Consider the following 288,358-nt stretch of genomic DNA (forward strand, 5'->3'; position numbering starts at 1 on the left):
TTGCCAATATAATCAACGCGATCTTTAGATTCCGATATTTCCGTTCCCCGTGAAAAACTGCTTATATAAAACTCATTCATAAACCGGGTAAACACCAACATCTACAACAAAATAACACTGGCCAACAAAAAAAAAATGTTTCTTCTGATTATGATCTGACACTTGTTTTTTACTAATTTGGGTGCGCTGATTTCAAATAACAAGCCCATTTTTCTTTATCGCGTCAGGTTTTTCCTCTATGGCATTTTCTTTTTGCTAATTTGTAAGTTTTTGATAGTTTTAAGGAGGCAGTACTATTTAGAGGATCAAAAAAATCGATTTTATAATATTATTTTATGAAAGTATGTTCTTTTAAAAATCTGTTCCTAACTTTTTATCAAGAAATTCGAAAAATTCCAGAAGATATAGCCTAATACATTTAGGTGATGAAAAGTAGGCGATAACAACTGCCTAAAACAAATGAATGCTATATGCGTCATAGCGGACAAAGAACGATCGAAATCAGTCAATCGTTAATCGTTCGTGAAAGTATGATGAGCGCTTATTACGTTTCAATAAAGTCTGTTTTTTTTTTTTGTCTTGTTAATTGCATGTTAGTCGGCAGGGAAGAAAATACGTCGTGTCTACTACGCGAAATTGTGTCAATAGTGTAGATTCCTTCTGCTACATTTGTGGCAGCTTTACTGTTCCCAGTCAAAGGACAAATATTACTGATTTCGTTAAGAAAGTGTACTTTGCATACTTTGACGTACAAATTGCAGATCTGGACAAGTCATGGGCTGCAAATAAAGTGTGTAAGTCGTTTAGAAAATTTACGACAGTGGAGCAAGGGAAAACGCCAAAAATTAGCTTTTGGCATTCCAATGATTTGGCGTGAACCGAAAAATCACGTAGATGATTGCTATTTTTGTTTAGTTCAGACTGCTGGTTATAATAAGAAGAATAAGAAAAAAATTGTGTATCCAAATCTCGACTCACCAATTCGGCCAGTTGCTTATTCCAATGAAATAGCCGTGCCAATTTATAAAGGACTTCCTTTACTTGAGAACGAGCATGATCGGGATATGCCAGATGTTCTCGAGGAGCAAGACCCGGATGTTGATTTAGACAATGAAAATTTAATTTCTAGTTCCGGACCGCAACGTTTTACTCAAGCGGAATTGGATGACTTAGTAAGAGATTTGGGCTTATCAAAGGAATCATCGGAATTGTTAGCTTCAAGATTAAATGAAAAAAAACTCACTGGAGCAAGATACGAAGATAACTTTTTATCGTAGCAGGGAAAGTCATCTTGTAGAATATTTTAAACACGAGTGTGGGTTAGCTTACTGTAACAATGTGTCAGGTTTACTAACTGAAATGAGTGTTGTACAATATCATCCAAATGAGTGGCGTTTATTTATCGACAGTTCAAGCAGAAGTCTCAAGTGTGTCTTACTACACAATGGGAATGTATATGGCTCAATTCCTATTGGCTATTCAGTCCACTTAAAGGAAACATATGAGGACATTAAAAAGGTTCTGAAGTTATTACAATATACAGACCATAACTGGATCATCTGTGTGGATCTTAAAATGGTGAACTTTTGGCTTTCAAAGAGGATATACAAAGTTTCCGTGTTTTCTATGCTTCTGGGATAGTCGAGCTAAAAACCAGCACTGGAGTCAGAAACGTTGGCCTCTTAGAATATCCTTAAATGTTGGATAACAGAATGTTATAAATCAACCTTAAATCGACAGAGAAAAAATCATTTTTCCACCTCTACACATCAAACTAGGTCTTATGAAGCAGTATGTTAAAGCTTTAGATTTACAAGGCGACTGTTTCCAATACATATGTGAAAAATTTCCACTACTTAGTTATGAAAAAATTAACGCCGATGTAATTGATGGACCGCAAATTAGCTTTAATGAGAAACCCAATTTCATCAACTGTATGAACGAAATTGAGAAAGAGGCCTGGACTTCATTTACGATGGTTGCGAATAATTTTCTTGGAAACAAAAAAACGTGCGATTACAAAGATCTAGTGGACACAATGCTTGAAAATTTCCAGCGCCTAGGTTGCAACATGAGCATAAAGCTTCATTTTCTATACAGTCATCTTGATAGATTTCCCGAGAATTTAGGTGCTGTAAGCGACACAATGCTTACAAAGTGGACACAATGCTCGAAAATTTCCAGCGCCTAGGTTGCAACATGAGCATAAAGCTTCATTTCCTATACAGTCATCTTGATAGATTTCCCGAGAATTTAGGTGCTGTAAGCGATGAACAAGGCGAAAAATTTCATCAAGACTTAAATGACTCTTCGAGCGAGGTCATACATCACCCACATCTGCTGATATATCTTAAACTAATTCACACTGGGTGCACTCACTTCATTAGGTAAACTGTTTCACCCACTCACTACAGTGCGAGAGAAAAATCCAGTCCTCTGTTTTCTTAACTGCACCAAGCATAACTTCACCATACTTCGACCACGCATGTATAACACTCTTTTAAACCTTTATGGACATCCACAATCATCTCACTTTCTCCTGTTTGTCAATGTTTACTCCCTACATATTCTCAGCCTGTCCTCATAATCTACATTCTTTAATCCCGATATATCAACTTTCTTTCTTTTCTACGTCTCCCCATAGTTTCTCCATTCCAAGTAAGTATAGGACACCAAATCCACACCAGGTATCGTATTATTAAAGCCTTGTAAGAAAGCAACATAATGTCCTAATCCTCATATGTCAATTTTCTTTTCAACATCGCTATTTTCCTCTGAGTGGTATATGCAATCTGGAACATGAACATCATATTCCTATCCTCGTATATCCATGATAGCTATTTTCATCAGTTTGTTATAGCATAATCACACCAAAGCGCACAGCGTTACATGCTAATACTGTATTCACAGCCATTATTATTTGTCCACTCTTTCAGCTTATTCGAATAATTCTCTAAGTGATGGATATCAGTTACATCTCTGGTTACTTTGCCTATCTTTCGAAAATCAGCTAACAGTTGGAAATTTGAGATGTTCTTCTTAGAATTTTCACTGTATAGTGGTCCAAAAACGGAACCTAGGATAACCCACCAATCACCTTTTATATGGCTTATTCGTAACCACTCCCCGTGTAACATTTTCTAATACTATTCATCAGCTAAACGCTTATCGATGTGAACAGTTTATATTCCAATCTCATATCTTCCAATTTTTTCAAGTCTATTATATGGCATCATTTGAAATGCCACAGCGAAGTCCAACAGTTACATAATCTAATCTTTATCCAACTCAGCTGTGGCATTATAAAATATAAGCAAATTGTTAAAGCATGATCTCCCTTTACTTGCCCATGCTGCTTTTTGCAAGCTTGATTGTCAACCCATTGCTGAAAGCGAGTTCTTACCACCTACTTTAAAATCTTCGATACTGATAGAGCGATAATAGACATATCAGTTTTTTCACCACCCGTGTTAGGTGGAACTATCATACACTCTTCCTATTTCTGTAATATAATTTCTGAGCTAAAACTTTACCTATATAAACACGTTTAGTGCCTAAACAATTCGAATGAACATTCATTTAGCATTCCTTATTCATGCCGATATTCCACCTGTCCCTATTGCCGAATTCCTATCTAGGTTGTGCAACAGCTATTCAATCTCATTCATATGCTCCTCTATTACGTCTTCCTATGTAGTGGTAGCAGCATGTATCATGTTACGCTCAGCTGTTTGAAAGATCTTATCAAAGCTACTGCTCATTAATTGAATAATCTCATTTTCTTTGACACAACAATATTGTCTGAATTCACTAAAGTTATCCTTTCACATTCATTTTTCCTATATTGAAACATGTCAATAATATCTTGAGCTGCCTTTATCTTGCACAGCCGATTTATATATATATAAAGCAGTGCAAGTATATGATGCTTTAATACAAAGCATCATACATCTCCTCTAGGAGATGGGCTTTGCATTAAGGATAAATATTAAGATTAGTGATCAGAGCTTATTCTATTTTACCATGAGTTGCCTTGGTCTTGCACTGCATGCGAGGTCAGCTAGACTTGCAACACTTGCAGGGGCGCAAACTTGACTTGTTTGTCTGTTTGCTTACTTGAGAAATGGAGTAAAACCAGGTTTAAAATAGCTTGGTATCTGTAACACACACACACACACACACACACACACACACACACACACACACACACACACACACACACACACACACACACACACACACACACACACACACACACACACACACACACACACACACACACACACACACACACACACACACACACACACACACACACACACACACGCATACACACTGATTTAGCTTTCTGTATAATAGTTGCAACTTCCTGGTCCTCCTGCTTTAATATATTTTTAAATCCACTCTCAGTAATCTCATAATATTCCTTCCATATTATTTTCTTAAGGATATCTGATTAATAAGTTTGTACATCCATTTCACTGCCAGTTTACTTTATCTCTGAACTCTATACTTGGCAAGATTGTAATTGACATTACATTAAGTTTTCCAACATTCTAAAGCTTAAATTTGAGAGTTTTATTATTAAACTTAATATTTTGATAGATTAATTATTAAGCTACATAAATGACGAGTTCATCATAAAGCATGATATGTTGTTTAATTTAAAATACTTGACAAAATTGTAGCAAACCATATTACTACTTGTTTATAGAAATGACTTCTGCCTGCCGTGATTTAACCTTGGTATTCTGCTAGGTTTGTCTTCCCACCAATGATTTTGCATTTTGGGATACTAAAGCATTGATGTCGACAGTCTCTGTATAAAATTAGAACAGTCATGGAGAAATTTCACATGCAAACTTTGTTTGCTTAAGGTTGTATAACGGATTAAAATAAAAATATAATTCCTTGTCAAGTAAAATATGTGTGATAATTCTACTCGTATACTGATGCTACATAAGCATAATTTCTTGCGTTTCTTTAATGGTAGTTCACTTTCCCATAACATTTGTCTCCCACTTACTAAGATAGTTCTCATTTTAGCCATTTTAATATTCATATACATTAGCAGTCTTTCACAACATTTAATTCACAAGTCATTCATACGGAATAAATTTTCCTGCTTAACCTTGTACAAACGTTGCTTGTTCACCTAATGCTAGACCATCAACAGAAATGCCGCTATATGTTTTATTTTAGTCCCTGAACTGAACAACTTTTGCTAGGCTTTTCTCCAGCCTGTTCCCAATTTAATTGATGTTTGGAGCAAGAAAAAAATAATTTTTCGGTAACTAGAATTTTTATTCACTCAACTTAAGAAAATCGACCTTATAACTCACACCATTTCAGACAAAAATACGAGAATTAAGGTTTAGGGTGTAGAGATGGCGGAACTTTTCAAAAGTAACCGTCCCCCTCCGTAGTTTCACAGTCATCGCTAACCCTGATTTCAACTATCGTTGATTGTTAAGGTGAGGTTCGACTGCCTCCCAAGGTTTAAAAAAAGTTTTTTAAGTTTTATGAGTTCAGCCTACCCCTTTTAGGGAAGAAAAAGGGGTTAGTGAGATTTTATTTTTTATTTTTTTTTATTCATAAAGAATTTCTACTTTTCTCGTTTTATGCACTGGTAAGAATGAGGTAGCATATATAAGTCGTTGTTTAATTCATATTCCAAATGAGAAGGAATGATGGAATGCAAATTGCGGCTCGCGTATTAGTTCAGTACGATAGTTTTAATGATAAATGATATATATAGAGGTAAGCGTTCTTCATTTACTGAAATTTCATATGATATTGATTTGTGCATTTAGCTAATCGCTCGATATTGCTGGCAATCCTTTTCATCTGCAATATCCTCTACAAAATTTCTGCTGGCAGGTCTCAAGACCTGCGGGATTTCTAATTGCGATCATAAGCAATTTTCCAATCACTACCTACTAGATATAACAACAAATAAAACAGACATGGATAATATTACTGATCTGCTAGAGCATCTAAATAAAGAACAAGCATTAAAATTGTTTAAATTACTGTTTAAAAAATTTGATACTGAATGGCCAGGTTTCCTAAACCTGTACACACAGCCGGAAGAATCCGATGATATGGACGGCGAAGTGGAAGAGATCAATGACACATCCATCTCCCGACCCGAGAGCCTCAGTCAGACGGTCTTCACAGGAGAACAGACGGGCAAGAGACGTAGAATCGAGGATGATCAGGTGGAAAACGAAACTCCCTCACAAACAGTCCCGGAAAAAAGGGAAAAGGTCTCCCCGGTAATTCTCCGTGAAAAGGAAAAATGGACCACAGTTGCAAGAAACCTAAGAGAACATCAAATTGGATACTCCTGGGCCAAAAACACCGACGAAGGTGTAAAAATTCAACCAACAACAGTGACAGATTATAGAGGAATAACAAAAATGATGGATAACAACAAACTACAGTACCACACCTTCGCACTAAGCAGCGAAAGAAATCTAAAGGTTGTACTGCGAGGTGTCACCGAAGGCATTACCTCCGAGGAGATCGCGGCTGACCTTACCCAGCAGGGCCTAACACCTATCAAAGTCAGCCGGATGTACAGATCCGATAAAAAACCAATGCCATTAGTATTGGTTGAGATACAGAACACTCAAAGACAAATTTATGACATAACTGCGGTCTGTGGACTTAAAATATCAACAGAGCCACTCAGGAAAAGGGCATCAGCAGGGCAATGCCATCGTTGCCAAAAGTTTGGCCATGCCCAAAGACTCTGTAAAGCCGAGTTCAGATGCCTGAAGTGTGGCGAGAAGCATCAAACCATTACATGCACAAAAGCAAGAACCACACCAGCCAAATGTGCCAACTGTGGAGGTCCCCACCCAGCAAACTACAAAAGATGCAGCCACCATCCCAGAAATCACGGAACTACAAGACCCGCCCAACCTCCCCCAATCTGGACCACCAATCAAAGCATCTCTGCTGCACAGTCATCAAACCATCAAAACCCAAGCCATAAAAGTCAGGAAAGGGCTCAACCTTCCACCAAGACCTATGCTGAAGCAGCCCGCCCAAAGGACACAATACAAAGCAATCAAATAGGCTCCAACATCACAGCAATACTGACTGCTTCGCTAGCCACTATGCTCCAGGAATTCAGCAGAACAAACCCAACTCCATCCTCCACAAAGAGATTCCTGCAAGGAACCCATTCCATACTCACAGCACTCAACTATGAATAAAACAAAAATAAAACCTAACTCGCTTCTAATTGCAGCCTGGAATGCCAATGGCCTCACCAACAAAACATTAGAACTACAGGAATTCGCACAAAGACACAACCCGGACATAATCCTGATCAACGAGACCCACCTAAGACCTGCCAACAACCCAAAAGTGAGAGGATACACAATATACCGAACGGATAGACTCAGCTCCAGAGGAGGAGGCACTGCCATCTACATCAAACCATACCTCCACCACAATGTCATATCCAACCCACAGACTACAAACCTGGAAACCACAGGAATACAAGTCCACACAAACAATGCTGGAAGCCTCAAGATATTTGCTGCCTACAACTCACCAAGCAATCCTCTACTGACAACAGACCTGGATGCAGTCCTCGGCACCACAGACCCCACCATCATAGTAGGTGACTTGAACGCCAAACACACAGCATGGTTCAGCACCACCAACAACAGAAGTGGTTGCATACTACACAACTATTCAACACTTAACTCAGTTGTGGTAGCAGGACCCACTGAGCACACTCATTACAGCCCTCATGGCAGATCAGATGTACTTGACATAGCTATCCTTAGAAACATCAGTTATCAATACAAACTAGAGACGCTCAATGAACTATCATCCGATCACAACCCAATCCTGATCAAACTTGGCACACAAGATCAACTGGCCCACCAGCACACCTTCATATTGTGGGATAGGCTAGCTAAAATCCTACCAGAATACATTGGTCCTGTACCAATCATCCACAAAAAAGAAGACACAGATGAAGCAATAAGCAATTTAACAAGCCAAATTAAAAAAGCACTAGAAGCAGTCACCAAAACCACAACCAACCACCCATCCGGTCGGCTCCCAGAAAACATAATGGACCTCATCAGAACAAAAAACAAAGCCAGGAAAAGATACCACAACACAAGAGCCCCACAGGACAAGAAAACTCTGAACAAGTTGAACAACCAAGTCAGAAAAGCACTTCAAATCCACAAAAATCAGGATTGGGACAATAAACTATCATCACTCAACCCAGAAGATCACACAATATGGAAATTTCTGAAGATTCTGAGCACTAAACACAATCCCCTACCGCCTATGCAAACTGCTCATGGAACGGCGCACACTGATAAAGAAAAAGCAGAAGCAATAGCAGAAAACCTAGAAAAACAATGCAGCCCGTCATATGATAATATAAACATCACCCACATATATAAAGTCCACCAGCAGGTCAAGCGTACCTTAAATCAGTCCGAAGACAAACCAACCAGCATCACCCCCACTACTCCAGTTGAAATAGCCAACATCATAAAGCATCTAAACAACAAAAAAGCTCCAGGGCCAGATGGAATTACTAACAGAATCATCAAATTACTTCCTAGAAAGGCTATTATGCACCTGGTTAACATAACCAATGCAATATTGAGGATACAACACTTCCCCTCTACATGGAAAACAGCAGACATCATACCAATAAAAAAGCCAGGAAACAATCCGCAACTCCCGCAAAGCTACCGTCCAATAAGCCTGCTCTCCAACCTGGGAAAGATTGCTGAAAAAATTATCCTTTCAAGACTACAAGAAAAATCAGACCAATTAGGAATAATTCCAAACGAACAAATCGGCTTCCGCCGTATGCACAGCACAGTGCAACAAATACACCGACTAGTGGAGCATATCACTCAAGGATACAACTGGAACCTTCACACAGCTGCAGTTTTTCTGGATATTGCCAAGGCCTTTGATAAGGTATGGCATCAAGGATTACTCTATAAACTCATTCAGGCCAACATTCCAACAAACCTTACCCGTCTAATAAAATCGTACCTCACTGACAGATCCATGCAGATAAAAATAAATGGCACCATCTCAACTAGGCGCAAAATCCTGGCAGGAGTACCTCAGGGATCTCTTTTGGCTCCTTTACTTTTCACAATCTACGTGGCTGACATTCCCCAGAACCTGAGGACTACCATCACAGCCCTATATGCTGACGATACAGCCATAATGACAAGATCTCTCCGCCCACACCTGGCGATCAGTCGTCTCCAGGATACTATCACAAAGCTAGAGAAATGGTTCTCCGTCTAGAGGATACAAGTAAACCCCGTCAAAAGCTCAGCTATACTGTTCATCAGACGCAAAGCCTTCATCCAAGATGATATTGAACTTCTCGGAAAAAAGATACCATGGCAGACAGAAGCCAAATACCTTGGAGTGCAGCTAGACAAAAAGCTAAATTTCAACAGCCATATCAAGCTCATAGGCACAAAGACATCCAGAACCATAGCCCAACTCTATCCCCTGATCAATCGCAACAGCAAATTGGATAAACGCAACAAGCTGTTATTATATAAGATGGTAATTCAACCAGTAATCACATATGCATCCCCGGCATGGAGTCACACATCCAAATCTAACATCCAGAAACTACAGAGGATACAAAACAAATGCCTGCGGATGATCTTAGACGCCCCATGTTTCGTGAGAAACACGCAGATCCACAGAGAAACCGGAACCCCTGACATCCGTTCTCTCCTTCATGACCATGCGGAAAAGTTCTTCAGCAAGGCACATTCTCATCCCAATCCACTAATCAGACAAGCTTCCAGTTATAGTGAACATGACTATCAAAAACACAAAAGACCCAAGGCAATCCTGCTTTCAGCAGAACAGAGCTAACTCCATAGCTCACAAAGTGCGAGCATAAGTCTCACAACCTCCCCCATCAAGCTTCTCCACACAGATAAAGGGGAAAATAAAAAGCATTTTATGCTTCACCCAGCAAGCCAGTAACGTTGTTGTTGTTATATTCCAAATGTATGACAGCTTTCACCAGTATGTAAAGTGCAAAGGATTGTTTCAACGGCTTGCGCATATCAAGCATGGCCAACTCCATCGACTTCTAGAGCAGTGTTTTTCAATGTGGGGAAATTTGAATATTTTTGGGGGCAATTAGAAAACGATCTTGCATTCGCCACCTCATCACTAATATACTCAAAACACTCACCATTGTCGGCGAGGGGGGGGACATCAAAGTCTTTGAGGCGTTGAGGTGGGGCATGATCCAAAAAACGTCGGGAAATTCTGCTCTAGAGGAACTTGAACGAATCGCAGATTACTCATGATCGTATTCACATTTTAACATACATGAAATAAAATATACATGAAAAAAGTTAAAAATAAGTATATTTGCAACTTGTTTTTTACAAAATGTAACTTCACGTGTTTTTACTATTAAAATAGAAAACTGTAACAGAAAATTTCCAGAAACGGATTATTTAATACTTGAATATAAAATTACCCATTGCAGGTAAAAAAAAAATAAATAAATAAACAACAAAAAAAAAAGCCCTGAAATATGTCATTTGTTAAAATAATTAAATAAAAACAGCAACAGAATAAATAATTTCATTCATCCTCACCTAGAGGAGCACGTGCAAATTTCCCATTTGTATGTTTACAAATGTATGAATTCTCGTGCTTCTTTTTGGTTTTATTATTATATTATTTTTTATTTTTTATTTCATTTTCTTGATATGTTAAAAAAATGAAGTTGGGTAAATGAATGTGGTCAAAAATAAGGAAATCTTTGTGCAAAACGATGTAATCGACTTTCTCTCTTCTCACATATTTATCCCGTTATGTATATGGTAAGAATAATATATGTATTATGAATACATTAAAAAATGAGACTTTTGTAATATATAAAAATAAAAAAATCTGAAGTATTTCATGCAGCGTGTATAGTTAGAGAAATGTGTGGCTGTCAGTTTATAGAGTAATGCCTTATGAATGTTTCTTGTGTTATATTTATGTAGGATGTCCGATCAGTCTCGAAACACAGGGAAAACTTATTGAGCATATTTGCAAATGTTAATTAATATAATATAGGACTAGCGTGCTTTATAAATGTATAGAATAACTCCCTGTGTTATTGTTGTAATTTATTATTTCCACCTTACTGTCTGCAGTATTATACAGCAAATATAATGTAAGTACCATTTGGGGAAAGTGATGTGATTACTCTTTCTCTTTGAAGTTGAAAGCTAATTTAAAATTATTTTTTATGTGTGAACTTGAACTGTGTCGATCTTGAAGTTTAAAAAAATATAGCATATTATCCACAGATAAATATTAAAGGCAACATCAGTCTTAATCAGTGATAGGAAAAGTACAAACAAAAACTTTTATTACTTTCGATGTTCGTTAATCTGTTTTACATTGTTGTGACCTGAATCATTTAAAAGTTATTACGATTATTTATGTGGCTGCAGTTATATTTCTCAGAAAAAATTATTTCATAAATTTTTATAATGCAAACTTGTTTTATCACAAATCATGTGAACAAAACTACATTGCCATGTTTTGTTGCCTATTATTATGTGACACCACCAAGGATTAATATTTTTGGGGTGCCCTCTACTCCACTCAACCCACCATCTGAACTACATATAATGGCAGCCATCACAGTATATTTTGTCTATTAACAGGTGATGTATTCTGCTGCATGTGCACTCTGGTTGATTTGCTTGTGTGCATCATGGAAAACCAAAGTTTCTGGAGTGGTGGTGGGGGGGAAACCTTGCTGCCTCCATATGAGATTGGTTAACTCACCTTCAGGTGAAAATTACATATGTAGATTCCTCTCATAACAACAGATCAAGTGCAGCTGTTTTTTTGTTTTGTTTTTTTAATTGCTACAGAAAGTACACATACTGACCACTGAATTAGAAACTTTTGTTTAATACTGTGTTGGACCTCCTTTAGCCTAAATTATAGTACATATGCTGTTTAGCATAGATTCCACACGATATGTTAGATTGCGTCTATGTATACAATATTTAGGCATTCACCAGACAGTCTTTTAACTGGCCCAGATTCGAAGGAAGAGGACTTTGCTCTCGGATTTATTTTTTTTCCGATGTATTCTCAATGGGGTTTCAGATCTGGGCTTTGTGGTGGCCAGGGAAGATAGTGGAAGTTGCTGTCATGTTAGCTGAACCAGTGCAGAACAATTTTTACACGATGGGCAGTAACATTGTCATCCTAGAAACAACCACCACTTGCTGGATAAAAAGTCAGCATTGCAAGACGGACTTGATCTGCAACACTCTTTAGATATATCTTGGAGGACACTTGACCATCCAACAATATCAGGGGACCTGTTCCATATGAACAGAACATGCCCTGCATCATGACACCACCTTCAGAACCATGAGTTGTATTTACAAGGCAAGCTCAGTTCATTGCTTCATGGAGCTCAAACTCTCTGCATACAGTGAGTACAGAACAAGGTGTATCATGACTTGTAGCACCATGACTTTTTTCCAGTCTTCAAGGGTCCAGTCATGTTCCTGACATCACTGTAGACAAGCTTTCCTGTTCTTTGCAGAAATTAGTGGTTTCTGTATGGGCTTGAGATTGTCATATCCTCTTCAGTTCCCTGCACATAGACAACGGCGGCGATCTCGTTCCTGACAGACTGTCATAGGACCACAGTTACACCTTTTAGACAAGTAAAATGGGTTATTTTTCCACTGATTAAACATCCAGGAAAGCTTGCCTTTTGAGAAACCAGTCACTTCAGTTGTTTTCAAAATTGTGGCATCAGCTAGACAGCACTGACAATAGGCCCTTTATCGAACTCCAAAGGATCCCTTGTTTTTCCCATTGGGATCTGCACTGTTGAGAAATACTGTTGCCTAGAATATCTGGTGACAGTATTTTTGCACATATGCTGTGTACATGACATTTACGTATATCTGCATAAAGGTTTCTAATTCGGGAGCTGGTATGTGGACTTCAGTACTTAAGCACTCCAGTATTTAAAAGTATTGGAGTGCTTCCCACCAACAACACTACAGCTAACAAACCTGAAGTATAAAGATTCTTCTCATTGTGATAAGAATTTAAGTGAGGTCTTTTCCAAACAAAACTAAATAATATAAAAATCATCTTCTTCAACCATATGTGTATATCTGACCATGTTATAGTTAGTAGCATTTTCAAGATAATATCAGCTGATTAATCAAATGAGATAACAGATGCAGAAAACATTTTTTTTTTTTTTAAATTGTAGCTGTTTCAAAAGCAGCTCTTGCCACATGCCCTATGAACTAAAGGATATTGTCCACCATCACTCTTCACAGAACTTGAATTTCATTTGCTTTGTGAAACAGAGTCCAGTTTTGAAAATGTTGTAAAATTAGCAATAAAGTCTTTATAGCAAAAGTTTGGTCTTTATTTGAACATGCCCTGTGTGTGTGTGTGTGTGTGTGTGTGTGTGTGTTCGTTTTGGATGAGTGTTACAGAAAATTATCAGGAAAAATTATTTTCCTGATAATTTCCACTTATGTTAAACAATTGTTTTAAAATATTCCGAAGGGAAAAAAATGCTATCAAACAAAATTTATTGAAAAGGTTTGAACATTACTTTTTATTTGCACTGTTACAATGTATGGAAACATACATGTCACGCTATTATGCTTACAGATTTAGATATACTGCTGCTGTTTGAGAACATATATGTTGATGAAATTATCTGAGACATTTCCTATATGAAATTTATTACAATTTTAGGTTTGATTTGAAGTATTCTAACCTACCCCATGCTGCCATGCCCACACATAGTAACTGAATTATAAATATCTACTTTCTTCTAATTTCATACTTTTTTACAGATGTACACTTCACATTTGATATGATTAAAGATTTTCATATTATTATTTATAAAGCAAGGTCATCAAAGCTTCAGGAAATTTGTGAAGTATTCTATGAAATTTGATTTTGAACAAAAATAAAAATAACATAATCTGAAACGTTGACAGCCTTTTTTTTTTTTTTTTTTCAAAATACATCAAATAATTATATTGAATTAAGTTCTTCGAGAACAAATAAAATGTATTGTCGACTAAGCGATTAGAGAAAATTAGCACAAAAAAATAACATCGGTTCTCCAAGTTAATGCAATATTCAAGTGAAGAAAGTGTAAGGATCTCTTAATTTATCCTGGCATTAAAAATTATACCATAAAAATAATTTCTATATTTTTTGTCTATTCAATATAACTAAAAGTCCAGTTACCCAGCATAGAACAAGGAACTGCGTTTCTTGTTATAGGCAGCTGAAACGCAGCTATGATCATGAGATAGTCTGGTTAAGTGTTCTCTTCAGTGTGAAGGATTATCACACCACATACGTACATAGTTCATGGCAAAAACATGATGTTAAATAGGAGAATCATGATGTTATTATATATTAACAGGATTGAAGAGTTTAAAATATTTTAAGTTAAATCGTACCTTGTAATGGACATGACAGCCAAATTGCGCTTCTTATCCATGTTCTTTCAACAGATAGCATGCATCGTATCCAGATTTTTCTGGATGTATATAGACGTTCTGGCCAGTTGGGATGAGGTTAATATATGTATTTTTTAAAGTACACAATTTTACATAAAAATTGTGTATTTTAAAGTTTAACTTTAAACCTTTAAATTTTAAGTACATTAACAAAAAAAGTAAGGGTACTCAACTTAAAATTGCATCGTGGTGCCAGGACCCCTAGAGCCAGCACTGTGAGGTTATCTATAAGGATAGAAAAACCAGAACTCCTGGGTGGCCTCAGGAAATTAAAGAGGTAGTGAAGAAAAAGAAGAAACATATTCAAAAGTTCTTGGCAAGTAAGTCAGCTTGTGGTTTTAGAGAATACCGAGAAAAATGTAAGAAAGTGAAGCACTGTGCAAAACTAGCTAAACAAAAGTAATGGGAAGACTTTGATAAGAACATAGAAAATAAATATCAGGAAGGAGGCAAAATATTTTGGAGGCTATTAAAAAAGCTTACAAATGGAGTTAAAAACTACTGTAAAAGGAATCAAAGATGATAAAGATTACATGAAAACCAAAGATAAAGATATTCTGGGTGTCTGAAGTAATTACTTTTGAAAGACTGCTAAATGAAGCAAGCCGAGTCAGCATGATAGTAGAAAACTCCCAACAGGAATGCAGTCAGGAATACATGTCCATACTTGAAATTAAAGATGTCAAGAAATTACATTCTTGGTTTAATTCTTTATCCAAGTGTAAGCAAACAAAGTTTGCACGTGAAGTAAACTTCACAACATTAGCCTTTTATGTAGAGGCTAATGACTTCGAATCACTTGTCTTAGTATCCCATAATGCAAAGCACATATCCTTATGGACATGCATAATGCTATGCATTATGGGAAGTGCATAAAGGATCCACTAGTCAAAACACTAAATTAGCTCTACAAGACTGTGTTAAAATGCTTTTAACTTATTGATCTGAGAGCTAGGTTAGAAATAAAACACTTGATCAAAGACTGGAGATCTCTGATATGAGAGTTCTGAGAAAAATTAGTGGAGTGAACAGATGGCATCAATGGCAGTATCACATTAAAAATGAGGATATTAGGAAAGAACTTGCTATTGTTAATATTCAGGAATGTGTTAGTCTTAGGTGGTATGGTCACTTAAACAAAATGAAAGTGGAAAGATTTGTAAAACAAGTGCTTTTTTGTCTGGATGGCAGGGGAAAAGACCCAAAGGAAGACCAAGATGCACATATAGATTGATACAATAAAAAGAGCCTTAAAAGACAGAAATATAAAATCTGATAATATTGGAATCTTTACAGATTAATTTGGAGGAAAATTGTTGATCAGAAGTTAGCAATGGTGTAATTTTTCATATAGCACTATCATAATTATCCTGAACAACCACTGAGAGTACATACCAGGAATTTGATGATGATGATTTATGACTTAAATATAGACAATGTATTTCCCTGTATAATGTTCTAGTTATCCCATATAGCTCTAGTGTTTTGAAAAGCTTTTCCCTGGGCACCTTTTCATATGCCTTTTCCAGATCTATAAAACTTAACTACAGATCATTATTGTATTCCCATGATTTCTCAACTCTTTGTTGTAAAGTGAAAATCTGATCCTGACAACCTCTCTTTGTCCTTAATCCAGCTTCTTCTTCTCTCAGTTCTCTTCCTCAGTTTTTCTCAGCCTAATTGTTGCCTTTTTTTATACATGGGAACTATGAGAACCCTACTCCAATTATCTGGAATTTGAAATTCTCTCAGATCCTCTGAATTATGCAGTGTGGCAACTACAAAACTTTTATACCTCCATATTCGAGCATTTCTGGTTGAATATCATCTACTCCAAGTGCCTTTCCACACTTCAAGTTTTTGATGGCTTTTTCTACATTAAGTACTGGCTATTGAGTATTACTGATTACATTTCTGTGTAGTGTTTTCCACCACCATGCTGTCTCTGCGTATTTCATTTAGCAAATTTTCAAAGTAATTACTCCAGACATCTAGGATATCCTTATCTTCAGTTTTCACGTCACCTTTATCATGTTTAATTCCTTTTACGATACTCTTTTGTCCTAAGTTTTTTCATTGGCCTTCAGAACATTTTGCCACTTCCTGTTATTTAACTTCTATATTCTTACCCACGACTTCTGTTTATCTACTTTCATGTATAGTTAGCTCTCTTAGATTTTTCTCAGTAATCTTTTAGACATTTTCTGACTTATTTGCTAGGAACTTTCGGTATGCTTGCTTCTCTTCCAGGACTGCTTTTTTAACTTCTTGCATCCACCATGGCATTCTTATTTTTCTCTTCTTGCAGACAACTTCAACACATGCCTTCATAGCTAAATCATCAGTATTTTCTTCAGGGTTTGACACTGAGACATCGAGGTTTGGTTATTGTTTTCACCTGTTTCATTCTTTCTTCAGTAATCTTTCTATAGTTTAGTTTGCAGTTTACCTGTAAAAGCTGCTTAGCTGTAATTATTTTTAAAACTTTCTTACATACTGTTCATTTGAATGTGATATTCGTTTTTATCCTACTTAGAACTAAATGATTCTCACTTCCAATTTCAAATGTTCTGCACACCATTCTATCCTGAACCAACATGAAGATATCTCTATTAACGATAACGCAGTCAGTGATATTTGTTATCTTCTCTTCACATGAACTTGTGCACATCTTTATGTTGAAACATGGTGTTAGTAATGACCAGTCCATATTCTGAGCAGAAATCTTTCGGATACCATTATTATTTTCCCAAAAATGGAAAATTCATTTCCTACTCAGCTCTTTGGATCTCTATAGTCTGACCATATAAGCGAGAGCTCTTGTTGGCAGACTGCCAAGAAGAGTCAATTCATGAAGGGGAGAAAGAAATAAGGCGATGAAAGAATTGGTCATCAACACGCGAAATCACATGCTTTATAGGTAAAATTTTCCAACTGTTATACAAGCAAAATAGTTACCACTTTAAAAACTACAATGAGAAGAAGTTAATTTTCCGACATGTAATAATAAGCAACTCGTCCCACAATACGGATCGATTACCCTATTATCGGAATGGATTCTAGTTCTGTTGACATGCGCAGAAGTGTCGAAGGGTCTTGTATCTGTGGGCGTACTATAACGAGGACCACTTTTTCCATTTTCTTTATGTCAGCTGCCTGCTCTAACATGAAAAATTTCCCCACTTTTTTTTTAGGAGAACCTTCTCTAGTATCATTGTTCAAATAAATTTCATTGTCCGTTTCCCCATTTCTCTGACAAAAACAGGAGTCTTGTTTAACCAGGTGATGTCCCAGCCATCATGAAATCTCATCATGTTGCATCATCATCATCATATTATTATTATTATGGGACACCTCCAGGGACTCCAAAGACTCATCGAGGGAGAGTGTGCCAACAGCATCGAACAATTGATTCTCATCCAACTACTAACAGCACTCAAACTTGTTTAACTTTTTTCGTGCGCCATTAGTAGCAGAGGCGCTACTAATCGACCAGCCTTTGTTGGCATTATATTATTTATTATTTTATCATATATATTTTCATTTCATTTCATCTTCCTTATACCCTCTTTTACCTTGCGGTGTCGAGGGTCCATTGATCATCGGACCTCACTACGTTTACAGGATAAGGTGGTCAACCTTATGCCCCGGTGTATCCTATGGCCTGTAGTGGTGAGTTCTCAAGGCCAGTTTGCCTGCTTTGTGGGATGAAAAACCCCAGAATAAACTGGGGAAAAAACCCTGCTGTCCACGCCCAAGACTGGCTAACTTGGCTATGGCTGAGGAAGATCCTTCAGCTCCTCACGTCACCGACGGGAATCAAACCTAGGACACTCCTTCCCCAGGCATATGGTTGCGAAGCGCACAGCCACTAGACTAACTGCACGGACTCCAGAAAGAGATTCTAGCTAGAAATCCAATCCATACTGACATCTGTTGTATGTCAGTATGGATTGGATCAATATATATTGGTCAATATATATCATATATATATATATAAATATATATATATACACACACATATTATTTATGGTTTAATCCAATAGAGAGTACAATTTTGGCTAAGTCCCAAATTTCCAGCCCATCCTCTTTCGTTCAGTACCCAGTACCTACTAATGCAGCGCACTATGTAAAGGTGAGAATTGGACATGAGATCAGAACCTACAGTTGATTCCTCATTCCTTAGGGGCGATGTGGTGGTCTCCTACCAGTTATTTGGCTTTGACCCTTAAGCAACCTGTAAAGCATTCCTTAAGCATTAATAACAAATAATGGTGAATATGACAAACTATAGTTTATTACTGAATGTTACATACATAATTACAATATATAATGTTTCCGTTCTGTATAAATACATCTTCTGAGGTTGATATTAATTTCTTAACAAGAAAATGTCATTCAAGTATATTTGCATTATCTCATAATGTATTCAATTATACTATCTCTGTTTACCTTTAGAGAATAGAATGGAAATTCTAGTCTCTGCACATCATGCAGAGACTAGAATTATGGAATAAACTACTGTGTTAGAGTAAAACTTTAGTTTAATATAAACCAAAATAAACACTCTACGTTTGGACTTTCACATTAAGGTCATCATCTGGAGTATATATATATATATATATATATATATATATACACACAAAGAAACAAGTTGCATTACAATCTATATGGCATGCTAAAGTTACTGACCAACGTTATAACTATTAGACCTGACCTCTGGTGAAAAAAAAAAAAAACCTTACTACATCAAAGCTAGAGTCCTATTATCCATTAGGTTACAAAATTAAATAAAGCTAGAGAGTAACATGTTTACAAAAAGGAAAACATTAATAAATAATATATAAGTAATAATTATTTTTATTTAAGTATACATATAAATTACAGCCAGTTGGTGTGGATCTAACAGATAAGCTTAGGTGATGATGTTTATTCATGACTTATTTTTCACGGTATTAACACCACCACACACTTTTATCACAAAGATGTTTTATTAACGCTTATATCTTGCTGATTTTTAACTCGGCATCATCAGAGCACAACACATTTGCACACATGACACTGAGTGAGTGAAGCAATATAATTGCAAAAGACAAAAGAACTAGATCTAAAGTCCTATTTTTGATGCCCTCTAATGGGGGAAAAAAAAAAAAAAAAACAGCTATGCAGGAGTTTTTCTTAGGATAACCGTCTCCCAAATTTTTGGCAAATTAATGCAACCATATTTGTTAAGGTTGGGAGAATTCTTCAAAGCCATTGCTGATCAAAAAAGAATCTTTCAGATCTATAACGACTCCTAAATAGCACATTTGTTTTCCTCCATCTAATCCTGTATGAAGGAGTGTCCAAAGCGTGGTCTGCCAGTCCCGACTTGCCATAGTAATAGTAGCGAATGTATCTTTCATGTTCTTCCAGGCGGATGTTCATTGATCTTCCTGTTTGCCCATAATAGGCCACGTCAGAGTCACAAGGAACTTCATACACTCCTGGGTGTGCTAAAGGGTGAAGTTATCCTTAGGCGAGCGGATCAGAGTTTCCAGCTTGACATGAAGTTTGGAAGTGGTGTGAAGGCCATGTTTCAACAATACTTTGGCTATCTTTTCTGATGTACCTCTGATATAGGAAATAGAAATGGTCATGTTGTATTCTTGTGTATTAGCGGAGGGCATTAGAGTAATGGGCCTATGTAGTATTTTATCTATTTTGTAGGGATTGTAGCCGTTGGCTAAGAACGTATGGTGCAGATATTGGAGTTCTGTGATCAGAGCTGTATCGTTAGAGCAAATGGCTCTGGCTCTGTGTGTAAGTGTTTTTAAAATGCCGTACTGTTGGACTGAATGATGATGTGATTGTTTATGTAGGTATCTTTCTGTGTGTGTGTGTGTATGTAGGCTTTCTGTAAATAGAAAAAAATAGTGATCCATCTGAAAGGCGGGTGACTAATGTGTCAAGAAATGATAAACTTATTTAATTCTTTTTCTACTGCGAAGTGGATTTTGGGGTGCTGGTTGTTTAGGTAGGTGACAAAAGCATCCAAAGTGTCTTGTCCATGGGGCCAGATGGCAAACATAGTTTCCAGATCTACATAGCGTATATCTGCCCCCATGGACAAGACACTTTGAATGCTTATGTCACCTACCTAAACAACCAGCACCCCAAAATCCACTTCGCAGTAGAAAAAGAATTAAATAAGTTTATCATTTCTTGACACATTAGTCACCCGCCTTTCAGATGGATCACTATTTTTTTCTATTTACAGAAAGCCTACACACACACAAAAAGATACCTACATAAACAATCACATCATCATTCAGTCCAACAGTACGGCATTTTAAAAACACTTACACGCAGAGCCAGAGCCATTTTGTTCTAACGCTATACAGCTCTGACCACAGAACTCCAATATCTGCACCATACGGTCTTAGCCAACGGCTACAATCCTTACAAAATAGATAAAATACTACATAGGCCCATTACTCTAATGCCCTCCGCTAATACACAAGAATACAACATGACCATTTCTATTCCCTATATCAGAGGTACATCGGAAAAGATAGCCAAAGTATTGTTGAAACATGGCCTTCGCACCACTTTCAAACCTCATGTCAAGCTGGCAACTCTGATCCGCTCGCCTAAGGATAACTTCACCCTTTAGCACACCCAGGAGTGTATGAAGTTCCTTGTGACTCTGACTTGGCCTATTATGGGCAAACAGGAAGATCAGTGAACATCTGCCTGGAAGAACATGAAAGATACATTCGCTACTATTACTATGGCAAGTCGGGACTGGCAGACCACGCTTTGGACACTCCTTCACACAAGATTAGATGGAGGAAAACGAATGTGCTATTTAGGAGTCTTTATAGATCTGAAAGATTCTTTTTTGAGTCAGCAATGGTTTTGAAGAATTCTCCCAACCTTAACAAATATGGTTGCATTAATTTGCCAAAAATTTGGGAGATGGTTATCCTAAGAAAAACTCCTGCATATGTGTTTTTTTTTTTTTTTTTTTTTTCCCCGTTAGAGGATGTCAAAAATAGGACTTTAGATCTTTTTGTCTTTGGCAATTATATTGTTTCACTCACTCATTGTTGCGTGTGCGTGTTGTGCTCTGATGATGCTGAGTTGAAAATCAGCGAAATATAAGCGTTAATAAAACATTTTTGTGATAAAAGTGTATGGTGTTGTTAATACCGTGAAAAATAAGTCAAGAATTGGTATGGATAGTGGCCAATAAAAGCTGAAAAATTGCTTAAAGTCCTCAAGTCAGGGTTTACTGGAAACTTAGTGGGCCGAATGTGTGCCATCCAAATTCTTTGGATTTTTATGCTGCCATTATATTTAAGATTGGGGTGGTTAATCAAAATTTTTGTTCATATCAGGTTTTTGTATGATGTAATGAGCAAGTACTTTTCAAGTTACAGGTGCAATAGATGCAATAAACTCCAGGGTGTGCCAGTGGGGGGGGGGATCTTTAGAGGAGTTGAATATGTTTTTTTAATTTTAAAAGTGGTTTAAAAGGGGCATTAAGATTGTAACGGTGAAGGATTCTATTAATTTTTTTTCTGATAACTCTTTAATGCATGGGATGGCTATGGTTTTACTGTAATCTATATTACTTTTTGATGAAGTTTTATGAAGAACTTTATTAATAGTATTTTTGCTATAGCCATTATTTATAAATATATTGCTAATAATTTTTCATTCTTATTTAAGAATCGCCACATCCACTGAGCCTGTGTAGCTCAGTGGATGTGGTGTTTGCATACCACGGCGCTTGGCCACAAAAAGGAAGACTTGGTTTCAAGTCTAGTCGGCGACTAGAGGAAATTTTTCTAAGCCTTTTTTCGACCGGTTCCCGAGTTAGTCGATCTCTGGCATGGGCAAGCAGGTTTTTCGTCCTGTAAACTCAAGAAAATCGACTGTAGAACCCACATTATTTCAGACATTAAATATATTGTGTTAGGGTTAGGGACCACGAGATGGCGGAACATTTGAGCCGTCTCTCTTCACTGTGTACCGCTTAATTAGTGATAGCCTTGGACCATCTATCTCTGATTGGTAACAGTGGAGATTGAACTGCCCACTCAGTCTCCAAAAGTTAGATAGGGCTAAATGGCCTCACCTACTCCCCGTACGGGAATAAAAAAGCGTTAGCTGATTTTTTTTTTTTTTTTTTTTTTTAAAGAGCCTGTTCATTAGAGCAAATTGTTATAGCTCTGCTTGAGGGTGTTAATGACTCTAAATTTGTGTGAAGGGTGGTGATATGAGTTGGCATGTATATATTGGGCGGTATGTGTAGGCTTACGGTAAACAGTGAAGAATAGACAGCCTGAGGGAAGATGTGTGACTAGTGTATCCAGGAAAGGGAGCGAGTTCTGATTTTCAATTTCAATAGTAAATTGTATGCGCTTATGTTGTTTGTTCAGGTGGCTAAGGAATGTGTTTAAAGTTTGGTGACAAAGTGTTTATTTTGGTTTATATTAAACTAAAGTTTTACTCTAACATGGTAGTTGTTTCCATAATTTGCATGATGTATTGTGATCACTGTGTAAGCATGAAGGAAAGGATTCTAGTTTCTGTAGTTTAACATATGAAGAATGAGATATACAGGGCGATCAAAATTAAAGTATCCTTGTTTATGGGTTTTGTGGAGCACCATCCACTGATTCAAATGCTGCGAAACTTTGCAGGAATACATTCTATATCATTGTATATCATGCAGAAGCAGTATCAGAAGGAAAGAAAAGATAGTTCCAAAATTCACTATCATGGCATTGTAATTTGCCAGCAGGTGTCAGGAGGGTTTAGAAAGATGGACATGTGATTTTTTCCCCTTCATTGTGATTGTTAATACCATCTGCAGTGATGGGACTAACCTTGCCCCAACATGCTTTGCTTGTGAAGCTGTACTACCTAATCAGTTGCAATGCTTTTGCTGTACTCTGTGAATTCTTTCTTTTAAGGTTACATGGTGGTTAGCACTCATAGTGAAGAATTTATGCAGACAACACGTGTTAGAATAATTACTTTACAAGCAAGTAACAATCGACGCTTCGACCTCTGTATTGAGGTCACCATCAGGAAACAATATACAAGCTACATGCCATTGCACTATACAAAAGTAAAATGAATCTAAATGTTTGTTAATTGTTTATCCTAGCCTGACTTCTGGTGAGAAAAATACTATTCTTGTCTTAAAAAACATATTTCTGCCTGATATCACAGCTGCCCACGTACTCTGCTCTGGGTATATTTTGTGTGGCAAAATAATTTTTACTTACAAAAAGAAGGTATGGCCATGGGCTCACCACTTTACCCCCCCCCCCCCCCCCAATAGCTAACTTTTACATGGAAGACTTCGAGCAACGAGCTCTAGATATCTTCTTGTTGATGATATTTTCCCTATTTGGCCCCATGGCTGTGAAACATTAAATACATTCCTAAGCCACCTGAACAAACAATACAAATGTATCCAATTCACCATCGAAATTGAAAACAACAACTCTCTTCCTTTTCTAGACACACTCGTCGCAAGTCTTCCCTCAGGCTGCCTCTTCACTATCTACTGCAACTTTACACATACAGGCCAGTGCATACATAAAAATTCATACCACCATCCAACGCAAAAACTTGAAGTCATCAGCACCCTCAAACACAGAGCCCTAATAATTTGCTCCAATGAACAAGCTCAGAACCAAGAATTTGAAATCATTAACCAAATATTTGTAAAAAAATGGCTACAATAATAAAAAAAAAGTTCACAAGATCCTCCATAAAAATGCCATTAAATAAAAAAAGAAAGATTACAAGAATGCCATAGCTATACCCTGCATTATGGGAATTTCAGAACATCAAGACAACCTTCAAAACTAAGAAGTTTTCTTAGCTCCTCCAAAGATTCTCTTTCATACCTTGCCCACCCAGGAGTTTATAAATTCAGTATACTTGTAATCTCCCTTATATAGAGGAAACAGGATGCACCATCCCAATCAGAAAAGATGAACACAAACGGCACATTAAATACCTTCACTATGATAAAACAGGCCTGTCAGAACATGTACTAGAAATATGCCACAGAATTGACTGGAAATGCACCAAGTCCCTACATTGCACCAAAACCTTGTATGAAAGAAAATTCAAAGAAGCTTGTGAAATGCTAAAATATCCAAATCTGAACAAAAATAGATTAATTATTCCCGGAATGCTTCCAGAAATCTTCAACCCATATAGCAACCAGAACAACCCCATACAGAAGAAAATTTCAATACAAAAGGACTAAAGAAATTGTTTAGTGTAGTTCTTTTTTTTTATTTTCCTCACCAGAGGTCAGGCTAGGATAAATGATTAACAAACATTTAGATTCATTTTACTTTTGTAGCAACGGCATGTAGATTGTATATTGTACATATGTATGTTTCCTGATGATGACCTCAATACAGAGGGTGAAAACGGCAATTGTTACTTGCTTAATGTTGAGCAAGTAACAAATGTCAAAGAGGTCCGCTATCTCTGTATGCTTGGGGACGAATGATTAGTAGTTTTGAAGAAATGGGATTGTGAGTTAGACCTGCCAGAGGTCGTAAGCCGTTCAGTTCAGAACAAGTGAATGAAGTTGCTACTGCTGTTGTGGAGCAGGCTATGAATAACAGTGTGTCTTCCTGATTTGTGTCTTACACAAAATTTTATGGATGATTCTGCATTTCTCCCCATTCAAGATAACCTTGACACAGGAGTTGTGCCTGCAGGACTTTTAAAGTTGACTGGCATTCACTTTAACATTCCTTGTTCGAGTGGAGTTGGATCCTGCATGACTATTGATGATTTCATGGGGAGATGGGCTCACTTTCACCTGAACGGAGCTGGGAATACCCACAGTTGCCAGATATGGACTATGTGAAACCTGTATGCAATCCAACAAATTCTCTTACATTCACCCAAAGTTATTGTTTAGTGTGAGTTTACAGCTTTGTTTATCATTGGACCATTCCTCCTGACCCCCTGTGACTTCTGGCTCTGGGGATTTCTCAAAGACAGGGTTTATTGGGATCATTCTGATAACTTTCCAGCACCGAAAGCATAATGCAGCACATGTGCAACATTATTCCTGACCAGCCACATTCTGCTGTTGAACACACTGTGCAAAGGATACAGTTTGTGGCATACTGGGAAGGGCAGCACATCGAACAGTACAGCCCATAAATGTATAATGGAGGTGAATAAAAATGTGTTATTTATGCTTGTGTTGCTTTCTCCTTACACACACATACAGAAAAATTACTATATCTACATTTGGTATATCATCATACAGCACCCCCTGATGGTGAATTTTGGAACTACTTTTTTTTTCTCTAAGATATCACTTTTGCATGATGCACAATGTGTTCCTGCAGTTTCCCAGCATTTGGATCACTGGAAGGTTCTCCACAATGAATACTTTAATTTTGATCACCCATTGTTTAAATAAAGAAATTCATGTGCAGTTTCTAATATATTTATCTAATATTTTGCATGTTCATATATACAGACTACTTGCTTTTAAACTGTTTTATGCTATTTTCTCTAGTTAGCAGCATTATTTTATCTTTCCAGGTATAGTCAATATGGAACATGATTTTTCATGGGATGACTATTTGGAAGAAACAGAAAGCACTGCAGCTCCTCCTCAGGCTTTTGCACATGTAACTTTTTATTTATACCTTAATTTTTTTTTTTTTTCTGAAGTTTAGGTATTCTGTAAAATTGTGCAGTCACATATGAAGTTTGACAATAACAAGACCTTCTTTTCAGTATTAGTAAACCTGTTGTAACCGGACAAAAAACATTATATGCTGTTATCTTACTCTACTCCTGTTATAAGTTTCATATTGGAAGAGATTGTTTTGCTTATGTAGTAAAGAGATTGTTTTGCTTATGTAGAAGTAGTTCTTTTAAATGTAAGTTGTATAACTTCATTATAAAAATCATCATAATTATGGCAATGATAATTTGGGAAGGATAGATAGGAGAGGAGGGGTATGCTGCTCATGATATCAGATGAGTTGAATCAAGTTAGTATTGATGTATCCAACTATTGACCAATCAGTATATCAGGAGTGGAGGTGAAGATTTTGGAAAAGTTGGTTAGGGTTTGTATTCAGAAATGGGTTGACAGAGAATCTCTACTTTGTAATGAACAGATTGGGTTTACAAAGGGAAGGTCGTGTGTTTTAGCAACTTCATCAGCATCAACAACCATGGGTCTAATACCCGTAGGTGTCTGATGCCATCTCGATATGATTCTTCCATTGCATTCTGTTTTGTGCAAGATGACTCAGCTTATATATAGAGTTTCCACACCATTTGACAATGTCATCATCCTATTCTGTGTTTGGTCTTACTTTTTTTTGTTCTTTCCTTCAATCATCCCAAACAGCAGCATTTTTATTTTCCTCTCATCGTTCAGTCTACATATATGGCCAAAGAGATGTAGTTTCCCTTTGATTATTTTCCGGATCAGGTTTTCTTTTGGTTGTATTTGTCTGTAGATTTCCTCATTCTGGATCCAGCTTATTCTCAAGATTTTTCTTTAGTACTGCCTCTCAAATGCTAATATCCTCCTTTCAGATTCTCTCAGGAGTACCCAGGCTTCACATTCATAGAGCATGCTGCTGAAGATACAGGTTTCTACAATGCACAGTTTAGTTTGCATCTTTATAGCTTGGCTCTTCCATATTTTGTCCATGGCTTTTAAAATAGTTGTTGCTCTGGCTATTCTAATTTTCATCTCTTTTTTGGGGTCCAAGTCGTGTGTCATGTGGCATCCAAGATATGTGAAATGTTCCACATTTTCCAGTTGAAATCTGTCTATGATAACTCTGTTCAGTAACTCCTGTTGTCCAAATACCATTGTTTTAGTTTTTTCAAAGTTGACATTTAGTCCATATCTTTTTCCTTCTGTGTATAGTGTTTTGCAATGTCTGTTCCAGCCTTGCTGCATCTTCTTCAATCAGGACAATGTCATCTGCAAAGCAGAGGTAGTTTATGTCTCATGCCATTTATTGAAATGCCTCCACCTTCTTTTTTAATCTTATCTAGTGTTTTTCTCAGATGTGTGATGAAGATGATTGATGATATTGGGTCCCCTTATCTTGTGCCTTGACTAGTGGCAAACCAATCTCCAGTCACACCTGCTATCCTGATTTTTGCTTGTGCTTGGCTGTTTATATCTTTCAGCAGGCAGATCAATTTATTGTCCACACCATAGGATTCCAAGACAGCCCATGTTATATTTTAGTCAATATTATCAAATGCTTTTTGGAAGTCCATGAAGAAGCAGCATATCTTTTTGTTCTTTCTTCGAGCTTTCTCTGCTATTAGTCTTAGTGCGAGTATTTGTTGCACTGTACTTCGATTTTTTCAAAATCCTGCTTGCTCATCAGGAAGATGTGCCTCCATATGACCCTTCAGGCGTTCTGTTAATATTTTCATCAGCACTTTGCCAAGATGACTCATTAATGGAATAGTTCTGTAATTGGTGCATTCTGAAGCACTGCCTTTCTTATGAAGAACAACCTAGACTGATTTTTTCCACTCTTTGGAGGCATACCTTGATCTCCATATTTCATTATATAGCTTATGCATTTCTTTTACAGCTGATTCTCCCCCATATTTTAGCATCTCACCTATTATGTTGTCATCTCCAGGACTCTTGTTGTTCTTGAGATGTTTTAGCAACTTGCTCACATTATATAATAATGTTACCATTGAGTTAGACAAGGGAAATGGATACAACATGATACTTTTGGATTTCGCTAAGGCGTTTGACAGAATACAGCATGGAAGTCTGTTGCATAAATTGGAGAAAATGGGATAGTGTGGATAAGAGGATGGCTGACTGACAGATATCAGAAAGTGGTCTATGGGGATGTGAGTCTGCAGAATTTAAGGTAACCAGTGGTATACCACAAGGATCACTCCTTGTTCCACTGTTATTCAATCTGTACATTAATGACATTGGGAAGCATTTCACAAGTGACATACAGCTATTTGTTGATGATGCAAAGATAGGTATGGTAATCAGGAATGTGGCAGATATGCAGTACTTGCAGAATGATTTGAATAGGCTGCAATTGTGGGCATGGGAATATGGATTTCAGGCTAGAGATCTTGGAGTGTTAGTAGATAGGAAGTTGAGGTTCAAGGGCCATGTAGCAAAGATTTGCTAAAGATTGCAAATATAACTTAGAGGATAATTGCAATGCTGAAACAAACTTTGACATATAGTGATAAAGTTGTCGTTTGGCCTCTTTACAAAGCTTTGATAAGATCTCACTTGGACTCTTGTGTAGAGGTCTTGTTTTCGTGGTGGAGATAATATGGTGGAGAGAGTGCTAAAGAGTGTGTTAAAAATGATATCAGGATCGTGGAATACTAATTATGAAGATAGATTAAGAATTTGTAGACTGCAGACAGACACTAGGGAACGGGAGAAATCAATCTATAGGATTTCAGTAGATGGAATTTTTCATTTTATGGAGGGCAGGAAAGGATGGGAGGGCATCCTTGGAAGTTGAGAATGAATGCTGTCAAAAAGGATGTGAGAGCTATATTTTTCTCTCAGAGTGGTGCATAATTGGCATGGATTGCCATTGGTTGTTATGTGTGCAAGCAGTGTCAATGAATTCAAGAACAAGTGTGACAGCTGTTGCATATAGTATGTGGTCTCCCCTCGATGAGTTCCATACTCCCTGGAGCTCTCTCTAATAATAATAATGATACCAGATGACAGTTCATAGGCTTGTGAAAGAAGACTCTGGGTTCAGTTAAGATTTTTTAGCTAATTAATTATGAATTTTTGTTATGCATAAGGGTTGTTGTAGAAGTTGTACACTTGAAATGCATGGGCTTGTTTGTTGAGTTTGTTTCTAAAATCTTTAAATTTTTTAGAATGAGATCCTGACCTGCATTGAAAGCAAAATGACATCAGTTTTGCTTATGCATGAGTTCAATTTTGATTTTAGTTGTTTCATGAAATATGGAGTGTGCTAGCTACTCATTGGATTATGTTGATAATTTATCAATTTTTAAGGCAGATAGAATGAGAGTATGTGCAAAGTGTGACTTGAATGTGGATTTGACAGACATATCGCAGTGACCGATGGTGAGTAGTGAGAATACGAGAAAAATGAGAGCTCATCTGATAGCAAAGAGAGATGCCTTGAACGAGCAGTGAATGAGTAGTAAGAAACTTATGAAAAAGTGAACGAGTGATCTGTTGAACAAACAATCAGTGGTAGCATAAATGATGAAAGTGATACGAGCATAGCGAAAGTCAAGAATGGTAAATGTACAAATGCGGTGAATGATGTGGCAGAGTGTAGAAAATTGTCCAGAAAATTGCTGCTATAATGTGAAGAAACAGATGTATGGATAAGATATCACCATCTTATCCATACATCTGTTTCTTCACATTATAGCAGCAATTTTCTTGATAACCCTTTCAACTTTCGCATTGTTCCCTGGACTTCAGTTCTCTATCCACAAAGATCCACAGTGATAGTTCCACTGTATAAGTTAATTAGGCCTCATTTGGGATTTTCATCCACATATCTGGCTATGTTGTGATAAGGAAACATTGGAGAGAGACAAGTAAGACTGTCTCAGGACTCTGAAGTATTGAGTATAAGGACAGATTGAAGGAATGTGGTAGGAGGAGGGGTGATATGATTGAGACTGGAAGCTGGAGAGAGGAGGAGCAGCCTATCAGATAGATGTAGAATTATAGCATAGGTTAATTGGGAATGCAGGAATGAAAGGTCATCCCTAGAAATTGTACAAAGGTCGTGTGAATAAAGAACAGGTTGAGTTGAGGAATATGTTGCCAGAGTGGGTGGTGAGTACTCCATTGTTGAACATTGTTGAATGCATTCAAGGTATGATAGTTATTGTTATTTGTGAGCAATGAGTCTTTAGACTCCATGGAGGCTGAAAGTAAATATCTTGATTTTTACCATTGGGAGGGGGGGGGTGTTGTTGATTTACATTCATGCATAGAGGTTACAAAGGTTACATCATTACGAACTTCCTGTCAACACTTTTCCTCCAAATTAATCTGTTATTTGTCAAAAAAAAAAAAAAAAAACACTATTTTACTAACCTTTCTTTTCCATTCTCTTTAAGTAACCATTCTACCCGAGACTGACTTTGCTAACACATTCCAGAAACAATCTCAACAAGTTCTTTCTTAATATCCTTGTTTTTAATTTGATACTCATTGATGCTATCTGTTCACTCCCCTAATCTTTCTCAGAATACCAACTTTACTAATTCTGTTGTTTATTTCCATATTTAATTTGCCAATTTCACTAAAAATTGTGCCTAAATAGCTGAAATGTTTTATTGTATAGGTTCTATATAATTCTCAGTTCAGTTGATGTTTTCAAGTTTTCTCCTCATTTTCATTATCTTTGAATTTTTTTATTTTTATTTTATTTATTTATTTTTTATTGCTGATTTTCATTATTTTATAAATGTTGAACATCAGCAGTTATCCAATTTCATTAGGCAATCCTGTATGCTTGTACTGGATTCGTTTAGGAGTATAACATCATCTATATAAAAGTAAAGAGCTGAGATTAACATCTCCAATTTTGATATCATGTTTAATGCCATGTTCCTTTATAATATGATCCTTTGTCTCATAACTGATCTAAAGTCAAACTATGTTTATCCTTCAATTCTAACATTTCTTCCTTAGTAGAACTTAATAGCTCATTGTACAATTCTCCATTTTGATGTTTTCTCACATCACTGTGATATTGCCTGCCATTCAAGATGATTATCCTGTTTAATGTGGAATACTATAATTGTTTCTTCTTTTTCCTGATCATTGTTGCCTTAAATATAACATTTTATTTGTCTTCAGACGCTCTCTTTTTTTATAACACTTTAAAGTTGTGTAGTAATTTATCTAATTCTTTTTTGTTATATGCTGTCTCAAACATTTCATGTTTAACAGTCTGTTGTTTTTATTGTGCTTTTTTTTCCTTTTTTTTTTTTTTGTTTTTATGTGTCATATTTTTTGGTCCAGCTTTCATTTCCAGTATGTTGATCTGGTTTATGTTTCTCTGAGACTTGTGAGTAATAAATAAGTTTGATGAAAAAGAAGTGCTGTCTATGGCTTTCAGACCATGCATGTGTTCATCATTTTGTCTGACTGTTGGATTCGTTATTCCTCTGAGACTCAGAACTAATCTGAGATAGTATGTTACTTAAACAAAATGGGACAGCGAAAGCTAGAAAAATGCTAAGAAAAATGGTTTGATGCTGTGATGGCAGGAAAAAGACTTAGTAGGTGGCAAAGATCTAGGTAGATTGATGCTTTAGAAGATCAAAGTGTTAGATGTGTCCATATTGGAGAACCAACAAATAACTAATTAATTTGGAAGAAAATTGTTGATAAGGAAGGCAGTAATAATGCAAACTTAATCATATGGTACTATTCTTGTTTCCTGTACACTTTATGAGGATGCCAATTAGGTGTCTGATGATGATACTGTGTTCAAAGCACACATCAAACTATCAGCTCTCCTTCGTTCGCTAAAAAAATAGATTATCCTCCATTATATCCAGAAATGCATAAAGTGTCCCATATCTAACAGCCTAATATGGATAGACAGGAAAATCTCTTAATCTCTTCTTTGGAGAATACAAGAAATACATTTATTATTATTATTATTATTATTATTACATGACACCTCCAGGGAGTTCAGAGATTCATCGAGAGAGGGCATCTACTCTACAACTGTCTCCACCACTCATTCCACTAACTACAACTAACTGCAACTACACCAATGCTGATGACATTGATGTAGTTACCACTCGGCCAAACAGGCCGGCATTTGCTACTATTATTATGACAAATGAGGACTGAGAGAGAGAGTATGCTTTTGATATCACTTTATGCAGTACTAGATGGAAACAAACTACAGTACTTCAAAGGTTTTCAGTTAGAGAGATTGTTTTTGGACATCAGCAGTGAAATACTTTCCTGACTTTGACTTCATTAATGTTTCAAAAATTTGAGAAACAGTCATTTTAATACCAGCTCCAACCCAACAACTGCAAAATTCTTCTTTGTAAAGTTCTTTTGTCTCTTACAATTTGAATTTTTATTTATTTATTTTTTCCAACATTAGTACCTGAATATGTCAGTTTAAAATGCAACAAAATATTAGCAACTTAATAAATATCTTATTTCTTTCATGTGTCAAATGCAATAATTATTATGTACTTCCAACTATTCTTCCTTATTACTCTTTGATATCTCTTTATCCCTTTAATATCTCTTTATGGATTTCTTTATGCTATACTGCCTTCTGCACTTGCCTTCTTATTCTTTGGACACCAGAAAATTTATTTGATTAAAAGCTGCGCCACTGATGTCTGTTTTCTAGTAATGAGAAGTGTAAAATGCATCCAGTAGTTTTCCCATTACATTCAAATTATCCCAGAGTAATTAATATCTGCAGTCGTGGTCTACTCTCTATCCTTTACTATCCTTTCTCCTGGGTTCCCGCTAATAGGCTCTAATATTTTCGGAACAGTGCATCAAAGAATTAATTATCAGGCAACACTCTATTAACATTTAAACAACACATTTATTTACCACAAAACAATTTACACTATTATTGCAATTAAAGAAAAAATTTGCTTAGTTCAACAATTAGCTTAAAATGCCCTTTCAATTCATGAAAATTATGTCACAAAATTAACCACTCACTTCAAATACAAGTTACTACCCTAAGCAATGGTACCTATTAATAAACTGTTACTTCTTAACTGTTATGCACATAATAAATATCATTACACACAAAAGCTCTTTCCTTCCAATATTAAGGTAAATCTATAGGCAAAATGCACCATTCACAAACAGTTATCCTCTGACTGTTACACAAGATAATTTCTATTAATTATTAAACATCTAATTTTAAACCATTAACTCTGCTCAATTTCATCAGCCTCAACTTAACAGTCCACTAATAAAGTTCTCCTATAATTCATGAAAATTGAATAAACTGATCAACTCACATTATGGCTGCTACCCACTGTGTACTTGGCTTCGAACTGAAGTCCTGACCGTTTTTTCCCGAATCAGGTTTTTCTCTCCCCCTTTACACTGCCGATAGATTTACTGACGCTTCTAGGATGCTCTGTCCTGCCGACTTCGGGCAAAGATTATCGGCTTGTGGAATACTTGCATGCACGTTGGACTAACGGAGCAATTTCTTCCCTCAGACAACAGCTCCCAGTGAAGATTTGTCAATTCGTCATCAAATATCTGCTTTGCCTGGCAGATCAGCTCCCGTCATCTTTCTTTTAGATCACTGGCATGATTTCTCCTGAAGTCGCATCCTGGATGGCTTACATCTGATGGACAACCGCTGGCAACTTCTCGATAACGACCTCTCGACAACCGATGAGGAACTCTTGGAACCGATACTCGATCTTCGGGCCAACACCTTTTATTCGCCTTCTTTCGTATTCCTGCACAAAGATATGGGACCCCGAACATTTCAGCACAGTCCCTTGTTCTTCCACTGACGCTGATCCTTTCTTTGTTCTTCTCGTATACAGTTCTAATCCTATTTGATTCGGGCAGCGGACATTCGTCTGAAGTTTGTCGGTCCGTTTAACATTGACCTTGAGTAGTTACAGGTGCACTTCAACAAACAAATTTTATGTCCTTATAAGGAGATAAAATTATACATATACAGTTTTCTGGTGGCAAGGTATTGCCTTAGTTCAACACATTCTAGAATTTGTCTTAGGGCAGCAAGTGAGGACAATTCCCATAGGGATTATTTACATTAACAGTTTTAACTATACATAGACATACAGGTTACAATCTTACTGGGCTTGACTTCTGTAAAAATTGATATAAGGCTTTCTGGCATTATTAAGCTACATCAAATTTTTACAATTGGGCTAGCCACACATTATTCGGAGAATATTGTTCTCAGAATTCTGAAATCTGCTCTGACCTTTTCTGTTTTTTGAAGTCCAGATCTTTAAACTATGAGGTCATCTTTGGGGACTTTGTTCTTCACATTCAGACTGACTTAATCTTGCCAATTCCACAGATAATCCCCTCCAATTTTCTAACAGCTTTTTCTTCTCTTAACTCATTCTCCTTGTAATGTTACCTCTCCTGTTGGTGATTCAGACCATAACCTTCTTTGTTCAAGTTTCCTTTCCTTTTTTGCAAATTATTCTTGAACATCCTCACCTCAGTTGCATGTCCTTTAGTTCTATAGTAGTGTGAAATGGGATCCCATTGATTTTTACTTCACCTCCCCTTGGGTTTATTACTGTTTTTGCAATTGATGCTAACATCTGCTCCAACCAGTTGCTGAAATTTTATTCAAAACTCTAGACCCAATATCTGAACCTTGGTTTTCTAATATATGCAAAGACAATCCTAGAAAAAAATATTGCATATTTGAATAGTTATTCAAGTAAAATACATATTCCATTAATTATAATTGTTTTATTGTAATTCATATTTGTGTTGTAGAATATTGACACTATAAGAATGGCCAAGAGTGAATGTATATGTAAATAATTATGTAGAGTATATGTACTGTTATCACTTACCATTGTTGACATTGGAGCAGAGCAATTCTGAAACCAAAACTAGTTTTCTTCATTCTGCATGGAGGACTTTAATATGCATAGAGAAGAAAATACTGAAGAAAAGTATGAATAAATAATATTTCAGTAAAGATTTTAGACAATATTTACCTCTGGGCAAAAGCATATGTTGTTAACGATATTGGCAAGCAGAGAGAGAATGAGGAACTCAGATGTGACCTATGTGGTCTGCAAGATGTCATTCAGCTTTTCTCTGACTAGCAATGGAGAATGCGTAAATAATAACACTGAGAGGACTCAGAAGGAGAGCTTACCATAGAGAGAGAGAGAGGGACGTAAATTCGAAGTATGGAATAATTATGAATCCAGAATTTTAATAATTTTAAGAAATAAAATGAAGGTTTTATTTAAGAAGTTCATGGACATACAGCTTGTTAATGACATCTGATATATGCTGATATTTTAAAGCTACTTCTTGCAGAATCCCTTAAGTTGATGTAGGAAACGTTGATAATTCCTACAGTGATTGGAACAAGAAACTAATATAACATAAACCATTATGTTATATTGTATCTTTATCATTATATTGTATTATTATCTTGTATAACATAAACCATTATGTTATACAAACTTATATCCTTCATTTGGAATGGAATCAGTATTTGTTTGAATATTCTCTCAGCTGCTGGAAGGTAAGATTATTTTTGTTTCTTCAGTTAAACTTCCAGTCTCCTGTTGAAAATGGAATGGATGGCTACTAATAAACTGAACTAAGAATACAATATCATACAAGCATTTCATATAATTTATCTGCATTTTTTAGTTCACTCAGAGAACTAACTGTTGAAAGTGTTTACTTGGAGTTGTCTAGAATGCAGTTGATGGATTAGCATGATGCTATATCTGCCCATATATGTTTATAATTGAGTTTGTTAAATTTTAGTTAATATCAGAGCCTTTTTAGGCACAAGTTTTAATTCATGATAATGTTATATAACTTATAAAGTTGTTATATAACAACTGTAAATAATATTTGACTCATTCAATTTTTTATTCAATTAAATTTTAGTTAAGATCAGAGCCTTCTTTAATTGTTTGTGCAATTTAATTTGAGAGAAAGTGTGGGAGAGTGACATAATATTTTAATTCATGATAATGTTATATAACAATTTATATAACTTATAAAGTTATATAACAACTGTAAAAAATATTTGACTCATTCAATTTTTAAAAACTTGAAATAATCATGGACTTCAGCTATAATAGTAAATGATTAAAATTTTCTTTGAATTGAGTTAATACTTTAGTCTGATTTTGAAAGCACACATAAAAAGAAATTGCACCCAGTTATGTTTTGCAAAGTATCAAAAGGCATTACCATTTGTAGAAGAGTCAAGTTTTCTACATTTAATACTTTCAAAATCAGACTTAGTTTTATTAATTGTTTTTTGTTGATTGTTTTGCAGTTGTTGAAGACTTCATTGTAGATTGTGAATGAAGCTGGGGTTTTTGTCTCAAGCCTACATGCTGTTTTTTCTCATTGAAGAGCTTTTATGGACTATCTGGAAAGGTTGATATTGAGCAAAACATTTTCAGATATTCTGGTTATTTGATGAATAATTTACATTAGGTTGTTACTTAAAGCAAATAATTCAACCGCTATTCCTGAAGTGAAATTAGAAAAAGGCAGTCGTTTGGAATTGTGGATAGGTCACCAAGGAAGATGACTTTATTGTTGGGGTAGTTAGATTGCAGGAAATCTCAATGATAAGAAGTTACAGGAGTGAGAGTGATTTTCAGAATTGGGGAACAGTAGAGACACCAAATTGGGCAAGGAAATCTTATGCCACGGAAGGGTGAGGAAAGATTCAAGGTTTGGCATTTTTTGGAAGAGAATGCTAGAATACACAAAAGCACATGTATTACCTTTGTGGCAGAAGGAATAATACTGCAGATAGTTTGGTCAGCTAAGGTGGAATTTAGTTGTAGTAATTATATTGGGGTTCGGATGTCTGTAGGTGATGGTGCACATCATTCAAGTGGTTATACCTGAATGCTGGTGAAGTGGATATAGAATAGTTCTTATTTTTGTAAGGTTTTTGAGCTTTTTTTTTTTTTTTTAGCAATTTTTTGGTGGAGGTTTGTTTTTTGTTTAACTCCAGTAACATTGTATCTATTTTGAGTGTACTTTATGCTTAAAATCTCATGTTTCAAAAGTAAAAAGAAAAATAACAGGAAACATGCAGATAGGGAGGGGATACACTCTTAGACATGTTTTCCACACAAAGAGCATTCAGATTTTGTTGGAAGTTTTTTCACTTAGTTGAACTATAAATTAAAGATACCAAGAAATTATATACTTGGTGTAATCCTTTATCCAAGTGTAAGCAAACACGTTTGCACCTGAACTATTTTCAGGACTGGGGCAACTTTTATAAAGAAGATAAGATTTCCCGTCACTTGTCTTAGTATCCCATAATGCAAAACACATCTCCTTGCAGACATGTATAATGCTATGCATTATGGGAGGGGTCACTACCCAGACTGGTGTGGGTAGGATCCAAGGTATTTTGTGTAATGCCAGTATGGTGTTCAAGGCATTCCATAATACCAGGTTGACCTGGCAGTCCATTCTGAATGCAGTTATTGCTTGTTGGATAATAGGCATCCATATGTGACTCTGTTATGGATCTCCATAACAGAGTCATATACAGTATTATTATTGTTACATGGGAAGCTTTGTTGCTGAATCCTTCATTTCATATTTATTAGGGGCCCCTCACAAGTCCCCCAACCATATCTAGAAGCCCATTAAACATCACTTGATAGCAAAAGTTAAACATATGACATTGGGTACACTTTCTAATGTACTATCTTTATAATACATTGACCAGTTTTCTTGTAGACTCCATAGGTACCAGTGATGCCATTTGGTTCAAACTTGTCTTTTGGAATGATGTGTCAAAAAATTCCCTAAAATGTTGATGCTTTCCAGAGGAGGACAGTTTATTTCATGTATGTTACTACTGCCTCTGTCTCTCTCACAGCCTATTCCATTTGCTCTTCATAGGTATCTATAGGTATTTTCATGAGACCCACCAAACAGGCTACTATCATTCCTCCACTTTTTCCTTGAGCATTCAACAGCCATACATAGTTCAGCTTAACTTAAGATATCAATTTTTTATCATCTTCATTCATTCTGTCTACCTCTGTTGAACAGCCTTTCTCACACAATTTCACTAGGATTGTAATGCCCACATGTTAACAAACACATCAATATTTGTATTTTTCATCTTAAAACTTGTCAACACTTTTGTTTTGTCAGTTTTGTGAATTTCACATCTAGGGTTGGTATAGTATGTATATTAAAAATGAATGAATAGTTTTATAGTAGATCAGATTGATCCCACATGGTTTAGTCTGGGAAATCATATCACTACTATATGTCATTGAGTTTAATTAAAGGCCATGAAAATTGAGCCTAATGAAGACATATTTTTTTAATTTAGTTATTACCAATTTATATGTATATTCTCCTTACAGCTCAGACTCATTGTCCTGTCACAACCAGATTATTTGCCTTCATTTCCCATCTACAAATAAAAAATAAAATATTACTTGATAGCAAAGGGGCTTTTCCACATTCTAGATAAGATGTGACAATCTTGGACCAGTAGGCATTATCAGTAACAGCTTTGCTTAACTACTGAGGTTTTTCATTCAGTTACACACACACACACACACACACACACACACACACACACACACACACACACACACACACACACACACACACAGAGAGAGAGAGAGAATGCAGCATTTTTTTGTTGTGTATTTTTTACATTACTTGTTATCTTATAATAATTGCTATTTTAATGTTACAAATTTGGAGTATAATAATTTTAGTTGGATTGTTACTTATTATTTTTATATTATAAATAATGATTATAAACTTTTGTTTTAGGTGGAACACAGTTTGGAGACTGGTTTTAAAATGGGTATGAAGGTTGAAGTTCCAAATCGTGATAGACCCAACTGTTACTGGGTAGCATCAGTAATAATGACTTGTGGTCCTTTGTTATCTCTACGATATACTGGATATGGTGATGATCGATCCTCAGATTTTTGGTTTGACGTCAGCAATGGTGATGCACATCCTTTAGGGTGGTGTGTAGAAAATAACAAAGAACTTCATCCACCAGATGGTATGGTTAATTTTTTTTCTTTTTTAAATCCTGAGTTCTCTTTGAAATCATTGGTCTTCTGTTACATACGATATCAGTATTTCTGCATTTAGCAATAATGTTTTTCCTTATTATTACCAAGAGACTTTTAGGGAGTCAGAGACTCGTCAAGGGAAACCAATCTTTTATTGAATTTGGCTATGTCAGCTCTTTGCTTTATGCAGATGATGTTATACTTCTAAATAAATCCGCTACAAGTCTGCAAGATTCTCTGACTAAATTGAATAGCTGTTGTAATAGATATGGTATGAAAGTCAGCAATAAAAAGACAAAGACAATGAAAATAGGCAGAATCATTGAAAATGTTAACTGTGTTGTGAATGGAGAACCTGTGGAACAAGTAAAACATTTCAGCTACTTAGGCATGATTTTTACTGAAGATGGTAAATTAAATATAGAAATAGACAACAGAATCAGCAAAGCTGGTTTGGTGGGAAGTCAATTGAATAAATTCATTTGGAATAAGAGAGAAATTAGTCGGAACACTAAATTAGCTGTATACAAGACAGTGTTCAAACCAGTTTTAACTTATGGATCTGAGAGCTGCGTCAGAAGTAAAACACTTGACCAAAGACTAGAGACCGCAGATATGAGAGTCCTGAGAAAGATTATGGGCATGAACAGATGGCATCAATGGCAATATCATATTAAAAACGAGGATATTAGGAAAGAACTTGACATTGTCAGCATCCAGGAATGCGTTTTGTAGAGCTAATCTCAGGTGGTATGGTCACTTAAACAGAATGGGCGAGGAAAGATTAGCAAAACTCTGGGTCGTTTTGCTGCCAGGTTGGCAGCAAAACGACCCAGAGGAAGACCAAGATATAGGTGGATTGATATGGTACAAAGTGCCTTAGACGATAGAAATATAAGATCTGATAATGTTGGAGTCTTGACAAGTAACAGACTGATTTGGAGGAAAATTGTAGATAGGAAGTTAGTAATGATGTAATTTTTTTCATGTAGTACTATCATATCCTGTACACCTCTTGAGGGTACATGGCAGGAATTTGATGATGATGATGGCTATCTATACTCATGACATCTGAAAGCAATCTATTTCTATCACACATGGCTCTATGAAAGAAAAACAATCTAGCTCTCACCCCTTTCTTGACTGCATTCATTCTCAGTTTCCATGATGCTCTCTCTCATCCTCTCCTGACCCTCTATAAAATTAAAAATTCTATTTGCTAGTATACTGTATGACCTTGTCAGAAGTTTGTAGTTTTCTATCATATTATTCCTCTTTTTCCTTTCTTTGTTAGTGTCTGCAGTCCTGAAATTCTCAATCTGTCCACATAATCTCTATTCGTCAGTCCTGATGTTATCTTTATGCTTTACTCCACTTATCTTCATCACCTGAAACACCAGATCATATCTGTGCATCAGTGGTACAGGTGACATTGTATCCATACCCTGTAAAGAAACAAAATGATTTCCTTATTCTTAAATGTATTTATTTGTTTCAGCATTGCAATTATCCTCTTGGTATGGTTTGCAATGTTTGCTATCAAGGCCTTTAACTTCATCTTCCCATCTGCTAAACTCCAAGATCCTCACCTGATCAGTTTCTTATAGCATAATCTCACCATTCTAATATGCTATTGAATATCTCATCACAACAAAGTGTATAACTTTATGTTTACTAACATTGAACTGATATTACTACAATACCAGCTTATTTAGATCATTCTGCCATTCCTGCATGTAAGTTTTATTCCTGGTTACCCCGCCTGTGTCACATTCAACTACACTCTTATCCAAATAGTTTATAACCCAATCCCATATCCCCCAACTTATGCAACAACATTCCATGCTGAATCAAGTCAGAAGAGTTCTTGTAAATCCAAAAATATCATGGCATGTCAGTACCCTTGTCTAATTTAGTGGTAACATTATTATAAAATGTGAGCAAGTTACTCAAATGTGACTTTCCCTTAGTAAATCCATGTTCTGATCATTGTAAAGTATAGATTTCTCTGTCAACCCATTTTGGCATTCAAGCTTTGGTAATTTTCCAAAATTTTCACCACCACTCCAGAGATGCAGATAGGTAATTAATTGGACACATCAGTTTTTGCACCACTCATGTGCAATGGGATTATCATATATTCTTCCCACTCCTGTGGAATTTTCCCTGTTCTAAGGGCTCAGATTACACAGCCTGGTCAAAGGAACAGCCAGTTCAGCTGAACACTCTTTTAGCATCTGTGCCAATATTCCACTTTCTAATTCTTATTCAGTTTGTGCAGTAGTTCTAGTACCTCTTCCTCATATACCTGAGTTTCTTCATCCACTGAAGGTAACAGTGAGCTCAATGTTCTGCACACACACTGTTGTTAACTCTTAGCAAAATGGGCACTCGTTAGGTGAACAGTCTCTTTTTGCATATGCCACACACACATACCATCTGCATTCACTATAGTTATTCTGTGATGTTCATTCATTCTTTCTTTTACTTTCAGCATAACTATAGAATTCGTTTGGATTTTCTTCAGTTTGCAGAGCCAGTTTTTTTTCGTACTCAAATTTAGCAATCATTACAGTACTTGTAATTATTCCTCCTGCACCTTATAATTTTCATAAATGATATCATCTTTATGCTCACTATACTCCTTTCACATCATTTTTTTTGTTGTTAAGAATCTCTTTTTTTAATAATATTGCACATCCATTTCCCTCTTATTCTATTTATTTATTTTGAACTCTAATAACATTCTGATATTGCATTATTCCGTGATCCATTTAAATTACTCAAAGCCAGATCGCATTTCATTAAGCTATACTTTTTTTAATTAATGACAGATCAAATATACCTGTTATCAAGACCTTGTATATTGCAGTAATATTGTGTTCTGTTACTGATAAATTAATTAAATTTATTATTCAGATTACTATATTGCTTATTCTGACTTTGTTTCAAAAATGCTTATTACCAAAAAAAAAGAAATCATACATTGATCTTTTCAAACTTGTGTTTTGCCATTAACAGACTATAAACAGAAGGAAGCATCTGCAGATTTAAATTGTGATGATACGGGTTTGTGTGAGGGAAGCAAGCAATTGTAATATTAAAGGCAGCAAGCGAGAAATGCATATTAAACACATGGCATATTGAAAAGCATACACACTTAAGTCATCTTAACTCTCTCATCTTCCCATAAAAAAAAAGCTGAGAGTCTACTCTTGTGACATTTTCATTTGGTGAGGCTAATGTATCCAGGACCTTCTTAGGATTGCCTAAGTGTCAAAGCCAGATAACTTTCAGGAGGCTTCATTATCACCTTTAAGGAATGTAACAAATAGAGTGGAGGCTTGTGACTTAATGTCCAGTCCTCATCTTCAGGTGGTGTGCCCTCTTGTTAGGTATCCACAGGGTACTGAATGAACATGCATGGGCTGGCAATTTCAGACTTACCTGACCAAATTGTACTCTTATTGGTTTAAACCACAAATACATGTGATGGGACAACATGATGAGATTTCATTCTGGATGGGCTATCACTCAGTTAAACAAGCCCCCCCCCTTTAAAAGTAAAAGTCAGCTACTGGAACAAAGTCCAACTCATCTAAAAGAAGAAGAACAAACCCAGTGTTCAAAGAATTGAAGATATCAACCATCAATGTAAAAGGAAATTGAGCTTGCAGAAGTATACAGGAAAAGTACCACATCGACATCATTGGCATTACTGAAACAAAGAAGACAAAAACAGGTGAGATCTTACAACAGTATCTGCTGTATTTCTGTTCAGGATACAGGATATCACCATATTCCAACATAAAGATATACACAAGTTCATATGGTGAACAAGAAATAATAAGCCTCATTGTAATAAGATTGTCATTGTTGATAGTGATATATTTGCCATTTCAGGATGCATGTACAGATGATTTGAAGTTGGAAGTGACCATCATTTAGTTCTAAGTAAGATAAAAAATGAATATCACATTAAAAAGAACTGTAGGAAAGTTTTAAAAAGAAAAATGTTGAGCAGCTTTTACAGGTAAACTGTAGATTCAACTATACAAACAGTATTGGATAAAAAATGAAACAGTTTGAAAACAAGAACCAATTCTTAGAGTCTCACTGTCAAACCCTGAAGAAAACATTAATTGATTCAGTTAGGGAGGTATGTCGTGAAGTTGTGCAAGGATAGAAAAATAAGAACAGCATGGTGGAAATGAGATGTTAAAGATGCAGTCCTTCACAGGAAGAATCTATACCAATAGCAAATAAATCAGCAGATGCTCCAAAAGAATTCAGAGAAAATCTAAGAGAGCTAAACTATGTGTTAAAGTGGCTAAACAAAAACCATAGGAGAACTTTGTTAAGAATACAGAAAATAAATATCAGGAAAGTGACAAAATGTTCCGGAGGCTGTTAAAAAAGCTTAGAAATAGAGGAAAGAGTATTGTGAAAGGAATCAAAGATGATATAGGTGGCATGAAAAATGAAGATAAAGATATCCTAGATGTTTGTAGTAATTAGTTTGAAAGACTGTTAAATAAAACATGCAGCGACAGAATAGTAGTTGAAAATTTTCAAGAGGAATGCAAACAGGAGTACATATCAATACTTCAGGTAGAAAGAAAAAAAAGCTATCAAAAACTTGAAATGTGAAAATTCAGCTGGAGTAGATAATATTCGACCAGAAGTGCTTAAATATGGATAGTTGTGCAAGGATAGAAAAATAAGAACAACATGATGGAAATGAGATGTTAAAGATGCAGTCCTTCACAGGAAGAATGTATGCCAATAGCAAATAAATCAGCAGTATGAAAGCTTTGCAGTGGCTGCATGGCATAATTCAGAGGGTCTGGTCAGAAGATCGAATTCCAGATATTGTAAGCAGAACTCTTATACTTCCCATCTATACAAAAAGAAATAAAGCTGAATGTGAGGGTTACAGAGGGATTTCACTACTCAGTGTGTTCCAGATAAGATTTGTGCATGCATACCTTGAAAACTGGTTGAGAATAATTGGAAGAGAAACTTGGAGAAAAATAACCTGCATTCAGTTCAAATAGAGGTTTTCAAAATCACATTTCCCTTTACAACAGATAGTTAAGAAATCATGGGAATATGACAAGAATCTGTACTTTATTTGTAGATCTAGAAAAGACATGTGACATGGTTCTCAGAGAAATGCTTTTCAAAACACTACAGTTATATGGGGTAAATGGAGCATTTTCTATATATATAGAACATAGTCTATATTTAAGTTGTAATTCAAGAAGATAGTTTGATGTAAAATCAGGGATAAGACAAGGATGCACATTATCTCCACTCTTATATCTACAGGGTGTCCCTGAATTCATGGCCCAAACGTAAGGGGATGGTAGTACACACCGAAACCACCAATATTTGTCATAGAATATTGCCCGGTGTTATTGAATATTGAATATTGCCTGGTGTTAGGGCACCGGGCAAACACAGCCCGGTGCCAGTTGGGGTGCAGACGAGATGGAGCAGCTTATGAACGCAGAGAAAGCCGATATGCACCTGATGTACGGTGTAGCCGATGGCAATGGTAGAGTGGCACAGAGACTGTACCATGAGCGATATCTTATGCGGCGTGTGTCCGATCATAAAATGTTTGCTCAACTGCACCAACAGCTGTGTGAAGCAGGCACCTTCCATGTCAGTCGACATGATGCCGGATGAGCACGGACAGTCAGAACACCAGTTATGCGCGTGGACATCTTGTGTATGGTGACAGATAACCCAGGTACAAGCACATGATCTGCTGCCCGGAGCCTGGGTGTGCATCGGAACAGTGTCTGGTGAGTACTGCATGAAGAAGGGCTACACCCTATTACTTGCAGCAAGTGCAGGCATTGACAGCTTTTGATTATCCCCTGCGCATGGATTTCGCCCAGTGGTTCCTGCAGCAAAGTGTCGTACAGCCCGATTTCCACGCTTGTGCTCTTTACGGATGAATCAACTTTCTCACGGGAAGGCGTAGTCAATGTCCATAATGCGCATTTGTGGGTGGCCCAGAACCCCCATGGTACACGTACACAGTTGAACCAGCAACAGTGTTCACCGTCAATGTCTGGCGGGATTCGTGCATCGGGGATCGATGGGCAAACATACCATATTTTTCTGCAACAGGTTTTGCTGGAATTGCTTCAGGATGTTCAAGTCGCCATCCACTCCTGTATGTGGTTCCAGCATGATGGGGCACCTGCCCATTTCAGCATGGACGTGCATCAGCATCTTAATGCCACATTTGGGAACCAATGGATTGGGCATGGTGGTCCAATTCCATGGCCCCCCCCAGTCTGGGGAGGATCTGGTATCCTGACTGTCCGTCGCAACCAGCAATGTGCGCGACAAGCCTGGTGTTTATGAGCAGGTATGCCAATCACTACTCCACCATTGTACCAAGTGTATCAAAGTTGGTGGGCGGACATTTGAGCATTTGTTGTAATAATCTCCAATAAATGTCACTCTGGAAACCTGTGTCTGTCCATCCTTCATTTCTGACTCCTCACTACGTTTGCGGCCGCATTTCCTATGACGAATATTGGTGGTTTTGATGTTTACTACCATCCCCTCACGTTTGGGCCATGAATTCAGGGACACCCTGTATATGTATCGCATTATGAAAGAAAGTGGCATTAAAACTGATATTATAATTGGAGATATCAAACTTAGCTGTTTGCTTTATGCTGATGGCATTGTACTCCTAAAACACATCCAGTGCAGGTCTCCAGATTCTCTAACTAAATTGCATAACAACTGTAACAAATTTGACACGAAAATCTACAATAAAAATACCAGAATCATGAAAAGAAGCTGGAACATGGAAAGTTTCTACTGCCTTCTCAATGGATAACCTATAGAAGAAATAAAATATTTCAGTTGCAAAATTTTTAGTGAAGATGAGAAATTAAATTCGGAAATAGACAACAGAGTAAGCAAAGTTGGTATGCTGGAGAGCAATTTGAATAAATTTATATGGAATAAGAGAGAAATTAGCCACAACACTAAACTAGCAGTATACTATAAATTAAAGATGCTAAGAAATTATATTCTTAGTTTAATTCTTTATCCAAGTGTAAGCAAATAAAGTTTGTGCATGAAGTCACTTTACGACTAGGCTACTTGTATATGGAGGCTGATGACTTTACATCAATTACCTTAGTATCCCATAATGCATAGCATTATGGGAAGGGCCACTCCCCAGACTGGTTTTGACCTTTATTGAGGTGATAAAGTAAAGGGGGTGCTTTTCAGAGTAGTTAGCATAAGGGTGCAAGAGAGCCTGATAGTATGAAAGAGAAAAGGCCTCAGCTTCTTTTATATCATCATATAGCCAAAGGCTATCATTTTTCATTTTTCACCAAATGACCAAAAGACTAATTGAAACTAAAGCACAAAGATGACTGATACCCAGGTGGTTTGCCTCATTGGTAAATATAAGACCACATTGAATTAAGATGATGGAACTATTTAAAAAACCTCTCATAGCAAAAATAGACAGAATTTTATCTCCCTTGGTGAATATTGTAATGAGTGGTCTATACCACTTAGTCAAAAATTTCATGTCTCCTAGAATGCTTCTTTCTAAGTACAAAAATCGTCTGACTGAACAATAAAATTTCCATAATACAATATTATAAAGCATTTGGTTTCCAAATCCATGTTTCTTTTTAACTGTCCATAAACGGTATTTTAATTCGTTAATTATAAAAATCAAAATTCTCTTCCCATTGCTGACAGGTGGTGGGTACTGTAAAAAAAATAACCTGTTCTGTTGTAACTATGGAATGCCCAACACATTACGTAATATGTTCCAAATGTGCAGGGCAAGAGGGCAGCTGTAAAATGCATGTTCTACTGTTTCCAATTGGTAACAGATGTCACAGATTAGATCGCCAATGTTAAAGTACCTCCATTTGATGGTATTGACTGGAAGGTGGCTATATGCAATTCTCTAAGCAAAATCCCTCCTGTTAGGGTATCCATGGAACTACTTCAGTAAGTTATGAAACAAAGTGTTGTTGTCAGTTCCTAACTGTGGAAGTATGTGGCAAAAGAGATTAAAGGTTTCTTTATACCAAATTTTACTTTTTTTAATGGAAAGAATGTCACTGCCAGAGTGTTGTGGCAGTCTTAGAGTTAATCACAGAGTGTTGCAGAATTCAGGAACAATCTCAGCTTTTTCCTTTTTAATCATTTATTTCAAACAAGGGAAAACGAAAACCCAGTAGTACTGGAGAAGATCTGCACATGTCTGCAATATTTTATGGATTTCTGAAGTTATATTACATAAATAGTAGAATTTTAAGACTGGAAGCCCAAATCCTCCATGCTTCTTTGATAGTTGAAGAAATTCCTTTTTAACTTGATATCGGCTAGACCAAAAAAATTGCACGGGCTTACTATATAACTACTTTTCTTCAGCTTCTGTGATATCTGTAATATTTATTATATACAACTGAGCAGGAAATATTATGGTTTTGAGTATTATGCTTTAGAAGAAAAGGGAAGTGGCCCTATTTTCCAGTCTTCTAGGGTTTCAAGGTTCTTGTATATTTCTTGAACTGGTAATATTGGATAAGTGGAGAAGGGAATTCCAAGTATAATGAGGGGTTCTCTCTTTGTGGTTAGTCCAAAAGGAATGCCTCCCAAATCCCACTTCCCAAAAACTTTTAATTTTGTCTTCTCTGCATTACTAGTTAATCCACAGATCTTGCTAAACTTTTCCAAAATACCAAAAAAGATATTTATGAAATCATTATCCTTCAAAGTGCCCATTACATCATTAGCATATGCTATTACCTTATTTTCCTTCATAGTTGAAGGAACTGTTATTCCTTGCACAGCATGTTTATTGTCAACTTCCTGTAAGAAAGTTTCATGACCCAGTGCAAAGAGCAATGGACTAAGAGGGCAGCCTTGCTTGACTCCTTTTTGAATTTTAACCGGCTCTGACAGGAACCCATTAACTAGGATGCGGGTGGTTGAATTGGCATAGGCTCCTTTGATAATGGATAGCAGTTTTTTACCTACACCAATTTGCTGGAGGCTGTGGAATAGAAAGGGATGCCAGACATTATCAAATGCTTGAGTAAAGTCTACTGATAGCACTGCCATTGACTGCTTCTTTGTATTAACTAAGCGGAATAGGTCACGTAGCAGAAATAGAATAAATTCTACTGCTCAACCTGGAACTAAATATACCTGTGTGCTTTAATTATGTATCTCATTTCCACTTTGATCCTGTTATTGATAAAGTGGAAAAATGTTTTGTAGTGAGTATTAGATAGAGAAATAGGTTTCCAGCTGCTGATCAAGGTGTGATCTCTATTAGGTTTTGGAATGAGGATGGTATGGCTTGCTACAAATTCACTTGGTTTGTGTCCTGACAAGAGAAAAAATAGTATAACTAGAATAGGAAGAATAAAATCCCAAGCCTTGCAGTAAAGTTCTATCCTTAGACCATCAGGTCCTAGGGATTTTCTTGTCTGGCATTCTTTATAGGCTGTGGTAACTTCAGATGCTGTAATGGGTCTGTCAAGCCCATCTTGGAAAGTTATTAATGCTCCAAAAGTTATAATTTTCAACAGTACTATTGTCTTCAAACAGATTTTTGTAGTGTTTTTGAATGGAGTTAAGGATGTCTTGAGTGGTGAACATGTCTTCACCATCAATGTACATATGAGTGATAGTCCTTTCTTTGTGGAATTTAGTGAATTGTCTTGAAGACTGCACCTGAATGGTTATCTGGTAAGTGCTGCTGTATTCTTATTTTAAAATTTCTTTCTTCTACTTGTTTCTGTATTTCCAGTTCTATCTCTATGTTATGTTGCTACGTTCTATACCATTGCATTGGTTTGTTATGAACTAGCTTCTCTCTTTATACAGGTCTTTAAACTTTTTTTTTTTTTTTGAGGAAAGTCTGTTCCTTTTCCCTATTCCATCATATTCTGTTTTACTGTTTGTTTGTTTGTTTGAATTTTAACCACATATCCCAATTCCAGGTAAGATTATTCCAAGTTGAACATAGGGTTTGGAATTTAGTTGAAAAGATTAACAGAAAATTTGGGGGAATTCTCCATGATCCAGAACTGATCTTTACTTGTTCCATGCAGTGGAACTTAAGTAGAACTGAATTATGATCTGACATGTTGATGTCAAGATGTTTTGTCACAATTATTTTATTTATAAGGGAAGAAGAGGAGATATAAATTCAATCAAGACGGGTACCAATACCCTGATTCATGTACGTGTAAGCATGGAGATAAGGATTGTGAATCCTCCATATGTCTACTAGTTGAGCATTGTCAAGACATGTTTATAACAGTGCATATCCCACTTTTCCACTCCTGGGGTGTTCTCCTATTTTGTCTAATGTGGAGTTTTCGATACAATTCCAGTCTCCAGCTGCTATGATGTAGTGGGCATCGTATAAATATGGCTCCAATTCCTGGAAGAATTTTTGTCTAACTTTTCCATTGAAACATAAACCTTATTACACATCCACAGTATTTCCAGTCTATTGTCAAGATTCTGTCTTCTGCATCCTCTGCGTCCCTTTGGATATTACAGAATGACCCACGGAGGGGGGGGGGGGCAAGAATAAGAACTCCTACTCCAGCCCTGTTAAATCTTTCAAAGCTCCAATAAGAAAGAAGTGGATATCTATCTGTTAAACTTTTTATATCTTTTATCTGCAGAGTATGTTTCTTGGAGAAATAAAAACCTGATATTATGGCATAGCATAGGTTTTTTCCATATAGTTTTTTTTGTTTAATTTGCCTATGGAATCCTCATACATGTATGAGGCAATGCAGAATGGAGATGCTATGATTAGTGAAGTGTCAGTGATAAGTCTTTAACATCTAGATTTTTGATGAACCTGATGAGGTCTTCAATCTGTGAAGGAGCAATTATGTAGCCTGCTTCTTGTCAACTGTTTTCCAGTTTTTTACAGTTGTTTTCCATTATTTCAATTTCATGCCTATCATTCTTGATTTGGAAACTAGTTATTTTCTTTTCATGTAGATGATAATCATATTGAGAAAACTTTGAATCAGTAAACTTTATTATTTTTTTCTTTAATCGTATCTCCTGCTTTCCCTTTATTAGCATCAGATGGTTCTTCATAGTCCATAAACTCTTCCAAGCATGAAGAGTTTTCATTTGATGATCCACAACCTTCTCCATCTTTACATTTTTATTACTTCTTTTTCTTTTAGATGTAGTTCTTTTTTTAATTTTTTTTTTGTTTATCCTCAGTTTTTTTTATTAATTCATCTTTCCTTTTTGATGATCTTGTCTTCATGTCAAGTTCTTTCAGTTGTCTTGTTTTTCTGTTCTCCGGTTTCTCCTTGTAGAACAGCTTCATGATTTTGCATTTCATCTTGTATCTGTTCAGTTGTTATACTAGATTCATTATTGGTAATTTCAACTGATGTTTTTTTCTGTTTTTATTAATTCTTATAATTTTTTTTTTATGTTATGCCTTTTTTATCTGGTCTGTGGAAACCCTGGTCTGGAACTTTTTCAAGCCATTTCAGGTTTCCATTAAGCAGGGCAGTGATCTCACACTAGAGAGTGAAATATCTACCACCTAAAGACAATTACAAAACATTGATGCTCATGGTGAGATTTGAACCTGCAGCCTGCACTCCACCTGCACTCCAGAGCTAACACCTAGAGAATAGGTGTTAGCTCTGGAGTGCAATGGGTGAGTGCAGTTGGAGAGATGTTGTCAGGACCAGAAGACTAGTGTCAACATTATTTAATATTCTTCTTGTGTCTTTTTTGCTGAAAAATCACAGAAGGCGTATAATGCTCAGTTACTGACATGGTTTTGATTCTCGTACACAGGCTTATACGTTGGTCATGCATTTCTAAATCACTTAAGGAATTGAACAACGTAGATCCGCATATAAATTAAATTACACTCTAATGAATATTTCCGATATTTCGGCAACGTCACATTGCCATTTTCAAAAGGAACTTACAAAAAAGGCACATGCACGCAGGCACTACAACACAGTAAATGAGAATGAAGAGATAAAGCTATTGTTCTCCTAGAAGTCCTGATGGTGCCCTCTGGCAGGCTAAGTAGGTGTTCTTGGCTGTTGGACTGAAGGTCTGCTGATGTATGGGTACTTGTACTTTCCACAAGCAGCCATTCTGGTCTTACAGACCATGCTCTGGATACATGCCACAGAATACGGTGGAAGAAAGTGACAGTAATGCACCGTAGTAAATACAAATTCAAAAGACTATTTATGGAATCAGTCTCAGCCCTAAGAAACTCTCCAAACCTCAACAAATTTGGTTGTATGCGACTGCCCCAAATTTGGGAGGCATACATCAGCAGACCTTCAGCCCAACGGCCAAGAATAGCCTGCTAGAGGGCACCATCAGGACTTCTAGGAGAACAATAGCTTCATCTCTTCATTCTCATTTACTGTGTTGTAGTGCCTGCGTGCATGTGCCTTTTTGTAAGTTCCTTTTTAAAATGGCAACGTGACGTTGCCGAAATATCGGAAATATTCATTAAAGTGTAATTTAATTTATATTCGGATCTACGTTGTTCAATTCCTTAAGTGATTTAGAAAATACTGATATGGTCGGAGGTGATTTGGTGATTTTCCTTCATTATTTATGCTGGAATTGGAGGAAAAGAATGATACTAGGTCAGCTTTATCTTTGGATGCTGTAACACAAGTACTATCTGGATGAGAGAGGTGGAACTGCAGATGAGCATGAGTTGTGTTTAGTGGTTTTTGTGAGGGAACCAGAAGTCCCCACTTCCATTTGGACAAAGGCAAGTATTTATGCCTATTGGGGTGTGTGTTGGGGGGGGGGAAGTTTGCTGAGTTTTCTGTATTGGTCTTTATGTAGTTGGATTTGCTGATAATTGTTTTACATTTATTGCATGCTTCTGCATAGTCTTGAGTATGAAGTTGGTTTTCATCTTGCATGTAGTAATAAGGTAAGTTTTTTCCCTTCAACTACTGTCATACATTTTCTGTTGAACCAGAGCTTGGATATTGGATGAAAATTCTAGGTAGAATGGAGGATGAAGTCTCTCATATTGATGAGGATAATTTCTATGACTTGCACTGACTAATGACTTACTAATGCTTTCACTTTTCTGACCCAGTTAGAAGGGTGGAAGCATTAGTCAGACCATAGAAAAGAAGAATACTAGTAGTTCCACAGGTCATTCCATTTGTAGTGGCAGAGGACATGTAGTTGGGTCTGGATGGAGGGAGAGTGTTCTGTGTGAGTGGAAACTTGCACAAGAATGTGATCAAAATTGCTGAAAGGAGAGGTGATCTTTACTGTTTCTGGAAGGATAACTGTTAAAAAATGAAGGGTATTGGGAAAGTGGAGAAGGTTATCAGGAATTCCAGTAGGTAGATATATGCAATTTGCATTACATCATTACTTATAGCAGAGACTTCTAATAACATTCAGCTTGATCATTGGTGTTGGAAATGGGTAGTTAGTTGAAGTTGTGTACATTAAGGTCCTAGAGAGATGATTTCATTGTTTGGATAGCTGAATTGAAGAAGGTCATTCATGGATAGGAAGGTGAAGATGTCAGAGTGGTTTTGGGAATTTGGAGAGTGGTAAATGCAGAACAATGTTACTGAATGGGGAAAAGGAAACCTAGAGCCAGAGAAGGTCAAAATAAGGGTGTGGGGAGGCATTCTCTAGCAGGCAGTGATAAGATTGCACACAGGCACAGGTTTCACTCTTGTGGCAAAGCAAATCAGGATGTAGTTTGGACATCGAAAGTACACTACTGATGATGTAGCTGCAATTTGAGTTTCTGGCAGGAGCAAGATGTCTGGTCTGGATATCTGCAAGTGGTGATGATTGTCATTTATATTGGAGTTTAAGCCATGGATGTTTGTAAAGTGGACGTGAAAGTGATTTATTTATTATTTTTTTGTAGGGATTCTGGTATGCTTTGAATATTGAGCTTGATTTGATTTCTTTGTTGGGATCATTTTTCAAGTGAGATATATTTTGATTGCAGTGTTACTGTTGTCATTTGTGTTTCATTATTGGATGAAGGAAAGAGTAGGGACATGCATTGAGTGGAGATAGGCTTTTGAACATGACACCCATAGAGAGGAACCAGTGTCTTTGCCATATTATGGTCTTGACAGTGCCTCCACGTACCACTACTTGGATTCCCTCTCCAGGCACAACCTGGCATGTAGCAGTGGGATTATGCACAACTGACCTACTAACTTCCTGACTTGTTAAGGACAGGTTTGGGCCTGTGTACTATATGGCAGCTAGTCTGCAGTACCATTATTTTTACTGATGTACCCTTGAAATGGAAGAGGAGGGAACAGAAATTGGAATCCTTTCTGAAGGCCAAACATAGTTTGCCACTTTATACCTCTTATCAACATGTGGTGGTGTTTGGACAATAAAGGTTATCTACCACCTCGTGGGTCTAGTTGCCATTTCCTCTGGCTAGGAAAGTATCCTTTTAGAAACAGCAGTAATGCCTGCTGGGTCATCAGCAAGTATTTCTGCTATATACAAGTAGACTAATCATGTAACTATTTCACATACAAACTTTGCTTACACTTGGATAAGGATAAAGACAAGAATATAATTTCTTTTAGAGTATAATATACTTCATAACTAAGTAAAAGAACTTCCTACAACTTTCTATTTTAGGTAGACTCCACATAGATCACATTCATCATACACCTTTTTATCTGATGAGGGCAGATGACCCACCATGCATGAATATTGTAACACTCACTTTTTCTGTATGTTAACTTTTGGTTGAGTATGAGCATTTAACTCAAGAGAGGAATGAAATTTTTAGTAGTCTGGCCAAGTCAGTAACTCTTATCAGACTAAAATTGCATGAAGTCAACGTTTTAAAATTAATTTTGATGCAAATACAATGTTTTATTTATTTTATGATTTTATGTGCTGCTGTAACCTTGGTAATAGTGCATCATGTCTTTTACTATCCTTGCAACAATAAATCACAAACCTACCAACCAGTCTTCTTTAGTAGAGCCTTCTGTGGGACTAGAGACAAATAAATTTCATTGTCCATTTTCCCAGCTGTTTTATTATTGATTGTTATTAATACTCCTTCCTTTCTGTGATCACTCTTGCCTGAATATAGTATCCCATAGTTATTATTTATCACTCTCTCATCTGCCTTAGTCTTCATTGTTTTAGTAACACCTTTGCTATTCATATGACACTTCTCTTATTCTTCTTCCATTTTTATTTTTAATTTTTGTTTATACTTCTGACATCGATGGTGCCTATCATCATTTCTACTGACATAGAGTTCAAGTTTGTCACTGACTTTTCACTGTATTGGTTTCCAGATAAAAACACTGGAAGACCTTGTTTAACTGAGCAATGCCTCAGCAGTTTGACCTTCCATTTTGTTGTACCATTATTTTGTTTTTGGTTTAAGCAAATAGAAAACAGTATGTTAAACTGTTTTTTATTTGGTCAGCCCATCCACTTTCATTCTGTATTCAAGTAGATATCTAATAACAGGATAAGAATTGGATGAAACTGGTCAGTTCTCCCATTCTTTAAATGCTTTGTTGGGTCTCCTCCCAGTTTTCAAGCTTTAGCCCTTAAGTGATGTTAAGAAATTATTTTAGGGAAATATATATTTATTATTACAACACATCATGAAGGTCGAAACATCATAGGAGGTATACATCCAGAATGCTACTGTACCTGTTATACTAAATCTTAAATACATTCTGATCATTGCACTTCAAATCAGAAACTCACTACTTACATCCCTCTTCACTACATCTTTTTTTCATTTTTGGAATGGCCTCTCATTCTTATTCCTTCCACTCTCTCTCTCTCTCCTTTGAAAATCTCCAAATCCCTGTGTTGAGGTCTCCTCTCTATGACTTAAATTAAGTAAATGTTGGCCAATCTTAACTGAGTTTTCCTGCTGTTATTGCTCATACTGATCCTTCTGTTCACTTTGTTATAACTTACCATGATTTAAAGCTACAACCTTTCTGAAGAACAGCAGTTCAATTCTTTACTACTTTAGCTTATCACAACACAACATCATTATACCTAGTACAGCAAGTTTTTTTTTTGCTATGAAGTAAAGTAATTATATTGACAAGAAATTACATGCTGTTTTCTATTTTCATTTTACTCAAGAGTCAGCAAACCAAATCTTGCGAGTGAAATATCTTCCTAACTAAGCTATGTACATATAGCCAGCTGACTTCACATGAAGTTGGTCTAGTACTCCATAATGCACACCACGTTCCTTTCTCAGGCAGTTGTAATGCCATACATTATGAAAAGGGCCACTCTCCTCAGACTGGTGTTGAACTCAGTTATGGTTCTCATCAGCGGGATCCGACATGAGGTAGGTACCGAGTACCAACTCAGTGGCACAAATCATAATTCTATACACAAAACGTATATTTTTTTATATTAATCCCACACACAATAAGTATAAAAACTTATTAGAAGGCTTCCTGAAGGCAGAGGCAGATGGAATAAAACAAAGGTTCAGTGCATTTGCAGCTGCACTGGAAAGGGGGATGCTGGGTGCTTTAGGAACATGAAGATCAGAGAAAATTGTAAAATTCAGCTAATAAATAATGGAAGCAAAAGTAGAACAGAAAAAATAGGTAGGAAAAAATAAAAAAAAAAACTGGATATCAAAGGAAAAGAGAGAGAGAGACTAAGAAAACCCGAGACAAAAATGATCGAATGGTCTTGAAAGCAATAATGTTAAAGTAACTAAGTTTCATATTTGAGAAATTAGTTAAAGGATTATTATAATTACAGCTATTTTGCCTGCTTCAGTTTAGGCGTACCCCTGTTTAAATGTCATTGGCTATTTACTCATGGATTCTTAGGGCATTATGAGTGTAGATGTACTAAAAAGTATATGTAGCCTAAGGAATAGAAAATTGCACATACCTTTTTCTGGGTGTTGTGGCTTTTCCTCAGTCTGCGATGTCGAAAACTGCAGAGTGTGTGTGTGTGGAGGGGTAGGCAGTTTGGTAGAATAAGTTAGAAAAACCCGGGTTTTTTTCGTAATATATAGAAACACATACTTTTATATAGGGTGGGGAAAAAAGTGAAAGGGTTAATTTTTTAAAATAGGGAGGGGGAAGGGGAAAGGTGGTTGACGGGGTGTGGACCGTTTCGACTATTCGTGGTCATCATCTGAACATCTGAATAGTCGAAACGGTCCACACCCCGTCAACCACCTTTCCCCTTCCCCCTCCCTATTTTAAAAAATTAACCCTTTCACTTTTTTCCCCACCCTATATAAAAGTATGTGTTTCTATATATTACGAAAAAAAAACCGGGTTTTTCTAACTTATTCTACCAAACTGCATACCCCCCCCCCCCCCCCCCCCACACACACACTCTGCAGTTTTCGACATCGCAGACTGAGGAAAAGCCACAACACCCAGAAAAAGGTGTGTGCAATTTTCTATTCCTTAGGCTACATATACTTTTTAGTACATCTACACTCATAATGCCCTAAGAATCCATGAGTAAATAGCCAATGACATTTAAACAGGGGTACTCCTAAACTGAAGCAGGCAAAATAGCTGTAATTATAATAGTTTATAAAGAGGAGTAACATGGGAGTTTTCCCAGAAATAATATACATTTACATTAGTTAAAGGAGTTTATAGTCAAATTTACCATTAGATCCCCTTTTAGTTTGTTTTAGGATTTCGTCACAAGAATTAATATTAAAATGATTTGTTTTATAACAAAAATAAATAGAAAAGCATTTGCTCTTTTCTTGATTAAATGCTTTTATTTCATAACATAGAAATAACTATAACAAAAATAGATAATTTCATACAACAGATTGGATTTATGTAGATGTATATTTAGTTAATTTTTTTTTTTATGTGTGTGAAATCCACTTACAAACGGTTTTAAGTTTATCCTACTTTTTTAATATTGTGGTGAAGTAAGGGTTAGAAAATGTTCAGTATACTCTGTTTATAACATCCGTTATAATAGCAAAACTGGCAAATTTAGCAGCCAGTACAGCACATGCAATTTACAAGCATAATACACTGCCTTACACAAAACATAACAGCTGCTGGAATAAAAATTTTCGGCAATGTGATTTTGAGGTATAATAACCAGTCAGGAATGTCTGTCATCTGAACTGAGCATTACTTTTACATCATATGTGCAGAGTGAAATTATAGTCACTCTAAAATTAGCAAATTTGTTGAGAGAGTGATTCTACTAATACCACTGTTATTCTTTTCCTGATGTGTCATGATCTTGAAATGTTAGAATTTGTTTGATTCACAAGAGTTACATTAGTCAGTTAATTAGGAATTAATTTGCATTTTTAAGTTTAAACTTTGAAATAAATTTTTCTTTTTCCTCATCAGCCATTGAAGAAAAGCATAAAGACTGGAGGACATTGTTGGATAATGAATATCATAGTACATTTACTATACCATCACATTTTCTTGAAGAGGTATAAAATTTAGATTTTAGTCAATTAATACATTTATGTTATGAAGATATACTTGTTTTATAATTAATAAAAGCTTAATTGTTTTACCAGGAAATATCAGTTATCTTGGCTTCATATTAATCAAATTAGTGAACTGATAGGGCAGTTATTCCATCTTCATAGTGACATAGAATAAACTAAATATAAATACAATGCAACTGAAATATCTCATTGAGATATATCCTGATTAAGTATGGCTCCCACTGTTTTTCTCAAGAAACTAGGGCAAAAGTGAAAGACCTAAAAGTAAGCACACAGTTAGTATGCCCACCATAATTGGCAGAGGTAGAGCTAGTAGAACTAAAGAAATATCATTATTACTATTATTATGTGATCCCTCCAGGGAATCATTCTGGGAGAGGCTTCACTCTATGCAACTGAATGTCTACACTACTTAACCTCTATCCCATACATAACATTAGTCTACATTACTGCTTTAATATAGATATATAAACTGACATACTTAGAAAAAATTAGATGGAAACTTTCACTTAAATGAAGTAATTTATTAGCTGTAAAATTTTTCCCTAAGTATCATAAGCATCCTCAATACAACATCAACAACAACAATAGTGGAACGCAGAATAAAATTGCTATAAAAGAATCAATTTAAAAAAAATAGCACCACTACAGCATCAATAGGACAACAGACTGCCAGTAAATTCCCAATTGTTAAAAAAAAAATAATAATAATAATATAATAATTAGGAATTTGAATAAAAATGATATAATAACATTTTCCATAAATGTTTCCATAACATTTCCATATGACCTCTGTGTTTAGTTAAGATGGCATGTTCTGCTAGGACTGCTCAGATTCTAGACACTGGAAATAAGATGTATGTTCTTCACAGCAGATGGCTGCAGATCTGCCAGACTATCCAAAGTAAGACACATTACAGGAGTGAGGGATCTTGTAGACACTGGAAGGCCAAGTGGAATAAGCTTGTCTTTAGATGAAGAAAGGAAGGTAGAAATCTTCCTGATAAGATGAAAGGAAACTGCAGTATTATGAGGTTTTAAATTCCTTTAATATATGGGAGTGGAATCTGAGTGATATTATTATACAGATCTCTATGGAGTCAGAAGACTCATCATGGAAGATTCATTATTGACACACTATCCATTAATCACACAATACCTATCATAGCTCTTCTTAAACTCATTCAGTAATGAAGCATATCTGGCAACCCATTCACCATCCTCCAAGCATAAAATACTCTTACACTATTTCCACTGGTGACCCCTTTTTCTCTCTCTGCCTGCTAAAAAGTCTTCAGTGTCAGTCATATAAAATCCCTTTAATAACTTATATGTTTCTGTCATGTCTCCTTTTTCACCTATCAGCTAGTTTTTGAAAGCCACAGATTGTCGATCTATTCTCATAGGGAGCATTCCATAGACTTGCTACGATCTGTGTCACTCACCTCTGGATCCTCTCCACCACTTCTTCATCCCTGCAGAATTTGGGTGTCCAGATTTGTACACAGTAGTCCAGATGTAGACTTATTAAAGACTTATATAGGGGAACAGTAACCTCTCTATCCTGCTTGTTAGTGTGTTCTTCAGCAACCATATAATTTGATGTACTGTTTTGGTTGCCTTTGCAATATGGCACTTCAACTCCCTGTCCACAATCACCTCTCCCCCAGTGTCCCTGGTCTCATCAGTTTCCTGCAGTTGATTTCCATCAACATAGTCAACAGCTTGTGATCTCTTCCCAAAATGCATCATCTTACATTTGGTGTCATTAAACTTGCATCCATTTACCTTTGTCCATACTGCTAGTTAATATCAATAGGTGGGATTTAATGCAATGTAGAGTATGTTTAATGTATTCAGTGCCGAGAGTGAATGGCTTTGGAAGCAGTGAATGATAGTGTACAAAATAGGCATGAGAGTATGAAGGAAGTGGATGAAAGTAATAACATGGATGATGGAGTAATAGTGCAGAGAGAAATAGTATATTTATACAGTGAAGATCCTGAAGTTCCTTCAGGATCTCTACATCACCTTCAAATATTCAGATTTGAATATTTCCTGTCAAATCATTTCAACAGAGGACTTGGTCCTCTGTTGTTTATACAAATTAAACAACAGAGGACCAAGTACTGAGCCCTATGTTGCACCTCTGGTCACTTGCCTTTTGCTGGACTCAGTTCCTCTATAAACCACTCTTTGATATCTATCCATCAGCTGCAATCTAATCCAAATCACCAAATTCATATTCATCTCCATTTGTCTGAATTTATGCAAAAGAGTTCTGTGTGGAATCTTGTCAAATGCTTTTGCAAAGTCTAGCAGTATCACAGTTACCCAGTTAGTTATCAGGCTTGCTTGAAACCTCGGAAACTGCACTCAGCTGATGACGGTCCTTTCTCCACTCGCACTCATTTATCCTAGGGGGTGACTATTTTCTCATGGTTATTCCTACAGTAACATTTATTTGTTCCAAGGATGAAGACACATGTTTCATTGTATCCACCATAATATTTCTAGTTTCCCTGGTTTTGCACTTCCAAACTTTCACTAAACCACAATTTCTCCAAACATCTAACTCCAAAACCATTCAAATGTAGTCCTTCAGCTATATGTATAAGTCCTTTTGTCCATCAGATTCATTCCATTGCTTTATAACCTGCACAATATTCTCATTGACTCATTATCAGACATGGTCCTTCTCAGTTCTAACCTATCATACTGAGGCAGAGGTCTCACAATCTTTACTTCCTTACTCTTCACTTTCAGTTCTTTCAACAACTCTTTCATATTCTCTCTCATTGCATATTTCTCATCTCATTTCAATTCATTGGTCAGCCTGGTTGGCCAAGTAGTTAGCATGTCTGCTCTCCAGCCAAGAGGCTGCGTGTTCAAATCCCACAATGTGCATGGATGTTTGTGATTGTCCTACTTACTCTGTGCGGAAAGGGCACCTGCAACCCTTTCACTTCTAGCAGAAGGCTTCAGTCCCAAAATCTGCTGAGGTACAGGAGTAACCATACGGTGCCTACGAACATCAAATATGATTTTTTTTTTTTTTCCCAAATCATATGTGCCTACCAAAATAATCAATTTTCATTTCACCCTCCTGTAAAGTAACAGCTATCAGTGACATCTTAGATCTTCACACCTGGGAAACATGCTTTTGTCAGTTTCTCATTATGAGAATGGGAAGGGGAGTTTGTTAAGAAGAAATCAAGTGTGTTGGAAAATTGAAGAGGATGTCAGGTATTCTGGTAGGGAGATTAATGATCTGTGTTAGGACATTTGCTAATGGCATACACCTCAGCATGCCTGCCTGATCAGTGAAACTGAAGAAAGGAAGCCAGTTTGAGTTATGGATGTTGAAGTCCCCAAGAAGAATGACTTCACTATTTGAATGTTTTGACTGTAAAAAGTCAAGCTTTAGGGGAGAAAGAGAGAATTGAAGAGTTCAAAGTGGTTAATGGAGTTTGGAGAGCAATAGAGACATCATATGAAAAGGGTGAGTTGGTTTCATAGAGAAATTTTGAGCTAAAGATGGGTAGATTCAAGGTTTTGCAATCTCTAGCATGGTACATAAGTTCTGATGAATGTACAAGTGCTGCCCAGGATGGCAAAAAGAACTGTAGATGAGTGTAGGTAGTGGTGCACATCGTTTATATTGCTGTTTAGGCCACAGATGTTGAAGTGGATGCAGAAACATTTTGTTTGGTAAGAATTAATATAGGTGAGTTTTTTTGGTCAGATTTTTGTTGTTTTTTTTTTGATAATTTTTTTAAACTATTTTTTGGGGAAAATTTTTGTGATCTGCAGTAAAGTCATATTTCTTTGAGTTGTGATCCTTTATATGTGGGGAGAAAGAGATAAAAAGGAAATAGGGTATATGCAATGAGAAATGATAGGCTTGCAAGCATACTGTCCACAAAGAGGGAACTCAGTGTCCTGTCCATATCGCATCAACAGTTCCCCATATTTCCACTGTACTTGGTCTCCCTCTGATCATGAACTGGCAAAATAAGTGGTTGCAGGATTTGATGCTAGTGGATCAGGAAGCCCCAGATTCATTACTAATTGTTTCAGTTGCATGCACTAACCAGCTCCTAGTCTGCAGAACCATTTTACTGCTGTATCCTCAAATAGGGGAGGATCTGTGTCCACTACAGTATGATTGGCATGTCATTGAGGATATGATTCTCACTGCATGTGGGAAGAGAGGGAAGTGAAAAAAACTGGAACCCTTTGCTCTGGTGGCCAGACATGGCTACAGCAACTTCATTCCTCTAATAAGCAGGGTGGTGGTATTTCAATGAAAGTCATCTTCCACTTGGAGGTCTAGTCATTATTTCCTTCAACACTAGGGAAGGTGTAAAAATAATCATAATTTAAAATTATGAATATTTTTACAAATTGTCTATGTTAGTATATTATTAGTTTTGGTTTCATAACACACATTGTTGGCACTTGCGATGTGCTCATTCTTGATGTTATTTTGTTCAAAATGAAATGTAAAGCATTTAAAAAATTCATGTACTTACTGGATTTGGATAGTTTTGTTTCTTTCAGAAATTTTATTGTAGTTTAAAATTATTAAGTCTTGTGTTTTGGAGAGACATTCTCGTTATGCTAATGGAGACGAATCAGCCATTATACCTAACTTCTAGCTTACCACTTACACGGAGTGTGCTTGCACGCTGAGGAGTTTGATGCGCGATTGAAGCTGTCAAGGAGAGCATTCAGTAGCGAAGTAACGGGGAGTAAACAAGAGAGAGCGTTCGGTGTTGAGGTAATGGGTAAAAACAAGAGAGAGCTAATGGAAGTTTAAGAACGCAGATGGAGGAATATTAATAGAAGATTCTGAAAAGGAATTGTAGAACTATGAGCCTTTAAAGTGTCGAAGTTAAGACTGTCAATAAATATTGGTAAATAAAAGAAGATATTGCAATTGACTTCTAAAGGAATACTCGAGGAAACCTGATTGGAAAGTTTCATCTGTCTTAAGAACAGCGGATCTATTTGTTATTTTTACTGGAAAAGGCGACGGAATTAGCACAACTTAGATAAAGCAGTAGAAGAAACCTTTCCTTTGGTACAAAAATTAGTAAATTGTTCATCAAAATTGAACTACATGAGGTAAGAGTACTTATCGGAAGTGAACCCTTGTGTATAACACTCAGAATAAAAAAAAAAAAAAATCTTAATAGAGATAATCTCATAAGAAATGAGATTAATAATGATCAAAACAAATAAATTAAAAATAATAATAATAAAAATTGGCTAACGCCTTTTTGTTCCTGTATATAGGGAGTAGGCGAGGCCGTTTTTAAGCCCTATCTAACTTTTGGAGACTGAGTGGGCAGTTCAATCTCCACTGGTAGCCAATCAGAGATAGCTGGCCCAAGGCTATCACTAATTAATCGGCATGCGGTAAAGAAGGCGGCTAGTAAGTGCTGCCATCTGGTGATCCCTAACCCTAACAATATATTTAATGTCTGAAAATAGTGTGGAGTGTGGGTTCAACGGCCGATTTTCTTGAGTTTCCAGGAAGAAAAACTCGCTAGCCTGTGCCAGAGATCAATTAACTCTGGAACCGGTTGAGAAAAGGCTTAGAAAAAGTTCCTCTAGTCGGCGACTAGATTCGAACGCCTTACGTCGTGCGGTCAAGCGCTGTAGAGTGCAAATGCCACTTCTACTGAGCTACACAAGCTTTTATAAATTAATACATAATTATTTTTAAAACAAAGATATGCCTTTCTAGTGGCAATGCTCACCATGAAAACAGGCTTTTTGTGGAAACAGCCTATACCACGGGGAGGTGGTAGCGATGACTTGACTGTGAGGAGCTATATATTGCGCATCAGCAGCCCTTTAGTAGCCCACAAGTGTGGGACTACTAATCACTTGAAGATAAAAATCTAGAAGGTATTAAACTTTTTTTTTAAGGAATAATCAGTAGCAGAATTTGAAGAGTGAATTTCTAGAGTAGTTTTAGTGTACTGTTTATTTAACCCACTGTTTGTACTGTCAATGGAAGAAAGTGGAATTAGAATATTTTATTTGTTTCAAGACACTGTTGTTGTTTTTTTTCCGCATAAAGCAAAGGGCTGACATTAACATCTCCAATTTTGATATCATCTTTAATATCACTTTCTTTCATAATGTGATCCATATAGATAATGAATAACAGAGGGGATAATGTACATCCCTGTCTCACACCAGATTTAACATTAAACCATCTTCCTGTACTTTCTTCAATTCTAACTGCTGACTCACAACTCAAATAAAGACTAAGTATTGCTTGATATAATGCCCCATTGACACCATATAACTGTAGTGTATTGAATAGCTTCTCTCTTGGCACCTTGTCATATGCCTTTTCCAAATTGAGAAAACTTAAATACAGATCTCTGTTATATTCCCATGCTTTCTTGACTATTTGTCGTAAAGTGAAGATCTGATCCTGACAGCCTCTATTTGGCCTGAATCCAGCTTGTTCTTCTCCAAGCTTTTCTTCTACAATTCTTCTCAACCGTTTCTCAAGTATGCTTACATAGATCTTGCCAGGAACACTCAGTAGGGAAATACCTCTGTAATTCTCACATTCAGTTTTATTTCCCATTTTATATATGGGTACTATGAGAGCTCTACTCCAATCATCGGGAATTCGTCCCTCTGTCCAGGCTTTCTGAACTATGCAGTGCAGCCACTGTAAGACTCTTATACCACCATACTTTAGCATTTCTGGTCGAATATCATCTACTCCTGCTGCCTTTCCACATTTCAAGCCTTTCATTGCTTTTTCTACTTCAAGTATGGATATGTATTCCTGACTGCATGCCTGGTCAGTGTTTTTTACCACTGTGCTGTCCTCACTGCTTGTTTCATTTAGCAGTTTTTCAAAGTAATTACTCCATACTTCAAGGATATCCTTTTCTCCCATTTTCATGTCACCTTTATCATTTCTAACTCCTTTTACAGCACTCTTTCCTCCATTCCTAAGCTTCTTCAACAACCTCCAGAATATTTTGCCACCTTCTTGATATTTATTTTCTACATTCTTGCCAAAGTCCTCCCATGACTTTTGTTTAGCTACTTTTACACAGTGTTTAGCATTCTTGCATTTGTCTCTGTATTCTCTAAGAGCACAAGCTGACTTATTTGACAGGAACTTTTGATATTATTATTATTATTATTATTACCACGGGCTACTCCAGGAGTCCTTAGACTCATCGAGGGAGGCCCTAAACATCATGTTCACACAGCTGTTCGACATTCTCACAGTATCTATCATACTTTGCCTTGAACTCGCTCACTGTCATAGCACCCACAACAGACTCTGGCAGCTTATTCCACTCATTTACCACTCTAAAAGTAAAGAACCCAGCTCTAACACCCCTGCTAACCACGCTCTTGCCCAGCTTCCATGGGTGTCCCCTAGTTCTCCCACCACCAGTCCTGATCTCAAAAATATCATCTGAATTAATCCTATAGAATCCTTTTAGCAATTTGAATGTCTCAATCATATCTCCCCTTTTTCGCCTATCAACTAGTTTCTGCAACCCGCAAATCTTCAACCTGTTCTCATATGGTGCATTCCATAGACCTGCTATCATCTTAGTCACTCGCCTCTGGATCCTCTCAACCTCCTCCCCATCAAGAAGGAACCGAGGTGACCAAATCTGGGCACAGTAGTTGAGATGAGGTCTTATCAGGGCTCGGTACAGAGGTACAATAACTTGTTTTTCTCTGCTCGTCAAGGTATTTTTCAACAACCAAGTGAGTTGATGAGTTGTTTAACTACTTTCGCAATGTGCCCCCTAAACTTCATCTCCCTATCCACCAACACTCCCAAGTCCCTGGCCTCATCAATCTCTTGGAGTACAGTTCCACCAATGTGGTATACTGCTGCTAATTTTTTCACTCCGAAATGCATAACCTTACATTTTGTCACATTAAATTGACATCCATTCTCCTTAGTCCAGAACTCCAATCTATCTAAGTCATCTTGCAAGACTTTGACATCTTCTGCATTCACTATCGCTCTACCCAACTTTGCATCATCAGCGAACAAATGAACTGTCCCACTTAGACCATTCCCTATATCGTTAATGAACAGATTAAACAGCAGTGGTCCAAGAACAGAACCCTGTGGCACACCACTAGTCACAGGCCGTTTTTTGGACTCTACTCCTGAATAAACTACTCTTTGATATCTCTCCATCAACCACCCAGCTATCCATCTCACCAACCCTATATCCATTCCCATATGTTGTAGTTTACGGATTAGAATTCCATGTGGTATCCTGTCAAACGCCTTTGCCAGGTCCAGCAGTTTCACTGTAAACCCATTTCCCTTATCCAGTTCAGCCGTCACCCTGTTATAAAACTTGAGCAAGTTACTGAGGCATGATCTACCCTTCACAAAGCCATGCTGTCCTCTGTACAGTATCTCATTTTCATCAATCCATTCCTGTATTTTTCCCTTGACTACTTTCTCCAAGACCTTGACAACAACTCCTGATATGCTGATCGGTCGGTAATTTGCAACCATAGTCTTGGATCCTCCTTTATGCAGTGGAACTATTTTCCCCTCTTTCCATGCCTTCGGGACTAAGCCAGACCTGAGACTCAGATTAAACAACATATTCAAGGGCACTGATAATTCATTAGCCGCTTCATGCAAGACCCGTGCTGGTATACCATCCAATCCCACAGATGTATTCACATTAAGGTTCTGTAATAGACTATTCACCTCCACTTTATTCATCACAATTCCCATATAAACTAATGGTTCCTTCATTTTTTCAACGTCACCACCTGGATGATATACTTTTGCAAAGTGCGCGCTCAGTAACTCCACTATATCGACTGGTTCAGTGAACTCTTTACCATCGTCATTCCTTAAAATCATTTTGCCATGTACAGTTTTTCTCTTGCTTGCAGCATATTGAAAGAACTGTTTGGGATTCTCTTTTGCTTGCATAGCTAGTTTCCTTTCATAATCGGCTTTTGCTGTTTTTACCACACTCGTTACCCTTCTAGCCTGTACTTTAAACCGTTCGTGTGCCTGCAGGTCACCCCTTTCTTTAAATTCCCTCCATAGTTGTTTCTTTTTTTGCAGCTCAATCTTAATGGTGTTATTCATCCATTTAACCCCTCCTTGTTTCACTATTCGGACCTTAGGTATACAATCAGCCATAACCTCTTGTAAATGCTCTTTGATCACTTCCCATGCTCTATCGACGTCCAGCCCTTGCAGTTGTACATGCCATGGCACTGATCCAAGCAATCTCCTAAGCTTGTCATACTTGCCAGCACGGTAATTCCACATATACCCTGTCTTAATCACAAATTTCACACCTTTAGCCACCTCCCAGGTCAAGACCTTATGATCACCCTCACCAATAGGTGGCAACATGGTCATATTCATTACAGTCAAATTCTCAGATACTATTACCAGGTCAAGCACTCTCACACCCCTAGTATTTTCAGTTACATGCTGTTTCAGTTAGTTATCCCTTAATAATTGAATAAAATCCATTTCCTTCCTCACATGTGTCCTCTCCTCCTATATGCTTTCTTCTTTTCCTTCACTGCCTATTTAACTTCCTGTGTCCACCATGGAGTTCTGATTTTTTTATCCTTGCAGACAGCCTCACCACATGCCTCCCTGGCAGAATCAATCAATGTTTTCTTCAGAGTTTGCCACTGAATCTCCAAGGTTTGATTCCTGTTCTCAAACTTAAAACTCTTTCATTTTTTCTTCAATAATCTTTATGTATTTTAGTCTACAGTTCACATCTGAGAGCTGCTCAACTTTTATTCGCTTTAAAACTTTCTTACATGTTATTCTTTTCAATATGAAATTCAAATTTATCTTGCTCAAGACTAAATAGTGATCACCTCCAATTTCAAATCCTCTGTACACTCTGGTGTGCTGCACCAATGAGAAAACATCACTATCAACAATAACATAGTCAATGAGACTTTTCTTATTCCTTGCCTCTTCTCTCCATGTCAATTTGTGCACATTTATATGTTGGAACATGATGTTAGTAATAACCAGTCCATTTCTTGAGCAGAAATCCAACAGATATTTGCCATTATTATTAGCTTTGCTCTTTTCTCCAAATTTTCCCAAAATATGTTGGTATGTCTCACAATCATTTCCTACTCTGCTATTTAGATCCCCAACAAGGGCCAACTTTTCCTTTTTCATTGTGTCAGTTGCTTTTTCTAAAGTCTCAAAAAATTCCTCCACTTCTACCTTAGTAGAACCTTCTCTGGGGCCATAGGCACAAATAAGTCTCATTGTCCAGTTCCCCATTCTCATATTTGTCCACATTACTCTATTTGAGACCATCTGCCATTCCAGAAGATTACCCTCGTATTTTGTGTTGAATACTATGGCTACTCCTTCTTTTCCTTGATTGTCATTGCCTGAATATAACATTTTGTATTTATTGCTCAGAAAGATCTCACCAGTTTTGGTCTTTTTTGTTTCAGTCACCCCTATTATGTTGATCTGGTACTTATCTAATTCCTCAGCTAGCTCCATTTCTTTGCCATTCAGGCTTCTTATGTTGATAGTACTGATCTTTAACTCTGGTGATGTTGAGTTGGGGTTTGTTTTCAGATTCGTTCCAGTAGCTGACTTTTCGCTGTTCGCCCTGGTTCCCTGCGAAAACAACGGGGGCCTTGTTTAACTGGGCGATGCCCCAGCCGGCTTGAAATTTTGTTATGTCGTACCATCATTTTTTATTTTGGTTTAACCAATAAGAATACAATTTGGTCGGCTAAATCCGAAATTGCCAGCCCATCCTCGTTCGCTCAGTATCCAAGTAGATACCCACAGGGTGCACCACGAGAAGGTGAGGATTGGACATTAGGTCAGAAGCCCTGGTCGATTCTCCGCCTTCCTTTAAAGGCTATGTGGCGGTCTCCTCTCATTTATACAGCTTTGACCTCTCCTGTCTTATTTATGATACTAAGATAAGTAATGCAATAAATGAGATTTTTTTTAAGGTTTGAGGGAAATAATTATTTTTAAAGTAAATAAATATACTGGAAGGAAACCAGAAATACTAAAATAATACTAGTGGTATGAACCTTAACCTTTTTTTAAGTGTGGGGAAATATATGCAAATGGAAAATATACATATAAAATATAATTTTTCATTCATTCATCTCATATGACTGTGATTTGTCTATTTGGCGTGGGGGAAAGAGATTATACAAACTCTTGGCATGAATGTCAACAACATACCTGCACACAAAATACAGTTATATAGCTACTTATGAAGTTTGCACTCCATCATCATGCAGCCTATTACTTTGTCAGCTAAGGAAGCAATTTCTTCCAACATAATTGTACCTGCAGCTGTTTATTGTACACAGCAGAGTTTTCTGAATTATTACCTGTCTGTGCTGATAGTTTAAGATCTGAGTCTTTGATTGGGTGTGCTACTGCCACCGTTGCTATTTTCCTGACCTCATTGTCTCAGGTCAGATTCCACTTGAATTCAGCAACTATGCTGCTAAGCTGCATTCCATCAAGCTTATGATTGTTCATGTTAAAGAAAACTGTCACTGTATACAATCCACAACTACTTTTTGATGTTTTACAATTATTGTATCAAATAAAGATCTTAAATATTGGTGTTCAATTGTGCTAGATTCTCAGCCGCATTGAAATCAAGGAAAATGACGCAGATGCCACTTATGTTACCTCACATTTTCTCTGTGTACTGTTTGTCCAACCAAACCACCAATCAGTTTGGGTACTTTGTCCAGCAACCTAAACCATTGGCACATAACAAGGATTTTGTCAAATTAAGAAGAGCAATGAACTGTACTGTCAGCAGCAAAATTATGGATTGGCAACCTTGAAATTAACAACCCAACCTTCTCCCTGAAAGAATTTCATGACATATTGAGGAGCAAAATATAGAGGAGTAATAAATTATATTTAGTTTTCTCTTACATCTGCGAAGTATGTTATTAAAAAATATAGGAAAATTAGTGTTGTAATGATAATGTCTTGGGGAGACCAGACTCCTACCAGGCACATCCCTTGGGTGGCAGATAGGGGAAGCCCCAACGGGTTGCTCCAAATAAAGAATAAGGAGCCTTGGACCAAAGGGTGTGGCAGAGGAAAGGCAAGCCGGCCACGCTAAAATGCCAAAAACTTCCATGGATTATACGATTACCGGGAGTACATCTTGCACCACCACGTACGGGATAGCCGATGCACCAACACAAGCCTCACATAGTGTTGGTGAGAAATCTTCTATGTGGTCAGCAAAATGTGATAATTATATAGCTACTGTAAATATCAGATCTCTACAAAGCAGGAAAACTCCAAATTCTACAAGAGAATTTGAAAAGGATTAGGTGGGGTGTCATAGGAATCTTAGAAAACTCACTGGACAGGAGAAGGATACTTAAACATACCAGAGGACAAATTATTCTATTTGGGAAGAAGAGACAATATGCATAGAGAAGGCGTTGCAATCCTAATAAAACAAAATCTTACCGCAAGTGTAACAGATATTAAGCCTATTTCATTCAGAATAATAGGAGTTAGACTAAAAGCCAAAGTAAAAGGACTACACATAAAGGTTATCCAGATTTATCCATCGGACGCAGGTCACAATGAAGAAGACATCGAACTATTCTACAATGATCTCTAAAAAGAAATAGATAATACAAACTCCAGAGATATCTTACTCATAATCGGAGATTTCAACGCCAAGATCAGAACTTTCAGAAAAGAGCAAAAAATGTAATGGGGAAATTTGGAATTGGAACCGAAAATGAAAGGGGAGAAACTATGCTCAATTTCTGCAAAGAAAACAACCTTGTCATCTCAAACACAATATTTTACCATAGACCTAGTTTTAAATACACCTGGACTTCACCAGATAGAGAAATATGAAAATGTATACATTATATCCTAATTAGAAGTAAATGGAAAACCTCAATCAAAAACTAAGAACACTCAAAAGCCTAGATCCGGATACAGACCATGAACTCCTCTCTGCAACAATGTGGATAAAATTCAAAGTCAACTATAAAAGAAATAGAATTGATAAACTCCACATGGAAAAGTTAAAAAATAACCAAATAAGATTAGACTACATAAATTGAATTGAAAGCCAAACTGCTATTTTTCTGACATCCTTAATAATAATTAAGGGGATTCAAATCCCTTGTTGTTCAACTGCCAGTAAGCAAAACTCTAAGATCGAGAACTACGAATCTCTGAGTTTCATATATACCGAAAAACTATTGGCGAATCCAAGTGTAAATGACCACTTGGTAGTACAACACCAAGGCATCTCGAAGCAAAGGTGGAGCAAGATCCCTCACTATCCTTGATATTTTCTCATAATGTAAAAACACAGCCCCTAGGGGGTGAGAATAATAAGTGAAAAGAAAAAAATACAATCACACCTTTATGGCAGTCGTATAGTAAAGGTATGTAAGTTCTTTTCACTTGAACCTTGTTATATATTCCAGGTCTACCTACTCACTGATGAGACCTCTAAAAAGGTTGAAACCGGTCTGGGTAGTGACCTCTCCTCATAATGTAATTACAGTATTACATCCCCTAGGGGCTGTGTTTTTACATTATGAGAAAATATCAAGGATAGTGAGAGAGCTTGCTCCACCTTTTGCTTCGAGTTGCCTTGGTGTTGTACTACCAAGTGGTCATTTACACTTGGATTCACCAATAGTTTTTCAGTATATATGAAACTCATAGATTCATAGGTCTTGATCTTAGAGTTTGCTTACTGGCAGTTGAGCAACAAGGGATTTGTATCCCCTTAATTATTATGAAGATTAGACTACATTAGGAAAATTGAATAAATAAATAGGACTCAAACAGGTGAAACTGAAAACCTTTGGAAAACAGGAAAAGAAATATTAATTAACTCGGCAAGGGAAACTTTAGGAATTTATAGGAGACCCAATAATAAATGGATAACATCTGAAATATTAGAAAAATGTGAAGAAAAAAGAAAACTAAAAACAAAAATAAACAGACATACCTCAGAAGAAAACAAGAAAAAATACAAACAACCCCAAAATGAAATTGATAAACTCTGCAGATAGGCTAAAGAAAACTGGCTAAACAAAAAAGCAAAAAAATGCAATGAGGCATATAAACACCATAACTCAAAAACATTACATACACAATTAGAGAAATTACAAAAAACTTTTCACCACTACTGATGACAATGATCAAACCATCAGGGCAAGGAAACAGGAAATCCAAATGCGATAAAGGCAATATGGATGGAACACTACCAAGAAACCTTTAAGAATGAAAGCAATAACTACCTAACAACAAAGCCTCAAACTAAATCAAGACATGACACCTTAATTATCCTTCCATCGGAAGTGGAGAATGCTCTAAAGCAAATGAAATCTGACAAAGCACCAGGGATAGACCAAATTCTGTCAGAACTCTGGAAAGAAGGAAAGCAAACAACTTTAAAATTCCTTACCACACTTTTCAACAAAATCATTAAATCAGGAGAAATACCAGAAGATTGGAGAACAGGAATTATCATACCAATTTACAAGAAAGGTGATATGAAAAATAGTAAAAACTACAGACCAATCACATTACTCAGCCATGCTTACAAAATATTTACAAGAGTCTTACAGAACAGAATAAAGAGCACTTATGAGATCATTCTTAGTGAAGAACAGGCAGGCTTCAGAAAGAATCGCTCCACATTGGATCAGATCTCCATAATACAAAGACTAGCAGAATTATACTGGGAACATAACAAAAATATCTATTACTGTTTTATAGGTTTTAAACAGGCATTCAACTCAGTGAACAGAGTAACCTTATTAAGAATATTAAAACAGAAACAAATCGACAAAGAAACCTTAAACTTAGAAAAATATTATAGTCACACAGAAGCAATAATTAAATTCAATAGTATAACAACAGATAAAATAACGTCAGTAAAGGAGTAGCCCAAGGATGTCCCATCTCCCCATACCTTTTTAACATCTACCGAGAGGATATGGTTAATCAAGTCTTGGAAGGAGAAAAAAGGGGTCAACCTAAATGGTTATAACCTTAATAACATAAAATATGCATATGACGTTATAATGATAGCACACACAAAAGAAAAAATGGTGAACTTAATAACCAAACTAAATAATACGGCTAAAGAATACAGCATGACCATAAATACAGACAAAAAACAAAAATTTTGATAATTGGAAAAAACAAAGAAAAACTAAACTTCTCCTTGAATGGATCAACAATTGAACAGGTAAAACAATTCAACTATTTAGGAACACCTGTCCACACGGTTAGCCGAGTGGTTATGCACTCCACAACCATATGCCTGAGAAAGAAGTGTCCTGCATTCAATTCTCGTTGCTGATGTGAGGAGCTAAGGATCTTTCTCAGACATAGCCAAGTTAGCCGGTCTTGGGCGTGGACTGCAGTGTTTTTCTCCGCAGTTTATCTGGGGTTTTTCCACCTGCAAAGCAAGCAAACCGGTTTTAAGAACACAGCGCTTCACAGACAATTACACGTGGTTGAGCATGGGGGTAACGACCCCATCTCGTAGTGAGTTATGAAACTCAAAAATGGGAGGCCAAGGCAATACATGGGGCTGTAGTGCTGAAGAAGAAGAAGAACAGAACATATAGATACCATGACTATTATTAAACATAGAATATGGACTGCATGGTCATCATTTAATAAGCGAGGTAAAATCTGGAAAAATAATAAAATCTCCAAAGCTCTAAAAATAAAATTATATAATGCAATTATAATACCCAATGTGCTATTTGCTTCAGAAACTTGGACACTCAAGAAGACAGAGATACTAAACCTGGAGGCTTTTGAGATGAAATGTCTCAGAAAAATAAATAAAACAAAATGGACAGAAAAGAAAACAAATGAAACTATAGACCTAAAATATACAGATTCATTAATCGAAAAGATCAAAAGAAGACGACTTCGGCGGTACAGACATGTCAAGAGAATGCCATCAAAAAGACTACCCAACCTTGCTTTGTATGTAAGAATAAAAGAAAAAAGGAAAAGAAAAAAAAAAGAAGCCCAAGAACTAAATGGATAACAACAATAAAGGTCAACTCTGGATTACAAGCATATAGACAGCTCACCAACTGTGCAAGAAGCAGAGATTCTTGGAGGTTGTGGAAACATAGAAGATTCAACCTGTCTCTGACAGAAGAAGACAGTAAGTAAGTAAGAAATGATAATGTATAGGGTCTGTGGGAGAGGGGGGGGGGGGCTGTTTATCATTATGTAGAGTCAGGTCGTTTTCATTCCTTTTAATTTTTTACAAAGAATTAATTTGTACAAACACGTTTGACTATATTATTTATATGTAGATATTGCATTGTGTAACTTAATTTTTGTATATAAATATTATTTACTAATTTATCTTTGACTATTTGTGTCTGGCTATAAGCTTTGACTATTTGTATCTTGCTCTAACCTTTGCTGTTCTTGTGCCAATAAACCAAGCAACCAGATATTTTCAGTTTTCACCAACTGTTGCTATTTATAATACATAAAAATGTTGGGAATTAATTATTCTTAACACGGTAATACTCTCCATAATTTATCAAAATAAAAATAGTACACAGACTCTAATTGCATCTGCACTGTATTTAGTGATGCAGTAAAGTTACCTGTTTTCCTTGCATTTGTAGTATGGTGTCTGTTGGGGAGGGGAAGGTTTATCACTGTACAGGGACATTTTCATTCCAATCTTCCAAAAGAATAAGTGTAGTGAGCAAAAATGCTGATTCCTATGAATAAAAATGAATCCTTCTATGTTTTCTGGCAAGCACACCCATTGCCTTAAATAAAATATTTCCTAATTTCTGCTTTTTGTTCTTTTGACTTTTTGAAAACACACCCCAACTCAACATCACCAGAGTTAAAGATCGGTACTATCAACATAAGAAGCCTGAATGGCAAAGAAATGGAGCTAGCTGAGGAATTAGATTGACATAATAGGGGTGACTGAAATAAAAAAGACAAAAACTGGTGAGATCTTTCTGAGCAATAAATACAAAATGTTATATTCAGGCAAAGACAATCAATGAAAAGAAGGAGTAGCCATAGTATTCAACACTAAATAAGAGGCTAATTTTCTTGAATGGCAGTCAGTCTCAAGTAGAGTAATGTGGGCAAATATGAGAATGGAGAACTGGACAATGAGAGACTTATTTGTGCCTATGGTCCCACAGAAGGTTCTACTAAGTAGAAATGGAGGAATTTTTTCAGGCTTTAGAGAAAGCAACTGACACAATGAAAAAGGAAAAAAGTGGTCCTTGTTGTGGATCTAAATAACAGAGTAGGAAATGATTGTCAGACATACAAAAATCTTTTGGGAAAATTCGGAGAAAAGAGCAAAGCTAATAATAATGGCAAATACTTGTTGGATTTCTGCTCAAGAAATGGACTGGTTATTACTAACATCATGTTCCAACATATAAATGTGCACAAATTGACATGGAGAGAAGAGGCAAGGTATAAGAAAGGTCTCATTGACTATGTTATTGTTGATAGTGATGTTTTCTCCCTTGTGCAGGATACCAGAGTGTACAGTGGATTTGAAATTGGAAGTGATCACTATTTAGTCTTGAGCAGAATAAAATAAAATTTCATATTGGAAAGAATAACATGTAAGAAAGTTTTAAAGCGTATAAAAGTTGAGCAGCTCTCAGATGTGAACTGTAGACTAAAATACACAAAGATTATTAAAGAAAAAATGAGAGTGTTTAAGAACAGGAATCAAACCTTGGAGATTCAGTGGCAAGCCTTGAAGAAAGCCCTGATTGATTCAGCTAGAGGCATGTGGTGAAGTTGTCTGCAAGGATAGAAAAATGAGAACTCTATGGTGGACACAGGAAGTTAAACAGGCAGTGAAGGAAAAGAAGAAAGCATATCAAAAGTTCCTGTCAAATAAGTCAGCATGTGCTCTTAGAGAATACAGAGACAAATGCAAGAATGCTAAACACTGTGTAAAACTAGCTAAACAAAAGTCATGGGAGGACTTTGGCAAGAATGTAGAAAATAAATATCAAGAGGCTGGCAAAATATTCTGGAAGTTGTTGAAGAAGCTTAGGAATGGAGGAAAGAGTGCTGTAAAATGAGTTAGCGATGATAAAGGTGATATGAAAACGGAAGAAAAAGATATCCTTGAAGTATGGAGTGATTACTTTGAAAAACTGCTAAATGAAACAAGCAGTGATGACAGCACAGTGGTAAAAAACACTGACCAGGCATGCAGTCAGAAATACATATCCATACTTGAAGTAGAAAAAGCCATCAAAGGCTTAAAATGTGGAAAGGCAGCAGGAGTAGATAATATTCGACCAGAAATGCTGAAGTATGGTGGTATAAAAGACAGTGGCTGCACTGCATAGTTCAGAAAGCCTGGACAGAGGGATGAATTCCTGATGATTCGAGTAGAGCTCTCATATTACCCATATATAAAAAGGGAAATAAAACTGAGAATTACAGAGGTACTTCCATACTGAGTGTTACTGGTAAGGTTTATGCAAGTATACTTGAGAAACAGTTGAGAAGAATTGTGGAAGAAAAGCTTGGTGAAGAACAAGCTGGATTCAGGCAAAATAGAGACTGTCAGAATCAGATCTTAACTTTACAACAGATAGTTGAAAAATCATCGGAATATAACAGAGATCTGTATTTAAGTTTTGTCTATCTGGAAAAGGTATGACAAGATGCCAATAGAGAAGCTATTCAAAAGGCTACAGTTATGTGGTGTCAATGGGGCATTATATCAAGCAATTCCTATTCATGTGTTGTCTCCTATCTAGTAGGTTGACTACCATGATGTGACTCATGGTTAACTACAGGCGACATGTGGTGAGGACCCTATCTCTTCCACATATTTTCATAAGTATTTAAAACTGTAATCCGTGTGTGTTCACGGTTTGCATGTTCTGAATGACGAAAAACCTGAGTTTTCGGGTGAAAAAATCCTCTACCTCTCTTTATGAGACCGGCTAACTTACCTTTAGTTTAAAGAGACCAGATAAAGGTTCCTTACATCATAGACGGAAATCGATCCCGAGTCTTTCCGATTAAAGGGCTTCGTCTATACCATCTGAGCTATGGAGGCTCATATATCAAGCAATATTTAATTTTTATTTGAGTTGTAAGTCAGCAGTTAGAATTGAAGGAAGTACAGGAAGATGGTTTAATGTTAAATCTGGTTCAGACAAGGATGTACATTATCCCCTCTGTTATTCATTGTCTATCTGGATTACATTATAAAGGAACATGGTATGAAACCTGATATCAAAATTGGAAATGCTAGGCTCAGCTCATTTTACTTTAAGGGGATGATGTTATACTTCTAAATAAATCCACTAGGAGTTTGCAAGATTCCCTGACTAAATTGAATAACTGTTGTAATAAATAGTATGAAGGTCAGCAATAACAAGACAATGAAACTAGGCAAGTTGGAAATATCATCTGCATTATGAATGGAGAACTTAAATAACTGTTGTAATAGATATGGTATGAAGGTTAGCATTAAAAAGACAAAGACAATGAAAATAGGTAGAATTGTTGAAAATGTCAAATGTGTTGTGAACAGGGAATCTGTGGAACAAGTAAAACATTTCATCTACTTTACGATTTTTAGTGAAGATGGTAAATTAAATATGGAAATAGACAACAGAATCAACAAAGCTGGTATGTAGGAAGTCAACTGAATAAATTTATATGGAATAAGAGAGAAATTAGTCAAAACACTAAATTAATTGTATATAAGACAGTGTTCAAACCAATTTTAACTTATGGATCTGAAAGCTTGGTCAAAAGTAAAACACTGTACCAAAGACTAGAGACTGCAGATATAAGAGTCCTGAGAAAGATTAGGGGGATGAACAGATGGCATCAATGGCAATATCATATTAAAAATGAGTATATTAAGAAAGAACTTGACATTGTCAGCATCCAGGAATGCGTTAGCAGAGCTAATCTCAGGTGGTATGGTCACTTAAACAGAATGAGAGACAGAGGTTAGATTAGCAAAACAAGTGTTCTCTGCCAGGTTGGCAGGAAAAAGACCCAGAGGAAGACCGGATATAGGTGGATTGATACAGTTAAAAAAAAAAAAAGCCTTAGAAGATAGAAATATAATATCTGATAATGTTGTAGTCTTGACAGGTAAGACTGATTTGGAGGAAAATTGTAAATAATAAGTTAGTAATGATGTAAATTTTCATGTAGTACTATCATATCCTGTACCCCCCCCCCCCCCCTCTTGAGGATACATGGCAGGAATATGATGATGATGATCCCTTTCCAGCCAATCACAGTTTCCTATTGCGGTATTGCAACATATGGGATGACCTCTGATATATCTCTGCCTCTTTTCTATGCTCAGCTTACTGATTCCATTCTCATGATCCAAACTTCTGATCTGAACCAACAACTGAAATAATAATTTCTGTAATGATGACCTTTATTCTCATATGTGGAATATAAATACTGTGTGATCACTATCCATTCTCAAAAAAAAAAAAAAAAGTGTCTCTGAAGTCGATGATAAAAATACAGAATGTTTTCATCAGCTCTAGTCAAGAAACCCAGTTTCTGCGTGCATTAGTTTTTTTTTTTTTTTTTTTTTTTTTTGTACTTTCATGGGGGCATTTCTCTACTCTATAGTAGTTTTGCTGTTGCTATAGGTTACTGCAATCTTTTGATGAGAGGCATTAATGTCTAATTCTTGAAGATATCACAGTTTAGCAAGTTGTTCTGTTTGATTGTTTGAATAGAGGAGATATACACTGCTTGGAAGGAAATCAACTGACACCATAGTATGAGGAACAAATAGCCATGGGAACCACCTTAATAAGATGCAGGACTTACTTTCATTGTGATTACTGCAGTAATCCTACGTGGCATACTTTTCACAAGTATACAATAGTGATCAATTGGAATTTTGGACCATTCTTCCTGTAGGCATGTAATGAGGTCCTGGACTGTTGTGGGGACAGATGTCCCTTGACCTCTCCCAATGCTCGAATCATCCCACATATATGTTCGACAGGGTTGAGATTGGGGCCCTGTGGAGGCCAGTCAAGTGTGGTGACGTTATGACAAGATGCAGTTGTCAGTTCTGTAGAAGTGCTACAAAGTAGGAAGCATTATATTATCCAGAATGTTGAGATACCTCAAAGAGTTCAGTATTCATGGCACCACAAAGAGATCTACGGCTAAACCAGGAAAAACAGGAGACCATGCCATCACTTTGCCACCTCCGAATTTCATATTTGGGGTAATGCACTTCTGTTAAAAATTTAAAGAAATTTTCACTGAGCACCACCACACCCACACCAGTCCATCTGCTCAGTAGAGGGTATAGCATGATTTGCCACTCCATAACACCGTTTTCCAAGCTTCCACGTCTCATTGTACATGTTCTTTGTGCCACTGAAGACAAATCTGCATGCTGATTCGGATAATGTGGTGATTGCATATTTCGGTCCTACCATATAAACCCATGTTGCAAGCTCCAGTTTTGAATGTTTTTGTGCAGATTTGTGTTCCAGTCATGCCCAGAACTCCGCATTCAAGGTGTCTGCCAACAAATGGTGTTTTTCACATATTATCCTTCGTAGCATCCTACTGTCACATTTGGTGAGTGCAGTGGGTTGTTCATTGTGAGAAGCACTTGTGATTGACTCCATGTGCTTCTATCTCAGTGTAGTATCATTGATTGTTGACCTGAGAAGGCCTAATTTGTCAACAATTTTCCAAACAGAAAGACCTGTAACATGGCATCTTATCACAACGCCTCTTTCAAACTCTGTCAGTTCCTTTCTCACAGATACAGTTGCACTGACTTGGGAGCATCATATTCCTCTAATTTATACTGGCTACAAACATGTAACTCATTACATGGCATAATGCACTTTGCCCATGTGGTGTTCATTAATTTCTTTCCAAGCAGTGTAATTTGAAAACAACATTCTTCTGTTATGGATTGTCTGCAATCTGTGAAAGAACAGTGGACATTTCACTCTCATTAGTGTATATGCTATATTTTCTCATTGTTTTCAGAGCTTTCCTTCTATTTAATATGTACATTCTTAGCTGGGTGAGTCTACTTACTGTAGTGATGTGCGGAAATTTACACAAGTTTGGATCGATGTTAGTATTTCTGTTGAATCATCCAGAAGAAACTTCATGTATGCAGCAGTGTCCTTACATTTCCAAACATATCAGCAATAATGCGAGATGCCTCAAAAGATATATTGTCCAGTATACATATAGTTATAAGTTGTTGAACTTTCTTGATTTTTCTTCAATTATAGTGTTTCTTTCTAATCCTGTATATATTGCTGGAAGCTTACTACTTGTAAGCTCTTCATGTCAATGTATGAAATGTTTTTTTAAACGAATGTTCATTGTCAGTTATTACTCTTAAGTATTTTATCTTTTTGGATATTCAAAAATCCTGTAACTGATTAATTATGGCTGGCCATCCTGCAGTATCAAAGGTGCCAAGCATCAACAGAGACAGTAGTGTTTTTTTTTTTTTTTTTTTTTTTTTTTTTTTTTTTTTTTTTTTTGCTGGAGACTGTTTTGAATTTTTTAAACTTTCATAAGGCATCTACATGACTGAAATCTAATTGCATATTGATAATGACTTAATAGGTTTCTTGACAAAAATGCATTATTCAGTTTAATTGGTGTTTTCTAATACTTTTTTACAGTGACATTTATAAAACTAATTGATCTTTATTTAAGAACTTCATCAGATGCTTCTTTTCTGGATTTGATTATCAGTATAATTTTTAAGTATTTCGACGTAAGCAACATCATCCTTTCTTAAGGCTTCACAACAATGGTCTACAATGTAGGCCATTGTTATGAATTTGGAAAATTCAAGAGCATTCTTAAGAATGTCACTAGTTATCTCATCCTTATCAGAAGATTTTTTGGACACATTGATAGAATTTAATTAGGAATAATTGCATCATGATTAGGAGTGTCTAAATCTACCATTCTTTGTCTGTACAGTTTTAAATGTCTTCATGTGTTGATACATTGTCAACAGGAATAAACTTGTTTATCATAATAACTGTAGTCTCTGCTAAGTTTTTAGTATAAGAGCCATCTGTTTTTTAATAGTTGAAACATTACAAAATTTTTTCCACAATTCTGTTTTTACATTTGTAATTTTGAATTGATAACTGTATTTGGCATTATAATAATTTTTTCGTCTACTGTGAATTAAGTCTGGTTTGTTGTAAGTTCTCTGATCTCATCATCTAAGCATTGACACACTTTCTTAAGATTAGGTCATCATCCACCAAGATGCTGAATTTTTTCTGTTGATATCTTTAGTGTTGAGTTTTGTCACAGGATTTTTTCAAACATAGACAAGGAATTCAATGTTGTCCTGAACTGATGCTCAGATGGCTAAGTGCTTGTCTGATGACAGTGACTTGATGCTTAGAGATTAGGCTTGCAAATTCTCCTTTCACTGCTTCTGTGATGAATGTATTTAAGTTGGTTTCCTTATCAATGTATTTAGTCATTGCAGCAGTTTGACATGTGAATACCATTTAAATTTTTGTTTATGATGATGAAACTTAATATACGAACATGGTCTGAAAAGTTCTTGGCTTTGACCATAGATGGCAACACTATCGGCAAGATTTTTTTTTCTAAGTTAGTCATCTGTCATAAGCATCCATGTGAAATTGCAAGTCATTCTATCAAGTAATTTTTTTTATACAGCTGTCTGAAGCAAGAGTGTTGTCTGTATCCCTTGAAATGGATAAAATTGAGTATCGTGCGGTTATAAAATTCTTTTGTAAAAGAAGGTTTAACGGCAAAAGAAATTCATTCGCAGTTCATAAAAGTTTATGAACGCTCTTCTTCATTTTCGACAATCAAGAAATGGGCTGCCGAGTTTAAATGTGGCTGTATCAGCCTTGAAGATGATCCACATGAAGGACGTTCAAAAAGTGTAACAACGCCAGAAATCATTGATCAAGTGCACGATATGGTATTGGATGACCGGCAAGTCAAAGTGCGTGAAGTTGCTGAGACTATAGGCATTTCAAAAGAACGTGTAGGATATATTTTGCATGAAGAATTGCAAATGAAAAAGCTTTGCACAAGATGGGTTCTGCACTTGCTCACAGCAGATCAAAAATGCACTCGCATGAAAATCTCTTAACAGTGCTTGAAGCGTTTTAACAAGAATAAAACTGATTTTGTGCATCGATTTATTACTATGGATGAGACTTGGATTCACCATTACACACGAGAATCCAAACAGCAGTCAAAACTGTGGACAGAAGCTGGTTGTTCAGCACCAAAGAAGACAAAGTCGGTTCCATCAGCTGGAAAGGTCATGGCATCAGTGTTTTGGGATGCTAAAGGCATTTTGTTTATTAATTATCTTGAAAAGGGTAAAACAATAACCATGGAATATTATTTCGATCTTTTAACCAGACTAGACAAAAAAATTCATGAGAAAAGACCCAGTTTGCAGAAGAAAAAAATCATCTTTCATCAGGACAATGCACCTGCTCACAAAGGTGTTTTGGCAATAGAAAAATTAAGGGATCTGCACTATGAATTGTTGGAACATCCACCCTATTCCCCAGATTTGGCTCCCTCTGACTTCTATCTCTTCCCAAAACTAAAATTCTTCCTCGCTGGTCAGCGTTTTTCTTCAAATCAAGAGGTGATTGCAGCTGTAGAGGGGTATTTTGCAGATCTTACTGAGAACCATTCAGGGACAGGGACGGAATGATGGTGCTGGAGCATTGCTGGAATAAATGTATTAGTCTTAAGGGAGATTATGTTGAAAAACCACTGTCATGTGTTAATCAGAACAACTTTCTTCATCCTCTTATCTCCATTTAGAAATCTAGGATTAAATGTCATTGCATCATTTGCTATATTAAGTCAATGAAACTGCTTATTTTGATGTTTTCAAAGGATGGAGTATTAGTGTCATCATTTATTATATGTTGAGAATTGGATTCTAAAAACTTTCACATTTTTGCCTCTATCATATGTGTTTTCATGAAACAGAATGGGAATTGCTATCCATTGCAGGAATTAAGCCATACTTTCTAGTAATATCTACAATGTTTCCTCATTTTTCTGTAATATTTTATATCACTGTGATAGTCGTCTAGGTACACAGACTTTCAGGTAAAATTTTTGATTCCATGGTAGTAGTTTTTATAATTACCAAGACCTTGTTACTGAAATGAGAAATTAAGATTGCATGAACTTCAGGGTTGACTGAAGTTCATGCAGCTCTCCTTCTTTCCAATCCTTAAGAACATATTTACAACTTTGATAATCATTGAAGATTTATTTGAAGACATATGAGGGAAGTAATGCTGTTTTTATTTAACTTTGTTATTGCTTTCCACAGTTAACATTTTGAATTTTGAGCTGGCTGTAATAGTTAAATGTTGGGATGTCTTTGCTCAGTGCCATGTGCTTTCAGTTGACCTCATTTTTGGTTTTGGTATGATTATTATGATTGTGGCAGTTTTATATGTGTAATGTCCAGACAAGTTTTATCAAGCGAGAATAAAATGTTCACTTGATGTAAACTATTGGTTTGTGTTTGTCAGTTTTTAGGTGGATAAAAATGATGAAAGAAAAATAAATTTAATTTAAATTTAAACTGAAATTTAAAAAATTTGTTTCATCCAATATCAGAATAAAATAAATTTGAGCTTTGTAAAAAAATATAAACTACTACAGTACTAAATAAGTATTTAGAAAATATATTAATATTGAGATTCATGTTTATAGGCTGGTACAACACCAGTTGATCAAATCAAAGTAGGAATGAAGCTTGAAGTACAAGACGAGCATAACCCAGTTAGCATTTGGATAGCAACTGTAAGCATTTAAGTATAGTTTATCAGTGTATTTATTTTACTTAATTAGACAATTTTTTTTTTTTTTTTTTGCATTAATATTATTTCAGAATAATTGTGTTATTGAAACCTTACTGACATTGGTGATGGATCGAGTTTTCCATTTATGCATGATTTGTGCATCTCCATCTTTGTTGGTTCTTTGCTTTTTATAATAATTGGCTATAAATCCTGAACCCTGACCTAGTATTTATAATCACTATGTTTTATTCAAGATTTTTTTTTATTGTTTCGAACCTTCAGTTTTTGCTTCATAGTCATCTTGAAGAGTGTCCCTGGTTCTAATTTGCATTACATAGTGGAGCTATAGTTTTTCATATAGTTTCTTACTGTTCATAATTCAGATAATTTCATAGTCTCATTAGAAGCTTATTCCCATCACCATTCCAGACTTCTGCAACATGCATTATTCAACAATTTGTGCTGTATAAGTTGTAAAAAGCCCTGGTCCATGCCAAAAAAGCATATGAACTATAAATCTAAATCCACTGACCACCAAAATTAAGAAATTGAAAACACAGAATTAATTTAAGAAACATCAGTTTACAACTATTTTAGTACTTTCCAAATTTTATTCAGTTTTATTTTATTGAAGACTATTTTATTGAGCTTTGAAACTCAGTTACTAAATAAAACACCAATCTCGGCACTTGTTTAGTACTGCTTGCTTTATTGCTGTTTCTACTTCTTCAGTCATTATTTCTAGGTGGCTAGATACATTTTCTGTTGTCTGCGATGCAAAAATAGTTGTAAATTGATGTTTCTTAAATTAATTCTGTGTTTTCAATTTCTTGGTTTTGGTGGTCAGTAATGTTTTAGAGTTATAGTGCTTTTTTTGGCATGGACCAGGTTTTTATTTGTTTTTTGTTTTTGTTTATAATATAAAATATAATTTTATATTTTAAATTTGATATAATAAAATTTGGTATAAAATACCAAAGAATGGAGCCAGTCATTCTTTGGTATTTTAATATTTCTTATTTTCCTCTTAGCTTACTTTGAGTAAGTGAAGTCTCTTGCTTTTCTCCCTTTCTTCTTTGTCTAGTTTTAGTTAGGAATTTGAGTATTATCTGGTTGTTGTTGCTCTTGGTTGTATAAGTATGATTTCATTTGATATTTGTTGAAAGAATGCTATGCTTTTTTTTCGTATATTTTTTTCTGTATTTTGTGAGGTTATTCTGTTGGCTGTTTCTCTGTCTTTGAATTATTTTTATTACTGGTGCAATATACTTTTTTTCCTGACTTCTTGTATGGCTTTTCTAAACGTAATCATGCATTTTATTGAGTTGAGGTTTGGTTTCTGTGGACTTTTTAATTTTTGACATTGTTTATTGATTTTTTACAGTGGTTCTTTATCAATATATAGTTATTGCATGATTTGGTGAATATTATCTTGGGATCTGCAGCAGAAAATTGTATTTGCAATTTCCAGATCCTTCTCTTTGCAAAAGTGTAGTGAAGGTTTCTTTCTCTAAGATTTCTGTCTCCTGTTTCAAATTTTCTCATTGCATCTTCCATTTTCATTTGTATATTGTTTTGTTTATTTCGTTACTACCCAAGAAAGGCATTTTCATGATAATGAGAATGTCTTTCTTGCTATTACGATCTGTTTAGTTACAGAATTGTTCTGTCTTCTTCAGGATGACTATCAGTGGATTACAGTTATTCTTGAAGAGTTTGTCTTTATTTCTATGTTTGATTCCAGCAGAATTTTGCTTGTCAACAAGGCAACTTCTTCACTATGTGATCATGATGGATGTTTACTTTTTATAAGCCATGCTGTCATTGTAGATATAAAATTCCATAGAACTACTTGTCAATTAAAAGGCATGAAGATCTCTTTTGACAGCTGTTATCTTCAAGCACGCACACATGCACACACACACACTGATGTGCTGGGTAAGTTAAGTGAAAAATAAATGCATTTTGGTTATCAGTGAGTGAACAGTTTTAATGCATGAAGATTGATGTCAGCTGGTAAATGCAGTTTGCCATGAATTTTTGAGCATCATATTGCTCTCACAGTATTGAGTTAGAAACAACATCGTTTTTAACTCAGTGCTCTTTCAATGCAGCTTTACTAAGGACTTTTCATTGTTTTGCTATAGCAGTTTTTATGTAGTGAGGCTCTACTGTATTGCATTTTAACACAGTACACTCTAGGTTTGTTCACTATAGCACGCTAAACAAATAGTTTGCTATAGTGATTTTAGGAGATTAAAAATAAAAATAAAATCATTACCTCCTCATGAGAATAAATACTCAAAAGTACCAGCTTATTCACTTGGGTAACTATGACTTCTTGGCTTTCTCCTGCACCAAATTTTTAGCTGGACTTCTTGAGAACATGATTTCCTCCTCCATTCTGTCCCTCAGCACTGTTGCTTTACTTTTTGGATTTCAAGTATTGATAGTTATGCAACTAGGTGGAAAAAGCTTAGGTGTACAAGGGTTTTAAATAAAGTAAGGGGTAATATGTGCACAAAATGTAAAATAGTTTGTCAAGTCTGTACAATTACATCTCTTGAATGTAACCTCCTGCCATGTTCTACTCCTGTTTCCAAATTTGTGGGAGCCAGTGGATAACATCAGCGGTGTTGCCTGTTGATATCAGTAATAGTGTGACCTACTGCTTGAAGAACTTCTTGCACATCATGAAACTGCAGACCTCTTAGGGGGGGGGTCCTTTCATTTTGGGGAACAAGTTGAAGTTGCAAGGACTCGTATCACGTGACATCGTGCAATGTCATGCAACAAACATGGCAGAAAACCCATGAAAAAAATGTGGTCACATTTTTCTTAAAGCTGGATGCAAATGGTACCCCAGAAATTGTCAATAGTACTGTGCATTAATAGTTTGCAATTAGAGCACAGAATGATGAAAAACCTTGAACATCATGAATGACTAGCAGCGTGACTTTTAACTTTGTTGGTTTCCTGGTGAAGATTTTTCAGATGGGATGATCCTGAATGACACTTTGTTGAATTGTATCTTCCATTTAGGCTCATAAGTCCTTTCCCAAGTTTCAACAATGACTATGATTCAGGAATGCATTCCCTCCATTTTTGTATCATTCCAGATGGAGGCTAGCAACCACATACTACCTGTGCCATTTTTGCATCTCACTCAGGTGATGTGAACCCAGTGAGCTGAAATTTTGCACATACCCAGCCTATCTTTTAGGACGTGCCAAACACTGCTGGTTTATCCCAGTTTTCTGGGCCAACTGGAGTACAATCCATCACCGATCAACTGCAAGGAGTCCCCAAACAAGCTTGACATGTTCATCTGAAATGATGGCTTGTCCCACATAGTGAATATCATCCAGGTGATCTCAGCCCACACGAAAATGCACTGACCCCATCTTGCAACAGTCCGGTACGATAGGGCACTGTTGCCACAGGCTTCCTTAAGGCCATGATAACAGTTCTTGCAGTTTTACCTCATGCAGCCCAGACCTTGATTCAGGATTGTTGTTCTAATCTTGTGAACATACCTTAGAGTGTTGCACACTTGAGACATTGATTTTAACCACTTCCCCACACAAGGGCACTTGCTAGAATGGGATGTTTCACCTTATGTACAGTACACACAACTAGTGCCTTTATCTGTCAAGATTAACATTTGGGTTACCAACTATGTCTCCTGACAATGTTGTCACTACTTTATTTACAACATCAAAGGAATAAAAATAAAATATTTCATTTATTTTAGCAGCTCATGGTTCATCTGTTTTATACACAGCAACTTCAGAGGACAAATAGTTAAAACATCAACTACTAAATAAATGAAATATTGCAAGTGCTAAAAATCAGTTTTTAGTGGGAAAAATTTAAAATTGAAACAGACAAGCAGAAAGAACTAAAATCCTAATTTGTCACTCTCCACTGATGGATAAAAAGTTTACAAGTTTACATTGGAGTTTTAAAATGCCTGTCTTCTAAATTTCTGGTAATTTGTACAGTCAAACTAGTTGAGGTTTAGGGAATGTTTCATTGTTGCTGTTGATTCTAAAACTCTCTCTCTCCAACTTGTAACAACTTCTTTGTAGAATGGTTTTCTTCCATCAAATCTTGTGTGAAGGGAGGGGAGGATAAGGTCTTGAAAGCATTGTCTTCCAGCTCAACTTGCCATAGAGAGTGGTAGTGAATGTATTTCTTATGCTGTCTGGAGCAGATATCAGTGGATCTTCCTATTGCCCCATATTAAGCCAATAAATAGACAAGACACTTCACACTCTTCTGGATCTGATAAAGGATGTTTGTCCTTTGGTGAATAAATGAGTGTTACTAATTTGATATATGGTATGAAGCTTATGTTTATTAAGCACTCTGGTTATCTTTTCAAACATGTGCTGGATATATGCAATAGTTTGATTTTTTGCTGCACTTTTGTATACTGAGGATGGCAGGATTGGGAAAGTATTTAGTATTTATATATTTTTTGGCTTAAAAGTTGTGGCAGTGGTAGATGAAATCAGTAACAAGTACTTCATCATTGCAACAGATAGCCTTAGCTTTGTGTGTTAGTATTTTTAGGATATAACTGACTAAGTGCTTGCATATACAAACTATTTGGTGCTCTGAAGATGTTAGGTATTTTACCACTGACTTATTTGCAGATAAATAAATAAATCTTATTTATTTTGTTCCTTTGGTACTGCAAAGCTACAGTGAATAGTTATGCAACTATTTTTGCAGTTATGCATTTAGTATTATGAGCTATGAATATTTATTGGCTAAACTAGATTTGTTTGTTACATTATAACTCATCTGCATATGAGCAAGTCAAGCTTATGTTTTGCTTTGTTTTCATAATAGGAGTTCTAGGGAAATGCTAACTGTTAACTTTCTAAGAAAATGCTTTTAGGTGTGAACTGTCATTACACCAGGTGATGAAAATCCTTTACTAAATGAATCTCCTTGATTACTGAATGCATTTTTCCTCATTGCAATTTCATTCTGATCATTTTATGACATTTTCCATCATAACATAATTAAAGTGGAAACCTGTCTTTGGAACAAAATTCAGAATTATTGTGTCAGTGTAGAGCCTCCACAGCTTAGTCAGTATAGACAAAGCCTTTTGGTTGGAAAGACATGGGTTCAAATCCCCAAGATTCGAAGAACCTTTATTAGGGCTTTTCACCTGAAGGTGAGTTAGCTGGTCTCATACAGAGGTGACAGGATTTTCCCCTCCCTTAAACTCAGTTTTGTTTTCGCATGTGTTGAAAATGTGGTTGCTAGTAGAATTTACTATTAAAATAGTATATTTTTGTCTATGTTATATGTGACAATTTTTTATGTTAAAAATAATTGTTCTAATATTAACCATAGTTAAACACAGCTGTGATTATATGTCAGTATATAACTTTGAACTAGCTTTATTGTTAAAGATTTTATCCAGTAAATTGATTTTTGTACAACTCCCCCCCCTGCCCTCTCTCTCTCTCGTACACACACACCTGAATGTCTTCATTTCTATCCATTTTTTCATAATTAAGGAAGCGCAATTATTAAGCCATTTATAGATTATTAAGTATTTGATATGCAGTAATACCCTGCTTTATGACAGTCCACTCATACAACACTTTTCAGTTATGACCAATGCCCATTTATATGATGCTGCATTTGCTCATACGATGATTTTAGCAAGATGTCTCTCCAGTGAATCAGCTGATACACAGTTTTTTGTTAACTATTTGTTAACAATGTCATTCTTCCTTACATCTTTTTGTGTTTTAGTGTTTTTCAATGTGAATTATGAATTGCTTAAAACTATTATTTTATTGTTGTTAATAATGGTAGAGAAAAATTCAAAGTAAGGGTACTGTTGCTTCCAGTGAAACCTATCACGATACTTGGTTACTTGCTAAGATTAAAATTAATAAATTTAGTAGCGTATCAAATGTGACAATCTTAATGATGAAATGGAAAACTTTTAGTGGTGTAGATTAATGATCAAACTGGTTGCCGTGTTCCCTTAAGCCAAGCTATTTAGAAGAACTTTTTCATGTGCAAAAATTATTCAAAATTTTTCTTTTGCATATCTGACGTAAATAAATGCTCTGTTTATCTCGTTTATGCACATACATGACTGCTTAAGAATTACTAAACCATTACTAAACTCCCTGCCCCATGTAGATGGGGTGGGGGAAAAGCAGTGATTCACTATATGTCAAAACTCACTATATGGCAGTGATCTGGAACCTAATGTGTCTTATATCCGGAGTACGTCTGTAGTGATCTTTCATTTTTTGTATAATAATACCTACTTATAGATTTCTTAAAATAGTACTAGGGTAGAGCTGTTTTGATCAATTCTGCTTTTGTCTAATAAAAATTTATTATTTTGAGGAATTTTCAACACAGTATAAGTTAATTTTACTTTTAAAAAATTTGATTCCTTAGATCCAGAAAAATGTTGGTGGCCGACTTTTACTTAAACATGATGGAGTAGCATCAGATCATGATTTTTGGCTCTTTTATCTTTCTGATCGCATACATTCTATTGGTTGGAGCATCTCTAATGGATATAGCTATAAACCCCCACACGGTAAGATAATTTGAAATTCATTTGTGCATAGTTCACTTTATATCATGGTTTAAAATTTTGTGTTTTTTAAGCATTTGCAACAAGGAAAGCAACACTGGAACATGCTGTAAAATAATCTTATACTACATTGTATGGAGTGCTTAAGGGTCAAAGCTGTATAACTGAGAGAAGACCTCTATATAGCCTTTAAAGGAATGCAGAGAATCGACCAGGGCTTCTGACCTAATGTCCAATCCTCACCTTCTCGTGGTGCACTCTGTTGGATATCTACCTGGATGCTGAACGAACGAGGATGGGCTGGCAATTTGGAATTTAGCAGACCAAATTGTATTCTTATTGACTGGTACAGCATGACAAAATTTCATGCTGGCTGGGGTGTCTCCCGGTTAAACAAGACCCCTGTTGTTTTCGCCAGGGAACCACAACAAACAACGAAAAGTCAGCTACTGGAACAAATGAGAAACTCAACATCACCAGAGTTAAAGATTGATACTATCAACATAAGAAGCCTGAATGGCAAAGAAATGGAGCTAGATGAAGAATTAGTTAAGTACCAGATCGTATTACAGGGATGACTGAAACAAAAAAGACAAAAAACTGGTGAGATCTTTCTGAGCAATAAATACAAAATATTATATTCAGGCAATGACAATCAAGGAAAAGAAGATGTAGCCATAGTATTCAACACAAAATATGAGGCTAATCTTCTTGAATGGCAGTCAGTCTCGAGTAGAGTAATGTGGGCAAATATGAGAATGGGGAATTGGACAATGAGACTTTTGTGCCTATGGTCCCACAGAAGGTTCTACTAAGATAGAAGTGGAGGAATTTTTTGAGGCTTTAGAAAAAACAACTGACACAATGAAAAAGGAAAAGTTGGTCCTTGTTGGGGATCTAAATAGCAGAGGAGGAAATGATTGTGAGACATACAAAAATATTTTGGGAAAATTTGGAGAAAAGAACAAAGCTAATAATAATGGCAAATATCTGTTGGATTTCTGCTCAGGACATGGACTGGTTATTACTAACATCATGTTCCAACATAAAAATGTGCACAAATTGACATGGAGAGAAGAGGCAAGGAATAAGAAAAGTCTCATTTACTATGTTATTGTTGATAGTGATGTTTTCTCCCTGGTGCAGGACACCAGAGTGTACAGAGGATTTGAAATTGGAAGTGATCACTATTTAGTCTTGAGAAGGATAAAATTGTCATATTGAAAAGAATAACATGTAAGAAAGTTTATAAAAGTTGAGCAGCTCTCAGATGTGAACTGTAGACAGAGTTACACAAAGATTATTGAAGAAAAAATGAAAGAGTTTGAGAACAGGAATCAAACCTTGGAGATTCAGTGGCAAACTCTGAAGAAAACATTGATTGATTCTGCCAGAGAAGCATGTGGTGAGGTTGTCTGCAAGGATAAAAAAATCAGAACTCCCTGGTGGACACAGGAAGTTAAAGAGGCAGTGAAGGAAAAGAAGAAAGCATATCAAAAGTTCCTGGCAAATAAGTCAGCTTGTGCTCTTAGAGAATACAGAGACAAATGCAAGAATGCTAAACACTGTGTAAAACTAGCTAAACAAAAGTCATGGGAGGACTTTGGCAAAAATATAGAAAATAAATATCAAGAAGGTGGCAAAATATTCTGGAGGTTGTTGAAGAAGCTTAGGAATGGAGGAAAGAGTGCAGTAAAAGGAGTTAGAGATGATAAAGGTGACATGAAAACGGGAGAAAAAAAGATATCCTTGAAGTATGGAGTAATTACTTTGAAAAACTGCTAAATGAAACAAGCAGTGATGATAGCACAGTGGTAAAAATAACAGTTACCAGGCATGCAGTCAGGAATACATATCCATACTTGAAGTAGAAAAAGCCATCAAAGGCGTGAAATATGGAAAGGCAGCAAGAGTAGATGATATTTGACCACAAATGCTGAAGTATGGTGGTATAAAAGTCTTACAGTGGCTGCACTGCGTAGTTCAGAATGCCTGGACAGAGGGACGAATTCCCGATGATTGGAGTAGAGCTCTCATAGTACCCATATATAAAAAGGGAAATAAAACTGAATGTGGGAATTACAAAGGTATTTCCCTACCGAGTGTTCCTGGCAAGATCTATCCAAGTATACTTGAGAATTGGTTGAGAAGAATTGAGGAAGAAAAGCTTGGTGAAGAACAAGCTGGATTCAGACCAAATAGAGGCTGTCAGGATCAGATCTTCACTTTACGACAAATAGTCAAGAAAGCATGGGAATATAACAGAGATCTGTATTTAGGTTTTGTCAATTTGGAAAAGACAAGGTGCCAAGAGAGAAGCTATTCAATACGCTACAGTTATATGGTGTCAATGGGGCATTATATCAAGCAATACTTAGTCTTTATTTGAGTTGTAAGTCAGCAGTTAGAATTGATGGAAGTACAGGAAGACGGTTTAATGTTAAATCTGGTGTGAGACAAGGATGTACATTATCCCCTCTGTTATTCATTATCTATATGGATCACATTATGAAGGAAAGTGGTATTAAACATGATATCAGAATTGGAGATGTTAATGTCAGCTCTTTGCTTTATGCAGACGATGTTATACTTCTAAATAAATCCTCTACAAGTTTGCAAGATTCCCTGACTAAATTGAATAACTGTTGTAATAGATATGGTATGAAGGTCAGCAATAAAAAAACATAGGCAATGAAAATAGGCAGAATCATTGAAAATATCAACTGTGTTGTGAATGGAAAACCTGTGGAACAAGTGAAACATTTCAGCTACTTAGGCACGATTTTTACTGAAGATGGTAAATTAAATATGGAAATAGACAACAGAATCAACAAAGCTGGTATGGTAGGAAGTCAACTGAATAAATTCATATGGAATAAGAGAGAAATTAGTCGGAACACTAAATTATCTGTATACAAGACAGTGTTCAAACCAGTTTTATCTTATGGAGCTGAGAGCTGGGTCAGAAGTAAAACACTTGACCAAAGACTAGAATCCGCATATATGAGAGTCCTGAGAAAGATTACAGGCGTAAACAGATGGCATCAATGGCAATATCATATTAAAAACGTGGATATTAGGAAAGAACTTGACATTGTCAGCATCCAGGAATGTGTTAGCAGAGCTAATCTCAGGTGGTATGGTCACTTAAACAGAATGGGTGAGGAAAGATTAGCAAAACAAGTGTTCTCTGCCAGGTTGGCAGCAAAACGACCCAGAGGAAGACCAAGATATAGGTGGATTGATACAGTACAAAGTGCTTTAGACGATAGAAATATAAGATCTGATAATGTTGGAGTCTTGACAAGTAACAGACTGATTTGGAGGAAAATTGTAGATAGGAAATTAATAATGATGTAATTTTTTTTCATGTAGTACTATCATATCCTGTACACCCCATCTAGCCAAGAAACTAGTTGACACTAGTTTCTTGGCTAGATGATAATTGGGGGCTGTTGATACCTTCATCTGTCAACTGAAGCAGTGCATTCTGCTAGTGAATCTTGGGCAAACCATAAATTCTCAGGGAATGAGCATAGTACATAAGTAATTTTTTACTTGTATTTGCAGGCTAGGATGCGAATTATTTAGGTCATTCTTCATCCAATTTGTTGGGTTATATTTCACAAGTTGATAGTTACTATTGTCTGAGATGAATTGATACATTTTTTCCAGGTAAGTTGTTCAGTTTAAAATAACCATGTCCCTGCCTTTATCGACTCTCGTTATTACATGTGTCCTGAATTGCTTCTAAAGATTTCACTGTTGCCAATTCAATTTTGGTCAATAAACAGTAAAAATCATTTTAAACAATACTAAAGCAATATATAACAACCTGACCAGTTTTGCTGTATTAAAAGTATTAATATGAATTTGTTCTCTGATGATGATATAAATAGGATATAGCTTTGATGTAGTGTTTTTTTTTTCTTTTTTCCATTAGCGGTCAGGCTAGTTGAATAACGGTTGATCAAATCACTGTCACTTCTTTGGCATGATGTTTGAAATGCAATATAGATTGTCTTTGTACGTTTATGTGCATACTCCAGATGATAACCTTAATATGAAAGTCAAAATGTAGGAAATTAAAGTAATTATTCCTAATTGTTGTAGTCTCCATAATTTACCGAAATGAAATTATTTTCTTGTTTAATCCTTTATGCACTTCATCTAAGTACAAGCAAACAAAGTTTGTGCATGAAGTATCTTTACAATTGGTTGTGAAGATAATGGTCTGAATAGTAACCCCTCCCTTAATGCATAGCATTATGCACTTCTGAAAAAAGTGTGCTTTGCATTATAGGATAGTAAGGCACTAATGTGAAGTCATCAGCCTCTATATACAAGTAGTTGTGAAGATGCTTCATGTGCAAACTTTGCTTGCTTACACTTGGATAAAGGATTATAAGAATGTAATTTCTTAGCAAGTATGATTTGTAAGAATAAGAATTCTGTTTATGGACACATGAAGTTAAAGAAGCAAATGATGAAACAAGCAAATCATAAAAAGTTCCTGAGCTATGCAAGAATGCATAGTAGAATGTGGGTAAAATGATAGCAAAGTTACATGAAAAGTAGCTATACAAACATTATGGAAGATTTTGAAAATAATATAGGAGGTAAATATGAAGGTGGTAAAATGTTTCTGGAGATAAACATGGGGAAAAGAGAACTACAGAGAGAATTAGAGATCATAAAGGTGATATAAAAGCTGAAGATAATAATGTTTCAGATGTCTGGAGTAATTTGTTTGAAAAATTATTAGATTTGAAATAAATGTGAAGAATGTACAGAAAATTGGATTAATATTAATTCAGATTTAAGGTGATATCATTATATACATTATCTCTACTGCTATATATAATCTGTATATTATAATCCCACATTATTAATGAAATTATTATTAAACCTTAAATTCATACAGGATATTAAGCATAGTTCTTGACTCTATGAAAATAACATTAATCTGGTAAATAAATCTGCAAGATATTGAGCCATAGCTAAAAATTGCATAAATCTGTCACAGATCTACTATGAAAATCAGCAATAAAAAGAAAAATGTGAAAACAAGAAACATCAATTTCATTATCTGTAATGAATGTATGAGAAAAAGTCACATTTTTATTTATTAGGTGAAACATATATTAGTAAATGACCAACTAAATATGGATATAGATAACAGAATTAGCAAGATTGATGGTGGAAAGCCACATAAATAAATTTATATGGAACGAGCAAAATCAAACCACCAAGCTGTCTCTATACAAGAGAGCTGACTAGCACACATAGGTCTAAAAGTTGGATGAGAACTAAAATAGTTGAGAGGATTGGAGATCACAGATATGAGATTGTAGATATGAAAGTAGCAACATTGCATTAAAATTGAAGATAACAGAAGAAAAAAAAAGCATTGCAGTTAACTTTTATTATAGCAACTTAAGAGTCAAAGGATTAATCTTATAGTAGGTTTGATGTAATGAATATATGCCGTAGACTAGCATTAATGCTATGGGGCTGTGGCTGTGGTTTGGAACTGTCAATTTGTCGTAGAGAGAAGGGCATCATCATAATGATGTTCACCTTTATTGAGAGTTCACTGCATCAATATTTGAGAATGTTTAAGGAGAGTTAATGTGATATACTAAAGATAAGTAAAACAAGTCTTTGAAGTACAAATGGTAGGGAAAAAACTTGGAGAAAGACCAAAGGTATAGGTAGGAGGCTGATGCATTTAGTTGTTCTTTATTATTATTACCAGAGACCTGCAGGGAGTCAGGAACTCATCAAGGGAGGCCACATATCACCAGCTGTCATACCTTTTTTTTAATTCATTTATCCTGCCTGCACTCGCCCCAAAGGCAAGCCATTCCAATCACACAATGCTCTTTGAGGAAAAAATCAAGCTCAACCTCTCTTTCTTCTGTATGCTAGTGTCTGAATCCACACATTTTCAATCTGTCTTCAAAATTTTCATTCCACATTCTCAGTATCATCTTTGATTCCTCTTTTCACCCTCTCCACTGTATCTGCATCACCTTGGAAACTAGGAGATCAGATCTACACTCAGTAGTCCAGGTCAAACATTACCTTCCCTTAGTAAACCCATGCTATTCATTGCAAAGTATAGATTTTCTTTAAAAGCATTTCTGTACGCTGATCCTTACCAACTTTTCCAAAATCTGAACCACTGCTCGAGAAATACTGATTGGTCTATAGTTAGATAAATCAATCATTGCATGATCCTTGTATAAATGGGTTATCATACATTTTTTCCACTAATGTGAAATCTTTCTTCTACTGAGACTCAGATTATACATCCAGGTCTTGAACACTCTTTTAGCATCTATTCTATCTTTGTCGATGAATTTTTATTCAGTTGATGCAACAGCTCTAGTACTTATATACCTAAGTTTCTTCATCCAATGTAGAGGTAGCATTAAGCTCTATGTTGCATGCACCTACAACTCTTAGCAAAATGGGCATTCAGTATATACAATATATACACGAAAACACATTAATTAAAATATACTGCCATATACACTATCTGATCAAAAGCATCTGAACACTCCTCTATAATTTGTAAACTGATGTCTAGATGTCACTACGGCCTCACTTACCGGTATAAAAGGAGGAGCTGTGTGTGTGTGTGTGTGTTGTACAGTGATAAGAAGTACGAGCAGAATGGATAGGTCAAGGGAGCTTAAGTTTTTTGAATTTGAACTTGGACTAGTTATTGGTTGCCACATCAGTAAGAAATCTATCAGAGACATTTCAACCCTTCTGAAGTTGCCCAAGTCAACAGTTGGTGACACGATTGCGACGTGGAAACATGAAGGCAAAACCACGGTCGAGTAGGCCACATTTAATGACAGACAGGGATCGTTAAGCATTGAGGAAGGTGGTCTGTGGAAATTGGCAGACATCAAAATGAAACAATCACCTGGGAGTTCTGCAGTGCTTCTAACTGTCCAGCCAGTACCATGACTGCACGTCGAGAGTTAAGAGGAATGGGGTTCCATGGTTGAGCAGCTGCCCATAAACCAAACATTTCTCCTGTGAACACTAAGCACTGCCTGTAGTAGTGTTAAGAGCGATGCCACTGGACAACTGGAAACGTGATTTGGAGTGATGAATCACGCTTTACCATGTGGCTGTCTGATGGGAGGGTCTGAGTGTGGCGAATCCAATACTATTGGATTCGCTACATTCCTCCTATTTACAAACCTTACACCACACAAACTACCACAACTTACAGAGTAACAACATCTGGAATCCTAAATTCTGATCTCCAAACTATTCTTCAGTGGGGCTTGGATAATATTGTTAATTTCAGTGCATCCAAAACACAGTTCTGCCTTATTTCCCACAAAAAAAAAAGAACCATATTCTCATAGCCTTAGCAAAGTCTCAAGGCAAGATAAGATTTCTTTCCTTGGGATTACCCTGACAATTAAGGTTCTCTGGACATGAGGAGGTACTAGAGCTATTACACAAACTGAATAGGGACTGATGGGATATCAGAATGGATGCTAAAAGGGTATTCAGCCAAATGGGGTATTCCTTTGACCAGGCTATATAATTTGAGTATCAAAACAGGGATGATTCCACAGGTATAGAAAGAATGTGTGGTAATCCCATTGCACAAGGGTGGTACAAAAAACTGATATATCCAACTATTGACCTGTCAATATCTCTGCAGTGGTGATGAAGATTTTGGAAAAGATTGGTAAGAATTCACATACAGAAATGGGTTGACAGTGAACCTGTACTTTGCAATGATCAGCATGAGTTTACTAAGGAAATGTAATCTGTGAGCAACTTGTTCACATTTTATAGTAATGTTGCCATTGAGTTAGACAAGGGGAATGGATACACCATGATACTTTTAGACTTTGCCAAGGCTTTTGAAAGAATACGGTATTGAAGACTGTTGAATAAATTGGTGAATATGAGATTGGATTATAAAATATTAGCATGGATAAGAGGATGGCTGACTGACAGATATCAAGAAATGATATATGAGGGATGTGATGCAAGATTTAAGATGACCTGGTATACAACACAGATTAGTCCTTGGTCCATTGTTATTTAATCTTTACATTAATGACACTGGGAAGTATTTGACAGGTGACATACAATTGTTTGCTAAAGATGCAAAGATAGGCAGGGTAGGAATGCAGCTGTTTTGCAGTTTACTTGCAGAATGGTTTGAAAAGCCTGGAATTTTGATCATGTGAAAATGGCTGTAAGTTCAATGTTAGTAAATGTAAAGCCATGCACTTTGATCTAATGAAATATCCAATGCCATATTATATAGGAGTGATTATGCTAGAAGAAACTGATTAAGCTAGGGATCTTGGAGCTTTAATAAATAGGGTTGAAGTTCAAGGGCTATATAGCAATGATTGCAAATACAACTCAGAGGATAATTGCAATGCTGAAACGAACCTTGACATGTAAAGACAAGGAAGTTATTTTGCCTTTTTACAAAGCCTTGATAAGACCTCACTTGGACTATGGTGTGCAGGTCTGGTCTCTTGGTTTCTGCAATGATCCTGATACAATGGAGAGAGGGGTAAATGATATCAGAACTCTGGAATACTAGTTATGAAGACAGATTTAGAAAACTTGCAGAATGCAGACACTAGCAAACAGGAGAATGAGGGGGGTGATATAATTGGAATTTTTCATTATATGGAAGGTGGGAAAGGACATCCTTGGAAGTTGAGAATGAATGCTGTTGAGAAGGGTATAAGAGCTATATTTTTCTCTCATAGAGCAGTGCTTGATTGGTATGGATTGCCATTTGATGCTGTGTGAAAGAATTCAGTAACAAGTATGACAACTGATGCAGGTAGTATGTGGCCTCCATTTGAGTCCCTGACTGCCCTAGAAGTCTCTTATAATAATAAACACATTACAACCATTGCCTCCCTAGTATGGGAGGCAATGGTTGTAATGATTGCAATTTGTTCCAAATCACAACCCCCCCCCCCCCCAATCTATAGAGTATTGCTCATGATTTGGGGCATTGTCCCCCAAGAGCTCCGTAAAAATACTTGATTTAATTATGTGTAGTGCAAGTAGACTGATTAATGACTAATCTCTTACCACCTTACTTCCTGTCATGCAGGCATTAAGTTTGTGCTGCATGTCTTCTGTAAGTATTTCCATGAATTAAAGATACCAAGAAAGTATATACTTGGTTTAATCCTTTATCCAAATGTGAGCAAACAAAGTTTGCACCTGAAGTATTTTCAGGACTGGGGTAACTCATATACAGATGCTGATGACTTCACATGAGTTGTCCCAGTCCTGAAAATACTTAAGGTGCAAACTTTGTTTGCTTACACTTGAATAAAGGATTAAACCAAGTATATAATTTCTTGGTATATTTAATTTATAGTATAACCAAGTGGAAAAACTTCCAACAAGTATTTCCATATTCATCAGAACTAGTATCAATATTCCCCCCCCACACACCAAATCTATTGAAATGCATGCACCTCCCACCTAACATCTCTTCACAGTCCAATTCCAAACTCAGAAAACAAGTTTCTCTTCCATTCCTGCTGCACTCTGAAACAGCCTCTCCTGCTTTGTGTTTCTAAAGGAATATAATGTACAATGTGTAGGCCTTCATATCCAATGTGCACAAGTTTCTTCTTTCTTAAACCTTTTCTCATGATTGATACTTAACATACTATATATGGACCAACCAACCTCTTGTGTATTTGGTCCGACATGAAAATGACTTATAAGTTATATTTACCATTGTTAATAATAAAAAAAAAAAAGCTATTAATCTTGATATCAAAATAGGTATTTAATATAGTTTTTAATTCTGTTCAGACAATGTTATCCTCTTATAAAAATCTGCTACAAATCTTGAAGTTCGTTAGCCAAATTATAATTGCAAGTTTAGATTGAAAATCAGCCATAAATAAAATATCATCATCATCATCATCATCATCAAATTCCTGCCATGTACCCTCAAGGGGTGTACAGGATATGATAGTACTACATGAAAAAATTACATCATTACTAACTTCCTATCTACAATTTTCCTCCAAATCAGTCTGTTACTTGTCAAGACTCCAACATTATCAGATCTTATATTTCTATCGTCTAAGGCACTTTGTACTGTATCAATCCACCTATATCTTGGTCTTCCTCTGGGTCGTTTTCCTGCAAACCTGGCAGAGAACACTTGTTTTGCTAATCTTTCCTCTCCCATTCTATTTAAGTGACCATACCATCTGAGATTAGCTCTGCTAACGCATTCCTGGATGCTGACAATGTCAAGTTCTTTCCTAATATCCTCATTTTTAATATGATATTGCCATTGATGCCATCTGTTCACGCCTCTAATCTTTCTCAGGACTCTCATATCTGTGGTCTCTAGTCTTTGGTCAAGTGTTTTACTTCTGACCCAGCTCTCAGATCCATAAGTTAAAATTGGTTTGAACACAGTCTTGTATACAGCTAATTTAGTGTTTCGACTAATTTCTTTCTTATTCCATATAAATTTATTCAGTTGACTTCCCACGATACCAGCTTTGCTGATTCTGTTGTCTATTTCTATATTTAGTTTACCATCTTCAGTAAAAATTGTGCCTAAGTAGCTGAAATGTTTTACTTGTTCCACAGGTTCTCCATTCACAACACAGTTGACATTTTCAATGATTCTGCCTATTTTCATTGTCTTTGTCTTTTTATTGCTGACCTTCATACCATATCTATTACAACAGCTATTCAATTTAGTCAGAGAATCTTGCAGACTTGTAGTGGATTTATTTAGAAGTATAACATCATCCGCATAAAGCAAAGAGCTGACATTAACATCTCCAATTTTGATATCAGGTTTAATACCACATTCCTTCATAATGTGATCCATATAGATAATGAATAACAGAGGGGATAATGTACATCCTTGTCTCACACCAGATTTAACATTAAACCATCTTCCTGTACTTCCTTCAATTCTAACTGCTGACTCACAACTCAAATAAAGACTAAGTATTGCTTGATATAATGCCCCATTGACACCATATAACTGCAGCGTATTGAATAGCTTCTCTCTTGGCACCTTGTCATATGCCTTTTCCAAATCGACAAAACTTAAATACAGATCTTTGTTATATTCCCATGCTTTCTCGACTATTTGTCGTAAAGTGAAGATCTGATCCTGACAGCCTCTATTTGGCCTGAATCCAGCTTGTTCTTCCCCAAGCTTTTTCTTCCACAATTCTTCTCAACCGTTTCTCAAGTATACTTGCATAGATCTTGCCAGGAACACTCAGTAGGGAAATACCTCTGTAATTCTCACATTCAGTTTTATTTCCCTTTTTATATATGGGTACTATGAGAGCTCTACTCCAATCATCAGGAATTCGTCCCTCTGTCCAGGCTTTCTGAACTATGCAGTGCAGCCACTGTAAGACTCTTATACCACCATACTTCAGCATTTCTGGTCGAATATCATCTACTCCTGCTGCCTTTCCACATTTCAAGCCTTTGATGGCTTTTTCTACTTCAATTATGGATATGTATTCCTGACTGCATGCCTGGTCAGTGTTTTTTATCACTGTGCTGTCATCACTGCTTGTTTCATTTAGCAGTTTTTCAAAGTAATTACTCCATACTTCAAGGATATCTTTTTCTCCTGTTTTCATTTCACCTTTATCATCTCTAATTCCTTTTACAGCACTCTTTCCTCCATTCCTAAGCTTCTTCAACAACCTCCAGAATATTTTGCCACCTTCTTGATATTTATTTTCTATATTCTTGGCAAAGTCCTCCCATGACTTTTGTTTAGCTAGTTTTACACACTGTTTAGCTTTCTTACATTTGTCTCTGTATTCTGTAAGAGTAAAAGCTGACTTATTTGCCAGGAACTTTTGATATGCTTTCTTCTTTTCCTTCACTGCCTCTTTAACTTCCTGTGTCCACCAGGGAGCCAGGGAACCAGGGTGAACAGCGAAAAGTCAGCTACTGGAACAAATCTGAAAACAAACCCCAACTCAACATCACCAGAGTTAAAGATCGGTACTATCAACGTAAGAAGCCTGAATGGCAAAGAAATGGAGCTAGCTGAGGAATTAGATAAGTACCAGATCGACATAATAGGGGTGACTGAAACAAAAAAGACCAAAACTGGTGAGATCTTTCTGAGCAATAAATACAAAATGTTATATTCAGGCAATGACAATCAAGGAAAAGAAGGAGTAGCCATAGTATTCAACACAAAATACGAGGCTAATCTTCTTGAATGGCAGTCGGTCTCAAGTAGAGTAATGTGGGCAAATATGAGAATGGGGAACTGGACAATGAGACTTATTTGTGCCTATGGTCCCACAGAAGGTTCTACTAAGGTAGAAGTGGAGGAATTTTTTGAGGCTTTAGAAAAAGCCACTGACACAATGAAAAATGAAAAGTTGGTCCTTGTTGGGGATCTAAATAGCAGAGTAGGAAATGATTGTGAGACATACAAAAATATTTTGGGAAAATTTGGAGAAAAGAGCAAAGCAAATAATAATGGCAAATATCTGTTGGATTTCTGCTCAGGACATGGACTGGTTATTACTAACACCATGTTCCAACATAAAAATGTGCACAAATTCACATGGAGAGAAGAGGCTAGGAATAAGAAAAGTCTCATTGACTATGTTATTGTTGATAGTGATGTTTTCTCCCTGGTGCAGGACACCAGAGTGTACAGAGGATTTGAAATTGGAAGTGATCACTATTTAGTCTTGAGCAGGATAAAATTGAATTTCATATTGAAAAGAATAACATGTAAGAAAGTTTTAAAGCGAATAAAAGTTGAGCAGCTCTCAGATGTGAACTGTAGACTAAAATACAGAAATATTATTGAAAAGAAAATGAAAGAGTTTGAGAACAGGAATCAAACCTTGGAGATTCAGTGGCAAACTCTGAAGGAAACATTGATTGATTCTGCCAGAGAGGCATGTGGTGAGGTTGTGTGCAAGGATAAAAAAAAAAAAAAAATCATAAATAAAATAAAGTTATGAAAATAGGCAGATAAAGAGAGAAATTGTAAACACATTCTCAGTAATGAACCTGGTAATGGAAATAGAATAAGAGGTTGATGTGGTACAAGAAGGAAGATTTAAAGGATCAGGCTATCAGTATAGAAGACAGTGTTCAAACTAGTATTATCTATAGGGTTCAGAGAGTTTGGTTTAAAAATAAGACAATTGATTAAAGACTGGACACAACACATATGAGACTTTTAAGGAAGATTAGATGAATGAGCAGATGGCATTATTGGCAAAACCATGTTAAAAATGAAGATGTCAGTAAAGCACTTGACATTCTTAATATTCATGAATATGTAAGCAACACTAACATAAGCTCACTTAAACAGAATGGCAGCAGGAAAGGATGCAGAGTGATGACAAATACTTTATACAATTAAGTGTGTTCTAGAAGCTTAAAATATATAAGACCTGACAAATAATAGAAAATAAAAAGAAAGTTAATATGAATCCCTCCTGCAAAAGGTTGTAAACCTGTAGCATATAAGTACTCTAGATAGACTAATGGTTAGATAATCCAAAAACTTTGCTCTTGGGACTAAACATGAAACTTTTGCAAGCCACTTCAGGCTTCCAGTGAGCAGAATTATCTCATACTAGATGATTACATTTATTTGTCACATAAAGATATTTTTAAACATTAATGCCCACAGTGGAATTCTATGTTACAGTTTGTTTATTTGGAGAGCAGATACCTTTATCCACTTGTCTATCAAGTTGATATGAGAAACTAGTAAAGAAATATTGATTATGTTAGGCTATCACAGTATCTTGCACTTAAGGTATATGCCAGAAAATGATGCTGACGATGGTTACAGTTACCTTGGTGTAGAAAAAGTGTGTGTGTGTGTGTGTGTGTGTGTGTGTGTGTGTGTGTGTGTGTGTGTTGGGGAATGGAGGGAATTACCTAGTTAAACTCTAAAGAGGAAAATAAGAAACAAAATCTCTAAACACGAAAATGTAAAATACATCTAAAAAAACACCTTAAAACTATTTGCAGTTATTGCCTATATGACACCACCACCACTACCACCATTTTTTTCACTCTTGAAGTAACATGGGGCAGTTTGATCATTTTCAGCTTGGCCAATTCAGTTTTTAATATACTATAGATTTGCAGTCTCTTGTAGATTATGTTGCCATTGAAATATCTGGAAATCAGGCTAAACCATCTTTCCAGAGAATAAAGTAATGGTATCATAACCTGGTATTGGGAAAACCTCTAACAATAGTAAAACTTTCTTTGGATGGAGAAAGAATTTATTTGTATTAACATAATAAAGTAATGGTATCATAACCTGGTATTGGGAAAACCTCTAACAATAGTAAAACTTTCTTTGGATGGAGAAAGAATTTATTTGCATTAACATGCCTAATAGAGAATGCTTGATTTATATGCAGCAATGAAAACAGAAATGTTTATTTCAAGGGAATCACTGTTCCTTCTTGGTTAGCCAGTTAGAGTAAATAGAATAAAAGTAAATATTCTACTTGCTAAGCACATAAATGTAGGACTAGGTAAGCTGCCTCCATTGATTCCATGTGTGTCATTTAGTTTTTTTTCATGGTTATAATAGTCATTTGAGTGACATAGTCAGTTATTAAACTTCACTGGATTCACTAAATTCCATTCCTTCACTGGAAGAAAAATAAATACTACCATCAAATTTACCAGAATGATTATTTAAATGCTAGGTGTCTTAACCCAGTAGGTATTTCAGATAGTAAAGATAAACCCACTAACATGTCTCTTTCCCATTTCTTTGCTTCATCATTGTAACTTGGTTGAAATGAATACATTTTTTGCTTAGAAAGTCCTCAGTTAAATCTCTTCAAAAATGAAGAGAATGTTTTTGTAGGCCTTCTTAAATTGAGTTTTTTATTATTATTATTGTTATTACATGACACCTCCAGGGAGTCCAAGGACTCATCGAGGGAGGGCATCTACTCTGCGACTCTGTCTCTACCACACAATCCACCAACTGCAACTACACCAATGCCATCTAGCCCCCACCACCACTAGTATTTCCATAGACAATCAGAAACATTCATGCCCACAGTGGGATTCAAACTCACAATCTTTTGGCTGGAGAGTGGATACGCTAACCACTCAGCCCAACCAGGCTGGGTGCTAGCATTTTATTTTATTTTAATGTGGCTCCTGCCCACGAAAGGTTTTTTGTAAACCTAATAGTACATTCATATTGTGGGTGGGCTAAAGATAATTTTTTTTTCTATTTTGAATTCATTTTATATATTTATTTTATTTTTTATTTATTTTTTACATATTCTGGAAACCCTGCTCTAAAGACCAAACATGGAACTTTGGTCTTTAGAGCAGGTAAACTGGAGAATGTGGGATTTTAATATAGTCTATTGACTTGTATCAGAGGATGGCTGACAGACAGATATCAAAAAGTTGTATACAGTGGATGTGAATCTGCCAGATTTAAGGTAACCAGTGGTTTATCTCAGGGTTCAATCCTTGGGTCATTATTGTTGAATCTATACATTAATGACATCAAGCAGGGTCTATCTTCAGATTTGCAATTATTTGCTGATAATGCAAAGATAGGCAGGGCAATCAGAGATGCTACTGATATTCAGCAATTACAAAATGATTTGAATAGACTGGCAATCTGGGCAAACAAAAATGGCTGTCAGTTTAATGTTAGTAAGTGTAAAGTTATGCACTTTGGCGTGATTAAAGTTCCAGCGGCATATTATATTAGCAAGGTTATGCTACAAGAAACTGAAGATGCAAGGGATCTTGGTGTATTGGTGGATAAGAATTTAAAGTTCAAAGGTCACATAGCAAAAGTTGCAAATACAACTCAAAGGGTAATTGCTATGTTGAAGCAAACCTTGACACATAAGGATAAGTAATTTTGCCTCTTTATAAAGTTTTGATAAGACCACACATGGATTACTGTGCTGCCAGACATTTGAAGGGGATTACTGTGTGCAGATTTGGTCTCCCGGGTTCCAAGGAGATAAAGAAGCTGTGGCAAGGTGAAAAATAGAGTTACAAAGATTATATCTGGATTATGGGATTTAGATTATGAGGACAGATTGCGAGTATGTGGATTGCAGACTTTGGTTAACAGGAGAAAGAGGGGTGATATGATAGAGGTCTATAAACTTTTGAATGGGTGTTATAGCATTTCAAATGATGAAAGTTTTTGTTATACGGAACGTGGGGAGAGAACACAGGGCATCCATGAAAGTTAAGGTTGTTCTCAGTCAAGAAAGGGGTAAGAGGTTTTTCTTCCAGAGAGCAGTGAGTGAGTAGAATAATTTGCCTGGGGTAGTGAGTGCATCTAGTGTAAATGAATTTAAGGGAAGGTATGATAGCTGGATTGAGTAATTTACAGCCTCCCTCGATGAGTCCTTGACTCCCTGGAGGTCTCAGATGATAATAATAATAATGAAATAAAAATAAATGTCTGAAAAAATGTCTGAAAAACAATCTGTAAACCAAGGAGTAAGACAGGGATGCCCTCTGTCTCCAACACTTTTCAATATTTACATTAATGAAATATTTAAAAAATTTCCCAGAATAACAAAATAAGTATGCTATTATTTGCAGATGATCAGGTAATAATATCAGATAACAAAGACAGTTTACAAAGATCAATATATAATTTAAATGTTATAAGTAGAACAATTTGGAATGAAAATTTCCATAGATAAAACTAAAACAATTACATTTTGTGGGTAAACTCCAGTTAGAAGTAAAATAGTTATTAATAATAGAACAGATAAATACTTTCAGTTATCTTGGATGTGAAATATCATACGAAGGAGAAAAAGACAAAATTAAAAACCTCAACATTTTTACAGATTATAGGCCTGATAAATAAAACACTCAATCCAAATATAGCACATCTTGAAAATATACAATACTTTAGCAGTGCCCACATTATTATATGACAGTGAAATTAACAATATACAAAGAATAAAAACATGTGAAATGAGATTTATGAGAAGAACTGCAATGTTATTAGACCAAAAAAGGGATGAAGACATTTTAAAAGAACTAAAAACAAAATCAATAGAAAATAAAAACTAAACAATTATAAACAAAAATGGATAGAACATATAAACCGAATGGCCAACACCCGATATCCTAAACAAATACTAAAATATATTGGAAAGAGAAGGCAGGGCTGACCTCAAAAAAAGATATTGAATGGATAATGAGACTAGAAGGTCTATACCATAATTAACATTATGATGATGAATAACATCAATATAAAATAATAATAATGTGTCTTCCAGACAAATGATTAAATCATCCACCGAAGAAACGCCAAAAGGGAATTGAAAAAGGGGAAAATGATATATGAACTCCATAATTCATTACGATTTAGGATTATAAAAATGATTGCATTGCAAATCTTATGAGAAATAATCAATGTTGTTGTTTTTTAAAAAAAAATAGCATTGATAAATTTATGAAAGTTGGCTGTTTAAATTAATATGCATATTATATCTGCTACTATTATTAGATAACACATTTTTAAAAAAAGTTTTTCTCTTTCATATGAAGACTTGAATTCTGAACACAGTGATGAGGAATGGTCAGAAATATTAAAGGAATCACTTGCTGCATCTGAATATTTAAAATTGCCACCTTCTTTACTCGTGGTATGTTTTTCTTTAAAAAAAAAAAAGAATTTATAAAGTTCTTTGTTACTTTTTAAGATTAATTTATTTAATAACAGAAGCACATAACTTATTAATTGGTACAAGTGTATAAATATCTACATGGTAATGATGATTTACTATTTACTTGGGAAGTAATGAAGGATTTCTTCCATGCTTTATTATAAAACTATAAAGATTATATTTGGAATTTTAATTTTTTTTTGTTTGTATTTAATCATAAATATTCTGTTGATCAAATATTTTATTCATCATTTGTATGGTATATATCTTGGTATATTTATATAGTAGCTTATTGCAAGAAAAAAATGTGCAGGAAATTTGAAATAGGCAAGATCTGCCATAAGTTGGGGTCCTAGTTTTTGACTTGAATAAAAATGTATGTTAAAGTTTGGAAAAGAATCAGAATTGAATAACTCTGAAATGACCCAGATGTATATACACATTATTTTGGAAAATTAAAGATTTTGAAACCAAGAAAGAGAGTTAGGGAGAGATTGGCAAAATCGGAAGAAATTCATTCAGTGAGGGTGAAGTTTTTTGTAAACAGGATTAAATCCTGTCACTCTGTTCTTTCTTCTGTTTGATAACCCAGGTTTCTGTACCATAAACTGAGGGAAGCACCATTGAACTGTATACTTTGATTTTAAGTTCTTTGGAGAGATGTGTATTTTTCCATATATTTATAAGTTTGGTCATAGTAGATAATCCTAGATTTATTCTGTGTTTAATAGTTTCTTCATAATTTAGCCTGTCTGTGATCAATGTACCTAAACAGTTGAATGTATTAACCTGTTCCAGTTTATTTCCTTCCACTTCTAAGCTCTCCATTTCTGCGTTTTGCCATTCTTTGGGTTTTACTAAAATTTATCGGCATTGCAGTCTTTACTGTTTTTATGTGAGTTTTCATTTACTTTAAATTTTCGTTATTATCTGCAAATAATGCTGTCATCTACATAGTTTTTATGATGTAAATTTTATCATCATCATCATCAACATCAAATTCCTGCCATGTACCCTCAAGGGGTGTGCAGGATAAGATAGTACTACATGAAAAATGTACATTATTACTAACTTCCTATCTACAATTTTCCTCCAAATCAGTCTGTTACTTGCCAAGACTCCAACATTATCAGATCTTATATTTCTATGGTCTAAGGCACATTTTTGTACAGTATCAACCACCTATATTTTGGTCTTCCTCTAGGTAATTTTCCTGCCAACCTTGCAGAGAACACTTGCTTTGCTAATCTTTCCTCGCCCATTCTATTTAAATGACCATACCACTTGAGATTAGCTCTGCTAATGCATTCCTGGATGCTGACAATGTCAAGTTCTTTCCTAATATCCTCGTTTTTGATATGATATTGCCATTGATGCCATCTGTTCACACCTATAATCTTTCTCAGGACTCTCATATCTGCGGTCTCTAGTCTTTGGTCAAGTGTTTTACTTCTGACCCAGCTCTCAGATCCATAAGTTAAAACTGGTTTGAACACTGTCTTGTATACAGCTAACTTAGTGTTCTATGTTAGCTGTATAAAAAATATACTAATTTCTCTCTTATTCCATATGAATTTATTCAGTTGACTTCCTACCATACTAGCTTTGTTGATTCTGTTGTCTATTTCCATATTTCATTTACCATCTTCACTAAAAATCATGCTTAAGTAGCTGAAATGTTTTACTTGTTCCACAGGTTCTCCGTTCAAAACGCAGTTGACATTTTCAACTATTCTGCCTATTTTCATTGTTTTTGTCTTTTTATTGCTTACCTTCATACCATATCTATTACAACAGTCATTCGATTTAGTCAGAGAATCTTGCAGACTTGTAGCGGATTTATTTAGAAGTATAACATCGTCTGCATAAAGCAAAAAGACATTAACATCTTCAATTTTGATATCATATTTAATACCACTTTCCTTCATAATGTGATCCATATAGATAATGAATAACAGAGGGGATAATGTACATCCTTGTCTCACTCCAGATTTAACATTAAACCATCTTCCTGTACTTCCTTCAATTCTAACTGCTGACTTACAACTCAAATCAAGACTAAGTATTACTTGATATAATGCCCCATTGACGCCATATAACTGTAGCATATTGAATAGCTTCTCTCTTGGCACCTTGTCATATGCCTTTCCCAGATCGACAAAACTTAAATACAGATCTTTGTTATATTCCCATGCTTTCTCAACTATTTGTTGTAAAGTGAAGATCTGATCCTGACAGCCTCTATTTGGTCTGAATCCAGCTTGTTCTTCACCAAGCTTTTCTTCCACAATTCTTCTCAACTGTTTCTCAAGTATACTTGCATAAATCTCACCAGGAACACTCAGTAGGGAAATACCTCTGTAATTCTCACATTAAGTTTTATTTCCCTTTCTATATATATGGGTACTATGAGAGCTCTACTCCAATCATTAGGAATTCATCCCTCTGTTCAGGCCTTCTGAGCTATGCAGTGCAGCCACTGTTAGACTTTTATACCATCATACTTCAGCATTTCTGGTCGAATATCATCTACTCCAGCTGCCTTTCCACATTTCAAGCCTTTGATGGTTTTTTCTTCAAGTATGGATATGTATTCCTGACTGTATGCCTGTTAAGTATTTTTTTTTACCACTGTGCTATCACTGCTTGTTTCATTTAGCAATTTTTCGAAGTAATTACTGCATACTTCAAGGATATCTTTTTCTCCCATTTTCATGTCACCTTTATCGTCTTTAACTCCTTTTACAGCACTCTTTCCTCCATTTCTAAGCTTCTTCAACAACCTCCAGAATATCTTGCCAAAGTGTTTAGCATTCTTACATTTGTCTCTGTATTCTCTAAGAGCACAAGCTGACTTATTTGCCAGGAACTTTTGATATGCTTTCTTCTTTTCCTTCACTGCTTGTTTAACTTCCTGTGTCCTCCATGGAGTTCTAATCTTTCTATCCATGAAGACAACCTCACCACATGCCTCTCTGGCTGAATCAGTCAGGATTTTCTTCAAGGTTTGTCACCGAATCTCCAAGATTTCATTCCTGTTCTCAAACTCTTTCATTTTTTATTCAATAATCTTTGTGTATTTTAGTCTACAGTTCACATCTGAGAGCTGCTCAACTTTTATTCACTTTAAAACTTTCTTACATGTTATTCTTTTCAATATGAAATTCAATTTTATCCTGCTCAAGACTAAATAGTGATCGCCTCCAATTTCAAATCCTCTGTACACTCTGGTGTCCTGCACCAGGGAGAAAACATCACTATCAACAATAACATAGTCAATGAGACTTTTCTTGTTCCGTGCCTCTTCTCTCCATGTGAATTTGTGCACATTTTTATATTGGAACATGGTGTTAGTAATAACCAGTCCATGTCATGAGCAGAAATCCAACAGGTATTTGCCATTATTATTAGCTTTGCTCTTTTCTCCAAATTTACTTGGAATATAGCTTCCTGGGTTCATCATGGAGTTCTGATTTTTCTATCATTGCAGGCAACCTCATAACGTGCCTTTTTTGCTGAATCAATGAATGTTTACTTCGGGATTTTCCAATGAATCTCCAAGACTTGGTTCTTGTTTTCAAATTCTTTCATTTTTTTCTTGAATACTTTGTGTACTTGAGGCTATAGTTCAACTCTAAAAGCTGCTCATCATTGATTTTGTCTAAAACTCATGTGCTTTTCTTTTCAGAGTGCTATTATTCTGATGGACCAAGATATCACGGCTTCTAGTGATGTGCCCATTTTAATTGATAATAAATGGAAAAATAGAATACAAAAGTACAATTTTGTAAATGATCGAATTATAACAGTTAATTTAAAATCAAATAGAAGCTGTTTGTTTTTAATTTAACAAATAAAAGAAGAAGTATGAAAGAGGAATCCGAACAATTTTCTGAGGAACCACAAAAACAGTTAAATAAATCTATGAGTTGGAAATGATCCAATTCCAAATGTCTTAGGAAAACATGGATGTATGAATAACAATGGTTCAAGAACTATTAGACTTCTGTACTTGCAATAATTTTAAAATAGCCAATACTTTTTTCCAAATAAAGAATATAAATAAATATACTTGGAATGGTAGAGGAACAAGATCTATAATTGATTATATCATTACTAATCAGAAACTTGTTCTACGTGTGAGAGATGTACATTCTTACAGAGGAAGTGAAATTTTTTCAGATCATTATTTAGTAGTTTCTAAAATAGAAATACTAGCAAAATGGAGAAAGAAAGTAAATAAGAAAAAAAACAAGAAATAGAACAAGTATACAAAGTATATCCTTTACAAGAAGAAAGCATTAGAAAGCTATATCAATCATGATTAACAGATTACCTGAAAGAAGCCCAAATCAGTGAAGGTTAGAAGAAGAATGGAAAACTTTAATAAAGATAATCCATAAAGCATCCTCTGAAGTGCTCGAAAAGAAAAAGAAAATATTAAAAAGAAAAACAAATGGCATACAAATCACTCTTTCAAAAACATACAAAGGAAACAGAAGAAATATACAAAAAGTAAAAGAAATATAGCTAAAGTCATAGTAGTATAGAAAACTCACCAAGATTCTTGGGACAGATTTATTAATAAAATAGAAGAAGGCATAGCCTACAAAATATTAAGGAAATTAAACAATGAAGAAAGAGATCAGCACAAATCAATATAATGGATAGAACATTATAAGAATTTATGGTATGACCCACATTTAATAACAGAAAATAATAATCAAGAAATCAGTACTGATATATTGAACTCCAATAAAATTGGAAGAACTAAAAGAAGCAATAAAAGTATCAAAAAATTAGAAAAATCAACCAGATTAGATCGCATAAATATAGAGCTTTGGAAATATGGTGGAGAATATTTACATCACAGATTCTTAAAATTAATAAATAACTGTTGGAGAAATATGAAGTTCCATCAGATTGGTTAAAATCTATATTCAAGAAAAGAGACAGAGATGATTGTGGAAATTACACAGTAATAAGTTTATTAAATACAGGATACAAAATTTACAGAAAATCCTGAGTGAAAGACTTAGAAATGTTTCAAACAATCTACTCTCGGAAGAACAAAATGGTTTCAGACATGGAAGATCATGTATAGACAATATTATTATTAAGAGAGACCTCCAGGGAGTCAGGGACTCATCGAGGGAGACCACATATACTACACACACCAACTATCGTACTTATTCTTGAATTCATGTCCACTGCTTGCACTCACAACATCCAATGGCAATCCATTCCGATCACTTACCACCCAGTGAGCGAAAAATCTAGCCCTCACCCCCTTCTTAGCAGCATTCATTCTCAGCTTCCAAGGATGTCCTCTTGTCCTTTCCCCACCCTCCATAAATTGAAAAATTCCATCATTTCAAATCCTGTATGACCCTTTCTACAAAATCTCAATCAGTATTCCATAATCCTGATATCATTTTTAACACTCTCCTTTGCACTCTCTCTGATATATCAGAATCACAATGAAAACCTGGAGACCAGACCTGTGCACAATAGTCCAAGTGAGGTCTTATCAAGACCTTGTAAAGAAGCAAAATGACATCTTTATCTTTACATGTCAATGTTCATTTCAGCATTGCTGTTATCTTTTGAATTGTATTTGCAATCTTTGCCACATGGCCCTGAACTTCAACGTCCTATCTACTAATATTCCAAGATCCCTAGCCTCATCAGTTTCTTCAAGCATAATCCCACCAATATAATATGACATTGGATATCTAATCACACCGAAGTGAATGAATTTACATTTACTGACATCCATTTTCCCATGCCCACAATTCCATCCTATTCAAATCATTGTGCAAGTACTGCATATCAGCAGCATTCTTGATTACCTACCTATCTTTGCTTCATCAGCAAATAGCTGTATGTTGCTTGTCAAATCCTTCCCAATAACGTTAATAATGTATGGATTGAATGACAGTGGACCAAGCACTGATCCTTTTGGTACACCACTGGTTACCTTAAATCTCGCAGATTCCTCCCCCCCCCCCACATATATCACTTTTTGATATCTGTCAGTCAGCCATCCTCTTATTCACGCTAATAATCTATAATCCAATCCCATATTCTCCAATTTATGCAACAGTCTACCATGCTGTATTCTATCAAAAGCCTTAGCAAAATTCTAAAGTATGTTGTTTTTGTCCATTCCCCTTGTCTGGTTCAATGGTAACATTGTTATAGAATGTGAGCAAGTTGCTAAAACATGACCTTCCCTTAGTAAACTCATGTTGCTCATTGCAAAGTAGAGATTCACTGTCAACCCATTTCTGAACGCGAGCCCTAACCATAAGTTTTAAAAGAGGTAAACCGTGAGTAGATATATCGGTACACAATAAATAACGGAAAAAAACTCACGTAGAAAGATTATTTATTAGTATAATTTTCGCCTGTGTGTCACAGGCATCTTCAGTACATTAAGCTCAAAATTAAACACTAACTGACAATTCCAAAAAGCGCCACCTAAGTAGCTGGTGTAAGATAACTAAAAAGGTCAATAACTTTCCTAAAAAAAAAAAAAAAAAATTAATACAATAAAAAGTTAGGAAAGATTAGCTGATTTGTAAAGTACTATCTCCCATAAAGGGGATAGACGTAAGCCGTCGGATCTGTTTAAGTTAGGAGAATGAAGTAGAGTTTCACATGTTTCTTTATAAAGGCGTTCCATGAGAAACTGACTTTTGTGAAGAACTCTTGTCTTTCTCCAATGAACTCTGTGTCTAGTGAAGATGGCATGTTCAGAAAGTCCAGACTTTTCAGGTTTAAAGTATTCAATATAAGATTGGTGTTCTTCTAGCCGAATAGAGGCGGATCTTCCCATTTGTCCGAAATAAGATAATCCACAAGAGCACGGAATCTGGTAGACACCTGGATGATTAAGATGTGGACGCTTGTCCTCAGGAGAAGTGAGAAAGGTGGCGATTTTTCTAAACAGTCGAAAGGCAATAAAAATATTCAGTGGTTTTAAAACTTTTGCTATACGTTCACTGATGCCTTGTACATAAGGGATAGTAATGCGCTTTATTTCCTCTGTGTTTGAAGAGGAAGACATATTAAAACTACTCAAAGTTCTTTTAATGAAGAAATTCTTATAACCATTAGATAGAAAGGAAGAAGTTATGTATTGTAGTTCTTTCTGTAAAAGATCGTCTGTAGAACAAAAGGAGTGGGTCCGATGAACCAGTGTTTTAATAGTTCCTGCCTTTTGACTGGGATGGTGATGAGATTCCGCATGGATATAATGATGGCATGTTCAGAAAGTCCAGACTTTTCAGGTTTAAAGTATTCAATATAAGATTGGTGTTCTTCTAGCCGAATAGAGGCGGATCTTCCCATTTGTCCGAAATAAGATAATCCACAAGAGCACGGAATCTGGTAGACACCTGGATGATTAAGATGTGGACGCTTGTCCTCAGGAGAAGTGAGAAAGGTGGCGATTTTTCTAAACAGTCGAAAGCCTATGAGTGTATGAGCCTAATGCCTGTATGAGTCTTCTTTCTATAAACTGAGAAATGTAGGTTACCATCTGGTTGGCGAAGAATTAGAAGATCTAAAAAGACTAACTGCTTATTTGATTCTACTTCTAGGGTAAACTTGATCCTAGGATGAAATGCTTTAACTTAGTGAGAAATTGTTGAAGTTCATCAGAAGAGCCATTCCATACAGCAAAAATGTCATCGACATATCTGAACCAATGCGTAGGTCTGGGAGAAATATTGTCAAAGATACGTTGTTCAAAATGTTCCATAAAGAAATTGGAGATAGCAGGAGAAAGAGGATTACCCATTGCTGTTCCTTCAATTTGTTGATACAACTTATTTTTAAAGGAAAAATAACCAGAATTTATTACAAAATCAAATACGTTTACAATGTCCGAAGGAAATTCCTGTTGTAAAGGAAAAATTCCTTATTTTTCCTTTAAAAATAAGTTGTATCAACAAATTGAAGGAACAGCAATGGGTAATCCTCTTTCTCCTGCTATCTCCAATTTCTTTATGGAACGTTTTGAACAACGTATCTTTGACAATATTTCTCCCAGACCTACGCATTGGTTCAGATATGTCGATGACATTTTTGCTGTATGGAATGGCTCTTCTGATGAACTTCAACAATTTCTCACTAAGTTAAACGCATTTCATCCTAGGATCAAGTTTACCCTAGAAGTAGAATCAGATAAGCAGTTAGCCTTTTTAGATCTTCTAATTCTTCGCCAACCAGATGGTAACCTACATTTCTCAGTTTATAGAAAGAAGACTCATACAGGCCATTATATCCATGCGGAATCTCATCACCATCCCAGTCAAAAGGCAGGAACTATTAAAACACTGGTTCATCGGGCCCACTCCTTTTGTTCTACAGACGATCTTTTACAGAAAGAACTACAATACATAACTTCTTCCTTTCTATCTAATGGTTATAAGAATTGCTTCATTAAAAGAACTTTGAGTAGTTTTAATATGTCTTCCTCTTCAAACACAGAGGAAATAACACGCATTACTATCCCTTATGTACAAGGCATCAGTGAACGTATAGCAAAAGTTTTAAAACCACTGAATATTTTTGTTGCCTTTCGACTGTTTAGAAAAATCTCCACCTTTCTCACTTCTCCTGAGGACAAGCTTCCACATCTTAATCATCCAGGTGTCTACCAGATTCCGTGCTCTTGTGGATTATCTTATTTCGGACAAATGGGAAGATCCGCCTCTATTCGGCTAGAAGAACACCAATCTTATATTGAATACTTTAAACCTGAAAAGTCTGGACTTTCTGAACATGCCATCTTCACTAGACACAGAGTTCATTGGAGAAAGACAAGAGTTCTTCACAAAAGTCAGTTTCTCATGGAACGCCTTTATAAAGAAACACGTGAAACTCTACTTCATTCTTCTAACTTAAACAGATCTGACGGCTTACGTCTATCCCCTTTATGGGAGATAGTACTTTACAAATCAGCTAATCTTTCCTAACTTTTTATTGTATTAATTTTTATTTTTATTTTTTAGGAAAGTTATTGACCTTTTTAGTTATCTTACACCAGCTAATTAGGTGGTGCTTTTTGGAATTGTCAGTTAGTGTTTAATTTTGAGCTTAATGTACTGAAGATGCCTGTGACACACAGGCGAAAATTATACTAATAAATAATCTTTCTACGTGAGTTTTTTCCGTTATTTATTGTGTACCGAGCCCTAACCAATTTTTTCAAAATTTTCACCACCACTCCTGAGATACTAATTGGTTGATAGTTGGATACATCAGTCTTTGCACCACCCTTGTGCAATGGAATTACCATACATTCTTTCCATTCCTGCAGAATTTTCCCTGTTCTGAGACTCATATTAAATAGCCAGCTCAGCTGAACACTCTTTTAGCACACAGGCTGATTTCCCATCTGTCCCTGTTGCTGAATTCTTATTCAGTTTTTGCTACATTTCTGATACCTCATTGTCATACACCTGAGTTTCTTCATCCAGTGAAGTGCTAGCAGTGAGCTCAATGTTGTGTACACCATGTTGATAGCTTTTAACAAAATGGGCACTCATTAGTTGAACAACCTCTTCTGCATCTGTAACCTCACACCATCTGCATTTATAAGAATTCTTTCTTTTACTTGCAGCATATGAATAGAATTCTTGTGGGTTGTTTTAGAATGCAGAACCAGTTTCTTTTCATATGCTTTCTGTACAACAGTTGTGATTATTCTAGCCTGCTGCTTATAATTTTCATAATGCACATCATCCATACTCACATGGTATTCCTTCCACATCATCCTTTTCTTGCAAATCTCTTGCTTAATAAGATTACACATTCATTTGACTCCCACCCTATTTATTCTTCAAACTCTTGGGACACGTTCTGATATCGCATCATTTAAATATTGTTTAAATGCTCGATATTCTTCTCATCCAGGAACCAATCCCATTCCATTGAACTCAGTATGCTTCTCAGTGGGTCATAATTTCCTGCTTTGTAGTTCAGCATGTAACCTTTTCTGAATGGAACATTCATAAACTTAGTCTCTTCCCAAGTGAGTACCTCATGATCACTGTCACCAACTGGAGGCAGAATAGTTATAACTTGAACTGAAATGCCCTCTGACACTGTAATTAAATCACACTCTTTGACTTTGAGTTCCTTCTGTCACATGCTGCTTGAGGAAGTTGTCCCACAAGAGCTCAATAAATGCATTTTCATTTTTCTCATGAGATTCTACTGCTACCCAATCAATATTTGGATAATTAATTGAAAAAAAGATGAGAATTTAATTTGGACACTGATATGGCTTTTATAGATTACGAGAAAGCTTTTGATAAGATACACAGAGAAAAAGTATGGAATATAATGAAAAAAATATATATCCATTAAATTTGGTACAAGCTATGCAAAGTTTTTATAAAGATACAAAAACACAGTTACAGTTAGGTAATAATTTAACAGAAGAGATTGAAGTAAATCAGGGTGTTAGCCAAGGATGTAGCTTATCTCCAACTCTATTCGTATATATATTGATCAGATTATTAAAATATAGAAAACAACAATAAAAGGTATCCATTTAACCAGAAGAACTATTATCAATACAATGCTGTATGCAGATGATTAGTTTATATTACAAGACAATGAAGATGACCTTCAAAAATCAGTTTATGAATTAAACAAAATAAGCTATATCCCAAGCCTACAATACAATTCAAAAATTTCACAAAAGAAACAAAGTTGTGATATTTAAAGGTTGAGATCATGTTAGATCAAAAATAGTTATAAAAAATAAAATAATAGAACAGATGACCCAGTTTAATTATTTAGGCTGCATAATAACATATCTAAAAGATAAAGATATAGATGAAAAAAATAAAGAAATTTCAGAAAATTTGTGGAACAATTAAAAGGGCACTAATAAAAAACAGGATAAAAAACTAAAATTTTATAAAGTAAAGGCCTCTCCCAATCTGTTATATGGTTCAGAAACATAGACTGCTAGAATGATGAAAGTAAAATACAAGCTGCAGAAATGAGATTTTTAAGAGTAATTAAAAGATGCACAAAATTGGACCATGTAAGAAATGAAGACATTGGAAAAGAACTAGATATTTATGACGTAAATGAAAAAATCAAGGAATATAGAGAAAAATGGGAAGAACATCTATTTAGGATGGAAAGATATCGCTATCAAAAGAAGTGGATCGATATAGACCAAAGGGAAAGACAGAGAGAAAGAAAGAAAGACCAGTGAGGCTGTAAGAGGCAAATGCCTAATCCTCGAAGAGAAGAAGATATCCAGTTTTATCCTTCTCAGAACTAAATGGTGAGCACATACTATTTCAAATTTTCTGTTATACTCGTGTTCTGAACCAACATGAAGATGTCGTTCTTAGCAATAACAGCACGACTTTTCTTATTTTATGTTTCCTGTCTATGTGATCTGTGCACATCTTTATGTTGGAACATGGTGTTAGTGATGCCTAGCCCATGTTCTGAACAGAAACCAACCATTATTAACCATTATTATTAGCTTTACTCTTTTCCTGCTATCCTGTTTAGATCTCCAATAAGGACTAGCCCATCTGCCTTCTGTAACGCCTCAAAAAATTCTCTAACCTCTTCCTTGGTAGAATTTTTTTTCTCATTTCAATTCCCTATTTTAATATTTGCCAGCATCATTCTACTTGTTACTGTCTGCCATTCAAGAAGATTATCCACATATTTAGTGTTGAATACTGTACCTACTACTTCTTTTCCATGATCATTGTTGCTTAGAAGAATCTCACTTGTTTTTGCCTTGTTTGTTTCGATAACGTCTATTGTGTTGATATGGTATACATATCCAGTTCTTCAAGTTCCATTTCATTTCCGTTGATGCCAATCTTGAACTCAGCTGATGTTGAGTTGGAGTTGGTTTCAAACTTTGGCAAAAACAATGGTGGCTTGAACAATGCCCCAGGTGTCATGAAATTTCATTTTTATACCATCATTTTATTTTGATCAGTATCCATATAGATTCCTACTAATGGAGTACACCACATTAAGGTTAGGATTATACGTTCAAAAGCCTCAGTCAGTGTTTTGCATTCCTTGAAAGGCTATGTGGAGGTCACCTCCCAGTTACCTGCTTTAACCCTTAAGCAGTCTATCTACCTTTTCTTACCTTTAGTAATATGCATATTACTAGACAGATCAGATGTCACTTCTCAGACTGATATTTATCTGTAGTGTTCCATAGGCAGAAAGACATTACATCATTTGCTTCTTCAACATACAAAATCTTGGTTTTCTTTTCTTCTTTTCACTCACGTCATAAATCTTAGTATACATCTCTAAAATTTAGGTATTATCAATGTTAGAATATTCCTCTCATGTTGCATGCAGTGCACCAAAGATCCTACTAATAATTCTTGATGCTGTACATAGGAGGACATTCTGACTGATCAGTGATCCTTCTTTCTCTTACTGACTCATTGTAACTACTGTCTGATTAATGGTCCATTTCAACTTTATGTTATTTTCTGCAAGAGCTTTCATGAGTGCTGCTCCACTGAATGGCATCCACCATTCTTTCACTTTCCACTAAACATGGTAAAACATGATGAGCAGTAGCTACCTAATATCCTTTGAAAGTTCAGCTCAAAACCCCACGGAACTGGCTTTCTCTCTTCCTCTTTCATCCCATTGACTTCTATTCTCTGGAACAGCTCTCTTCATAAAGTGTTCTCAACAGCTGCAACTTCCAGTTCTTCAAGAAAAATATCAATTGAATCCTTCTTCTTTAACTCTTAATTGTGCTATACTGTAGGTTTTACAACCTCCGTGCAGGATTGTTATTTAAAAAAAAAATGTCTGGTAGTTGGCAATTATTTTTGAAAAAACTAGTATTAAATGAGATAAGGAATAATTGATATTAGCAGCAAATATTCATGAATAATGCAAACAGAAGTATATTTCAATATTTGGGAATCTAAAAGTCCTCAGAAACCTGCTATATATTATAAAAGTTGTTGAAATGGTTTGTAGGCATCAGACTCTGGATTCCTTCTGGCATGGATATTAATAAAACTCCGTGTGGTAGGTTTTCATCTGCAGCAAGATCATGACCGCCATCATCACATAGCAATGATAATGGCAGTGACTTGACAAAGTACCATGTTTGATCTCCAGAGCAGATCTCACTCCTAGAACAAAATGCACTATAGGTCTACTACTTTTTGTGGTTGGGATTGATGTAAAAGAATGAAGTTCTGCAGTTGCTACACTGTGTAATTTAGAAGGTTTTGTGAGAAGATTGAGTTCTAGTTGAGAAAAGTTGAGCTCCTAGGTATCAGTTTATAAAATAAGGAAATCTGAGAATTACAGAAGAATTTCCGTACTGAGTGGTGCGTTGTCCTCTATATTTATTTATTTATTTTATTTATTACTATTATATTTTATTACTATCTTACTCATTTATTTCACTTGTTTTGTTACTAACTTATTCACTTGTACTTATTTATCTTCTTACTTACTCAAACCTTACTCATTTAAAATCCTATTCGCTTTGCTACTGTTATATCTTCTTTTACTTTCTTTATACTTTTGTTATATATAATATACTAATATACTTCCCTAAGAATGCCTTACTTAACTCCACCTAAGAATGCTTCTTTTTCGGACACTGTCAAATTTATTTTTTATTGCTGCACCAGCCAGAGTCCTATAATATGAGCTTATTCAAAATTCAGGGAATATTCCAGGGTTAATTGGTATTCATTCTAATATACACTAAATAGATACTGGTTCTAATTTCAGTCGTGGCCAATAATCTATTTTTACTCTAACACCCTCATTAAATTCCCTCCCGCTATGGTTGTAAATTTTTGCAAGCGGTAATTTGAATTCTCGAATAAAGCACGAATCAGGCATATACAAAAAAACACGTTTATTGGAACAAATTACACTTTACAGCTATAATTGGAATATGATACTAAGCTTTTCAAAATCGCTTGCTAAGTTAGTTACTCAATACTAATTTAACAGAACACTCATAGATTAACTTGGTAATCTCACACAAACTATAAAACATTAAATCTAGCTAATTATGTTACTCAAAAACCAAACTCTTATTTCATGCTACATTAAAATACATGGGGTGCTTAAGGGTCAAAGCTGTATAACTGAGAGGAGACCTCCACATAGCCTTTAAAGGAATGCGGAGAACCGACCAGGGCTTCTGACCTAATGTCCAATCCTCACCTTCTCGTGGTGCACCCTGTTGGGTATCTACTTTGATACTGAACGAACGAGGATGGGCTGGCAATTTGGGATTTAGCCGACCAAATTGTATTCTTATTGGTTAAACCAAAATAAAAAATGATGGTACAACATGACAAAATTTCATGCCGGCTGGGGCGTCGCATGGTTAAACAAGGCCCCCGTTGTTTTCGCCAGGGAACCAGGGCAAACAGCGAAAAGTCAGCTACTGGAACAAATCTGAAAACAAACCCCAACTCAACATCACCAGAGTTAAAGATCGGTACTATCAATGTAAGAAGCCTGAATGGCAAAGAAATGGAGCTAGCTGAGGAATTAGATAAGTACCAGATCGACATAATAGGGGTGACTGAAACAAAAAACACCAAAACTGGTGAGATCTTTCTGAGCAATAAATACAAAATGTTATATTCAGGCAATGACAATCAAGGAAAAGAAGGAGTAGCCATAGTATTCAACACAAAATACGAGGCTAATCTTCTTGAATGGCAGTCAGTCTCAAGTAGAGTAATGTGGGCAAATATGAGAATGGGGAACTGGACAATGAGACTTATTTGTGCCTATGGTCCCACAGAAGGTTCTACTAAAGTAGAAGTGGAGGAATTTTTTGAGGCTTTAGAAAAAGCAACTGACACAATGAAAAGGGAAAAGTTGGTCCTTGTTGGGGATCTAAATAGTAGAGCAGGAAATGATTGTGAGACATACAAAAATATTTTGGGAAAATTTGGAGAAAAGAGCAAAGCTAATAATAATGGCAAATATCTGTTGGATTTCTGCTCAGGACATGGACTGGTTATTACTAACACCATGTTCCAACATAAAAATGTGCACAAATTCACATGGAGAGAAGAGGCTAGGAATAAGAAAAGTCTCATTGACTATGTTATTGTTGATAGTGATGTTTTCTCCCTGGTGCAGGACACCAGAGTGTACAGAGGATTTGAAATTGGAAGTGATCACTATTTAGTCTTGAGCAGGATAAAATTGAATTTCATATTGAAAAGAATAACATGTAAGAAAGTTTTAAAGCGAATAAAAGTTGAGCAGCTCTCAGATGTGAACTGTAGACTAAAATACAGAAATATTATTGAAAAGAAAATGAAAGAGTTTGAGAACAGGAATCAAACCTTGGAGATTCAGTGGCAAACTCTGAAGGAAACATTGATTGATTCTGCCAGAGAGGCATGTGGTGAGGTTGTGTGTAGGGATAAAAAAATCAGAACTCCCTGGTGGACACAGGAAGTTAAAGAGGCAGTGAAGGAAAAGAAGAAAGCATATCAAAAGTTCCTGGCAAATAAGTCAGCTTTTACTCTTACAGAATACAGAGACAAATGTAAGAAAGCTAAACAGTGGGTAAAACTAGCTAATCAAAAGTCATGGGAGGACTTTGGCAAGAATATAGAAAATAAATATCAAGAAGGTGGCAAAATATTCTGGAGGTTGTTGAAGAAGCTTAGGAATGGAGGAAAGAGTGCTGTAAAAGGAATTAGAGATGATAAAGGTGAAATGAAAACAGGAGAAAAAGATATCCTTGAAGTATGGAGTAATTACTTTGAAAAACTGCTAAATGAAACAAGCAGTGATGACAGCACAGTGATAAAAAACACTGACCAGGCATGCAGTCAGGAATACATATCCATACTTGAAGTAGAAAAAGCCATCAAAGGCTTGAAATGTGGAAAGGCAGCAGGAGTAGATGATATTCGACCAGAAATGCTGAAGTATGGTGGTATAAGAGTCTTACAGTGGCTGCACTGCATAGTTCAGAAAGCCTGGACAGAGGGACGAATTCCCGATGATTGGAGTAGAGCTCTCATAGTACCCATATATAAAAAGGGAAATAAAACTGAATGTGAGAATTACAGAGGTATTTCCCTACTGAGTGTTCCTGGCAAGATCTATGCAAGTATACTTGAGAAACGGTTGAGAAGAATTGTGGAAGAAAAGCTTGGTGAAGAACAAGCTGGATTCAGGCCAAATAGAGGCTGTCAGGATCAGATCTTCACTTTACGACAAATAGTCGAGAAAGCATGGGAATATAACAAAGATCTGTATTTAAGTTTTGTTGATTTGGAAAAGGCATATGACAAGGTGCCAAGAGAGAAGCTATTCAATACGCTGCAGTTATATGGTGTCAATGGGGCATTATATCAAGCAATACTTAGTCTTTATTTGAGTTGTGAGTCAGCAGTTAGAATTGAAGGAAGTACAGGAAGATGGTTTAATGTTAAATCTGGTGTGAGACAAGGATGTACATTATCCCCTCTGTTATTCATTATCTATATGGATCACATTATGAAGGAATGTGGTATTAAACCTGATATCAAAATTGGAGATGTTAATGTCAGCTCTTTGCTTTATGCGGATGATGTTATACTTCTAAATAAATCCGCTACAAGTCTGCAAGATTCTCTGACTAAATTGAATAGCTGTTGTAATAGATATGGTATGAAGGTCAGCAATAAAAAGACAAAGACAATTAAAATAGGCAGAATCATTGAAAATGTCAACTGTGTTGTGAATGGAGAACCTGTGGAACAAGTAAAACATTTCAGCTACTTAGGCACAATTTTTACTGAAGATGGTAAACTAAATATAGAAATAGACAACAGAATCAGCAAAGCTGGTATCGTGGGAAGTCAATTGAATAAATTCATATGGAATAAGAAAGAAATTAGTCGGAACACTAAATTAGCTGTATACAAGACTGTGTTCAAACCAATTTTAACTTATGGATCTGAGAGCTGGGTCAGAAGTAAAACACTTGACCAAAGACTAGAGACCGCAGATATGAGAGTCCTGAGAAAGATTAGAGGCGTGAACAGATGGCATCAATGGCAATATCATATTAAAAATGAGGATATTAGGAAAGAACTTGACATTGTCAGCATCCAGGAATGCGTTAGCAGAGCTAATCTCAGATGGTATGGTCACTTAAATAGAATGGGAGAGGAAAGATTAGCAAAACAAGTGTTCTCTGCCAGGTTGGCAGGAAAACGACCCAGAGGAAGACCAAGATATAGGTGGATTGATACGGTACAAAGTGCCTTAGACGATAGAAATATAAGATCTGATAATGTTGGAGTCTTGACAAGTAACAGACTGATTTGGAGGAAAATTGTAGATAGGAAGTTAGTAATGATGTAATTTTTTCATGTAGTACTGTCATATCCTGTACACCCCCTTGAGGGTACATGGCAGGAATTTGATGATGATGATGATGATTAAAATACATCTCGCAACCCGTTACTATTCTGATAAAATTCATCTACTAAATTTCAAATTCACATATAATCTCAGTCACATGCAGCTAAAGTTTCACTCTTGACATTCCTTTGTTTATCAGAATTACTCTATCTTAAATTACAAATCCTTATTATAGTCCACTATGAATTGTCCACTTAATATGATCTAACACTAAGTTCTGTCTCATTCAAACATATAATAAAGGTCTTTACGTTACCCAATCTTTTTCTTCCGAAGGTCTGTTAACAGTCACATGTTGTTTCGGGTCCTCCTTCGATCAGTTGCTTCCACAATGGGCTTACGACTATGCCATCCATTTTACATTCTTCCCGGACTCGAACTTCTCACTGCCTTGATACAGCACATTCTCTGCTTCTACACGAGTGGGACATCTCTCTCGCTCGTCCCTACTCCGTTCGCTATTCAGGAATCCTCGAAGTGAAGTCAGGAACAACCAGAAAAAAGCCCAGCATTATCGCGCGCATTCGCTTATATTTTGTCCCTTCTTTCCCGTACGACCATTCGTCTTCATGTCCCTAAGGTGATCCTCCAAGTCCTAGCTGCTATTAGGTGCTGTATTCCAGGAATCCCGCTTGCATCATATTCCTCGTATGTTGCAGCTGGCGGTATTATGGCCGATACGCGTGTGTATGTAACTCGACCTTTGCACTCATACTCTTAACTTATTTGACGACTTATTAAGTTTTAGACAGCTTAATGGGACAAGATTATACTGCAATTTCCTTATTAAAATTCGTTAATCCTATAATCCTTCAGTTTAACTTTCAACTACAAGATTTTTCTAGTGCATTTTACATGTTATTACATAAATTCCTTTACAACAAAATTCAGAACTGTGTGCTGTTAACCAGGTATTATCTGAGTTAGCCAAATTCTTGTTAGATTCTGAATGAATAATTTCTCAAAGATCGTCCATTGAGGATCTAACACTCTTTCTAGAAAAAATTTTCTAGACAAAATTTTTTTTTTTTTTTTTTTCTTAAGCATCCCTTAATTCTCTAGGGAGAACTTACACTCTGCCTGATATCAGCATAACTAATTATCAGTACATTGTTACATGCTTCATGCACATTTTGTTCTGCAACCTCTTCATCCGACTGTCTCCCTCCTTCTGCCTGGTTAGGTAATCTTTGTTCCTCTGAGACCAGTTTAGAAACCTCATCATTCTGTACTGAATTCGTACTTGTATTCTCTTTGCACACCCCATCTCCCTCAGTTTGTCTGATCCTTCTCTCTCTCTTAGGTGATTTCCATGCACATAATTACCCTCTCTCTCTCTTCTGTGCTACTCTTCCAAGCTTTATTGTTTTCTTCTTCCTTTCGAACCAAACTTCCTTGCTGGCATAGTCACAGGTGAAGTTGTATTTACTCAAAAAATCGTTTCCCAGGATTAATCCTAAATGGTGGCACGAGCATTTTGGTAAAACTAAGAAACTATGCCAAACATACAAGCCAAACACGGGCAGATTGACTTTCAGTCTTAAAGACTTTGTGGCTTGGGGGGGGGGGGGGGGGATATTCCCAAAATTTTAATGGGCTTTCTCAGAACTTTTACCCTCCCTTTTACATATGGCTCTATTTCCCTAAAACAGTGTTCAGATATGAACGAGGCCTGGGAACCTGTGTCAATTAACGCTCTTATTCCTCTTCCGCATACCTTTCCTTCAATCGTCAATGCTGTCTCTAATCTTCCTTCCTTTTCCCCTTTTTTCTTGTTTACTGCAAACATGAGACCTAGCTTCTGAGAAGTTTCTGTTTGTACTATCTTGTCTGATGTAGCAGTTTTTGGCTACGTGTCCCAGCTTGTTGCACTTATAACACCTTGGGGTTTCTCGATGGTATCCCCTTGCATTCTCTCCATCCGAAGACAAAGGAGGATCGCTCTTGCAATGTGCAGATAGCTCTGTCAGTCTACTCATTATGGAGTCCATCTTGCTGAGTAGTGGTTCTTGCATCCTTTCAACCTCTCTATGAATTAGGTTAGTAGTTCTTTCGTCTTGGGAGCAGGCATTCTCCGAACTTTCTGTAGAGCCTGACTGAAGTCGGTTAAGCACAGAATCAACATGCTCCATAACAGGCTGTTGTAGTCTTTCAACCTCCTGTTTGATTATGGAATGGATCTTGCTATAATCAGGAATGCCTGTGGTGATCTGGCAAACTGATTTGTCTCTAGTCTCCTCACTTCGTATCTGTGCTGCCACTTGCTCATTCTTTCTCTTATCTCCCTTTGCAGTTCTTATGTCTTTGCCATTATCCTTTCCTTCGTCAATCACCCTGACATGTACAGGAGCGGCTGCAGGACTAATGTCTCCTAGCAACTGTTCCCGTTCTGTCACAGCCTTGTAGCATTCAGCCAAATTGGCTATACCTTTTCTAAAGGCTGTTTCTCCCAACTCCTGTCTAAGGCCTATTCAAAAATGTTGGAATACTGCCCAGTCCAAGTGGTGCTTGTCTTCACTGGGGACGTTAAAGGTATTTGAGAGAGTGAGTAATCTGTTATAAAATTCAGATACCCTCTCCCTATCTCCTTGTATCATCTCCTGCAGCTTCCAAATGTTTGGCCCTACATTTCTCACTCTAGCAAACTGTGAGATCAAGACCTCCTTAAATTTCCCTTAATCATGAGTTTCTTTCAGGATTGGCGAGGATTGAAAGTAGGTCTTGGCCTTTCCTACCAACTTGCTCAACAAGTTGGTAGGAAAGGCCAAATTGGCAGGTGGTCTGACTACCAACAAGTTGGAAGTCAGACCACCTGCCAATCCTTCTAAGTTCTTCTACAAACTCAAAGAATGTGACTGCGTCATCGGTTTCTTCTCCAGAGAACTGTGGAATCACTTTCTGGGGATTTATTATTCGGAAAAATTCCGAATCGTCTAGTTCGGAGCTGGTTGGATGAGACATACTTGTTATCGGCACACACTTTACAAAGTTTTAACCTTTTTTTTTTTCAATTTTTGAATTCCAATTACTGCCTTACTGCCTGATGCGAATTCAAGACCACATACTGTGTTTTAGGATCTACTCAATTATTTTCCTTTCGGGCCCTAAACACATCCTACCGGCTGCACCATTCTTAATACGTGTGTTTTTCTTTATATATGTTTATTTTTATCTTTATTCATTTTATTTTATTACTATCTTACTCATTTATTTCACTTGTTTTGTTACTAACTTATTCACTTGTACTTATTTATATTCTTATTTACAAAGTGAATAAGAAGATAAACAATAAAATAGATAAACAAACCTTACCCATTTAAAATCCTATTCGCTGCGCTAATGTTATATCTTCTTTTACTTTCTTTATACTTTCATTATACATAATATACTAATATGCATTCCCTAAGAATGCCTTACTTAACTCCACCTAAGAATGCTTCCTTTTCGGACACTGGCAAATTTATTTTTTATTGCTGCGCCATCCAGAGGCCTATAATATGAGCTTATTCAAAATTCAGGAAATATTCCTGGGTTAATTGGCATTCATTCTAATATACACAAAATAGATACTGGTTCTAATTTCAGTCGTGGCCAATAATCTATTTTTACTCTAACGCTCTCATTAAATTCCTTCCCGCTATGGTTCTAAATTTTTGCAAGTGGTAATTTGAATTCTCAAATCAGGCATATACAACAAAACATGTTTATTGGAACAAATTACACTTTACGGCTATAATTGGAATATGATACTTAGCTTTTCAAAATCTCTTGCTAAGTTAGTTACTCAATACTAATTTAACAGAACACTCATAGATTAACTTGGTAATCTCACACAAACTATAAAACATTAAATCTAGCTAATTAAGTTACTCAAAAACCAAACTCTTATTTCATGCTACAATAAAATACATCTCACAACCCGTTACTATTCTGATAAAATTCCCCACCCCCCCCCCCCCCCACCCCCCCCCCCCCCCACCCCCCCCCCCCCCCACCCCCCCCCCCCCCCACCCCCCCCCCCCCCCACCCCCCCCCCCCCCCACCCCCCCCCCCCCCCACCCCCCCCCCCCCCCACCCCCCCCCCCCCCCACCCCCCCCCCCCCCCACCCCCCCCCCCCCCCACCCCCCCCCCCCCCCACCCCCCCCCCCCCCCACCCCCCCCCCCCCCCACCCCCCCCCCCCCCCACCCCCCCCCCCCCCCACCCCCCCCCCCCCCCACCCCCCCCCCCCCCCACCCCCCCCCCCCCCCACCCCCCCCCCCCCCCACCCCCCCCCCCCCCCACCCCCCCCCCCCCCCACCCCCCCCCCCCCCCACCCCCCCCCCCCCCCACCCCCCCCCCCCCCCACCCCCCCCCCCCCCCACCCCCCCCCCCCCCCACCCCCCCCCCCCCCCACCCCCCCCCCCCCCCACCCCCCCCCCCCCCCACCCCCCCCCCCCCCCACCGACCGGATGCTCTTCCTGACATCAACCCTCGCATTTATCCGGGCTTGGGACCGGCACCTATTGAGGCTAGCTTGCCTCCTTCAGTGGCTGCATAAGATGAAATGGCTTAGCAAGATAGGAAAGACTCACCCCTAGCCCTCGAATACTCTAATAGCATCAGGGGGAAGGAGCAAGGAGAGGAGAAAGAAGCAAAGAAAGAAGAGGAGGGACCAGTCTACAGAATAATATAACAGATATATATCACATGAAGTAAGGCATGGTCCAGCATCAGGTACCTCGGGTTTGCCATGCCCGTACTCACTAAAGTGAGCCCTTGAGGAAAATAAAAACATCTTATTAGTTTCTGTAATTAATTTGTATTCTAACTTAATGAGAAGCAAAAAAAAAAAAGAAGGCAGGAAAAATTCTCACAGTAGATCTCACTCCACAAATTATCTAAAAATCTTAAACTTATCAATACATGTTTTAATAGGATTTTTTACAAGATTAATAGATAACTGTATTTACTTTTTTTTTCAGCCACAGCAGCAAAAAGAATCCCATGAATTTAAAGTGGGTATGAAGCTTGAAGCACTTAATTCATCTGACTTTAATTTATATCCTGCCACGGTTACTAAGGTAATCAATAATTATTACTTCCTTGTGGAAATAGATGATTATGGTAATGAAAAGGAAAATAAATGGCATACCTTTTGCTGTCATAAAAACTCACTCATGATATTTCCTATCAACTGGGCTAGAGAAAATGATTTAAAGATTCATATTCCTAATGGTAAGATAACTTTTTTCTGATAATTACAAATTTCATTATTCAGCTTACTAATTAGTATTTGATGTTTTTTTAATATTAATCATATATATATATTTGAAATTAATACATATTATTGAATGGCTTTCTAGGTATGTTTTGCAACAGTTTAAATTGTATGATTTTTTTTATATATTTATATTTTTTTTAAATGTTAACTTCTCATGACATAGGTTTTCCAGTCAATTACACAGAATTGACTGGAAAACCACTAGCTGTCTACATCACACTAGAACATGGCATGAACGGAAATTCAAGGAAGCCTGCGAGATTATCAGCAACCACCCCAATCTGAACAACAATGATGGTTTAAAAATCCCAAACATATGGAAGGTATATATTTGACCTTCCTCACCAAGAACAACTATAAACAGGACTGTAGAAAATCCAGTATTGTAAATAAAAAATAGGAATTGTAATACTAAAAATAGGACACCAATTGTTTCTGAAAGAAAACCATCTAAAAGAATGTTTATTCCTGTCATTGTAAAAATAGAATTTAGCCTGATGTAAAAAAAAATTTTATTTTATTTTTTATTTTTTTATTTTTTATTTTTATTATTATTTTTTTTATTCACCAGAGGTCACGCTAGTAGAATAACCTGATCAAATCATTGTTTCTCTAGCTTACAGTTAATGATGTAACTCAGCTTGTTCTGTATACTTATGTACGCTCCAGATGATGATCTTGATGTGAAGATCGAAACGTCAGGATAATAAAAAAGTTTTTTAACACGGTTGTAAATTCCATAAAAATTTTAAAAATGAAGACTGTAGTTTTAGCTTGTTGCGCAGACAGAACGAAACTACCCCCCCCCCCCATGTTAATCTTCAAGAAAAAAACATTACCGAGAGATGAAATTCCTCGTGCCATTATTATCCATGTTCAAGATAAAGGCTGGTTGGACGAAGCAGGAATGAAATTATGGATACAAAAGATATGGGCAAAACGTCCAGGTGCGTTGTTTAAAAAGCCTGTGATGTTAGTGTGGGATCAATTCAGAGCACATAAAACAGAATCAACAAAGAAGCTTCTAAAAGAAATGAATACAGAATTAGCTTCATTCCTGGAGGCCTTACAAGTCAATTACAACTCTTGGATGGATCTATTAATAAACCATTCAAAAATTTTATGCGGGGAGAGTGGAACAAATGGATGGCAAAGCCAAATCACGATGTTACAGCAAAGGACATATGAAACAGCCAACAATTTCAGAAGTATGTACCTGGGTGAAAAATTCATGGGAAGCTGTGAAAGAAGAGACGATTATAAAGTTATTTAAGAAATGCAGGATAAGTAATGCGATGGATGGTACCGAAGATGACTCAGTACTATCCACCCTTCAGTTTTTGAAGAGAGTGACAACAGTAGTTCAGACGAAAGTAATACGAACGGTGACATTAATGAGACGAGTGATAATACCGAGAGTGAAGATGAACTGAATATTGCTAATACAGATGATTGTAACAATAAATAAAAATTAACTAAGAATTTGTAAATATCTTTATATTGTAAAATATTTTTTTCTAAAAATCGTCTCATAAATTTGGGGTGTGTCTTATCGTCCAAAAAATACTGTATATTTGATTATTTGGGGAAAACTTTAATGTAATTTATGGTACTTTATTTAATTTATTAAATTTGCAATGCTTTTTCATTCAGATTTCTTTATTCCTTTTTAGGATACTGCACTAGTTCTAATAAAGATTTTGACTGGCAAGAATATTTAGTATTCTGCAAAGCGCATCCTGCTCCTGAAGATTTATTTTCAATGGTAAAGTACAACAGGCTCTATTGATTAAATTCATATTTATACAGCCTAATTGTAAATAACATATTTCATTTTAAATATCTAAAATCAAAAATGAATTCACAAGCTGAAAATAATCTGCTGATATATTTTAAATCGGTTTGAGCATTTCATAAACACCATCCTATTTTATTATTAATCAGTTATTACATGACCATCTCCATTGGGTTGAAAGAAGACTGATTGTGGGAGACACTGACAAGGCATGACTAGATCTTTCAACCCACTCCATTTATTTGCCACTTTCCAAGCAAAAAATTGTACTCCTTATGTCCTTGTTAACCACATCTCACAACTTCCAGAAGTAAGTCATTGTTCTCTCCCATCCAGTCATGTGTTGAAATATTTTTTATTTTATTTTTTGTATATATTTATCCCATACACAAGAGGCACATGAACCTATAGCACATCATGCTATATGCTCTATTAGGTTCTTTTCTGTATACTCTATAAAAAAGCTTTTTAGTAACTTATAGGTTTCTATCATATCCCCTCTTTTCTGCTTATCAACTAAACTTTGTATATCCCACAAATTTTTAGTCAGTCATCATAGGGAAACTCCACAGACCAGTAACTTTTTTTTTTTCATCTCTGAATCTTCTCTTTCACTTTTGCATCCTCCCAAGAAACTCAAGAACCAAATCCACAATGTAGTTATTATTCCTTATAAAAAGGAATAGAAACTCATTACACTTGCTTCTCAGTGTGTTTCTTCACCCCCAAGTGATTCTTTTGGCTATTTTATGTACTTTTGTGAACAAAATAGTTCAACTTCGTTAGTTGAACAGTGCATTGCAAGAAACATAGCAGTTTCCTGCAGTGTAGTTCCATCTATGTTAATAGCGCATCCTGTACTTTTTCTTCCCAAAGTGAATAACTTTACACTATGACATATTGAATTAGCAGCCGATTTCTGTCTGTGAATTATTTCTTTACCATGCTGTCAGTTTGTTTAGATTATCTTGTAGAATCTCCACATCACCATTAACTATTGTCCTTCCCATTTTAGTATCATTATCAAATTCATGATAAATGCTCTTAAGAGGTGTACAGGATACTGTGATAGTACTAAAATCAAGGACTCACTACAGAGTTGATATTGATCTCCTTGGAGTAAGTTGATTTGAAAGCAGGTTCAGTGTATGTAAAGGGATCAAAATAGGGTCAACAGGCAAATTACAATAGAAAAATAATAAATATAAAATATGATTGTCAAATATAAAGGTTTTTTTCTCACATTTTTGGAGAAAAAATCCTGATGATAGTCTTGTACATTGTGTTCTGCAAAATTGCATTCAATCAGTAAATGAAATAAAGACCAAAGCCTTGAATGATCATCTGCTTTTTCAGTTAGGTGATCAAAATGATGAAATCTACAACCATCTACTTTTACTTACAGAGATATGTTGGCAGCCAAAAAGAAACTGTTCGCAGTGTTCGACTGGACCTTTCCTTTTTATTACTCTAATAGAATTTCTTCTTGAAATAAACTGCAACAAAATTAATGGAATCAAAAAAAAAAAACATCAAGAATATAAGGCTTTAGTCAAGACTATAAGGCAGAAATTATAATTCAAGTCTGAACAATTATTTGAGGGTTTGATTAAAAAAATTTAAACCTATTTACAGCCACTTGAAATTCAAATAGATTTTAGCTACTTTACCAACTTCTCTCTGTGAATTATCGAAAAGATGCAATTTCAGATGAGGATTTGATATTGTACACAAACCATTTGAAATGCTGCGAAAGAAGACTTTCACATTTGATTTAAACAACTTCATAATATGATTGTATCAGAATAGATTCTGCAGTTCTTTGATTGTGATATATCTAAAGTTGAATCTGTTTCGACAAGAAGAGGTAATTGAAGTGACAAAAGATATGGAGACCAAATTGTATTCCAAAAACTAAATGGTAGACTGCACTTTGCATTAAAGGGGTGGAGATAGAGATGAGCCCTGAATGAGGGGGAATCGCTGAAGTAAAAATACTTTTTTACGAAATAATAAAAACTTTGTAAGTAAACAAATTTGGGAATATACATGCTTAGTGAAAAGTTTACATTATTACAAATGCCCTGTTAACGGCTCCAAATTAGTTTTATCTGTCAAGGCAATATTATGTCATGTTTATTTCAGTTTTCTAATGCACTTCTAACTGTATCATTCCACCTAGATCTTGGTTCCAGTTTTCCTGCCTATTTTCAGTGAACTTGGTTTTTTTTTTTTTTTTTTGTTGCTGATTTTCATTCCAAAATGGTCATTATAATCATCAAATTCCTGATATGTATACCCTTAGGGATATACAAGATATTGTAATAGTACCATGAAAAGCTTATATCATTACTAACTTCCTATAACAACACTCCTTCAAATTAATCTGTTATCTGTAAGGATTCCATAAAATTGTTGGATCTTATATTTCTGAAAGATTTTTTTACAGCACTTATTACTGTATTATCAATCTGACTAAATCTAGATTTAGTCAGATTGATAATACAGTATGTGTTGAAATATTTTTTCAACACATGGATCTATGGATCACTTTCTTCATTTTTCTGTTGTATTCTCTTAGAGCACATGCTGAATGACTTGCTAGAAACTTTTGATGCCCTTTTTTTTTCTTTTCCATGAGTACCTCTCTAACTTCCTTAATCCACCATGGTGTTCTTATTTTCCATCCATCCTTGCAGACAACATCACTGCATAACTTTATACCTGAATTAATGAATGTTTTATTATAAGTTAAAAATACCAAGAAATTATATACTTGGCTTAGTCTGTTATCCAAGTGTAAGCAAACAAAGTTTGCACCTGAAGTATCTTTCAGGACTGGGGCAATTCGTGGCAAAGGTGGTATAACTTCTCATCACTTGTTTTAGTATCCCATAATGCAAAGTACATCTGCTTGCAGACATGTATAATGCTATGCATTAAGGGAAGGGTCACTGCCCAGACTGGTTTCATCAGTCAGATGGATAATGGATTAAACCAAGTATATAATTTCTTGGTATTTTTAATTTATAATATACCCAAGTGAAAAACTTTCAACAACTATCCATCTCTAATCCAGAGTATTTTAATGATAAAGTGTGACACCTTTTGGCAACTCATAGGAAAATATGACTTCTCCATTACTTCCACCTTAGTATCACCACCTCTGGGTCTGGCTCCTGAGACCTCAATAAAGATCGAAACCAGTCTGGGCAGTGACCCTTCCCTTAATGCATAGTATTATACATGTCTGCAAGCAGATGCGCTTTGTATTGTGGGATACTAAGGCAAGTGATGAGAAGTTATACTACCTTTGCCACGAGTTGCCCCAGTCCTGAAAGATACTTCAGGTGGAAACTCTGTTTGCTTACACTTGGATAATGGATTAAACCAAGTAATGAATGATTTCTTCAGAATTACCATGGGGGATTCCAAGGATTGATTCTTATTTTCAGCTCTCATTCCTTGAATACTATTTCATCATCATCATCATCATCAAATTCCTGCCATGTACCCTCAAGGGGTGTACAGGATATGACAGTACTACATGAAAAAATTACATCATTACTAACTTCCTATCTACAATTTTCCTCCAAATCAGTCTGTTACTTGTCAAGACTCCAACATTATCAGATCTTATATTTCTATCGTCTAAGGCACTTTGTACCGTATCAATCCACCTATATCTTGGTCTTCCTCTGGGTCGTTTTCCTGCCAACCTGGCAGAGAACACTTGTTTTGCTAATCTTTCCTCTCCCATTCTATTTAAGTGACCATACCATCTGAGATTAGCTCTGCTAACGCATTCCTGGATGCTGACAATGTCAAGTTCTTTCCTAATATCCTCATTTTTAATATGATATTGCCATTGATGCCATCTGTTCACGCCTCTAATCTTTCTCAGGACTCTCATATCTGCGGTCTCTAGTCTTTGGTCAAGTGTTTTACTTCTGACCCAGCTCTCAGATCCATAAGTTAAAATTGGTTTGAACACAGTCTTGTATACAGCTAATTTAGTGTTCCGACTAATTTCTTTCTTATTCCATATGAATTTATTCAATTGACTTCCCACGATACCAGCTTTGCTGATTCTGTTGTCTATTTCTATATTTAGTTTACCATCTTCAGTAAAAATTGTGCCTAAGTAGCTGAAATGTTTTACTTGTTCCACAGGTTCTCCATTCACAACACAGTTGACATTTTCAATGATTCTGCCTATTTTCATTGTCTTTGTCTTTTTATTGCTGACCTTCATACCATATCTATTACAACAGCTATTCAATTTAGTCAGAGAATCTTGCAGACTTGTAGCGGATTTATTTAGAAGTATAACATCATCCGCATAAAGCAAAGAGCTGACATTAACATCTCCAATTTTGATATCAGGTTTAATACCACATTCCTTCATAATGTGATCCATATAGATAATGAATAACAGAGAGGATAATGTACATCCTTGTCTCACACCAGATTTAACATTAAACCATCTTCCTGTACTTCCTTCAATTCTAACTGCTGACTCACAATTCAAATAAAGACTAAGTATTGCTTCATATAATGCCCCATTGACACCATATAACTGCAGCGTATTGAATAGCTTCTCTCTTGGCACCTTGTCATATGCCTTTTCCAAATCGACAAAACTTAAATACAGATCTTTGTTATATTCCCATGCTTTCTCGACTATTTGTCGTAAAGTGAAGATCTGATCCTGACAGCCTCTATTTGGCCTGAATCCAGCTTGTTCTTCACCAAGCTTTTCTTCCACAATTCTTCTCAACCGTTTCTCAAGTATACTTGCATAGATCTTGCCAGGAACACTCAGTAGGGAAATACCTCTGTAATTCTCACATTCAGTTTTATTTCCCTTTTTATATATGGGTACTATGAGAGCTCTACACCAATCATCGGGAATTCGTCCCTCTGTCCAGGCTTTCTGAACTATGCAGTGCAGCCACTGTAAGACTCTTATACCACCATACTTCAGCATTTCTGGTCGAATATCATCTACTCCTGCTGCCTTTCCACATTTCAAGCCTTTGATGGCTTTTTCTACTTCAAGTATAGATATGTATTCCTGACTGCATGCCTGGTCAGTGTTTTTTATCACTGTGCTGTCATCACTGCTTGTTTCATTTAGCAGTTTTTCAAAGTAATTACTCCATACTTCAAGGATATCTTTTTCTCCTGTTTTCATTTCACCTTTATCATCTCTAATTCCTTTTACAGCACTCTTTCCTCCATTCCTAAGCTTCTTCAACAACCTCCAGAATATTTTGCCACCTTCTTGATATTTATTTTCTATATTCTTGGCAAAGTCCTCCCATGACTTTTGTTTAGCTAGTTTTACACACTGTTTAGCTTTCTTACATTTGTCTCTGTATTCTGTAAGAGTAAAAGCTGACTTATTTGCCAGGAACTTTTGATATGCTTTCTTCTTTTCCTTCACTGCCTCTTTAACTTCCTGTGTCCACCAGGGAGTTCTGATTTTTTTATCTTTGCACACAACCTCACCACATGCCTCTCTGGCAGAATCAATCAATGTTTCCTTCAGAGTTTGCCACTGAATCTCCAAGGTTTGATTCCTGTTCTCAAACTCTTTCATTTTCTTTTCAATAATCTTTCTGTATTTTAGTCTACAGTTTACATCTGAGAGCTGCTCAACTTTTATTCGCTTTAAAACTTTCTTACATGTTATTCTTTTCAATATGAAATTCAATTTTATCCTGCTCAAGACTAAATAGTGATCACTTCCAATTTCAAATCCTCTGTACACTCTGGTGTCCTGCACAAGGGAGAAAACATCACTATCAACAATAACATAGTCAATGAGACTTTTCTTATTCCTAGCCTCTTCTCTCCATGTGAATTTGTGCACATTTTTATGTTGGAACATGGTGTTAGTAATAACCAGTCCATGTCCTGAGCAGAAATCCAACAGATATTTGCCATTATTATTAGCTTTGCTCTTTTCTCCAAATTTTCCCAAAATATTTTTGTATGTCTCACAATCATTTCCTACTCTACTATTTAGATCCCCAACAAGGACCAACTTTTCCTTTTTCATTGTGTCAGTTGCTTTTTCTAAAGCCTCAAAAAATTCCTCCACTTCTACCTTAGTAGAACCTTCTGTGGGACCATAGGCACAAATAAGTCTCATTGTCCAGTTCCCCATTCTCATATTTGCCCACATTACTCTACTTGAGACTGACTGCCATTCAAGAAGATTAGCCTCGTATTTTGTGTTGAATACTATGGCTACTCCTTCTTTTCCTTGATTGTTATTGCCTGAATATAACATTTTGTATTTATTGCTCAGAAAGATCTCACCAGTTTTGGTCTTTTTTGTTTCAGTCACCCCTATTATGTCGATCTGGTACTTATCTAATTCCTCAGCTAGCTCCATTTCTTTGCCATTCAGGCTTCTTACGTTGATAGTACCGATCTTTAACTCTGGTGATGTTGAGTTGGGGTTTGTTTTCAGATTTGTTCCAGTAGCTGACTTTTCGCTGTTCGCCCTGGTTCCCTGGCGAAAACAACGGGGGCCTTGTTTAACCGGGCGATGCCCCAGCCGGCATGAAATTTTGTCATGTTGTACCATCATTTTTTATTTTGTATAATTGAATACTATTTGTATAATTTTGTATAATTTGAATACTATTTGTATAATTGAATGTACAGTTCATCTGTAAAAACTATCCAACTTGAATTCTTTTTAAAATTTTCTTACAGATTTTTCTTTTTATTGTGATGCTAAATGTCTATACTGCTTAAAACCAAGTGACAGTCAGTTCCAATTTCATATCCACTGTGTACATATTCATAACTAGGATATTGCTATCAATTATGATATAGTCGATGCTACTTTTCTTTTCTTTTCTTTTTCTTGTGTCGTGTGAATTTGTGCACATTTTTATGTCAAAAGTAGTGTTAGTGACGACCAGTTTATGTTCTGAACAGAAATCCAGTGTGTACTTTCTCACAATCTACCAGAATTAGTTATAAGTTACTTTCTCAGAATATTTCTCAGTTTCTGGTATTCATTTCTTACTTTGCTCTTTATATCTCACAGTACCATTGTCCAATTCTCCATTTTGAAGTTTGCCAACATAACTGGTTGAAACTGTCCACAAATCAAGAAAAAATTTTATCTTTGTTTTTGGTGTTGAGTGCTATCACTATTTCTTTCTTTCCCTGAATATGATATTCTGTATTTATCGTATAGCAGGATCTCACCTATTTTAGTCATCTTCATCTCAGTAACACAGCTAGGTCTACGCTGTGCTTCTCTTTTCCTATCAGTTTGACTTCTTTTCCATTGATACTCTTTATGTTGATGGCACTTACCTTCATTTCTGCTGATGTTGTGTTTGTTTCAGTAGTTGACTTTTCATCATTTGCTCTGATGAAAATAGTGTTGGTCTTGTTTAATCATGTAACATTTAATCATGATTTTGTTTTGGTTTAGCACAGAATACAATTTGGTTGGCTAAGTCCCAATTTTTCCAGCCCATCCTCATTCATTCAGTAATCAGCGAATACCTGCTAACAGAGCACACACAATGCGAAGTTGAGGGTTGAACATTATGTCAGAAGCTCTAGTCATTAATCTGCATTCAGTAAAGGTTATGTGGAGTCTCTTCCCAGTTATGTAGCTTTAACCATTATTTCCCTCACCTCTTTGTGAATATAGTGTGTGTAGTCCCATTCAGTCGTTTTTGACTCATGGTGATTTTGGGAACAAAGGCTCTCCATCCCACTTGACTCTAAAACCTTCTTATTGGTCATTCTTGCAGTCCATGGGATTCTTAATAGTCTTCTCCTCCACATCCATAATTCAAATGAATCAATTCACTTTCTCTCTTTCTTCATAATAATCCAGCTTTCCAGAGAGAAAGAAAAAGAGAGTGTGAACTAGCATTATGTAAATTCTATATTAGGTCTTATCCAGATTTTAAGCTATTTAAGCACTTTTCATTTCTGTCCTCTTTTAAATTCCAAATTAATTATATATTTTTGAAATGCAAGATGTTTACATTGTTACATTTATTTATTATTTTATTATAAGTATAATAATTTCTTTCTAAAAACATCTTCATATGAAGTTAGAAAGTCGTGTAATTATATCATTTTAATTCTCATTTCAAATTGCTTTCATAATTTGAAAATGATTATTATTTGTCAATGTGTTTACATCTAGTATGTTTTCATTATTCATATTATTGCTTGTGTTTGTTTTATGAGGATTTGATTTTGATCATAATTTATTTTTGAAACATACATCCATATGTATGGAAATATTTTCAATCTTAGTTTTTACTAAACTCTTTTATTCATTTAAAGATAATTTCAGGCTTCCATTGATAAGAAAATTTTATACTTTTAAATCTACAACTTGAGTCATTTATTAAATTTTTATTGAATTGTTTGCATTTTTATTTAGAATTACATGAATCTTGGATTTGAAACTGGCATGAAACTAGAAGCAGTCAATTTTCATAATCGGCATCAGGTAATATTTTACTATTATTATTTAACTGGCGACAAAATCACCTTGAATCTCTTCCTTGTAAATTAAGATATTTAATTTTTTTTTTAAATACAATCAAGACAAGCCCTATAAACTCAAACAGCTATTATGCTCATCTAGAGCAGGTTTTTACAAACATTTTCATGCTCAAGGTGGGATTCGAACCCCACAACCTATTGGCTGGAGAGTTGGTATGCTATCCACTTGACTAACTAGGCCAGCAATTTTATTTGTTACTTGTATTTTTTTAAGGAAAAAAAAAACGATTCTAGTTTGAGAGAGGTTTAATAAAACTTTAAACATCTTGAGGTGTAAAGTTTTGACTGCTGATGGCTAGTTATCTGGATCAGTTTTAGGTTACTAATTTTAATATTTCTGAACAGTATCAGTAATGAATTTGTATGAGGATACAATGTCTGTTGATGAGATGCTCGTTCTAAAAGTATATGGCATGAAAATATTAATACTGTTGTAGAAATACATGGTAAGTAAACTTTGATCATTTGATTGGATGTAAACAGTATGATGAAAAGAATAAAAATAAACAAAGATATATGGAATGTTGATACTGGAAATATTATGTGAAATTTCTATTTCACTTGTGGTGAAATAGAAATATTTTTCACCTATATCGATTTTACATAGGCCATTAAAATACATATACTTAAAAATGCATATAACCTGTTTAATGTATAATAATTTTGTAATATAATGTTAGAATAACTGAGTGTAGAACCACAAGCAATTGTAACTAAAAAGCTCAGACAGGATTAGGCTACAAAAAAAACCAAAGTCAACAACAGTCTCAAAGGTCACCGGACTATGAGTTTTGCCACCAAAACCTACTGTAAGCATGATAAGGATAAGGACGCTACCAGTAAATCCGAGAAATTTTTTTGGATATGATATAAAAGGCAGAGATTGAGGCTCGAGGACTCTATCTCTTATTTCTTATTCCTGTGGCAATCTTTTCAAGGACAGGAAGAATCCCGATCCCGCGAGCAGTAGTTTCTGGAGATCATGGGGAGTTCACTGGCAGTATTACAAGATATCCTTCCATGAAATTCATCAAAAAATGTACTGATCCACATGAGTTGATTTGTAGCAGCAGATGAAGTTCTTAACATCTATGAAAAAAAAAATGCATTAAAGTTACTGGGAAGGAATTTGAAAGATGACAACCACTGGATAGTGCCCAATCACAGCCGTTGCGCATGAAAAAGAAAGGAGCCAGTGGAGTTCACCCTTAACCCTTTTGGATTCAGGACTGTACATGATATAGAGACCTTGTAAGTAGATTGCTTTACGTTAATAGCCTAGATTGTATGTACTGACGATGGATGTTGATTCTGTTTAACTAATGGTATAATGTGTTTGAAGAGGTCAGAAAGCCGAAGGTTAGTTTGAATGTGTAAGATAGAATATTGTAATTTTGAATAATGCTTGTGTTACTTAATGTCTAGAACGTGTACAGCGTAATTTTGCCTTATGTTAGTAGTAATGAGAGAAAGATTATGTGTGCTAAAATCCATCGACGTGTCTGATAAGTTGAGTGTAAATAATTTTTTTTGTCTAATGCTTTAAGTATATTGTTGTAATGAATGTGTGGAGAATCTGACATGTGATATGTCCTGTTTACTTTTGTATATAATTTGTCTTAGCTAGAATAAATATGTTTGGTTGTGTTAATAGCTTGCCTGATATTTATTAGCCAATGCACTGTCTCATAAAAACAAATCGAACCTGTGTGACCTAAGTAAAGTAACAGCCATGACTGAGTAACTCAGAGTTACTTGAGAGAATTGATTTAAGAGTTATTCCATGTGCGTAGCTAAAATATTCTTTTGTATGTAAAGGAAAGATATAAAATTCTTTTACACAATCCTTAATGGCGCAGTTGTTAACAAAAATAAACTTTTAAGGATTAATACAATTGAATAATAGCAACATAGATTGAGGATTTGGTCCCAGCCAGAGGCTTTTCTTAAGTCTACGAGACTAGTACACGTGAGACTATACTTTACGGCCTTGAAAGGGGGGAGAAAGCTAAGTAGATTACAAAAGGACAAAAGTTAAGTAATAGTTTTATACGTGAGTTAGAGATTGGAGCATTTAGGCAATTTGTACAAGCTCAAGCAACCACAAAAATAACAAAATAAGAGGGAAAAATACATAATGTAAATAAAAAACTAAATATTACAATTGGTGCAGTTCGACATAAATATAAATAACAAATAATAAAATTTTACAAATTACATAAGTTTTACAATTAGATAATAACTGTAACAGGAAAACAAAAAAGTAATAGTTCAGAAAAAACAGATAATACATAAATCTATATCTACAGGGGAGTTAAAAATGAAGAAAAAGCACAAGTATTTGAGAAAAATATCACAGATTATAGATACTGGAACAAATGACTTTTAGAAGTAAGCTAACAAATAAATTGTGGCTTTCTGACTATTCTAGGTGTCTAGGCAGCTGAGGTGGAATGATAATGGAAGAAGGTCTTAATCTATATTTATTTTTATTGCTTGTGGCTACACCATTCATTTGCATATTTGTACTGAATGGTAAATATGAATAGAAAAGAATGGTGAAGCCACATGCAGCAGCAGTAGAAAGGAATACTCACCAGTCTTCTACATGTATAAGAATTTTAAAAAATTGCTCATACTTTTGGTTTCCCTTATGCATTTATGGCACATAACCTAAAAAAAAAAAAAAAGTATAATAGTCTTTATTAATAGGTAATAGGAATGTAGCTCCCACTATCTAGCAGAGTATTCAGAAATAAATCAGATCAATATCTCTTACAATGAAAATTTAAAATACTTTTAGATGATGATGGTACTAATTATCTGTAACTGAAACAGATAAAAGAAAGTGATGATGTTGAAAAATAAAAAACAGAAACTTAGAATGTCTTGGCACAAAAAAAGTAAATGAAAGTGAAAATGGGAATAAGAAACTTGAATGAGAATATTGAAGCAGTAATTAAAGACAAGAAAGAAGCATAAACACTGAATATATAAAATCACTGTAAAGTGAAATTATTTATAAATAAAAAAAGAGCAATAGTAAAACAAAAAAAAAGCAGAAAAAAGAATAGTGAAACATTGGATAACTTTATAGCAAAAATGAAAAGAGATCTTACAGGGAAGCAACCAAATACATTAAAAAAAATATTATGTGACATTAATAAAGAAGTTAAAGAATCTTAAAGTTGATCTTAAATAATCAGATGGAAAATGCATCTTGACTTCTTCCTAAACATACAAGATAGTATGAAACTAAAAGTGATTTACTACTAACTATACAGTGGAATCAATAACATTATCAAAATGCCAACAGCAATGCATCAAAATAAATTCAGAAATATTCCCTGGAGTTGACAGAATAAATGTAGAACTTATATAGTATGTAGGCATTATTTTCATTGCATGAATGTTAAAATCATTTAGCTATATTTGGGAACTTGGAATAAGGCATTTAATTCATTCTAACGTGTATTGAAAGTGGGTGAGGGCAACAGATATAACAGTGAAAACTATATAGGAATAGTCTCTTATTCCTATATAGTTGATGATTCAAAATTAATATTCAAAATGAATATTAATTTTGAATCTTAACAGTGAAATGAATATTAACACATGAATATTAATTTTGAAACTCAAATCACATGCAGAAGATAAGCATTGTGAAGAACAAAATAGCTTTCGAAAAGAATGATCATATCTTTTATTATTATCATTATCTGAAACCCTCAGGAAGTCAAGGACTCATTGAGGAAGGCCATACATCACTTCATACCAACTGTCATACCTTCTCTTAAACTCATTCGCACTAGATGCACTCACCACTTTAACAGGCAAACTTTTCCCATTGCTCACTGCTCTGTGAGAGAAAAATCCAGCTCTTACCCCTTTCTTAACCAAACACACACTTAACTTCCATGGATTCCCCCATGTTTTCTCTCCACCTTCCATATAATGAAAAATTTCATTAGTTGATAACCTTGTAACACCCTTTCAGAAGTATATAAATCTATTATATACCCCTCTTTCTCCTGTGTACCAGTGTCTGGAGTCCACATACTCAGTCTGTCCTCATAATCTGTGTTCCATAATCCCAATGTAATCTTTGTAACACTTGCCATTTTTTCCACAGCTTCTTTATCCCCTCTGAACCCAGGAGACCAAATCTGCACACAGTGGTCCAGGTGCAGTCATATCAATGCCTTGTAAAGAGGAAGAATGACTTCCTTGTTCTTACATGTTAATGTTCTTTTCAATATCCCAATTATCCTCTGAGTTTCATATGCAGTTTTTGCTATCTGACCTTTTGAACATCAAATCCCTATCCACCATAACTCAAAGATATCCCCTAGAACATCAGTTTCTCCAAGCATAATCTCACCAATATAATATGCCATTGAAAATCCCATCGCACCAAAGTGTAATTTTATGTTTACTAACAATGAATTGACAGCCATTATCATTTGCCCACTGCTCCAGGTTATTCAAATCATTCTGTAAGTGCTGTATATCTGCAGATTCCTTGATTGTCTTGCCTATCTCTGCATCATCAGCAAACAACTGAACATCTCCTATTAGATCCTGTCCAGTACCAGTATTGATTGAATTTAATGGTGCAAGGACTGATCTCCCAGGTAAACCTCTGGTCACCTTAAACCTGGCAGATTATTCCCCATATACCATTCTCTGATACCCATCTTCAACCATCCATTTATCCGAGTCAAGGGTTTATATTCTAATCCCAAAATCTCCAGTTTATGCAACAGCCTTTCGTGTAGCATCCTCAAATGCCTTAGCAAAGTCCAACATTATCATAGTGTATCCATTCCCTTTATCCAACTAGGCTGCAACATTCTTATAAAATATGAGCAGATTACTAAAACATGACCTCCATACACTAAACCCAAGCTCTTTTTTTTTTTGCAAAATATATCTTGATTAACCCATTCTGTATATGAGTTCTTACCAACTTCTCTAAAATCTTCACCACCACTCCAGAGATACTGAAAGGTTGGTAGTTCGATACATCAGGTTTTGTACTATCCTTGTACAACAGCATTATCGTGGTATCTTTCTCAAACTGAGACTTATGTTATACAAACATGTCAATGACCTAGCCAATTTGACTGAATATTCCTTTAGCTTACATGCTGATATCGCATAAGTAATTTTTGTTTTTTACTTGCAGCACACTGATTAAAATTCTTTCAGGTTGCCTTTTTAGCCCACACAGCCAATTTCCTTTCGTACTCTGATTTAGCTTTCTGCACAATTCTTGTAACTTTTTTCCCTATGTTTTATATATTTATAACACCTCTCACTCTTTCTTATTCTCGGGATATTCCTTCTTCATCATCTTCTTCTTATGAATCTCTTTTAATAAGGTTGCACATTTGTTTCACTCCATCCTCAAATTCATTGCTCAAATTCTAGTGATGCATTCAGATATTGCCTCATTTAAACACCTTTTCAGAGTTTTCCATGCATTGCTGATATCTTTCAGTAACTGATACCTTCAGTAAGTGACCAAAGACGTTATTCTCAGAGTTGGTCATAATTTTCAGCTAATGGAAAAGCAGTGTAAATTCAACACAGAAATAAATGTAGCATTCATAGATTACTGGAAAGCCATGGATAAAATCGGATGAAAAAAAAAAAAAAAAAACTTGGATCATCATACTCTAGAATTCAAATATTCCAAGCCATCTGCTTTAAGCAGTAACTATAATCATCATCAAATTCTTGATGTATGTTCTTAATGGTGTAAATTTGATTTGATGTCAGTTTGCTACATAATGAAAAGTTGCAATATTTCTAGCTTCTTATCAACATTTTTTTTCCAGATTAGTCTGTTATCTGTCAGTACTCCAGAATTGCCAGATCTTATATTTTGCATTTCTAATGCATTTCTAACTGCAGGGACTCTACCTGAATCTTGGTCTTCTCCTTGGGATTTTTTCCTGCCATCAAGCATCTGTTTTGCTAACCTTTCCTTTTCCATTCTGTTTAAGTGACCATACCACATTAATTTAGTTATGCTGCTGCATTCTTGAATGCCAAAAACAACAAGTTAATTTCTGATATCGTTGTTTTTGATGTGATTCTGCCATTGATGCCATCTGTTCACTCATAATTTTTCTCAGAAATCTCATATCTGTAGTCTAGTCTTTGATCAACTTTATTTTTGACTCATCTGTCTGATCCAAGTTAAAACTGGTTTTAATACTGCTAGTTTAGTGTTTTGTCTAATTTTATATTATTCCATATAAAATGAGTCAGTTGGTATCCTATAGAAATCTCACATAATCCTAAATTACTCACTAGGTTCTTTGTGTTTTCTTTTTACAGTATTATGATATTATTTGTAAATTTCATATACTGTTTTTGAAATTAGGTGTATGTTATATGAAATAAACATTCTTGAAATTTGTTCATATTTCTTAATTCATTTGTATACTTGGTATTACTGAAATTGCCATCTGGCAATTTCAGATACAGTATAAACGAAATTAATTATATTTATTAGTAATTTGTTATTACAATTATTTATTATAAGACATATTATCTTATTATAACAGTTTCTTTATATCATATGATATTGTAACATCATATAACCATTTCCTTTATCTAGCTCACTTGTCACTTTGTTATCAAAAAGTAAGCAAAAGTAGGAATATTATGCTTTATAGGAATAACATTCCTGTCCACTTGGTGCTGAATTCTGTCCTTTACTAACTTCTTCGATATCTTAACCACCAATCATGACATGCTGATTGGCCTATAATTTATGTCTTGGAGCCTCCTTTATGCAGTTGAATTATTTTGCTCTCTTTCTACTCCCTTGGAATCCTCAGTGAACTGAAACTCAAATAGCTTGGTCAAAGATGGCCAATTCCCTTGCACATTCTCATAATACATGTTTTAATATGGCATTTAATCTCATGGCTGTGTTCATATTAAGGTTGCGCAATGTTGGAAGCACCCTTCATTTCATCTTCCTCTATTCATTCATCAGTTAATGTCACATCTAGTACTTGAATATCTCCACCTGGATGGTACACACTTGAAAAATGATCACTCAGTAAGTCATTATTTTGTTTGCTTCTGTCACCTTCCTACCACCAACACTTGTTTAAGTTATCTTTCCATATTCATTCTTCTTTTTACTTGCCACATGTGATAGAACTTTCTGGGATTTCTTTTGATCTCATCAACTAGTGTCTTCTCATAATTAGATTTAGTCTTTCTTGCCATACAGGTCACCCTTCTTGGATGACCTGTAAGGAACATACAGGTCACTCTTCCTATATTGCTAATGGGCATGCTGATCAAATTTTTCTCTATACTCCCTCCAGAACCCTTTCTTTTTGTGCAACTCCTGCTTAACACGTTCACTGCCAACTACAAGTATACTCATAGTTGGTATATGAGCCTTACAAGCCAACTACGAATATACTCGTATGTCGATTACTGACCCTATGCCAAGCACAAATTAACCCTTAATATAAGTAAGTACCTTAATTTGGACCCTTCGCTTGTGAGTAAAGAGGAGAGCATGTCTGGGGGCTTGGTAGAAGACAAATAATTTCAGCTAAAATATAGTATATAATATAGTATTATAGCCAACTATGAATATATAATATAATATATATTATATATTCGTAGTTGGCTCAGAAGTCAACTACGAATATACTCGTATGTCGATTACCGACCTACTATGCGAAGCACAAGTTTACCTGTAATTTGTAAATCAAATTAAAACTAATAAAATCAATAAAATAAAAACCAATTTATTCAAATTACAAATGGTACACTTTAAAACAATTTTCCATGCACAATGGTGGTTTTCCTGGCAAACAGGACAATAATAACGTGTTTCGTGTACATACTTGGCATGGCTTTGTCGGACGATTCTTTTTTTCTGTAGGTGGTAAAATTTCCAAATAATGAAGATCCCGAATCCTGCTGATATTCTGTGATGCTGTAAGCTCATCCATTCCAACAAAAACTGAGATAAATTGATCTCTAAATTTTAGCGCAGTCATTGTGTTTCCAGTAATTATATAATAAAATTTATGCGCATTTTGAATGTATATATCAAAAATGCATATTGCCAATTTCTTTAGCCATCTAATTGTCTTTCGTAAGGCAGAATAGTAAGAAAGCATTTGATCAGAAAGATCGATGCCCGACATTCCCAAATTATAGTCCCTAACAATATTTGGTTTTAATTGAATTTTACTATTCCGATTTTTCGCTTCAACCATTTCAAATTTGTGCATATTTGAAATGGAAAGAACTTCCCTCTTATCCTTCCATTTGTGATGATGAATTCATTATATTCATCATCACTCATGTTAGCATAAGCTTCTAATTCTTTATCAGTAAGTTTTCTTTTACTGGTCATGGCGAAACTGAAGGTTTTTAGAGACTAGACGCAATAAACACAGTCGTCAGCATATGTAATATATAGGTGGGGTGATACGAGGTTACTCATAGTTGGTGTATGAAACAAAATTCTGTCTGATAAGCTGGCTACGAGATTACTCATAGTGACCTTGAAGACGCGATAGCTGTTGGCGTGCAGGAACAAACTATACCCGAAGAACATGGCAGCGAACGTGTTAATGATGCTATTTATCCATTTAACTCCTTTCTAATTTATCCTGCTGGCTCTTGGTATACAGTCTGATGCTGCTTTCTTCAAACACCCCTTAATCCCACTCCTGTACACTGTTAACATCTCTTCTCTCCAAATTTTTATAACATGGTGCTGCTCTAAATTGACTCTCTAAGTTTGTCATAATCACCTGCTTTTGTAATTCCACATATATCCCTTCTTAAACGAAAATTCTGAATGTCTGGCAATCTCCTAGGTGAAGATCACATGACTGCTTTCCCCATGTGAAACCAGTGTGGCTACATCGCTTACTGCTAGTACTTTCAAACCTCATGTCCTCTTCATTACAGATTGTCTCAGATAATTATCCCTTAGCAGCTAAATAAATTCCAATTCCTTTCCTCCCTATATCCAATCCACTTTCCAGTCTATGTTCCCCTAGTTGAAGTCTGCTATAATAATTACTTGGCCTGCACTCATTGTGCTAATTTGCCGGTACACACATGTACACTTTCCCCTTATACCCCCCCCCCCCCTCCCCTGGCTTATAGTAGCAACCAGGTAAAGTTCCTGGAAAAAAAGAAAGGGTTACACTATCAATGAGATGGATGGTGTGTCTGGAGTGACTTCAGAGTTAAAGCCTCCAAAAAAGCATACAACAGGACCACTTGACGAGGACTGGTATGGCATGTCACTAAGCAATTTAGTGACCATACATCATCTGATGATGATGTCCAGTGATTAGATGGATGGTTTCTATCTCACACCTGATAGCCTCAAATGAACTGCCCTTTGAATCCTTGTCATCATAATGTATTTCTACTCTTTTTGCTTCATTTTTTCTACTGTCATTAGCAAAACCCCTCCCATTCTGTTCCCTGTCATCTCTGAAAATACTATATTCCCTTGCATTCTATACCTGTGACTCCATCATCCAGGTCTTAGTAATTCTTGGAGGATTTGTCCATATCAAAGTAACCAATGACAAACACTCTTCTCCTTTATTCCGAATACTTCTGGCATTTGTATACATAAATTGTAATACCCCTTAATCCTACAGCCTCCCTCACAATAAAGTTAAGAATCTGGTTAGCATCAAGATCAAGTGTCAGCATCAAAGTTCTATCTCCCACTTACTTTCCTCTAGTTGCCTGCATCGACACTCACTTGCATTCCCCTAACCACTGGAACTCTCACTGAACAATACTTTATCAAGATACCTGCCTCCACATCTACCTGCTAAAATCAAGAAAAACAAGGAAATAATAATCACCAAAGCGCAGATAAAGGGAACTCCACAGTATTGCTTAATCAAAAGAATTACACGGGTAAGCTGAATGCTCTATTGTTAGATTGGGCTACTTACCTCCCTATCGAGTACAATCCCACCAACTCACAAATTAAAAAACTCCACAGGCTCCTTAAGAAGGTCACTTCTTGGCCTGTAGAAGTCACTAACAAATTAAAACCATTTAACTCCATACCCCCCCCTATTTATGGACTCCCAAAAATACATAAGGAAAATGTGCCATTACGTCCCATAGTGGATGGCATTGATTCCCCCACACACAAACTAGCTGAACATTTGGCCAAAACTTTCACACACTATACTGGCAACACACATTCACACATAAAAAACTCAGCCCACTTCAAAGCCAGCATAGAAAACCTTACATTCAAATACACTGACGTAATGGTCAGTTTTGATGTCTCCTCCTTATTCACAAATGTCCCACTCAAAGAATCCTTAGAGCTAATCCAAGCTAAATTTCCTCACGATATCACAGTCCTATTTGAGTTCACAATGAACTCAGGCTATTTTGTTTGCAAGGAAAATTCTACAAACAAATAGAGGGGACAGCCATGGATTCTCCACTCTCCCCACTCTTGGCCAACTTTTATATGGAGACTTTTGAAGAGAAAGCCTTAAACTTTGCCCCACAAAAACCAACCATATGGCTTCGTTATGTTGATGATGTGTTCACTATTTGGCCACATGGCTCCGATGCACTCCTCTCCTTCCTAACACACTTAAACAACCAACACCCCAGAATCAAATTCACCCTGGAAAAAGAAAAAAACAAATGCCTTTCTTTCTTAGACACACTAGTCACTCACCAGCCTGATGGAACCTTGGTTTTCTCAGTCTATAGAAAACCCACCCATACAGGCAGATACATTCACCAACAACCCCCCCTCCCCCTTGCAACAATATGGAGTCATTAAGACACTACACAACTGGGCTAAACTTATTTGTTCAAATGACAATGCCCTAACCACAGAACTAACCCACATTCTCAACACTTTCTCAGCCAATGGCTACCCCCCACCCCAAAAAAAAAAATCCAAAAAATATTGAAACCAATAAACCACACCCCCCCCCCCCTCACAACAAGGATTACTCTAAATCCATCACCATACCCTATATCCGAGGCATCTCGGAAAAAATTACAAAAGTCCTAAAAATACATGACTTAACTTCTTGTTATAGACTATATAAAACATTGGCATCCCTTATCTGCTCTACTAAAGACCAACCTGCCTCTAGACCTACCTGGTGTATTACCAGGTCCCTTGCAGCTGTAAGCTGTCCTACTTTGGCCGAACAGGCAGGACAGCTAATATCAGAATTTCAGAACACAAGGACTACATCCGGTTTCACCAATACAGCCACTCTGGTCTTGCAGTTGAATTGGCATGGTCTGCAAGACCACTCTGGTCTTGCAGACCATGCGCTGGATACCTGCCATAGAATACGGTGGAAGAAAGCCATGATAATACACTGTAGTAAATTCAAATACGAAAGGCTTTTCATGGAATCAGCCTCAGCCCTAAGAAACAATCCAAATTTGGGAAACCTATATCAGAAGACCTTCAGCCCGATCCCCAAGAATACCGACATTGCCCACTAGGGGGCACCATCAGGACTTTTAGGAGAAAGAATAGCTTCCTGCTTCGTCCTCATTTACTGTTTTGTTGTGCTTGCATACACGTCTTGTTTTTAAGTTCCTGAAGAAAATGGCAACGTGACGTTGCCGAAATATTGGAAGTGTATTAAAATTTATTTTAATGTATATCCTAGTATACGTTGTAATTTCCTTAAGATATTTAGTAAAAATGCATAACCAATGTCTAAGCCTTTCCACGAGAAGTAAAAAAAATTAACAGAATGCAGTCAAATCCTGCTATGTTGCGGAATATACATAAAACACATACATAGGAATTATATTAAATAAATAACTATTTCCTGAACTAATTTATAACTTTCATCTCATCTCTTTTATAAATTCAAAAATTACAGCTAATAAGGCAATTCTTCTTACTTACGATGCAGTCCATTCACATACGAGGGTTGTTTGAAAAGTTTGGTAAATTTCCAATAGACGGCAACACGGTTCATTCATTCATACCAATGTTGGCACATATCATAATTTTCATGAACCCTGGCAAAATTTTAGCCACATGCAACACGTAGTTCTTGTTTGCCAAACATTTAAAATGGCCGTGTTCGCATTTTTCATAAAAATGGAGAAAAACGAGTTTCATGCAGTGATAAAACACTTTTATTTGAAGAAGTGGATGGCCATGCAGATCAAAGCCGAGTTAGATGCAGTTCATGGGTACTTTGCACCAGCATTAAAGACTATTTATTTTTGTATAAATGAGTTTAAACGTGGTTGTAAGTCCATCGAAGATGAAGTGCGCTCCGGACACCCGACTGAGGTCACTATGAAGGAAATTATTAACAAAATCCATGGTATCGTTATGGAAGACTGCCGAGTGAAAGTGCATGAGATTGCTGAGATTGTACACATCTCAACTGAATGGGTGTATAATATCCTGCACGAAAAATTGCACATGAAAAAGCTGCATGTGTGATGGGTACAGCAATTGTTGGCTGTCGATCAAAAACGCTTGCGAAAAGACATTTCAATGCAATGTGTTTGGCGATGTTTAATCGCAATTCGCAGGATTTTTTGCATCGATTCATGACTGTAGGCAAAACTTAGATCCACCACTACACATCATGTGTAGTGGTGGATTCACTTCCTTGAAGTAGCTTTGTGCTTTTCCAAGCATGTTGTGAGCTTGGTTCTTATTCATCTGCATATTTGAATCATTTTGCATTTGCTTTAATACATGAGGACATGGCCTGCTGAGTAGGAAAGCTATATCAACGTTTCTACAGAGTCAGTGAAAATTGTCCCATTAAACATAATTTCTATTTGTGTAAATTTTGATAATAACATTAATGTTTTAATTTCCAAGAGTGAATGGTTTGTCATATGAGTGGAAAGAGTGTGTGTGTGCCAGAAATGTTTTGTGAGCAAGTGTAAGAAATGAGATGTGTCAAGAGTGAAAGAATGAAGTGACTGATGTTAATGATGTAAGGCAGGAGTACAAAAGTGTTGTAGAGAACACAGTGGAAGCAGTGAATGATGGTGTATGAAATATGAATGAGAATATAAGGGAAGTGGATGATGAGGTGACAGTGTGGAAAGAAATAGCATGCTTATGTGGTTTCCTTCACAGAACAAAATGTGAGATCGAGCAACTGGAGAAATTAGTGGTACAGAAGGAGAATGAAAGAAAAAGTAAATGGAAAAAGTATAAAAGTGCAAGCAACTGGGAGTAAATATAAAGTATCATATGGGGATTTGATGATAAAGGTGTACTTAATGAGAAAGTGATGAAAGCATGTTTTATAGATGCAAAGATCAAAGATGTTAGTGAAGCTGTTAGTTTACAGAGGGATGAAGTGAAACTGTTGATTGTTTTCACAGAACCAATGATTTGAAAGATGAGATATACATTCTCTGTACAAAGAGAAACCGAACTTTTTGAAAATAGAAGAAACTAGTGGCACCACCTTTTGTATCTTTTTGTTGTTGAAAGAGGCAACCTTCATTAGTGATGTATCAACTGTTTATGACATTTGTTTCATTAGAAGCTGAGTTATAGTGCTAAGAGTGACAGTGTGTTTTGATGAACAGTTGGGAAATGAGTTTCAAACAGAGAGCTGCGATTGACTTTTGTGTTAACCTTGGTAATAGTTTTACCAAAACACATCAAATGCTTCAAAAAGCATACAGTGATGAATGCTTATCCCGTACTCCAGTTTACGAGTGGTTTAAGCGATGTCAAAGTGGTCGTGAGATGCTTGAGGACGGCGAAAAGCTGGGCCATCCAAAAACTGGACTGAGCGAAGTTAACATCCCAAAAGTGCGTGATTTCATCAAAGAAAACCCGAAATCGTCCGTGAGATTGATTGAAGATGAATTGGGAATTCCAAAATCAACTGCGCACGACATTTTGACCGAGAGTTTGGCCTTTGTAAATTGAATTTGCGATTTGTTCCCCACATGTTGACCGACGACCAAAACATTTATCGAATTGAACCCTGCAAGGACCTCATTAAAACCACTTGTAAGGACTCAAACTTTTTTGAAACGATTGTTACTGGTGACGAAACATGGTGTTTTGAGTATGAGCCTGAAACAAAGCACCAGAGTGCTGAGTGGAGTCCACCAGAAGAGGGAAATCCGAATAAAAGTTGCTTGAAGAAGTCAAAAGTAAAGACACTGCTGATTTGTCTTTACTTTTGGTAAGTTTTGTCTCGAAATTTTGAAGCAATTGATAGCGAGAATTCATCGCATACAGCATGAATATCGTGATGCAGGCAACTGGTCACTTTTGCACGATAATGCACCATCTCATCGTTCGAACATTGTGAGACTGTTTTTGAGCAAAAACTAATTTTGTGTTAGATCACTCACTGTATTCACCTGATTTAGCACTCTGTGACTTCTTTCTCTTCCCCCGACTTCATTTGCCGATAAAAGGAAAGCGATATGACACCATTTGAAACTTTCAAGCGGCAGTAACCATGACCCTCAACGGTAACCCAAAAACCGATATTAAAAAACTAATTTAACGAAATAATTGACCATGCCAAACGCTGTATCAAGCTGAGGAAGAGTATATTGATTGAAATAAATTATTTGAATAATTATAATTGGCCTGTGTTTTATTTTCTATCAAAAGTTCAGTTTCTTTTTGGACAGAGGGTGTATGTGATGAGAGAGTTGTTAAAAGAAGCGAAAATGAAAAGTAAGAAAGTAAAGATTGTGAACCTGCTTCCGTGATATGATTAGACAGAATTGAGAATGGCCTTGATTAGTCATGAGATGATTTTGCAGGAGGAATGGTGTGCAGTTTATTGATGTGTAGAGTGAATTTAATTGACGTAAGGACTTGTATATGCCTAATGGACTGCATTTGAATGGTTTTTGAACTTGGATATTTGAAGAAAATGTTGTTTAGTGAAAGTTGGAAGTTCAAAATCAAGGAAACTGGAGATATTAGAGGAGTCAAGCATGTATCTGGCCACTCCTGTGACTAATGGGTGTGCATACAGCCAGTGGTGTATTTAGATATAGGCCCGGACCTAGAGTGGCAAATTTTGAGGGGCGGCAGAAATTTCCAGGCTCTCATTTTTGTAATTATAACATGTTCCTTGCATGCAGCATCTACTCACAAGTAGAGAAATATTTTTCTTTTCCTCATTTTTAGTTTAGTCTGCAATCATATTGGCATGTAATCAGATTCTGCATAACTATACAGACCAAGACACTTGCATGGAAAGCTACTGTATTGTTGTCAGTAACTTGACACAAAGGCAATAGGGATTAGTTAATTTGATCCCTTTCTTTCTGAGTGCATTGCAAAAAGTGGGAAAAAAGGAAAAGGTTTCATTTCCTATCTTTCCTTTGCCACGTATGAGGAATTTATTAAAATAATTGGCGAGAAAGTAATCAAATTTATTGTAGAAGAATTTAAAATAGCTAAGTACTATTCCATAAGTGTTGACTCAACACCAGACTTGTCTCATGTTGATCAGCTGTCCTTCATTGTACGATATGTGAAAGAGCATTGAATGTGGAGCGTTTCTTGCATTTCATTCCTAATGTAAGTCACAAATCTGAAGAGTTACAAGAGACGGTTTTGACTTCACTAAATGAGCTCGGTATTGATGTAGCAAATTGCAGAGGGTAGGCATATGATAATGCTAGTAACATGTCAAGCAAATACACAGGACTGTAAGCAAGAATTCTTGAAATAAATCCATTGGCAGAATTCACACCGTGCAGTGGACATTCTCTGTCTCTAATTGGTACTTGCGCTGCCGAATCCTGTCCGTACTCTTCCTCATATTTTGATGTCCTTCAGAAACTGTACATATTTTTCACATTTTCAACACATTGCTGGAGTGTTCTAGGAAAGCACCTGGAAACTTCTGCAAAAGTAATCAAACGTCCTTCGCCTACTCGTTGGTCAGCTCATGATGATGCCTGTTGGAGTCTTCGTGAGGGATGGACGGAAATAATTTCCACTTTGTCCAAAATTGAAAATGACACCACCCAGAAGAAAGTTATGCAATGTGAAGCAAGTGAGATTCAATAACAACTTCAGTCAATGGAGGTTGGGATCATAACCTGCCTATGGGCAGGTCATGAGGGGCAGCACTTTCTGTGGGCCTATGGGTGGGGAAATACCTCAATATGCCACTGCATACAGCATTAACTGTATGGAAATAGCTACCCCTGGGATAATTGAGTGTGAGTGCAGGAATCACTGTGAACAGCTGGGTGTGGTTTTGAATCTGAATGGGCTGGTAATGATATACAAGGGTAACTGTGGACACAAGGCAGTGTTTGCATTGTGAAAATTACATAATTTTCCTGTTTAATGTTAGAACATCGAAATCTCAAAAATCTATGGTAGACAGTTTTAATATGTTACTAATTTTTCATTTTTCAATTACAGATTTGCACTGCCACAGTTACAAAATTGGCAGAACCTTTAATGTGGATCCGTTTGGATGGTGTCAATGTTACAAATTCTCACCAAGTAGTTCCCATTGACTCTCAAGATATATTTCCAGTTGGATGGTGTGAAAGTAATGGCTATCCCCTTAAATCTCCATGCCAGAATAAGCAACCGAAAAATATTCTCAAAAAATCCACATCTATTTTAGAGGGAAGACAAAAGTTGTTAGTATTTTTACAGTATTTTATTTACTAAAATATAATTCATTTACTTATAAACAAGGGAGTATACATTTTACTTTAATGTACATTAGAAAGGTTGGGCTATGTAATATAATCCAGCATGAGATTTATGCCCTAATAGGAGTTCAGTTAGACGGTATGGTACAGTCTTGTTCGAGAAGCTATTTTTTGTTCAGCAATTTAAAGGATCGTTAGTTAGAAGGAATGTTCCATGCCTTGTGGGGGAAGCACTGCTCTTGGGGCAGTGAATACTTTTCATGTTATCGTTAAATTAAATATAATCATTAAAGCTTTTTGGTTTCATTAATTTAAAAAAAAAAGTAGTAAATAACATTTTAGGCATAATGGAATTCCCAAAGCAGATAAAATAATGTGACTATTAGAAGATTCCTGAAGCAGGGAGAAAGTTATCACTGTAAACAAAAACAGTATTTTTAGTTTGCAGTGAGTTTACAATCACCCCTATTATGTCAATCTGTTACTTATCTAATTCCTCAGATAGCCCCATTTCTTTGCCTTCTTATGTTGATAGTACTGATCATGATCTCTGGTGATGTCGAGTTGGGATGTGTTTCAGTAGGTGCCTTTTTGCTGTTCACCCTTGTTCCCTTGAGAAAATAATGAGAATACGAGGCTAATCTTCTTGAATGGCAGGCAATATCAAGTAGGGTGATGTGGGCAGATATCAGAATTAGGAACTGGATAATGAGACTTATTTGTGCCTATGGTCCACAGAAGTTCTACTAAGATAGAAATGGAGGAGTTTTCTGAAGCTTTAGAGAAAGCAACTGACACAATGAAAGAGGAAAAGTTGGTAATTTTTGGGGATCTAAATAGCAGAGTAGGAAATGATTGTCAGACATGCAAAAAATCTTTTGGGAAAATTTGGAGGAAAGAGTATAGCTAATAATAATGGCAAATACCTGTTGGATTTCTGCTCAGAACATGGACTTGTTATTACTAACACAATGTTCCAACATAAAAATGTGCCCAAATGTACACGGAGAGAAGAGGCAAGGAATAAGAAAAGTCTAGACTGTGTTATTGTTGATAGTGATGTTTTGTCACATTTTATCACACTGTTGTGTCCTGAAGCAGGACACTAGAGTGTACAGAGGATTTGAAATTGGAACTTATCACCATTTAATCTTAAGCAGGATAAAATTGAATTTCATATTGAAAAGAAGAATTTGTAAAAAAAGTTTTAAAGCAAATAAAAAATCTCGGAGGAGATATATATGTAGAAAGTATTTTTAACTTGGGTATAGTTATGTTAGACCTCAATAAAGGTCGAAACCGGTCTGGGTAGTGGCCTTTAATACAAAACATCATACATCCCCTTCTTGGAGATGTGTTTTGGCATTAAGGGTAAATATTAAGATTAGTGATCAGAGCTTGCTCCACTTTTACCACGAGTTGCCTTGGTCTTGCACTACCTGTGGGATCAGCTAGTCTTGCATAAATTGCAGGTGCAAACTTGACATTTTGTCTATTTGCTTACTTGGAAAAAATGGAGTAAAACCAGGTTTAAAATTGCTTGGTATCTTTAACATAGCCAGCTTTGTGCATGATCTCTGTCAGTTATATTATTAGTAGATTAAAAATGAAGTTTGCGATTATAGTCAGTGGTATCCATGAGTACCACTGCATTTCCTTTGCTTCTCATTCCATCAACACCAGTGTTAGATCCTGAATGGAGATCTTTACAAGCAAATTGCAAGCTTTATTCAGGATTTAACATACTAAATATTACTAATTAAGGAGATACCTGCACATCAGCACATAATTATGAAAATTTCCTTGTGTCATGTGATAATATGTATTCTATATGTGCTATATACTGAAGTTCATTCCTGTATAACTGAATTCAGAAGCAGAGAACTTTGTGTTAGACTAGTGAGAATTGTGTAAGGGAATTGTAAAATTATTTGTAAATCCCATTAAGCTGTCTAATACATTACTAATTTTCCAAACAGATAATAAGTAGTAATCCAAAATAATCGTATGTAATCTGTATGAGTTGAGCGTAGCGCCAGAGGCTGTACCTATGCAGAAAGTGACGTCAGAACGACTACCTGGAATACCGTGACCTAACAGATTAGGGAGAGTGTGGGATCACCCAAGGGACATGAACTGTGAGGTTCGTGCGGTAAAAGACACATCGAATAGAGGGCGCACGAAAGGGGAATAAAGGACGATGCATGCCATATTACAGGCTTTTTCTTCTTCGGTTCCTGGATTCCAGCTTTGGAAGTTTTGTTGGGTAATTCGTGAGAGAGCAGTGGGTCGATTACAATGATGTCGGCTGACGAGGCCTATTCCTGAGAATGCTTGAAGATTTCCAAGCGAAGCTGACCATGATATGACGGCCTATGCAGAATCCAGCCTTCGTAAAAGGTCCCATTGTGGAGAACGGAGGAAGTTTCCTGAGAAGCAGCAGAAAACACGTCGAAGTCTGGAAGAGATTCAAGGACAGCATAGTGCATCGCCAGGCGCAGAGATAGCCGATAGATATACAGGAAGGTAACCCAGATCTACATGTGATAGCATCAAGACAGTCAGAAAGGATCGGGTAATATAAAGAATTTCATTCTATGTTAAGATCGCTTTGAAGAAAGAGAATTTTGTTTGAATCATATGCTAAGGACATTTTACTAGAGAACTTTTAAGTGAAAATTTGATTGAATTAGTTGAACCCCATGGGAAACAAAGAAAAATTGTTGATAGGCAGTATTTTGATTGAGAATGACTAGAATTGACTAATGAAATTTAGAATAAGGTAGCTATTGATAGAGTATTAATGAAAATGTTTAATGTGCATTCAATGAGTAATTTGTGAAAAGAATTATAACCTAGTAGTGTTGTAATTACACTCAATCTTATCTTTTCGTAGTTGAAAGATTTAGCTTACTTAACTTCATTGATGTGATTTAGTATGAACCCTAACTTAGTGTGAGTTTTGTTCTATTGAATATTTGAATTTTCTTAACTGTAAATGTTCTGTGCTTTTCCAATAAATATGTTTGGTACCTTATACCTGAGTTTATGCCTGATTACGAATTCAAACCACCACTTATGAAATAGAACCTTTTTGGCAGGAAGGAATTTAAATATTATTGCTTAAGTGAGGTTCAGGTCACGACTGCTAACTGAATCTGCATGGTGCTAGCATAAGATTAATTATTGTGCAAGTCCCTTTTGAATTTAGAATTGTTTCCCTGAACAAAAGTCTCTTCTGTTATAGGATATTGGCTGGCGCAGCATAATATAAATTTTGCAGTATCCAAAAAGGAAATAGTACTGAATTAATATTTAAAGATACAACAGTAGATTAGATAGTGGGCTAATTAGAGATAGAATAAAGTAAAATATAGAGAAAGCAACAGCGTAACACTAGACATGTTGATGTCTAGTTAATGCCACAACACGGTCGGTTCAAATTCAATCATTTCTATTGTTCAGTCTATTGTTTTGAATCATGCGAAGCCCTATACCACCATTATAATCTTAATCAGACAGACTGTATGCCTATCTCTAAGTTTTGGGAAATGATTGTTGTTAATTGTTTATAAATTAATTAATTATACATCTATACCCATGTCTTTGGACTCTAATAGTGTTTCCTCCTACTGTACACCTGCAAGTGAGACACGTGATATTATATACATGCTGTATGACTCATTCTTCTATTCAGAATTTAATTGTTATTTCTAGTTCTTCTGCCTTCTCCCTGACTGAAGCTCAATGACATATTGAGTGAAATACATAGGAGTAATAAATTCTATTTAGTTTTCTCTTACATGTGTGAAGCAGTTATTTAAAAAATTTTACTTCCTGTTAAAATATAAACCAGGTAGTTATGACAAACTTAGGTGACAGCCTGGAACAGTGCCATTGTTTAAGAAGCTACAAGAAAAGAATGTTAATAGCACATGAAAAGTTGTCAGGGATTATTTTAGAGAAGAGTATTAAACGACATAATGAAGGCCAAAAGAAAATTGTGGAGGGAATATAAAAAAAAGGAGATTAGTACAGAGTACAAGCAAGAAGGATGACTAGTATGGTAAGAAAGGCTAAATTAGATTATGAGAGAAAATTAGATAAACAGACATCTCTGGAGTGGTGGTTAAATTATCGGAAAAGATGGTTAAAGGTAAAATCCAGGAATGAGTGGATAAGAATATGATACTGCATAGTAGGTAGCATGACTTTGTAAACAGTAGGTAATTTAGTAATTTACTAATAATAATTAGTAATTTACTAATATTTATAATAGAGTGGCAGAAGAATTAAATAAGGAAAATGGCTATACTATGATACTACATTGAAAAGGCATTTGGCAGAATACCTCATGGAAAGCTATTACATAAGTTGGAGCAAATGGAAATGGATATTAAGCTAGTGGCATGAATGGGGGTGTGGAGGTTGCTAACAAACACCATAGAGTAATATATGATGAAGTGGAATCTAAGAGAATGAGGTCAACTAGTGGAGTATCTCAAGGCTCTGTACTAGGGCCACTACTATTTACTTTATATATTAATAATATAGGGGATGTTTTATGGGTGGATATTCTGTTGCTTGCTGATACATAACTTGGGGGAAGGAAATAGTTGATAAAGGTGATATGGATACTCTGTAGGATTTAAACAAATTGGCATTGTGGGCAGAGGAAAATGGTTGTCAATTTATGTTAGAGGCTTAATGGAGTGAAACAGCACTGAGAAAGGATTAAAAATATTATTTAATTCTTCCAATATTTCATCTGTCACCGAGACATCATCAGGGAGTACAATATGAGACTTAATACACACAAAGGCAACACAAAACTAAGTGAAACATGTTGACAAAAGACTAGTTCTTATTTAGGTGGAGTGGGACTTAGGACTCTAGTCTTTTTTCCACGTGCTTCACTTGGTTTTCTGTTGCCTTTGTGTGTGTGTGTGTGTGTGTGTGCACGCGCATGCGTGCGTGCGCACTACAAGTCTCATATTGTACTACCTGATGAAGTTTCATTGACTTTAATTAAATATTGGAAGAATTAAGTAATACATTTAATCATTTCTCAGTGTTATTTCACTCTATTAAGTCTCTAACATGAGTTTAGAAGTGTCAACATTAATTGACATCCCTTAATACATGGGTTGTCAATTAATGTTGCAAAATGTAAAGTATGCACTTTGGGATGAAAATGTCACATGCTGCATAGCACCCTGATAGCACTGAATTGTAGGAAATTGATGAGGCTAGGGATTTCAGGGTAATAGTGGACAGAAGGTAAAAATTCCAAGTGCATATTGCAAAAGTTGACAAAATAATTCAACAAAGGATTACTTGGATGTTGAAAAATACACTAACAGGTAAAAATGGGAGTCTATTATCCCAGTTTATAAGGTGGTTCATCTGTAGCTTGAGTACTGTGCACAGATTTTGTCATTTGGTTTCTTTGGGGATCAAGAGGATCCAAAGACAAGTAACCCAGCTTGAACCAAGAACATTTCATAGGACTAGGGAATGTTCTCTATGTGGATAGATTGATGTGTGCAGGTTGCAAAGCGTAATTGATAAGCAGAAAAGAATGGGCATGATAGAAACTTATAAGTCACTGATGGGTTCTATAAGATTGATACAAAGGAAATTTTTCAATACATGATAAGTAGGGAGAGAAGAAGAAGAACAAGGTCACCTCTGGAAGTTGATTAAGTGGTTATTAAGGATGTGCAGACTAAATTTTTTTGCTTAGAGAATGAAAAACAAGCAGAATGGATTGTCAGAAGTAGTGGTGAGTGTCCTGACAGTGATTGAATTTAAGGAGAATTATTATAGGTATTGTGTGTATAAATGTTAATGTGGGTCTCCAACAGTGAGTCTTCTGACTCTATGGAGATACCCGTGTGATAATAATAATAGTGACTTTGGAGAACAAAATAAAAGGATCTTTATTTTGTTCCTTCTTCATAACAAGCTTTATTTCATTTTATATGTTATAAATATTTTTTTAATCTTGAACCCCATCATGGATATTTTATAATTACAGTAATCTACTGTTTATCCAACCACATGGGGAAAGGCAATTTGCTGTTCTGATGACGTTCTGATAAGCAGAAAAGAGTGGGCATGATAGAAACTTATAAGTCACTGAAGAGGTTCTATAAGATTGACACAAATGCTTATTGATACTTGATAAGTAGGGGGAGAAGAATAAGGTCACCTCTGGAAGTTGTGTAAGAAAGTGGTTAGTGAGGGTGTGCAGACTAAATTTTTTTTGCTTTTATCCCTATTATTATCCCTATTGGATAAATGGAGTACAATAACCTGTTGCTGTACCAGAAGTCTGTTGACGTTTAATGGTTGGATAATTATGGATCGTTGTTGTGAAGGTCAGATAAATGGTAAATTACTGTACTTGGTTTTCTTTTTATCATATATTTTATTTTGTGTGCAACAAAGTCTTCTTAAACTTGAACCAAACCTGGATGTTTTATAATTATTTTATCTTTTTTTCATCAGAAGAATTTTATTTTATATGTAATGAAGTCTCTTGAAACTTCAACCTTACATGGTCATTTTATAGTTATTGAGTTGAAATTCCTGTTGCTTGTTGTATTCATATTTTACTGGCAGAAACCACTTTAATAAAATGACTAATTTATGCGTGAGAAAATCTTTTGAACTTTGACACAACTGGGTTTTCTCACTTAAATACGAAAGCGAGTTAAACTCATAGAATTTTACTAAATTAAACTGAATGTTACTTCGACATATGTCACTTATTTTTGGCATAATTCATCTCCAGGAAGATATCAAGAGAAACAAATAAAAAGATATAAAATGCTTTAAATAGCCATTATTTTACAAATTGAAAAATATTGACTAGTTGGTTCAGTCGCATTTTATCAGGCACATCATGCATAGTCTGTATATTGTTGGATAAATCTTGTATGTGATTTCTGGCATAATCGTGAATGTTACATACACTGATTAAGGATTCCCAGATATAATGAAATATAATTCCTTGGTTTCTGTTTAATTTGCTGTTCAAGTGATTTTCCTCATATTATTCTTTGAACATTCTGATGAAATTATTTTGCTCTAAGCAAGGCTGTTTGAGCTACCATTATGACATTTTTCAAGGATGTGTGCCAGTAGCAAGTCGACTTCTTTCTTCTTTTATTTTCAACACCTATGTGCTTCTTTTTATGGATTAAAAGCCTCTCCCTGTTTGATCCATGTACCCCTTTCTGCAGAAACAAAGGATCGTTATACCCAAGTTTGGTTAAAGAATGGAACACTGCCTTTAAGGGAATGTAGGAAGCTTTTTTAAAATGTTATCCAGTTTGAAACTGTTCCATTGACGGACTTCAGTAATTCTGTAGTTAGCAAACGATGTGATATTTTGGACTAAATGTGTTTTGCTTAGAAAGTGCTGAACAAGTGATATAGGTAGGTTACCAGGGGTGGTTGTGAATACATTCCTAGTGAATATTGATTAGTGTGGTTCTCCTGTGTTGAGTTTACAGACTATATAGTGATTTTCGAATAATACTAATAATAATTTCAGACAGCTTTGGTACTATGCCGAAAATTTTGCTACAAAAAATTATACAAGTTTTTTAATCAATTAATAATCTCATTCTTTCTTGCCATTATGCTGTGTTGCTATATTACTTAAAGCCTGTCAATATGATGATTTGAGTTTTTTCATTTTATCATATAAAATAAGCTTTAAACAAATGACTTGATTCTTGATTTTGATCACATCAGTGATCTTTTATGTAAATATAAATGATTTTGCACATAAATTGTATTATTTGGATATCTCTAACAAACTTTTTTTCTTTTGTTAATAGGAAGAAAGACGAGACAAGTCAGACAAACTCACAGAAAGGTAATTTCTGAAATAATTTTTTCCTCTCACTGTTAGACACATGTAATGGTTTAATATCATTTTTAAATAGCTATATATGTGCATAAATGATGTAAATAAAACATTAATTTACATCATTTACACAAACAAAAAATTTAGAATAATTTTTACAAATGTAAAAGTTATTCTGAATAGCTTGGCTTTAAGGAAACACGCCAACCAGTTTGGTCATCAATCTATACTATTAAGTCTTTCCATTTCGACAGTAACATTGTCACATTTACTGATTACTATAATATTCACTATTCACTTTATCTTTTGTTTTTAACAACCGTAACAGTAATAGTGTGAGGTAAGTTTAGCCAGTGGCCTATCTCAATGCTTGATATACCATCATCACTAAATTTAATAATTTTAATCTTAGCATCTAAGGTAATAGGTTTATACATCCACTTCTTTTTATGCAAGGAACAATACCCTTACTTTGAATTCTACTTGCCATTTATTAACCCGCGTTAGTAAGTTGGGGTGTCACAGACCCCAAAGATTTTATATTGACTATAACTTTTTAACCACCTCACCAGCACTGGGTTAACAACAATTAAATAAAATGATAGTTATAAGCAGTTTATAATTTGCACCAAAACACACACACACACACACAGAGAGAAAGAGATGGCTGTAAATTTTTAATATTATGATAATTAATTATTTTGTCCTCAATATCTCGGCTGTTTTGCCTTTGTATCAATTCTACTCTTTCTCCATTATCTTTCCTATGTGTACTCTAACTCTCTGTTAAGTACTCTTTACCTTGTTCTAACTTCAGCCGATTAATTTATTTCCACTTGTGATCCCTTATACTTCCTAAAAGTATTAGCGCCATTAGTGAAAAGGCCTCTAGAATAGGCAACTCATGGTTATAGTTAACTATTTCTCACGCGATATAATTCAGGGAAAATTTATTTGTTTTTCGACTGCGCCACCCTGAATTAATGTTATAGTATACAGGAAGTATAGTTATAACACTTATAGAATAGATCACTTTCTAAAATAATACCTTAAATAGTCAGTCATGGCAATTTCTCTAATTTAAACACACAGGTTCGGTTATTTTTGTGAGACAGTGCATTGGTCAAAGGTCAGGCGATAGTTTTAAACAAACAAAACGTTTATTTTACCTTAAGCACTATACAATATGATACACATTAAAGAATTTCTCTCTAATGCCTATTTTTAAACTTAAATCGTAACTTTACAATTTAGACCTGCAATTCACAATGCTTGAATAACTTGCTTTACGAACACTAGGAAATTACTGGTTGTTACAATCAATATCATTGGCTAACATTCTTCTCAATAAATATACTAGCTAATTTTCAGCCTCAATTACATAGTGATTCATACAACTATTTTAACAAAGCTATGTTCAGCAGGCATACAATTCTTAATGACTATCTTAGCATTAATGTATTAGAATTTACTCACAATTTCGTAGAAACATATACAGTCCTACAGTCTTGAAGATTTGTGGTGGTTCTGCTGACTCAGTCCTATTTCCTAGCCTTTGCTGAATGGCTTTTGGCAGTCGTCCTGGCGTAGTCCTCTTCCGTGATTTGTAGCATAACCCACTGTCAGTTTAGGCCCTATTGTTGGCGCTACATAACTGGTCGCACGTGGCATGTTCTGCTACTGAAAATACATCTCCGTAGAATAATCTGCCTCTCTTGGGTTTTACCCGTGCCTAAGGGTAATGATTCTACAACGAAATATGGAGGTCTGAGCGGACCAATGGGCTGCAGCAAGACAACAAAAAACCCTTTCTAGGTTCTCAAGACCTCTTTTATATGATTCAGAAGCTCCTTGTTTTTATGGTTGGAGACCCCCGAATCTTCTGTAAATAACTAACGTCACTGTTGTCTTGACCTTCAACACATTTGTTTACTTTCAAGTCGCCATCATAATCTTGTCTAATCCCCTTAACTGAAGGCAAAATTACTTTTAACATTCTTTTACATCAAATCAACATAATGTACAATTTTAACCTTTACAGTATTTTTGTAAATTGGGAAAAATTTCTATATCATTCTTTTTGTTAGTTAAATTAACTTTACAAGTTTAGTTTACAGTCAGCACTTCTCCTTTAAAATATAATAAGTTACAATTTTTGTTCTCTCCACATGATTTATCATCATCATCAAATTCCTGCCTATTCTACCTATTTCCAACGATTCTGCCTATTTTCGTGTACCCTCAGACTTGTAGCAGATTTATTTAGAAGTATAACATCATCCGCCTAAAGCAAAGAGCTGACATTAACATCTCCAATTTTGATATCATGTTTAATACCACTTTCTTTCATAATATGATCCATATATCCCTATTTTCGTGTACCCTCAAGGGGTGTACAGGATATGATAGTACAACATAAAAACTTTACATCATTACCAACATCCTATCTACAATTTTCTTCCAAATCAGTCTGTTACTTGTCAAGACTCCAATATTATCAGATCTTATATTTCTGTCGTCTAAGGCACTTTGTACCGTATCAATCCATCTATATCTTGGTCTTCCCCTGGATTGTTTTCCTGCCGACCTGGCAGAGAACACTTGTTTTGCTAATCTTTCCTCGCCCATTCTGTTTAGGTGACCATACCACCTGAGATTAGCTCTGCTAACACATTCCTGGATGCTCACAATGTCAAGTTCTTTCCTAATATCCTCGTTTTTAATATGATATTGCCATTGATGCCATCTGTTCATGCCTATAATCTTTCTCAGGACTCTCATATCTGCGGCTTCTAGTCTTTGGTCAAGTGTTTTACTTCTGACCTACCTCTCAGATCCATAAGTTAAAACTGGTTTGAACACTGTCTTGTATACAGCTAATTTAGTGTTCTGACTAATTTCTCTCTTATTCCATATGAATTTATTCAATTGACTTCCCACCATACAAGCTTTCTGATTCTGTTGTCTATTTCTATATTTAATTTCCCATCTTCAGTAAAAATCGTGCCTAAGTAGCTGAAATGTTTTACTTGTTCCACAAGTTCTCCATTCGCAACACAGTTGACATTTTCAATGATTCTGCCTATTTTCATTGTCTTTGTCTTTTTATTGCTGACTTTCATACCATATCTATTACAACAGCTATTCAATTTAGTCAGAGAATCTTGCAGACTTGTAGCGGATTTATTTAGAAGTATAACATCATCCGCATAAAGCAAAGAGCTGACATTAACATCTCCAATTTTGATATCATGTTTAATACCACTTTCTTTCATAATGTGATCCATATAGATAATGAATAACAGAGGGGATAATGTACATCCTTGTCTCACATCAGATTTAACATTAAACCATCTTCCTGTACTTCCTTCAATTCTAACTGCTGACTTACAACTCAAATAAAGACTAAGTATTGCTTGATATAATGCCCCATTGACACCATATAACTGTAGCCTATTGAATAGCTTCTCTCTCTTGGCAGCTTGTCATATGCCTTTTCCAAATCGACAAAACTTAAATACAGATCTTTGTTATATTCCTATGCTTTCTCGACTATTTGTCGTAAAGTGAAGATGCGATCCTGACAGCCTCTGTTTGGCCTGAATCCAGCTTGTTCTTCACCAAGCTTTTCTTCCACAATTCTTCTCAACCGTTTCTCAAGTATACTTGCATAGATTTTGCCAGGAACTCTCAGTAGGGAAATACCTCTGTAATTCTCACATTCAGTTTTATTTCCCTTTTTATATATGGGTACTATGAGAGCTCTACTCCAATCATCAGGAATTCGTCCCTCTGTCCAGGCTTTCTGAACTATGCTGTGCAGCCACTGTAAGACTCTTATACCACCATACTTCAGCTTTTCTGGTCGAATATCATCTACTCCAGCTGCCTTTCCACATTTCAAGCCTTTGATGGCTTTTTCTACTTCAAGGATGGATATGTATTCCTGACTGCATGCCTGGTCAGTGTTTTTTATCACTGGGCTGTCATCACTACTTGTTTCATTTAGCAGTTTTTCAAAGTAATTACTCCATACTTCAAGGATATCTTTTTCTCCAGTTTTCATGTCACCTTTATCATCTCTAACTCCTTTTACAGCACTCTTTCCTCCATTCCTAAGCTTCTTCAACAACCTCCAGAATATTTTGCCACCTTCTTGATATTTATTTTCTATATTCTTGCCAAAGTCCTCTCATGACTTTTGTTTAGCTAGTTTTACACAGTGTTTAGCATTCTTGCATTTGTCTCTGTATTCTCTAAGAGAACAAGCTGACTTATTTGTCAGGAACTTTTGATATGCTTTCTTCTTTTCTTTCACTGCCTCTTTAACTTCCTCTGTCCACCAGGGAGTTCTGATTTTTTTATCCTTGCAGACAACCTCACCACATGATTCTCTGGCAGAATCAATCAATGTTTTCTTCAGAGTTTGCCACTGAATCTCCAAGGTTTGATTCCTGTTCTCAAACTCTTTCATTTTTTCTTCAATAATCTTTGTGTATTTTAGTCTACAGTTCACATCTGAGAGCTGCTCAACTTTTATTCGCTTTAAAACTTTCTTACATGTTATTCTTTTCAATATGCAATTCAATTTTATCCGTCTCAAGACTAAATAGTGATCACTTCCAATTTCAAATCCTCTGTACACTCTAGTGTCCTGCACAAGGGAGAAAAGATCACTATCAACAATAACATAGTCAATGAGACTTCTTATTCCTAACCTCTTCTCTCCATGTGAATTTGTGCACATTTTTATGTTGGAACATGGTGTTAGTAATAACCAGTCCATGTCCTGAGCAGAAATCCAACAGATATTTGCCATTGTTATTAGCTTTGCTCTTTTCTCCAAATTTTCCCAAAATATTTTTGTATGTCTCACAATCATTTCCTACTCTGCTATTTAGATCCCCAACAAGGACCAACTTTTCCTTTTTCATTGTGTCAGTTGCTTTTTCTAAAGGCTCAAAAAATTCTTCCACTTCTACCTTAGTAGAACCTTCTGTGGGACCATAGGCACAAATAAGTCTCATTGTGCAGTTCCCCATTCTCATATTTGCCCACATTACTCTACTTGAGACTGACTGCCATTCAAGAAGATTAGCCTCGTATTTTGTGTTGAATACTATGGCTACTCCTTCTTTTCCTTGATTGTCATTGCCTGAATATAACATTTTGTATTTATTGCTCAGAAAGATCTCACCAGTTTTGGTCTTTTTTTGTTTCAGTCACTCCTATTATGTCAATCTGATACTTATCTAATTCCTCAGCTAGCTCCATTTCTTTGCCATTCAGGCTTCTTACGTTGATGGTACCGATCTTTAACTCTGGTGATGTTGAGTTGGGGTTTGTTTTCAGATTTGTTCCAGGAGAAGACTTTTCACTGTTCGCCCTGGTTTTGTATTTATTGCTCAGAAAGATCTCACCAGTTTTGGTCTTTTTTGTTTCAGTCACCCCTATTATGTCAATCTGATACTTATCTAATTCCTCAGCTAGCTCCATTTCTTTGCCATTCAGGCTTCTTACGTTGATGGTACCGATCTTTAACTCTGGTGATGTTGAGTTGGGGTTTGTTTTCAGATTTGTTCCAGGAGCTGACTTTTCACTGTTCGCCCTGGTTCCCTGCCGAAAACAACGGGGGCCTTGTTTAACCGGACGAAGCCCCAGCCGGCATGAAATTTTGTCATGTTGTACCATCATTTTTTATTTTGATTTAACCAATTAGAATACAATTTGGTCGGCTAAATCCCCAATTGGCAGCCCATCCTCATTCGTTCAGTATCCAAGTAGATGCTCAACAGGGTGCACCACGAGAAGGTGAGGATTGGACATCAGGTCAGAAGCCCTGGTCGGTTCTCCGCATTCCTTTTAAAGGCTATGTGGAGGTCTCTTCTCAGTTATACAGCTTTGACCCTTAAGCACCCCGATGATGATGATAGTAAATTTAATTTATGGATGTAGATTGTTTATGTTAGATAAAAAAAAAATAAAACGTAGATAATTTGTCTTCATTATGGGTCCAGATAACAAAAATGTTGCCTATATAATGAACCCAAAATGAAGGCTGAGGGTGTATGGACGAGAAAAGGATGTCTTCTAAATGTTCTAAAGAAAAGTTATCAAGTGTGAGGTGAGATTGGACTCCCTATTGCAGTTCTTTCAACCTGACTGTAAAATGTATTTTAACAAATGAAATATCCAGAGTGCATAACAAAGTCTAAGAATTTCACTATGTCCTGTGGAAATGCTTCTAAAAGTGATGTAGTGTATCCCCAAGAGGAATATTTGTGAAGAGAGAGAGAAATTCTCTTTCAAAGCTAACCACTGTATCATTGGGTTGTAGGGAAATGTTTTGCACTTATAATATAATAAAAAGTTGATTAGAAAATATGTGTAATCGACTGTTTATGTTATCAGTGAGGCTTCCAATGAACAGTAGCCTATTAGTAGTTAATATTTTTGAGAGTGAAAAGTTATACCCCGGATTTTTGAACAACACGGGGGGGGGGGGGGGCACTCCTAATCCCCTTGTTGTTCAGGGTCAACTGCTGTGTGTATATGTATATTATTTATTTATTTTTATTTTTATTTTTTTGGTATTTTTATTTTATTTTATTTATTTGTTTATTTTTTTTTTTGGGCTGATCCACAAACCCTTCTCTAGAGACCAAATATGGAACTTTTTCATGCCACTTCAGGCCTCCAGTAAGTGGGGTAGTCTCATAATGGTTGTTTGTAGATATTTTTAGGTGGGAGATGAATTTTGCAGTGTGAGACCACCATCCCATTTATTCATGGCCTGAATTGGCTTGTAAAAGTTCTCTCTTTTTGTGTCTAGAATTTATATCTGCCATGTGTGTGTGTGTGCAGACACATATATGTATGTGCACATAACAGACTTCTGTTTCCTAACTGTTTACTTTACAACATAAAAATTTTCTGTTAAGACTGTATGAAATGCCATGCTATAGAAATAAAGCAATCGGGATGTGTATACTTCAACAGCAGGTTGCTTCCTGTCTGAGACCATAGCATACAACTGAGAATGAAACATTTTGATTAGTATGAATGGTTTATAATAACTTAATTTTGCATGATATATTTTTTGTGTAAGTATTGTGTACATATTTCTATTTAAAAAAAAAAGGTCACTGTGTCCTTATTGCTTCATAGGTACAGAAGAAATTTGTCTGTAAACTGTAAGCAGTTGGAGTGAACTGTTGTATTTTACCTTAATCTCCTTTTTATTGTCTGTTTTATTCGAAAGTCTTCATAGTATATTACATATATGTTCCCTCAAAAATATCTGGAAAAATGAACAGTGAATTTGAGAATACAAACTTCTTCAGCAATTAAAAGAGAATGTACCTCCATGTTTTGATTGTCTCATTTCATGATAAGCATCATCTTGGGGTGGGGGGTGGGTGAGTTAATATATTTCAAACTGTATTTTCAAGAATGTAGTCCTAATTCATTACATGCAGCCTATGGAAAATTAGGGTTTGATTTAAAGTGTCTTTTATTATTATTATTATTACGGCAACTCCAGGGAGTCATTAGACTCATCGAGGGAGGCCCCAAATCATTTTCATCACAACTATTCGACATTCATACAGTATCTATCATACCTCGCCTTAAACTCATTCACTGTCACAGCATCCACCACAGACTCAGGGAGCGCATTCCACTCATTCACTACTCTAAAAGTAAAGAACCCAGCTCTAACACCTTTACTAACCACACTTTTACCCAGTTTCCATGGATGTCCCCTAGTCCTCCCACAACCAGCCCTGTTCTCAAAAATATCTTCTGAATTAATTTTATAGAAACCCTTCAGTAATTTGAATGTCTCAATCATATCTCCCCTCCTCCGCCTATCAACCAATTTTTGCAACCCACAAATCCTCAACCTGTTCTCATACGGTTCATTCCACAGACTTGCTATCATCTTGGTCACTCGCCTCTGGATCCTCTCCACCTCCTCCCCATCAAGAAGAAACCTAGGTGACCAAATCTGAGCACAGTAGTCGAGATGAGGTCTTATCAAGGCTCGATACAGAGGAACAATAACCTGCTTGTCTCTGCTTGTCAACGTATTCTTCAGCAACCAAGTGATTTGATGAGCTGATTTGGCCACTTTTGCAATGTGTCCCCTAAATTTCAATTCCTTATCCACCAACACTCCTAAATCTCGTGCCTCATCAATTTCCTGGAGCACGGTTCCACCAATGCAGTAAACTGCCTCCTATCTTTTCACCCCAAAATGCATAACCTTACATTTTGCCACATTAAATTGACATCCATTCTCCCTAGCCCAGACCTCCAATCTATCCATATCATCCTGCAAAATTTTGACGTCATCTGCATTCACTATTGCCCTACCCAACTTCGCATCATCTGCAAACAAATGAACTGTTCCTCTCAGATCCTTTCCTATATCATTTATGAACAAATTAAACAGCAGTGGTCCAAGAACAGATCCTTGTGGTACACCACTAGTCACAGGCCGTCTTGTGGACTCTACTCCTGAGTAAACCACTCTCTGATATCTCTCCGTCAACCACCCTCTTATCCATCTCACCAACCCTATGTCCATTCCCATATGCTGCAATTTACTGATTAGAATTCCATGTGGTATCCTGTCAAAGGCCTTAGCAAGGTCCAGCAGAATCACTGTAAACCCATTACCCTTATCCAGTTCAGCCGTCACTGTGTTATAATACGTGAGCAAGTTACTGAGGCCTGACCTACCCTTCACAAAACCATGCTGTCCCCGATACAGTATCCCATTTTCTTCTATCCAATCTTGTATTTTCCTCTTGACTATTTTCTCTAAGACCTTGATAATGATTCCTGTTATGCTGATTGGCCGGTAATTTTCAACAGCAGCCTTGGAACCACTTTTGTGCAGTGGAACTATTTTCCCCTCTTTCCACCCCCTTGGGACTGACCCAGTCCTGAGGCTCAAATTAAACAGAATGGTCAAGGGCACTGACAATTCTTTGGCCGCTTCACGTACGACACGAGCTGGTATACCATCCAATCCCACAGATGTATTGACATTGAGGTTCTGTAATAGACTAGTTACCTCTACCTCATTCATCACAATTCCAGTATAAGCTGTTGGTTCCTCCATTTCCGCAAAGCCACCACCTGGATGATATACTCTTGCAAAGTGCTCGCTCAGTAATTCCACAACATCGACTGATTCAGTTACCTCCCTACCCTCAGCATTTTTTAAGATCATTCTACCATGAGCATTTTTCCTTTTACTTGCAACATATTGAAAAAACTGTTTGGGATTCTCTTTAGCCTGCATGGCCAATTTCCTTTCGTAATCTGCTTTTGCTTTTCTTACCACCCTTGTTACCATCCTGGCCTGAGCTTTATACTGTTCATGCACCTGATGGTCACCCTTCTCCTTAAATTCCCTCCACAATTGTTTCTTTTTTTGCAGCTCAAGCTTAATAGTGTTATTCATCCATTTAACCCCTACCTGATTTATTATTCGGACTCTTGGTATACAGTCAACCATTGCCTCCTGCAAACAGTTCTTAACCACCTCCCATGCACCATCAACATCCAGCCCTTGCAGTTTTACATGCCATGGCATTGAGCCAAGCACACACCTAAGCTTGTCATACTTACCAGCCCGGTAATTCCACATATACCCTGTCTTAATTGTAAATTCGACTCCTTTAGCCACCTCCCAAGTCATGACCTTATGGTCACTCTCACCAATTGGTGGCAACATGGTCATGTTCGTTACAGCTACATTCTCAGTTGCAATTACTAGGTCCAGCACTCTCTGCCCCCTGGTATTTTCCAATACATGTTGCCGTAGATAGTTGTCTCTTAATAACTGCATAAAATCCAATTCCTTCCTCCCATATGCCCTCTCCTCTTTCCAGTCAATGTTACCATAATTGAAATCACCCATAATAATTACCCTCCTTCCACTCATTTCTTCTATTTGCTTATGCATACTATTCCCACCATCCACTCCATCACCCAGTCTATAGCAGCACTCAATTGTATATTTTGTTCTGCTAGATTGTATCTCACACCAAACAGCCTCAAATGTGCTTTTTTCCCCATCCTGCAGTTCAACTTCTATACTCCTTGGCTGAAGCTCATCAGCTATCATCAATAACACTCCTCCCCCCTTTTTATTCACCCTGTCACTCCTGAACACGCTATACCCATCGCATTCAATCCCACTAGCTTTATCATCTTCTGTCAGCCATGTTTCACTAATACCGACAACCTGTGGCCTGGAAGTGCCAACCATGGCCAAAAACTCTTCCTTCTTGTTCCTAATACTCCTGGCATTAATGTACATGAATCGCAGAAGCCCATTTGTCCCATCCCTACTTTGATTCCTTATACTAATTATCCCATTCTGATTTGTTGTCCATCGTACTCGCCCGGGCATAATATACTCATTCATACACTTAACTGCCCCGCCTAAAGTCTGCATATCTACTCCCCCCCCCCTCTTAATAAATCTAGTTTCCCTGAGTCTGTACATCCACTTCCACATCATTCATCAACACTCTTTCAAGTCTCCGTACACCAACTCCATTCAAATGTAACCCATCCATCTTATATAAGTCCTTTCGCCCATCGAACTCATTCCACACATCCACAAATTCCACACCACTCTCCATGCATAACCCACGCATAAAGTCATTGGCAATTATGGCCCTCCTTCTAAACACTTCGCTGTCATACCGCGGTAAGATACTCACCATCCTAACTCTCTCACTCTTCTCTTTTGCTACCTCAAACAACTCCCTCACATCCTCTATCATTTCCATTTTGTCCTCTTTCAAATCATTCGTTCCTGCCACTATTATCATCTCTTTCACCCTCTGTTTTTGCAGTCGAATAGATTCGCTGACGTCCTTTATGTTCGCACCCGGCTGGTACGACTTCGTTAAACTCTCAATTATTACGCCTCTTAATAGCGAATCCCCATACAGCACTCGCTCCTTCATTTTATTGACGTTTACGTACATTCTATTATTTGCCGTCACAGACTTCCGCCGGTTATTTGTCGGTACGTTCAACACACATTTTTGCATACGCTCCAGTTGTCGTTTGGCTCTGTGTATCGCGGCATTCAAACGGGCAATTTCGCTACTCGCATTTATCTCACCATTTTCATTATCGATCAAATCATCCATTCCTTCGGTGTTTCTACCTTCATTTACACTTTCAGCGACGCTCTCACACATATCTGGCACTACCACGCAATTCTCTAGTACACCGCCATTTTCTACATTCTGACTACCGTTAACGATATCAGTCTCGATACACGAAACACGCTTGAAGTCCTCATTCTCTTTACACTTTCTACACATATTAACTCCACTATCACTTTCTAACCAGACTCCTACCGCTCTTCGCAAGGCATACATCTCACAGACAGCACATTGCATAAATTCTTTTACATCAAAACTCTTAAGCAAGCATGGCGACCTGGCCGCCATTTTTTTCTTTATCGGTGCCATGTGTACGCTATCTTTTCTTAAAAATAATAATTAAAATAACAGAAAACATGCAAAAATTGCACAGACACACCAAGAAACAAAAAGCAAACAATACTACTTAAAATTCTGGTAAAATATCTAATGTTAACACAAAATAATACTGATCTTTTCAGGAGCTCTCGACAAGCCGACGATCTAATCCGTGCGACACCAAGCGACCCTTGCTTAACAGTGCTTCCCAAAAACCAATTAAGTCATAAAACAGGTATACTGTGTGATTTTACTCAGCTATCTGACGTAATTAAAGAAATTTAAATGACCAAAAGTGTTTTTTTTGTGATCCCTCAGCTTTTAGTCAGATGCCTGCTCATCCCAACTCTCACTCTAATATGAAAGGCATTGATATGGAGTTGGTGCATGGGCTAACATCAGATGTGCAATTGTTTGCCGATGATGTGAAGATAGGCAGGGAAATCAGGGATGCTATTGATATTCTGCACTTACAAAATTATTTGAATTGGCTGGAAATTTGGACAAACGAAAATGGCTGTCAGTTTAATTTTAGTAAGTGTAAAGCTATGCACTTGGGCATGATGAGATTTCCAGCAGCATATTATATTAGCGGGGTTATGCTACAAGAAACTGAGGAGGCAAGGGACTTGGCATATTGGCGGATAGGAATTTAAAGTTCAAAAGTCACATAGCAAAAGTTGCAAATACAACTCAGAGGATAATTATGATTTTGAAGAGAATCTTGACATGTAACTAATAAGAAGTCATTTTGACTCTTTGTAAGGCTTTGATAAGACCATACCTGGATTATTGTGCTCAGATTTGATCTCTTGGATTCCAAGGGGATAAAGAAGCTGTGAAAAGGGTGCAAAGAAGAGTTACAAAGATTATATCCTGATTATGGGGTTTAGATTATGAGGACAGATTGCCAGCATGTAGATTACAGACTGGTTAACAGGAGAAAGATGGGTGATATGAAAGAGGTCTATAAACTTTTGAATGGGTGTAATGGGATATCGTCTGATGAAATTTTTCATTATATAGAAGGTGGGGAGAGAACACAGAGACATCCATGGAAGTTAAGTTTATCACAGTCAAGAAAGGGGTAAGAGCTAGGTTTTTCTCTCACAGAACAGCGAGTGAGTGGAAAGTTTGCCTTTAGGGATAGCGAGTGCATCTAGTGTGAATGAATTTAAGGGAAGGTATGACAGTTGGTTTGGGTGATTTATAGACCTTGACTTCCTGCAGGTCTCAGATAACAACAATAACAGTTTTAATCATCTGGAAAGGCATTGTTCCACCAGATTTTGGTATGCTGCTGCAGTAATATCCTTCCATTCTTGCAGAAGAGCATTAGTGAGGCTGATCAGTTATGTCAGGCAATTCAACCTAGCTTACAGTCAGCATTCAAATTCATTCCAAAGGTATATGTTAGGGGTTGAGATTGGGGCTCTGTGCAAGTAGTCAAGTTCTTCAACTCTCATCTCATCAAACTATTCCTGCACAGACCTCACTTTGTTGATGGGGCATTGTTGTCTTGATACAGGAAATGGCCTTCACCAAACTATTGCCATAAAGTTGGAACATAGAATTGTCTACAATATCATTATAGGCTGTAGCATTAAGATTCTCTGTCACTGGAACTAGGGACTCATCCCAAACCATGAAAAGCAGCCCTAGACTATGATGCCTTCCCACCTAAACTTCACAGTTGGCATAACACATTCAGGCAGGTAGTATTCTCTGGATAACTGCTAAGTTCACACTCATCTGTCAGACCACCAGATCTTGTAGCATGATTCACTCCAGAGAGTATGTTTCCATTGCTTCACAGTCCAATGGTGGTGAGCTTTACATCCTTCTATCTGAAGCTTTCTATTGCTCTTGCTGATGTTAAGATTTTATTCAACTACACATGCATGGTGGAAACCAATGTTCTTCAGTTCCTCATGAACACTTGTTGTGTTCATCTGGAGCTGAAGTTGTGTTGCTGGCATTGCTTGCAGAGGCATTTCAGAACTTGGTAACTAGTGTTTCAACTAAGGACATGCGATTTTTTTTTTGCACCACGCACCTCAGCACTCACAAAGTACCCCTAACAAATACCTTTAGGATGAATTTGAACGCTGACTGTAAGCTAGGTTGAATTGCTCAACATAACTGATCAACCTCGATAATGCTGTTCTGCAACTGTTAATAATATTTGTCTATGAAAATTGCAAAACTGTGTTCTTCTTTTATACCTGTGTGAGCCATAATTGTGATGTATAGTATCCACAACTGTGAAGAATCTGGATATTTTTGATCAGATTGTGTGTGTATACAATAATCACTCAATTATCCAGCCACATTGGGAGAGGAATTTGCCAGTCGGATAATTTAAAGGGTTAGTGTACTGGGAATACACTTACATGATACTGTACCAGAAGTCATTTGACACATTTGTCCATTCAAGGATCAGTTAATTTGAAGTTCCTTTGAAGGTCATATTATTGTGAGATCACTACACACATATACATTTATTTTGACTGGCTTCTCGCCATGCCAACTTTTCTTATACTGTTATCTCTCTGAATATTTAATTTGTTGTCTTTGTTAAAAGTTGCTTGAATTACTAAAATATGTAACCTTAGGTTTTTTTTTTTTTTTTTTTTTAGTTAGTTAACACGTTCGCTGTCAACTATGAGTATACTCATAGTTGGTAAACCAGCTACGAGTATACTTGTATGACGCTTACCACCGGCAACAAGATTATTGTACTGACCTTGAAGAAGTGAAAATGCTTGGCTTGTGGAACTAGCATCAAAACTGTGTATTCTCATAGATGGTATATGCTCTGCACAAGCCAACTACGAGTATACTCGTATGACGCTTACCGCCGGCAACGAGATTACCGTACTGACCTTGAAGAAGTGAAATTGCTCGGCGTACGGAAACAGACTATACCGAAGTAGCGTGGCAGCGAACGTGTTAATTTTTGTTTACATAATCTGGAAACATTGCTCTAAGAGAAATGATCCATCTAAAGATAATTGCCTTGATGCAAACATCCAGACCCAAGAACAGATAATTTTTTCATACCATATGCTTATGCGCTCCTACTTCCACTTGGTGATTTTGTGGCCTACTAGGTCACAATTGTGCTGTAGGTGCTCCCAAGCATTTCCATTTCTTGTAAACATCTTACAAGCTGCAGCAGGTAAGAAATTTCCTGAACTGAGTTGTTGCAACAGTAGCATCCTATGATAGTCCAAACCTGTTGGTGCTAGTTAACTATTCAGTAAACTTGGCTAGAAATGTTCATCATCCAATTCGAGATCATTACCTGAATTGGAGACCTGAAGTGGTTGGAAAATGTTTTTATGCAGATCTTGAGAGCGGGTTTTCTGGATTTATGTTAAATGACAAAACAGATGACTTACATGAAATTAATTATTTAATAGTAAAATGTTTGTCCATGTATCATAGGCATCATCATCATTGCAAAAAACGAAATAGAATTACATTTAACAGAAAAAACTCAATGCATAAAACAGGTTTTTGGATTAACCAACCCCTATCCCATCCACAGTACCAATGTACTGTAGGATTTACAATATTTTGTTGGTGGAATTCACATGCAAAACAGCGGAGAGTTATAACTGCTAATTTTCCTAAACTCAGTTTCTTTCAAGTTTTTTAGTTTATCAAGTATTAAGTATCAGTCTTTGCTGAAACACTTAACAGTGATATTCTTATATAATTCTCACATTCAATTTTATTTCCACTTTGATATATTCGTATTATGAGTATTCTATTATGAACATTCACAAAAAAGGTCCAAAGGACAAATGTGGAAATTACAGAGGCATACTCTCTTAATAACAGCATCTAAACTATATGTAAACATCTTAAAGAACAGACTTATTAAACATACAAACAATTATTTAGAAGAAGAACAATTAGGTTTTAGAAGAGGAAGAGGATGCATAGATGCCTCTTTCACAATGCAACAGATCATAGAAAAAAGAAAAGAATTTAACCTGCCCACTTTTCTTCTATTTATTGACTACAAAAAGGCATATGATAACTTGAACAGAAATCTACTCTGGAAAATATTACAAGACAATAAAATACCTCCTAAATTAATTAAAGCAATAAAAACTATATACAGAGAAACAAAAATTTGCATCAAATATGCAGATGGAACATTATCAGAACCTATAACTATAAATAAAGGAGTAAGACCAGGTTGCAGCTTATCCCCAATCCTATTCAACTTTTATATAAACAGAATCCTAAAAGAATGCAAAACAATGGGACGGGAATCAAACCCATGACACTCCTTTCCCAGGCATATGGTCGTGAAGCGCATAGCCACTCAGTTAACCGTGTGGACATCAAAAAAATTTAAAATGAAAATATCTGAAACAAAAGCTATGACAGTGTGTGGAAACACCATTCAAAATGTCAAAATTATGCTTAACAATGGATCAAAGCTGTATAACTTAGAGGAGACCTCCACATTGCCTTTAAGGGAATGCGGAGAACTGACCAGAGCTTCTGATCTAATGTCCAATCCTCACCTACTCATGGTGCACCCTGTTGGGTATCTACCTGGATACTGAATGAATGAGGATGGGCTGGGCTGGCAATTTGGGATTTAACTGAGCAAATTGTATTCTTATTGGTTAAACCAAAATAAAAATGATGGTACAACATGACAAAATTTCATGCCGGCTGGGGCATTGCCTGGTTAAACAAGGCCCCCATTGTTTTCTCCAGGGAACCAGGGCGAACAGCAAAAAAGTCAGCTACTGGATCAAATCTGTAAACCCACCCCAACTCAACATCACCAGAGTTAAAGATCGGTACTATCAACGCAAGAAGCCTGAATGGCAAAGAAATGGAGCTAGCTGAGGAATTAGATAAGTACCAGATCGACATAATAGGGGTGACTGAAACAAAAAAGACCAAAACTGGTGAGATCTTTCTGAGCAATAAATACAAAATGTTATATTCACGCAATGACAATCAAGGAAAAAAAGGGTAGCCATAGTATTCAACACAAAATACGAAGCTAATCTTCTTGAATGGCAGTCAGTCTCAAGTAGAGTAATGTGGGCAAATATGAGAATGGGAAATTGGACAATGAGACTTATTTGTGCCTATGGTCCCACAGACGGTTCTACTAAGGTAGAAGTGGAGGAATTTTTTGAGGCTTTAGAAAAAGCAACTGACACAATGAAAAAGGAAAAGTTGGTCCTTGTTGGGGATCTAAATAGCAGAGTAGGAAGTGATTGTCAGACATACAAAAATATTTTGGGAAATTTTTGAGAAAAGAGCAAAGCTAATAATAATGGCAAATATCTGTTGGATTTCTGCTCAGGACACAGACTGGTTATTACCAACACCATGTTCGAACATAAAAAAGTGCATAAATTCACATGGAGAGAAGAAGCAAGGAATAAGAAAAGTCTCATTGACTATGTTATTGTTGATAGTGATCTTTTCTCCCTGGTGCAGGACACCAGAGTGTACATAGGATTTGAAATAGGAAGTGATCACTATTAGTCTTGAGCAGGATAAAATTGAATTTCATAATTGAAAAGAATAACATGTAAGAAAGTTTTAAAGCGAATAAAAGTTGAGCAGCTCTCGAATTGTGAACTGTAGACTAAAATACACAAAGATTATTGAAGAAAAAATGAAAGAGTTTGAGAACAGGAATCAAACCTTGGAGATTCAGTGGCAAACTCTGAAGAAAATATTGATTGAATCTGCCAGAGAGGCATGTGGTGAGGTTGTCTGCAAGGATAAAAAAATCAGAACTCCCTTGTGGACGCAGGAAGTTAAAGAGGCAGTGAAGGAAAAGAAGAAAGCATATTAAAAGTTCCTGTCAAATAAGTCAGCTTGTGCTCTTAGAGAATACAGACACAAATGTAAGAAAGCTAAACAGTGTGTAAAACTTGGTAAACAAAAGTCATGGGAGGACTTTGGCAGGAACATAAAAATTAAATACCAAGAAGGTAGCAAAATATTCTGGAGGTTGTTGAAGAAGCTTAGAAATGGATGAAAGAGTGCTGTAAAAGGAGTTAGAGATGATAAAGGTGACATGAAAACGGGAGAAAAAGATATCCTTGAAGTATGGAGTAATTACTTTGAAAAACTGCTAAATTAAACAAGCAGTGACAAAAAGTTAAGTAAGTTTGAGCGGGGTTAGTACTTGGAAGGGATCAATCATTCGATGCTGTTGGCACACTCTTCCTCGATTAGTCTTTGGACTCCCTGAAGGTGTCACAATAATAATAATAAGAAGGAATCTGTGATTCCATCTTATGACACATGCCCTCTTGATTATTTAATGTAAAGAATGAATATCATAGAAATAATTCATAAATTGAAGATAAGTATATTAGAACTATTTGAAGTAATTACCCTTGTTAAGAATTAGAGATTTTTATATAGAGAATATTATCATAATATTAATTCTTCTGCCTGCAACATTGTTTAAATATAGGATTTTTATTTATTTATCCTGTATATAGAGATGATCTCTGTTCAAAAATTATTATTTTTTTTATTTCTGAGTGTACATATATATGCACAAGGGTTCACTTCGATTGGTGCAGTGACCTCCTTTTTTCTATTTCCTTCAGAATCCAAAAAATCACTGACTCAAGACCAAAATACAAAATAAATACATTTAATAAAACACAAACAATATATATACACTTCAAACAACTTTACATAACTATAACTGACTACAGAATTAATTGGATCCAAGGCCTTTTAAAATAAACTTACACTTAATACTAGACTAAACGCTTTGTTTGCACAATGACAAAATGTAATAGTCAATTTCTCTCTCTGTCAAGGCCCTTCTCTGAAGATATATGACTTTATTCTTCATTTTCACAGGATACTTTCTCATCACTCATGTAGCACACATTAATTCTTCCTGACTCAATTCTATCTCCTTTCCAATAGAAATAATAGTTAGATCCTGCGTCCTTAAGACAGATGAAACTTCCTAATCAGCGTTTCTTCGAACATTCCTTTAGAACGTAAATAGCAATTTTTTCTTTTATTCACTAATGCTTATTGACAGTCTTAACTCTTCCACTTAAAATTCACAGTTCTATGATTCCCTTTTTGGAATCTATTACTAACTTTCCAATTAGCGTTTCCTCGAATATTCCTTTTAAAACAATCTATAGCAATATTTTCTTTTATTTATCAATACTTATTCCACTTTGAAACTTCATAGTTCCACGATTTCTTTTTCAGAATATACTATTAATTTTCCTCCGACTGTTACATAAAAAAAACCTCCGAATCTAAATCTAAAAAAACCTCAATTTCCTCCGAATCTAAATGTCTGCCGGCCTGTGTTCTAATTTTCTCTCCGAACACTCTCTTGTTTATACCTGTTACTCTGATACCGAACGCTGTTCTTGTCAGGTATCAATCACACATCAAACTTCTCGGCGAGCATAAATGGCAAGCGAGAAACAAGGTATAATAGCTGACACGTTGTCTCCGTTAGCGACAAGAGAATGTCTTCATAAAACACAAAACTTAATATTTTAAATTACGATAAATTTGTTTAAAGTAACACAACTATTCAAATCCGGTAAGTACATAAGTTTTTAACTGCTTTACATATCATTTTGACAAAACAATTTCAATAACGGGCACATCGCAAGTGCCAACAATGCATGTTATGAAACTAAAACTAATAAACATTCTAACATAAACAATACGTAAAAATATTCAGAATTTTAAATTTTGATTATTTTCACACTCTTATTTGGAGGAAGGGAAGATCTTATTTGGAAGATCTTAGAACAGGTGAATTCATTTAACTACCTAGGATGTATGATCATATATGAAAATGAAAAAGATATAAATGTAAAAATTGCAAAATATTTAAAAATAACAGGTGTAATTAACTCTATATTTAAACCAAACCTAGTTCAAAAACAAACCAGGCTAAACGTATACAATACATTAGCCTTACCGGTCTTAATGTATGGAAGCGAAATCTGGACAATAAAACAAAAAGACAAACAAAGATTAAGAACAGCAGAAATGAAGTTTATGAGAAAAACTGCAAAGTATACCGTATTTGATCACAAAAGAAACAAAGATATTATGAAAGAATTAAACCAAGAACCAGTAATAGAAAAAATTAAAAAAATATAAACATAAATGGATGGAACACGTTCAAAGAATGAAAACAGAAAGATTACCAAAACAAGCCTTAAAGTACAAGCCATTAGGAAAAAGAAAACCAGGACGTCCTCTTAAACGATTCAACAATGACTTCTAAGGCCAGAACAGGCCATGCTAGGCCTAAATCCTTGATACGTATGATGATGATGATATTTGGAGGAAGGGGATGGGGTTACTTTATCTTTTTTATACATGCAACATTGGTAAATTATTCCCATAAATCTGAGTTCTAACTCTTCAATATAAAAGTAAAACATGCGAAACAAAACTGCAAATGGAACTTGACCTCAGATATGTATCTCAGGATATCATACACATAACTTGTCTTCTTAACCTGTTAACCACTTAACTCATTAAGGGATTGAATCTCAATGCACCTTTATAAGCAGAAAAAAAAAATCTAAAGTGATCCATTATTAAGGAACTAACTTGGACTTTTGACTTGTCCAATATTCACCTTCACATGGTGGGCCCCCCATTAGTAAGTATCCACTGGGTACTGAGTGAACTAGGATGGGCTAGCAATTGGGGGCTTAACTGACCAAATTATACACTCTATTGGCTTAAACTGCAAATACATACAGTGGCAATGTTTCATGAGGCATCACCCAATCAAACAAGGCCCCACTGTTTTCGTCAGAGAACCAGGGCGAACAGTAAAAAATTAGCTAGTGGAACAAACTCCAACTCATCTAGAAGAAGAAACCCAATGTCAGAAGAACTAAAAGTAAGAACCATCAGTATAAGGAGTATCACTGAAAAGGAAATCGAGATTACGGAAGAACTGTCAAAGTACTATGTGAGCATAATTGGCATTACTGAGACAAAGAAGACAAAAGAAAGCAGGTGAGATCTTACTAAATGAAAAGCATAGAATGTTATATTCTGACAACAACAATCTTGGAAAGGAAGGAACAGCAATAGCATTCAGAAGAAGAAGAAGATAAACTTCTTCTTCTTCATTATTGCAAGGTAGTTTCAGGTAGAGTTGCATGGACAAACTTCAAAATGGGAAAGTGGACAATGAAACTTATTTGTGCCTATGGTCTCACAGAAGAAGTTCTCTTAAGAAGTGGAGGAATTTTTTGAATCATTAGAGAAGGTAGCTGACATCTAGACAATGGAAAAAACGTAGTCCTTGTTTGAAGATCTAAACATCTGAGCAGAAAGTTGAACCCCATCAGGCATATGGAAATATTTTGAGGAAATTTGGAGAAAAGGCAAAATTATGGTAAGTATGTGCTGTATTTCTGCTCAGGATACAGAATAGTTATTACTAACACCATGTTCCACCATAAAGATGTGAACAAGTTCACATGGAGAGAAGATCCAAGAAATAAGAAAAACCTCATTGACTATATCATTTATTTATTTATTTATTTAGTGTATGGGATAAAATACAAGAAATTAATTATCATCATCATCAAATTCCTGACATGTACCCTGAAGGGGTGTACAGGATATGATAGTACTACATGAAAAACTTACATCATTACTAACTTCCTATCCACAATTTTCTCCAAATCAGTGTTACTTGTCAAGACTCCAACATTATCAGATCTTATATTTCTATCGTCTAAGGCTCTTTGTACCTTATTAATCCACCTATATCTTGGTCTTCCTCGGGTCATTTTCCTGCCAACTTGGCAGAGAACACTTGTTTTGCTAATCTTTCCTTGCCCATTCTGTTTAAGCGACCATTCCACCTGAGATTAGCTCTGCTGAAATATTATTATTGTTATTTATTTTATATGGGCACTCCGTGGAGTAAAAAGACTCAATGCGCGAGACCCACTTCATCCATTAACACAATACCTATCATACATCTCTTTAAACCATTTCACTGTTGGGGTGCTCACAACCACCTCTAGCAGTCCATTCCACTCTTTCACCACTCTCCAAGAAAAGAACCTAGTCCACACACTCTTAGAAAGCTTCCAAGTGTCATCCCTTGTTTTCTCCCTACTCCCCATGTGTATTGAAAAATTTCTCTTTCAGTCTTATAGTATCCCTTTAGTAACTTATAAATTTCTATCATATCCCCTCTCCTCCACCTGTCATCTAATTCTTGTAGAGAGGCTTATATGCTGGTTAGACATGATAACTAATAATTAAGGAATTGACAGCATAGACTAAAAATATAAATTAAATAAACTTTAATATTTACTTTCCGATATTTCGGCAAACGTCACGTTGCCATCTTCTTGGGAACTTAATACAAAGACAAGTGCACGCAAGTACTACATAACAGCAAATGAGAACAGAAGCTAGGAAGCTACCGTTTTCCTAAAGGCCTGATGGTGCCCCCTGGCAGTCTATATTGGTAGTTCTTGGCATTTGAGCTGAAGTTCTTCTGATAAATGTTTCCCAAATTTGGGGCAGTCTCATGCATCCAAATTTGTTGAGGTTTGGCATGTTCCTAAGGGCTGAGGCTGATTCTATGAATAGTCTTTCATATTTGAACTTGCTGCGGTGTATTACTGTGGCTTTCTTCCATCTTATTCTGTGGCGACTATCCAGTCTGCAAACCCAGAGTGGCTGTACTGGTGAAATCGGATGTAATCCTTGTGTTCTGAGATTCTGATATTTGCTGTCCTGCCTGTTTGGCCAAAGTAGGATAATTTACAGTTGCAAGGGACCTGGTATACACCAAGTAGGTCTAGGGGAAGAGGTTGGTCTTTAGTGGAGCGGATAAGGGATGCCAATTTTCTATATGGTCTGTAACAAATGGTCAAGTCATGTTTTTTTAAGATTTTGTTGATTTTTTCCAAGGTGCCTCGGATGTAGGGAATGGTGATGGATTTAGAGTAATCTTTTTTGTAAATGGGGGAGGGGAGAGAAGGTAGGTTGTGGATAACTGGTTTAAGTATTTTTTGGATTCTTTTTTTGGGGGGGGGGGGGGTTAGCCATTGGCTGAGAAAGTGTCACGGATGTGATTTAGTTCAGTGGTAAGGGCTTGATCATTTGAACAGATTATTTTTGCCCTGTTGAATAGTGTCTTAATAACTCCATATTGTTGTGAAGGGGGGGGGGGTGATGGGATTGTTGGTGAATGTATCTGCCTGTATGGGTGAGTTTTCTATAAACTGAGAAAACCAAAGTTCCATCAGGTTAGCAGGTGACTAGTGTGTCTAGGAAGGGGAAGTTATTGTTTTTCTCTTTTTCCAGGGTGAACTCAATCTTAATGAATACACAGGTAAACTTAAGGCATTACAATAGATCGAGCCACTTACCTCCCTATTGAATACAATCCCACCAACTCTCAAATTAGAAAACTCCATAGGCTCCTTAAGAAGGTCACTTCTTAGCCTGTGAAGATTACCAACAGACCAAAACCATATAACTCTAGACCCCCCCCCCCCCCCCCGCATATATGGGCTCCCAAAAATACATAAAGAAAATGTGCCATTACATCCCATAGTGGATGGCATTGATTCCCCCACTTACAAACTAGCCAAGCATTTAGCCAAAGCACTCTCACACTATACTGGCAACACACCATCACACATAAAAAACTCAGCCCACTTCAAAGCCAGTATAGAAAACCTTACACTCCAACATAATGACATAATGGTCAGTTTTGACGTCTCCTCCTTATTCACGAATGTCCCCCTCAAAGAAATCTTAGAGCTAATCCAAGCTAAATTTCCTCCCGATATCTCAGCCCTATTTCAGTTTACAATGAACTCAGGCTATTTCGTTTGGCAGGAAAAAATTCTACAAACAGATAGAGGGGGCAGCCATGGGTTCACCACTTTCCCCACCCTTGGCCAACTTCTTTATGGAGACTTTTGAAGAGAAAGCCTTAAACTCAGCCCCACAAAAACTACCATATCGCTTCGCTACGTTGATGATGTATTCGCTATTTGGCCACATGGCCTGGATTCACACCTCTCCTTCCTAACACACTTAAACAACCAACACCCTAGAATCAAGTTCACCCTGGAAAAAGAGAAAAACAATAACCTCCCCTTCCTAGACACACTAGTCACCCCGCCAACCTGATGGAACCTTGGTTTTCTCAGTTTATAGAAAAAACCCGCCCATACAGGCAGATACATTCACCAACAATCCCATCATCTCCCCCCCCTCACAACAATATGGAGTTATTAAGACACTATTCAACAGGGCAAAAATAATCTGTTCAAATGATCAAGCCCTAACCACCAAACTAATCACATCCGTGAACTTTCTCAGCCAATGGCTACCCCCCCCCCCCCCCAAAAAAAAAAAAAAAAAAAAGAATCCAAAAAATACTTAAACCAGTTATCCACAACCCACCTCCCCCCCACTCTTCACAAAATAGATTACTCTAAATCCATCACCATTCCCTACATCCGAGGCACCTCGGAAAAAAATCAACAAAATCTTAAAAAAACATGACTTGACCACTTGTTACAGACCATATAGAAAATTGGCATCCCTTATCCGCTCCACTAAAGACCAACCACTTCCCCTAGACCTACTTGGTGTATACCAGGTCCCTTGCAGCTGTAAATTATCGTACTTTGGCCAAACAGGGGACAGCAAATATCAGAATCTCAGAACACAAGGATTACATCCAATTTCACCAGTACAGCCACTCTGGGTTTGCAGACTGGATAGTCGCCACAGAATAAGATGGAAGAAAGCCACAGTAATACACCACAGCAAGTTCAAATATGAAAGACTATTCATGGAATCAGCCTCAGCCCTTAGGAACATGCCAAACCTCAACATATTTGGATGCATGAGACTGCCCCAAATTTGGGAAACATTTATCAGAAGAACTTCAGCCCAAAGGCCAAGAACTACCAATATAGCCTGCCAGGGGGCACCATCAGGCCTTTAGGAAAACGGTAGCTTCCTAGCTTCTGTTCTCATTTGCTGTTATGTAGTACTTGCGTGCACTTGTCTTTGTATTAAGTTCACAAGAAGATGGCAACGTGACGTTTGCCGAAATATCGGAAAGTATATATTAAAGTTTATTTAATTTATATTTCTAGTCTACGCTGTCAATTCCTTAATTATATGTTAACACCTGTCATCTAAACTCTGCAACCCACACACCCTCAATGTTTCCTTATAGGGAACATTCCACAGACATATCACTTACTTCACCACCACCTCTCGATCCCAAGAAATGCAGGTGGCCAAATTATGACATTATAAAGAGGAATAATACCTCCCTATTGTCAGCGTGTTCTTTAGCATCCAAGTAATTCTCTGAGCTATTTTGCCATCTCTTGCAGTATGCCCTCTGAATTTCAAAGGAAAATTGAAGTAAGGGGAGAAGATAAGGCTATGATTGTGAATAAATATGAGACTACTTCTACTTGAGGCAATGAATATTCTGTTACGCCTAGGTGTTTTTGGCCAGTATAATTGGTATGCAGTTCGCTATTATTTTTTCAACACTAAGTTGTCTCAGGCTGTGGTTATTGTTTTCCTAGAATTTTCGTTACAAACATAAAACCAACTTTGAACATATTTGGTAATAATAATGTACTGCAAATTAGGTAGAAAATCCATTGTGGTATAAAGACTGATGTATCTAACTATCAACCTGTCAGAATCTCTGGATTTGGGAGGGGGGGATTTTGAAAAAGTTCATTAGGGCTTGCATACAGAAATGGAATGATAGAAATCTATTCTTTAAAATGAACAGCATGGGTTTACTAAGGAAAGGTCATGTTTAAGCAACTTGCTCATGTTTATAATGATGTAACAAGAGGAATGGATACAGAGTGATACTTTTGGATTTTGTTAAGGCTTTTGACATGATATAGCATAAATTTATAACAAAGGAGAATTACTCTTTTTATGACCTTAATATTTATACCTATACCAGAGAAAAAGTAATACAGTGAACTGCAAGGATTTTAGAACAATAAGCCTCATTTCCCATACATCAAAAATACTTATGAGAATCTTAACATGAAGAATTGCATTTAAGGTGGAAGAATTTCTTGGAAAAGATCAGTTTGGTTTCAGGAGGATAGGGGAACAAGAGATGCGATTGGACTGTTTAAGAATAGTAAGTGAAGGAAGTCTGGAAGTGAATAAAGAAGTTAATATCTGTTATGTAGATTTTGAAAAAGTTTTTGACTTTGTAAAATGGGATAAGATGGTAGAAGTAATGGAAAAGATTGGTATAGATTGGAAAGACAGAAAGCTAATTATTTCACTATATATACGGGACAAACTGCCATGATGAGAGACATATATGGTACAACAGAACCAGGTATCATTGGACGAGGAGTAAGACAAAGCTGTTCTCTGTCACCAGTTTTGTTTAACATGTATTCCGAAGCAATGTTAAAAGAAGCACTGGCGAATTCGGAAGAATGAATAAAGATTGGAGGTAGACAAATATTTGCAATAAGATACACAGATGACAAGGCATTATTATCAAATACTGAAACAGGACTACAACATCTGTTGAATAGATTTCTGCAATCCTGTATCAATTATGGAATGAAAATTAACATAAGAAAAACAAAGGTAATGAAAATAGCAAGAAAAGAGGCAAATATGGATATCAGAATAAATGGGGAAAAATTGAATCAAGTAAAGACATTTAAATATCTAGGAAGGGTGATTAGCAGGTGATAGAAGATGTTAAAGTGACATAAAAGCAAGAATAGCAATGGGAAGAGATGTCTTTAATAGAAAATGGAATTTATTCAGAAGTAAAATGGATAGAAACCTAAAGAAAAGACTAATAAAATGTGATTTTCTTTTTTTACTACTTGTATGATAAAGATGTCATCATTTAGAATCACAAGAAAGACGAACTAATGGATTATCTCAACCAAATCAATAGTTTCCACCATACCATCAAATTCACATTAGAAATTGAAAAAGATGAAAAACTTCCATTCCTAGACATCCTAATAAAGAAACAAACCAATAACAGTATCAACCTGTCTGTGTATAGCAAACTTACGAATACTGGACATTACCTCCATTTCAACTCATCACATCATATATCCCAGAAACTTAGCATTATCCATATGCTTAAGAAAAGAGTATACAGTACACCACAGACCAAGATGACTTACAAGAAGAATTAACTACAATATCCAGAGAGCTATCCTTAAATGGTTATCCAAAAAGACTCTGCAACAAGATTCTCTTTTCGGATATACCACATAGACGTGATGACACCCAATACATCAGTCCTATAACTATTCCATTTGTCAGCAGCATTTCCAAAAAATTGGCTATCCTTCTAAAACCATGCACTATTAGAGTAGCATTCAAGCCAATCAATACTATTCAGAAATTTTTAAGATCACCGAAAGACCCTCATCCATTCTACAAGTGTTCTGGAGTATATAATATACCTTGTTCCTGTGGTGTTAATTACATTGGTCAGACCTCTAGAAGCTTCAAAACGAGACAGAAGGAGCGCATAGGCTATGTTAGAAACAACAGACAAGATATCTCAGGCCTTTCTTTCCACTTTACCTCTACCAACCATCTTATTGAGTGGGATAAGAGTCATATGCCCTATATAGAAGAGAACTACCATTCCAGAACCTTCAAGGAGGCTGCTATGGTCACCCATTCAACAGGAAACCAAGGCCTAATCCTACCGGAAATTTGGAAAACTTTAATTAGATCACTAAACATTAAAGAAATGAACTTTCACGCCAATTACATTATGTCTCGTAACAAATAAATCATGTTCCTGAGCCACGCATATTGTCTCACACTGTACTAATTTTGTATGAATTAGAACTGTCAGTTAAAACCTAGTCTGTTACCTTCATATCGCTTACCAATTGTATCCCTGAAGATGCCGATAGCAAAAATCGGTGAAACTAGTAGGATAATAAATATTACCCACTTGACTAACATTCCTAAAATGTGTTATAGTTTCTTAGACTAATAAAATGTTATGTGTGGAGTGTTGCCCTCTATGCAGCTGAAACTTGGATATTGAAGAAAGAAGAAATTAAGATTTTGGAGAGCTTTGAGATGTGGATTTGGAGAATGATGGAAAAAATCAAATGGACAGATAAAATAACTAATGAAGAGGTCTTAAAAAGAGTAGAAGAAGAAAGAAGTCTGTTAAGGAGGATAAAAAGAAGAAAGGGAAACTGGATTAGACATATTCTAAGAGGGAATGGAATCATCAGAGATGCCATCGAAGGAAAAATAAACGGAAAAAGACCCATAGAAAGAGTAAGGAAAACAATTCTAGATGACATGCTGAATGGAGACAGGTACACAACCTTGAAAGAGAAGGCTCAGAATAGAGAGTGGAAGGAAAGTTTTTGCTACTAAGAGAAGAACCTGCTCAATTGCAGAATACTCAAGAAGAAGAAGTGTAAATTGGAGAATATGAGATTAAATTATAAAATATTAGAATGCATAAGAGGATGGAAGACTGACAGATATCAAAAAGTGATATATGGAGGATATGAAGATTTAATATGACCAGTGGTACACCACAAACAGATCAGTCCTTGGTCCATTAATGATATTAGGAAGGATTTTTCAGGAGACATAGAACTCTTTGCTAATGATGCAAAGATTGATGAGGGTAATCAGGAATGTGCCTGATATGAGTACTTGCAAAATAATGGCTGTCAGTTCAGTATTAGTAAATGTAAAGTCATATACTTTGGTATGATGAGATATCCAGTGTCATATTATATTGGTGGGATTATGCTAGATCAGACAAGGGTTTTTAGAGTTTTAGTTGATAGGAAGTTGAAGTTCAAGGCCATATAGCAAAGATTGCAAATACTGCTCAGAAGACTGGAATGCTGAAATGAACCTTTGACATGTAAAGATGAGGAAGTCATTTTTCCTCTTTACAAAGGCCCTTGATAAGACCTCTCTTCGACTATTGATGCTATCTTCATTTTATGGAGGAAGGGGAAAGAATGAGAGGGCATCCTTGGAAGTTAAGAATGAATGCCTTCGAGAAGGGGGTGAGAGCTAGAATTGCCAACCTAGATAGACTCAAGTTTCCTAGTGGGGCTGATAATAATAATGAATAACTTGATTAAAGATACCAAGAAATTATATATTTGGTTTAATCCTTTATCCAAGTGTAAGCAAACAAAGTTTGTGCCTGAACTATTTTCAGGATTGAGCAACTCGTATATATAGAACCTAATGACTTCACATCATTTGCCTTAGTATCCCATAATGCTATGTGTTATGGGAAGGATCACTACCCAGATCAGTTTTGACCTTTATTGAGGTCTCATCAGTGGGAGCAATTTCACTCGTAAACTTTGTTTGCTTACACTTGGATAAAGGATTAAACCAAGTATATAGTTTTTGATATCTTCTGAAAGAAAATCTCTGAAATTTTGAATTAGAAAATAGTATTTTATTTCTCTTAATATGAAGGAAAAGATGATTTTAAAGATGTAATTATTTTTTGGTATTTTATATTAATAGAATTAACATGATGTTCATTCTATTTTAACCATTTGTTTCTCAGTTTTTAAACAATTTCACAATTGTTCCTTTAATCTGTATACTATTCTGAAATATTTGTGATTATCTGTTTTCATTTTAGCCCAATGATCATATATCCAGAATTATTTTATTTATTATTATAATTACGGCTATTATAGCCTGTTTTTATTTAGGAGTGTCCCTTAATTTAAATACATTGGCTATTATTACTCAAAAAAGGGTATATATATTTTAGGGCATTATGGGTGAGTATAGGTGGCAATTATAGCAGAATAAAAGAGGTGGGAAAATTTTGTACATACCTTGTTTTGATACTAGGATGTCTTCCAATTTCATGATCCTGCTGAAGGTTGTTTATAATGAGGAGGGGGGAAGGGAGCGTGGGGGGGGGGTGTTTTGACGTGGGAAAAATAAATTTGGAAATCCGGGTTTTGTATTAATAATATATATATAAATAAATATATATATATATATATATATATATATTATTGTGTTTAAGGGTGCTTTGGGGGGAAGCAGGGGAGAGCGTTAACGGGGTGTGGACCATTTCGGTTTACTGACCATCATCAGAACATTTTCAGAAAATTTTATTTTATTTGTTTCTTTATTTTTAGATGGTAAGAAAGCTTGGTGTCCCAAAATCTACTTCAATCATCGCTGCTTTTCTGGTCCCTTTCTCAGCAAAGGTCGTCTTGCAGAACTCCCGAGACAGGTTGGACCAGGTCCTGTTTCTTTGGTAATGAAAGAGGTGTTAACTTTACTAATCAATGTTGCTTATAAATCTAGTCGTGTCTTAAAAGAGCTGCAGCTGTGTGGGAAACCAAATCCTGAAATGCAGCAACAAATTTTGAAAGCTAAGTGAGTATTGGGAAATATTTTATTGTAGAAAATATTTATAGATATTATTGGTTTTAATAATGTGTATGGTCAAAATTTGATCATTAAGGGAAGAATTTTACATTCCTTACTTAGAATTTGATCTCTATTTCCAAAGTAAAACTACCATAAATATGTTGATACCTTAATGGATGCCCTTTATTATTATATATAACTTCCTTTCCACAAGTTTTCTTAGCCATTTCTCGAATATACAGCAATACCTCGCATAGTCCAGGTAATCGGTTCCACCAATATCCCAGAACTGTTTGAAACCAGACTAATCGAGGAACTAAATACATACAAAAAATGATAATTGGTTCCAAAAAAAAATATTCTCCCTGTTTTTCAATAAATAAAACGAGAATAATAAATTCAAATGTCTTTATTAAAAATAATTAAACAAAAAATACGTTTTTTGCACTTCATTTTTTATTCATTAGAAATTGCAATATCGATGTCTGCACATTTTTCTTCTTTGTTTTGTTTCTCTTCATACATTTCTTTGCAGCAACTAATTGCATTGTTTATCATATGGTGAGTTGTAAGGCTATGTTCAATATTGAGATCAATTTCCATAATATGCTCTGTCAAAGTTTCAACCATTCCAATAATTTTTGATAGTTGTTCGGTTGTTAATTCTCGTGCAGGCACTTCAACACAGTCGTTGTTGTCTAAGTTGTCCTCCTGCTCTTCATAAGCTCGTTGTTCATCCATGGTAAGTGTTTCATTATCCAGTTTAGTGATCGATTCAATGCACTCAATTACGTTGACAGAATCTAACTCTTTGAAACCAAGTTGCTGTCCAATTTCTACTATGTTATTAGTGACTTCAGCAAAATGAGTTTCAAAACCAATGAAATCATTTGCACATATGTTTCCATACTGCTCTCATATTGCTTGCCATTAATTCATGCCATGCTTCGCCTATATATTCGATAACATTTCGGATGTTGTAGCTCTTCCAAAATTCCGTTAAAGTAGGAATTTATTTTCTCCTGTTGTAGCTTTTATGGCTTGCGAAAAAGTGCAGCACAAATAATAGGCCTTAAATGTCGCAATGACACCGTGATTCATTGGTTGGATCACTGACGTCGTATTTGATGGAAGAAAAGTTATTTGTAAATTTTCATTTAAATCACAAAGATCAGTCGGAGGACCGGGGGCATTATCTAAGATCAATAGAATCTTAAAAATCTAATCCTTTTTCTCTGCAATAACGTTCTGTTGTAGGGCAAAAATAGTTGGTGAACCAATCTTCAAATAAAACTCTTGTGATCCATGCTTTCTTATTTGAATGCCACAACACTGGGAGATTATTTTTTGATACATTTTTAAGAGTTCTAGGATTTTCTGCATAGTACACAATCATTGGTTTTAATTTGAAATCCCCTGCTGCATTTCCACCTAATAACAGTGTGAGATGGTCTTTTGAAATTTTATATCCAGGGCATGACTTTTCATTGGCTGCTATAAAAGTGCATGACAGCAACTTTATCCAGAAAAATTCCGTTTCATCAATGATAAATATTTGTTCATCTTTGTAGCCACCTTTTTGTATGATTTCACTCAATTCCTTCAGATATCTTAAAGCAGCCTCTTTATCTGCACTGGCAGATTCGCCAACAATGCGAACATTTTGAATACCAGTTCGTTGCTTAAAACGAAAAAACCACCCGACTTGCCATAAAAGTTTCATTAGTTCCCTCACCTTCGTTTTCTATATCATCAATAGTCTTCAAGTCATTGTAAAGACTATACTTTGGTTTGAATTTCCATTTGACTAAGCAGAACTCGCTTTTGAGTTAAGTCTTCGATCCATATGGAATAATAGCTGCTCCATATTTACCATTCAAGTGCTTCTGGTTTTAGTCACTATTTTTGATAAATAAGAAGCCATAGCCATACCTTGCGATTTGTATTGTTCTTTTTTTTAAATAAGTTTTTGAACTTATAAAAAAGTGCAAAAAGAAGACACATTTGCGTTTTCTTTTTGCACTTATTATGTAGTTTTTTTAAATGGGATTAAAATTTAATTATCACAAATTCAACATTAAAGTTCACTAACGTCCACTGCTTACTCGTAATATACATAGCTTACACATTAGGACGTTGAACATAATGCTGCGTTTACATTCTCGCCAAGTCTAGGTACATACATATACAATGGGGAACCCCCAAAAAAATTGAAATATTGTATCGCATAACTTTAAAACCGCACAAAAAAGAGACTTGACTGTATAAAGGGAAAAAACTGAACATTTATGTATAAAAAAAAATAATTTTGTGTACTAATTTTTTAGGATTTAAAACCGGACTATAGTGAATCCAGGCTGATCGAAGCCGGACTATGTGAGGTATTGCTGTACTTGCATAAATCTTATCAGGAACACTCAGTAAGGAAATGCATGTGTATTCTCACATTCAGTTTTATTTTCCTTTTTATAGATGGGTACTATGAGAACTCTGCTCTAATCATCTGCAACTTGATCCTCTGATCAGGCCTTCTGAATAATGCAATGCAGCCACTGTAATATACTTTTATATACCTCCATGTTTTTGAGCATTTCTGGCCATATTTCATCTACTCCAGTTTCCTTTGCACATTTCAGGTTTTTGATGATTTTTTGGATAAGTGGGATGTCTGATTTACTGGTATCAGCAAGTTGTATATGGTGGGTGTGAAGCCAGCTGTGTAACCCAAGGATCAGTCCTCAGACCATTGACTTGAGAGGAGATATTCCATTGTTGGCTGACAATGCAAAGATAGGCAGCATGATGTTACTGATATTCAACATTTGCAGAATAATTTGAATAACCTGGAACAGTGAGCAAATAATCATGGCTGTCGATTCAATGTAAGTAAGTGTAAAGTCATGCATTTTAGCATGATCAGATTTCTATTGGTGGGTTTGCTCTTGGCAAAACTGATGTTGCTAGGGATCTTGGAGTTATGGTGGACAGGAATTTGAGGTTCAAAGGTCACATAGCAAAAGTTGCAAATACAACTCGGAGAATAATTGGGATGCTGAAACAAACGTTGGCGTGTAAGGATAAAAAGCCATTCTCCCTCTTTACAAGACATTGATATGACTGCACCTGGACCACTGTGTGCAGAATTGGTCTCCTGGGTTCCAAGGGGATAAAGAAGCTGTGGAAAGGGTACAGAGAAGAGTAATAAAGATATGTGTAAGGATTATAGATTATGAGAACTGATTGGGAGTGTGTGGACTGCAGACACATACTCTCAATCAGATAGTAAACAGGAGAAAGAAGTGTGATGTGATAGCAGTCTGTAAACTTCTGAAAGGATGTTATAAGTTACCAGCTGATGAAATTTTTCTTTATATGGTAGGTAGGGAGAGGACAAGGGGCATCTGTTGAAATTAAGTTTGTGTGCAGTTAAGAAAGGCATGAGCATTAGATTTTTTTTACATATAGCAGTGAGTGAGTGGAACAATTTGTTGAAGGTGGTGAATGTATGTAGTGTGAATTAGTTTAAGATAAGGTATGACATCTATTGTGGATGATCTACAGCCTCCCTCAATGAGTCCTTGACTCCTTGGGATCTCTGATGATGGTAATATTCCATTTGTTTTGTGTAGTCAGAACATGTTAGTTGAGGGGCAGAGCCCTAGTTTATTATTCATTATTCTTTTCTTGTAATGTTTTCAGTTTAGGGAGATATATGATTTTTTTAATATCATTTCAGGAGGTTAATATTGGATGAAATAAGGAGAGATGAAAAATCTATGCTCAGGAAAATAATCATTATGAAAAGATATAGGCATGTCAAAATTTTAAGGTATCAGATCACCATATTCAGGCAGAACATGGATGGGATTTTCACCCAAAATTTTGATTTGTGTTATAACATTTCTGATGTTTGGATTTCTTCTTTAAGTATTGATGTAGTAAAACTAATTTATTAATTTTATCAGTGTCACACTTCAGGCTATAAAACCTTAATTATATTTCTTAATATATTTCAGATATAAAGGAAAATCCTATAGAGCAGTAGTTGAAATAGTACGACACGGAGAACAAGTGGAAGATTTCTGTAAAAACACGTGTACTAAATTGGAATGTTGTCCCTATCTCTTTGGACCTCATCATGTTGGTGAAGATTGTCCTGAAAAGTGTCATACATTAACAAAGACAAAATACAGTAAGTTTCATTTATCACACAATTTCATGAAATCCTATAAAGCATTATGATCACATTACAGATATCATATGTCACAAGTATGAGTAGAGCTCGATGTGTGTGTATACCATTAAAGTCAGAGCTGAAAAGTAATTAATTTGGGGGTTGGGGGAACTACATTTCATGAGGAGTACTTAGCAAGATTTCCTTTTCCTAAAGCTGGGAATAATCTTACTAAAGGTGATGATGATGATGATCCTTGTAATTTAAATTAAGATGAATCATGTCATGACTTTCTTTTAATACAGTTGACTCGCACTATAGTGACTCATAGGGACTACAGGATAGTTTACTATCTGAAAACAAACTCGAACTCAACATCACCAGAGTTAAAGATCGGTACTATCAACGTAAGAAGCCTGAATGGCAAAGAAATGGAGCTAGCTGAGGAATTAGATAAGTACCAGATCGACATAATAGGGGTGACTGAAACAAAAAAGACCAAAACTGGTGAGATCTTTCTGAGCAATAAATACAAAATGTTATATTCAGGCAATGACAATCAAGGAAAAGAAGGAGTAGCCATAGTATTCAACACAAAATACGAGGCTAATCTTCTTGAATGGCACTCAGTCTCAAGTAGAGTAATGTGGGCAAATATGAGAATGGGGAACTGGACAATGAGACTTATTTGTGCTTATGGTCCCACAGAAGGTTCTACTAAGGTAGAAGTGGAGGAATTTTTTGAAGCTTTAGAAAAAGCAACTGACACAATGAAAAAGGAAAAGTTGGTCCTTGTTGGGGATCTAAATAGCAGAGTAGGAAATGATTGTGAGACATACAAAAATATTTTGGAAAAATTTGGAGAAAAGAGCAAATCTAATAATAATGGCAAATATCTGTTGGATTTCTGCTCAGGACATGGACTGGTTATTACTAACATCATGTTCCAACATAAAAATGTGCACAAATTGACATGGAGAGAAGAGGCTAGGAATAAGAAAAGTCTCATTGACTATGTTATTGTTGATAGTGATGTTTTCTCCCTGGTGCAGGACACCAGAGTGTACAGAGGATTTGAAATTGGAAGTGATCACTATTTAGTCTTGAGCAGGATAAAATTGAATTTCATATTGAAAAGAATAACATGTAAGAAAGTTTTAAAGCGAATAAAAGTTGAGCAGCTCTCAGATGTGAACTGTAGACTAAAATACAGAAAGATTATTGAAAAAAAAATGAAAGAGTTTGAGAACAGGAATCAAACCTTGGAGATTCAGTGGCAAACTCTGAAGAAAACATTGATTGATTCTGCCAGAGAGGCATGTGGTGAGGTTGTGTGTAGGGATAAAAAAATCAGAACTCCCTGGTGGACACAGGAAGTTAAAGAGGCAGTGAAGGAAAAGATGAAAGCATATCAAAAGTTCCTGGCAAATAAGTCAGCTTTTACTCTTACAGAATACAGAGACAAATGTAAGAAAGCTAAACAGTGTGTAAAACTAGCTAAACAAAAGTCATGGGAGGACTTTGGCAAGAATATAGAAAATAAATATCAAGAAGGTGGCAAAATATTCTGGAGGTTGTTGAAGAAGCTTAGGAATGGAGGAAAGAGTGCTGTAAAAGGAATTAGAGATGATAAAGGTGACATGAAAACAGGAGAAAAAGATATCCTTGAAGTATGGAGTAATTACTTTGAAAAACTGCTAAATGAAACAAGCAGTGATGACAGCACAGTGATAAAAAACACTGACCAGGCATGCAGTCAGGAATACATATCCATACTTGAAGTAGAAAAAGCCATCAAATGCTTGAAATGTGGAAAGGCAGCAGGAGTAGATGATAATCGACCAGAAATGCTGAAGTATGGTGGTATAAGAGTCTTACAGTGGCTGCACTGCATAGTTCAGAAAGCCTGGACAGAGGGACGAATTCCCGATGATTGGAGTAGAGCTGTCATAGTACCCATATATAAAAAAGGGAAATAAAACTGCATGTGAGAATTACGGAGGTATTTCCCTACTGAGTGTTCCTGGCAAGATCTATGCAAGTATACTTGAGACATGGTTGAGAAGAATTGTGGAAGAAAAGCTTGGTGAAGAACAAGCTGGATTCAGGCCAAATAGAGCCTGTCAGGATCAGATCTTCACTTTACGACAAATAGTCGAGAAAGCATGGGAATATAACAAAGATCTGTATTTAAGTTTTGTCGATTTGGAAAAGGCATATGACAAGGTGCCAAGAGAGAAGCTATTCAATACGCTGCAGTTATATGGTGTCAATGGGGCATTATATCAAGAAATACTTAGTCTTTATTTGAGTTGTAAGTCAGCAGTTAGAATTGAAGGAAGTACAGGAAGATGGTTTAATGTTAAATCTGGTGTGAGACAAGGATGTACATTATCCCCTCTGTTATTCATTATCTATATGGATCACATTATGAAGGAATGTGGTATTAAACCTGATATCAAAATTGGAGATGTTAATGTCAGTTCTTTGCTTTATGCGGATGATGTTATACTTCTAAATAAATCCACTACAAGTCAGCAAGATTCTCTGACTAAATTGAATAGCTGTTGTAATAGATATGGTATGAAAGTCAGCAATAAAAAGACAAAGACAATGAAAATAGACAGAATCATTGAAAATGTCAACTATGTTGTGAATGGAGAACCTGTGGAACAAGTAAAACATTTCAGCTACTTAGGCACGATTTTTACTGAAGATGGGAAATTAAATATAGAAATAGACAACAGAATCAGCATAGCTGGTATGGTGGGAAGTCAATTGAATAAATTCATATGGAATAAGAAAGAAATTAGTCGTAACACTAAATTAGCTGTATACAAGACAGTGTTCAAACCAGTCTTAATTTATGGATCTGAGAGCTGGGTCAGAAGTAAAACACTTGACCAAAGACTAGAGACCGCAGATATGAGAGTCCTGAGAAAGATTAAGAGGCGTGAACAGATGGCATCAATGGCAATATCATATTAAAAATGAGGATATTAGGAAAGAACTTGACATTGTCAGCATCCAGGAATGCGTTAGCAGAGCTAATCTCAGGTGGTATGGTCACTTAAATAGAATGGGAGAGGAAAGATTAGCAAAACAAGTGTTCTCTGCCAGGTTGGCAGGAAAACGACTCTGAGGTAGACCAAGATATAGGTGGATTGATACCGTTCAAAGTGCCTTAGACGATAGAAATATAAGATCTGATAATGTTGGGGTCTTGACAAGTAACAGACTGATTTGGAGGAAAATTGTAGATAGGAAGTTAGTAATGATGCAATTTTTTCATGTAGTACTGGCATATCCTGTACACCCCTTGAGGGTACATGGCAGGAATTTGATGATGATGATTTTTTTTTTTTTTTTTTTTTTTTTTTTTTTTTTTTTTTTTTTGAATAGCATTATTGTACCAATGGGCTTTTCAACAGTTGGTTATATCATTATATCAGTGTTTGCTTCGGGTGAGAGTTGGTTGAAAGTTGCTTTCATGTAGTACTTTAGTCTTTTTTTTTTTATTAAAAAAAAAAAAAAGAAGATGACTGTGTCTGGAAGCCTTGATTTTTTCTGACTCATAAAACAAATGCAATTCTGGTATTCTTCTAAATATACTGTTGCAGATCTACCATTCTGCCTATAATAGAGACCACAAGAGCAGAGAATGCGACATACTCCTGGATAGGATAGACGTAGAAGTCAATTTTTGGGAAACCATAAAAAGCATCACTAGCTTGTGATCAGGACAGGAGGCAGCATGAGATTTATTTTGCACAAGACTGAATTAGCCTTTCTGATAAACTTTTGACATAAAGAATAGAACCCTTAGGACATTATCTTGACAAGAATGAAAATGGAGGCCATAGTTGTTTATTATTGAAAGTTTTTCCACTTGGTTATGCATTAAATTAAAGATGCCAAGAAACTGTATTCTTGTTTAATCCTTATGTGAGTATAAACAAAGTTTGTGCATGAAGTATCATCATGACTAGGCTACTTATACTTAAAAGCTAATGACTTCTCATTTAATTGCCTTGGTATCCCATAATACAAAGCACACATCCTTTCAGGTGCATGTGTGCTTTGTATTATGGGACAATTTTAATGCTTCCACTATTTCATCTCAGTCACTGAGACATCTTCAGGGATTACTTTCTAGGCACCACCTAGAAAGTCCTATTTATGGTACACCCTCTATGGGTGTTTGTAGGCGACCTAGGATGTAGTGGGATCTCTGATAATTAAAGTTTCCAAAATTTTGGGAAGTTTTATTCAACTGTATTTATTTAAATTTGGTTGATTTTTGAGTGCCACTACAATTATAAAAACGGTCTTTCTTTTTTTTTTTGAATTTACTGCGGTGAAACATAGTGGATTTTTCTTCAGGAGATCCTGTGGGTTGTATTCAAAACATGGTTTGCAAGGCCAGATTGACCATAGTTGTAATTGCGGACATATGATTTGTGTTCTTCTCTCTCGGTGCCCGGAGTATACAGAGTACCCTGTTCCTGCAAAGATGGCTTACTTCAGACAGACAGGGAGTAAGCCATCTTTGCAGGAACAGGGTACTCTGTATACTCCAGGCACTGAGAGAGAAGGGAGCTGAACTTTGGTGGAACGGATAAGGGTAGTAAGTTTATGGTAGGGCTTAAACACTGTGTGGAGATTGTACTTTTAGGACTTGGCTATTTTTCTGATATGCCATGGGTGTAGGATATGGTGTTGGCATTTCTGAAGTCCTTTTGAAGAGATGGCTGGGGAATGGGGGAGGAACTGATTATTTTTTCATTCTGTAATCGCTGTAGCCATTGGAAAGGAAGGTGTTGTGTATATGGTTGAGTTCTGTTGAAAGAGAGATTTCACTGGAACAAAGCTTGTGGACTCTATTGGTTAGAGTTTTAATAATGCCATATTGTTGAGAGGGAAGCTTGTGAATGTATCTGCCTATGTGAGTAGATTTTCTACAGAGAAGGAAAGGGTACCATTAGGAAGGCGTGTTACTAAGGTGTCTAGGAAGGGTAAACTATTGTTATTTTCCTTTTCTATCATAAACTGGATTCTTGGATGTTGACTATTGAGGCGAATGAGGAAGGAGTCTAATGTGTCTAGGCCATGAGGCCAAATAGAAAACACATCATCTACATACCTTAGCAAGTAGACATTTTGAGAGGGACTGAGTCTGTGGCTTGTTTTTCAAAATTTTCCATATAAAAATTGGTGTGGGGAGGGGGGGGTGCTCATATCGGTTCCCTCTATCTGTTTGTAGATTTTTTTCTTCCAAGGAAAATAACCAGAATTGATGGCAAAGAAAAAGAGCTCTAAGATATCAGAAGGAAAAACATTTTTTAAGAGTGTCATTTAAGGGAATGTTGGTATTCCTCATTGTACCAGTATTCCCTTAAATGACACCTTAACACTCTTAAAAAACGTTTTTCCCTCTGTCATCTTAGAGCTCTTTTCCTTTACCATCAATTCTGGTTATTTTTCTTGGAAGAACAAAATCTACAAACAGATAGAGTGAACTGCTATGGGTTCCCCCCCCCAACTTCTTGCCAAATTTTATTTGCAAAATTTTGAAAAACAAGCCATAGACACAACCCCTCTCAAACCGTCTATCTGGCTAAGAAATGTAGATGATGTTTGTTTTCTATTTGGTGTCATGACCCAGACACATTAGATCCCTTCTTCATTTGCCTCAACAGCCTACATCTAAGAATCCAGTTTACGATGGAAAAGGAAAGTAACAATAGTTTACCTTTCCTTCTCTGTATATTGAAAACCTACTCATATAGGCAGATACATTCACAAACTCTCCCACTCCATAATTACAGAATTTAAAAAAATAATCAGTTCCTTCCCCATTCCCTGGCCATCTCTTCAGAAGGACTTCAGAAATTCCATCACCATACCTTATATCCATGGCACATAAGAAAAAATAGCCAGGTCCTTAAAAAAGTACAATCTCCACACAGCATTAATGTTCCAACCAGCTGACGTCTATAGGTCTATAGACGTCCAGCTAAATCTGGAGAACAAGTGCAATTTGGTCTCACTATTTCATCCACCTTAGCTGGTAGGGAGGTTAAACCTCCAACATAATGTCCTCACAGCACTTACCTCAACACATGGAGGAAATCACATGTTTCGTACTATATTAATGAAATTTAACTACAAGTTAACGAGGTAAGGGACTTGGAGGTGATTGTGGACAGAGAACTGAAATTTAGAGGGCATATGGCAAAGGTGGCCAAAACAGCATATAAACACCTAGAACAAAAATGACTGGTTTGTGCAACAAGGGGAAGACTTTTTTCTCCCAGGATTGCAAATGATGCAGTAGCATTGTAACAAGTGTATAACACTTTGTGGGGAAACGTGTAGAAAGGCTTATGTGTTCGTTGTACGTGTGTTCAATTTTGATGGTATATATCAAAACACAGAATTATAAGTAAATAATTATTTATTGACTTATTGCTGATATTTTGCTGGTGTTATAACCGGCATCTTCAGAACACAAAAACACAGTTTGTCACAGTAGGCGAGACTACAACATGGTGTAACAAAGGGACTAGTTCAAAAAATTGTAGCAACAACACAAAGACTAAAGTCCTAATTAGATGCCCTCTATCTTAAAAAAAAAAAAAAAGAGATAAAGCAGTACCTAGTTATGTCTTAAGATGATTCTCTCCCAAATCTTAGCTAAATTTATACAGCTGTATTTCTTGAGATTCTGAGTATGTTTCAAGGCGTCTATTGCTTCTAAAAACAATCTCTCTGACTTGTAAAAGCTTCTGTGCAGTACTTTTGTTTTCTTCCAGTTGATCCTGTGTGCAGGGGTATCCAAAGCATGGTCTGCTAGGCCTGACTTGCCATAGTGATAGTGCCAGATGTATCTTTTATGTTCACTGATGCAGATGTCCACAGTTTATTCCTGTTTGACTGCAGTAAGCTTGATCACACGAGCAGGGTACTTCGTATCCCACATAAGGAAATCATTGCTCTAAAAAGTGTTTCTCAACATGGGGCAATTAGAAAATGTACATGTACATATTTATACATATCTATATTATACTTTTTCAGAACTTGGCTGACTATTATGCTAGAGGGGGAGGGCATCAAAATAAGAGACATTGAGGTGGGGCATGATCCAAAAGACGTTGAGAAACACTGCTCTAAAAGAGTTAAATAATAATAACCAGATCATCATAACAAAAACAGACAAAGGGAACGCAGCCATGGTGATGGATACAACAGAATATGAAAACAAAATGCACACATTTTTACAAGACCGGTCAACATACAAAATTATAAATCGCAGTCCCACCAACACACAAAAGAATAAGGTGTGTAAATTACTGAAAAAAGTCACTTCCTGGCCTAAAGAAACAATAAACAAGCTCAAGCCCTTCCATGTTAAAACACCCAGGATATATGGAACACCAAAAATTCACAAACAAGGTGTACACCCTTATGCCCTATTGTGGATAGTATAAATAGTCCCACATACAAACTGGCTAGACATTTAACTAAGCTACTAGCCACTCTCACAAACAATTCTTCCTCCTTTGTCAAAAATTCTGCCCACCTAAACAGTATTTTAGAACACCATACCTTTAAAAAGTTCAGACTTAATGGTGAGTTTTAGCATCACCTCACTATTCACAAATGTACCACTGATTGAAACCCTTAATCTGCTAAAGTCACACTTTCCCACTGATATATTTGAACTATTTAAATTCACAATATACATGCAGGATACTTCACATGGAAAGGTAAAATATACAAACAATTAGATGGGACAGCTATGCCCCCCCCCCTCTCTTAGCTAGCTTCTACATAGAACATCTGGAAAAACTAGCTATCAATACGGCCACTCTCAAACCAACGCTTTGGCTATGCTATGTTGATGATGTGCTTGCTATTTTGCCACATGGCCCAGGCACATTGGATACATTCTTAGCACGCATTTAAATAGCCAAAACCCAAAAATTCACTTTACAATGGAACTGGAAGCTAATAACTGTCTGTCCTTCCCGGATACACTAATCACACGTCTTCCAGATGGTTCCTTATCATCCTCAGTTTTTAGAAAACCCACACATACAGGGAGATATTTACAAAACAATCACACCATCACCCTTCTCAACAGTATGGTATCTTAAAAACGCTAACCCACAGAGTGAGAGCAATCTTTTCCAATGACAATGCTCTTGCTACTGAACTGGCTCACTTATACCACACCTTCTTGGCCAATGGCTATAATCTCCATAAGATAAACAAAATACTAAATGCTCCCAAGAAACCCCACCCATTATCCACCACGGAGAACTATAACAAAACCGTCACCATCCCATATATTAGAGGCACATCAGAAAATATATCTAAAGTTCTCAATAAACATCAACTATGCACTGTATTCAGACCGTGTGTCAAATTAGCAACTATCATCTGTTCACCCAAGGACAACATCTGCTCTTTATCATATCCAGGAGTCTGCGAAGTACCCTGCTCGTGTGATCAAGCTGACTACGGTCAAACAGGAAGAACTGTAGACATCCGCATCAGTGAACATAAAAGATACATCCGGCACTATCGCTATGGCAAATCAGGCCTAGCAGACCATGCTTTGGATACCCCTGCACACAGGATCAACTGGAAGAAAACAAAAGTACTGCACAGAAGCCTTGAAACATACTCAGAATCTCAACAAATATGGCTATATGGCTGTATAAATTTACTTAAAATTTGCTTTAACTAGGTACCTGCTTTCTCTGTTTTTTTTTTTTAAGATAGAGGGCATCTAATTAGGACTTTAGTCTTTGTGTTGTTGCTACAATTTTTTAAACTAGTCCCTTTGTTACACCATGTTGTAGTCTCGCCTACTGTGGCAAACTGTGTTTTTGTCCTCTGAAGATGCTGGATATAAATAATAAATAATTATTTACTTATAATTCTGTGTTCTGACATATACCATCAAAAACAAACAACAACTTCGTGGGGAATATGTAGGATAATATGTAAGTTACGTGGTTCTACCTCAATTCCTTCACGGTGATTATCACAACTTCTCAGGCTGCACTCGTATATGGTTGTTGAAGAACACACCCACAAGCAGAGATAGGGTAGTTATTGTTCCATTTTATAAGGTATTGATAAGGCTACATCTGGATTATTATGCACAGATCTGGTCAACTGGATTCCTCGATGATGAAGAAGTGGTGGAGAGTATCAAGGGATAAGTGACAAAGATTGTTGCAAGTCTGTGGAATGTTTCCCCTGAGGATAGATTGAAGGCTGTGGGCTCCAAAAACTAGCTGATAGTCATAAGAGAGAAGATATGATAGAAACAATAACTTATAAAAGGGATTTTATAGGATTGATACTCATGACTTTTTTCTGTACAGTGCAGGAACAGAGAGAATGGAAGGAGGATCATCCCTGAAAATTGTGTAAGAGTGTAGTTAACAAGGGTGTTAGAACTAGATTTTTTGCTTAGAGAGTGGTGAATGTGTGGAAAGCATTGCCTCCACTGGCAATGAAACTGTTGCCAGCTCTGGCAGTGCTTTCATTGCTTTGTCTGTGAGACAAAGGTGGTGAGACCTTTCTGAGCAATAAATATAAAATGTTATATTCAGGCAATTACAATCAAAGAAAAGAATGAGTAGCCATAGTATTCAACACTAAATACGAGGCTAATCTTCTTGAATGGCAGGCAGTCTCAAGTAGAGTGATGTGGGCAAATATGAGAATGGGAAATTGGACAATGAGACTTATTTGTGCCTATGGTTCCACAGAAGGTTCTACTAAGTAGAAGTGGAGGAATTTTTTCAGGCTTTAGAGAAAGCATCTGACACAATGAAAAAGGAAAAAAGTGGTCCTTGTTGTGGATCTAAATAACAGAGTAGGAAATGATTGGCAGACATACAAAAATATTTTGGGAAAATTTGGAGAAAAGAGCAAAGCTAATTATAATATACTTGTATTTCTGCTCAAGACATGGACTGGTTATTACTAACATCATGTTCCAACATAAAAATGTGCACAAATTGACATGGAGAGAAGAGGCAGGCAAGGTATAAGAAAAGTCTTATTGACTATGTTATTGTTCATAGTGATGTTTTCTTCCTGGTGCAGGAGACCAAAGTGTAGAGAGGATTTGAAATTGGAAGTGATCACCATTTAGTCTTAAATAGGATAAAATTGAATTTCATGTTGAAAAGAAGAACATGTAAGAAAGTTTTAAAGCGAATAAAAGTTGAGCAGCTCTCAGATGTGAACTGTAGACTGAAATACACAAAGATTATTGAAGAAATAATGAAAGAGTTTGAGAACACGAACCAAACCTTGGAGATTCAGTGGCAAGCCTCGAAGAAAACCCTGATTGATTCATCCAGAGAGGCATGTTGTGAGGTTGTCTGCAAGGATAGAAAAATCAGAACTCCGTGGTGGACACAGGAAGTTAAAGAGGCAGTGAAAGAAAAGAAGAAAGCATATCAAAGTTTCTGGCAGATAAGTCTGCTTGTGCTCTTAGAGAAGACAAATGTAAGAAAGCTGAACATTGCGTGTAAAACTGGCTAAACAAAAGTAATGGGAGGACTTTGGCAAGAACATAGAAAATAAATATCAAGAAGGTGGCAAGATATTTTGGAGATTGTTGAGGAAGCTTAAAATGGAGGAAAGAGTGCTGTTAAAGAAGTTAGAGATGATAAAGGACATGAAAACGGGAGAAAAAGATATCCTTTAAGTATGGAGTAATTACTTCGAGAAATTGCTAAATGAAACAAGCAGTGATAGCACAGTGGTAACAAAACGCTCAACAGGCATACAGTCAGGAATACATATCCATACTTGAAGTAGAAAAAGCTATCGAAGCTTGAAATGTGGAAAGGCAGCAGTGTTAAATTCTGAATGAAAGAAGATTGAACCTATAAGCCTTTCATTTAGAAGGTAACATGAAATATCATTCCCAGAGTCTATATTGGTTTATCAGAATAAATAAGATGATGTTAACTTACCAACATAATTCCTTTTTCTTTGTACTTACTGTTTCGAGTCATTTAATTGTAGATAATTCTTGTAAATCTCCTAATGTAATACCTGTGTGCTTTGTATAAATAATTGTGTATGAGAGAGAGAACAAAGTAATCGATTTATAAAAGGAAATGGCCTGAAGCAAAACATATTAGCAAGGCAGAGTAGCATGCGAGTTTCTCCAGGAAGCACACCAGAGTATGGTATGACGCTAGTTGCAAGGGAGAAGTAAGTGCTATGCACAGTGAAGGAAAAGCAGTGACGTAGGAAGAAAAACATAGGGCGCACAATATAAAATCGGTTGTGGCACCTAGAGAGCTCTCTTGGTCCTTTTCTTCAACGGAGTAGTCAACAAAGTCAGGTGGTCAGAAGGCCACGTAGATGTGTCCAGGGGAGTTTGAGAGTCAACCTGTAGCCAAGCAGAGCAAAGTTCCCAATCCAGCAAGGAACCCATCAGAGAATAGAATGCCATGCTGAGCAGATTGACCTGAGAGCGGTGAACCTACACTGCCGCTTCCATGAAGATGTGCCCTACTCGAGACCATTGCAGATTCATGTAGATGAGGTCTCATAAGAATTAGGATGAGACCAAGGATGTGCTGCTTGGACGCACGTATAGAAGGCCAAGTATCTCTTTATGCCTGGGTAAAGTAGAATTTTTGATATGCTTTATGACTGTACTGAGAGAATCATGTGTTACTAGTGTGATGGACTTTCAAATTGCTAAGACTGAATAGTGAAAGGACTTTAGTGTTCACATTCAAGAAATTAGAGAAAGTTTAAGCTTTAAACTGAAGAGCTGTGTAGAATTGCTTTAGAGATATTTTCACCATGTCAAGTTCAGATCTCTCCCAGATATGCTGTTAGCGGAGTATAAGATTGCCTTGTAATTGAACTATAATCCTTAACTAATGTCTTAGAAAATGTGTAAAAATTTAAAGTAATTAACTGAGTACTCTAGAGCTTTAGTATTGATATAATAATATGCTCGAAATGATTCATATCTATATTCTTTCATGAAATTGATGATTAAGTGTTTTTTTTTTTTGTTACGTTAATTTATTGACTTGCCTGATTTTCTTCCTATTGAACCGCTCATAAAAGTAGAACCAAGGCGGGGAGGGAATAAAAGTAAAGAAGGCTGCGACTTCAAACCAAATCTTGATAGTTTAGATGATCTAAGTAATTAATTGTTTCGGTTAAGAAAAACATTATAGTGTGCTAAGCTGGAAACTAATTCCTTGATATTGCATTGTTCAACTATCTAAGACATAGAGTGACACAGCTAAAAAATAAATTTCTCTAAGTCTGAAAGGGAATTAGCACTAGTCAGAACAAAGCAATTGGCGTTAAGCCACGGCAGACCCTTGATGTGCTGATACACTTGCACTACCGATTGGATTGATTTATGGCCTAGACTGAGCTATGAGACTGCATAGAAATTAACGTAAACTGAATTTGTAGTAAGTAACTTAAGAATAAAAAGACATAGCATGTTAAAAAACCTCAGAGATATAAAATTCACATAAGAGAGTATTAAAACGATGTCACGAAGGAAACAACAGCGAATCTGACAAAGGTGCAGCCGAGCAAGAATTAGGTAAAGTAATTAATAACAACAAGTATTAACGATATAAACATAAATTTTACAGCAGGAGTAGATGATATTCAACCAGAAATGCTGAAGTATGGTATTATAAAAGTCTTACAGTGACTGCACTTCATAGTTCAGAAGGCCTGGACAGAGGGATGAATTCCCGATGATTGGAGTAGAGCTCTCATAGTACCCATATATAAATAGGGAAATAAAACTGAATGTGAGAATTGCAGAGGTATTTCCCTACTGAGTGTTCCTGGTAAGATTTATGCAAGTATACTTGAGAAACAATTGAGAAGAATTGTGGAAGAAAAGCTTGGTGAAGAACAAGCTGGATTCAGGCCAAATAGAGGCTGTCAGGATCAGATCTTCACTTTATGACGAATAGTTGAAAAATCATGGGAATATAACAAAGATCTGTATTTAAGTTTTGTCTATCTGGAAAAGGCATATGACAAGGTGCCGCCAAGAGAGAAGCTATTCAATATGCTACAGTTATATGGTGTCAATGGGGCATTATATCAAGCAGTACTTAGTCTTTATTATTATTATTATATAACATCTCCAGGGAGTTCAACGACTCATCGAGGAATGGTACTCTCCATCTCCACCAACCACAACTAGCTCCATCACCTACACCAACGCATCTACTGCAGCCTACCACCACTAGTATTTTCACACAATTACAAATATCAATGCCCACAGCGGGATTCGAACCCCCAGCCTTTTAGCTGGAGAGCGGACACTTTAACCACTCGGCCAGCCAGGCCGGCATTATTATTATTTGAGTTGTAAGTCAACAGTTAGAATTGAAGGAAGCAGAGGAAAATGGTTTAATGTTAAATCTTGTGTGAGACAAGGATGTACATTATCCCCTCTGTTATTCATTATCTATATGGATTATGAAGGAAATGGTATTAAACATGATATCAAAATTGGAGATGTTAATGTCAGCTCTGCTTTATGCGGATGATGTTATACTTCTAAATAAATCCGTTACAAGTCTGCCAGATTCCCTGACTAAATTGAATAACTGTTGTAATAGATATGGTATGAAGGTCAGCAATAAAAAGGCGTGAACAGATGGCATCAATGGCAATATCATGTTAAAAACGAGGATATTAGGAAAGAATTTGACATTGTTGGCATCCGGGAATGCGTTAGCATAGCTAATCTCAGGTGGTATGGTCCATTAAACAGAATGGGCGAGGAAAGATTAGCAAAACAAGTGTTCTGCCAGGTTGGTAGGAAAACGACCCAGAGGAAGACCAAGATATAGGTGGATTGATACGGTACAAAGTGCCTTAGACGACAGAAATATAAGATCTGATAATGTTGGAGTCTTGAGAAGTAACAGACTGATTTGGAGGAAAATTGTAGATAGGAAGTTAGTAATGATGTAAATTTTTCATGTAGTACTATCATATCCTGTGCATCCCTTGAGGGTACATGGCAGGAATTTGATGATGATGATAAGTTATTACTCCATCACATTAATAACTGAACCTTCATAAATTTTGTTGTGACTGTCTTTTGTAATTTTTGACTGAAAACATGGATAAGCTTAGATGGTGCAGTTATTCAGTTGAGTTTTTGCAGTATAATTTAGAACACAAAAGGAACGAAACTACAGGTCCTGACTTGTCCCATTGCTAGTTAAGTGCTTAATAAATTCAAGCTTCACACCACATTGAAATCACATATATCAAATTAACAGCCCTCATTCATTCATTCCTCCAAGGATAAACTCCTTTCTTCATCATATCCAGGATTGTATGAAATACCTTGTAATTGTGAATTAGCTTACTATGGACAGATAGGATGATTGGTTGGCATCAATTAAATATATTTTTTGTTACATATCATATGTCTGTTGTAATTTTAAATTGTTCACTCTAATAACTGATTGGTAGTGCTTGTGTATTGTAACAAAATATTTGTGACCTGAAGCTGGATAAAAAAGATCATACTTGGACTCTAGAACAAAGTGTTTGCTCAACCCCTGACCTACCAACAATACCTATATCTTCTATGGGTTTCCAACTTTTATAGGTAAAGTCATAAAAAAAATTAAAAATAACTTAACGTTTTCATTGGTGCGTACTGAAATATCAATTCATGAAGATAATAAAATATGCATGTTCAAAGCTGCCTTCTTCCCTTATTTTGAAAATATATATTTATGGCACTAACAGCATTTTGCATCTTGCTTTCATGATCCAGAATTGTAGTTATCTAAAGAAATTAATTGAATTGAATGAATACTTTCTTTTTCTCATCTCTTTTATAACTAGCTTATAATTTTGCCAAGAAGCAGAAGAAAGCAGGAAAGCATTCCTTGGTTTTTCAAAGCAGATATAAGATTCTTAAAGGCAGTGGACGAAAAAGAAAGAGGAAACAATGGCAAATTCATCAACAGCTGAATAAAGATAGTGGTAATGAACCAGTTAATGAGAAATCAAGGCATGTAGATGCCGAAATCAGTGAAAATGATATTTCAGTTATTAAGAAAGAACTCCCATCATTCTCATCAGGTACTACACGCAAACATAGTAAATTTATTCCTCCTAGGTCCGGAATTGTTACACGTGGAGCTAAATTACCAAATTTCAGTTTAGAAATGAAATGGAGGCATCATATTTCTCCCTTTTTATCAAAGAAAGTTAGTCGTCTTCCTTGTAGGACAGTTCTTTCCTTTTCACCTAAAAAGATAGGAAGACCTCCAGGGAGTACAAAAAAATTGTCTTCTAGTAAATCCTTTGTACTGCCAAAAAATTCTGAAAATCCAGCTTCAACTTCAGATAAGGTAAGTTTTTTTTTATCACACGTAATTTAGTAGTTATTTTTTTCTGTTTTCAATGAAAAATGGCTCTGAATCATTGATCTTATTTGTTTATTATAATTATGTTGTCATATATCTTCATCTATCGGCAATCAACCATAGATTAATAAAATAATATTTCATCATTGTAAATGATGTCCCTGTTAGGGAGGAAATTTTTTGCAGCTGGTTGGCCAAGTGGCTAGTATACCTGCTCTCTAACTAATAGGTTGCGGGTTCGAATCCTTCCCTGGGTATAGATTTCCAATTCTCCTCATTCTCAGTTTTTCTTTAAAGAAAAATTTTTCATACTAAACTCATTGGTGGAGGAATCAGACTTCTACTACCTTTTTATTATAATTATGTTGTCATATATCTTCATCTATCGGCAATCAACCATAGATTAATAAAATAATATTTCATCATTGTAAATGATGTCCCTGTTAGGGAGGAAATTTTTTGCTAGCTGGTTGGCCAAGTGGCTAGTATACCTGCTCTCTAACTAATAGGTTGCGGGTTCGAATCCTTCCCTGGGTATAGATTTCCAATTCTCTTCATTCTCAGTTTTTCTTTAAAAATTTTTCTTTAAAGAAAAATTTTTCATACTAAACTCATTGGTGGAGGAATCAGACTTCTACTACCTTTTTTCTGGGTCTTAGGTTATGCCTCATTTGGATGAAACTCCCTCCTGTGTTTTCTACAATGCATGTATTATCTCCCCCGTCTTTACTTAGATTCCTACTGTTATCACGTTCCAGTGTAGTATATCTTCTATATTGGTAATCTGGGGAGTCGCCTTCAGAACACAAATCCTTTCTTTGACCTTCGGTGATGCACCTAGGTTGTTTCATTTCCTTTTTTTCTGATCCCAAGTTATTTCTTCCAAATTCTTTCAAAAAAGGGTACCGCCCCTTTAGCTCAGTGAATTAATGCTTTTATAATATCAAGTTTCCTAATTATTTTCAGAATAGAACACAAATTCTACAAAGTAAAAACTTACAACGGACATTCTGTCTATTGCAGAAACTCATTCTTCATAGCTTCAGTAAAAAATAAATGAGCTCTGTTTTGCATCTTGGAATTAACTACATTCTTTGTTCCTGCAAGTTGTGTTAAGCATTATAATATAAAATAAATTTGAATAAAAATGACTTGTCCCTCTTATAACTGGGAATTCACATGCATATCTCACTAAAAATTTTATTTTTAATAAAGTTTTATCTATTTAGTTTTAAAAATAAAAGTGGGATAAATACAGATCTTTGTAGCACAGTTGATGTCCGTTTCTTGTTTGGGAAGACATGGGTCAAGTCCTACCTAGGATGTGAGGAACCTTTACAAGTTAGAGGAGCGTATGCAGAGGTGGAAGGTTTTAATCCTTCTGGAAACTCAGTTTTTCATTTAAAATGGACAATCTGGGTGACACATTTTGGCATACTGTCTAGATAGTATTAACTACCCTGCTGTAACATTTTTTGAGTTTACATGAAGTTAAGTTACTTGACTGTGAGTCAACTTGGAAACATTATTTTTTATTGGCATCAGTTGACTGAGTATCCTTAAAAGAGAAACACATATTTACAGATTTAACAGTCCAGTTCCATTTCTGACTATTTCCATATCATATTATTATTTGTCATCACGTCACCATCTAATGTCATCTGTATTTATCATGCATTTCATTTGCCAAATCTACAGTGAACATAATGTATTGTCATCTGCAAAGGTGTTAATTTTACTGGTTCATTGTAGATCATGAACTGTTAATGTATGTTATAAACAAACCTGATATTTATGGCTATAGCAGAGTACCATAATTCAACTGAAGGAATCTAATAGCTTTTAAACCAGTCAAAAGCATCTCTAATTCCTGTATCCTCTAGTTTTTTAATTTAAATATCATGGATACTGTATCAAAACCTTTCTGTTGGTCCGAAATTGGTGAAGTTTAATGTTGATCTTGTGAAGAATAGATTGAATTTGTGAACTTAGCAAAGCATGCCCACTATATTAGTTACTGTCTGAATTACAGATTAAGTTCTCAGAGAAGAAATTTTTTACTGAGGGGCTTTAATGCTAAAAACTCAAAAAATTGGCTTCCCTACTATGAAACACCAAGGTATATTTGGTGTTACTAATGATCTAACACAAATTGTCCATCCACCCACCAAATAAATGGATAATCCTAACCAGTAAGTCTATCACCCCATAGTCTAAGGATAGCCCCAATGTTCCAAGAGCAATTATGAGTGATTCTCTGTTGAACACATCAATCGCATGACTTTCTGTCGTATTCCAGAGACAACTCCAAAAATGGTTCCATTCAATGAGAACCCACTTGTCAAAAAAAAAAAGTATGGCAAAGATATCACTTAAAGATATACCACGAGACACCCACACAGAAAAAATTGATACTTCAGTATTCACTGAAAGTAAATTAAACTTGCCAACTGACCCTGACACGTGAGATGTATTCAATATTTTACTGGAGGAAGAGATGGACACTGACCACCCACTCTTCCCAAAAACAGTTATTAAATATAAACCTGATAAAGGTAAGCCCTAAACCTCTCAAAAATCACAAAACAACAGGAAAATTTTTACAGTGGAACTGTCGTGGGTTTCACCAAAATATCAATGATATCAAGATTTTGCTGCAGAAACACAAACCTTTCTGTTTCCGTCTACAGGAAACATACTTAAGACCTAATGAGGAACCCTACCTTAAGGAATTTCATTATTATATGCAAGAATGGAACTGGAGGTGGTCCTGCTGATGGAGGAATAGCTATTCTAGTGGGCAGTCATGCTTCTTTTAGTCATTTTCAGCGTAATACTGTTCTGGAAGCAGTAGTGATTCACTTATCTGTGGGATTTCTTATTACATTATTATAGTGTGCTCAGTTTATATACCACTGAGTACTGAGTTAAATGAAATTGATCTTGATAATTTGATCTTACAACTGCCTGAACCCATACTTCTTATGGGTGACTTTAATGGTCACAATATTCTGTAGGGTAATATCAACACAAATAAGATTGTATCATTGAATGAATCTTTGACAGTAATGACCTCTTTCCTTTTGAATAACAGACTCAATACTTTCTTCCATATGCCTACTCAGTCATATTCTGCAATCAGTCATACAATCTGCTCCTCTTCCATTCTTCCACTGCTCATGTGGGATGTTGAAGAGAACATATATGGAAGCGATTACTTTCCTGTTCTTTGCACAATGACTTCAACCAACAGGAACCATGTTCTCCTACACAGATGCTCATATGAGAAATAGACCAAACTTACTGGAACACTTTTTCAAATCTTGCAAGAGTTAATATTGATACAGTCAATCAAACACCTATCAATGAAGTGGTAAGGTATGTAACAGAGTACATTGTCCAGGCAGCAACAGCCTCCAATCCAACAACATCATCTCAATATCCACTCTATCCAAAGCCTTGGTAGAACCAAGAATGCAAGGAGCCAAAAAAGATCAACACAGAGCATGGGATATGTTTCATAGATACCCAGCACTTCAAACATAATAGCTTTTAAGCATTTTCAAACCACAGCACATTATGTGAAATGTCAGATCAAAAACAGTCTTTGATACAGTTTATCTCATCACTTAAACAACTAGTGCAAAAATCGGATGGGATAAAATCTAGAAAATGAAAGGTAGATATAGAACACACACACACACTTTGTCTACCTTAAAAAATAAATAACTAGCTCTTTTACTGTCTCAACCTAGTGCAATAGGGCCTGATGACATCCATTATGAAATGATAAAACAGCTACCATCTTCTATGGATCTCCTTATTTTAATATACAGCAAAATATTTGCAGAGGAAGAGTTTCTGGATTCTTGGCATAAATCAGTTGTCATTGATATCCCAAAACCAGTGCAAAAATTGTATGGGATAAAATCCAAAAAATGAAAGGTAGATATAGAACTCACACTGTTTGACTACCTTAGACCATAATGGATGTCTTGGTTTTGATCCCAAAGCTATTGCAGAACTTTGGGAGTAAATTTTTCCAAAATCTCAAAAACAGCTTCATATCCTCCTGAATTTTTAATACTGAAAGAGCAGCAAGAGAGAAAAAAAAAAAGGCTCAATTTTTCTACCAATGGGCTTGAGCCATACGATCAGCCATTTTTTAAAGAGGAACTTAAAAGAGCTCTTTTACTGTCTCACCCGAGTGCAGTAAGACCTGATGACATTCATTATGAAATGATAAAATATCTACCATCATCTTCTATGGATCTCCTTCTCTTAATATACAACGGAATACTTGCAGAGGAAAAATTTCTAGGTTCTTGACATGTCAGTTGTCATTGCTATCCCAAAACCAGGAAAGGATCCAACACAAGCAAATAATTATCGACCTATTGCTCTGACTAGCTGTCTTTGTAAGATATTAGAGAAAGTGGTTAATGCCAGATTTCTCTGGTAGTGTGGCTTCTGTAGGCTTTGTTCAACTTTAGACCATTTGGTCCATTTAGAAAGTTGTATAAGAGATGCATTCCTGAAGCAAGAACCTCTGGTTTCAGTTTTCTTTGACATGGAAAAAGCTTATGACACAGCCTGGAGATATGGCATATTAAAAAAACTTTATAACCTCGGTCTCACAGGACACCTTCCTATATTTATTAAAAACTTTTTGTCCTGGCAAACTTTCCGTCAGAGTTTTAAGTATGCTATCTTGGCCATATCATCAAGAACAGGGTGTTCCCCAAGGCTCTGTCTTAATTGTGACACTTTCTGCCATCAAAATTAACTCAGTCTGAACAGTCTCCTTCCACTGTAGACAATGCTCTTATATGTTGATGACTTCACAATATATTGTCACTCTTGTAATGAGGGTAATTGAAAGACAACTTCAGAGCAATTGTTGTGTTTCTCTATGGGCTTGGTTTTCAACAGAAAAAAAGTGTCTATTGTACACTTTTTTCAAAAACGCACACTTCACTCATCCAGATCCTGAATTAAGAATGAGATGAACTGTTATTCCAGTAACAATAGAAGCCAAGTTCTTGGGACTCATCTTTGACAAAAAACTTACGTTCTTTGCACACACACACACACACACACTCATCAACTAAGAGAAAAGTGCAATAGAGCATTGATGCTCACACTCTGTCCTCTACTGTGGGGTGCAGATCAATCTTCATTGCTTTGTCTTTATTAAAATTGCCACATATACATTTGGTACATCATACAGCGCTCCGTGGTTGTAAATTTTGGAACTACTTTTTTTTTCCCTCAGATATCGCTTCCACGTGATGCACAATGTATTCCTGCAAAGTTTTGCAGCATTATGATCACAAGGCCTTGAACAGGGATGCTTTAATTTTGATCATCTTGTCTTTTGTTTCTGTTTTTATCTTTTGTATTTCTTTTTCATCCAGCCTACTCTTGACATTCACAGAAGTAGGTTGAATGATCTCCGTGACAATTGACTCATTTAGCTTTCTTAAACAACATTTATTATCATGCTGTTTTCTATCACATTGGACACATGGTAGAGATAAAACAGGCAGTTTGGGCATGTTTCTGACATCGACCATGTCTCAGTGAAATCGCGATGTACAGTCTAGCAGGATAGTTGAGATACTCTGTTTTTAGAGATGTTGGAGTTTAGGTCTATCAGAAGTAAGGACCAATTTTCAGGTCAGAACCAGGTGGACATCTTATCTATCAAGATGCACCTCATATCTGTTCACATTGATTTTTAAGCTCTGAATACATCCTCATCTGAAACCTAGAAGAGTTGGTATTGATGTTACTGTCAATAGTTTTTCTGACTATTGTTGACATGACATTTCCACAAGGACATCACTAGAACCTAGTTTGCTGACTTTATGGATTTCCTGCCAGTCCTTCTAAACCCTATTAAATAAATGAAGGTGATATTTTCCCCATTAACTTTTTGCCTGTTGCATGAATAATCAGAAATACTGGTACATTTATATCAGTGTCACATGTATTTTGTTTCTTACTTCTGTTATCAAGTGATGTATCTGTAGTATCATGCTTGGTTGGGACATTGTGAGGATCCATGAAAAATATGAGTGTGAAGAAATCATACTCAAGTGATTTTTTTATTCAGCCCCAGAGCTCTCTACCCACTATGGAGCCACATATGGACACCCACATACTGGCAAACAATGACTTTAATCAGGAGTGGAATGCCAGGGCCACCCTGGATGCTAATGGATCATGGGATAGGAGACACTGCAGCACATTGACCCTTGCAGGCAAGGCCATTAGTCAATTGATTCTGTCTTGACCATCCCAGGTTGCCCATCTTGCCAAAGCATAGGCTGAAGTGGTGCAAGACTACCATGATCTCCCTTTCCAAATGCTCACTGGTTGCACCACACAGCAGTAGGACATTGGATTCGGTGATGCTCTATCGTGGGGACAGGATAGCAAAAATAGACAGGTGAAGTAAAGAAAAAACAAAGAAAAAGAAGCAGTGGCATCACAGTGAGGTCCTCTCCACCATTGACAGGTGTCCGATAAGGAGAGGCTTGGCTAGAGAGCAAGACCATGGGGATCATTCCTGGAAATTAAGTTAGGCAGTATTTAGCAAAGAGATCAGAACAAGAGTTTTCACTTGGAGAGTAGATTGATGCCAGAGTCTTGCGAGTACTTTGTTGGTTAATGTGTTCATAGAAATATGTTATAGTGTTATGTAAATAGTTTTGTCCTGTTGCAGTAAGTCGTTTCAAAGAAAAGAAAAGTAATCTGACTCAGAGAAAATGAGTATTATGTTTACATAATTAGTGTTAACAAAATGAAGAGCAAAATTGCTGGATTTATGTTCTAGATATGAATATAAATCCAACAATTAGTAATACCATGTTTCAATATAAAGATGTGTATGAATTCACATGAAGAGAAAATACAAGAAAAGTCTTATTGACTCTGTTATGCATGCTGATTTAGGAAATAGGAAGTGATCATTTAAGCAGGATAAAATTGAATAAATTATGAAAATAAAATAGGTATAAAAGTTTTAAAGAAGACTCAAAGTTAAGCAGCTTATAAGGGTGAAGTTTAAACTCAGATACAAAAATATTATTGGAGGTGGCAATGGGGGGGGGGGAATGTTTGAAAAGAAACCTCAGAGATCCAGTGGAAAAATCTGAAGAAAGTACTGCTTCATTCAGCTAGGGAGGCATGTGATACAGCTGTCTGCAAAGATTAAAAAACTGAACTTCATAATGGACTCAAGAAGCTTAAGATGCAGTCCCAAAAAAAGAAAAGAGCATGTTGAAAGTTCCAAGCAAATAAGTCAACAGGTATTCAGAAAGAATTACAGAGAAAAATGTAAGAAAGCTAATCTATGAGTAAAAGTAGCTGAACAAAAGTCATTAAAGAATTTGGTAATAAAATAGAAAATAAATTTCACGAAAATAGAACAGTTGTAGAAAATGTTCAGATGGAAGGTCAAGAGTACATATCAATGCTTGATGTAAGGAAAGCCACCCAAAACCTGAAATATTATACTGTAAATTAAAGATTCCAAGAAATTATATTCTTGGTTTAATCCTTTATCCAAGTGTAAGCAAACAAAAGTTTGTGTGAAGTTACTTCACACACAAACTTTGTTTGCTTACACTTGGATAAAGGATTAAACCAAGAATATAATTTCTTGGAATCTTTAATTTATAGTATAATCAAGTTTGCATGAAGTTACTTCACACTCAAACTTTGTTTGCTTACACTTGGATAAAGGATTAAACCAAGAATATAATTTCTTGGCATCTTTAATTGATAGTATAACCAAGTGGAAAAATTTTACATCTATCTCTAATCCAGTGTATTTTAGTAGAAGGGTTTGATGTGACACCTTTTGTCTACTTGTATATGGAAATATGACCTGCATTACTTCAACTTGCTTCATATCGCTTGCCTTAGCATTTTGCTAAGGCAAGTGATATGAAGTCGTTAGCTTCTATATATGAGTTGTCTAGTCCTGAAGTTACTTCACGTGCAAATTTAGTTTGCTTCCACTTGGATAAAGGGTTAAACCGAGAATATAATTTTTTGGCATCTCTAATTTATAGTATAACAAAGTAGAAAAACTTTCAACATTTCCTTTTACAGAAAAATCCATATGTTAAAATAAACACAACTGTCCTTTTTATTTTAATAAATTAAAAAATTTAACTCGCCTCAAGTTCACCTCTTTTCAAGTTAGTGTTCAAATTATTTTAACTTATGGATCTGAATACCGTAATAAAATAAAAGTAGTTAAACACCAGTAATCATAGCTGTGAAAGTTCAGAGGAAAATTAAGGGAGTGGACAGATGACATTAACATCAGGATCACATTTAAAAAATTCTAATGAAAAGAATGTGCAAGGCAAGCAGAGGTAATGTAAGGTAGTAGTATTTTGCTTGTAGAGAGGGGAGATGTGGTCTAACAAACATCTGAATTTGAGATTGATGTGGTTAGTAGTGCTTTGGAAGAGCAAAATGATAACTTTAACAATATTGGATATCTGGCAAATAATAGATAAATTGGATAAAATTGTTGATAAGAAGTTAGGAATAATGTGAACTTAATAAGGTAATGCTGTCATGATATCTGTACAACAGCCAACCCCCCCCCCTCCCTTTCAGGGAAGATATCAGGAATTTGATGATGATACTTCTCATATGTACTAGTAAATACATACTGGTATTCATCTTTGTTGATCTGGGGCTTTAAAACAGTATTTAACAATTCATGAAAATCAGTTATTCTTTATGTTCTTTTATTGGCTTCTTTTATTATCATAATAATTAAATAAGAATATCTTTAGGGCTTTATTTGCATTTTTTATAGACCTCACTGTATTAAACTAAATAATTTTATGTTACAGGTTATAAAATCTCCTAATCTTCTATACCTAAAAAATAATCCACTAGACTGGGCTATAGGTGATGTAGTGAAATACATCCGATCTACAGAATGTGCTCCTGTTGCAAGACTTCTCCAAGAACAAGTAAGAAAATAATTGGATTTTGATTTCATTAAACACTTATATGCAGTTTTTGTACAACAAGAAATATTGATTATGAAGTATATTTCAAACCACTTTTTTTCACAGTTTCATTCAGAGTTGAAGTAACAGGGTTCTAATATGTATGCATATATTGAAAATTATTTAATTTTAATAGAATTAGCCATACAGTAAGTTAGATAAATATGCTAGTTTACAATAACTTTTCATAGGAATAGGCCACTGTGCAGCATTTTTGTTTTCTGCTTAATTCTCTGCAATCATCAAGATCAATGTTTGTTTTTATGAAATATATATGTAATTAGTGTGTTGCTACAGAGACAAATTTCAACTTGTTTGAAATTTCCTGTTTGCCTGAAGCAAGGGGTAAGATAAAGGAACTTGGTATATACCAAATTGGTTATCTTAAATGAGAGTGTAAGGTGGAGATCATCTATCAGCTAATTTGCTCACCTCTTGACAACATTGAGAATTTTTATGGAGGTTTTTAGGTTTATCACCCAAACATGTGAGCATATATTCTAAAGATGGGCAGATTTGGAATTTGCATAGCATAAGTAAATGTTCAAAGGTGGTGGAAGTTATTGATGTGATGTGCTTATGCCAGAAGAGGCTGGAGGTAAAGGTTAATCTAAACAAAGAGATCTGAATCTTTCTGGTGATTTATGTATTACTAAGCTAAGGATCGGTGAGCTTGAGATACCTTTTGTGAGAGAAATGGCAAGCTGCATTTTAGTGGCATTGAAGGTGACCAGCTTGTTCTTATGCCAACCATCATCATGTTTCCTGATATGTACCGTCAAGGGGTGTTCAGGCTGCTATGACAGCACTATATGATTGAGTTTACTTATTATTAATCTCCTATCAACAATTTTCCTCCAAGTCAATCTATTAATTTTGAGCACACTCCAGTATTGTCATATCTAACATTTCGTGCTTCTAAGGCACTTCTCACTGAATCAATCCACCTAGACCTTGGTCTTCGTCTGGGACACTTTCCTGCTTTCTTGGCATCAAACACCTGTTTTGCTAACCTCTCCTCTCCCATTCTGTTTAAGTGGCCACACCACCTTAAGTTAGCTTTACTCACACATTCTTTAATGAAAACAGTAAAGTTCCTTCTTAATGTCTTCATTTTTAATACGATTCTGCCTCTGATGTCATTTGTTCACTCTCCTACTTTTTTCTCAGAACTCTCATATCTGTGGTTTCCAGTCTTTTATCAAGTGCATTCTTTAAATTAACATGAAAAACCACAAGGAATAAGTAATTCTTTTTATTTAAGGCTATATTTCAGCCTGAATATTACAGGCCACCATCAGTGGTGACAATAGCTAATTACAAAGTAGAATATGAACAGTGGATTGATTTGAAAAAGTAAGAGCCATGTCATGGTATACATAAAACAACGCAACACAACTGTATAACTGAGGAAATATTGCAATATTAATTGCAATATTTCCTCAGTTATACAGTTGTGTTGCGTTGGCTATTTAAAGTTATTCGTTAGCTATTTAAAAAAAAAAAAAAAGAATTATTGATGTGTGATTAAAATATGACTTTCCCATATCTTAGATAGAGAGAAGCAGTCATTCCAATTTAAGTTTGGAATGTGAAGTAAGCATGTTTCAGACCATAGGATGTTGTAATGTGTATCTATTCCATGCTGTACCAAGCCAGATTTTTCATATTTATTGTTTTCATATGTGAACACCAATCTATCGATCAAGTTTCCCAGGTGCTCATAATCTCTATAAGGGTTGTTTGAAAAGTTTGATAAATTTCCAATAGATGGTGACACAATTATTCATTCATACCAGTATTGGCATGTATCATCTTTTTCATGACCCCTGGCAAAATTTTAGCCACATGCAATGCATAGTTCTTGTTTGGCAAATATTTAAAATGACCATGTTCGCATTTTTCATAAAAATGGAGGAAAAAAGAGTTTCGTACAGTGATAAAACACTTTTATTTGAAGAAGTAGACAGCTGCGAAGATCAAAACCGAGTTAGAACACAGTTCATGTGGACTCTGCACCAGTATTAAAGACTATTTATTTTTGGATAAATGAGTTTAAATGTGGTCGTAAGTCCATCAAAGATGAAGTGAGCTCCGGATGCCCGACTGAGGTCACTATGAAGGAAATGATTAACAAATTCCATGGTATCGTTATGGAAGACTGCTGAGTGAAAGTGCATGCGATTGCTGAGATTGTAGGCATCGCAACTGAATGAGTGTATAATATTCTGAGCGAAAATTGCACATGAAAAAGCTATATGCACGATGGGTGCCGAGATTGTTGACTGTCGATCAAAAACGCATGCGAAAAGACATATGTTTCAATGCAGTGTTTGGCAATGTTTGATCTCAATTTGCAGGATTTTTTGCATTGATTCATGACTGTAGATGAAACTTGGATCCACCACTACACACCTGAGTCCAAGCATCAGTCAAAACAGTGGACAATGCTCAGTGAAAGAGCACTGAAAAAAGCGAAGACTGTTTTGTCAGCTGGGAAGGTGATGGCCACTGTTTTTTGATACCAAAGAATTATCATGATAGACTATTTGAAAAAGGGTAAGATAATAACAGGAGTCTATTATGCATCATTGTTGGACCGTTTAAAAGAAGAACTGAAAAAAAATCAGCCAAGATTGGCACATAAAAAAAACTGTTCTCTTTCATCAAGATTATGCACTGTCCCACACATCAGCCGTCGCAATGGCAAAATTCCTCGAATTGAGGTTCGAATTGGTTCCACATCCACTGTATTCTCCAGACTTGGCCTTGTGTGACTTTTTGTTCCCAAACTTAAAAATTTGGCTTGGTGGGAAAAAATTTTTTCGAACGAGGATGTCATCAATAGTTAATGACTATTTTGCACAATTTGATAAATCCTACTTTTTAGATGGGATGAAAAAATTGCATACTCGCTGGACCAAATGTGTAGACCTCGATGAAGACTATGTTGAGAAATAAAGATGGTTTTTTCCAAAAAAAAATGTATTTAACTTAGTTTTTTACCAAACTTTTCAAACAACTCTTCTCTCCTATTGCTTCTGCCTTAGTATTCCACGTGTATAATACATGTGTGTAATACATCTCCTTGCAGACATGTATTACACACATGTCCTCAAGGAGATGTGCTTTGCATTATGGGAGATACTGAGACAAGGAGTGATGAGAGCTTGATCCGCCTTTGCTTGGAGTTGCCTAGTGTTGCACTACTTTACCTCAGTCCTGTAGATATTTTCAGGTGCAGCCTTTGTTTCCTTACACTTGGATAAAGGATTAAACTCTTGTATTTCAATGCAAGAGTATCACTCATCCGCAATCGACTTCGAGCTGCTAAACGTGAACTACATATTAATATATGTCTTATTTCTGATCTTTGAACTTGTATTACCTCAACTATAGACCCTCAACTTTGCATAATTCTCACTGTGGCAACACAGCCATCATTCAAATTGTAAATTTAATTCCCTTGTCACTAAGCAAAGTGCACCACATGCTGTTTCAGAAAATTGAGTAGTAATGATCTGATTATTAACAGAGAATGAAGCTCTTATTCTTTCAGAAGGAAGGTCACAATTTCTTCATAGCTCCTAAAAGGATACCTTGCTTAGATTTCCTTTTCAACATTGAACAGAACTTATTCACTCTATCCAGTGAGGATACTAATAAACTTCTTTTGGAAATTTCATCCGTCCTACTGAAATCTAGGCTTCCACCTACAAACATCCCTTTAGCCAAAGTGAAAGCATTACAATCCTTAAGATGCAATAGTCATCTAATTATTACTAAAGGGAACATTACTGTTATTATGGAATCTGCCAATTAAAATAATCTTTTGTTATGGGATCGATCAACTTACCAAGAACTGGATTACAGTCCCACTAATAGACAACTCAGAAAACTGAACTGTTTTTCTAGATAAGGTTGTAAGCCTTGATGGAGGCACTATATAAAATCTTAAAACATATTTTGCTAGAACCCACAGATTCCATGGTTTACCTAAGATGCATAAGAAAGACATTCCCCTTTGTCCAATTGTTGACTGCATAGATTTGCCTGCTGGTGAATCTATTCTGTGTAATTGGGTTATTTTGGCTGGCTTCTGATAAACCTTACTTGTTGTGTTATCTATTTCCATATTTGATTTGCCATCTTTTACTAAAAATTCTGCTTAAAAGCTGAAATATGTAAATTGTTCTATTGATTCATTACTGAGAATGCAGTGGATGTTTTCTATTCTCCTATGAAATCAGCAGTTTAAAAAAATGAACCTGTTTTCATAATTTTGATCTTTTTATTGCCAGTTTTCATACCAAATTTATCACAGCAGTTATATAAATTGTATTAATACTCTTTGAAGACTTGCAGTAGATTTATTAGAAGAGATGATATTTGCATGAAGTACCTTTTTTTTCATTGTAATGATGTGGTTCCACTTATTTAAATATTAGTTTTATTATTATTTTTTTCTCTCTTTTGCGTTTTCTTTTCCCTCACCAAATGTCGGGCTAGGGGCAGCAGTTGACTGAGCATTAACTGCAACTTACTGTAATTTATTTGATGCCACTTCTGTCCTGTGTGTGTGTGTGTGTGTGTGTGTGTGTGTGATGATAACCTTGATGTAAAGGTCGAAATGTCGAGTGTTATTTTGTTCTAGTTGAAGTAGTGGTTAGGGGTTTATTGGTGTAAGGACAGTAAAAATTATACTGTGTCAAACAAAAGTTTACAGCAGTACTCAAGGTAATATTGTACAAAAAGCAAATTTTAAAAAATTTAAAGCAAAGCAGTATATCTACATATAAATAGAATTTTTAATCATATATGTTTGTGTTCTAACATGGTAGTTTGTCTCCATAATTCTGCACAATGAACGCTTAGAGTAAAGAAGTAAGCTTAAATTTTCATTGAACTTCCTGTACATATTTCAATTTTAACTGAATAATTTGTAACTTATGTTTATAAGCTACATATCGCTCTGTATAAAGTTCAATGTATGCCTATGCCATGCAGATTTAGTGTTTGAAATGCCCCCCCCCTTGGTACTATATGAATGATTTTTTTGAGATCAGTGAAACTTAAATAATGCCTCCATAATGCAATTGGAAGAACAATGAGACATTGTTCTTCCAATTGCATTATGGACCTTCAACTGGAAAAGACCTGAGTTTGATTCTCATCACAATGAAAGGAATCTTTATATGGACTTTTTCATTTGAAGATGAGTTAGCCCATCTCAAATTGGTTGTGAGAACACATGCCATTTACAGACAAAATTCTGTTGTTGGTGGTGATGGGCTGTAGATGGCGTTATGTTTAGTTGGAGAATTAAGTAGTGGAGGCAGTGAATTGTGTGTAGTGGAGTAGTAGAGTACAGTGCCATTCCATGATGAGCCCTTGGACTCCTTGGAGGTATCCCCAAAAGTTTGAAGAAATTTATACGATGGGAACAGAATGGTTGTGCAATCTTAACCAACAGATCTATAAGAAGAAAAAGATGATGAGGAAGGAATATTATGTGAATAATAATCTGAAGAGTTATGACATCTAGAAAGCAAATAATTAGCTACACAGGCAAAAGGCAACTCAGAAGTATTTTATTGTTATGCTGCAAGTAAAAGAAGGAATGAATGCAGAAGAATAGCTTTACTGCATGCATATGGTACCCCTGTGTCAGAAGTAGATGCAGTAGTTTTGAATAATAAGTGCTTACTTCGACAACATCTATTGATCTGGTGCGTGCGCATGAGAGAGACATGGTACACGATGGTAGCACTACATTGGATGAAGAGATAGAGGAGGTTCTAGAGCTGTTGCATAACCTGGACAGGGACGGATGGGATATCAGCACATATGCTAAAGAAATGTTTAACTGAACCGGCTGAACTCTTAACATGTTTGTATAATTTAATAAGTCTTAGCTCAGGAAAGATCCCACAGGAATGGAAAAAATGTATGATAATTCAATGCTCAAGGCTGGCTCAAAGACTAATTATTGACCCATCAGTATCTCGGGAATGAAGATTTTAGAGAAGTTAGTAAGAACTTTGCAGTGAACAGCATGAGTTAAAGGGAGGTCATCTCTAAGCAATTTGCTCACATTTTCTAATAATAATATTATGGCTGAGTTGGATAAAGACAATGGGTGCACTCTGATACTGTTGGGCTTTGCTAAAGCATTTAATAGGATACTACATGAAAGCTGTTGCATAAACTGGAAAATATGGGATTCGAATGTAAACTGTTGGCTTGTGCAATGGGTGGCTGATAGACAGGTATCAGAAAGTCATATATGGGAATGTGAATCTACCAGATTTAAGGTGACCAGTGGTGTGCTTCAGGTATCAGTTCTTGGACCATCGTTATTTAATTCACATCAATGATATTAGAAAGGGCCTGACAGGAGATCATTAATAGTTTGCAGATGATACAAAGATAGGTTGGAAGTGTGGGCATACGATAATGGCTGTCAATTCAATGCTAGTAAGCATAAAGTGCACTTTGGCATAATGAGATATCCAGCAGCATATTATGTTGGTGGGATTACATTTGGAGTAACTGATGAAACTAGAAATCGAAATCGTGGGGTTATGATGGACAGGAATTTGAAGTTCAAGGGTCACATAAGCAAATATTGCAAATACAACCTGAGGATAATTGTGATGTTGAAATGAATAGTGATATTTAAGGATATGGAAGTAAATTTGCCTCTTTACAAAGCCTTGATATGACCATACCTGGACCAGTGTGCTCAGATTTGATCTCCTAGGCTCTGGGGAGATAAAGAAGTTGTGGAAAGGATGCAAAGAAGAGGTAGAAAGATGATATCAGGATTATGGAATGTAGATTATGAATACCCAAAGACCACATCTGTATGGTGGGGGGGTGAACAGATTGCATCAGTGACAGAAGCACAGTGAATGTGATTTAAACTATTATAAATAAACTTGGCATTGTTAGCATACAATAATGTACATGCAGAGCTAATCTTAGGTATGGTCATTTCAGCAGAATGGAAGAAAGAAGACCACAGGATGATGAAGATCTAGTTGCACTGGATGCAGCTGTTTTCTTGGAAGACCAAAGTCTGAAAATATTGGAGACTTGAAAAATAATAGATATTAATCTATTAAAGAAATTGTTGATGAGAAAATCTGGTAATAATGTAAACTTAATTGTGTAGTACTATTGTAGCATCCTGCATACTCTCTGAGATTGCATATCAAGAAATGTTAATAATGATTGAATTAATTAGGTGGTTTTGAATGCAAATATTTTTGTATCTTTTCTGATTGTGGTATCAAATATAATACTGTAGAGCACTATTTTTCAAATTGGCATATCTTGTTGTTATGGGTAGTACCACAGTATCTCTCCTGAATTATTACACTTTCAAATATAATATATCCTCAGTTTAGCTTACTGATTTGAGGGATGTGTGTGTGGGGGGGGGGGGGTATCCATAAAATTAATGCTCTAAATGAGAAAATCCATAAAATATCATTTGTTAAACAGCAGTTTGTTGTTTGAAAAAATACAGAACAACTACTCTGGTTTATGTGCTAAACAATAAATTTCATTATGTAATAATACGTACATATTAATTTATTATATATTGCTTTAATAACTGTTTCATTAGACAATACATAATCACATCACTTTTAACTTTTGAAATGACTTCGAGGTTTATGAATATCTGACACAATTTGCTTCTTCACACCATATTCTTTACAAATGCATCTGACAGATACTCCAGATTTTAATTCTCAGTCAGTTCTAAATTCTTTTTTTCCATCCATCATGGATTAATTTAAAAAAAAACTATGACATAGAGCAAACTAAACACAGCATTTACATTCGTGATTGCAGTATTGTATTGTGCCCATTACCAGCCATAAATTTAATGGAGAAGTACAGAAGTAGTTTATGAATTCTCACAATATTTCTTTAAACCAAAAATTATTGGTACAATTTAATTGAGTAATGGTATACAGACAGGGCTCCAGAAATCCACTCACCACAGGTAATTTATCAGAGACAAGTAAATTTTCAGCCTTGTTCAAAATGTATTGTCTTATTTTCTGCACATAATTTACATTTTTTTTAAAAAAAACATCACCTCATTCACTTTCAAGTTACTGATCACAGGCAGCCTCTAATGAATGCAATATAAAAGTTTTGTTTTCAACCAGGGGATAGTATCTTATGTAATTAATTTAATACTCGTAAGTTAATTCTTTCACAGATATTTGTCTCTGACAAAAGTTACTTTGTACAAGGATACTCTCAAAAACATCTTGCTGATGTTTCCAAGATGTGAAGTAATTCCTCTATGACAAGTGGCACTCTTTATCTCTCACCTTGTTATAAATAAAGCTTATTCTGCATCTGCAGATTTTGCATCACTTGCAAATCATTGCCATTTTTATAAAAATCAAAGATACTCTTAAAAATTAATTTAACAAAACTGATTTCATTTGTTTCGTTGATAACTGTAATTCTCTCAATACCATCTTTAACCATTAAATACGAGAGTGGTCTGAAAAGTTCTTGGCCCTCGACCATAGATGGCAACACTATTGGCAAGATTTTTTTTTTTTTTTTTGTAAGTTGGTGCATCTGTCATAAGCATCCATGTAAAATTGCAACTCATTCTATCTAGTAGTTTGTTTTATTATACAGTCTGAAGCAAAAGCATTGTCTGTATCCCTTGAAATGGATAAAATTGAGTATCATGCAGTTATAAAATTCTTTGTAAAAGAAGGTTTAATGCCAAAAGAAATTTATTCGATGTTCATAAAAGTTTATGGGCACTCTTCTCATTCATTTATGACAATTAAGAAATGTGCTGCTGAGTTTAAACATGGTCATACCAGCCTTGAAGATGATCCACATGAAGGACATCCAAAAAGTGTAACAACATCAGAAATCATTGATCAAGTGCACAATATGGTATTGGATGACCGGCAAGTCAAAATGAGTGAAATTGCTGAGACTATAGGCATTGTTGTGTCGCTTTCTTCCTTATCACAACTATTTTAACCTTTTATTCTATATCTCCGTAATACACTATCGGGTAGCACGTGGTACCTCTGAGGGACAATGGAATTTCCTCGAGATCGAGGCAGTACCAGAGTATCAGAGTGTCTGAGATTTACCTCTCGTAAAACGCCAAGAAATTTATTTGTTTCGCTGCGCCACTTAGCGCTATTAGATTAATTAATATTAACAACCAAGAGGTAATCTCAGGACAGTACTTAATGATACCTATTAACTCTGCAGACGTGGCCAAAATATACCCTTTTAATATCCCGCATAGGTTCTCATTAATATTTTATAAGCGGTGCATCGGATTCCAAAAATCACAGAAAGTCTTTGTTAGAATCAAAAGCAAGGTTTATTATACTCAAAAGCTGATACACATAATAACATAAATTAAAATCCCATCTTAAGGGAGTTCCAGACAAGGTATATAATATTCAAACACTACTATTACACTCATAAAATATTATACAGTAGCTTCCTAAAGTAAGAATTATATTAACCTTCGCTATTTCATTAGTCATGTACTATTATCACAATCAATCTAAAACTCTGTAGCTCTGTCAGACTACACAAGATAACATTCATATCTTTCACAATCTCTTTATACTTTTGCCAATTCTTTACTCTAACATATCCTTAACTTCATTCAATATAAAGGCGAACTTTAACAACGACAGATAGTAAGGTTAAAATCAATATTCTTCTAAAGTGATAACAATACATTCCTATCCTATATCATTAATGTTCTTCTTCTATAACATATTAACGTGACACAAATCTTTCATTCATAATCAGTGTAACACAAACAAAGTTTACTTATCTTCCTTTTTTGGTTCTTTAGTGCTTCATAGGTTCACAGGAAACTGGCCTTCTATGGACAGCCGGACTTGCTTCTTTTCACGGAGAATACGGCCGCCGAGACCGTAGCTACCTATCGGGAAGTTCTCCGATACCAAGGGCACTCGCACCCTACGCCACCACGAGAGACGAACACACAGGAGATCCAGGAACAAAAGGCCTTGTTTCAGGGTCTTTCGACCCTTATATTTCCCTCTCTTCTTCTCGGTGATTCTCGCCCTTTTCGATGTCCAGCCATCTCACACGTGCTACTACGTCATGGCATCCATATCTCTCTCCCGCTATCGCACATATGCTGATATCACGTTGTTTGCTTGGGGCGAGCCGCTCCCTTGCGTACGTCTCCGTAACCTTTGGAGTTGACCCCCCCCCTTCCCCCCCAACTGTTGAATTTGTGCTTACATTCTATAATTCTTTTATAATGCTCAGTTACTGTTTTATACCTTCAATATTAATCTAATCACATTCGTCAATGGCACAAAATACATACTTATTTATCCTTTTATAGCAGAACATGCTTGATACATACATACATATTACTTATTTTACACTTAGAGGCAATTTACTGTATTTATCTCATTCTTTTGTTTGGAAAAGCATGTTAGACTGTGATAAGATAGGAGTTCATAAATTTCCACTCTATCACAATCTAACAGCATTTCAAAAGAACGTGTAGGATATATTTTGCATGAAGAATTGAAAATGAAAAAGCTTTGTGCAAGATGGGTGCTGCACTTGCTCACAGCAGATCAAAAATGCACTCGCATGAAAATCTCTGAACAGTGCTTGGAGTGTTTTAACAAGAATAAGACTGATTTTGGGCATCGATTTATTACTATGGATGAGACTTGGATTCACCATTACACACCAGAATCCAAACAGCAGTCAAAACAGTGGACAGAAGCTGGTTGTTCAATACGAAAGGTCATGGCATCGGTGTTTTGGGATGCTGAAGGCATTTTGTTTATTAATTATCTTGAAAAGGGTAAAAATAACCAGGGAATATTATTCTGATCTTTTAACCAGACTAGACGAAAAAATTCATGAGAAAAGACTTGGTTTGCTGAAGAAAAAAATCATCTTTCATCAGGACAATGTACTTGCCCCCAAAGGTGTTTTGTCAATGGAAAAATTTAGGGATCTGCACTATGAATTGTTCCAACAATTCATAGTGTAGATCCCTCTGACCTATCTCTTTGCAAAACTAAAACTCTTCCTCGCTGGTCAGCGTTTTTCTTTGAATCAAGAGGTGATTGCAGCTGTAGAGGGGTATTTTGCAGATCTTACTGAGAACCACTACAGGGATGGGATAATGGCACTGGAGTATCACTGGAATAAATGTATTAGTTTTAAGGGAGATTATGTTGAGAAATAAAAATAATTTCGAAATTATCAATTTGTTTTTTCTTTGTTAGGCCAAGAACTTTTTCAGATCACCCTCATAGGTATGCAGTTATAGTGTACAATATTGTTGAGGTTATGAGGTTATTTTCACAATTCACAACATGAATTAGCTGAGATATACTTGAACATACATGATGAAAAAAGGCTTCTTAATATTGCTATTTAAAAAACAGTTATCTTGCAACGTTGAGTTGGAGACTGGATCACTATTTACATTAGATCGGGGAAAGTTAGTCTGGCTGTGTTTTTAGTGTTGACCTTTTTTCTGTTGTTTTCGTAAACTTTATTATTTGTCTTTCCTGTTTAATTATTTTTATGCATAATTTATATTAATTCACCCTTTATTGGTGACAATAAATGAAAGGAAATGCAAACCAAAAATTTAAAGTGCAAAACTTAAGATAAAGGTGAAGGATCTGAAAATATTAAAAGCATTGGGGGAAAAAAGAGTTCTGTTGTTCATTCAGCCTAAAACAATCAAGACATCCTTTCAAGGAATTCAAGTGGTTGTGCTATGAAGACAAAGCTACATTCTGTAATGTGTAAAAATATCCTGGGACTTCTGACCAAAACTTTAGATTGCTACAAGGTTTTTGAAGCTGTTTTTAAGTGGAGACATTCAATTTTTATAAACAATGCTGTGACAAAGACTTGGCCAGAATCACCCAGGACACACTTCTTTATCTGCTTTCTAAAGAAAGATGGATTCTAAAATGTTTGAACATCTGAAGTGCTTTTTTAATACAACAGTTTGTAAACTAATAGACTATTTACTGATTTCAAAAACATCATGGAATCCAGCAGTAGAATAGTATCCAACTGAAATGTGAATAATTTGCATCAGTTACTGATGTCACAAATAAAAATTAATTAAGGAAATCAAAAACTCCAGTAGCAAGTCTTCTTCTACAGATATTTCAAATAAAGAAAAAACACATCCATTATATAAGATGCATAGATAACAATTTGAAGAAAAATTTCCAAAACTCAGGCTAATATACTTGGATAGAGAGTGAAAAACATTACCAATTACCATTCTTGTAAAATTCTGTTGAGCCTACAGAGTTTGAAATAATGGTATTACTAAAAAAAAAATTCTTACAACTTTAATGGCTTTACTTTTGTTTTGAAATGTTTTGAGTCTGATATTTTGTAGTTAGTTATAATTTCCAAATAAGGTTTGAATGTTAAAATGTTTGATTCACTGCTATGATATGTTCTTTTGTGAACTATGTTTAACTTCCATTTTTCCATTCCTGACAGTGTTTCATATGCTCGAAATTTCCTTCCATTTCTCAAAAACTGTACACGTGCATTCTTCCACATAAAATGTCTGCTATTTTATATCTAATGTTGTATTCAAAACATTCATAATAGTACTGTCATTATATTCTTAGCAATTATATTTTACAAAAATAAAATCAAAATCCTCAAATTCATAACTGCCCTTTTTGTATTTTTCTTTTCATAGGAAGTTGATGGCCAAGCATTGCTATTGCTTACTTTACCTGCAGTTCAAGAATTCCTCGAGCTAAAATATGAACCTGCTATCAAACTTTGTACTCATATAGAAAGGATCAAATTAGCTTTCTATAATGAATTTGCAAAATGAAACTATAATGAAAAACAGCTATTGTCCGTTAATATTGCTGTATTGTAAATAAATGGTGTGAGAAGACATATTTAACATCTGTAAATTAATGTATAAAATAATGGCACTTTTATTAAAGTACGTGAGCTAAGTTATGCATGTCATGGTATTAAAAAATATTGTGCACTTGTAATTAGGTTTCTGAACACTACTCGGTGTTAACTTTTACAGGCAAATGAGCATAGGGGAGGATGGGCTCAAACCTGTTGTCCATAAGATGTCATTCATTTCATTTTGTCTGTTGAAGACCAGAATTTTTTGATATACCTCACAATTCTGGATGTCTGCCAACAGAATGAGTGCCATAGTTGATTTTGATCTGACTGTCAGTTTGCTAAGTTAGAGATTGTCAGCTAACTAAAATGAAATGATATGTTGCTCATAGTTACTACAGTAATTTCACTGTAACACCATTGTAATGAATTCGCTTGCTGTAATTGACTGCTGAAAACTTCATGGCCTTCATTTTGTTCTGAACAAAATTCACAAAACCTGCTATAGTAAACTATTTCTTCAGTCCATACAATATGAATAATAAATTAAAAATAATTTTATAGCTATACTTCATGATATCGATATTGCACAGCGATATCATGAAGTATAGCTATACTTCATGATATCGCTGTGCAACTTGGCGCGAGTCAACCGTGTGAGTCATGAGTCGGGATAACAATGGCGACTACATCCGACGGCAACTGAGATTCTGGCACACTTTTGCAGTCACGTTCCCTGGGCTGTCTTTTAATATAATTCAATAACAACTATTATTTTTCAGGTCCTCGTCGTTAGCCTTGTGGCTGTGTGCTTCACAACCATATGCCTGGGAAAGGAGTGTCCTAGGTTCTATTCCCATCAGTGACGTGAGGAGCTTAAGGATCTTCCTCAGCCATAGTCAAGTTAGCTGATCTTGGGCGTGGACAGTGGGGTTTTTTCCCCAGTTTATCCTGGGGTTTTTCATCCTGCAAAACAGGCAAACCAGCCTTGAGAGCTTAACATTACAGACATAGGATACACTGGAGCATAGGGCTGACCACCTTATCCTGCAAACAGTTTGAGGTCCGATGATTAACCCTCGACACCGCAAGGTAAAAAGAGGGAAAAGGAAGATGAGATGAGATTATTTTCAGAGGATATATATTTGTTAAAAATAATTTCAAAAATGGGTTCAAGAAAATGTAAAATTGCTGATAAAGGAAGAAGGTTTAATGATGAATAGAACAGCAAGTACTTCTTTATTGAAATTGGGAGTAAGTAATTAATTATATTCTTCCATAACAGCAACACTTATGTTGCTGTTATGGAAGAATATAATATAATATCAGACGTTATGAGAATGAACATGAAAGCCAATACAAGGATTTGAACTGGGAACTTAGAAAAAATCAAAATTATAAATTTGAATATTTCTTTACTTTAATATTTCTGTGTTTTTTAAGATTGATATAATAAAAATTGATAACTTAAGTATTTTTTCACTCACTATTTTCTCTTAATTAATTAACGCTTGCAGCCTGATTATTAAAAATAAAAGTTGAATGTGGCCCACGAGTCTGAAAAGGTTGCCGATCCCTGCCCTAAACTATGGATTCTACCAATCCTAAGGGACTGATAGGATAAAGAAGATGATGATAGCTGGCCCAAGTCTATCAACGATGCTTAGTCATATGAGAAGAAAATTATGATGTAAGAAGCATTGTATGAGGGAGGATGTGAAAGAATTATTGGAAGATATAGCAGAAACTGAGAGGAGGGCGATTATAGCTAATGAATCGATATGCAGGTTGTACAGGACAACTAAAGAAATTATGGCATATGCAGGTGAGGGCACCCATGAAATGAATGAATAAGTGAGACTTGGCTAACAATAGATGATGTAATTACAAGGATAGAATATGGTGAATTTAATATTTTTAAGCAGGATAGAGTAGACAGGACGGGTGGGATACTGCTGATAGATGAATTGCAGCCAACAAGAGTATGAGTCAGTGGGACAAAGGGCAGATGGCAGTTCTTTTTCAATCAATCTGGCGAGAGTATGATACTACATTGTCTCCAGCTGGAAAGAGTTATCACGTAGTCTTGACTTGGGAAGCAGTAAAACATGTAAAAATTCCAGTTAAAGAGTTGAACTATTAGGCAGGTGATTAGAACAACCATAAGAGGTAGCTTGAAGCAGTAACATGGCGTGAAGATCTGCATGGGAAGAATGATCACAGTGCATGGAAGATATTAAAGGGTTTCTGGCAGAAGCAATATCACACTGTATACCCAAGGTCAGGAGGGTTAATCAGGTTGAAGTTAAATGATGAGTAGTATCTTTAGGCATGAACAGCAAAAAAAGAAAGAAAATGGAGGATATATATAGAGAAAGCTGATCATCTAACTCATGAACAATATAGTGGGCAGGCAAGAAAATTAATCAGCATGATAAGGAGGGCAAAATGAGATTATGAGAAGAAAGTAGCCAAGCAGGTGAAAGGAAATCCCAAAGAAGCGGCAAGTAGGAGGAAGATTGACTTTGGAAGGAAAACTTTAATGAATAGCGAGAGATCACAGAAGCAGATGAAATTATTGAGCTACTAAGTGACCGCTTTAAAAGGGTATATCATCCAAATGAAGGTATTGTTATGGCAGAGGTGACAGACATGTGAGAACAGAGGCTGGTGAATTGTTAGTGCTTAGGATCTTTAGCTATCAAAGCGATGTCGATTTTGCAGTGCGTATTTCATAAAGACGTTATTGAGTGGCACATTTATCAAGTGTGTGATAACTTAAAATCAGCTTCAAAATGAATCATTTTATTATTAGAAGAAAGAGAATGAAATAAAAACATAAAGATAAATGCAAAAAAAAAAAAAAAAAAAGATGCTTTTCAGCCTATGGGAAATAGGCTGAAAAGCATCTATTTCATTTTTTTTTTAATTTATTTTTAGTTATTTTTTCTATTTGTATTTAAATGCTAATAAAATGATATGAAGATATCTCTGTGTATGATGCAAGAGGAACTGGTATGAGAATCGAGACTGATAAATCAGAGATACTTAAGATATTGCAGAATCAAAATGCACTTATCACCTTGGGTTTGGATGGGTTATCAGCTCGGTTATTACACGAATGTGCAAGTGAAATGTCAGTTTAAATCTCAATTCTAGTAAGATCCACACAGGATGGAAGGAAAGCAAAATTATTCGTTAGCATAAAGGAGGCTGTAACACTTCGTAGAAAAAATTTGGCCAATCACTATCTCGCGAGTGGTGGTAAAAGTATTGGAAAAACTGGTCAAGGACAGAATTCAGGAATGATGATTAAAAATATCATACCCTATGGGGGAGTATTGCTTTATTAAAGGTCAGCCTTTCCTTATTACATTATAAGCCTTTTATAATAGAGTGACTGCTGAGCTGCATAAAAGGAATAGCTGCACTATGATATTGCTGGATTTTACAAAGCGTTTGACAGGATGCCTCATGGAATACCCTTATGTAAATCTGAACAAATGGTCAAAGGATTCACGCTTGGACAATTATTATTTTGTACATAAATGTTATCAGAAATTATTCGAAAACAGATATTCAGAGTCATCCAGGAAGCCTCTCCATCGCCTTGATTAACTATTATCGTTTAAACAACTGAATATCTGTTTTTAAATCATTTCTGATAACATTTATGTACAAAATAATAATTGTCCAAGCGTGAATCCTTTGACCATTTGTTCAGATTTGCATAAAATTATTCCATGAGGCATCCTGTCAAACGCTTTGTAAAATCCAGCAATATCATCGTGCAGCTATTCCCTTTATGCAGCTCAGCAGTCACTCTATTATAAAAGGTTTATAATGTAATAAGGAAAGGCTGACCTTTAATAAAGCAATACTCCCCCATAGGGTATGATATTTTTAATCATCATTCCTGAATTCTGTCCTTGACCAGTTTTTTCAATACTTTTACCACCACTCGCGAGATAGTGATTGGCCTAATTTTTTCTACCGAAGTCTTACAGTCTCCTTTATGCTAACGAATAATTTTACTTTCCTTCCATCCTGTTTGGACCTTACTAGAATTGAGATTTAAGTTTCACAGCTTAGTAAGAGACACTGACGGTTCACTTACACATTCGTGTAATAACTCAGCTGATAACCCATCCAAACCCAAGGCGATCAGTGCATTTTGATTCTGCAGTATCCTAAGTATCTGATTTATCAGTCTCGATTCTCATACCAGTTCCTCTTGCATCATACACAGAGATACCTTCATATCATTTTATTAGCATAAAAAAAAAATCAGCTAACGCCTTTTTATTCCTGTATATACGGGAGTAGGCGAGGCCATTTACCCCTGTCTAACTTTTTGGAGACTGAGTGGGCAGTTCAATCTCCACTGGTACCAATTAGAGATAGATGGCCCAAGGCTATTACTAATTAAGCGGTACACAGTGAAGAGAGACGGCTCAACTGTGCCGCCATCTCGTGGTCCCTATCCCTAACACTATATTTAATGTCTGAAATAATGTGGGTTCTACGGTCGATTTTCTTGAGTTTACGGGACGAAAAACCCGCTTGCCCGTGCCAGAGATCGACTAACTCGGGAATCGGTCGAAGAAAGGCTTAGAAAATGTTCCTCCAGTCAGCGACTAGACTTGAACTTAAGTCTGACTTCAAGCAACCAAGCGCAGAGGACGCAAGCGCCACTTCCACTGAGCTACACAGAAACAAAAAAATAATGAAATATTTAATATCAGCTTGACGTATTTCCTATAGGCTGAAAAGCATTCTTGGATTTATCTTTATGTTTTTATTTCATTCTCTTTCTTCTAATAATAAAACGATTCATTTTGAAGCCGATTTTAATTAAGTTATCACACACTTGATAAATGTCCCACTCGATAACATCTTTATGAAATACGCACTGAAAATTCGTAATCGACATCGCTTTGATAGCTAAAGGGTTTTTTAAAAAACTTATGAACACAGATGTAGCGAGAGGGCTTCAGTGAAGGCAAATGTCAGTAATATGATTTAACGAGTATAAACAACCTCTTCATAAGAATGGCTTCCATTTATGTTATATTAGATTTGAATACTAGTAGGAAATGAAATCAAAGTGTTTTAAAGGTTCAAAATCTCTTGTGAGATTCAATACATTATATCCTATTTCATTAAAAAAATGTTACTTGTGACCCACCAAATTGATTTCCCGACTCACTAGTGGACCAGGACTGCAATTAAAAACGTTGCTTTAGACGTTCACTTCATATTACAAAGATTTATATTAGTACTACAAAGATTGCGAAAAATTTTATGTACAAGCTCAGAGAGCCAACATGCTTCTTGTTGAAATATTTGGTAAAAAGAGATAAAATGCCGAAAATATTTTTCGCTATTTATTATATTTGCGTCGGCCTGCCTCACCAAGTGGTTAGCATGTCCACTCACCAAGAAAAGTCAGTTCGAACTTCACGAGGGTCATGGAGAGTTGTGATTATCTTACTATTTGTGGAAAGGGCACCTGTGACCCTATCACTACCTCTAGCAGAAGGCTTCATTCCCAAAACCTAGTGAAGTATGCTAGTGACCATATTGCATCAAAGTGACGTCATGTGAATAACTAACTTCTTCCTTTTTACATATTAAGCCTAGTGGCCTGTTATGTAGCTGTCCTTACCCTTCCAAACCATACTGCTTTCAAGGATAAGCTGGTTATCCCTATGCCTCCCGGTGTGTCCTATGTCTGTAGATGCCAATGCTCACGGGGCCGATTTCACTGTTCTGGGGGGGGGGACGAAAATCCTGAGTTTCCAGATGAAGAAACCCATACCTCTGTATGTGACTGACTAAAACACTTTTATCGAAAGAGACGATAAAAGTTCCTCAAGTCACTGACAATCGAACCCAAGTCTTTCCGACCAAAGGGCTTCGTCCATACCGACTAAGCTATGGATGCTCTCTGAATAACTAACCAGAAGGTATATTTGCAGGTATACTGATCATTATTGAAATATTCCATGACCAATTTTATAAGTTACGATTTCCATGGCTTGAGGATTTACTTAATCACTTGCTTTTGCAGCATGTAAATCTATTTCCAAATATAAGTAGTGAAAGTGTAATATGGGACTCCAGAATACATTTGCTTGCTTCTTATAATTCCCAAAGGGAATAAGCCAAGATGTTTTAATCCCGTCTAACGTTTGGAGACCTAACAGGCAATCTGCATCTGTAGCCAATCAGACAGATAGCAAATCCAAATTACCAGTGATCTTACATGCAGTCAGTGAAGATAGTATGGCGAACAACTGACGTCATCTTGTGGTCTCTAACCTAACCTAACGCAATATACGAGGGTGGTGTGAAACGTTCTCGGCCTCGATCATACATGGCAAGACTATCGGTAAGATTTTTTTTTTAAGTTGGTACATGTCATAAGCATCCATGTGAAATTGCAAGTCATTCTATCAAGTAGTTTGTTTTATACAGCTGTCTGTAGCAAAAGTGTTGTTTGTATCCATTTCAAAGGATACAAATTGAGTTTGTCTGCATAAAACAAACTACTTGATAAGCTTCGGCAAGTAGTACAGGAGTATACAGTGGATGGCCAACTATTAGCTGCCATTCCTGTCCCCTGTATGAATGCCCAGAGTTTTATGTCAGGGTAAACAGCACAAAGTCTGAACCTTTCACAGTCTCCATTGGCCTCCACCAAGGATGTGTTCTCTCACCCCTCTTTTTCATAATATTTATGGACTGGATTGATAGGCACAGCCGAGGTAGTGAGTAAGTCAGAATTGGAAGATGTAGCATTGGACGTCTCCTTTTCGCAGATGACCTTGTTCTGCTTGCTCTTCAACAAATGACCTCCAGCAAACCCTGGATAGGTTTGTAGCTGTTTGTGCAGATGCCAGAATGAAGATCAGTGTGGCCAAAGCTGAAACATTTCTGGTCTCAAGACAACCATACCAGTGCACTCTACATGTAAGTGGAGTGCCAATTAGGCAGGTGGAGAAGTTTAAATACCTTGGGTCCATATTCACGGTCCTCAGTGATGGAAAATGAGATGTAGAGCTAGATACTCGAATAGGCTTAACAAGCTCAATATTGCAGGAGCTTGGCCGTTCAGTAGTATTGAAGTGGGAGTTATGCCAGAAGGCAAAGCTGGCTGTGTTCAATACAGTCCATGTTCCCATCCTCACCTATGGTCATGAGAGTTGGGTAATGACCGAAAGAATGCGGCACGAATCCAAGCGGCTGAAATGAGGTTTCTTCGAGGGGTTGCGGGGCTGACAAGACTCGACAGAGTCAGAAGCTCTGCAATTTGGGAAACCCTCAATACTCAACCGCTGCTTCTCCGTGTTGAGAGATCACAGTTACGTTGGTAAGGGCACCTGGTCAGAATACCACAAGAGAGGCTCCCTCAGAAGGCCCTCTTTGCCAAGCCAGAGGGTGGGAGGCCACGTGGAAGGCCAAGGACTCACTGGATAGATTATATCTGAAACCTTGGGTGGACATGTTTGGGAATCCCACAAGAATACCTGAGCTTGGTCGCAGAGGATCATGACCATTAAAAGTTCCTTTTGCAGCTGTTGCCCCCACAACCCAATTAGGAAAGGTGGGCCTTGAAGATGTATGTATGTATAAGAAAACGTTTTTCGATCCTATTAATTAATATCACCACATGCACTCATTTTCTAAAAACTTATGTCTATGTTAGATTGGTCCCGATCGACTACTTGCGCTTTGTTCTCGTCAGGCTGTTATTTTTCCAGTACACAGTAGATTCTGCTTTAGTTTCGTTCCATTTCCACATCGGTTGTTATATGTATTGTCCATTTTTCTGTGGGAATGCTTTGTAACGTCAGTTGGAAATCCCTTAATTTTTAGGAATGAATAACAAGTGTGTTGGCTGTTCTCATTTACGAATGAAGGTGTTTTGTCTTCCTAGAACTTGGGATTTTATTCGGGGGAAAACAGGAAAATCAGCTGGAGAACACACATGCAGTTAAGATTCATGATATACTGGCCTCGTTCCAAAGATGCCTTGTAACCAAGGGCCATACATTAAAAGTAACAGATCATTCACTTTCCAGATGAAGACTAGGATTCGATTCCAGCCTGAGACAAAAAGGGATTATATACAGGGTGTTCGGGATAAATTTGACATATTTATAATTAATTATATTTTTCCGTAAGTTACATGTATTAACACACACTTCTCTTCATTTAAAAGTTTGGACCCTTCTTCATTCACATACAAGATGTCAGAAAGGATGGATAGCTGGAACCCACCTGAATCATGGAAGAGAATAACTTGTATCATGATGATTCGTGCCCGCCATCAAAATAAGGATATTACGACTGCTGCCCAATGCTCCCTGAATACAGTAAAAACAATCAGGCATGAACTAGAGACTTGCAATGGTGACTACGAGGATGTAGCAAGAAGAAAGATCCCTAGCAGACGATCTGATTGCGTTCGTACAGCAGAATTCCTCGCAAATCTGCAGGAACAGGTGTTGAAGAACCCTGGCATTGGAATTCGGGCTTTGTTCGTGGAGTTGCTAACTGTAGTCAAGCCCTGGATAACAAGGGTAGCCAATGGTAGGCCGTATGTATGGCAGCAGGATTCGGCCCCTTGCCACACCTCTGGGAAAAGTCAAAAATAGTTGTCTGAAAATTTCTACGACTTCACCAGTCCAAATGTTTGGCCTCCAAACTCCCCAGACCTTAACCCCATGGATTATTTTGTACGGGGCGCAGTTGAAAAAGACACCAATCGCACTTCCAGTAATACTAAAGCCCAGTTAATGGATAAAATTAAAACAGTTTTTGCGGCCCTTCCCAGGGAGACTGTAGCATCAGCTTGTTCGAGGTTCCGAAGCAGAATTGAAGCTGTGATCGATGCTAATGGTGGTTATTTTGAGTAAATCTTGTTGATAGTATTGTAATTAACTCTGCCTGTAATGTTTTTTTGTCAATTCATTAAATTTAATAGATACAAAGAAGATTTTCTTTTTCCTTACGAAACTGTCAAATTTATCCCGAACACCCTGTATATATATATATATCAGATCCTCAGTTTCCTCTAGAAATGTTGAATATTTTCCCCGGAAAACACTATTTTTCGATATAAAATAGACAGAGATTACCTGGAAAACAGGGCCACATATCTAAAAAAAAGTAAGCAATGAAATGATTTTATTACATCATATAGTAGAAAATATTCGTAGTGGTCTTTAGTCTGTTATATTACGGTTGATTTTCGTCCCGTAAACTCAAGAAAATCGACCGTAGAACCCACATTATTTCAAACATTAAATTCGAGTGTTAGGGTTAGGGACCACGAGATGGCGGCACCTGTAGAGCCGTCTCTCTTCACTGCGTGCTGCTTAATTAGTGATAGCCTTGGGCCAGCTATCTCTGATTGGTACCAGTGGAGATTGAACTGCCCACTCAGTCTCCAAAAAGTTAGATTGGGCTAAAAACGGCGCCTAATCCCTGTATATATGGGAATGAAAAGGCGTTAGCTGATTTTGTTTTTGATCTTTTCTTTTTTCATAAACCGTTTTTATTTTAGTTTTTAGGACAGTTGAATTGTTTGCAATATCAAATTATATTATTTTCGAATTTGGACTAGTTTCTTTTAGTGATTCAAAGGTTACTATCCACTGAATGGCACTTTTATTTATTTATTTATTTATTTATTTATTATTTGTAGTAGTAGTATGAGAAGGTGGTGTCGTAGTGGTATAAAGCAGAATGGAGAGAGAAGTACACAAGGATGTATCCTATCACACTACTTTTTAATATATATATATATATATATATATATATAGGGTGTCCCATAATTCTTAGTGCAGCATTGATCTCTAACTGCTTCAAAAGTATCACAGTTACAGAGTTGCTATAAATATCGTTTGAAAGCATAACTATTAAAATGTTTGTTTCATGAATATCATTATTTCATTACATTTTTCTTATTTGTTTTAGACTGGTGTGATTCAAGATGGCAAGTGTTGAAGAAAAAAGTCAATTTCCTCCTGTGGCTCGGTGAGCTCAAGTCCATAACAGGAGTAAGAAGAAAATTCTCTGCTCATTATAACAAGGAGGCTCCCAACAGAAATTTAATTATTAACTAGATGAAAAATTCAAAGAAACTGGATCAATTCATGAGAAATCCAGATCAGGGAGGCGTTCATCAAGGGAAGCAAATGTGGTCGAAATCGAAAGGACATTTGATAAGAGTTCCAAGAAATCAGTGAGATATTTTGCTGCTGAGTTAAATGTACCAAAACCCACAGTGCACAGAATTATAACCAGACAACTCCATAAACATGCTTACAAAATTTCGATTGTTCAAATGCTACAAGTGGATTATCATGCCAATTTGGATTTCTGTCAGCTGAAGAAGACATAAATGGAAAATGACACAGATGTTATTGACGTGTTGACTTTTCAGATGAAGCAACAAGCCATATAAGTGAGAAAGTTAACCGTCACAATTGCCGCATTTGGGGCACAGAGAAGCCTCAGGAAATGTGGCAACACGAAAGAGATTTTGCATTATTGGGCCACTCTTTTTCAATAAGCCCACTGTCATGGGTGAATCGTATTTAGCAGTGCTTCAAAATTTTTTTATTCCCGAATTAAAGAGATCAAATCTTACTAATAAAACCATTTTCCAACATGGGGCACCCTGTCATTATGCGACATAGGTACGAAAGTTTCTGGTTGACACTTTCGCAGACAGGTGGATCGGTAGAGGTGCTCTTGCGTGGCCACCTCGGTTACCTGACTTGACTTCGTTAGACTTTTTCTTATGGGACCATATCAAAACAGTTGTGTATGCATTAAAACCTGCTTCTTTCGATGACCTTAAGAGTAAAATTACAAACGCAATCAATGAAGTCACTGCTCAGCAACTACTAAATGATTTCCGGAACTTCGAAAATTGCCTAGTTACATGCATCGCAGAAGATGGCGGTCATGTTGAGCAATAATAAGAAACAAATCTTTGTACATAAAACAACTTAATTACATGCTATTTAAGCTATTATATACTATAAATCTGTAACTTTTATAATGTTGGGCCTATTGTTTAAAACCACTAAGAATTATGGGACACCCTGTATATATACAGGTTGGTCATAATTAAAGAGGTAGTGTCCAGTGCCATGTAGCAATTAATGTATTGGCCGAAATTCAACCAAACTTGGTGTAAATACGCGATGGAACATGCGTTTTATATTTACAGAAGAAGATGAAAATAGTGCAAAATATATTTGCATAATCTCATTGTTTCTACTGACGACTTGGTGGATTTAAGGAAGTCCGAAACGGATTTGCGTCATTCTGATAAAACAAGTGCTTTGGATCTCCTTACCTTACCTAAACGTATTCAAACTTTACTATCACAACGTAGTAACGCTAATGCGGCGCTTAGCGTTACTACTTTTCTCCTATCCGGCATTTGGATAGGAGAAAAGGTCCAATGACAATAATAAATCTTAAAAAAATGATTTTACGATTTGAAAATAGCGGATCTTTAGCAGCGAGGACAGGACGAGGGCGCAAAAGGATTAGTTCTCAACAATTTGACGAAGTTTTAACTGCCGTCGTGGGACACAAAATGAATAACGCACAAGGATCCAGCAGTACTTCAGCAATATCATGGCAACTCTTTCAGAAAATGCAGTTCTTTGAACCATATTCTAAGTCATTCAAAAATTTTGGAGTGTTAATGACTCCAAATTTTTTAATGATGGTTGTAATATGAGTTAGCAGTTAGCATGTGTATATTGGCCAGTATGTGTCGGTTTGCGGTAGATCGTGAAGGATAGACTGCCTGAGGAAAGACGTGTGACTAGTGCATCCAGGAACGGAAGCGAGTTCTAATTTTCAATTTCGATAGTAAACTGTATGCGTCCATGTTGTTTGTTCAGGTGGCAGAGGAATGTGTTTAAAGTTTGTCGACTGTGTGGCCCGATAACGAAAACATCGTCAACGTATCTAAGCCACACTGTAGGTTTTAGAATAAAGGAATCAAAGAGCACTTTGCTCAAAAGCTTCCATATAAAAGTTAGCAATTGGGGGGGGAGGATAGTGGTGAGTGGTGAGCCCATGACCATACCTTCGTATTGTAGGTAAAATTTATTTTGCCACACGAAGTAACCGGAGCGTACTACGCGGACAAAAAGGCCGTAATGTCGGGCGGAAATTTGTTCTGTAGGAGCTGAATTGTGTCACTGAGTGGGGCATTTTTGAAAAGGGCAGAAACGTCAAAACTGACTAATAAATCATCTTTATCGAGTGTTATGTTTATAATTTTGTTTATAAAGTGTTGTGTGTTCTTTATATAGGAGTGGGAATGATCTACCAACTTCTTGAGTGTCGACGCATTTTCTTGGCTAGTTTTTTTCCCACCAGAGGTCAGGCCAATAATTGTTGTAATGGTTGGTGAGTAACTTTACCAAACCATGTAAATTGTAGTGCAGCTTGTTTCTCTGTATATATGTGTATGCTCCAGATGATAATCTTAATATGAAGGTCGAAATGTAGAGTGTTCATTTTGTAATTAAACTTAAGTTTTGCTCTAAGACGGTAGTTGTTTAAATAATTTTCCATAATGTATTCTGATCACCATATAAGCATGAAAGAAAGTTTTTATTAACCGTTTTTCTCTTCCTCTTCTCTCATTTTTTATTTTGTTTATATTTTTTGTTGTGTCCTCTTCTCTTTTTGTTTATTTTTTCTTGATGGAGGGTGAAGAGCCGAGTGATCCATGGACACAAGCCACACGCGGCTCGCGAGCCATGTTGTGGCCACCCCTGGTCTATAATGTGGTAGATAACAATTGAAAAAAAAAAAAGACAATCGAGCTTTTTTTTTGGTTACTTGGTACCATTCAGTTCACATTCTATCCATTCACATTACCAACTTCCATCTCAATCAAATGATATTCAGTTGAAATATTACAGAAAGACTATAATGTGGCATATTCTTTTTCTTCCTCTTCTGCACTAATGGTCATGGAAAAGTACTGTTCATATTCCTCCATTATTCAGAAGAATCATGAATAGCTTCGTTACGTTTTTCTTCCAGTTCTGATCTTAAAAAAAGAAAAAAAAGAATCTGCTAACTAACGCCTTTTACTTCCCGTATATGGGGAGTAGGCGAGGCCGTTTTAGCAATATCTAACCTTTGAAGACTGAGTGGGCAGTTCAATCTCCACTGGTAGCGAATCACAGATAGCTGGCCCAAGGCCATCACTAATTAGGCAGCACGTAGTGAAGAGACGGCTAACAAGTGCCGCCATCTCGTGGTACGAAATGCCAGTTCGTCTTGAAATTTCACGCGCACTGCATTCCCTATGTTCCCACACCTAACCTTACCACAATATTTTTAATGTCTCAAAATAGTGTGGGTTCTTTGGTCGATTTTCTTGAGTTTACGGCAGAAAAAACCCGCTTACCCGTCTCAGAGATCGAATCGATAACCGGTCGAAAAAAAGGCTTACAAAAGTTCCCCTAGTCGGCGACCAGAATCGAACTCGTAATGCACTTTCTTCGGGCGGTTTAGCGCTGAGGAGTGTAAACCCCACTTCCTCTAAACTAATCAACACAGGCTCTGTTCTGATCGTATTTGTCACTAATTATGTTTAAAACATGGTCCCCAGAATTCTCTTCAATATCGTTTTTATCCTTCATACTCACTTGGCACCTATCTAAATCATAGAGAGAATCATAAATTTAACTCATTCAAAAGAATATATGAGACAAATGTCAGCCAAATATATCACATGAATGGACGTCAGTATGGCACGACACCTTGCACAACATCGAAGAAGGTTTCAGCTGTAATTCCTGTCACATGATGGCAAATAGCTTCTTTCAACATGGCCAATGACGTCGGCCGACCTCTATACACCTGTGACTTCAAGTAGCCCCATAACCAAAAGTCACAAGGTGTAAGGTCTGGAGATCTTGGTGGCCATTCGTGCGGGAAAGAGCGACTGAGGACACGGTTATCGCCAAATATCGATCGCGGCAGGTGCTAGACAGGACCTGTGATGTGCGGAGATGCTCCATCCTGCATGAATGTTACACTATGGAGCGCTTGCCTTTCTTGCAAGGAGGGAATGAAGCTGTCTTTTAAAAGCGCTGCATAACGCTCGCCTGTGACAGAAACAGTTCGAAATGCACCGCTGTGGACTTCCTCAAAGAAAAAGGGGCCTATAATTAATGACGCAGTGAACCCACACCATGCTGTCACCTTTGGCTGATGCAAAGGGGTTTCCACAATCGCGTGTGGGTTCTCTCTCGCCAAGATGCGGCAGTTGTGCGCATTTACACTTCCATTAAGCGAAAACTACACCTCGTCAGTCCACAGGATATTTGACAGCCAGTCCACAGGATATTTGACAGCCAGTCCACATTATTTTCCATCTGTTGAAAAGCCCAATTTGCAAACTCATGACGTCTCTCGAAATCGGATGGTTTCAGTTCCTGTACGTCTTGGGTTTTTTAAGGATACCTCTTGAGGATGATCCTGAGTGATCGCCACACAGTCCCGTACGAAATGCCAGTTCGTCTTGAAATTTCACGCGCACTGCATTCCCCACGTTCCCACAAAAGTCCTGATATGGCTGGCCACCACCCAAGTGATCACTTCATGGTCACTCACTTTCATCAGCTGGAGGAAGATGTGACACTTCATTAACAACAATATCTTCTGATAAGATAATCAAATCCAAGACCCTTGATCCAGGTGTGGCCTCTGCCGTTGTGTGTCGGTCTTGTGTTTTACCTCATGCACAACTGCAATAGTTTTTTCGGATCTCCCGCTTCTTGCACGTGCTTCCAAACTGCCAGTGTCATCAAACCTTTTCATCATAGCTATCAGTGATGAGGAACAAGACATTGGTCCCTTTCCACTTCTAGTTCCCCGCATCGAACGATAGGTGCGCAAAGCCACCCTTGCACATTCGGAGTTCTGATAATACAACTTAACTAAAAGTGCTTTATCTCGTAACGATAACATGCCTCACCTTCGCAGAATGTTTAGCTTCAGTAATAAACATTAAATGCTGAAAGTTTAACTTCAATATTCACTACATCTGAAATTTACGTACCTCACGGTTTTAATAGTGACAGATAGGTTGCTGATAGTGACAGCGCTGTTGCTGTCCCGGGGCTGATATATATATATATATCAGCCCCGTGTTAAATAATGTGTTAAATAATTCATCGTGTTAAATAATGGACGATAAAATAAATCCCTTAGTTAACATCGTTTATATCCTAAACGAAGTAGGGGAAGATATTTAGCTCTAACCTTTGAAGATAGGCAGCAGCTACTATGCTTGGCAAATCACAGCACAGCTGGCACAAGATTATCAGTGATTTTAATTGTCATCAAAGGAGAAGCGAAAATCAAACTGCTCTACTCTTCTTCCTAACTCGAACACTATATATTATTGTCTAATAGGCCAAATCTATATTGACGTTATAGATTACCTGCTAGATTTCCAAGTGATAAACGAACTGATTATTAATAACTTTCTCAATTATTTTTATTAAAAATAATAAGAAATAAAAATTAAACAATAATGGAGAAAGTCATTAATAATCACCGCCAGTAGCCCAGCAGTTAATCCCGAACCAGTACTGTGGATTCTGCCACTTGTTATTTAGTACAGACTCCCTTGTACACATAGTATGGAGAGGTATAGTGAAACTCATTCACAGTACTAAGTGTAGATATTTCCATCTGGGGCGGTTCGTGCATAGGCACTGCGGAACTGCAGCATCCCCAATTTTTCTCGATATTATTATTATTATTCGCGACACCTCCAAGGAGTCCGAAGACTCATCGCGGGAGGACACCTATTGTACAACTCTCCGTCTCCACCGCTACACTGATCCCCTACTACCAATCATCTACATCAGCGCCATCCACTGACCAACACCACCACAGCTAGTATTTTTTGTCTGTAAATTGCGTGTGTTCTGAAGGGCCGATTTGTATGCAGGATGAAAAACCCTGTTACCTCCGTATGAGATCGGGTAACTCACCTTAAATTAATAAATATATTTATTAATTTATTTATATTTCCTTGTAATATTTAATTTTTTTCATCGACAATCCTATATAATTCTCTTATTTTGTATAAAAATAATAAAAATCCATCCTGTAGCACTTGAAGAGGCGAAGGACGCTGGCAGCACTGTGTTAACCACAGTGTCATATTGCTAGTATTTGCTACGCACGCAAGCATATGCATGTCATAGTGAGATGCAGCTATTAGAATAATGCAGAACTGTTCGTTGCGCAGTTCCACTGTTGTTTATATGCAGTTACCAGTAGTAGAGTGTTCTTAGTGCTTATCGTGTTTACTCCGTTTCTTTAAATATTTGGACATTACAATTTAATTGTAATGTCCAAAAATTGTAAATCCATTCCTTTAATTACAATTAAAGGAATGCATTTTATTTTTAAGCAATTTTGAATTATACTAAACTGTATAAATTTATCGATAATAAACAATATTTTTTCATGTTTACTTTTTTAAAATTTTTTATCATAACTTTGATATTTTATCCAAACACGTATACACTGTACTTAGAGTGTGTATGTATATTTCGAAAGTTGCAGCACCCCCCCCCACTACCACGATTTGAAGCCACGAGTAGGCACTGATTTCCATAACCAGAGTTGACAGAGAGGCCTACTTACTAAATTACCATATTTTGTCTTCTCTTTACCACTTGCAGTTGGGTTGACAGTTTGCGCTCTTCAACGTGTAATGATTGATAGCTGTCTGTCTTCCGATTTCTTAATGAACGTCGAAGTACTCTAGGGAAATATTTCTTAAACCTGTTTGAGATTGCACAAATCCTACATTAAATATTTATTTTTCGCAAATCAATGTGATAAATTTGATAGAAATTATTGAAAAGAGGTATTATATCTGGGAAAATTCCCATGTTACTCCTCTTAAAAACTATTAGTTTTACTTATTTTTACGGCTATTTTTCCTGCTTTCGTTTAGGAGTGCCCCTTTTTTTATGTTATTGGCTTTTTACTCAAGAATTCTTAGGGTATTACAGATGTATTTTAGAGACAAATATATGCAGAATAATAGAGGAAGAAAATTCGTACATACTTTTTTTGGGTGTTGTTGACTGTCTTCTTTCTGCAATGTGCATATTTCTGCTGTTAGGGTGTTAAAAGGGAAGGGGGTTTAAGGCAATGTGGGAGAATTAATTTGAAAAAACCAGAGGTTTTTATATAATATTTGTCACTAAAATACATCTGCAATGCCCTAAGAATTCTTGAGTAAAAAGCGAATGACATTAAAAAAGGGGCACTCCTAAACGAAAACAGGCAAAATAGCCATAAAAATAATGATTGAATAGAAATTAGATAGTGAACTGTTACCCACAAAATATTTTAATCAAGAAAGCTCATAATATCCATAATGTTACAAATAATAAAGTAACGTAATAATTTTAGAAATTAACTTGTTCTAGAATCAGTCATTGATATAGAAAATTAGTATTCTCTGCAGGCTCATGTAGCTCTGTGGAAGTGGCTTTTGTATCCATAGCCATAGGCAACTCAAAGAGAACTGTTCTTAGTTTGAATCTAGTCGCTGACTACATGAAGTTTTTCTAATCCTTTCTTCTGCCAGTTCCCAGGTATTTGATCTCGGGAACTCAGAAACTGGATTTTTCTACCATAAACTCAAGAAAATGTACCGTAGAACCCACACTATTTCAGACATCAATATACCGAGTGGTTACGAACCACGAGATGGCAGCACTTGTCTAACTTTATTGCATGCCGTTTATAATATCATAGTCATGGACGAGCTGTCTTTTACTGGCTACCAGTGGATATTGAACTGGCCCATTAGTCTCCAAAAGTAAGATATTGCTAAAACTGTCTCTCCTATTCCCTGTAATAAATAAAAGGCAATAGCGGATTTTTTTATAGTATTTCTCCCATTCACTGATTTCCACATTTACCTTATTTCAATACTACATCTAATGCAAGTTTTAAATGTCTGTATGTTTGAACCGTTACAAATTTTCCTTCGAACTTTGATTCTGCAGAAAACAGGTTACGAAACACTGCCCTTAGATTCTGTTCCTAATTGACATTTTGAAAATGGCATCAGATCTATTAATTTAGCGTTATCCACAACATTATTTTCCTCATTTCTAATTTGAAACCTCGCAATTCTCGTATTGTTCTACATGTACACAGTCTTCTGCATGGATACCTTCAATACTGATCGCCTTATATCTAAGTGGGAACGAAGACAAAATTTCAAATTCAATGTCACAAAAACACAAAGATAAATTATTTTGTCGTATTCGCTAAGTTAATATGAGAAACACTCATTTTATAAGCATAAAATAGTACAATAATATAATAAAAAAATAACTAACACTGGGTTTATAGGTCGTAATAATTATTTAATAATTATGGATAGTTTTTTTGGTCGAAAAAATTAACATAAGCACTATAATATAAGTGAGAAGTAAGAGTAATGTATAATTGATTACATAATAGGAAATAAAAACAAACTAAGAAACCTAATAACAGCTGGTATAGTCCATAGAAACTTTAGTTAATTTTTTGATATGTTTTGGAGGTATGTCAATGCCTCCATGTCAGTCTTCTTCTACAGCTTCTCCCACTTAAGTGGGGTCACTGTTTGTTATGAGTCTCCTCCACACCTTCCTGTCTTGGGCTGTCACCACATCCAAGTTCATCTTCAAGTCCTCTTCTACCAGCTCCCTCCATCTCTTCTTTGGCCGCCCACGCTTCCGCCTTCCTTGCACATCCATCTGCATGACCCTTCTTCCCACATATTCGTCCTCCCTCCTCATCACATGACCAAACCATCTCAACCTTGCCTCCTGTATTTTCGCTCCTAAGTTCGTAACTTTCACTGTTCCCCTTACATAGTCATTTCTCAGATGATCCTTTCTGGTCACACCGCACATCCACCTAAGCATTCTCATCTCTGCTACTTCCATCCTGCTGATGTTATTTTTCCTCAGGGCCACAGTTTCTATAGCATATGTCATAGCTGGCCTCATTACTGTCCTATAAATTTTGCCTTTCAGATTAATCGGCACCCTCTTATCGCATAACACTCCAGCCATCTCCCTCCAGTTCCTCCAACCCGCTTGTATCCTGCATCCCACTTCCTTCTCAGCTCCTCCATCTTCTTCCACTGTTGAACCTAAGTATCTAAAGTCTCTCACCTTCCTGATGACATTTCCTTCCAGCTCCAGATCTGTCTCCTGGCCACCGCCCACTGCGCAACACATATACTCTGTCTTACTTCTGCTCAGTCTCATACCTCTCTCTTCCAGTACTTTTCTACATCTTTCCAGTTTAGTTTCCGCTTCTTCTCTTGAATCTACACACAGCAAGATGTCATCTGCAAACAACACTGCCCAAGGTGCATCTTCTCTCACCTTCTCTGTTACCACCTCCATCACAATATTAAACAGAAACGGACTTAATGCTGACCCTTGATGCAAGCCAACTGTTACTTGAAAACTTTCTGTCTATCCCAAACAGGTCCGAACACTTGTCTTCACATTTCTGTACATTTCCCGCACCAACCTGACATATTTCTCCGGCACCTTCCTCTCCCTCAGACACCTCCAGACGTCTTGCCTTGGCACTCTATCGTATGCTTTCTCCAGATCAAGAAATACCAGATGTAGCTCCCTTTGTTTCTCTCGATATTTTTCCATCATCTGTCGTAACCCAAAGATAGTATCTGTTGTTGATCTACCAGGCATGAAGCCAAATTGTTCCTTTGCAATCTCCACCTCCTCCCTCAATCTACCATCAAGAACCCTTTCTAGGATCTTCATTGTGTGGGACATCAACTTTATTCCTCTGTAATTTTTACAGTCTTGTGCATCCCCTTTACCCTTGTAGATGGGAACAAGAGTACTTCCCTCCATTCCTCGGGTATATTTTCCTGTTGGCAAACTTTCATGAACAGGTCCCACAGCAGGTCAATTCCCTCTCCCCCCAGTGCCTTCCATGCCTCCACTGGAATTCTGTCGGGACCCACCGCTTTTCCATTCCTCATCCTCTTCATGGCCTCTGTCACTTCCATTCTACTGATGCCCTGCATCATCCCCTCAGAAGGCTGCCCATCTCTTCTGTGAGTCCTTGCATTTTCCTCATTCAAAAGTCCCTCAAAGTATATTTTCCATCTGTTTCTTATGTCCACATCCCTCCATAATACTCTTCCTTCAGCATCTTTGATCTGCCTCACATGTAAGATGTCCTTAGCTGCTTTATTTCTACATTTCGCTAGTTGGTAAATTTTTCTCTGTCCTTCCTTTGTTTCTAATTGATCATACAGATCTTGATATGCCATGGCCTTAGCCTGTGCCACAACTCTCTTGGCTTCTTGCTTTCTCTCTTTGTACACCTCTCTGTCCTCTACCACTCTTGACTCATTACACTTCTGCTTTGTCTTCCTCTTAGCTGTCACTGCCACTTGTACATCATTATTCCACCACCAACCCTCCTTCTGCTCTCTAATCTTTCCAGATGTCTCACCAAGCACCTCGATTGCACAGCTCAGGATTACTTTTGAATTATGTTTCCACCAATCTTGTACACTTTCCAGTCCATCCGAAATCCTCTCTAACACTCTCTCCCTAAAACAATTCCTCACACTCTCTTCTTTTAAGCGAAACCACTTAATTGTCGTCATCCCATGGCAACCAGAAGTTCATATCTTCGATCTTATTTTAAAGTCTGCACACAGCAGTCGGTGTTGTTGTGCTACTTGATCTGTTGGAATTACTTTACAATTTGTCACAACCTTAAGATGTTTTCTTCTAGTCAAAATGTAGTCAATTTGTGAGCTGTTGTTACCACTTCTAAATATTATCAAATGTTCTTCCCTCTTGAAGAAAAACGAGTTCACAATTGCCAGATCAAACGCTACTGCAAAGTCCACAACCCTCTCTCATTCCCACTCTGTGGCCACCATGCACCCTTTCGCAGTCTCTATTCTGTCTTCCTATGTGCCCGTTCAAGTCTCCTCCGACAATCACCATCTCATTTTCTTCCAATTCCTTCATTTCTTCATCTAACACGTTCCAGAACTCATCTTTTTCCTCTGCTGTCAACCAACTTGAGGGGCATATACACATAATACGACCACCCGCTCTTCTCCAAGACCCAATTTCATTCGCATGATCCTGTCGTTTCTTCTACCCACGTCCAGTACTTCACCCTTCATTCTGCCACACACCACAATTCCTACACCATTTCTTCCCTCGTTATTCGCTCCAGAGTAGAACAATTTATATCCATCTCCCAGTTCCTTTGCCTTTCCCCCTTTCCACCTTGTCTCCTGCACACATAAAATGTCCTACTTCCTCTTCCTCATCATGTCTGCCACCTCTCTTCCCCTTCCAGTCATGCTTCCAACATTCAGTGTTCCCACTCGCAACATCCTCCCCACCTGCTGGGCTCGCTTCTTTAACCGCACCCGCCCTTGATGCGGTAGCCCTCGTCCACTTCTCACAGCTGTAGGGCGATGCGGCTGCGCGTCGCTTAAGGGGTACGCCCTAGCCCTTATATCATTTTCTCTTCGACTCAATCATAGTTTGAGTTGGCACTGAAGTTTGCCGATCGGATGCCCTTCCCGACATCAACCCTCTCATTTATCCGGGCTTGGGACCGGCACCTATTGAGGCTAGCTTGCCTCCTTCGGTGGCTGCATAAGACGAAATGACTTAGCAAGATAGGGAAGACTCACCCCTAGCCCTCGAATACTCTAATAGCATCAGGGGGAAGGAGCAAGGAGAGGAGAAAGAAGCAAAGAAAGAAGAGGAGGGACCAGTCTACAGAATAATATAACAGATATATATTACATGAAGTAAGACATGGTCCAGCATCAGGTACCTCGGGTTTGCCATGCCCGTACTCACTAAAGTGAGCCCTTGAGGAAAATGCTTCCATGTGAGTACATGTCAGTATCTCCAAAATGACCAAAGATCGAAGGGGGAGGGATCAGAAAAAAGTATATTTAAAATAAAATTCTTACAGAATAGAAATATTAGAATCTCCGCAAAAAAAAAAAAAAAAATACGCTAACGCCGTTTTATTCACGTATAGGAAATAGGCGAGGCCATTAAAACTCTACCAAAGACAATTAGAATAGTACTTACTAGAGGTAGAAGGAAATTAAAATACTGAAATAGATCGGAATAATATATGCTACATAATAAAGAATTCAGCCAGTGCTAGCCTAGCGAAAAGAAAACTAGCACAGAAGAACAGAATCAGAAATTGGTTCGACTACATAGAAAAAATAACAAAAGAAAAAAAACGAAGCTTACAGAAAATAATTCTCTTCTGATACAGTTAAAAATAAACTAAAATACAACAGAAAGTGTGTCATAGCTAAAAAAAAAGAGAAATGAGAACTCGAGATAGAAAAAACTGGAAATGCCAATGCAAAAGATCTAGACACATAGTTAACAATATATCATAGTCTCTACATGCAAAAAGTCTTAAGTGCTAGTCTAGTCACCGACTAGAACTTTTTCTAAGCCTTTATTCGACCGGTTCTCGAATCTCTGGCACGAGCAAGCCGGTTTTTCTCCTCTCAAGTAAAGAAATTCGACCATAGAACCTATATTATTTCAGACAATATCATGTTGTGTTAGTGTTACAGACCAAGAGATGGCGAAACATGTCAGCCGTCTCTTCACTTGATGCCTCTAATAGTGGTCTGTCTCTTATTGTCTACTGGTGGAGATTAAACTATCTACTCAGACTCCAAATGTCAGACAACGCTAAAATGGCCTCGTCTACTTCCTACAGGGGAATAAATGGCTACAGCTGATTTTTTTTAAAAAAATTTAAATATAGTGATGTTAGTACTTTTAACGTAATAGGTAGCAGTAAGAAATTAGAAAACATAACATTAGATGAATTAAACTAAAACCCTAAAGCAAATGAAAGCCAAAGAAACAAAAGAACTTACCAGTAAATGATGATATAAATACTGAGCTATTTAATTATGCTGCTTGCAATTCTCAAGAAAGTGTTAAATCTTATTAAATAAAATATTAAATTCAGCAGCAGCTTTATACGACTGGAAGAAATGCATTGTGTTACAAAATTCAAAAATTGGGATAAATCAAAATTTCACATTATAGGAGAACAGGGAATAAAAGTGTTATGTGATTTATTTATTTTATTTATTTAAGGGCGTTCCATTCTTATATTATTATTATTATTATTATTATTATTATTATTATTATTATTATTATTATTATTATTATTATTATTATTATTATTATTATTATTATTATTATTATTATCATAGAATCGATAACTACAGAGTTATTACTTTGCTATCAACCACAGTTAAAATCCACAATAGGATGACACTCAATAGAATAGAACCTTACTTAACACCACTTTTAAGAAAAAAACAAGCTGGATTTCTAAAAAATGATGTACAATATAACAGATACATTGCATCAGAAGAATCATAGATGGTTCACGTTATAAAAACTTACCACTCATTTTAACCTTTATAGACTTCAAAAAAGACTTTGACTCCATTAATAGAGAAAGAATGTTTAAAATACTCAGCTTCTATGGTCTACCCTCAAAACTCATACAAGCAATCTCAGCGCCTTATAAAAATTACAATGCTACAGTAATCTTTAAAACAGAAACATCTGAATCATTTCCAGTGACAACAGGAGTCCTGCAAGGTGATGTACTAGCACCTTATTTATTTTTAATATGCTTGGACTACATCTTCTGGACCATCAACACAGAAGATCTCGGTTATAACATAAAAACATCCACCCATACCATGCAAATAACTGATCTTATTGATACAGAACAAACGAATGCACAAAAATCTCAGTCTACTAGAGGCACAGGCTAACGTTATTGGTTTGCAGATCAACATCCAAAAGTCCAAAGTATTCTCAATAGGTTGTGAAAAATTTATACTTCATATCAACAATAAACCCTTAAAAAGAATAAAAGATTTCAATAGCTTGGATCGTACACCAGCAATACAGAAAATGATATCAGAAAACGTAAACAGCTGGCTGTAGTCTTCCATAACAAACTCCGCCACATCTGGAAATCATGATTAGCATTACTGGAATAAGAGCCAATAGGCTCCACTTCGGCGAAGTAAAATTATTCAAAATTAAGTGGATATGAATACCACATTATTTCTTAGCCGAAAAAGAAACTCAAAGATAGGAAATCTAATCTAAGGGATTCATACCGAATATAGAACACTATATAAAGTTCGGCGAGACCAAACGTAAGCCAACACCTGGTAGTGCAATGCTAGGGAAACTCGTAGTAAAGGTGGAGCAGGCTCCGATCACTGTCCTTAATGTTTTCCCATATGTAAAACACAGCTTCTGGGAGATGTATTACTGTTCTACATTATGAGAGAAGGTCACTGCCCAGACTGGTTTCACTGAATAAATAAAGCCCTCTCTAAAAATAAGGACGATCCCTCGACCACTCAGTAAAATTCGGACTTGTGATGAGTGGTAAAGCTGGTGAAAGTCTTGATCATTACGCAGAATGAATGCTCGCTTATACGTACTTTTAGAACACATTCATACGCATTTCACTGATGTAACTCTAGTGATGTTATTTATTTCTGAAAAACTTGACACAAACTTGCTTTACAAGATTCTTGAAACTACAAAAACATTATAATTTGCCTTCAAACACTAATGTTGTACTTATTCTTTCACTTCGGGCACATTTAAAAAAAATGGATACCACACACAGCGGAAACTTTTCTAATCAAGTCCCAAGCGTCGTCTGCTTCTGTCACGACTGCAGCGCCTCCTCGCCAAAGTACACAGTTTTAAAGAGAATTCGCAAGTCTTTGTGACAAAAATCTTTACAGCTCCCTTTGGGGGAAGCACATCCGTCACAGGAGTGTCGATGTTGCATCTAAAAAAAAAAACTCAGGCGAGTAATTGACTCTAAAATACAAGAAATGAGGTGAGAGCTTTATGGTGCGATGCAGCTCCCACACACACAAAAAAAAACTATATAATTATCATTAACTAAACATCAAGAAAATATATAATCATTATTAAGAAACAAGCCAATAGCATTAATTAATTATATCAGTTTTTAATCTGGAAAGGGCATCAGCGTTACCGTGACAACTACCCTTTCTATATGTAACAGTCAGTTTATAACGTTGTAGGGCTAAAGCCCATCGGGACAACTTGGCACCATGAGGGGCACTTTTAGTTAGATAGGTCAGAGGGTTATGATCTGAAATTACCTGTATTTCAGCACCAAATACCCATGTGTCAAACTTTTTCAATGCCTCCAAGACGCAAAAAGCTTCCCTTTCAATGGTTGACCATTTCATTTGACATCCCCCCCCCCCCCACCCCCCCCCCCCCCCACCCCCCCCCCCCCCCACCCCCCCCCCCCCCCACCCCCCCCCCCCCCCACCCCCCCCCCCCCCCACCCCCCCCCCCCCCCACCCCCCCCCCCCCCCACCCCCCCCCCCCCCCACCCCCCCCCCCCCCCACCCCCCCCCCCCCCCACCCCCCCCCCCCCCCACCCCCCCCCCCCCCCACCCCCCCCCCCCCCCACCCCCCCCCCCCCCCACCCCCCCCCCCCCCCACCCCCCCCCCCCCCCACCCCCCCCCCCCCCCACCCCCCCCCCCCCCCACCCCCCCCCCCCCCCACCCCCCCCCCCCCCCACCCCCCCCCCCCCCCACCCCCCCCCCCCCCCACCCCCCCCCCCCCCCACCCCCCCCCCCCCCCACCCCCCCCCCCCCCCACCCCCCCCCCCCCCCACCCCCCCCCCCCCCCACCCCCCCCCCCCCCCACCCCCCCCCCCCCCCACCCCCCCCCCCCCCCACCCCCATCAAACATTAAATTCGAGTGTTAGGGTTAGGGACCACGAGATGGCGGCACCTGTAGAGCCGTCTCTCTTCACTGCGTGCTGCTTAATTAGTGATAGCCTTGGGCCAGCTATCTCTGATTGGTACCAGTGGAGATTGAACTGCCCACTCAGTCTCCAAAAAGTTAGATTGGGCTAAAAACGGCGCCTAATCCCTGTATATATGGGAATGAAAAGGCGTTAGCTGATTTTGTTTTTGATCTTTTCTTTTTTCATAAACCGTTTTTATTTTAGTTTTTAGGACAGTTGAATTGTTTGCAATATCAAATTATATTATTTTCGAATTTGGACTAGTTTCTTTTAGTGATTCAAAGGTTACTATCCACTGAATGGCACTTTTATTTATTTATTTATTTATTTATTTATTATTTGTAGTAGTAGTATGAGAAGGTGGTGTCGTAGTGGTATAAAGCAGAATGGAGAGAGAAGTACACAAGGATGTATCCTATCACACTACTTTTTAATATATATATATATATATATATATATATAGGGTGTCCCATAATTCTTAGTGCAGCATTGATCTCTAACTGCTTCAAAAGTATCACAGTTACAGAGTTGCTATAAATATCGTTTGAAAGCATAACTATTAAAATGTTTGTTTCATGAATATCATTATTTCATTACATTTTTCTTATTTGTTTTAGACTGGTGTGATTCAAGATGGCAAGTGTTGAAGAAAAAAGTCAATTTCCTCCTGTGGCTCGGTGAGCTCAAGTCCATAACAGGAGTAAGAAGAAAATTCTCTGCTCATTATAACAAGGAGGCTCCCAACAGAAATTTAATTATTAACTAGATGAAAAATTCAAAGAAACTGGATCAATTCATGAGAAATCCAGATCAGGGAGGCGTTCATCAAGGGAAGCAAATGTGGTCGAAATCGAAAGGACATTTGATAAGAGTTCCAAGAAATCAGTGAGATATTTTGCTGCTGAGTTAAATGTACCAAAACCCACAGTGCACAGAATTATAACCAGACAACTCCATAAACATGCTTACAAAATTTCGATTGTTCAAATGCTACAAGTGGATTATCATGCCAATTTGGATTTCTGTCAGCTGAAGAAGACATAAATGGAAAATGACACAGATGTTATTGACGTGTTGACTTTTCAGATGAAGCAACAAGCCATATAAGTGAGAAAGTTAACCGTCACAATTGCCGCATTTGGGGCACAGAGAAGCCTCAGGAAATGTGGCAACACGAAAGAGATTTTGCATTATTGGGCCACTCTTTTTCAATAAGCCCACTGTCATGGGTGAATCGTATTTAGCAGTGCTTCAAAATTTTTTTATTCCCGAATTAAAGAGATCAAATCTTACTAATAAAACCATTTTCCAACATGGGGCACCCTGTCATTATGCGACATAGGTACGAAAGTTTCTGGTTGACACTTTCGCAGACAGGTGGATCGGTAGAGGTGCTCTTGCGTGGCCACCTCGGTTACCTGACTTGACTTCGTTAGACTTTTTCTTATGGGACCATATCAAAACAGTTGTGTATGCATTAAAACCTGCTTCTTTCGATGACCTTAAGAGTAAAATTACAAACGCAATCAATGAAGTCACTGCTCAGCAACTACTAAATGATTTCCGGAACTTCGAAAATTGCCTAGTTACATGCATCGCAGAAGATGGCGGTCATGTTGAGCAATAATAAGAAACAAATCTTTGTACATAAAACAACTTAATTACATGCTATTTAAGCTATTATATACTATAAATCTGTAACTTTTATAATGTTGGGCCTATTGTTTAAAACCACTAAGAATTATGGGACACCCTGTATATATACAGGTTGGTCATAATTAAAGAGGTAGTGTCCAGTGCCATGTAGCAATTAATGTATTGGCCGAAATTCAACCAAACTTGGTGTAAATACGCGATGGAACATGCGTTTTATATTTACAGAAGAAGATGAAAATAGTGCAAAATATATTTGCATAATCTCATTGTTTCTACTGACGACTTGGTGGATTTAAGGAAGTCCGAAACGGATTTGCGTCATTCTGATAAAACAAGTGCTTTGGATCTCCTTACCTTACCTAAACGTATTCAAACTTTACTATCACAACGTAGTAACGCTAATGCGGCGCTTAGCGTTACTACTTTTCTCCTATCCGGCATTTGGATAGGAGAAAAGGTCCAATGACAATAATAAATCTTAAAAAAATGATTTTACGATTTGAAAATAGCGGATCTTTAGCAGCGAGGACAGGACGAGGGCGCAAAAGGATTAGTTCTCAACAATTTGACGAAGTTTTAACTGCCGTCGTGGGACACAAAATGAATAACGCACAAGGATCCAGCAGTACTTCAGCAATATCATGGCAACTCTTTCAGAAAATGCAGTTCTTTGAACCATATTCTAAGTCATTCAAAAATTTTGGAGTGTTAATGACTCCAAATTTTTTAATGATGGTTGTAATATGAGTTAGCAGTTAGCATGTGTATATTGGCCAGTATGTGTCGGTTTGCGGTAGATCGTGAAGGATAGACTGCCTGAGGAAAGACGTGTGACTAGTGCATCCAGGAACGGAAGCGAGTTCTAATTTTCAATTTCGATAGTAAACTGTATGCGTCCATGTTGTTTGTTCAGGTGGCAGAGGAATGTGTTTAAAGTTTGTCGACTGTGTGGCCCGATAACGAAAACATCGTCAACGTATCTAAGCCACACTGTAGGTTTTAGAATAAAGGAATCAAAGAGCACTTTGCTCAAAAGCTTCCATATAAAAGTTAGCAATTGGGGGGGGAGGATAGTGGTGAGTGGTGAGCCCATGACCATACCTTCGTATTGTAGGTAAAATTTATTTTGCCACACGAAGTAACCGGAGCGTACTACGCGGACAAAAAGGCCGTAATGTCGGGCGGAAATTTGTTCTGTAGGAGCTGAATTGTGTCACTGAGTGGGGCATTTTTGAAAAGGGCAGAAACGTCAAAACTGACTAATAAATCATCTTTATCGAGTGTTATGTTTATAATTTTGTTTATAAAGTGTTGTGTGTTCTTTATATAGGAGTGGGAATGATCTACCAACTTCTTGAGTGTCGACGCATTTTCTTGGCTAGTTTTTTTCCCACCAGAGGTCAGGCCAATAATTGTTGTAATGGTTGGTGAGTAACTTTACCAAACCATGTAAATTGTAGTGCAGCTTGTTTCTCTGTATATATGTGTATGCTCCAGATGATAATCTTAATATGAAGGTCGAAATGTAGAGTGTTCATTTTGTAATTAAACTTAAGTTTTGCTCTAAGACGGTAGTTGTTTAAATAATTTTCCATAATGTATTCTGATCACCATATAAGCATGAAAGAAAGTTTTTATTAACCGTTTTTCTCTTCCTCTTCTCTCATTTTTTATTTTGTTTATATTTTTTGTTGTGTCCTCTTCTCTTTTTGTTTATTTTTTCTTGATGGAGGGTGAAGAGCCGAGTGATCCATGGACACAAGCCACACGCGGCTCGCGAGCCATGTTGTGGCCACCCCTGGTCTATAATGTGGTAGATAACAATTGAAAAAAAAAAAAGACAATCGAGCTTTTTTTTTGGTTACTTGGTACCATTCAGTTCACATTCTATCCATTCACATTACCAACTTCCATCTCAATCAAATGATATTCAGTTGAAATATTACAGAAAGACTATAATGTGGCATATTCTTTTTCTTCCTCTTCTGCACTAATGGTCATGGAAAAGTACTGTTCATATTCCTCCATTATTCAGAAGAATCATGAATAGCTTCGTTACGTTTTTCTTCCAGTTCTGATCTTAAAAAAAGAAAAAAAAGAATCTGCTAACTAACGCCTTTTACTTCCCGTATATGGGGAGTAGGCGAGGCCGTTTTAGCAATATCTAACCTTTGAAGACTGAGTGGGCAGTTCAATCTCCACTGGTAGCGAATCACAGATAGCTGGCCCAAGGCCATCACTAATTAGGCAGCACGTAGTGAAGAGACGGCTAACAAGTGCCGCCATCTCGTGGTACGAAATGCCAGTTCGTCTTGAAATTTCACGCGCACTGCATTCCCTATGTTCCCACACCTAACCTTACCACAATATTTTTAATGTCTCAAAATAGTGTGGGTTCTTTGGTCGATTTTCTTGAGTTTACGGCAGAAAAAACCCGCTTACCCGTCTCAGAGATCGAATCGATAACCGGTCGAAAAAAAGGCTTACAAAAGTTCCCCTAGTCGGCGACCAGAATCGAACTCGTAATGCACTTTCTTCGGGCGGTTTAGCGCTGAGGAGTGTAAACCCCACTTCCTCTAAACTAATCAACACAGGCTCTGTTCTGATCGTATTTGTCACTAATTATGTTTAAAACATGGTCCCCAGAATTCTCTTCAATATCGTTTTTATCCTTCATACTCACTTGGCACCTATCTAAATCATAGAGAGAATCATAAATTTAACTCATTCAAAAGAATATATGAGACAAATGTCAGCCAAATATATCACATGAATGGACGTCAGTATGGCACGACACCTTGCACAACATCGAAGAAGGTTTCAGCTGTAATTCCTGTCACATGATGGCAAATAGCTTCTTTCAACATGGCCAATGACGTCGGCCGACCTCTATACACCTGTGACTTCAAGTAGCCCCATAACCAAAAGTCACAAGGTGTAAGGTCTGGAGATCTTGGTGGCCATTCGTGCGGGAAAGAGCGACTGAGGACACGGTTATCGCCAAATATCGATCGCGGCAGGTGCTAGACAGGACCTGTGATGTGCGGAGATGCTCCATCCTGCATGAATGTTACACTATGGAGCGCTTGCCTTTCTTGCAAGGAGGGAATGAAGCTGTCTTTTAAAAGCGCTGCATAACGCTCGCCTGTGACAGAAACAGTTCGAAATGCACCGCTGTGGACTTCCTCAAAGAAAAAGGGGCCTATAATTAATGACGCAGTGAACCCACACCATGCTGTCACCTTTGGCTGATGCAAAGGGGTTTCCACAATCGCGTGTGGGTTCTCTCTCGCCAAGATGCGGCAGTTGTGCGCATTTACACTTCCATTAAGCGAAAACTACACCTCGTCAGTCCACAGGATATTTGACAGCCAGTCCACAGGATATTTGACAGCCAGTCCACATTATTTTCCATCTGTTGAAAAGCCCAATTTGCAAACTCATGACGTCTCTCGAAATCGGATGGTTTCAGTTCCTGTACGTCTTGGGTTTTTTAAGGATACCTCTTGAGGATGATCCTGAGTGATCGCCACACAGTCCCGTACGAAATGCCAGTTCGTCTTGAAATTTCACGCGCACTGCATTCCCCACGTTCCCACAAAAGTCCTGATATGGCTGGCCACCACCCAAGTGATCACTTCATGGTCACTCACTTTCATCAGCTGGAGGAAGATGTGACACTTCATTAACAACAATATCTTCTGATAAGATAATCAAATCCAAGACCCTTGATCCAGGTGTGGCCTCTGCCGTTGTGTGTCGGTCTTGTGTTTTACCTCATGCACAACTGCAATAGTTTTTTCGGATCTCCCGCTTCTTGCACGTGCTTCCAAACTGCCAGTGTCATCAAACCTTTTCATCATAGCTATCAGTGATGAGGAACAAGACATTGGTCCCTTTCCACTTCTAGTTCCCCGCATCGAACGATAGGTGCGCAAAGCCACCCTTGCACATTCGGAGTTCTGATAATACAACTTAACTAAAAGTGCTTTATCTCGTAACGATAACATGCCTCACCTTCGCAGAATGTTTAGCTTCAGTAATAAACATTAAATGCTGAAAGTTTAACTTCAATATTCACTACATCTGAAATTTACGTACCTCACGGTTTTAATAGTGACAGATAGGTTGCTGATAGTGACAGCGCTGTTGCTGTCCCGGGGCTGATATATATATATATATCAGCCCCGTGTTAAATAATGTGTTAAATAATTCATCGTGTTAAATAATGGACGATAAAATAAATCCCTTAGTTAACATCGTTTATATCCTAAACGAAGTAGGGGAAGATATTTAGCTCTAACCTTTGAAGATAGGCAGCAGCTACTATGCTTGGCAAATCACAGCACAGCTGGCACAAGATTATCAGTGATTTTAATTGTCATCAAAGGAGAAGCGAAAATCAAACTGCTCTACTCTTCTTCCTAACTCGAACACTATATATTATTGTCTAATAGGCCAAATCTATATTGACGTTATAGATTACCTGCTAGATTTCCAAGTGATAAACGAACTGATTATTAATAACTTTCTCAATTATTTTTATTAAAAATAATAAGAAATAAAAATTAAACAATAATGGAGAAAGTCATTAATAATCACCGCCAGTAGCCCAGCAGTTAATCCCGAACCAGTACTGTGGATTCTGCCACTTGTTATTTAGTACAGACTCCCTTGTACACATAGTATGGAGAGGTATAGTGAAACTCATTCACAGTACTAAGTGTAGATATTTCCATCTGGGGCGGTTCGTGCATAGGCACTGCGGAACTGCAGCATCCCCAATTTTTCTCGATATTATTATTATTATTCGCGACACCTCCAAGGAGTCCGAAGACTCATCGCGGGAGGACACCTATTGTACAACTCTCCGTCTCCACCGCTACACTGATCCCCTACTACCAATCATCTACATCAGCGCCATCCACTGACCAACACCACCACAGCTAGTATTTTTTGTCTGTAAATTGCGTGTGTTCTGAAGGGCCGATTTGTATGCAGGATGAAAAACCCTGTTACCTCCGTATGAGATCGGGTAACTCACCTTAAATTAATAAATATATTTATTAATTTATTTATATTTCCTTGTAATATTTAATTTTTTTCATCGACAATCCTATATAATTCTCTTATTTTGTATAAAAATAATAAAAATCCATCCTGTAGCACTTGAAGAGGCGAAGGACGCTGGCAGCACTGTGTTAACCACAGTGTCATATTGCTAGTATTTGCTACGCACGCAAGCATATGCATGTCATAGTGAGATGCAGCTATTAGAATAATGCAGAACTGTTCGTTGCGCAGTTCCACTGTTGTTTATATGCAGTTACCAGTAGTAGAGTGTTCTTAGTGCTTATCGTGTTTACTCCGTTTCTTTAAATATTTGGACATTACAATTTAATTGTAATGTCCAAAAATTGTAAATCCATTCCTTTAATTACAATTAAAGGAATGCATTTTATTTTTAAGCAATTTTGAATTATACTAAACTGTATAAATTTATCGATAATAAACAATATTTTTTCATGTTTACTTTTTTAAAATTTTTTATCATAACTTTGATATTTTATCCAAACACGTATACACTGTACTTAGAGTGTGTATGTATATTTCGAAAGTTGCAGCACCCCCCCCCACTACCACGATTTGAAGCCACGAGTAGGCACTGATTTCCATAACCAGAGTTGACAGAGAGGCCTACTTACTAAATTACCATATTTTGTCTTCTCTTTACCACTTGCAGTTGGGTTGACAGTTTGCGCTCTTCAACGTGTAATGATTGATAGCTGTCTGTCTTCCGATTTCTTAATGAACGTCGAAGTACTCTAGGGAAATATTTCTTAAACCTGTTTGAGATTGCACAAATCCTACATTAAATATTTATTTTTCGCAAATCAATGTGATAAATTTGATAGAAATTATTGAAAAGAGGTATTATATCTGGGAAAATTCCCATGTTACTCCTCTTAAAAACTATTAGTTTTACTTATTTTTACGGCTATTTTTCCTGCTTTCGTTTAGGAGTGCCCCTTTTTTTATGTTATTGGCTTTTTACTCAAGAATTCTTAGGGTATTACAGATGTATTTTAGAGACAAATATATGCAGAATAATAGAGGAAGAAAATTCGTACATACTTTTTTTGGGTGTTGTTGACTGTCTTCTTTCTGCAATGTGCATATTTCTGCTGTTAGGGTGTTAAAAGGGAAGGGGGTTTAAGGCAATGTGGGAGAATTAATTTGAAAAAACCAGAGGTTTTTATATAATATTTGTCACTAAAATACATCTGCAATGCCCTAAGAATTCTTGAGTAAAAAGCGAATGACATTAAAAAAGGGGCACTCCTAAACGAAAACAGGCAAAATAGCCATAAAAATAATGATTGAATAGAAATTAGATAGTGAACTGTTACCCACAAAATATTTTAATCAAGAAAGCTCATAATATCCATAATGTTACAAATAATAAAGTAACGTAATAATTTTAGAAATTAACTTGTTCTAGAATCAGTCATTGATATAGAAAATTAGTATTCTCTGCAGGCTCATGTAGCTCTGTGGAAGTGGCTTTTGTATCCATAGCCATAGGCAACTCAAAGAGAACTGTTCTTAGTTTGAATCTAGTCGCTGACTACATGAAGTTTTTCTAATCCTTTCTTCTGCCAGTTCCCAGGTATTTGATCTCGGGAACTCAGAAACTGGATTTTTCTACCATAAACTCAAGAAAATGTACCGTAGAACCCACACTATTTCAGACATCAATATACCGAGTGGTTACGAACCACGAGATGGCAGCACTTGTCTAACTTTATTGCATGCCGTTTATAATATCATAGTCATGGACGAGCTGTCTTTTACTGGCTACCAGTGGATATTGAACTGGCCCATTAGTCTCCAAAAGTAAGATATTGCTAAAACTGTCTCTCCTATTCCCTGTAATAAATAAAAGGCAATAGCGGATTTTTTTATAGTATTTCTCCCATTCACTGATTTCCACATTTACCTTATTTCAATACTACATCTAATGCAAGTTTTAAATGTCTGTATGTTTGAACCGTTACAAATTTTCCTTCGAACTTTGATTCTGCAGAAAACAGGTTACGAAACACTGCCCTTAGATTCTGTTCCTAATTGACATTTTGAAAATGGCATCAGATCTATTAATTTAGCGTTATCCACAACATTATTTTCCTCATTTCTAATTTGAAACCTCGCAATTCTCGTATTGTTCTACATGTACACAGTCTTCTGCATGGATACCTTCAATACTGATCGCCTTATATCTAAGTGGGAACGAAGACAAAATTTCAAATTCAATGTCACAAAAACACAAAGATAAATTATTTTGTCGTATTCGCTAAGTTAATATGAGAAACACTCATTTTATAAGCATAAAATAGTACAATAATATAATAAAAAAATAACTAACACTGGGTTTATAGGTCGTAATAATTATTTAATAATTATGGATAGTTTTTTTGGTCGAAAAAATTAACATAAGCACTATAATATAAGTGAGAAGTAAGAGTAATGTATAATTGATTACATAATAGGAAATAAAAACAAACTAAGAAACCTAATAACAGCTGGTATAGTCCATAGAAACTTTAGTTAATTTTTTGATATGTTTTGGAGGTATGTCAATGCCTCCATGTCAGTCTTCTTCTACAGCTTCTCCCACTTAAGTGGGGTCACTGTTTGTTATGAGTCTCCTCCACACCTTCCTGTCTTGGGCTGTCACCACATCCAAGTTCATCTTCAAGTCCTCTTCTACCAGCTCCCTCCATCTCTTCTTTGGCCGCCCACGCTTCCGCCTTCCTTGCACATCCATCTGCATGACCCTTCTTCCCACATATTCGTCCTCCCTCCTCATCACATGACCAAACCATCTCAACCTTGCCTCCTGTATTTTCGCTCCTAAGTTCGTAACTTTCACTGTTCCCCTTACATAGTCATTTCTCAGATGATCCTTTCTGGTCACACCGCACATCCACCTAAGCATTCTCATCTCTGCTACTTCCATCCTGCTGATGTTATTTTTCCTCAGGGCCACAGTTTCTATAGCATATGTCATAGCTGGCCTCATTACTGTCCTATAAATTTTGCCTTTCAGATTAATCGGCACCCTCTTATCGCATAACACTCCAGCCATCTCCCTCCAGTTCCTCCAACCCGCTTGTATCCTGCATCCCACTTCCTTCTCAGCTCCTCCATCTTCTTCCACTGTTGAACCTAAGTATCTAAAGTCTCTCACCTTCCTGATGACATTTCCTTCCAGCTCCAGATCTGTCTCCTGGCCACCGCCCACTGCGCAACACATATACTCTGTCTTACTTCTGCTCAGTCTCATACCTCTCTCTTCCAGTACTTTTCTACATCTTTCCAGTTTAGTTTCCGCTTCTTCTCTTGAATCTACACACAGCAAGATGTCATCTGCAAACAACACTGCCCAAGGTGCATCTTCTCTCACCTTCTCTGTTACCACCTCCATCACAATATTAAACAGAAACGGACTTAATGCTGACCCTTGATGCAAGCCAACTGTTACTTGAAAACTTTCTGTCTATCCCAAACAGGTCCGAACACTTGTCTTCACATTTCTGTACATTTCCCGCACCAACCTGACATATTTCTCCGGCACCTTCCTCTCCCTCAGACACCTCCAGACGTCTTGCCTTGGCACTCTATCGTATGCTTTCTCCAGATCAAGAAATACCAGATGTAGCTCCCTTTGTTTCTCTCGATATTTTTCCATCATCTGTCGTAACCCAAAGATAGTATCTGTTGTTGATCTACCAGGCATGAAGCCAAATTGTTCCTTTGCAATCTCCACCTCCTCCCTCAATCTACCATCAAGAACCCTTTCTAGGATCTTCATTGTGTGGGACATCAACTTTATTCCTCTGTAATTTTTACAGTCTTGTGCATCCCCTTTACCCTTGTAGATGGGAACAAGAGTACTTCCCTCCATTCCTCGGGTATATTTTCCTGTTGGCAAACTTTCATGAACAGGTCCCACAGCAGGTCAATTCCCTCTCCCCCCAGTGCCTTCCATGCCTCCACTGGAATTCTGTCGGGACCCACCGCTTTTCCATTCCTCATCCTCTTCATGGCCTCTGTCACTTCCATTCTACTGATGCCCTGCATCATCCCCTCAGAAGGCTGCCCATCTCTTCTGTGAGTCCTTGCATTTTCCTCATTCAAAAGTCCCTCAAAGTATATTTTCCATCTGTTTCTTATGTCCACATCCCTCCATAATACTCTTCCTTCAGCATCTTTGATCTGCCTCACATGTAAGATGTCCTTAGCTGCTTTATTTCTACATTTCGCTAGTTGGTAAATTTTTCTCTGTCCTTCCTTTGTTTCTAATTGATCATACAGATCTTGATATGCCATGGCCTTAGCCTGTGCCACAACTCTCTTGGCTTCTTGCTTTCTCTCTTTGTACACCTCTCTGTCCTCTACCACTCTTGACTCATTACACTTCTGCTTTGTCTTCCTCTTAGCTGTCACTGCCACTTGTACATCATTATTCCACCACCAACCCTCCTTCTGCTCTCTAATCTTTCCAGATGTCTCACCAAGCACCTCGATTGCACAGCTCAGGATTACTTTTGAATTATGTTTCCACCAATCTTGTACACTTTCCAGTCCATCCGAAATCCTCTCTAACACTCTCTCCCTAAAACAATTCCTCACACTCTCTTCTTTTAAGCGAAACCACTTAATTGTCGTCATCCCATGGCAACCAGAAGTTCATATCTTCGATCTTATTTTAAAGTCTGCACACAGCAGTCGGTGTTGTTGTGCTACTTGATCTGTTGGAATTACTTTACAATTTGTCACAACCTTAAGATGTTTTCTTCTAGTCAAAATGTAGTCAATTTGTGAGCTGTTGTTACCACTTCTAAATATTATCAAATGTTCTTCCCTCTTGAAGAAAAACGAGTTCACAATTGCCAGATCAAACGCTACTGCAAAGTCCACAACCCTCTCTCATTCCCACTCTGTGGCCACCATGCACCCTTTCGCAGTCTCTATTCTGTCTTCCTATGTGCCCGTTCAAGTCTCCTCCGACAATCACCATCTCATTTTCTTCCAATTCCTTCATTTCTTCATCTAACACGTTCCAGAACTCATCTTTTTCCTCTGCTGTCAACCAACTTGAGGGGCATATACACATAATACGACCACCCGCTCTTCTCCAAGACCCAATTTCATTCGCATGATCCTGTCGTTTCTTCTACCCACGTCCAGTACTTCACCCTTCATTCTGCCACACACCACAATTCCTACACCATTTCTTCCCTCGTTATTCGCTCCAGAGTAGAACAATTTATATCCATCTCCCAGTTCCTTTGCCTTTCCCCCTTTCCACCTTGTCTCCTGCACACATAAAATGTCCTACTTCCTCTTCCTCATCATGTCTGCCACCTCTCTTCCCCTTCCAGTCATGCTTCCAACATTCAGTGTTCCCACTCGCAACATCCTCCCCACCTGCTGGGCTCGCTTCTTTAACCGCACCCGCCCTTGATGCGGTAGCCCTCGTCCACTTCTCACAGCTGTAGGGCGATGCGGCTGCGCGTCGCTTAAGGGGTACGCCCTAGCCCTTATATCATTTTCTCTTCGACTCAATCATAGTTTGAGTTGGCACTGAAGTTTGCCGATCGGATGCCCTTCCCGACATCAACCCTCTCATTTATCCGGGCTTGGGACCGGCACCTATTGAGGCTAGCTTGCCTCCTTCGGTGGCTGCATAAGACGAAATGACTTAGCAAGATAGGGAAGACTCACCCCTAGCCCTCGAATACTCTAATAGCATCAGGGGGAAGGAGCAAGGAGAGGAGAAAGAAGCAAAGAAAGAAGAGGAGGGACCAGTCTACAGAATAATATAACAGATATATATTACATGAAGTAAGACATGGTCCAGCATCAGGTACCTCGGGTTTGCCATGCCCGTACTCACTAAAGTGAGCCCTTGAGGAAAATGCTTCCATGTGAGTACATGTCAGTATCTCCAAAATGACCAAAGATCGAAGGGGGAGGGATCAGAAAAAAGTATATTTAAAATAAAATTCTTACAGAATAGAAATATTAGAATCTCCGCTAAAAAAAAAAAAAAAATACGCTAACGCCGTTTTATTCACGTATAGGAAATAGGCGAGGCCATTAAAACTCTACCAAAGACAATTAGAATAGTACTTACTAGAGGTAGAAGGAAATTAAAATACTGAAATAGATCGGAATAATATATGCTACATAATAAAGAATTCAGCCAGTGCTAGCCTAGCGAAAAGAAAACTAGCACAGAAGAACAGAATCAGAAATTGGTTCGACTACATAGAAAAAATAACAAAAGAAAAAAAACGAAGCTTACAGAAAATAATTCTCTTCTGATACAGTTAAAAATAAACTAAAATACAACAGAAAGTGTGTCATAGCTAAAAAAAAAGAGAAATGAGAACTCGAGATAGAAAAAACTGGAAATGCCAATGCAAAAGATCTAGACACATAGTTAACAATATATCATAGTCTCTACATGCAAAAAGTCTTAAGTGCTAGTCTAGTCACCGACTAGAACTTTTTCTAAGCCTTTATTCGACCGGTTCTCGAATCTCTGGCACGAGCAAGCCGGTTTTTCTCCTCTCAAGTAAAGAAATTCGACCATAGAACCTATATTATTTCAGACAATATCATGTTGTGTTAGTGTTACAGACCAAGAGATGGCGAAACATGTCAGCCGTCTCTTCACTTGATGCCTCTAATAGTGGTCTGTCTCTTATTGTCTACTGGTGGAGATTAAACTATCTACTCAGACTCCAAATGTCAGACAACGCTAAAATGGCCTCGTCTACTTCCTACAGGGGAATAAATGGCTACAGCTGATTTTTTTTAAAAAAATTTAAATATAGTGATGTTAGTACTTTTAACGTAATAGGTAGCAGTAAGAAATTAGAAAACATAACATTAGATGAATTAAACTAAAACCCTAAAGCAAATGAAAGCCAAAGAAACAAAAGAACTTACCAGTAAATGATGATATAAATACTGAGCTATTTAATTATGCTGCTTGCAATTCTCAAGAAAGTGTTAAATCTTATTAAATAAAATATTAAATTCAGCAGCAGCTTTATACGACTGGAAGAAATGCATTGTGTTACAAAATTCAAAAATTGGGATAAATCAAAATTTCACATTATAGGAGAACAGGGAATAAAAGTGTTATGTGATTTATTTATTTTATTTATTTAAGGGCGTTCCATTCTTATATTATTATTATTATTATTATTATTATTATTATTATTATTATTATTATTATTATTATTATTATTATTATTATTATTATTATTATTATTATTATTATTATCATAGAATCGATAACTACAGAGTTATTACTTTGCTATCAACCACAGTTAAAATCCACAATAGGATGACACTCAATAGAATAGAACCTTACTTAACACCACTTTTAAGAAAAAAACAAGCTGGATTTCTAAAAAATGATGTACAATATAACAGATACATTGCATCAGAAGAATCATAGATGGTTCACGTTATAAAAACTTACCACTCATTTTAACCTTTATAGACTTCAAAAAAGACTTTGACTCCATTAATAGAGAAAGAATGTTTAAAATACTCAGCTTCTATGGTCTACCCTCAAAACTCATACAAGCAATCTCAGCGCCTTATAAAAATTACAATGCTACAGTAATCTTTAAAACAGAAACATCTGAATCATTTCCAGTGACAACAGGAGTCCTGCAAGGTGATGTACTAGCACCTTATTTATTTTTAATATGCTTGGACTACATCTTCTGGACCATCAACACAGAAGATCTCGGTTATAACATAAAAACATCCACCCATACCATGCAAATAACTGATCTTATTGATACAGAACAAACGAATGCACAAAAATCTCAGTCTACTAGAGGCACAGGCTAACGTTATTGGTTTGCAGATCAACATCCAAAAGTCCAAAGTATTCTCAATAGGTTGTGAAAAATTTATACTTCATATCAACAATAAACCCTTAAAAAGAATAAAAGATTTCAATAGCTTGGATCGTACACCAGCAATACAGAAAATGATATCAGAAAACGTAAACAGCTGGCTGTAGTCTTCCATAACAAACTCCGCCACATCTGGAAATCATGATTAGCATTACTGGAATAAGAGCCAATAGGCTCCACTTCGGCGAAGTAAAATTATTCAAAATTAAGTGGATATGAATACCACATTATTTCTTAGCCGAAAAAGAAACTCAAAGATAGGAAATCTAATCTAAGGGATTCATACCGAATATAGAACACTATATAAAGTTCGGCGAGACCAAACGTAAGCCAACACCTGGTAGTGCAATGCTAGGGAAACTCGTAGTAAAGGTGGAGCAGGCTCCGATCACTGTCCTTAATGTTTTCCCATATGTAAAACACAGCTTCTGGGAGATGTATTACTGTTCTACATTATGAGAGAAGGTCACTGCCCAGACTGGTTTCACTGAATAAATAAAGCCCTCTCTAAAAATAAGGACGATCCCTCGACCACTCAGTAAAATTCGGACTTGTGATGAGTGGTAAAGCTGGTGAAAGTCTTGATCATTACGCAGAATGAATGCTCGCTTATACGTACTTTTAGAACACATTCATACGCATTTCACTGATGTAACTCTAGTGATGTTATTTATTTCTGAAAAACTTGACACAAACTTGCTTTACAAGATTCTTGAAACTACAAAAACATTATAATTTGCCTTCAAACACTAATGTTGTACTTATTCTTTCACTTCGGGCACATTTAAAAAAAATGGATACCACACACAGCGGAAACTTTTCTAATCAAGTCCCAAGCGTCGTCTGCTTCTGTCACGACTGCAGCGCCTCCTCGCCAAAGTACACAGTTTTAAAGAGAATTCGCAAGTCTTTGTGACAAAAATCTTTACAGCTCCCTTTGGGGGAAGCACATCCGTCACAGGAGTGTCGATGTTGCATCTAAAAAAAAAAACTCAGGCGAGTAATTGACTCTAAAATACAAGAAATGAGGTGAGAGCTTTATGGTGCGATGCAGCTCCCACACACACAAAAAAAAACTATATAATTATCATTAACTAAACATCAAGAAAATATATAATCATTATTAAGAAACAAGCCAATAGCATTAATTAATTATATCAGTTTTTAATCTGGAAAGGGCATCAGCGTTACCGTGACAACTACCCTTTCTATATGTAACAGTCAGTTTATAACGTTGTAGGGCTAAAGCCCATCGGGACAACTTGGCACCATGAGGGGCACTTTTAGTTAGATAGGTCAGAGGGTTATGATCTGAAATTACCTGTATTTCAGCACCAAATACCCATGTGTCAAACTTTTTCAATGCCTCCAAGACGCAAAAAGCTTCCCTTTCAATGGTTGACCATTTCATTTGACAGGAATTTAGTTTCTTACTGAAGAAAGCAATGGGCAATTCTTTTCCTTGTTCGTTGTTTTTAGCTAAACATGCGCCAATTGCTGTTGCTGATGCATCCGTATACAACTGGAACGGCTTGTCGAGATCTGGAGTATGCAAAGAAGGCATTTTTATAAGCTCTTCCTTGAGTTTCGTAAAAGCTTCATCAGCATCAGTAGTCCAAGGAATGTTGTTTTGGACACTTTTCTTAGTCAGATTTGTCAGTGGTAATACAATTTGGGAGAATTGTGGTATGTAGTCACGGTAGTAGCTAGCCAGTCCAAGTAGACTTCTTACTTCCTTCTTTGTTGCTGGTGTCGCTAAACCTTTTATAACCTCGACCTTCTCTGGGTCTGGAGAATGTTGACCGGATCCAATCAAATGACCTAGGAACTTCACTTGATTTTTCCCGAATTCGCATTTTTCTAGGTTTACTGTTAAACCCACCTCTCTTAATGTTTTGAAGACTTCATCTATGTGGGTGAGATGTTCAGACCATGTTTTAGAAAATATAGCCAAATCGTCGATATAAGATCGGCAGTATGCCTTATGAGGAGCTAGTGCTTTATCTAATGATTTCTGGAATGTGCTTCCAGCGTTCTTCATTCCAAACGGTAAGACATTCCATTGATAGTGACCAGAATGCGTCACGAATGCGGTGAAGGGCTTTGCTTCCTTTTCCATAGGGATTTGCCAATATCCCTTGGTGAGGTCAACTACAGTGATAAATCTTGCTTGTCCTACCTCAAATAATAAATCTCTAGCTATTTTCATTGGATAAGCATCTGGAATAGTAAAACTATTCAGCAATCTAAAGTCAATGCATAGTCTGACACTTCCATTTTTCTTAGCCACACAAACAACGGGATGAGCCCATTCACTGACACTTGGCTCAATGAGACCCATATCTAACAGTTCTTTGACTTGTCGATCTACTTCCTTTTGTAGAGTGATTGGCTCCCTATAGGGTTTGAGTCTCTTAGGGGAACAGTTCTCTGTAACTTTGATGGAGTGTCCATCAACTTTGGCATGACCAGGTTTGGAACTAAAAACATCTGCATATTTCCGGAGGATGTCAAAAAGTTCTTGTTTTTGTTCTTCCGTCAAGAGAGCTTCCATATCCTCAAGGTGTTTCCTAATATCTTCAACTGATTTATTCATCTTGTCAGCAGGTGCATAGTGGAGTGTTCCGAAATCCTCATCTAGTTCGAAAACTAGACCGACATGATTAATTCTTTGAATATATGGTCGAAGCTTATTTATGTGGAGCTCCCTGATACTTCCATCCTTCATCTCAACCTTCGCAGAATGTGGTCTAGTAAGTTGGACGACTGTAGCAGGTCCTGTCCAAGTATTTAGAAGCTTATGAGAGGATGAAGGTAACAATACTAAAACCTTTTCACCAACCATGAAGGATTTTTCTTTGGAACGAAGATTATATCTGGAGGAGTATTGTTCTTGAGACCCTTTGGCATTCTCGGATGCAATTTCATGAGCTTTTCTTAGATTTTCAAGAAGCTCTTGTAAATAATTTTCAACCGAGCGAGAGGCAGCAGTTGGGATGACTCGTCCACCAGTCCAAATTTCTTTTAACAAAGATAAGGGGCCTGGAGGTAATCTTCCATATACCAACTGGAAAGGTGATAACCCAGTAGTGCTATGTGGTACTTCTCGGTATGCGAATAGAAGATAGGGAAGATGTAAATCCCAGTTTCTTCCATGTTCCTGTATATTCTTATTCATCATCTCTTTTAAAGTTCTGTTCCAACGTTCAACAGCGCCCATACTCTCAGGATGTCCTGGAGTGGAAAAACGTGGAGCTATGCCTAGCAGATCTTCAAAAGCTTGAGTGAGTTTAGATGTGAAATTCGTACCTTGGTCGGTACAGACCATTTTAGGAAATCCAGTCTGAGTAAATATCCTCATTAGAACGTTACATGTAGTTTTAGCACTTATTTCCTTGACAGGTATGGCTTCGGCCCATCTAGTGCATAAATCAACAGCACATATTATGAATCGATGTCCTCTTCCCGATGGGGGTTCTAACGGTCCGATACAATCCACGCTCCATACCTCAAACGGAGCTTCTGGTCTGACGATAGGTCGTATGGGGATTCTATCTCTATATGTAGCAGTCCTTCTCATTTGACATTCCTTGCAGCTTTCGCAATATTTTTTCACGTCTTGTTTAATGGTAGGCCAAAAGAATGAGTACTTGATTCGCTGACGGGTTTTCTTTTCGCCGAGATGGCCAGCAAGAGGGATTTCATGTGCCATCTTTAAGACATTCTCTCGTTTCACACGCGGTAGCACTACTTGTCTAATATTCTCGCCACAAATATGTTCATTATGAAGCAGAACCCCATTGTCAAACGCATAGGAATTTTTCTGTCTTTTTGCCCATTCAAAACACCTTCGAAGCGTCTCATCATCCTTTTGAAGTTTGCCGAATTCGAATTTTGTTTTTTCTGGTATACACTCATTTTCTTCACCTGGTGGGGACTCTATCGTACTTACTGCCAATGCTGTACTGGTTATTTTCGAAGGCATGTCTTCATCTTCATCATCTTCTGACCGTTTATCGCTTAAATCTTTTGATTTCAGAACCGGTGTCTCCCAATGATGACTACTCTCATGTAGCTCGACGCTTTCGACCAGCATTTCATAGGCAGAGGAGCTCAGTAGCAGATCGGTAACCAGTTTTCTTGAGACAGCACATGTGACTGGAACATTACCATGTAAATTATCATCAATTTTCATTTCAAAAATCCTTAAGGGTGTTATTTCATTTTCTCCGAAAGCAGAAGATATTTCTATCTTACTTTCTCCATCATGGGGCGTATCTGCCACTAAATCTTCGCGCACTACCGATATTTGCGCTCCCGTATCTATTATTCCATTTAAAACCCTACTTCCACATTTGATTTTGACCACCTTCAAATCATCTACATTTCGATCAATGTCCACTGATTTGGATACTGGAATGGAAATTTTGGCAGTCAACACACCTGATTTATCGTCATTCCCAGTGGTAGACGTTTGAACTAGGTTACTGTGTGCTGTAGTAGGAGTACCTTTTGATTGACTATTTTTCATACAAAACTTGGCAATATGACCTTCCCTTCTACAAGTAAAACAAGTTGGTTTGTAGTGAGGCTTGTATGAATCATCATTTCGCCACGGCTGGTACCATCTCGGTGGACTTTGAGAGGGAGATAACTTATTTTTGAATGTTCGCTCAGCAGGTGGAGTATAAGGTCTAAACTTTTCAGTAACCTTGTCCTTCGGAATAGCTCCGATGGGCTTCCTTGATGTACGAACACTGTCGTATTCGTCCAATCTGTCAGCTAACTTAGTTGGAGAAACGAATTTTGTCCAGTCGTCTAAGAGATGTTCTCTCACTTCATGTGGTACTTTCTTCTTCAGTTGATCCGTAATAATTAGATCTTTTAACCCTTCAAAATCCTTGATATCAAGGCCACCAATCCACTCTTCGAAATAATTAGTTATTTCATAACAGAAATCCCTCCAAGATTTTTCAGCAACCTTTTGGTGCATCACAAACTTTTTTCTGAAACTTTCAGGATTCAGTCTAAATCTCTTTAGTAGAATTGTTTTAATATATTCATAATCTTCGCAATTTTCTTCTGACTCTCTACCAATTAATTGGACAATCTCAAATGGTAACAAAGTCAAGAGACATGATATCCAGTCTTTAACATCTATTTTTGTTCTCTTAGCTTGTCTTTCAAACAGGGATAGGTATATCACAATGTCATCCTCTTGTAATCTAAACCTAGGCATTAGCTTAATTAGTTCAAGACAATATGGTTTATTGTCACTGGATACTGGAGTTGAGGTTGGTTGAACACGCGCTTCAATTTCCAGTTTCTTCAACTCGAACTCCATTTGTTCTCTTTTCTGTTGGGCCCCCAATTCATCTTTCCGGCATTGGGCTTCTAGTTCTTCCTTCCGCCGTTGAGCTTCTAATTCTTTCTTCATCAGTTCTTCCTCGAGTCTGGTACTAATAATCGTCTCCAACATCCCTTTAACAAATTCTTCTTCATAAAATTTACTTCCCGTAATAATCATTTTAAGATCTATCACTTTCATTTCAACAGTTGGCTTCTCTCCCAATTCTTCAGCCAATTTACGTAAATCTTCCTTTCTACCTTTGGTTAAATAAGTCATGGTGCTAAACAATAACTCTCTTTACTGATAAAAAAAAATCACCCTAAAAAAAAGAATCAATTGCACTTTTTTTTTTTCTTTTTTTTTTTTTTTAAAAGCCCAAAAAGAGATGTATACATTTGGCGATTATGGGACTCATAATTAAATTCAACATATCATTTGTAAACATAGATAAATCTTACAATATTATCAGATAAAAACTTCAACTACACAATTTACTACACTTTCAAATACACAAATATATATATATATATATATATATATATGGATATATAAAAACAAAACAAAAACAAAAAAATAGTTCCGATTTTACACCGCTACTATATAATAACTGAAATCTCGAAACAGAACTATCAAAACAGTATGCAAAAATTAACTATGATAACACTGTCGTGTTCTTTCTCTGGCGAGAAATCACAAGTTCTGACTGTTCCAAGATGGAACTAACATGCAAAACAGGACAAATCGGTAACTGCAGAACAAAATAAATTTAAAATGAAAAAAAAAAACAACTATTCTGAACTATCTGGGACGAAAATATAGCTTGAACACTGGCGTGTTTTTCATTTATCCAAACTGTTGTACTACTGTTCCAGGATGGAACAAAATTTGAATACTGACGTATTCTTTCTCTGGCGAGAAATCAAAACTACTACTGTTCCAGGATGGAACAAACTACGAACACTATTTTTTTTTTTTTTGTTTTGTATTAGAACAGACTTTCGCCCAAATAATCAAAATAGAACTCTAAAACATGGGAGCATGCATTTACATAACGAATTGCTCTCACCTTGTAGATCCTGTCGACTGCGCCAGTAAAATTCGGACTTGTGATGAGTGGTAAAGCTGGCGAAAGTCTTGATCATTACGCAGAATGAATGCTCGCTTATACGTATACTTTTAGAACACATTCATACGCATTTCACTGATGTAACTCTAGTGATGTTATTTATTTCTGAAAAACTTGACACAAACTTGCTTTACAAGATTCTTGAAACTACAAAAACATTATAATTTGCCTTCAAACACTAATGTTGTACTTATTCTTTCACTTCGGGCACATTTAAAAAAAATGGATACCACACACAGCGGAAACTTTTCTAATCAAGTCCCAAGCGTCGTCTGCTTCTGTCACGACTGCAGCGCCTCCTCGCCAAAGTACACAGTTTTAAAGAGAATTCGCAAGTCTTTGTGACAAAAATCTTTACACACTCCATAATGGCCGAAAGACCGTCCAACTCATCGTTGTTCCACTAAGTGACAGGCTCACCCTGTCACTGAGAATAACTTCTCGGCGTTGGGTCTGGCCAGTGTCAGGCTCACCCAACCACCAGAAAGAGCCATAATATCAGTGGTGGTCCTGCTTAGAGACAGGCAAAAACTTACCCTAAGCAGAGCCTCTCATGCATTCAGGAAAACGAGATGTTTTTAAGTAAAGACCTCTCTAAAAATTAGGATGATCCCTAATTTTAATGATTAGGATGATCCCTTTCCATCAATAGTGGTGAAAAGACCGTCCAACTCAGCGTTGTTCCAGTCAGCGACAGGCTCGCCCCATCTTCAAGAACTTCTCAGTGTTGGCTCTACCCAATGTCAAGCTAACCCCACCACCAGACAGAGCCATAATCTCAGTGTTGACCCCACTCAGAGACAGGCAAAAACCTACCTTAAGCAGAGCCTCTCATATATCCAAGAAAACCACTATTTAAGTAAAGCGGTCTCTAAAAATTAGACGATCCCGAAAGATTGCCCAACTCATCATTATTCCACTCAGTAACAGGCTCACCCTGTCGCCGAGAACTTCTCAGAGTTGGCGCTACCCAGTGGCAGGCTCACCCCACCACCAGACAGCGCCATGATCTCAGCAGTGGCTCCACTTAGAGACAGGCAAAAATCTATCCCAAGCAGAGCCTCCCATGCATCCAGCAAAGTGAACCCAGCAGTGAGTAGGTAGACTTAGATGTAATACTAAGGTTCCAATAGTCAGAGCTTATTTCTTTACACTTCTCGTTCCCAAAAGGTGTACAAATACAATTACTGAAATAAGAGCCAACAGTCTTCACTTCAGCGAAGTAAAATTATTCAAAATTAAGTGGATATTGAATACCAAATTATTTCTTAGCCGAATAAGAAACTCAAAGATAGGAAATCTAATCTAATCTGGCATTGCACTACCAGGTGTTGGCTTACGCTTGGTCTTGCCGAACTTTATATAGTTTTCTATATTCGGCACGAAACTCTGAGTTTAGATTTCCTATCTTTGAGTTTCTTATTCGGCTAAGAAATAATGTCGTATTCAATATCCACTGAATTTTGAATAATTTTACTTTGCTGAAGTGAAGCCTGTTGGCTCTTATTTCAGTAATTGTATTTGTGCACCTTTTGGCAACTCGTAGAGTAAAGAAATAAGCTCTGACTATTGGAACCTTAGTATTACATCTAGGTCTACCTACTCACTGATGAGGCGTTTTCTTAGATATACGAGAGGCTCTGCTTGGGGCAAGTTTTTGCCTGTCTCTGAGTAGGGCCACCCCTGAGATTATTGTTCTCTCTGGTGGTGGGGTGAGCCTGCCACTGGGTAGAGCCAACGCTGAGGAGTTTTTCTCGGTGATGGGGTGTGCCTGGAATAATGGAACAGTGCTGGGTTGGGCGATCTTTCGGGATCGTCTAATTTTTTGAGGCCACTTTTCTTAAATAGTGGTTTCTTGGATATATGAATGGCTCTGCTTGGGGTAGGTTTTTGCTTGTCTCCGAGTGGAGCCACCTCTGAGATTATGGTTCTGACTGGTGGTGGGGTTAGCCTGCCACTGGGTAGAGCCAATGCTGAGAAGTTCTTCTTGGTGACAGGGTGAGCCTGTCGCTGAGTGGAACGACGCTGAGTTGGACAGTCTTTCGACCACTATGGAGTGGTATTAGGGATCGTCCTAATTTTTAGAGATGCCTTTACTTAAACATAAGGCTTGGATGAATAAGAGGCTCTGCTTGGGGTAGGTTTTGGCCTGTCTCTGAGTGGGGTCACTGCTGAGGTTATGGCTGTCTGGTGGTGGGGTGAGCCTGCCACTGGGTAGAGCCAATGCTGAGAACCTATTTTCAGTGACAAGGTGAGCCTGTTCACTGATTGGAACAACACTGAGTTGGACGATCTTTTTTCGGCCACTATGGAGTGGTATAGGGATCGTCCTAATTTTTAGAGATGCCTTTACTTAAACATAAGGCTTGGATGAATAAGAGGCTTTGCATGAGGTAAGTTTTTGCCTTTGTCTGCGTGTGGCCACCGCTGAGGTTATGGCTGTCTGGTGGTGGGGTGAACCTGCCACTGGGTAGAGCCAATGCTGAGAAGTTATTCTCAGTGACAGGGTGCGCCTGTCACTGAGTGGAACAAAGTGGGCGATATTTCGGGATCGTCTAATTTTTAGAGAGGACTAATTTTAAAAAGTTCCTGGGTGCATGAGAGGCTTTGCATGGGGTAGGTTTTTGCCTGTCTCTGAGTGGGCCACTGCTGAGAATATGGCTCTTTCTGGTGGCTTGGTGAGCCTGCCACTGGGTAGAGCCAATGCTGAGAAGTTATTCTCAGTGACAAGGTATGCCTGTCACTGAGTGGAACAATGCTGAGTTGGACGGTCTTTCAGCCACTCTGGAGTGGTCCAGGGATCGTCCTAATTTTTAGAGATGGGTTTATTTATTCAGTGAAAGTGGTCTGAGTAGTGACTTTCTCTCATAATGTAGAACAGTAATACATCTCCTAGGAGCTGTGTTTTACATTTTGGGAAAATATTAAGGACAGTGATCGGAGCCTGCTTCACCTTTACTACGAGTTGCCCTGGCATTGCACTACCAGGTGTTGGCTTACGCTTGGTCTCGCCGAATTTTATATAATTTTCTATATTCGGCATGAAACTCTTAGATAAGATTTCCTATCTTTGAGTTTCTTATTCGGCTAAGAAATAATGTGGTATTCAATATCGATTTCATTTTAAATGATTAGTATTATTAAAGACAAAATTAAGACTATGCAACCAATAGATCCATCTTCTTGTATGGTTCGCAAACCTGGACAATAAACACCAAAAAAACTACAGATGCAATTAACACCTTTGGAACTACATGTCTCAGGCTGATCCTTGGATACACCTGGATGTACCGCACTACTAAATCTGCTGTGCTAAATCTGGCTAAGCAAGAACCACTTTTCAATTATAGTCAAAAAACTACAAATCAGATGGCTTGGACATCAACTCAGACATCCTGAAGTCTCGCCCTTTTTGGAATCCCTCATCCTTACAAACCAGGATATTGCAAACGCAGTAGGGAAAGACCATGCGACCAATTTTGGCAATACATATGTGAAACCATAAGTAGGCTGAACTGCAAAACTCCATCTGACATCTACCAGTTAGCTCGAGATAGAGAGACTTGGAAGACTATAATTTGCATTATTTTAATTTTAATATAAATCTCTTTTCCCTTTTCACATTGTATCATATTATGAAAAAACTATGCATGTATGTG

The 288,358-nt window shown here is 36.5% G+C and overlaps 1 protein-coding gene across 2 annotated transcripts; it reads left to right on the plus strand.

The window, feature by feature from the left end:
- Nucleotides 1-10,636: 10,636 nt before the first annotated feature.
- Nucleotides 10,637-237,633, plus strand: LOC150100599 (scm-like with four MBT domains protein 2). Of its 2 annotated transcripts, XM_090401434.1 has the most exons (17): nucleotides 10,637-10,880; nucleotides 26,184-26,272; nucleotides 39,193-39,433; nucleotides 57,884-57,972; nucleotides 83,852-83,941; nucleotides 90,391-90,535; nucleotides 108,146-108,243; nucleotides 130,691-130,943; nucleotides 132,663-132,754; nucleotides 141,228-141,296; nucleotides 157,800-158,026; nucleotides 165,895-165,932; nucleotides 195,682-195,925; nucleotides 199,936-200,111; nucleotides 215,013-215,524; nucleotides 224,425-224,547; nucleotides 237,359-237,633. In XM_090401434.1, exons 2-17 carry the CDS (start codon nucleotides 26,195-26,197, stop codon nucleotides 237,497-237,499), a joined length of 2,616 nt encoding a protein of 871 aa, XP_090257560.1. In that variant the 5' UTR covers nucleotides 10,637-10,880; nucleotides 26,184-26,194; the 3' UTR covers nucleotides 237,500-237,633. The 2 variants fall into 2 exon arrangements, with proteins under 2 accessions (XP_090257560.1, XP_090257561.1); XM_090401435.1 differs by lacking the exon at nucleotides 26,184-26,272.
- The last annotated feature ends 50,725 nt before the right edge of the window (nucleotides 237,634-288,358 follow it).

Source organism: Typopeltis vanoorti, chromosome 12, assembly GCF_054136105.1.
Source record: "Typopeltis vanoorti isolate ZY-2024b chromosome 12, IOZ_Tvanoo_1.0, whole genome shotgun sequence".
In the NCBI taxonomy this organism is placed as follows: Eukaryota; Metazoa; Arthropoda; class Arachnida; order Uropygi; family Thelyphonidae; genus Typopeltis; species Typopeltis vanoorti.

Bases quoted from the DNA above. Each gene is read 5' to 3' on its own strand.
- LOC150100599 (XM_090401434.1), top strand. From the start codon at position 26,195: ATGGAACATGATTTTTCATGGGATGACTATTTGGAAGAAACAGAAAGC. The intron at 39,434-57,883 runs GTATGGTTAATT...TTTCCTCATCAG, and splicing joins AGAACTTCATCCACCAGATG to CCATTGAAGAAAAGCATAAA. The intron at 130,944-132,662 runs GTAAGATAACTT...ATTCCTTTTTAG, and splicing joins AAAGATTCATATTCCTAATG to GATACTGCACTAGTTCTAAT.